This window comes from Pseudopodoces humilis, chromosome 2 (assembly GCF_049639895.1).
Source record: "Pseudopodoces humilis isolate 2021_Gansu_Grassland_sample_001 chromosome 2, ASM4963989v1, whole genome shotgun sequence".
Lineage (NCBI taxonomy): Eukaryota > Metazoa > Chordata > Aves > Passeriformes > Paridae > Pseudopodoces > Pseudopodoces humilis.
Genome location: NC_142201.1, coordinates 88,781,045 through 89,050,494, shown reverse-complemented (window position 1 = coordinate 89,050,494; position 269,450 = coordinate 88,781,045). Strand labels below are relative to the sequence as shown.

Sequence of the window (269,450 nt, the reverse complement as noted above, 5' to 3'; positions counted from 1 at the left end):
GAGGGCAGGGAGGGATGCAATCTACAAAGTGGACAGTGTTTAGCCAAGCGGGCTTTAGCTTAATTTCCTGAACAGTTTTGATAGCAACTTCAGTAGCAAAAAGACAACTTGGTGGATTATATTGTAGGTTTTTTTCATTAAAGGCTTCCTGATTATACAGCCAAAGTAGCTAATCTTGAAAGCAAACCCAGCCTTTTTCATTAACTGTGGCTTGGACTTGGTGTGGTTTACAGACAAGACATCTGTCATCCAAGACTTTGACTTTTTAAAAAACTAACATGATGCCAGTGTTGTCATATGTGTTAAACTTAGTGCAAGTTTACTGCTGGAATGCAATCCTAGGCAAGAATAACTCCTGCATGCAAAGCAATCCTTGGCCTAATATAGAGTGTCACTAGAAAGAGGACTTAAGGGTTTGTAATTGCTGTCATCTCATAGATATATTTAAAGCCAACCTATGCTACAGCCATTGCAGAAGTGAACCATTGCCTAGAGGGGCTTAGACTCAGATATCTGCCTTCTGTGATGTCATGGCTGATCTTTAGGAACTGTTCTTGTGCATTGGCTCATGTGGAAGAAGTGGTGAGATGCTTGGGAGGAGTCCTCACAAGCTGGAAACACAGGCTGGTTTCATTAGTCTTTAGTGCCTTGGCTGCTGAATGTCAGGCCAGGTGCATCTCCAGGAAAAGGAAATGCTAGAGAAGGAAAAAAGGCTGAATTGGATTCCTAGTGAAATAGAGCCACGGAGAAGTTAAGTTTCCTGCCATAAGTATTGTGCTTTTGCTGATGTAACTTGATGCTGAGGCCTCTAGGGAAGCTCTGCATTGAATTGCTGCTCCCTGAACAGCTGAGCGCCTGCCTGGGTTTGAGCTTTGCAGGATTCTTATGCTCCCGGTCTGGTTGTTAAGATGCTCTGGCACACGGGAAATACTGATGATTTGTAACCTGGCTCTGAGATAATAAACTCTGAATGGTTATACTCTATCCTGAAGCTGCACACTTCTTGTTCCATTGACCCTGGAGTACCAGGAGTTGCTGGGGCACTGCTTGTCCCATTGCCTTCAAAATAATCCTGGCTTGGCAGGTGAAGCTGGTGTACTTGGTGGCTTTTCATCACTGTGCTGCAAGCAGTCCACCCCTTTCTGTTCTGGGTTATCCTGGCAGTTTGATGGTGCAAGTGGCAGTGGCTTAATTTGCTGTGGGTTAGCTGGTTTGAGGTCAGGTTTATGGTGACCCCTTATAGCAAGGGGTAACTTGAGAATGAGTGCAAGATAAAAGTGACAACTCTAGGCCAAGTCTAGGATGTCTGCTCAATTCAGTCACCCCCCAGCACTAAAAATGCCACTGCAAACCTGTTCTAACCTCTTGTGTGTCACAGGAGGTTAGAGAGAGATTACTGTACCTCAGACTGTTACCTGATACGTTCCCTCTGGGCAGTGGCAGTAAAACAAAGCTGCAGTAACACCCAGTGCATCATTCCTCAGGACCAAGCTTCTAACTATGGTATAAAATAGCTGTTTTCTTCATGTGGCTTATAAGCACTGCTGGACAAAGTCAGTTTGAGGTAAAGCACCTGCTGACAACATTTATTGCCAAGTTCCCCTTGACTTGCAGTGTATTGTTGTGACTTCCTCACTGTAAGATAGACTTTTTTATTAGATAGAGATGCTGCCAAGGAGACCTGGTAGAAGACTGTGTTTTAGTCACTGGTGAAATCCCTGTACTGATCCATGGTTACTGTGACAGGTTGGAAGCTAAAGCATAGTTTGTGCTTACTGTGCTAAAGATTTAATTATTGCTGTGCTTGTCCTCAGCTCAGTCAGTCAATCAAGCTGGGGGTTCAGGACTACTGCTTGCTTCTGAATAACCATTTTTCAAAAGATCATCATGCTTTCACATTAATCACCTCCTCTACCAAGCAGTAGGTAGTACTTAAATCTAGTCCAAATATCGAAAGGTTTTTATTGAAACTTAAAGATCCATATTTTGGACTTGCGTTCTGGGGTTAAGCATTTGGTATGTGCCCAGGTTTTGTGGGTTCCTGATTCCTAGAATAACCACTGATGTTGATAGTGACCTCTGCTTGTCACTCTATGAGTAGTTGGGAAAAGGCCTCTTAGAAGAGAACCTGGACAAATTGCCTTAATTCTAAACTGTCACTGTACTGATGGTACTTGTTTCCTATTCCTCTCCCTCAACGCAGTCAGGATCCTGTAATTGTTAGGCGCAGGAATAAGCAGTAAGTTGACCACAGCCACAGACAGCTTGGTCTAATTTGGGCACTGGGAGAGCCAAATGAACAGTAAAGCTTCTGGCCCTCACATCTAAGTCTTACCTAATTGTTTCTTGAATACAGTTAAGTATATTTCATAAATGTTCTTTATTTTCAGTGAAGCTAGATACAGAGTGGGATGTTGGTCTATAGTAGAAACTTTGGGGGGAATGGCTGGAGCACTCTGGTTTTTCTCACATGTCTGGATTTGGCTTGTCTAGCTGAATAAAACTGCACTTCCCATTAAAATTTAGAAGGCTTCTTTTTCCTATGTTTATCTTATTTTTTACTGTTAAAAGAAGTCAGCTCTTAGAAGACCTGTCTCTCATCTCTTTGGAAGAAGTGAGTTGTTTTGGTTTTTCTTTCTCTCCCCTCCTTCTTCTTTTAGCTGGAAAAACAGGGTACTAGAAATATTTGGATTTGTGATGAGCCCAAATGTGAAATTGGTCACAGTAACTTTGTCTACTGTTCTGCACTGTGGTGTTCACTTGTTATCCTTGGAAATCGGGGTTTGGACCTTAATGATGCTGGAATTCTTGTGCAAATAAACTTATGCTAAACAACCCTTGCCTTGAGCTATTTTTGCATCTAAATAATGACAAAGTATCTGTAGAGCTTATTTCACCCACGGGTGTGCAGGTGCACTTGTGAGGTGGGTAGTAGTGTGGGGTACACAGTAATGCTTGCTTTAGATGTTATTCAAGGCACATTTTTTTTATCTGCCTCAACTTACTGCAGATTAGTCAGTTAAGTGAGACATGATTAATCTTTTGCTTTCATTAAAGGGACAGCTTCTAAAGAACCATTTTTTTCCCTGTCTGACCATCATCTGGTCCCAGCTTTCAGACACAGTGAAACAGACCTAGACCTTTTAGGTAGGGTCTGGTCTGAACTGGAGCCTGCCAGTCTGTTCTGACACACTCCCTTTTATATGCTACTGCAAACTTCAACTCATGACCCAAGGGGACAAGAAATAAAGTCAGCAATTGTTCTTCAGGTTATTTACATGTTGAAAGCTTTTGCTTTCACACTCTTAATTGCTGATATTACTATTAACCAATGTTCAGTGGGAGCTGAGCAGGTCAAAGCTAAGTACAAGCTGAGGCTGTGCGGCAGTCCACTTGCTGATCCTGCTCTAGAATAAAAGAATAAATGCTCTTAAAAAGTGTACTTGCTTCTGATCCCCTCCAGAGCTCAGACAAACTCTAGCCTTAATTAAGTATTGCTGGAGAAATTCCAGTTTCCAGGACTTTGTAACACCTGCAGTGGAAACTTCTGTGGAATTTAGAGGCGGTGTGATCCCATGGAAGTAATCATGAACCTTGTGTAGTCCCTTTTCCAGATCTAATTGCTTTCCTATGAACTTAGAGAACTGATAATGCAGCTGGGCAGCACAAACCATCTGCTTGTCACCTGAAACTCTCACCTTAACTCCTGTTTGTCACACCATGAAAACTTTGGAGTTATTTTGGGTACTATCCTTATGTTTCTAGAATACCAAGCTCAGCTTTGCAGGGTCAGATAGTGAAACAACAAAATAGCTGTGCTTAGGCAAGTGGTGCCAGAGTACTCTATGTGTTCCATATGGAGCTTATATAATGGTAAACAGAGGAACTAAAGATGTTTTTGCTCTATTGCAGTTGCACTGTTAGTGAAAATAAGTATTTTGTCCTGCTAAATCTGCTAGAGCTTTGCCTTCTCCATGCTGTGCAAGGTGAGCTCAGCCTTGTCTTAGCCTGTGAGGCATTAGACACATGGTGTTCTATATTATTGTCATTATTCTTTCAGATGTCATTTTCTCCTTCCTTCTGTGATGGAATACTTAATATTTTTGAAATCAGAGTATTCAAAGTGCCCTTACAGAGATGTTGGTCCTTTGAGAGAAAAAAAAAAATAATTGTGCATTCCTGCTTATTTAAAATTGCTTATTACATATTAATGTATTTAGTTCATCAATAAATTAAGTATTTGCAGTCACTATTTTCAGCAATAAAATAGTATTTTTATTTATCCAGCATATACCACTTGAATATGGGTATAAAATATAGCAGTTGTGTTTTGCTGCAGTAGCAGTGCTGCCATCTGCTCTGCCTCATCTCAACGAGTTCCATGTCCTATAGGCAAGACTTCCCAGCCAAGGGAATGTTTAGCCTGCCAAACCTTAGTGATTTTTCCTCCTAGGAAAGGGTTGAGTCATCATGCTGGAAAAAGTGAGTCTTGACAAAAACTGTGTGTAAAGCAGCTGCTAGAGCCTAAGCTAGTAGCTTGTGTGTACATTAAGGAGTCCTATGCATTTGTTAGTGTTATTTCATTGACCCTTGGATAATTAATTGGTTTAATTAACCAGCAGGAATGAGGTGCCTAGGCTGTGCTGGGCTGTTTCTGTCACTGGTAAGTAGATTAGAGGACTATCAGTGTTGTCCCACTGCTTGGAGAATGGAGTAGTGCAAACTCTGGGAGAAGTCTGGCCAGGACAGAGGACTGGCTGGTCTAGTCTGGGTCAACCTTTTGCCACTGAGAAACCTCTGTAGAAACTCCTGCATACTTCAGGAGATTCTCATGGCTTGATTGCACCTCAAGCAAAGGGAAAACTGTCCCCCCGTGCAAGAGAAGGCTTGAAGTGTGAGAACTCTAATTTAGTCACTGCCCCCATGCAGCAAGGCAAATCTGAGTGTGCCAGATATGTGGAATGTGAATTACACCCACAGTCTGGTCCCTTTGTGGGTGCCCTTCTTGCTTCAGAACTGACTGTCCACCTGCAACAATTCCCTTCTCCACCCCCTCCCTACTGCTTATCTGAAAAATTTATTCTGAAAGCTGTATCTGAATGTTCCTCCCAGAAAGTTAATGCCCTAAGCTTGCCCTAAAGATAGTGTCAATTCATCGTGTGCTGGGAGAACCTGTTCTAATATTTGATTGTGGTCATTACTGAGAATTTCAATTACATTTTCATGTTGGGCTTTGAACTTTGTCTTCGGCCTGTGGATTGCTGCATCTTTTCCAACAAGGCTGAGAAGTCTCAGATGGTGTCCTGCTATCCACTAGTCTCTTCAGCTCTTGGATGAACTGCAGAGAATGGGCACTTGAAGCTTTATGTTGTATAGGTTGGATTCAGAAGCTGGAAACATTTTTTCTGTAACTTTGTTGTTCCTGTTTCTCCTGACCCAGCACCAGCTGTTAGTTCAGTGCTCTACATACTCCCAAAAACTGGTGCTCAGATTGCTTCCCAAGCCCTTGATGTCTGTCCACAAACTCTGCCTGCCATTTTCACCATGGCATTATGGCATGCCAAGTGCTTGGCCTGAGTCAGTTATCCACAGTGATTTCAAACTACATCTGCTGCTTTCTGAGGCAGCCTCTACCATTTGCTATCAACAACATCTGTGCTCCTGGTTTCCAGATGTGGTATTTTGCACTTGTGGGTATTAGGAAAACACTTTGTCTGAATTCTATGGGCAAATACTCACAAAGTGGATGCACAGTGTAACTCATCTTCATTGTTTACTACCACGCTGTCATCAGTGTTGCATGGTTCTCACAGTTTTGCATTGTTCTTGCATACTGAAGGGTACATGATGTGGTTGTGGGCACCTTGAAACCTGCAGGTGGTTTAAAACTAGTGTCAGCACAAAGTCCACAGAGGTACTGGACGCAGGTTATTTTGGGAGTTTTTATTTGTTCTGCAAATACAGGGTAGAGACAGCAAAGAAACTTTATATTCTGTCAGTGCTTAACAGCAGCTCCTCAGTCCTTTGCACCCCCCACCTCTAAAACTCTGCAGTTACAAGTGCCTGGGCCTTACTGTCTAATTACTGATTTTACTTACTTGTTAATAAGGAGTAGATGTGTAGTCAAAGGGTCTTTGGTTTGGCACAACTGAAGTGAGGAGCTCTGTGTTTCTGCTCTTGCCATCACATCTGTAAGTCATCACAGTCATCTGCCCGTCTTGCAGCTCATGTGGGGCTCCCCAAATGTTTCACAGCCCTGACTAATTGCCAGGACTGATGTAAATCTCTAGACCTCCATGAGGTCCCTTCCACTTTGTCCTCCTGGCCAACTTTTCTTAAGGCTGGGCTGAAGTAAGTTACTTTGGGATTGAGAGCCTGCCGTGGGCACAGTCCAAATTCCCTGTGACACCAGTGGGAGTTTGTGTAGTGCTGTGAGGGATTTGCTAACATAGCCTGGCAGGCCTGAGTGACACGGGCTCCTGTGTTACAGCTGTCCAGCTGTACTGGCCTGTGCTTCCCCAGCCCTGCTTGATCAGTGGGAGCAACATGTGCAGATGGAGCTCAGCCTCTGGCATCAAATTCATGGAGTAACTCCAGAGAAATGCTGCACACAGGAAAAATACCCCCAGCATCTGTTTTGGAGCAGAGGAAAATTTGAATGTGGAGTAATATTCTAGCTAAAGATGTGCATTCCTCAAATTGGTGGTTGGCCTTCCTCCTTGTAGCACTTATCTGGTAGAAGGAGGATTCCTATTTCATATTGTTTCCCAGCCCATGGGCTCTGAAGAGAGGAAAAAGCACATTTTGGTAACAGAGGGAGCTGCTGACAGGGCCAGGAGTGGATATTTTGGAAGCCCTGCCTGTTGGTGAGGTGGAAAGGGAAAGGGAAGCTGGATAGTACTGGGGCATTTCAGAAATCAAATAGGAGGATTCATGTTTTAAAAAACCCCACACATATGAACCAGGAAACAGACAGAGAGGTGTTCCATCTTCTTACAAGCAGGTCTGACCTCAAAGTGCAGCAGCATGCCAGCAGAACTTGCAGTGGGGCTGTGCCATGCCCAGTCTTAGGACGCTCCACGAGTATAATTTGTAACTTTTTGCAATACTCAATTGTGACATAAACCATGGTAAATGTGCTCTTCTGTTATTGTGTGCTACACGTGGCTCTCCTCACTGACACATAAGACACTCATGGTGTGAACTGTGGCCTTCAGAATGCTCAGCCAGAGTTTTGTTGGCTAGTTAGAAATAAAAGATTTCTGTATGGGTATAATTGCAATTATAGTTACGAGTTTCAGTTGACCAGGACTTGAATTTTTATTTTAATTGAAGTACCAGATTGAGAACATTTAGTTAAAAGGAAAAAAAAGAAATTTCTTTCTTGAATAAGAGTTCATTTACTAGCAATGTGATACTTGACAAAAGTGTCTTGCTGTAAAACTGCATGTGAAGTTATGATTTTTAATTCCAGAGCAGCAGTTTTTACTTTGAAGGTGCTTGCTGCCTGATTGCTGGTTTTACTTACTGCTAATAAAGAATAGATGAATAGTGAAAGGGTCTCTAGTTCACCTCAGGGATCATTTGACTGATTTGCAGTATTATAATACCAGATTATCATCAGAGAGTTTATGTCCACTACAGTCAAAAGGTCCAGATCCCAGACCTCATGGAAAAGTACTGTTACAATGCACCATAGTGGTCTGGACTTGAATAAGAGAAAAACTGCAGAAAAAAAGAATTTAAACCTGTTTTTTGTTTTGTTTGTTTGGGGTTTTTTTTGATGATGACTGTTCTTCAGGCTGTTGCAGGCATGCTTGATAGCTTGCAAGCCATGTTTAATTTGTGAGAGGGACCGTGTCAGAGGATGAGGGTAATTTCTATACATATTGCACTGTAATACATCACAAATAGGCTGCAGTGTAACAGTGCTGGCTCGTGACACTGCTTGAAACAGTCTGACAGCCTAAGTGGCTGAATTTTACATCCATTGAAATGACATTACTTAAAAAATTGTATCAGAGGACTGAGAAGCTGCAGAAAGGTGTTTAATGTTCACGTGGCCAGAGTTGTCTGAAAGGCAGTGATGCCCACGCTGCCTCTTGAGGAGAGGATTTCTGTGCATGGGGTATTTTAGAGAGGGCCTGGGGTGCTGCTGAGCACTGAGCAGCAGCACAGGGGCCTTCAGTGCCCTGCCACAGTCACTGCATAATGATGTGAAGGAAGTGTCAATTAAACCTTACCTCCAAATGATGTGAAATAAGTGGCAAGTTAAACCTTGCCCCCAGATTAAATCAGGCTCCATAGAAACCCAACATACTTTTTTAATTTTTCCAGTGGTTTAATTTCCTTTTTATTTCCGTAGCAATGGATTCTTGAGAATCCAGACATGCCAGAGTGCTGGCAGTTTACCTAGCCTTTAACCAAATCTTTATTCTCACAGTACTGAGTGAGCAGAGAACACAAACATTGAGTAAACAAGGTGTAACAGCTCTATAAATGTTGTAAACAAATATTTAAAGAGTGGGTTTTAATCTATAGATTACTTATTACTTATTTTATTTTTTTTTATACACTGATTATATCTTTAAAGAGCTAAAATCTTACTTTCATTAAATAGTTGCCATTTTCATTTTTCTTCAGGAAACTGACAGAGTAGGTGCTGGTTGTAGCCTGGCTCCCAGATATCACCTGGAGATTCCTGTCACAGGTGATAAGAACAGCAAAATAACAGCCTGGCTCTTATTCTGTCTAATGTTTTACTTCCTATTCTCCAAAGTGAAGATAATTAAAAACAAAAAAAAAGTCTCGTGAAATGTTGCACAGACTAACAATATTTTTCTTTCACAAAAGTGTATTTATATAAATTCTTTTCTTTAAAAACATGCATTGAAGCAAGCCTAGGGGTTTATTTTGGCTGAGGGTTCCTGACATACAACCACCTAAAATAAGCTGCTTATGGCATTTCACAGAGCGTTGTGTCCTGTGCCGGGGGTTTCTGCGAGTCGAGGCAGCCCCTGCCTGGCTGCAAAACCTGTCTGGGGCTTTTCTATTTCTTGGCACTTTGGCTTTGGGTTATCTGGGGCCTGAACTCAGCCTCTGGTTAACCTTCACAGTATTGCTTCTTATCTCAAACTGCTAGAAATACGACAAAAATACCAGGAATTTTCTTTCAAGCCCAGTGGAGACCTGTCACCCTTTCTTGTGGCTCTGTGATGACAACGTTTGTCCGTTCCTGCAGGCTGCTCAAGTCTTCTCTGCTCTGTGTCAAGCTGTGTGTTAGCGATGCTTTCAGCCAAAGGTCTGCAGGGGTCAGGGTGGAGACATCTCCTGCAGGGCTAAGGAGTCCTTGCATGTTCTGTCTTCCACTCTCACATGAAGCCGAGTGACCCACTTGTCCTAGATTCTGTTTTTTTTGTGTCTGAATGTGGCAGGAAATGCTGCTGCCATGGCAGGAGCAGAGGTTCAGGGGAAAAGTCTGACTCAGAGGCCAGAGCTTTATCACAGAACAATTCACATCTTTAAATCACATTCTGTCCATGCTCTTCACCATTTTTCTCCAGTCATCTTTGGCTGGGTAAAGTTACTGTCAGCCCCATGAACTTCAAGGACTATCTCATTTCCAAATGAAAATGACTCCAAACTATTTAGGAGCCAGAACTGGAAACCAGTCAGTACTGAGTCTATGCTGGTGACCACACACCTGAGACTGGTTCGGCAGGAGGCATTCAGGGGTCTGGAGGCTGGTTTTGGAGTATCCAAATGAGAACCTTTAGGATATGAAACAGAGTATTCCTGCCAGTGGTTTGGTATATTGTGATGTGTCTCTAAAAACCTAATGTCTCAACAGGAGGAGATTCCGAGGAAGATGGACAGGAAAAAAAATACTTTGTGGAGAAAAAATACATTTTCCCAATTCGAAGTTTTTTAGGAGGACTGTGTTAGATGGACAAAGCTGTGTATGCAAGCTTTATTATTATTTTTAGCTTCAGCTAAGAGTCACCGTAATGAGCTCAATGAGATAGGAAGATGATGATACCCCCGAACTGGTAGGGGGTGGAAAAAGACCTGCATCAAACTAATTTTCCAATGTTAAATTACAGTTCAGATTTCTATTTTTATTTTTTTTTTTCCCCCTTCTCGTTGGCTGGTTAGGTTTTCTCCTGTCAGCCAACTTTCCCGAGCAGCAGAGGCGTCCCTGTGGCCCCGGGGTGCCCCGCGGAGCGCTCAGCACCGCGGACAGCGCCCGGCTCCCGGCGGGGCCAGCCCCGGGACACCGGCCGGGACCCCCGGAGGGCGGCTCTGGGAGCTGTGCGTGACTGTGGGGGGGACGTTTGGGTGTTGCACACATCCTTTAATTAAGAGAGATAATTAACTCTTTTAGAGTTAAAGAGCTCCTTCGTTTGATGGAGAAATCTCAAAAAAATTGAGGCAGAGTTGCTGCAGGTGTGGTTAACCAGCAAGGAGATGGGGAGGGATGTTCCATATGATCCCGGTCTGAATGAAAGGCTCTAGAGGGAGAGCCTGTTTTCCAGGAGCTATTCCCACCAACCTTTCCAAAGACAGCCTCTTTCTTCAGCTCCAGATGAAGCCTCATGCCCAGTCTTCTCAGGGCTTTTCTTGTACCTGTCACCTGTCCAAATACTGTGCATCCAACTACTCAATGATCTTTGTGGCTTCCTAACAGCTTGGGATATTCCCTGATGCTCACAGCCATGGCAAATCTGCAGCATTTCCAATGCCACAAATGGTAAATACCATTTTATGTATTCCTTTCACTCCAAGAGTCTCATAAGGACCAATCAGTTTGCCTTTCAGAAGGAGAGGAGAAAGTGTTTTAACCCCAGTTTTATTTGACAGAGACCTGAAAAGAGAAGGAAAGAGGAGAAAATGGAAACCATCACACAGGAAACTCCCTTTTCTTTGTATCTTGCTGTTCTGTGTCCATTCAGGCTCACCTCTACACTTCCTTTGGAGCAGTTTTTCTTGCAGCCTGGTCTCACAAGGGTTTCTTAGCTTCTCCCTCAGAAAGCACAGACAAACAATCTCCAGGCAAATCCCCTTTAGCAGACAGCTGCGCAGAAGAGATAACTCAGGTGTAGGACTATAACAGAACAAACGTGACAAGAGTTTTTCCCACCTCAACTCCTGCCTTACACTCAGTGGATGCTGATCAAAACCTGTCAGGACTTTAAGAGAGACAGGACCACTGGGAGACATCTTAAAGCATGATTTTTTATTCTTCTTTTATGGTCTCAATGGAAGAGTGAGAACATCTCCACCATGTTCCCCAGATGTTCATGGTCAGTGGACACAAGACCACAGGTTAGAAGATCTCTTAAAGATTAATTAGCTAGTAAACTACTGCTACGATAGAATGTTTCTATTCACACTAACAATTAATTATTTTGTTTTATACATCTTTGCCACAGTGCAGACATTCTTAACCAACCATATAATGACACACCAAACTATTTGCAACACTTTAAAACTTCTTATTACTATTATAACTAATTCTATATCTTAACTTTAAAACCTTAAAACTTTCTACTACCTAGCTTAATGTCTTTCTGTCTGAACTAGAAACTCATATTCTTGCTTGTGGTTTCTAAATCCTTCTGGATTTAAAGGCAGAAGCCTTTTCCAAGGCTTCTGGTTGAACCCTGTGTTCATTTCTGTGTTTGGGCCTACATGCACAAGATTTTGAGAATTTTCTATGCTTGGAACTCCCACAAAAACCCATGAGGGACTTGTTTCCAGCCAGCTGAGAACCCTCAAAAGGCAGCACTTACCTGGATGTTGGTTTTGAACTGTAGATTCCCCCTTCTTCTGTGTTACAGTGTGAGCCCCTGTTCACTCTGGGGCCTGAGACCACATAACAGATCTTGCAGCACTGTTTGGGCAGTATTTTAACTTGTAACTCCTAATGCCCTTGACATGTGGTAGAAAAGAAACCCACGTGGGTAGGCCACGCCGTATGGGTTGCTCTGTAGGTGTTTGCATGGAAGAGCATGATACCAGTGTGGGAAAGAAAATACCAGGAGGACAGTGTATAACTAGAGATAGGGAGCTCATGACTGGATCAGCTTGACCAGGGAAATGCCAGTGGAAGAAAGGAGCTGGAATACACTTTTCTTGGTCTGCCTGTGAAAGTTCTGACTGGAGTATGTGCCCTGCTGTGCTGGTGCCCTTGGTCACAGAGGACTCAGCTGCCTCCTTCCAGTGCAGCCCCTCTGGCTGGGGAGAAGAAGGGTGAAGGGTCTTGGGGGCTGGCTTGAAAGCCTGAGTTGTTTTGGCTCCCAGGAGAATGAAAGGTCCCTTCAACAGTAGAAAAAGAGGTGGAGAGGGAAAGCTGCCATGGGATGGGATTGAAGGGAAGAGGGGTCATGCTGTGGAAGAGTGTGACTCAGGCTGGCAGCTCTCCTGGAGTGGAAGAATGATTATTATCACCCCCAGGAATAAAAAGGTGCTGCTGATGGTGGACAACTGGGAGGTCAGGACCCCACCCACCCAGGATGGCCTGGGGCTTAGTAACCATCCTTTATTCTGCCTCCTCTCCCACAGACCCCAACCCTCACAGCCTCTGCTTGCTCCCCTTTCCACTTGCCCCCTGCTGGCCTTCCTTTCCCATCCCTCTGCCAGGGCTGCTCTGCAGCTGCACAGGTTTCATCCCCATCCTCTCCCTCTTTAAAGGCAGAAGCCCCCATGTCTGTGGCAGCTGTCCCGGCTTTTCCAGAGGGTGCTCCTCTCTGCAGAACAAGTGCCAGTATGCACCATCTGTGGTACCTCTTGCCATGGTGGGGACAAATCACAGCCCTAACCCCAGCCTGGGCTTTCAGCAGCTCCTCTCTGGTTTCCCATGTGCACTGGGATGCTGGTGGTGCAGAAGGCCTGGGGACAGCATTTCCACCCTCCCCAGGAGCCCGTGTCCCTGTGGTGGAGGGGAGAACCCCAGCCAGCTGTGAGTGCTCCTTGGCAGTCGGAGGGTGGCACATTGTGTACACAAGAGTGTGTGAACTCAGTCAAACTTCACAAACAAGGATAAGAACAGAGCTAGGACGTAATCAGTGCTCAAATATAGCAACTCAAGGTCTCCTGAGAGTGACACAAATGAAACAGCGAGCCAGAACAGGTGTCACAGCCCCTGTGGCTTTCACTTCCCCTTACCTTGGCTTCTCAGCAGTGAGGCTGGTGCTGGCCACAGGGCCAAATTTAGACTTCAGACAGTAAAACAGCCTGTCACAGGCAGCCTTGTTGCTATGCAGGGCAGGAGTCTGACTGTGCCCTGCACAGCAGCTTGTCCAGTGCCATGCAAGTCCCTTGCCTCTGGCAGAGCCCCCACCTCCTCCCCATCTCCACTGCTGCCTCTGCTGCTACGAAAACAGCCAAGCATGATCCCAGCTGGCAGTTTGGAGCAGCCTTGTAGCTGGCTCAAGAGCCAAGAGCTGAGGGGCTGTACCCCTCTTCTTGGCCTCTCTGACAGGTCTGGCCACCGCTTTCACATGGTGGAAGGATTGGGTTGGTGAGACATGACATGGGCCAGGGTGGCTCCAGTCTCTCCCAGTCCCTGGAAGATGTTATGGGGAAGGTTGCCACTGCCCAGCAGTGTGTGTTTCTTCACCTCTCCCTGGGGAGGAGACCTACCCTATGGCAAAGAGAAGCAGAGAAATGCATCCCCTCCCGGGCAGGGTTTGGCTTTCTGAGCTAACATGGGGCTAATAGGGGGCTGTGTTTGTGTTTCCCACCAGTAAATTGCTGCTTCTCTGAGCCTCAGGGACCTGCTGGAAGAGATGAGCTTGTGCTCCTGGGCTGTTCCAGACATGGCTCTGCATGAGGAGAGCCACCTGCAGCTCTCTGTAGGCTTGGGATGAGTTATCTGTGTCTCAGACATGGCCTGAGAAATCGGAAAGGGAAACCTCTGAACCCAGGGCCAGGCTTAGAGCTCTTCTGGGGCTGGATCTAGGCAAAACCTGTCTCGTGCTCAAGTAGGGACCACCAGAATATCAGCAGTCCCAGGAAAAGACCCTTCCTGTTGAAGACATTCCACATACTTGGCTTCCCCCTGTCACAACAGCAGCGTGGCTGGCAGGTTCTGTGGCCATTGTGGCCATCCTGTTGCCCTGGAGGAGAGGCAGGTTTCCTGGGGAGTTAGAGCCACAAGGGAAAATGTTCAGAAACAGGAGCCTCCTGGTCACAGTAAAGCCAGGACCCTTGGGGGCTGTCAGCATCCTGTGAAGCACATCCCCTCCTTCATGTGGGCTGGCTGCTTTAGACTCTGGTGGGAGGTGCAGCAGGGCTTGTGGCTGGAAACAGCTACTCTCCTAACAGCCTTTTCTGACTCAAAACAGCAGCTTTGTGAGAGGACACAGCAGCTAAAATGGGATGAGGTTGGAGGGCCAGGTGCAGCATGAAAGCTTTCACAGTGTCCCAGGTGCTGATAATGATAATAAAAGGAGGGACAAACCGCCTGCAACCTCCTGCCCATGCAATTGGACTTCCAGCCAAGTGCCTAAAGCAGGTTTTTCCTGAGTGTGAGTGGGCCCTGTGGATACCCCCTTTCAGCAAGATGTTTCAGTCCCTGTCTTCCTCCTCTTCTCCCCTCATGCCAGTAGACAGTATGGCAACTGAAGCTTCCTCTCTGCACCTGAGAAAAGGAATTTGTCCCACTGCTTTCCTGCACTCCTACAGCCCCCAGAACCACTCCTGCCCCTGCTTCTGTGCTCTGACCTGAGCACCAGTGGGGGCTGTGGCCAGCATGGAGCCCATAGCTGAGGACTCTGTTCCTTGGGGAGCTGGGGGGTGACTTGTCAGCAAAATGCCACACCCCAACAAAACCATGTATGTGCTGCTGTTTCCCTGGCCCAGCCTGGTGATGGACCAGGATCCCAGCACCAGCTGAGCACCTGTCACTGGGGTGGTGTCCTGCAGTGAGGGCTGTGGCTCATGCAGCACCTGCTCCATGCACAGCTCTTTAGTGTTGTTTCCCAGCCCCATGAGTGCCCAGTGTCACCACAGCATGAGCTGCTTGTGCTCATCCCTGTCCCATCCTGGGGAGCCTGGGGCTGCTGGGTGTTGGGGTGGGGATGTTCCCATCCACCCTGGAGGAGCAGTGTGTAGGTGAACCTGGTTACTAGCTTAGGAAGGTTCTGGGCTGTTCATAGTCCATCTCAGTAACCAACCTGAAAAACCAGTGTGTGGTGGCCAGAGGTGCTTGATCCTTTGGGAATGTGGGATAACCCAATGTGTGATCCTACCAAAAGGTCCTTGTGATGCCATGAGGATTTGTGCTCCCATGTCTGAGCGACAGAGCGCAAGGGATGGAATAAATAACTTGTTCCTTGGCCAACACCTGAGTTTTGCAACAGGGAAGGACTCTTTGAAGGCAAGTCAAAGCTTTTGATGGAGTTTGGCAGCTGCGGATGGCAGATGTGGCGCATCTGGTGGAGTTCATGGTGCTGGCTGAGCCTCTTGACTGCTTTGTCCCATCTTGGGTGCCAGTACCACAGTGTTTCTGGCTGGACCAGCGCTTGGGACCCCAGGAGCTGCCTCTCAGCTTTGCAGGGGAGCCAGCACTGGTGCTGAGGAGCTGCTCAGTCACTCTCTGAGAGCTCTGTGGGGAAAAATGCCTGAGAGGCAGTGATCCCTGCAAGGCAGCAGCACGCTGGAGACGCGACAGCAAGGTCAGACTAAACATCAGCTCTGCGCCAGGTTGTTGACATTTTGTCCTGGAAGAAAAGATCCTGAAAAGGCCTGGAGGAAGCAGTGAGGTGAGGCTCCATGCCAGGATGGGACCCTTGCCCCAGCCACAGCCCTTCTGGAGAGGCCCTGGGTGGGAGTTTCCAGCCACTTGCGGTGCTCGCTGCCACGATGTGCATCCCCAGGCTTGTGTGACTTGGGAATTTATCCCAGAAAGGGGAAAAAATCCCTAAGGTTGTGCTGCAGCTCCAGAGTCACATTGTGTTTTGGGACGCTGCAGAAGCTGTGTCCCAAGGAGGCAGTGGTGGCACTAACTCCTCTCCTGGGTGCTGGCATCCCAGGCTGTGCCTGCACTTCTCAGGATGGGCACTTGGCTCTGCCAGGTATCACTCCTGTGGCAGAGCCTGCTGGGGAGGTTGCTGGGGCAGGTACTGTTGACCATCAGTTAAAGTGGGCCAAAAATAATAAAAAATGGGGTTTAGTGAGCTGCTGTTTGCTGTTCCCAGGCAGGAAGGGGTTAGTCCAGTTGTGAAAGCATGGGAGACTCTGTGGTGTTGGAGAGAAACTGCATGTGGTGCTTTCACAGAAGTGTCCCTCCAGGCATGCTCGTTTCCAGCCTCAACCCAAATTAACCTCATCTTCAGGCTCACTAATCTCAGTCACTGCCCTGGAAACCTGATCAAATACTTCTGTCCATTTCTACTCCTTTGGTTTCCATGGCAGAACTTCTCCCCTTTTACCACAGCAGGCAGGACTCTCTGGTCTTCACTCCTTAAACATACAGCGCAGGAACCAACAACTCCATATGGCCTGGCACTGGCAAGGAAGGGTCTAATATCTCTTTTAATAATCTTTAAGCTAAATACCACAAGGCAGAATGGATAGAAAGAAAAAAATTGCCTACAAGCCTGTATCCATACTCTATGTCTGCAGATAACCTTAGGAAAGACCTTGTTGAAAACCTCCAAAAGTCCAAATCAGTTTTTTTTGGCTTTTTTTTAAAGTCACTTTTTGGCTGACGCAGCTGACCGTTCTGTTGAGTTTGTGAGACGATGGCATTTGCTCTGCAGCAGGCGTTCCAGGCTGCAGTCAGCGGGTTTGAGTTTTCTAAATGCATCTTTGCTTATTCTTTATTTTTTGCCTTCAGAGATTTGCCAGGTAGGGGTTTAAGCCTGATGGTTCTACAGTTCTGTAAGTTGGTGGGTAAGCTTTTGGAAGTCTCAGCACAAATTGCTGGCTTAAGTTAGCCCATTTCATTCTGTCTCCAACTTGAAAACTTCTTTTCTCTTGGAAAAGTAGCATTAAACCAGAAAAGAGAGTTGAAGTTCTAGCCCAACATGTGAGAGGAAGGAGGGAGGACAGTTTCTGTGTTTGGGGGATGGTTTTGGTCATTTTTGTTCTTTAAAATCAGATACAAATACCTGCAAATTTGGCAGACTTGGAGTTCTTTCTTTTTTAAATTTTATTTTATTTAGGAAATTAGATCTTGATTATTCTCTTTTTCCTGGAAGACTTTTGACACAATTCAAGCAAGGGGAAAAAATGAGAACAACCAAGAGGCTCAAAAATATTTTAGTCAAACAATTCAGAACATCTATGTTTTATGTTGGTTCCTTTTAGCAGCTGTTTGTCTCCAGACAAACTGTCAGGCAAGTGGAGCACTTTATGTGAAAATTCAAAGAGTGGTCACTGCTTCAGCTAGCAATGGACAAGGTTTCCACTTCTGTTTATCTTTATCTCACCATCTTCCTGTGGGAAACAGGGGTGAGACAGGAGATCTTAGGGTAAGCAGATTATGCAAGGAGAGCTCAATTCAGGATTAAGCAACAAATATTTATTTAAAAATCTCTATTTAAAAAAAAAACTAATCCAAGCCCCTTTTTGTCTACTGTGGCAGTTTTATATACCAAAAAGCAAAAGCCCAACAACACCTGAAAGTCACCAGAGCCACAAATTGCCTGTGACCCTTTGGAAATCACAAGAAACTGTCACCCCTTGACTTTGCCTGCAATGTTGCAAAGGACTGACTCACTCCTCAGGAAGAGCCCTTTTTCTGCCTGGGGAGGACACTTCAGCTTAGCTGACATGGATTGTCTCTTGGGAAGGACTGAAATTCTCTTTGGAAAACCTTGTGCCTGTTGGAAAACTGGCATTACCCAGCTGAGGAGCTTTTGCAAAATATGAATGAAGCTTTAGTTGCTAACACTTTATGGGGACAAAAGGGAGACAGCTGCATTGCTGCTCTTGGTCTTGGAAAAAAGAGGCAATTGCAGTTGCATGTAGTTGCATTTGTGTGCAGCTGGGCTCAGGGCTGCCCCTATACTTTTATTTATAAATTCGTTTTCCGGAATAAAAAGTTAATTGCTCCTGATGTGGCTTGAAAAGTAGTAAGAGTAGGATGGATGGAAGTTAAATGGATATCACCTTTCAAGAAATTGTCTGCCAGCAGAAAAGCAAATGGAAAAATAATAATGTTTATAAAAGTGAAATATTTAAAATTAAAAAAAAAAAAAAAGGACATCTACATTAGTAACACAATTTGGGCCATAATATCCTCAAAGTTTATTCTTTGGTTGAAGACAACTCTATTCTTTCTGTCTCTCTTACTGGGCAGTCACAAGACATGTGATGTGCCTGGCCGCACTGTATATCTCTCCTGGGGCAGTCAGCTTGCATGAACCAGAACTAAGCCCAGGTTAAAAACAGCGACTTTTTTGGCCTTGAGAAACAGGGCACCTCATTCCCCTGACCCCCTCCTGCATCTTGCCAAAGGGACTGAGAGCCTTCTGCAGGCCGTGCAGGCTCCCTGCTGCATTGCCTGATCCTTAGGAGAGCAGCTCCAGCACTGCCCCCATCCTCCCTGCCAGTCCTCCCCATGAGAGGTTACTCTACTGCACATATGAAAATAACTGGTATGTCCCAGTTTATTATTTCTCCTGAGCAGATGAGAGGGTTGGAGGCCGATCAGAGCAGAGGAGTCTCCTGGTGAGTTCATTCTTCAAAAGCTCGTGGCGGCTGCTTCTTGTTAGGGCTTGCTGTAGCGCCAAGAGAAAAGAATAATTCTCTCTGGATTCATGTGCACGTCCCTTTACTGCTGTCCTGGAGTGGCTGCAGCTGCTCTGCTCTTGGGATTTTTCAGACACAGCAAACTCTGTGCTGTTTAGACTGCACGGGATGCTGGCAGCTGGAGATGGAGGGCTCGGAGCAGCGTGAGCTCCCAGCTGTGCAGAGCAGCCGCGGGCATGGCACTGACCTCCCCTAGGTGCAGGCACACGCTCCGCTCACGGGTGCTGTGATGCATCAAAGAACAATTGGAGCGTCCAGGGGGCTCCTAAATGCTTTATTCTTCCTCAGCCCAAAACCCCCAGCTGCAAGCCCCTCAAGAATTGTCTGGAGTCAGCATGTTTGATACAACATTGATGGTTTAAAACTGCAGTGAGCTGTGCTGTGGGGTGGGGGGACACAGGAACTGCTCTCTGCCCCTGTCATCCTTGCTCCAGGGTTGTGGTGAATTCCCTCAGGCTGGCTGAGAAGCATTGCTAGGCCAGCCTAAGGAAGCAGCCCTGCATCAGAAAACCTTGCTGCTGGCTGCAGTGTGTTTTCCACAGGTGTAAAGACTATTTCTAGTCCAACTGGTATGACTTGCTGCCACTCTGAATCAATAAAATAACTTTATCCATCAGCAAACAGTGACAGACCTTTCCAAACCAGGGGCTGAAAAGGTGTTTCATTTTGAGCCCTTGGAAACAGGCCACTGGAAGATGGGGCAGGAGGGAGCAATGGGTTTTGCAGGGGGGCAGCCCCAACATCTACTTTTAGTAACTCACTTTGAAAGTTCATTGCTGATTGTGAATTATTTCTGTGCTGTGGCTTCTGTAATGACTGTGTAACCAGTTTTGCTGGCTTATGGTAGCAGTGATGATTGCAGTGCACAGAGTGAGACATTTAAATGTGATGTAGCAGAAGAGAATTTGCCCAACTGCACCAGTGGCTCTGAAAATGTCTAAAAGGGTATCTTAATTTATGGCCACTCCATCTGAAAAATCTCCACCTGCTCCACCATTTCCTTTGGGTCTCAGTATGCTCTGATGGGCAAAGCACCCATCCCACACCCCTGGGCTCTGCTGTCCTGAGCTGGCACATCAGCAGGTCCCACTGCTGGCTGCTACTGCACCAGCTAGGCTGCAGAACATTTCTGCCTTTTCTTCTTCATGGTTGTGAGTTCTTGGGGTTTAACATTTTATTATTATTATTTTCTAAATTCTTGGATCAGCCCCTCAAAAATGTTTTGGTGTCCGGCTGTAGCAGAGTCCAGTTCAAAGAGACGCTCAAGCGCAAACAAAGGCACCACAACAGGACATGGAGCATTTCCCTTCAACGTAAGTACTTCACTGGGATCTGCCAAAAGAAGCTATCCTACCATTACCATAAAATACGTTTGCATTTTTCAGATGCTCTTGTCTGATCTCATAAAGAGCAGCTCTTCTGCTTAGTGCTCTCTCTTTTATGGCTCTGGCCTTAGAAAAATTCTTGTTCAATGTTTCCATTCAGGCCATGATGTTGACCATTAGCTGGTCTCTGCTCATTAGCCTCTTACCAAGTTCAAATTTCCTGCTGACAGTGTGTGCAAGCTCCTGCATGTGTTTTCATAACAAATCAGAGGCTCATGTTACTGAAATGTACTGTTCAGCCCCTTTGGAAGACCCCTCTGAAGTCCACTGGGACCAGAAGAGGGGGATTGCTCCTGGCCTGCAATGCAGAGCACTGTCAAGGAGAGTTTCAGCTATGCCCAGCAGTTTTCTCTCAGTTTTCCCCTCAGACTCCAAGAGTTGGATGGGCTGGATTGATGAGGTTTTCCTACTGACAGTGGCAGGTTCAAGTGACCTCAGGATCTGCAGTTTTCTTCTCCACTCTTCTGTGCTCAGGTGAGCACTTGCCAGGCTGGGTCATTGACTCCCTTTTGGGATCTCCCATTACTAGTTCACCTCTGGGGCCTTGCAGCCTGCTGTGGAAGTGGCCCAAAAACTTTTAGGAACTCCTAAATCCACACAGGATGTATACTCCTGTGAGGGAAGTTGTGTCATGCTTCACTCATTGCTGCTGGCTGCTACTGAAGAGAACAGGTTCCAAGTGCTGTGGATTCACCTGCCCCAAACTGCACACTTTGCATCCCATGAAGATGATGCCAATGGATCAATGAGCCAGAGAACCAGCAGGGATAATGAACCCCAGCCAGGCCTTTCCCTTACTACCACTATTAAGGGGCCATTTTTCACCTTCCCTGTTCTTGCGGAGTTGTTCACTAGTGTTAGTCTTCAATATGCAAAGCCACCTTTGAAATGTCCTTTCTGTGCAGACATGGTAACATCTTGCTTGCAAATATGTAAACCTGTTCAGATGATGTAAAAACAGCTTCTCCAGCCAAACCATTAGCAATGCCTAAGTGTGTCCAAGTTGTGATGGCAGCCAAATGCTGCTATTAAACCTTTAAACTTAACAGTTTTTTTTCTTTAAACCTTTAAACATAACAGGAGTTATGAGCTCTTTGCTGCAAATGTTCTGGTGAGAATGAGAATCAGGGTTTGCAAAGATCTCTTTCACTGAAACAAGGGAGATTTTTGGGAAAATATGGACAACACAGGACCCCTACTGCTCTGTGATAGGCCACACAGTTGGTCTCAGGAGAGGTATTAAGTACATCACTCCAGAGCTTCATTAAAATGTTAACAATTAAATAACTTTTCCTTATCAACTACTTAAAAATTGCTTTTGCTTTCTGAAAAATAGCAATGCAACAAGAGCAAATCATGCTCAATCTTTCCTCTGTTTGCCATTCATGTCAGTTCTCAGTGAGTTGCAGGACCTTCCCGATGGACTGAGATTAAGCCCATCACGTTTGCCCACAGCTTCCTTAGTGGATGGATCTGAAAATCACATGTGCAGGCAGCAAATGAGCTGCAGGTACCAGGCAGAGTTGTGTCAGGACCACACTGACTGACACAGTGCAGAGCTGGTTCTATCCAGGATCAGTCTCTCCTGAGCATTTCTCAGGATCTGGTGGAGGGTACTCCTGCCATTACTGCCTACCTGGGTACAAAGCCAGATCCTGCTCCCAAAACCAGTTCCACTGGGAAACATCAGTATTGGAGGAGACTGAACTGTTTTTGACACCTTCCATGGCACAAGGTTAAGAATTTAAGAACCTTCCTTGCCACCACCCTTAAAAATAGGAGAGGACTAAACTATGGTAGATGGGTGGAATGAAGAAGAGGCTCTGGTACCTACATCTTCTCTGGAGCAAGGACTTCTCATAACAGCTCAGTGAGAATGTTGAGCACGCAGTAACATTTTGAGTTCTGCTGCTCTAGTGCTAACCACACTGTAATGGCAAGCAGTCCTGTCACATCTGGATGAGGAATCTGGTTTTCAAGGGGAAAGCACAGCTGAGAAAGGCTTCAAACAGGATCTGACTGACCGATTAAAAACAGATGCTGTGCTGGCAAACAGGCTGCTGTGGATCATCCGATACAATCCCCTTCCCCTCGTTTCTGTACATAATGTCCTTCCAAGCAAAGCCACCTCCTCCATAGCTATGTCTAAATTGCATTAGGAATCTTGGCATTTTTTCAGTTATACATATTGAGAATGGTTTTGCCATTTAAAATATTTCAGGGGGATTGTAGAATCAAGCAGTAGACTGCTTATCAGAAATCCACCTGGTACTCAAAGAGGCAGAGGCCATGCTGCAGAGGGCTCAGGGCTACAGCATTTTAATCCCTGCAGTCCTTAACCTTTACACAGAACTCTCCCCCTTCTCCGGGAGGAGGGAGCTGTATCAGCTCTGGAACCAGAGAGGAACATCCTCCCCACCACCTCACACAGTGCTTTAATTTTAAGCATATGAGCAAAGAAGGCTCTGTATTGCCGTACTGAGGCATGAAACATCTTGCTCTCATTTCACGTTGGAGCACCTTGCAGCAGGTTTGCTTGCCTCTACCTGCTCCAGTATGTCCAGTATGGCTCAAGGCTGCTTTAGCTCAGCCACATCCTCACCTTGGTCTAGTGCAGGAACTGGACACTGCACATTGCTAGTCTGTACTCAGATGTACTCAGATTAGAGGGATGTTGTTCATCCCTCTAATTTGGGGATTATTACTTTCCTGGGGAGACTGAAGATAATCCAGTGGGCCAGCTGCCATAGGAGTGCTGGCTATATATTGGTATTAGTCCTCCCTGGCACTGGAGGATCACAAATTGAATTGTTCCAGGCAGTTTTCTTCTAGCCCTCTTCCCCAAATACAGCTAAACCAGTTCCCTTACTCTCCCAAGACTGCACCTGCTAACAAAAGTCACTGGGATCAGTTCCTATTTAGCCAGAATCAACACAGCCAGGAATTCCTGTATTACACTAAGAGGTGCAAACAAGTTTCAAACCAGGAAAGCTGGTTGCTTGGTCACAAATGTAACAGGAGATTCATCCCAGAGAGGCCAAGGAAAGGGGATAACTCCTTTCACTCTTGTTTTTCAGTTTAACAGGGGAGAAGGGCTGATATCAACTTGGAGAATAGCAGAACCATCTAAATTAATTTCATATGGAATGTCTGTTCTCAGCAGCAGGATGCTAATCCTGTGCAGCACCGCAGCCACAGGAGTGCTCAGGGACAGACTGGGGAGAAGGCCTCGTTTGCTGCAAAGCTGAGGCAACAAAGGCATCTGCAGTAGGAAAAACAGGGGTTCAGGCAACCACTGTGGAAGAGATGTCCATCAAAATCAGCAGCTCTGTTTTCTTCCTCAGATTTTGTGAGCAGGAGAGCACAGGAAAAAAGTACAGTTCAGGCTCAAGTGTACATGGCAAACAAGGCACAAGAACAGGCTGTCCAGAGAATCTGTGGGTGCCTCATCCCTGGAACTGTTCAAGGTCAGGTTGGATGGGGCTTTGAGCAATATGGTCTAGGAAAGGTGTCCCTGCCCATAGCATGGGAGATGGAACCAGATGACCTTTTAGGTCCTTTCCAACCCAAACTGTTCTCTAACTCTCTAAATCCACCCTGGCTCAAAGGCCTGTAGACATTCTGACTTCACCCACAACTTCTTGCCACTTCCCAACAGCATCCAGTTGAGAAATCAGCATAACATACAGCAAGAGCAGCAGCCACCAGGTAATTTATCTGTCACTGTCTTGGCAATTGCTACAAACTCAGCCTGGGCAAATGACAACAGGTAAGCCCAGACACTTTGAGTCACCTGTCCATGGTCAGACAGCTAATGGCAGTGCCCCTGAGAGAACACAGATCTGTCAGAACAGGAGCAGCCAAGGAGTGCCTGAGCACCACAGCTCAGTTTTACCAACAACAATACTGCCACTCTACCACTGTAACACCCTGGGCCATGCTGAGGTGAATAATGACCCTCATAATTACTAATACACCTCTCTAAGGAGACTCCCCTTTTTGAGCCTGCAGATGGTGTAAGATGGCTTTAAGCAAGAAAATAAACCCTTCATCAGAACTTTTAATTCTTCAGTGGGTAAGGATGATAAAATGCACAGTTATGACATGCACAGACTGCCTCCCTGGCCCCCTTCCAGAGGAAAGCATTAACTTACCACCCTTAACTAGGGCAGGCCAGTGTTTATCACTGCCTAAAACAAATACAGCTCAGCTGGTTTAATGCAGTTTTTTGCGTCTTAGAATTAAGCAGCGAAACATTTTAGTAGCAGTGGGTATCCTAAGAATTTCAATGATTTGGGTTTTTACATTGTCACATTACATTTTCAAATGTCTCCATTAAAAATGTAAAACTGGTAAATTGTCACAACTTCAGACTAACTGGAAAATGCAGGATCTTTGCAGCACAATGCAGGTCTGTCTTGCCACTGAGATTTGCAAGACTTGGGTAAAAAAGTAAGATTTAAAGCAAAGTCTTTCAAGGGAAAAATACACACAATAAGATGCACAGTGCCAAAATCTCCTTTCTGCTTTGCAAGTGCTCTGGAGGCACATTCACACTTCACTGAGCCAATTAATTTCTGAAAATGACTGCACGTTTGGAAAACGTGCAGACTTGAGTCCTAACAAGAACTGTTTAGGTTTTATGACTCTAAGCCATCTGTGAGCTAAAGGGACAGAAACCATCTAAAAACTGTCAAGCTGAGAGTTTGGTTTCCACAATAAGCTCTGAATCACCTTTAATCTGCCCATTAAGTGCACTCTGGCAATTCTGCAACAGCCCCACTGGAAATGCCGCGAGTGTGAAAAACAGCAGATGGTTAACGGGGGTGGAGAGCTCCACAAATCGTTAGAGAAGCATGGAAAATTCAGTGCTGGCTATAAAAGTCACTAGACAAGGGCAGCTGTAAACAGCCAGGTGAAAAGAGGAGGGAGGGACAGTGGTAGCTGCTCTGCACAAGCTGCTGCTGTCTCCTTCTCAAAAGCCACCAGGAAAGTGCTGAATCAATCCCATGTGAACAGACCATAAGGTGCAGTGCTCCCATGTATTAGCACTAAGGGAGCTTTCCATTGCGCTGGAGTTTCCAGGTTTCAGCAGCACCTTGGATGTGATTATGGAATCACTTAATGACCCTGAGGGACACTTAGAAAGCAAACCCACTTGCTTTTTATATGTTGTATATACACGACTGCTACAGCCCAGGCAAGTGATTACTGTAACGTCTAATGACATAGCGAGAGATATCCCTGTATGCTGAGGATAAACACGACACTAAGCCAGGAGGCAAAGGTAGGAAAGAAAGGGAACTCAGTATGGCCTGTCCAACACCACATTCCAAACTCTCTGACTGCAGACAGAAATTGTGACATGCAGTTAGATGACCATGAGAGAATTTTTTCCCGGCACATCCCACCAGTTTACATTATATTTAAACAAGAGAGAGGTATAATTTCCAAGCTGCCCAACAGGCATGAATAGCCTAACCTTCTAGGATATCTAACAAAGACTTCTGCTAATGCTTAAATAAGGCAGTTACTGCAGAAGTGGAAAACGAGGAAAACTGGGTTTTGGGAGAGAGTAGCAGATACAAGCCTGGGCAGGAAAGCAGGTAGAATCAAATATTGAAAATCATACTGACATTTTCACATTCAGTAGTGTTATGACATTCTTCCTATGAAGGATTTAATCCTTTTGTACTTGGGCCTGCCATCCCTGATGGTTTTACAAGGCAGCCTTCTCCCTCCTCTTTTAGCTTTCCATGGGCAGCCCTGAAACACTTTTCACCTCCTGTTCAAGTAACCTGTGGCTAAGTTCTCTTTCATGTATCATGTCTGTCAAAAATCAATGAGAGTCATTTTAACAGGAAATCAGAGGGACACTGATATCTCCAAGAGACAATCTCTGCGACCAGAGTTTGGGGTTGGAGCCACCATTTCCCCCTCCCCTCCGTGCACAGTTTAGGCAGATGGCATCCACTTACACAAACATACCTGGCCACAGCAAAGGAGAACATAAATGAGTATAGTTAGAGAAAAGAAACCACAAATGCTTTTCAGTTTTATTCTTACTGGGAGGGTAGTGGAATCCTGACATGGTCCTTCACATCATCCAATGAAAACTGACAGGGACTTTTTCAAGGCTCCTAGTTCACCTAGCAGTTTATGGGACTAAATCCTGGAGTAATGTTGGCTTGGCTGTAGTGCTTTGTCAGCCTGCAGACATGGCATTCCCAATTCCAGATAGTTTTTCTGGGTCAAGACTAAAGTAATCAGTACTAACAGAAAGGGAAAGTAATCAGATGTGAAACACAGACCATATGATGAGTGATGTGTCAGGCTGGTACTACACAATATTTGTACAGACCAGTCAGAAATGGGTATTACAAACAGAGCTGGAAAATAGTAATAGTTAAAAACATAATCAAGTGCTTTTGATGGATTTCCCAGAAAAGAGAAAAGTCTCTTCAGAAAAAATAATGTAACAGCTTCAAAAAACAACAGCAGCAGCAACAACAAAACAAACAAACAAACAAACAAATAGATGTATCTAGTGACCTTTAAATCAGCTTTTCCATTGGATAAATATATTTGAAACAGTTGTACAGTTCACAGTGGCATAAAGTTCTCTGATTGCTTGAGTGCTTGAAAATATCTCATCAGTAAAAAAATACCAGAGCTGGGGGAGGAAAACCCTCTCTCTGAATTCTGTACATGGGTAAATGCACAGGTTTTGGCAGGCATCAGGTCATTGGATCCATGGGAAATTGGCAGCATCACAGGACTGCAGATCACAAGTCAGGGGATGGAGGATAAGAAGAACAGTAAGGCCCATTTTCCTGCAATGAGAACAGAATAAGCAGTTGAACAGAAGTCTTCTCCGACACATCTCGGTGCAAAGACAGTGCCACAGAGGCAGAAATAATTAGGCATTCTGGCTTTGTCTTCCATGAGTACAGTGAGTGCCACAGCTCACCCAGCAGAGGAGTGTGCTAGTAAACAGGCAAACACAGGCCTTGGTTTTGCTTGTGTTTTAAGCAGAAAGTGCAAGTTAAACTTTTGCCATTAAGCCAAAGCTGTGACACCAGGAAGCCACAAATGTTGGCATAACCAGTGACTGAGACAAAGCTACTGATGCAGGCAGACACACAGCTCTGACTGCTATGTTCAAGTTACATCACATAGTCTTTGGAATGATTTTGCCAATGCAAGCCATATTCATGTCACTATTTGATTAGAAACCTGTGGTGCAGAAGGGAGAAGGAAGACGGTCCTATACACAAAGGCAGGACACCTTTCTACTGTTCCATTTTTCCCTGCTGTTTTGTTGTTTGTTTTTTTTTCCCTTTTCCTGCATGCTTCTTAGTATGTGGGGCAGGGAAAATGAAATGCAGCTACTATTTTTTTTCCAGTCAGTATAAGGTGTTACAACAGCTAACACAAATTTTATCTTGTCCACAGGCTGTTATTGTGTTATGTTACAGCTCTTGGCTGAAGAAAGGTAGTCTGCCTTTTATGCACATAGGAGACTGATCTAATGGGAAAGTAGCCTCCTTCTCAGCTAAGCCCTCTGCTTGGGCTGATGTAGACCAAAAAAATCAGAGAATCATTACTCATAGAACAACACAGACTCTCCAGAAAACCTTCCCTCTTCCTTCTCCCCATTCTTAAGATGTGGAAGTCAGTCCCCTTAAAGCTCTTGCAGAGCTGAATGGGAGCAGCACAAGAACTGCTCTTAGGGCAGAGACTCATGGTGGCCACAGGCAGTCACTTACCCTGGCGTCATACTCGAGGACGAAAGGGGGAAGATCAATCTGTTCTGGGGGTATGGCTGTGAACAACTGCTGAAGGCTTTCCACATAGTGGATTTTGTCCTTTAGCCCTGAGACTGTAAAGGTTGTGAAAAACCATGCTGAGACCTGAAAATAAAACCCCACAAAAACCAATTAACAAGATGCTGCTTCAAAACCTTCAAGTTCAATGCAATACTCCACAGTGAAACAGGCTCGAGTTGAACTTGAAACACTAAAATCATTGCCATAACACAAGGTCAGGAAATATGCACCACCAACTGCTAGCAAGCAGTGTCTTGAGAGCTTCAAGCTAGTGTTTTCTGACTCTATGATCACTCCTCCCCCAATGCCAGCCTAAGGTCCCTTTCTACAGTCCAAGAGTGACAGCTGTTCTGCTGTTTCTCCTCAAAACACCATCAGCAGAGCGGCATGTTTTCACTCCAGGCTTAGCCAGTACAAAAATTACCTATTTGACTCTGTCAGAAGCATTTTCAACCCTTTACATTGAAGTTTTCACTTGAAAGAAATGCCAGTTAGAGTGAGAGAAAGGGAGACTTTTCAAAGATTTTACTAAAATCTCCCTTCTGCTTTGGTTTGTCTGAGTGACCTCTTCTTTTACCAACTTTCTTATCAAAGCCTTATTAATTTAACTCTACAAGAATAAGCCTATCAACTTATTCTACAAGATTTTACTTTAAATATTCACATCCCTGTCTGTTTTGGGTACAAACAAGACACAGAATTTTTGTTTTTGAAGACCAGTAAGACAGCAATCTAATCCTGCTTAGATTGACTGCACAAGCTTTACCTTTCCAATCCACCTTCTTCAAAATTAAGTACTGCATTATTTATTGTTTATTTATTTTCTATTCTTTTTCCGGAAAGAAGGAAAAGAAAAAAAATCTGTTCTACAGGTCACAAATGCTCACAGTAGGGATCAATCACATGGTCCTGAGAAACCAGCTCTTGCTGACTCTTCTTCAGCCAGGGGTCAGAGCACATGACCTCCACAGTCCTTTACAACCTTGACCATTCTGTTTGATAATTTTGCTTTGACTGCAGAAGTTAACAGAAAAGAAGCAACACTGCAAGAAAAGCCTTGAGGAAAGCAAGAGTTTCAAAGATTAAATCTATAAAAATTATCTGCCTGAATACATTAAAGAAAAAGTCAATTTCTAAAACCTGTCCTGGAATAACTGTGCTGCCTCCTCAAAACAGCTTATTTTAATGAGAGAGGAACAATGAAAAAGAGAAAAGAAGGTAGAGAACATGACAGAACATTTGAAATCAGTTCATTATTTTGAGGGCAGAATCAGATTTATGTTAGCAGAAAGCAAGGAGACAGATTTTACTGGCAACCATTATTCATTATATTGTTCTAACAAGACCTCTTATGAGTGACACTAAATGACAGTTTAATGAGTGAAAAATACCTTCTCAATCTTGCACCGAAGTATCATGGATTTCAAGGTGTGTTATGAATGACAATCATTAAACATAATTGCTATAGTTGTTCAATGTATAAAAGCCTAATAGGGGATATTTTTGCAGCCATCACAAAAACTGCTCTTGGGAAAAGTGTTTTTTCTTTTTCCCCTCCTTCCTCTCACTATACAAGCCACTGTAGCTTGGCATCTTACCCAGGAACACAGACAGAAGGGAGGAGAGTAGAAATGTTTCTGGAGAATTTTCCTATTACTTCTATTCTTGATAATCACAGGTTATAGAAACAGTAATACAAGAGCAGCTATTTTCTTATTGGTAACAGGACATGGAACTTTAAATTAAATCAAATCTCTGTTAAAGCACTGGAAGTAGAGTAAGTTATACCAGAGCAGCCAAAGAAAGTTAAAAATCTAGACATCTGCTGAAGTTTCCCTTCATTTTTCTTGTCCTGATATTCTGAATCTAAATAAATGGCTGTAAAAGTCACTCTGCCAAGCTATAAACCCACAGTTAAATGTATGATATGTCTCCCACAAAAAACCAGCAACACAGATTAGCTGTGCCACTAATCTCTTAATTTGGGCATACCTCAAAGAGAAATTTAATAAAATCTGGGAAATTTTATTCCAGTTGGAAGGATCTTGAGTAGAAAAAAACCAAGTGATTTGCAACAATCTTTCCACTGCCATCTGATCTCAAGAAACTGCTTTTAGGATCATTATAGAAAAACAAACCAAAAATTGTTCATGATAAATACAAAGAGTATCATGATTATGAATATCTAATTTGAGTCTTTGGGAATGTTTCAGCTTTGAAACATTCTTGATTCACAGCCAGTTAATGAAAACAGAATTACTCTGGGTGAGACTGTTTCAGATCCAGCCGTTTATAGTTCAGTTCAGAACACAAGCTCTGAAAGAGTTTATTTGGAGAGCTCTCAGAAGAAGGGAGCTAAGAGGATTCAAATAAAAATGCCTCAAAAAGCCCTTAATTTATCTATCAGCAGATTTATCAAAAACAAGCAGGAGGAACTTTGCATGCAAGAGTACAAAGGAACTGGTGATGGCACTTCATGGGTACCTTGATGTGAGGCCTGGCAGCGAAGTGCTCATGCAGCAAGAGCCACTCCAACCTACAAAACCGTTGAGATCTACACTACAATTTCATGACAAGCACAGCTCCATTTCACAGATCACAAGAATATTCAAGGCATGAGGAGAGGCAGGAGCACTGTACAAAAATGTGTGCACAGTGGCTCACCCTGCTTCAGTTACTCTGTGCTTTAGGATAACTGCTGAACCTTCCCCCCTGCACACCAAACTCCATGTTTTCTAGACAGGGAATTACCCTCAGAAAACAGTTTACAGCAGTTTCATACCTAGAAATTGAACAAAGAATCATTGTTGGAACCATAAAGTACATGGAGAACTATTCTGGTTTTCTAAGGACGTATGATTTTCCAAAAGACCTGATGAAAAGCCTCCTGATCCCTTTTAGCCCATAAAAAAGCAGAAGTGACTCTATGAGATGGCAGCCATCCACCGCACCAGGATTCAATCCTGCTGTGAAAGGGATAATTTATACAAGACATTTAAGATCTGTGCATGAGGGTGATGTCTTTGGGAAGTCACATGAATGCACAGGCCTTCCTCTTGAATTTGAGGCATGGGGACATGAGCCCTGAAAGAGCCAAAAAAAGGAGGGGAGAAAAAAATCATTCTCTCTTAGCAGCCATCTTCTTCACCATGCTTTCTGCTACATATTCCCCATCATGTTTCATAAGCTGATAGTCCATGAAACAGTCAGAAGCAATCCCGCTTGCCTTCTAGTTACAGAAAAGATTGGCAGAAAGACATGGATATAAACATTCTCTTTTGCCTCCAGCTGTGCTGCCAGAATAGGATACAAACCAATACTATTTCCAGCAAGTTAGAGAACTCTGTGTCTCTCACCCTCCCTGCTTCCCACCAACCATCTGCTTCGCCTACAGATCTGTTGAGTCCCACTGCAGTTTCCAAAGGGACAGACAAGATGGCAACAGACATCAGTGAGGATGAGTTGTCATCCTCCAACAACAGCAACAAAGTTTGTAAAAAATGTATCTCAACCAAATAGAAATGTATGGGAAGAGAGGAAGGGGGTGAAGCGCTGCTGATAATCTAAAACACTAGCACTTCCTAGCTTCAGCTTTTCCACTCAACTTTGTGACCACAGTACTGTTCTATGCCAGCTCCTACATTTTTATGAGCATCAGAGCTGGAAGATCTAATTCTAGGACACAGACCTCTGATCTGTACCCTGTGGGAGTAACTAATAACCTTACAGAAACTGGAAGCTATGCTGTTGGGACGCCTCAGTCTTATCTCCATAAAAACAAGAAAGCTCCAAGTCTCATAGTGTCCCAGCTGTGCACAGGCAAAGAAAGGACTCTATGGAAATTTAGCAGTCAAAGAAATTCTAGAAACAAGAAATTCTTGAAGAAGAAATGTTGCTGAACATGTGCAAACAGATGTGTTTTTCCAGGCATATAATTTTCTCAAATTTGATTAATGTTAGCAAAAAGCAGAATAAACACAGAGGTTAATCTGATGTGGACATGGAGGATCAGATTTCTGTTTTAATTGGACAAAAAAAGAATTCTAGGAAGGGCTGCTGCTGCCACTTAGCTCATCTGAAGTACTCACACTGCTGCAATAGGAGTAGTGGATGTGAAGTTCAGAAGGGAACCAGCTCCATCTTCTGTTGCCCCACACAGATCCCAGCCAAAGGTAACAATTTAGTGCATGACAAGTTCAGGTTTTTTGTCTCCTGATGGATTAGCAGGATTTTTTTCTGCACTCCATCAAAGGCATTCTTCCCATCTTCCTTTGCTGCTCTCCCTCTAACCCTGACTAATCTTACTGCTGCCTGAGGCTGCTCTCTGCCCTTCCCAGGGCAGCTCTGAAGTGACACACAGGACACATGTGATACCTCTTGTGGTAAAAGAAAAGGTGAAACATCCAGGAGATGAAGTACACAAAAAAACCCTCCCTGAGTGTTTGGTCATGGTGGTTCATCCAGCCAGCCAGCAGGAAAAATGACAAGATGTTTCCCTTTGAAAGAAATATGATTAAAAGCTTCCACCTCTCTCTGCTAAGAGCACACTAAAACCAGGCCACAGACAGCATGCACTGCATTGGGGTTCAGCTTATCACAAAGGTTGGAAGATTGCAGTTAGATCAAAGATGGGATGAATTTCAAGTTCTAACTGTGGGTCCAGAAGATACTGCCTAATTTTGGGAATCTTCTAGTGTCTCCAAGTTTTTCATGCTACAGGCTTACATGCTACCCTGCCAACATAAAAGATACACTTTTCTAAGATTCACCTTACCTTTGAACGAAATGTTGGGTGGACAAAATACAATGCCTTCAAGTTCCTCTTGTACCTGGTTTGGAGAAATAAAAAAAATATTTAAAAGTGAATTCCAGCTAAGGTCACCTACACAAGCAAACTGTCAAAAGAGACCATTTTTCTTAAGTGCAATGTAATTTTACAAAGTTAGATCTAATGTAAGGGCAGATGCCAAAAAGTAAATGTAAAGAGAAAAAAAAATAAAAAATAAAAGGCAGCATGGTTATTTTTCAGTTAAAGACATCACAGCCTTAAGTCTTTCAAGTAGGAAGTGAAAGAAAGTTAAGGACAAATTATGATTGCCAGTTACCCAAACCACTACTCTCACAACCAGCAATACAGTTTAACAAAGCCAAGCTCCAAAAGCTCCAGCTCTGGCTTGTGACAGACAAGACAACCAGCGTGCCTCCCTAACAGCTCCAGAGGGAGACTGCAGAGGACAGAACTTCTGGTGGAAAAGATGGACTTGAGAAGGAAAGAAAAAACCTCTTCCTTCTTGCATTTCATAGTTATTTAGGTCTTTGTCCCATCCAAACTCTCTCAGAAATAAATGGGAAACCAGATACAGGGAATAACAAATATTTGCATAGCACAGAGGAAGACCAGAACATGTTCTTTTCCTATTGACACTCACTTGGCATCAACAACATCATAGAGTTTCTTCAGGAAGTTAGAGTCTAGCTGATTGTAATCATTTGTGAGCGTATGGAAGTACACCAGGACATATTCCTTCACTGCAATATGATCCATGACATGGATGAAATACAGAAGAGCCTGAGGCAGAAAGAAACAAAATTTATATTTGCAACAAACTCTTGCACAGTTGCATTACATCTTAATACTTTTCCCTTATTTCATCTTAAAATCAGGAATCATGAGGCTGGATAGCATTACATTTCTGCTACAGAAGCAAGGCTAACCTTCCAAGTCTTCAACCTGACTGTAATAACTTGGAAGTCTTTTGTCTACCTGACCTCACAGATGGAGATATGCTCTTGGTGTTTCCCTGAAAAACTACATTTAACTCATTATGTTTCACTCTTCACATCTTGGCACTTACAGAAGCATGGCAACTCTCCTTCATCTTGAGAAGAAAAAGGAGTCCATACTAGCCTGTATTTTTTCTAAAAAGAGCCTCATTGAAAAGCATCAGCCCAACGCACACATAACTCTGTAAGGGCATACATTTTCATCTGCCTATAAAAATACTTTCTAGTTGACATCTTAGGTCTTCTACAAATGATGTTTCTAGTATTAACACTGAATTATCCTTATAATCAGACTTTTCCATCCAAATCATTCGTATATAACATACACAACTCTAATTTTACACGTCTTACCTTTTCCATGTCTATCAATGTTACGGGGATATTCCTTCCAACCACCACCATCACAGTGCGGCCACAGTTATCCACACCTACATAAGAGAGAAAGAAAGATGTCTCAACTTCTCTCAGTCATGCCAGGTTTTGTAGCTGGACCCTTTCAAAGTGGGGAGAAATAGCCTCAGCTTAGAACTTTTGCAATGCATCTTGTTTCCAGCAGAGGAAATATGCAGTTACTGCTCTCACTGTACGAGTATCTATTCTGATAAGAAACCCCACGTATCACATCAGAGAAACTTAAGGACTACAATTTTATGTTGCCTGTGTACTTCATATTTAGCTAAATATCAAATAATAACATGGGTTTTATTTAATAAAACCCCTTCACTTGCAATTCTACCACCAAAGCAAAATTCTTCCTAGAAACCAAGCTCTGAACTCCAGTGCACAGATTCCCAGAGCATGCCTCACGGACCTCCTGCAGCCCACGGAGTCTTGTCTAAGGCAAACCAAAGAATTGAAATTTGCAGCTACTGAGCAGAAGGTATCACACAACCTTGGTATTTACACAAAGATCGAGGTAAGCTCTGGATTTTCATGAGGCCTAAGAGATCGGCCGAAGTGCTGAACAGATTTTCTTTCCAGAAACACAGCTATGCTTTCAGCATGACCTATTGTATATGCAAGTCCAAAGAACACATTTTTTACTTCAAGACAACATAGATCAGTCATCAGTACCCTGAACTTACCTGTCTGGTACAAAGCTTTAAGAGAAGCAATGTCAGAGAGGTCTTCAGCTCTTGCCTGACACAGCCAACGATTATAACTAGAAAGTCAAAAACACCTGGTCAGATCTAATCCCCCTTTGGATCAGCACTATAAGCCTGGAGAGGTATATGGGAAGGGAAGGACAAAACAAGCTTTTTCTGACTGAGCCCTATCTGATGTTGCTGTTTTCTGACCTATGGAGCAACCATCAAGTTTTTAAAGAAAGAAGTGTTAAAAAATAAAATTTAGTGTCTTAGCTACACACCTAATAATTTTCACTCAGATAATTAATACATATTAATATGTATCAACTATTAACTATAGCGGCATTGCATTTGGGCTGAGAAGATCTCAGAGGTTTTTCCATTTAAATATGTCAGTGTTTAAAAGACAGGAAAAAAAGAAAATTTCCTTTAAAAGCCTAGATGTCAAACACAACTATGCAGCAACCAGTTTCATGAACTTAGTGCCTCATCTGACAAAACAAGCAAACACTGAGCCTTCAGAGGTGGCCAGCATGGAATTACCTTCTAAAGAAGTGATCATGCACGTTAGGGTTACCAGGGCATGGAGGGGGAGAAAGCCTGAGCCTTCTTTTATTTATCAAATGGAAGAAAAGTGTTTTGCTATCTCTGCAGAGCCTCAGGAACAAGTGGGCAGTATCAAAAGCAGGGGATCCCACGACAAAAAGTAGCAACAAAACAGTGACATCTTGTGGCAAATAGGTAAGGCAGCTGGCTGGATGCATTGAGTGTGCTAAAGGGTTCATCACAAGCTTCCCTTTTTCTCCTACGGTCCCATCCCTTCTTCCTTCAGGCCAAAGAGACTACTACATCAATCCAGGGTGACACCAGGCTTTACCTGTATTTGCTAGCTGGAAGATGAGGCTTTACAGATAGCAAAACCATCATTCATAAGGGTTGGTCCTAACCAATACAAATACTTTCACGAACAAGCAAATTCTCACTTCCTCTGATGCTGTTTCTGCAGTGCTGCCTCTGACAACTGTCCCTGAAGGATGAGGCGTCTCTGTTTATCAACATCTCCCTCCATGCGGGCAAAAGCATGGGACCCAATGAAAGACAAATCCGCCTCCAGACCTTCTTCATCTGAAGCATCTGCAGTAGAAACAAAGATGGTATAAAATGTTTGGGCTGTGTACAGGACAGCAATACTGCTGATGAGTTGGTACATTTCCCAGCAAAACAACAGAGTCATTATGCTACAGACTAGCACAAAACCCGTGAGGTACCATGATGCGGCTCTGATACCTCACCAGTACCACTGGCAGGTCACAGCATGTGATTGAGAACCACTCTGTTAAAATGTTGGTTTGCCTGGAAACTAACTGGGAAGTCCTAATCATCAGCTCATAAAGGGTTTACTCTCCCAAAAAACAAGTTCTGGAGAGACTGACTTTGGCTTTACAGTCATCCTACTTGTCAAAAGGGAAAAAATTGGCATGCAGAGGCACAGATGCTGCAGCTTTACTCAATTTAGAAGCTGTACTGTATGTAGAATTCTTGCATCACTGACACTTCCTGAACAAATGCTGTAGTGATCTGAGTGTAGCTCTTTTTATAGTATTGTTTACAGCACGACTGGGTGATGAAATAGAAGAGTACAGGCTCACTTGCTGGTGACAATACCAGAATGCTCCACTGAATTGATGTTATCCAGGCATGTTGCTAAGACTTCTAGCACTGTCTCTCTGGGCAATCTGGACAGGAACCTAGTTTCCCCTTTTAGCATGACATGCTATAGTAGCATTGGAACAAGAGCGCAGGATTCCACTATACAAATTCACTCTTACCTATGCAAATCCAGTAATTTCACAAATTATTAGCTAGAGATTGAATACCTCACACTGATCAGCCACAGCAGCAAATATCAAATATTCAGCCTTATCCCAATTGGCTATGCAAAAGCAGAAAACTGAAATTAATTCCGAGTTATCTGCTTTGAATGATTTAAGGCTGTAAAACTTGCACATCACTGCTTAACAAGCAAAGCAGAATGTGTCTGCTGTGTCTATTAATATATTAAATTGTTTTGCTACATGTATCTCACCTCCATCCTGACATCTACCACTGACCTTTGATAGCCACCTCCAAACACTGATTTCTGGGTTCCCCTAGTTATTTTATATATTTTAGGGAGTTTCTGCTAATTTTCACTGCCCATCTACTATTTGGATGCACTGTATCCCTGCTGTACCAATAGAATCGTATTATTTGGGACAACATTTGCTATTATATAATCAACACTTTGCTAGTACACAAGACAGCCCATTAACCATAATACCTTTTTCAATTAGGGGCAGTACAAGCTTCTGCATAAACACTTTCAAAGATCCTAATCACTCTGGGGAAAAAAATTACAAAGGGAACAAACTACAAACCTCTTCCACCAAGAAAAAGACAGAGCAGCTCTACTGCAGTTACTGCCGAGGAACACAAGAAGCCAATGAGGCAGCTTGAGAACTGGAATCATTATAACCTGACTTAGGTGAATTGAGGTAGGAAAACATCTCTCTCCTTCCTTCTCTGTTTTTCCCACTGACTTTCTCACAGAGAGATACTTATTCCAAAGTCCAGCTCCAGACTCACCATCCGGAATGCCTGGCTTTTCAGTAATCCTGATCTGCCGCTCTGGTACTACCGGCTCCCCTTCTGCATTGCCAATATCTGCAGGGAGGTAAGGCAAGGATTGGACCTCTTCTTCCAACGATCTCGGAAAATACAGAGGCAGCAACTTCTGGTAAGTGGCCTACAAATAAGAAAAATGCGTGAAGGGGTCTATCACGCATCCGTGCTCTTTGATTAAACTGCGTCTGCCTTTGCAGCAGGGAACTTCTCAGCAGTTTGGAGGAAAAGTACTGCCTCCCTCAATGGTCACTTTGGGCTGTGAGCTGGGAATACTTTATCAAGTAATCTTGATAAAGGTTAACTTTTTTGGGGGGGTTTTGCTGCACTGGAAAATGACTTTGAGAGGACTTTGCTAAAACCTGCATGAACTCAGGTAGATTGCAGATACTTCAGCTTTGTAATGAAGTTAAAATATGCACAGACAACAGATTTCAGCAAATGTTGCTTATGTTAAAATGCACACTACACAGATCACCTTTAGTGATCTGCATGGGGAAAAAAGAAAAAGCACCAATGAAACAAGAAAATCCCTCCCTACATGAAGGAAAATAGTGAAAATCTCTACAGAATATATTACTTCATGGGTCCTCCAGCTGATTAGCAGTTTTATGAACCCCCAAAAATTAGTGATTTTCCTTATCCATATGCCAGAGAACCTGAACAGTGTGGGTGTTCTGCACAGGAACAAATTCGATGTACAAGGAAAGTCAATATTCAAACTACCTGCATCTTTCAGAATACAGATCACCAAATGTCAAGTTTTTCATTCCAACAAGCCAGCAAGCAGTGTTTCAGATCTTTGTAGGTGATCAGTAGGAATGCTGAACTGGCCCTCTTCAAGCACATCTTTGTGTAGGGAGGAAACTTTTGTGTGAAGAATTTCCCTTCTGGCTAACAGACAGCATCCAGCACAACTGCATGCTATCACCTCCCCTACTGCTCCCTGTCCACAGCTCAGCAACACAGAAGCCAGAAGCAGAAAGATTCTCAAAGTGTCTATAGTGACTGCTAAGAGCATGAACAGTTCTGGAAAAGTGGCTGTGCTAAGAAGGAGACAGAAGGATGCTGCAAGACCAAAAGTCTATGTGATCTGGAAGGAAAATTCAAATCCAGTTTTACTGCTGCAGAGAAGATCAGTCATGCCCAGGAATTTTGGTGGAATGAATGCCAAGATGATACCTCTTCAAGCTCAGAGACAGCAAACACCACCTTCTCCAGAGTCTCTCCATGAACCTCCAGAAACCTCCTAACTGTGCCTGCAAGGAAGCAGATAAAATGTAGTTAGCAAAACAGAAGGAGAAATTGATACACACAGCTACAAGTGAAGAACTCAGAATCCAGAAGAGAGATACATCTCTCCTCATACTAAACAGCTCCACAGCCCATAGGCAAGTGTGGATTAAGGAGTGGTTTAATACACCAAATGGGTTGCTGGGCATATTGGAAGTTCCATCTCCACTCTCTCCTGACGCTGACTTTAGAGACAGAGACAAATAGAGAATAAATCCCTCTGATTTTAGCTTACTAGGCATTCCTTAGACTGCGAAATGTGATTCAAGGGCCCTGAAAAATCAACCCAAATCCTTCCTTTTGAGAGTCCTGTGCAAACTGCTAAAACCAGACATTCTTAGAACAAGTCACTGTGCCCTAAGTTATCAGCAAAGTAAAATATAAGGAAGCTACAGCAGCTGGTTAAAGGCAGGCTCAGCAACACAAAATCTCTGGGGTCAGCTGTGCCAAAGAGGCCTATAAAAATTCTGTTTGTAAATCATGAGAGAAAGTGTCCAAACAAATTGGTTGGTACGGGAGTATTTTATCAAGTAGCACACAGACCTACAGAGACAACAGAGGACAGCAATTAAAGAAGTTATCTACAGAGAATACTTTTGTGGGAGTTCAAGAAACAGCAGAGGGAAAAAGGAGCTGTTTTCAAATACTTCCTGTGTATTACTGTACACAAATTCCTGTGTAATCATGTTGACCTGTGACATTACCTTACACAACAAATGCAGTTGTGCAGTTCCACAGCAAACAGTTCTGAATGTATGTGAACATGTGAAAAAGCCAGAAGAGATGGGGGAAAGTAGGAAGTATAAGTGTATATAGAAGAATATACAATAATCTTGTTTGAGCATTTTTCTGTATTTTATTTTTCAGCCTAGGATGTTTTCTGATTTTTTTTCAGTGGTCTTCATTTTTTCTTTAATATAGTTTCCTCTCGAGCACAAGGAAAGTTGAAAACTTTTAGCAATGCTCTTTAGTAAGAATTTCCATAAAACAAATAACAAGTGTAAGAACCATTTCCCCTTGTTTGTTCTGAACTGGCATGGTTTGATGGTTCTTATTCTGGGAGACAGAGAACAGATACCTTTTCACCATTCACCATTTCCATGCCAATCATGAATTTACAGACATCTATCACACTCCCCTCAAGTCAGGTATACTCCAGTCTGAAAAAGTCTTGAGTCTCATTTCACTATTTCTTGCCTTTTTCTATTCTTGTTGACCTTCTCAACTTCTCTGTCTACTATATTCTTTTTGAATGTGCAGCTGTAAAGGGTGAACAAAACACTGATTTATTACATAAAATTCTTAATTTTGTTGTGTCTTACTCAGCTTGCTGTTTTGAGCTCCTCTGAGCTGTTGTTTTCATGGAACTATTATCACTTGAATGTTTTGCTGCCTATAATCAGCCCATCATTGTGCATGCGAAGGCAGAAGCCTGTAGGAGTGGGTCAGTGGGGGAAGGATATCACTTTACATTTGGATGTGCTGATGACACTAAAACAGCAGATGAAATTCACTGTTGCTCAAGTCTGCCTACAAGTATTCAACAGTAAAGCCTCATCCTGGCTACTCTGAACAAATTTTTATTATCAGCAAACTCTCTCACCTTACTTTTAGCATTTTTTCCAGGCTATAAATTAATACGTTGAAGAATGCAAGTTCCAGCACAGATTCCCACAGACCTGTGCTGATGAGATCTCATGGATCTTTACTGAGAGAAAGGATAATTTTATCTTCCATTTTCTGATCAACCAAGCCTTACATTTTTACAGGCTCTAATGAACCACAGCCCCCTAAAAAAAGGTTTCCCCATTTCAAGAGCAATCTGCCAGAGGTAAAAGACCTGCTGAGTGCTGCCATCCAGTTTATGCTGTTTTCCAACACACTTACGCAGGGCTATGTGGGTTGCATCCTCCAAGGGGTAGCATCTTTTCAGAGTGTTAATGACACAAAATCCTATGGAGCACATTGCCTGTTCCCTGGAATCCAGAAAAAGATAAACAAATGAATAGAGAGCCAGGTGCTAACAAATATCTGTCAGGACAGGGAGTACCATTAATTTCTTCCCTGGCTCTAAGCAGAAGTAATCCTCTTTCAGGTTTTTGCAGGAGGATTCTTCCCTGGCAAGATGCACACACCCTCATTAAGTAGAGAAGGAAAGAGACATTAATTATTCCCCACTGCTTCCTCTGGTGCTTGTTTTCAGATCTGTCCTTCTACCTCAGCTACATTGTTCCTACAGTTCCTCACATCCTCAATGAAGTTCTTATCTCAAACTCCCTGCAATCCTTGCTCAAAATACTTTTGTTCCTGTTTAGGACTGACAGTAAGGAGAAGGAGGGAAAAAAGAAGGTGCTCTTCAAAGCATACACGCTCCTATTTCTTCACCTGACCAATGATTTTGTTTTGTTAGAGATCTGGACACAGGCCAAGGTGGCTTACTCCATCTTAGGTATGATTAAACAACCATCAGAATGGAGTGACACATACTTTAAGACCAGTAAGATGCTTCTAGCACTGAGCCACTCTTTCAGAAGAGTAAAGCAGAGCTGTTGCCAACAGTAATCAAAGGAGTTTGAGCAAGCTCAGATATGGTAGACAATTTCACAAACATCAAAAGTTACTCTAGAAAACTGACTGAAAGACATTCAGTATGCAGAAGTATAAGAATTTTAAAACAGTTTTTAACGTTTCAATCCAGGCCTGCATTTTCTTGTAACTTCTGAGGCAGAACAAAACTGGCACATGCTAAAAACAATAGCTGTAAACAGTATGAGTATGAAAAGTTACTATTGCACCATAACACCGAGTCCAACCTTGGAAGATTTATCTTCCCAACCCTAAAAAATTGTTATGTATACTTTCTGACACTGCTCTTGCTCAGGTGTATTTTGTGACTGCTACCACTACAACACTCATCACTGGAGAAGAACAGAACACAGAAAAATACGAAGAGAAACCCCTGTTGGTTAAAAGGAAGTAGAAAATACTGCAGACGAGAGGGGAAAAAACTACAAACCAAGGTGCTGCAACAGTAGATTTAGAAGTAACCTTATACCCTGACTGATAAAATTTTAGCTGTCTGTTGTACAAAGGCAGAGAAGCCAAACATATGAACTGACACAAAGTCACATCTGCCTGTGGGTGTGTCCACGTGGCTGCAGACACACATGAAGTTGTTGCTGGAGCAAGCTTATTTAATACTTATTGCAGCACAGAACCCAAAGCAATTTCTGTTATTTCTCCTTTGAGGAACTGAATGCTGCACAGCTCTTACTACCCTGTTTCATGATTTGAATCAGCTTAGATCTCTCTGTGCATTTTATCTACACCACGGCAGAGATAACCAGAGGCATGAAGCACACCATGAAGCCACTCCTGTTCTCATGTCCTTAACCAGACCCAGCGTACACGAGAAGACATTCAGAGAGGCAAGAGCTGTGTGCAGAGCTGAGTTTGCAGGCCAGCTGTGGCCCAGATGGCACCCCCTGTGTGAGCTGCGCTGTGCTTACTTGGCGAGCTGCAGGACGTTGCGGTAGCAGCTGTACAGGGAGCTCTCGGCCGCCGTGCGGTACCGGCTCTTGTACTTGGGGCCCACCGTGTGAATGATGAAACGCGCAGCCAGGTTAAACCCTTTCGTCAGCTTGGCCTCGCCTGTCCTGCAGCCTGGGATAAACAAAACTGAGGGTAAGTGGACATGTCATGGTGAGAAAGCTAGAAGTATTACAGACCTTGTCTTCCTCCAGTCAGACAACTCCACTTCATACATAGAAGTCGGGGTTTTAGATGTCAAATATTAAGGATAGCATCCGATCTCATACCAGCTGCTTAGCACCTAGTCAGGCTGAGGAGGTGAGAATTGTGCTCATTTCTCTCAATTTTAAAACTATGCATATAAGGACTATTCTAGCTATTGCTAGAATTTCTGTCTTAATTGCAGTGCTTACTATGCTACTTACAGAGCAAAGGAAGAAATTATTTAATAACATGCAGACAACAGATACACAAGTATACCATACAGCTAGCAATACAAAGTCCTTCTGAATTTAACAATTTGCTTTGGAGAGACTGCTTTGTGGATAAAATGACTACAAGTCTCCTTAATCAAACGAACAATCAAACAAACCAGTCGTTGGCAAAGCTATTAAAACTGAATAGATAATACACTTGTTTAATTTATGCTCCCAGAAAGAGGTAGCTTGCTTTGTTTTGCAAGTTTCTTCATGTCCACAAGGCAGACATATGATCCTCATGCAGCTCATACTCTGGACAGACTAGTTGTCTAGTCTCAAGGAGAGGAAGTTCAAGAAATACATTTAATTGTTCCATTCACAGCACCCTCCGGTTACATACTCCAGGAAAGAGATTCTGTGTTTGAAGTCTGTTTTCCCTTCAGCACATGGAAGACAAATCTACTAAACTTCCCCTTCTTCACCTAAATCTAGGTCCACTCCAGGTCTGGACAGCTAAAGAAGTACTTCTAGTCTCTCTCTTTCCCTACCCTCAAAGACAAGTATTTTCCAACCTTCTTCCTTCTGCTTGCACAGCTGCACTTCAGCTTTCTGATCTGATTGAAAACCAGTATTTTCATTGGATTAGCTTTCAACCTGATCTTTTTATAGGTTGCTGGTGGCCACAGGAAGAAGCAGCTGCAGGCGCCCTTCAGGCAGCAGTGCTGCAGGAGCTTGGCTTAAGATGCCTATTGAACAGGGATGTTCATCTCTCCCACTCCACTACTTCCTCATAGTGCTCAGGCAAGCTAGCAGCATGCATGACAGCATATTTTATGGGAAGAGACACTCCAGGTTGAAAATCTTCCTTACCCAAAACTTAAAGCATATCTTTTTCATGGCAACCCCACACTGCCTTGAAGCCAGCAGCCTGTAAAGTTTTTGATCCAATGAATCACATTATTAGTTTCTATAGACCTCCACCCTGCTTCTTCTGGGTAAATCAGAAGGAAGAAAACACCATACTAAAACTCAGTATACTCCTCTGAATTCCTCCACAGCCTCTAAGGTGGTTCAGAGAAAGCAAAGGCCTGTAGGAAAAACTTGTGGAAAAAAAAAATGAAGCAAGTTTGATTGAGGTATAGTTGTGATTTCAGTGGGAAACCAATAAATTCAGATTAATAAATAAAATTCAGATTAATAAAAGATTAATAAAAACAGATGTAGCATTGGTAATCTTTATACTCAATCACGCTTCCCACTTCCCAATGCATTCTGCCTGGAGATGTCCATATAACTTATAAAACTAAAATGAGCAGTAGATATTGCTCTTATTTTAAGATACAAGGTGAGAGGAGCTGCACAAGTCAAGGTCTGTGGCAAAACTGGGAACAAAGTCAGGATCCTATTTTTTTATCTGATAAGATCACCAGAGCTGGAAGACTTCTGCCAAAGAAGGTCTTCATTAGACTGCAACAAGTATTTGTTGATTAGCAACCTTCTATCAATAGCACTTCATCTGCAAGCCTGCCCCTGGCTGTAGGATTTCTGCATGAATGAAAACTGATGCTGCTCCCAGGAACATACAAGTTAGCTGAGCCTTAACGAAGGCACAGGCCTTTGAAGAGTCAGCATGTCACATGCTTTCAGATCACGATTTTTCCTGGAATCTATGAAATGTGAATATATGCCAAGCAGCAGGAATAAAGCAGGAGAGACCAAACTAAAAATGCATTTTACAGCTTTAAGCACATAGACTATGCATTTTCACTTTTTCAGCATGAACATTCTCCAATGAAAAAATGTCAAGGCTAAATGGAAAGGAGGGCTAAAAGGAAGCAGAGGTGACAAATGAATCCTAAACTGACTTCTTAACTAAGCTCTTCATCCACTTCTGCTACTGTGACAAAATACTAAGGGTGTTCAAATGCCAATTCTGTAACCCAGCCTCTCTTTCCTCCCCCACAAAACATGCCAGTAGGGTGTCAAAGAACTGATCTCCATAAAGCTCTTGGCACAAAATTAAAACAGAAGTGTTTTCATAGGGAGTTGTGAACCTGCAGAATGCATTACAGGGAGAAGACAAGTGTTTTCACTGTGGTAGAAGATGCAAAACTACGCATAACTCAGCAAGGTAAAAGGGAATTTAAGAAGCTGAGCAAAACAACTCCCTACAGAGCTGATAGATCTCAGACTTTAGGACTCCTTGAAATGCAGTCCCTCTCTTCCCACCTCTCAGTGCACACAAGAAACCCAAGTGTATTTTAGAAGAGCTCTGGCATATATAGCAGGGTCCTAACTATTATAGAGCGCCTATGGTATTTTAATTTCCACCCACAGCACACACTGAATTTTCGCTCTGTTATAAAATGGTTTCTCTTCCTCCTGCTTTATTTCTAGGTTACTTGAAAAAAGCAAGCTGAATCAGCAAAGGATGATTTTATAGAAACAGGATTTCTATTCAATTGTAATTTAAGCTACTGAGAGTCTATATTAGAAACATAAACTAATATAAGCTCTTCTATATCCATTTTATTACTATTTAAAGAGACCAAGCTGTAATCCAGAGTGAGCAGTACCACACAGAGACTTCAAAATTCAGTTCAGTACCGTAGTTCCCAGAGAAGTGAATTTTTATCTGTAAACCATATCAGACTTCTGTATGACCCTGGATAACTATAAACTCTTGTTCGACACACACAAAATAAGGAAACTCTTATTTCAAGTGCCTGTTAGATGAAAAAAAAAAAGGCTGAGTATTCATCTCCCACTATCAGCAATAAACTTTGTTCATAAAGACTCTAGGCAAATGTCATCCATTTCTAGAATAGCCTTACATTAGGGCTGCTCTTGTAGCTTTCCAATAAAGTCATTTGTTGTACACAAGAGACAAATAAACCAACCAACTTAAGAAGTCATAGACTTTATTGAGACATGCAATGTTCTATCAATCCATCTATTATTATCATATCTTTCTGAAAGACTGTGTGTATATTAATATCCTGAAAGAGGATACACAAAGTGCATGACAGAATCCACTTAGTTTCTTCAATGGTGAACTTCAATTTCTTTCCTTCATAATGTATACACACTGAACAGAATAAAATCTCAAGATGTACAAGATTGGTCCCTTGAGCAAAAACTCTGATTAAGCTAACTGCTCAAAGTGGCTTCAGATAGCAGTGGGAATTATTGTATTACAAAGTAAAGGTTCATCAACTCAAATATCTGCCACAGACTTTCAATTATCTGTAACGTGAACAGCAAAAAGAGACTAGATTGGCAGGCGTTTCCCTCATTTTTTTCACATTAATGCCAGCTGTTGGGGGCTGAGGGAAGCTCTACCTTTTTCATTTGTACCCCAATCCTGATGCTTTGTACTATGCAAGGACAGGAGATCTCAGTAAGATAGAAATGTCTCCAGCCACTTACCTTTGAGCTTCTGGAGCTCATCCTTCAGGTCAGGCCCAGCATGCATGAATATACTTTCAGATACTGGGTTCTTATCCGTGAGAGTCTCATTGCTGGTGTTTACGATGGCCGTGCAGTTCAGTAACGCGACATCTCCTTTCCTGAGGAAACAGTTTATTGCAGCCTGAATGTAACACTAAGCAGGTTATTCTCAAATCAGTGCTGACAAGCAAGGAAATGCCAAGTTACAGGAAAAGCATTAACAGGGCTCCAGTGCACACACAGTGCAGTGTACCCTGACGTGCTCACCGAGCCGAATCATCTTTTGCCTCTACCTGATGAAGACAGACTGCATGCAAAATATCAGCTCCTTGAAGAGTCCCAGACTCAGCAGTAACTTACTGATATTTGTAAAAAAGGCAGTGTTGTAGTTGTATGTAGGGCAGCTCAGGAGCAAACATACAAAGCAGCTTGTTAAACTGTGTAACACTTCTAAAAACCCACATATTTTCTCTTGGGATAAGAGGACAGTCCTTGTGTTATATTACTTTCAAACCTTAAACAATTTTTTCAATGTACTTCTTTATTTTTGCAGACAGACTATTCAGGACACCTTACAGCTGCTGTTCCTCAGACCACTGTGGGTCTAGAGTGACGCTGCAGCTGGACACCTTTTGTTCCCAAATTGTGAACCCTCAAGTTGATCATGCTCATTCTGCTGTCCAAAGATCAGACATGCAGAAGATAAACAAGGCACAGATGCATGAGAGACAATGGCGTAGCAGAACTTTGACCTGCTTTTTGTCAGAGCAGCAGCCATCGGGGATTTTGGGATCAAAGAGCACAGGAAGGGTAATCAAGATTCCCATGCACAGGGAGAAACTAAACAGTTGAAATTGCACACATTTGCCCAAACCATAATAGATGTTTAACCTTTTACTCCTCTCCTTCTTTACTCTCTGTTTTACTCTCATTCTTTACTTAAATGATTTCAGGAAATCCATGAACAGTCCCATTTCCTGCATATATTAACCAGAAAGAGGTTCAGCCTGATGTCTGAATCTGCATCCCTGAGAAATCCTGAAATCCTTCTCCCTTCACACTGATTAAGTTAAGAGTTATTCATCTAAAGAGCAGGCTCAAGTATCTGAGTTACAGGAAGGAAAAAATGGTGGAATAAGTACAGCATGCTATACTTTATCAATAGGTTTTGGAGGAAAGTCACGGAGACGAAACACAGAATGGAGGAAGGAGGCGCAGGAAGGGCCAAAAGCAAGCCACAAGAACCACAGGAAAGAAAGAAATACTGATTTAAAACAGAAAAGTGAAAGCAGAATAACACCAGCAAATACAGCAAAGAGCTAGTAGAGAGCACACATATTTTTCAAAAATAAAAACCTCATATCCAAGTGCCCAACTAGATTTTGATACTAGGCATACAGTATCACAGTAGGAAGTACAGCTCCAGTCTGCTGCATCAAGGACTGCCTATGAACACAACCTGTGGTGGAGCAAAATCCCAAACTTTCAAAGTTACAGTGAACAAAAATTTCCTGGATCTGTAATGTTTGATTCAAGAAAAGAGGATTTAGAAGCTTTATCCTACAGCAGTGATCATTACATGAAGATATGGATCCTGCAGTAAATGGAGAAGTAATGACTGACACATGAGAGCCACACTGAACTTACCACAAGATTATTTTTTCATTGATGTCTTTCCTGTATGGAAAAGGTGATCTAACATCAACTTGAGCTTTTTCAACAGGATTTTGGTGACAATCCAGCTGCTTGGCCTCATAGGCATCACTCCAACCTGGGAGACTATCAACATCCACAAACTGGGAAGGCGCACCCAAGGGATCCATGGAATGGAAACAACAACTCCTTTCCTCTGCTAACTTGTCACACTCCAATTTTCACTGGAGTCTTCCAGGTGCTTTAAAGGAAAAAAAAAGAAAAATCAAAGCAGGTCACCAGCTGTTCACAAAAAGTTATTGTGGAGCCAGACTTTTCACAAGACTGCAATGCAATAACAGCCAGCAGACAACAGAAAAACACATTTCCAACTCAAACACTCCCTCGTTTGTTACATGTATGCAATAAGGCAATGAAGATACTCACAGTGAGACAAACCTCTTTCAACAATTCAAGGTGAAAACACCTTCTCCACTAAATTGATCCAACTGACTTGCAATCTTGCATTTTGGAAATAGCAAGAACAAATTCCCAAGTGCAGAGAGGAACTCAGTCTTTCTGAAAAGTGTTATTTATTTATCTAGACAAAGAGCAAATTTGTAGCAGGGAATGTATAATCTATTCTTTCAGAGATACTAGTAAATACTTATATAAAAGAGAAAAAAGACAGCTTCCCAAACCACAATGCCCCTAACCCCCCCAAACCCCAAACTTTACAAACCAACCAACGAAATCCCTCCCTCTCCCTGAATAATACAGCCCTTGCAGTTTAGTGAATTCTGAACTGCTGCAAGCAAGATTTACTGTCACATAGTTCTTACAGCCACGCACTCGGGGACAAAACTCTTTCACCCAAATCAGTTTTGCAAGGAAGAGTAAAGCCGTAAATTTGAACACTGCCCCAGTGAATTTTAAGACTGAACTCTGCCATCTGACTGATTTTGAGATGACACTGGTTGCTAGATGAAGGCTCAAACGTGCCAATACTCACTTTTCAGCTGCCAGCAGGTAACGCTTTGGCTCTTATATTTCCAGAGTGACTACTGAATTACTCTAGTGAATCAAACTAGCACAAACATACCCACATAAGTAACTTCAGTTTGCCACATACACACCCACTACTTAACTCCTTCCACAGGTTCATAATTGATAATAATTTAAAAACGATCGCACCCACAAGGAGTAATTGTGAAACGCGACTTACTAAGTACATTCATTAGCCAGGTGAAAACAACACAACCAAACAAAACAACCGAGCATCCAAGCTCACACTGAGAGATAATAAAGGCTGACACTAGGACAAAGGCAGACGTAAGACCATCTAAGTGAGGTTTTCGCTGGGAGAAAAGGCAGTGAGAGAAAAAGGCAAGGTAAGCGCGGCTACACTGGCCCCAGCGAGAAGCTCGTCTACCACAGCATCTTTCCCCTGCTGAGCAGCCAAACCCAGGGCTCTGGCCACGGCAGCAAGAGGCAGGCGAAGCGCGGCGCGCACATCTCCGGACCATGTCCCCCACGATCGCTGCCGGGCCCTCCCGCCGCGGAGCGGCCCCGAGGGGCTGTCAGGAACGGGGCACTGAGCGCTGCGAGCGGGGGCCGAGGCCCCAGTGCCCGGGACGCAGTGCCGTGCCCGCACCGGCAGGAGAACCTGCCTCTCCAGCATCTCCAGCCCCACGGCTCGCAGCCGGGATTCCGGCACCCCGCTCTGCCCGTCATCCAGCGGCCCCCGCCCGGCGCCCGCCCAGCCCAGGCCGGGCTGTCCCCCCGGCACCGCACCGCACTCACGGGCACAGCCGCAGAGCCGCCGCCAGCCCCGCCCGGACAGAGGGTCCCGGTCGGCGCCGGTCTGGCGGCATCACCCAGGAAAGCTCCGCGTCTGCCGCGCTTCCGCTTCCCTTCCCGGGCGGGGCCTCAGGGCCGCGCTCGCAGCCGGGCCCGCTCTGACGCACTTCCAGCGCGGCGGGCTCGGAGCGCCGCACGTGTGGCGGCCGCGGCTCCCCGATCCTTCCGTGGGCCGCGTTCCCCACCGCCGCCATGGGCCTGACGCGGCAGTACCTGCGCTACGAGCCCGCCGCCCTCTTCGGGCTGGTGGCCAGCGCCAGGGCCGGCGTGGCCTTCGTGGCGCTGCGCGGCGAGCGGGGCCGCTACGTGGCCGTGCCGGCTTGCGAGCACGTGTTCGTGTGGGACACAAGGAAAGGAGAGAAGGTGGGACACGGGATGCCGTGCCGGGGGAGGTCGGTGGCGGGGCAGGGCTGGGGTGCAGCGTGCGGGGCTTTCAGGCCGCCTGAAGCGAAACGATGTGTGGTGCTGAGCGGCGTTGGGAGGGAAGAGACACCTGCACAGCCTCCCCGCCTCTTGGGAAGGGTGAGCACGGCGTGAGGTTCGGTTATGGGGTGAGCCTGCAGCTCTAGCTGGTGTCTTCCTGTTCTCCAAGCTGGTCACTGCACTAAAAGGATTCTGCATCGTGTTTACCTTTTGAGTAGTCCAAAATATACTGCAGTGTTGGATTCTTACAAGTAAGTCTCGCTGGGTACAAGATAGTAATTGGTTATTTCTGTTTAAAGGATTTATAAGGGTTGCATTTGTTGAAATCCAACAGGTAGCACCAGCACACAAGGAACAGAGAAGGCCGTGGATGATTTGGATAATGGATATCTGGAATGCAGCGACTCTCACCCTTGGCTTTTTTTTGGTAGTAATTTGTAGCCATCAGTAGTTAGAGGGAGAGAGTAGTGGTCCTGCTGCTCTGCTCTTACTGTGAGAGTAATTTATTTTATCTCGACTTGGTCTTGAAATGGCTGAATATCACTGTGGATCCCTTGAGATTTGCCTCAGGCCCACAGTTGTGGAAGAGTAATAGTTGTCACAGTAACTGGAAAGTGCTCCCAGTTGAGCTGGCTGTGTGAATGTTCTTGGACAGATCAGGGATGTCATAGAGTTTGTATTTTGGCTGTGGCACCTGGTATCCTGTATAAAAGTTGTATCCCACAGGGAGGTTGTGAGCTGTAAGTTTAAGGACTTTGCCACACACTGTCTCCTGTGAGATTCAGAAATCACCATAAGTACTACTGTCCACTACAAACTGAAATCTGGTTTTGTTTCACAGCTTCTGGAGTGCTGACTGCTGGTATGTTGTTTTGGAGATGTTTTTTATCATTCTCAAGTTCTTGGTGCAGTCTGTTGAGAAGCTGCTCTGTCCTACACCTGAGAAAGGCCAAGCAAGAGAGGATGGAGTCAGGAAGAAACTATCCAACTTAACTCTCAATATTTCTTGCTCTCTGGTACTTATTGTGTGGGGGCAGAAATGTCAGATTCTGACTTCCAGGGCTTGTTCTGCACCGGTTTCCTGTTTGATTGTGAGAAATTGCTTCACTTCTAGCTGCTGTTTGCCTTGCAAAATGGGATTAATGATACTGTATTTGGTGCAGGAAGTTGAAAAATGAGCTTATAAAGTGGCAGAAGTACTCAGTTGGAAGTTGGGGAGAAGAGTAGACTATATTCTCTCTGCTCTATAAGTATCTGACTCTGACATGTCATTTATCAACATTATACATGTTTTGTGTCCTAAAATATTGCAGGTTCTTATCCTTAAGGGTCTCAAGCAGCAAGTCAGTTGCCTCTGCCCCTCTCCAGATGGGTTGCACCTGGCTGTTGGGTATGAAGATGGAGCAATCCGTGTCTTCAACCTCCTAAGTGGAGAATCAGCTATCACTTTCAATGGGCACAGGGCTGCAGTTACAGCCCTGCAGTACGACCACCTGGGTGGCAGACTGGTCTCTGGCTCAAAGGTGAGGCTTTGATATCTGGAGCATGACCCTTTCACAGACATGCTCCATGGGGAAGGCTGACCTGCACTGAAATGTTCAGTATTTTAAGTGTGGCTTCTGCCCACAGCCAGAGGATAGCAGTGGGAAAAGCTGGGGAGCCCAGGGCTAGAGGGGCAGCAGGGGCTGCAGGTAGGAGTAGGACACTGGTAGAGCTGTTAAAATGAAGAATCTTGTGAGATCAGGAATAGCAATAGTGTCTCAAGCTGGGACAGTGGTACATCCTTTGGGGAAGCAATGTCACTTGCATGAATCCTCCTTGTGATTCAGAGTGAGAAAGTGTGCTCCCAGGTAATCTTTTCAGTCCCATGGCAGAAGTTTTGCGGAGACAAGGGCCAGTCCCATGGAGACATTCTCTCTGTTCCAGGATACAGAAGTCATCGTGTGGGATGTCATCAATGAGAGTGGCCTGTACCGGCTGAGGGGACACAAGGACGTCGTCACTGAAGTCCTTTTCTTGAAGGAGAAGAACTTGTTGGTCACTTGGTGAGCCAAACTAAGAGCAATTTTTTTTGTTGATCAGTAAAGCAGAAATGATTGTATTTGCAATTTAGACATCCTCTGTGTTACAGCCAATTGTCTTTTCCTTCTTGTCTTGTGGTATCTCAGACCCATCAGCATCTTTGAATATGATTTTGTCACATCCATGTATTTTTTAAGTCTGATGCGTGAATCCAAGTCTTAGAGGAACTGAAATGGCCATATGGAAAAAAGTGTTTGGAAAAGGGTTTAACTTGTTGGTAAATCCATCAACTTGAAATTATTGTAACAAAGAATAGTGATACCATCTTCATTATATATGTAACAGTTTTGGGGTTTTTTTTTTGTTTATCTTGAAGAATTGAGCAGACTTGCCTTCTGTATGTGTAATTCACACAGCCGTGTGACAGAAAAATTACTTTCTTATAAGCTGTAAATACAAAAATTAATTAAAAGATTATAGGGTTTCTTTTATTTGATTTTTAGTTATTCAACTAAATGAGCTGCAAGTTGACTGAATCCCTTTAGTAATAAATGGTTGACAGGAGATATTCTTGCTGAAATATCAGTCACTAAGTTTTTACTTTTTAATGTGCTGTTTACTAGGTTAAGAGAAAGGTACATGCAATCAGTTCAGTTTAAAATTAAAACTACTTTCTTTTGCTTTTTTTTTAGATGGGAGAAATAGTATTTTGTTGGCTTGGTAGATGATTCCCATTTCTTAATGCAATTTCAAATATTTGTAGGTCAGCTTCAGTGACTTGACAGATACCTTTTTGCAGCATTGTTGTGCCTTTTTTGTTTGGCTTGAAAAATTCAATGTTTGAGCAGCTGCTCTGTGATATGTTCTGACATATTTTAGATTTTTTTGTATTTCTACCACTTAGAAAAAAGGTGAGTTCTGGAGTCTTTCCTCATGGTTTTTCTTCTTTGTTCCAGTGCCAAAGACACACTGGTGAAATGGTGGGATCTGGACACCCAGCACTGCTTCAAAACTCTGGTTGGACACCGAGCAGAGGTAAAAAGGGGATGTGTGGGAGCTGTTGGGGTGGAGGGTCTTGGGCTGTCATGGCTCACTCTGGGCTTTCCTTGCTTTCAGGAGTTGCAAGCTGGTACCATCATACATTTTACTTTCATTAGGCTTTAGGAGTGAGCAAATGAGAAGTTTCCAAACATTCCAGGAGATGTCATCAGATAGAGTGGGTGACAATTACTGTGCTTATGTCCCCAGAGGATGTCCCAGCTAGATCCATTCTCTATTGGTTGCTGTTCAAATAAATCAATAAAAGATGTACCTTTTATTATGATAGTTGAAGGAGTCACTTCCTCACATTGTGCCTCCTGACAGGTCTGGGGGATGGCTTTGCTGTCCAGAGAGAAGCGTCTGATCACTGGGAGCGCTGACAGTGAGCTGAGGGTGTGGGATCTCACATACATCCAGGAGGTAAGACATTCCCTCTGTAACCCCTAAGCCCCTGCCCAGCTGCTTGTCTTTGAACTGAGATGGAACTGGAATATATTCAAATCTGGTGGGTGTTCTGGGAAACAGCCAAAGCAATATCTTTGCTATCTGAGCGGTCCAGGAGCTGCTCATGGGATGGGCTTAGCTGTTTCCTGTGTTTTGAGCTTTCCAGTGAAGCTATGGCTGTGGGCACTTGCAGAGTGAGATTTCCACGGTCAGATCTTCTGACTTACAGCTGAGGAAGACAGTCTTGTGGGTGGATGATAATCCTGGGAGAACACGGAGTGCTTGGTGCCTACAGGAATGCTGTAGGACACTCTAGTGTATGCTAACTAGTTGTATCTCCAGGGAAATGAAGTGTGAGCCAGAAACCACAATACTATAGATCTTGAAGTTAACGTACTCCTTTTGTTTGTATTTTTTCCCTGTGAGCAGGTAAAAGATCCTGATGAGCCAGAATCCAAGAAAAGCAAAGGGTCTTCTTCACCTGGAGCAGAAGAAAACACTGAAGATGATGAGACCTTAGAGCTGGATGAGCATCCTGAGGAAGTAAGATCAGTTTTCAGTGCTGTCTCTGAGCTGGTTTATCTAACTCCATTTGCATGATTTATATCCTGAGTGTCATATTTAGTCTGTTTGGGAAAATGTGGTAATTCTTGTCTTGCTCCATAACACCTTCCTCAGCAGCAGTTGCTGTCTCATCTACCTGCAAAACATCAGCAGAAGTATGTGTACCAAAACAGCCACAGATTTATTCTCCATTGACAGTTTTTCTTTGCTTTCTATTTGAGAAGGACTAGCAAATGTATAAATTTAAACAGTGCTAATAGAGCTGTTTCATCAAACAACACAGAAATGAAATAGTTCCTAGCTGGTTGGCAGCTGCTGAGTTCAGTACTGATCCTCAGCTTTGCAGAAACTGCGAAGTCAGAGTTGCATTGTAATGAAATATGGTGTGAGATTGGATGGCAGAAAGCCATTCCCACTTGTGCTGCTGACTGGAGATTTTATTGAATCTGTCTTTCTAGTAGAACTTTCTGGGGTACTGCTCAAATCTCAGGCTGCTTGTAGTTGTGGTAGATACCTGACTTTATTAACTAATTTTCCAGCTTCCTCTCCAGAGGTTTTCTCTCCCTTTAATGCCCTGTTTAAGAGTGTTTGTTCCCACCTTCTCTGCCTCTTTTGACTGAGCTCTGCTGCCTCTGTAGCATAAAAAATCAGCTTTGTGTGTGTGATGGATTGTGGATTAAATGGCTATGGTTTGCCAATAAAGTTATTCTTCCACTGAGACTGCCAATGATTACTTCAGCTGAAATGCAACAAAAAAACAGGAGATAAGCTTGTAGCTCACACAGATGCTTGTTTTGTCGCTTTATTATCATTAGTAACTGTTTTGCCAGGACCCTGTAGGTTCATTTCCCCCTCTCCTTGACTTCCCTTGTCAGCAGGTTTCTTGAGTTTGCTTGAGAAGATGCTTTGACTTTTCAGACCCAAGTTTGTTCTTCTTCCCCTGTAGCGCATTGTTAAGTGCAGCAAAGTTGGATCCATCATGCGGGAAGGGAGAGATCGGGTGGTGACGCTTGGCACAGACCGGATGGGCAAGTTTTTGGCCTGCCATGTGAGTAATGGGGGGCTCTGCTACTGTAGAGGAGAGACTGGTAGAAACCTTGGGTACTTTCTGTAAAGGCCAGCCAGGGCTTTGCATACCTTTGAATTTGTTTGCTCTGACTCTAGGGAACAGATGCTGTTCTGGAAGTGTTCTCTGTCCTTTCTGAAGAGGAAATCCAAAAGAAATTGGAAAAGAAAAAGAAGAAAGCAAGGAAAAAAGCCAAGTAAGTAATTTTTTCGGATGCTGTCTGTGTCTAGAAGACTCTAAAAAAGCTCTTCAGTTAGAAAAGCTTTCCAGTAAAGCTCAACAGTAGTTGAACTCCAAGCTTCTTGCCATTCTCTTTGTGCTAGCTGTTTTATTTTGGGGCTGATTATTCTGTGCATCCTTGATGCTTGTCTGAGCAGCACTGCTTCCAGAGACTAAGAAAATACCTTCCTTTCTGAGTCTTCCCTTTGAAAAAATACCAACTAAAATGTGTAAAGAAATGGACATAAAATGGGTTTTTCAGAGCTACTCAACTCTTCTTGACATTGGTGTTTGTACTAGGTAGTACATCAAAGTAAGTTCTTGGTAGGCAATGCACAATGCAGGAATGAGAGTTTAATCTGAGAAGTCACAGAGAGTCTGATACTTCATCTCCTGTTGTACAGCAGATGAGAGAGATACAGATGAGAGTTTCCTTAGTGGTTACTCTGTGTTAAGTGTCTCTGTGTATCCTGGCACTTAAGAGGTGCCTCAGAACAGCCCTTAGGGAAGGGTCTGGCTCCAGGGTAGAAACTAAAGCACGGGGCAGGTAAATCTAGAAATGCATTTTGGCCTTGACTGAGAGCTTTCAGTCAGTGATAGGAGATGAGCAGAAGCCGGTCTTGCTCTCAAGCAGCTTCTGTTGACTGTTTTGTATCCATTTTTGTAATGTGCTTTATGTTTTGGCTCCAGAGGAGGTTACCTTTTTTAGGACAGTTTGTGTCTTTTGTAGTCTGCATAATGGCATGAACTTCATTGTCCACCCTTCACTGTCCCTGTTCTTAGATGTAGTTAGCACTGCTGGATGAGAGGGAAGTTGTTTCCAGCAGGCTAAGTGGTTTCCTTGTGCTTTCTCTGTCGCTGTGTTAGTTTGTGTTGGCTGTGCTGGGTCATTTGACTCTCTTCCCTTATCTGACATTTCCAGACAGAACTCTGAAGAGGAGCCTGAAAGGAGTGTGGAGTTGAGCCTGCAGGAGGAGATTCAGCGCGTCACTAATGTTAAAGCTTCTTCTAAAATCAAGTGAGTGTAAAGCCTGTTGTACAGTCTGATGAGTGGTTATGCTGCTACCTGGGGAGAGCTCTGCATGGCTCAGTGCAGGCAGAGGAGGAAGGAGTTTTTTCTTCAATATATGTTTAGCTTGGAGTTGGGGAGAGGCCTGCCATGATCTCCAGTCCATTCACACCTCTGTGGTTCAGTGTGCACTTGCTTTTTGGATGTGCTCTGTCTATATTCCTCTGTCTCAGTTGTTCTTGATAATTGATCTGTCCAACACTTTGTCTTATTGCTCCTGTGTACAGCTCTGGTTTTATCTAACCAAACAGGTCATTTGACTTGATACTCTCTCCAAAAGGAGAGCTGAAGATGGTACTGCTGCTCCAGAACAATGTCATTGAATTGTACAACCTGGACCTGTCAGCACAAGTGCCCCAGGCTGTCCGTGTGTCCAGGATAACCATTGGAGGCCACCGCAGTGATGTCAGGACGTTGGCTTTTAGCTCTGACAACATTGCCATTCTCTCAGCAGCTGCAGAGTCTGTGAAGATTTGGAACAGGTACACAGTCTGGTTGTGTCTGTCTCCCAGAATTGAGGGATGCTGTGTTAAGAAAAGTAGTGATAAGAAAGAGATAAAGCAGTGAATGAAGTAAAGAAAATAAATAGAAAATATTTTTTCTTTTATCCTTATTAGGAAAACTGAGAAACTAGAGATCTAAAATTTTAACAGAAGGTTTAAACACAAAGGTTGTATATAGCAGTTGAGTATAGACTGTATTTTGCTATGTTTTTTTTCCTGAATTTTCATTTTTAATAAGAGGTATTAACTGTTACCCTAACCAAGCTATTGCCTGTTCTTTAGGGAACATGTGGGTTTCTTGACATCTGATCTGAAGGATCTAGTATTAGACTGAGTAGGCTATTGCATTGATCTAGAGTGTTGTGTGTTGATGTAGAGTTCTGTCCCAGTGTTTCTTGAGTGGTGCCAATTTCAAGCTCAGTTTCCCCTGAGTACACTATCTTTTACTCAGTCTCTTCCCGAAATGCTGTTTAAAATTAGGAGCTCAGTTCTAGTTCACATCAGCAATAGGTCATGATGGTGGACGACATAGTGGCATGTTTTCATGGGAAACGCTGTTAGCAGTAGTGCTGGGTAGTGTTTGGGGTAGTGCTGGATAGTGTTTGGGTCAATAGGATGGTGGTGGCTTATCTTCTGACGCCAGCTGAAAGGCAGCTGCAGGTAGAGGCCACACTGGAGCTTGTCTCACAGGGCAGGCCAGATTCTGTGTGTGATAAGAGGTTTTGGACTCTTTGTCCACAGGTCGACCTTGCAGTGCATCCGGACAATGGAGTGTGAGTATGCACTCTGCTCACTGTTCATCCCTGGAGATCGGCAGGTCATCATTGGGACCAAGGTAAGGAGTGGCCCTCTGACTCCAGGCTGCCCAGGTCTGGGAATGTGTTAGGAAAATGTCATTAAGGCAGCCTCACAGAAAATGCACTGCCCCTCCTGATCTGGAACACTGCTGTGTTCCCAGAGTTGTTACAGAGCTCTTGTGGCTTGAGGTGGAAAGCAGAGGAGAGCTTTGGGAAGGCCCTGATGGAGGTCAGGAGTTTGGCCATCTGTGTGTAACAGCCACCTAATGAAGCTGGCTAAAGCTGGGGACATGGGTGGTAGGGAGCTCTTCTGCCAGGAGCTGTCACGAGTTGTGAGCAGAGGCTGATTCTTCCTCTGTGATGTCTTTCTCCCCAGACAGGGAAGCTGCAGCTTTATGACCTGGCTTCTGGCAGTCTGATAGAGACACTTGATGCCCACGACGGGGCAGTATGGTCCATTGCTCTTTCACCAGACCAGGTAACTCAGACACCCTTTTAAGTGTCATCTGCACATTTTTTCATGCAATTCCTTCCTATAGTACTGTGTTTGCACCATGGAATTTGTTTTGCACCACATTCTTTATTCCATGGAAGCATGGAAACAGTCATCCTCAGAGGTGGAGGATGCAGCTGGTAGTGTCTAATAACTTTCTAGTGGAATCAAAACCATAGCAAGAAATAATCTGCCTGATATTCATCCACCCTACAGATGAAAACATATGGGGTAGATTTTACCATTCTTCTTAATGTACAGTGTTGGACTGCTGTTCCTTTAGAAAGCTCTGTTGTAGGGTGGTGGTAATTTGTGTGTTATACAGTAACAGTGAGAGTCTCAAGCTGCCCACAAATCGAAAACATGTTGTTACCTGCAGCTGAAACGACAGCTTTCAATCCCAAAGTTTCAGTCCAGGTTTTGTTTGATATTTGGGGTCTTTGTCTTAGACCTCCAAAATAAGCTAGAGCTTTTGAAATTGTTATTGTTACTCAGACAGTGTGTGCTTTAACCAGAGCTCCTGGTGGTGCCCACTTAATCATTAATGGTGTAGAAATATGGGACATTTCAAAAACTTCCTCTGTGTTGGCAGTTCCTTGCTGTAGACTTTCTCTGGGTGATAGGAACTAGTTTCACAGCAATTTTCTTGTTTTCCCCTACAGCATGGCTTTGTGACAGGAGGTGCTGATAAATGTGTCAAGTTCTGGGAGTTTGAGCTTGTGAAGGATGAGAACAGTGTTCAGAAAAGGTGAGAAGATAAACCTTGTGCCATTGTCATTCATGGGTGCTTTGGCCTTTGCTGTGCACTGCAAGAACTGTCCATGACATCTGTGTGGAGCGCATGGAGGAGAGTGTGGGCTCAGAAGACCTAAGCTTAGCTAGAGAAGAGCACTTGCTTCATTCTGATCCCTTTTTGTGTGTGTGAGTTTAGTGTCTAATCCAGCTGGGCCTGCAGATGGTTCCCGTACATGTAGCAGTGAAGTTCATCATCTACCAGAGCCTGCTTATTTCCAGTCCTGTTAGAGTGAGGAATGAGGTGCTGCATGTTAGAATTCACTTGCTTTCCCAGGGTGCAATGTGGGACTTGTATCCATTTCTCTTCCTGGTTTATTTGCTTGGGATAACAGTTGTTTTTTTCCTCTTGTTGCCAGGCTTTCCATGAAACATGTGCGCATTTTACAGCTGGATGAAGACGTGCTCTGTGTGCGGTACAGCCCGAACCAGAGGCTGCTGGCTGTCTCCTTACTGGACTGCACTGTGAAGGTTTTCTACGTTGACACACTCAAGGTGCATGACCAAACAGGCTGTGATGCTGTGCAGGAAGGGATGTAACTGTAGCCTGCAAGATCAGAAATACAAAGGAAAAGTGTCTGTTTTATGTGGAACATGCATCCTCCTTCAGGAGCCTGTTTGATGGAAAACCTGACAGAACCATGGTTGTTCCACACTGGGAACTGGAAGATCCATTTTTCATTTAAAAGGTGTTCTGAGCCTGCAGGTGGCAAGGTTCATTCTAAACTCTGCAGATGTGGCAGTACTCCAGATCTGTCAGGCACTGTGAAGGTGGGGATGAATGTATCTCACGTGGCGTTAAACAGGTCATGGCAGAGGCAAAGCCTGCAGGAGGAGAGCCTTCCTCGTGAGAAGTGTGGTGGATTTGTGAGCTGTGTATTAGCATGTGAATGTTAGGGAGTGACACAAGATGGACTGGTGCTGACAAGTTACGTGGAGAGAAACAGAAATGAACTCCATTGATGCTGGTGATTGGCACCGGAATTAGCTAGAGAGCAAACAGAGCTAGTTCAGCTTGCGTGGCTACTTCCACCTTATTCTCAGTTCTGCCCTCAGGACCCTGCTGTTAACTGCTCAGGGCAAGAATGAAAGTGTGGCAGTGCTAGAAAAACAGCTCCTGAGGCAGAGCAGTAGCCTGGAGCTTGAGATTTGCTCACCTCTCTACCCAGCATGTCTAACTGTGTCACCTTTCTTCTGCTTCAGTTTTTCCTTTCTCTGTATGGACACAAGCTGCCAGTGCTGTGTATGGATATCTGCTATGTAAGTATCACTAGGGCTGTATAACGTGGGACTGTGGTGATGTGGATGATTGTGAGAACCTCTGCTGGCATCAAGGCCTCCAGGATAATGGTTTATTTTCAGCTCCCTGCTCCTGATTTAGCAGGTTCTGGGTGGGACACAGCAAGCCCCTTCTTACTCTGCAGCCCTGTGCTTGCTGGAAGGGGTATCAGAGTTGAGGTCCTGACAGAACTGACCCTGGGACATTTTGTGAGTGAGTTGAAATCAAAATGCTGTAATGGTTCCTTACACTCATTGTAACAGGTACAGCCTGCTTTCTGCTAAAGTTACTGCATGAGACGAGCCTGAATTGTTAGTGGGAGCCCAGGGCAGGTGCTGAGAGGGAGCAGCCCCTTCGTGCCTGTTCATTCTTGGGCTGCATCTTCCTCTGAGGAATCTTTGGAATGAAGCTTATTGAAAGCCAAGAAGAATGTCAGGATATAACCAAATACCTGCAGAGGGTCAGAGGAAGGCCAGAGTGCTGTCAATGGGCTGTGCCAGTACCAGAGCATGGGCCACTGGGGAGGAGGTGTAGGGATCAGGAGGCCACATTTCAGGAGCCAGCAGTGCTGAGTCACTGGGGCAGCAGCAGTTCCTCCTGGGGCTGCCAGCCAGCTCCCCACACCCTTCTTCCTTTGTCGCTCTCTAGGATGGGACTCTAATTGCCACTGGCTCTGCTGACAGGAATGTGAAGATTTGGGGCTTGGATTTTGGGGACTGTCACCGTTCTCTCTTTGCCCATGATGACAGGTTAGTCAAATCCTGCAGCATCTCTGGGCTGTGGACTTGTCTTACTGCAGTTGGAATTCTGCAGTGTTCCCCAAGTGGGTAAATTTGAGCCCTTTTCTCTTTCAGTGTGATGTATCTGCAGTTTGTGCCCAAATCCCATCTCTTCTTCACAGCTGGGAAAGACAGCAAGATTAAGCAGTGGGATGCAGATAAATTTGAACATATCCAGACACTGGAGGTAAGTTTTGGAGTCTGTTGAAAGGAAGCATTATCCCTGCATGAGTGGGTGGAAGTTAGGTGATATTAATGTCTTACCTTATCTGTGCAGGGGCATCACCAGGAGGTTTGGTGTTTGGCACTCAGTCCCAATGGAGACTATGTGGTGTCAGCATCCCATGACAAGTCCCTGCGCCTCTGGGAAAGGACGAGGGAGCCACTGATTTTGGAAGAGGAGAGGGAGATGGTGAGAGTTGCATCTTTCCTACCATAAACAACTTCCAGACAATTTTTTTGGTTTTGGCCTGTAGTGGCTTTCTACTAGTCTTTGACATTCTCTTGTGCGCCTTTCCGCACAGGTGTGTTTGGGAGGCAGTTCAGCAGGTGGATGATATGGAGGGATGGAGGGCACAGCTCCTGTTAAATACAATTTATCCCTATTCCAACTGTGAGAGGTCCATTCTGTCTCAGTAGCAGGCCCCAGAGCTCAGGGGTGCTGGAAGAAGCTCCTTCTATTCCATTCAAGCATGTATTGTGAGGAATCATAGACTCAGAAGGACTTCAGTAGGAAGGAAAGTCTGGAGATCTCTATTCCAGCCCCTCGCTCACTGCAGGATGATTTTAAAGCTATATCAGAGTGCTTAGAGACTTGCCTTGATACAATGACATTGCCAAGGAAAGAGATTTTCCAGACTGTCTGAGCACCTGTACCAGTACTGAGCCACCAGGGTTGGCTGATGTGTTTGTTTCACCCATCCAATTGGAGATTCCCTTGGAACAATTTCTAACTCTGTCTTTTTGCTGGATCCCTCCAAGAAGCCTGTTTCTGTCACCCCTTGGTAAGGCAGTTCTCAAACCATGGTGGAGGAGGGAAAGGAGGTAGAAATACAGAAGCAGGCGTGGATGAGAAACCTGCAATAGATGTTTGAGGTTTTTTTTATCCCAGCCTGTTTGCAAGAACTGATGCACAAGCTGTACCTTGATGCCCTCTGTTCGGTAAAAGGAGAGACAGAGATAATAGCTCTTTTCCAGATTCCAGAAAAGTTTGTTTTGGGTCAAGTTTGAATAGCAAGATGGGCATGAATGCATGAGTAGTGAACTGTGCGTGATGTAACTGGTGCCCTTTCATGTGAGAGATGATTTTCCTTTTGCAGCCCAGGACAATCCTGGCTGATGGTTACTAGATTTACTAGATTTGTTCCCTCTGTGTTGTGTGACTGATGAAAGGTGTGGTACTGAACTATGGTGTCTGTCTCAGCTTGGTGGGATCCTGGAGGGCTGTTCCTGTATCCAGAGCAGAGACCTGGATTTCTTTTTCTGTGGGAGATACTAGAGTTCACTGTGGGGTTGGGACCAGGGAAAAATGGGCATTTTGCTGCTGGCATTGTTGGTCTCTGCTGATTGGTCCTGGAATTGGCTTCATGCAATTGGCAGTATGAAGCCCTCCAAGTTGCCTTGCTCAACCTATCTGGAAGGGACTTGCATCCTTGCCTTGCTCCCTGCTGTTGTTAATATGTTGTGTTCTCATCTTCTGTAGCAACGAGAAGCTGAATATGAGGAGAGTGTGGCAAAGGAAGAGCAGCCTGTGGTGAGTTCTATCATGTGAATGTGTGTCAGTCTGACTGTACAAACTCTGGGAAAACTATTTCTGTAAGAGGCATGGAAGATGTATCAGGGAGAAAGGATCATTTTCTTGCTTTGAGGTGGCATGGGGGGAAGGTGGTGCTGAAGCTGTTGTTGCACCATGGTGCAGTTGGCTGCGGTACTGTGGAAGGATGGAACTGCTACTCTGTATTTTGTATTTTGTAGGTGGCTGGAGAGAGGCAAGGAGAGACAGGGCTGGCAGGAAAGAAGACCATTGAAACTATCAAAGCGGTAAGGGGCTGTGGCTCTGCTTACCACAGCCTTTGTGCCTTACCAGTCTCTCAAGCGGGGCTGTCACGGCGTCATAGCATCAGTTTGAAGAGTAACCTGTGCTGTCACTTAAGGGCAGATTGCTCTTGCATGCAGAGGCAGTCTGTCCTCCTCAGAAACCAACAGGGACAATTTTGACTTGGAGTCACACACCAGGAATTTTTTCCTCCTGAGAGGAATGAGGTGTGGGGTTCCTGGAGCTGCAGCTGCCTGTCACATGTGGGACAGACAGAACTGCTCTTGACCTCTGGAGTTTGCATCCCAAAGGAGCACAAGGCAGCTGGGATGTTCTCAAGGCATCAAGCCTCTCCCTGAAGGCCTGTGCATTCCAGTGGGCATCTGTGGAAGGTGGAAATCTATTGTGGTGCTTGACATGGGAGATGTACTAGGAAGGTGTGGGGGTGGGTAATTCCATGGCTGCAGATTTCAACAGTTGGGTGATTTTCAGAAGAAATCCTTAATCTGAATAGTCAAAATGGTCTGACCCTGGCTCGTGCCTCAAAGGGTCACTGCTTGCTGAGGGTGGTGGTCAAAAAAACAACTGAACTGCAAGCAGAGAGCACCCAGGGCAGTGAGGGGATGTGGATGGTGTGTGACATCTTCAGGACATGACCTGTGTGTTCAGGGTAGTGGTGCAGTCTGGAATAGAGGTTGTCAGGGATGATGCCATGTGGTGTTCTCTGTCAGCACCTCTGCTTCCAACTGTATTTGTCCAGCTGAGCCTTGCCCTGGCTTGTCTGGTGTCACTGATGTGCTGTTCTTGTGCTGCACAGGCTGAGAGGATCATGGAAGCTATCGAGCTGTACAGAGAAGAGATGGCAAAACTAAAGGAACACAATGCCATATGCAAAGCTGCAGGAAAAGAGGTAAAAGAGTGAGGAATGTAAAAATCCCAAAGTGTGTTAGGTGTATCCTTCCAGCTCAAGGGGAAAGGCTTAGCATGCAGATAAAGTCAGAACAGCTGAGAACAGCAGACATTTGCTCAAATCTTTTGGAGAAGTAAATGGCACCATGCTCTGGGGCATAATTAAGGGTGTGTTCTTCCCAGTGATCTTTATGCCTAAAGTTGTATCAGTATATAAGTTTTGTCTCTGGAAGAGTGTGCTGCTGCAGATTCATCCTAAAGCCTCATCTTTGCCTTCATCTCAGCACTCCCTGCTGAATAGGGGGCTGTGATAGAAGTGGGAAAGGTGACAAGAAGCAGAAGAAAATTCTTCCATGTTTGAATTAGTCATACATGTCTGAGAATGAGATTTTCTGGTGGTTCAAATGAGGCTTTCAGCAACATTCTGGAGAGGGTGGAGGTGTGGGAATTGCAGGAAGACAATAATAGCTCTTTTCTACTGTAAGTAGAAGTTTGCTCTGAATATGCATTTATACACACACACACCTGCCTCATTCTAACCCATTCTGTGTCTCCAGGTTCCCTTCCCTGTCAATCCCATCCTCCGTGCCTATGGAAATATTACAGTAAGTGGAATGCCCAGGCCATTGTATAGTCCATTCTCAGCTGGAGTGGGGCCTGGTTCATTTGCTGGCTGAGCCAACATGCTGGGTTGCTCTAGGGAAGGACTGCTTAGTTCAACTTGTTTTGTTTGTGCAAAGTGAACATAATTTGGGGTTTTTATGTTGATGGGGCTTTTTAAATTTTCTTTTATTTTTTAATATCATGCATGTGTGTTACAAAAGTTTAACCTTGTCAGGGTTAAACAACCCTGATGGTAGCCATGACTTTATGATGTTCCTTATAATGAGCCAGGGGTTTACAGTCTTACCCAAGATATAGGAATGGTGGTTCAAACCTTTTCCAGGTTTATTTATGTGGTGGTACACACACCAGCTACTGATTCTGTTCCTATTCCCACTGAATACATCGAGAAAATTCTGCCTGGTAGTTCAGTGCCCAGGTATTGCAGGCTAGAGCTGGTGCCATTATTCACTCATGTCATACTACTGCACAACAGTTTTCTCACTAAGTTCTGTGTATTTTTGACATACTACAAAATAGACATGGATGTGTGGATTTCATTGATAAATAAACATCCACTACTCTGAGTAGATTAGTTTTCCTGGTTTATTCCAATACACACTCCCAGGCTGTGTTTTTTAAGTACCCTTAGGAAGATACTTGTTTTTTCACTCTCCCCTTTTCATGCAATCATACAATGGTTTGAGTTGTATGTGACCTTAAAGATGTCTGGTTTCAACACCTCTACCCTGGGCAGGGGCACCTCCCACTAGACCAGGTTGCTCAAAGCTGAATGTCAGTGCCAGATGAAACAGCCTTTGTCTTCCTTCTAATTACCTGTAACCACCTTGCAAGAGCCCTTCTGTCCCTTCCTCCGTGATTATAGGTCTATTTAATTGTAAGTTGGATAGACTTAACAGAAGTGAATGAAATCCTATGACTTAGTAGTTAGAGGCACTTTCCCAATTCCCAGCTCTGTTCTGCATCTGCCAGACTCAGCAGATAAAAAGGGGTAGTAGGAATTAAGTCTGGGAGATGAGTTTTGTATAAGGTTTTATATATATAATTTGTTTTACCAAGCCTTTTTTCCAATTTGTACAAGATTCATTGACATGAATTGAGATTATTTAGTTGGTTGAATGTAGATTAGATTCTTCACAATGTGCTTCACCAGTGCAGAGTACCCTGAGAAGCCTGAGGGAGAACTCAGAAAGGCAGCTGACTGAAGCTAAAAGGTTTTCCTCTTTGTTATATTCATCTTGATGTGTCTGTCTCACAAGATGTGATGGTGTGTTTTTAGCTGTGTGAAATGGTCATTAAGGCATGTTGGTCCTGGAATGTTTCTTGTTAAGCAGGGCTGATGTCTTTCTTCTGTTGCAGCCTTCTGCATATGTGCTGGAAGTTTTCAAGAAGGTCAGGTCAAGGTGAGTCCCAGGAGCTTTATTGCTGAACAGATTTGTGACTGAGTGTTGGGTTTCTAGGCCCAGGACTGGCTGGGGTCCTTGAGTGGTCTCTCATGCAAGGTATGGGCAGTGCTAGAGAGTCTGGAGTTCTCTAGCACTGTTCCTGACAGCCTCTTTGGGAACATGCATGGAACTGGGGAATGGGAAGTGTTCCTTCCACGGGGAGTGTGGGCTGAAGCTTCTGGATGTGGGTTGGCTGCTTGGAGATGCACATGTACGTGGAGAGCAGTTTGGGGATGCAGAGGAGGAAGGGCTGTGTGCCTGCTCCGTGTGCCACAAGGTGCCTGGGCTGTGCAGATGCAGGACATCTGGTGCAGATGTGGGTAGTCACGGGCAGCAGTGAAGAATGGTTAGCACAGCTGAGTACCAGCACCCACCTATGTGGATCTGTTTCCTGCTCATCTGTAGCAGTGTAGTGGCTGAGGCTAAAGCTTGTGTCCCTTTGCTTTTTCCCTCAGTGAGCTGGAAGAGTCTCTCCTAGTGCTGCCCTTCTCCTATGTCCCTGATCTGCTCAGACTCTTCAATGAATATATTCAGCTGGGCTCAGATGTTGAGCTACTGTGCCGAGCTCTCCTCTTCCTGCTCAAGTGAGTCCTTTGCCCAGACAGTATCTGGGCTTCCTTCTGAGTCTTTGGGCCTGAAACACTTGGGAAGCATCCTTGAGAATAAATGTGTGGTCTCTGCAGGAGACAAGGAATCTCTGCAGCCCACAGTAAATGTGTGTGGATAAACTGCTTGGATGCAGAGTGCTGACATGCCCAGATGGGGTTGCTGGTCCTGGTGGCCCGAGTCTTACTGGAATGAAAATATCCCCCATCAAGTCTGACAAGGCACTGTTGGTGGCACAGAGTCACTGTAGAGCCTGTGTCCTCAGAAAGACCTTCCCCTTGATACACTGTTGAACTTAAGAAAACAGCTTTTCCAGATGAATTTGTCCATGCCTATCCATGTCCAATGCTGCTCTGGGGAAGACTAATTTAAAAAGCCCCATATTTCCAGAACATGCAGAGGCTCAGGAGAGGGTCTTTGTGATGTTTCTAATAACAATGCTGCAATACACTGCCTGCTTTGTTCCCAGGATACATTTTGGGCAGATCACAAGCAACCAGATGCTGGTGACAGTGATAGAAAATCTGAAGAAAACCACCATCTCCAGAGTCAGTGAGGCTCGGGTGAGTGTTGCACCCTCCCCTTTTCCAGGATCTAGAACAATGGGATGAGACAATGTTTGTGAGCATGAATTATCTGTGGTGTCTAGTGGGGAAGCTCTTTGGGGGTCTGAGCTCATTTAAACCATCCTCTTTTGCAAACAGGCTGCCTTTTCCTTATGTTCCTCCTCACGTGAGAGTACCCAGTGGTGAGCTTATACTTGTGCTCCCTGCCTCATTTGCACTTTGTTTTCTGATGAATGTGTTTGGATCTTGGCTTGCTAGTTTCTAAATATGTAGGAGGCAGAGTTCTGCTTCTCAGGCTTTTCTGTGGGCTGCTACCTCAGTGCAGACTGTGCATTTTCCCAGAGGAAGCTTCAGGTGCCTGACAGCAACTTGTCTTTCAGAAAATACAGTGGATTATAGCTGTTCTTAAGAGGGAACTGAGGGGAACTAAGTGCAGCACTGACTGTTCTCCTGATCAGATGAAATTTACATTTAAACTAATGTTGTTTCCTCTAATCTGTCAATTGTCTCATCTTCATCATCTCTTAGTAGAGGGTAGCCAATGCAGGACTCTGCCCCCTAACTAGCTTGGGATGTGCCTCACAGTGTGGTGCTGGTCTGTCTCTGCAGGATGTGCTGGGATTCAACATGGCAGGGCTCCAGTTCCTGAAGAGGGAGATTGAGGCCAAGGACGAGGTGACGTTTTTTGCTGATGCTACTGAACGTTTTGAGGAGAAGAAGAGAAAAAGGAAGAAGAAAGAGAAAATGGTTCTTGCAGTGCTCTAGCATTTGCTGCCCAAGACCCAGAGCACCTGGATGGACTCGGGTAGCCTCACTGCTGACCACAGAAGTGTTCTTGTGGCTGAACATCTGTGATGATGTCCAGTGGCTGGGACAAAGTCTGTCCCCTCCTCATATGGTATAACCCAGCATGTAAACCCAACTCAGAACGGTTGTCTCTGAGATGGACTCTCTGTAGTCTGCTCCAGATGGATGCATTTGGACTCTTTCTGAGATGGCTGTCAAAGGCACGTGCTCTTCCTCTAGTGGAGTGCCTGTTAGAAATGGAGTTGATTTATCCTGAGATCAGCTTGTTCTGATTCAATGGAACGTAGCACACAGACTGCTGGTGAGACCATGCTCTGTCCAGGGAAGGCAGTTGGCAAGGTTTTTCACTGACACCTGCTGGTGGCTTGTGGCCTGTGGGAAAAGCTCTCTGATTGATGCTGAAGTGTGAGGACTTGATCTACAGCCACTCACTCTTCAGTGGGACAGGGAGAAACATGGCTGCACTCTGTTAAAGGCATATTTATATTTCCTTTATGAAACAATTTTGTTCATAGTGTTTTGTCCTGGTATTTCTTTTGTAAATCCTCAGTTGCCTTGATCTGTGTGTCAGTTTTCAAAGGATTTTTTACAGAGAATAAAATCAGTGGGAGCAAATGAAAGGGCTGCCATCCCAGATTCCAGTTTTTCTGGAGAGCTGGCAGACCAAGCATGAGAAGCCTGGATTGTTTGCCTTGTACTTGCTCCAGGTTTTAGAAATTGCACTGATCTGTTGCAATGTTGTACTTGTGCTGTATCAGATAAAATTATTTATTTTCATAGCAGGGGCAGTGGGGCAGAATGAAGTGAACAGGTCTCTGCTGCTGTTGGTATTAATTTATAGCACATGCTGTGTTTTTTACCAGTAGTCACTGGTTTGGAGATGTGGTGGGAGCTGCTTCCGGATACTTGCTGACTGTTGGGTTCACGTGTCTGACTTAGGTACTCAGAGCTGAACTTCTAACTTGAGTTTCATGTGGATTTTTAGTTGCATCCCAGTTGTGGCTGACTGCTGTCTTTGACCTAGTTTCTCTATTAGTAGTAGTTATGCAGAAGGCCAGAAGTTCAGTTGGTTATTCTCTAGGCAGCACTTCAAGTGTAACAATTATACCTCTGTTGTTGGTAAGTAACTTTGTCAGGGGACGATTGTTCACTTGCTTCTTCAGAGTCTGGGTAATTCACAGGAGTACACTGCTCCATTTCCAGGTGGGTCTCAGACTCTATAGAAATGGGAGTTTTCATACAGCTCTGCCAGTTGTTTCTGGGTGCCCCTATAATTTTATATTTGTTCCGATATGGATGAAACTTGTGATCAAACAGCTGCAGTCAAACATGTCTCTATCCTGACTTACACTGTTCTATTTAATTTTATTCTGTACTTTTCCTTCACTACTCCCAAAATAGACCATCATAAGAGGGATTACTAGAAGGAAGAGGAGGCACTGTAGGATGATCCATTTTGTTGGTAAAATCAGTTGATATCCACATTATCTGCTGCTGAAATGCACCAGCCTGCTGGAAAAACAAGTGTTAGAGATGGAGAGGTGGCTTGTGACACCACAGTGCACTGTCAGCTGAGGTGACTGAGGAGAGAGATGCCAAAACCAGGTACCAAAAGAGATAGGCTGACTGTGCCTCTGTTTACCTTAATGACAGGGAGATAGATGTTATGGATGCTGTGCAATGAGCTGCTGTTTGATGATCCCCTGGGAGGCCTGGAAGAAAAACTCAGTCACGGGCACATGAACTCAGGGCCTGATGAGAAGGATGTAAATGGCGATACAGAAAAGTAGGTTGGGATGCAGAGTCGTTTTATAATGATGATGGGTATCCTCTGATCTGAGTTGGAAGAGATGGAATTCCTTCACTTTTTTCTGTTTGCTGTCACTGCTATTAGGGAAGAATCCTTGGAGAAAAGGTCTTTTAGGTGTTGGAGAGTTGTTGTTCTCTCTGTAGCTGCTGCCACAGGCTGTCCTCGAAGTTTCCCTGTGGTTCTCAGATTTGTATCACTTGTGGTGGGTCTGCACTAAAGCAGGACTTGGGTGGCTACTGACAGAGCCCAGCATATGCTTTAAGTGGAAGGGTTCTGTCCTGTGCCAGCAGTCCTCTGATAGGAATTTTAATGTCCTTGGGACATCAATTTGCCCCTTCTTGGATGAAATTCCCTGGATTTACAAACCTGGGCAGCAAAGCACTTTGAAGTACAGGGCAAGCTTAAATCTGTATTGTTAGGATATGTATCTCACCTAACAGTGTGGATGTGAGGGTTCAGAACTGGCATGCATGTTTTACACTGGTGAAAGCTGCTATTAATGCCCAGTCATGGGATTCTCGGTCACTCTGAAGTTGAGAGTTGAGAGAACAAGTCATCTGCATGTATCAAGGAAAATTCCCCATCTCTCTCAGCATGTCACATGGTGGAAAAAGGATGAAGCACAGGAAAGGACCTTGTGAGAAATGAATTCATGAACTGGGAGTAGAGCTGCACTTGGACACACAAATATGGTGGCTCAAAAGGAGTCTGTGAGATTTCTCTTAGTCATTGCTGTGTAGGTGGGAACAAGGAGGGGGAAAGACCATCTCTTCCAGTATGAAGAGAGATGAGCAGATGAACATTTGAAGGTGCTCATGTGTGACTGAACAAGAGGGTATGAGAATCCCTCTCTCGTCAAATGTAACTTTGTGTACTCACTACCCCCATCTGGTATTTGCAGCTTTATTAAGGTAGGTGAGCACACAGAAAGTTAATCCTGTGATTGTGAAAGCGAACAGAAACTCAGGAATTAGATCAGAGCAGGTCAGCAGCTCCTGAAGAATCATAGTTGACTGTGTTGAAACATGGTGCATTCCCAGTACGTGAAAAATATTTCAGGTGCCTCAGCACAGGTTATTAGAAACCTAATCCCTTTTAAAAACAAATTTAGTGGGAACCATGCAGCACTGCTCTGTAGTAGGGTTGAAATACAGCAATCTTTCCACTGTTTGCATTTCAGACAGGAGATTGTGCAACTTTTGGACCACCTTTCCCATTAACAGGGAAAAGGCAAAATATTTATTCTCATTTAATCTGATGAAATAAATGAAAAGATTACATTGGATGTTTCCATAAGGTTGGACTAAAATCTAGGTATTTCAGTGTTGCTGATCTTCGTGTTGATCTTCTAGGCTTCTAACCTGTAGTGGAAGAGGACAGAAAATTAACATGAATGGAAAGAAGAAAAAACAAGAAGAAATCCCAGCTCCACCTTTGTAAAGTTGTTGAACCAAATCCCAATAATCATGTCCAGATTCTTTGCAATTATTGTGTGAGCACTGGCTTCAGATTTGGCCTTTTGCTGTTGGAAGGGAATAACAACATGACAGAGTTTTTACACAGGCTTCAAGTAGATTAGGGGGTTTGCTTTTATTGTACAAATTGAATGGCATAAAAATCATAACCACACATTCAGGATGGACAGTCTGCTTAGGAATACTGAAGACTTACATGGGCAGCTTCCTGTGAGGTATTTAATTCTGAGTATGTTAAGAGAATTTTTTTGAAATGTTTTAAATATTCATCTGAAATAACTAAGGAAATATAATGAGATAAGACTGGGTTTGGTCAGGTGATGCTTGATCAGTGGTTTTTGCTTGTTGGTCTCTGCTAGGTGTGGCAAATTCGTGATCAAGTTTAATATTGCAGGGAAGTTTCTAGGTCTCAGTAGGGAGAATCACTGGCTCTGGTGATAACTGCCTGGGAAAGGTGATAGAAAGTTCTCATGCTGCCTCTGCAGTGACTTGACTGGTTCTGTTCTGGATCACTGAACAAGACTATTTAAGCAATTGCAGGATTTAACATAGGAGTGTCGGTGTTCCATGTTTTGTGAGACTAAACCAACCAATCCAGAGTTCCTTGACATGTCTGAGAGGGATATGAGTCCAAGAGACTTGGAGGGGAGAAATGTTCAAAGAGGCATTAGGTACAGTTGTTTGGGTAGCATGGGATAGCTGCAGCCAGCTTCAATAGGAATTATCAATCAGTTCACAAAAGGACACTATCAGAAGAGAAGGGAGGGTTTGCTGTGGTGACAGCAGCTATGATTAGCTGGATTAGACATGAGGGAGGAGAATACTGTGTAGTTAATTTCTTTCCCTTTGTGCTTGTCGTTGAAGATGACCCTGATTAGAATTTCTCTTGGGACTGGGGGTGTGTCACTCAAATGTGAACTGACTGGGTGAGTATTTCTCTTCTGTTTCAACATAAAGTGAGAGAAGTTTGTCTAAACTGCCTTCATTATGAGTTCCAGGCTGTAAATCCCTAAGGTGGAAGGCATCAAACCAGTTGTTTTTTGGTGTATTACTCTGGGGGTAAAATTCCAGACTGGAAAAGGAAAAAAAGATATTTAAACAGGAAAAAAATCTATACTTGATGTATACTGGGCAGTCCTAGAGCAGATGCAGCAGTCAGAGGTACATGTCTGTGAAGTTTTTGAGAACTGACTGATGTGGTCACTGTTTTTTTTTTTCTCCAGAGGAGAGGAAATGAGATACAGCTGGAATTTCTTTGCTGACTGGTTAGATAACATGGCAGGCTTACAGATGTTTAAAGAAGAAGATGTCAGTGTTACACATACGAAGCAAACGGGGACTCTTCAGCCGAGGAGAGACATCCATGAGGTTCCTGTTTATGAACTGTCACCATCAATTGCATTGTAGAGTGCCTGAGCTCATGGGGGTGAGGTGAACACCAGCCTAATGTTAAACATGTTGACTGGTGGTTTGTGAGAAATTCCCAGTAAGCCTTTCATGTTGTCAGGGAAGACTTTACCATTCTAAGACACTCTTAGAAAGCATCCAAATGAGGGCTAGAACGATGGTGAAGAGTCTTGAGGGGAAGCCTTGTGAGGGGTGGCTGAGGTCACTTGGTCTGTTCAGCCTGGAGGAAACTGAGAGGAGACCTCACTGCAGTCTTCAACGTCTTCATGAGGGGAAGAGGAGGGGCAGGCTGCTGACCAGTGACAGGGACCCAAAGGAATGGCCTGAAGCTGTGTCAGGGAAGAGTTAGGTAGGATATCAGGAGAAGGTTCTTCATCCAGAGGGTGGTTGGGCACTGGAACAGGCTCCCCATGGAAGTAGTCAGAGCACCAAGGCTGGCAGAGTTCAGGAAGTATTTGGACAATGCTCTCAGGCACATGGTGTGAGCCTTGGAATATCCTGTGCAGGGCCAGGAGCTGGATGTGATCCTTGTGGGTCCCTTCCAACTCAGGATATTCTGTGATTCTTCATACAGACTGATTCTGTAAGGCTACAGAAAAGTGCTGTATGGAACTGTGTGCAGAGGGTTGTGTGTATTGGAACTTGTCACATTAAGGCTGCCCTATCTGTCCCTTATTATACTTGCTGTCAGGGTCACCGGTAAGACTTGGTTTTAGAAAGTGAAAAGTGTTAAAGAGAGGCTGATTTATTAGGGCCTAACTGCAGTAAATCCAGCTGCCAGGAGGCTCAAGGACTTGTTTAATGTGGAGACTATAAGTGCAGGATTTGGGACAGGAATGAGGAGTCTCTGCTGTCAGTGCCTCCACTGAGCTGAGCAGTTGTAATAACCTGCAGTTCCCTTACAGTGAGTGCTTTGGTTAGTGTCATCCAGTGTTTCATTTCCATTGTCACAGTTACCAAGTCTGTGTGATAGGTGCATCATTTGCATGAGCTTTGTTCAGGACGCTGCTGATGAAGGGAAGAGTAGATAAAACAACTGTACTTGAATTTACTGCCAGTGTCACTGCATCCAGTACTTACACTAAGTACAAGGCTTTCGTGGGAGTGTAATCCGTAACCGTGGCTTGGTGCTTGCAGGAACTGCCTGGACTGCTGCTGCCATCCCTCCCTGGGGGTATTCTTTTGGGCGGCACTCATAAATGTCACTGGATAACACAGGTGGAATACCATGTTAAGGATCTAACCATTTTGGTACATTTATTTAAGTAAAATAATGTGTGGAGGTAAGAATGAATTCTAGAAGTAAGGTTGTGAATCATCTTGAATCTGAACTAGTGTCCTCAGCTCAAAGATTAAAGGACCAGGTAAAAAATGGGGGAAAGGCAAATGTTTTGGAGGCTGGTCTGCAACTGTGTCTGAGGACTGGGTGAGTGGGAACAGAACAGCAGCTGGTTTTGCTGCTATGCTGCTAGTCCTGTCTAACTCAGCTCTGCAATTATAAGCATGAAAGATTTCTTTGGGTCAATGCAAAGCAAATTTGGGGAGTTTCAATGTCACATCCAGAGTATATAAAGCCTCAGAAGAGTTGCTGTTAGCATTTACTGTGGTCAGGCTCAGAGTATCCTGAAGTTCTCCTTTCTTTGCTAAGGGTGGTCCTTACTGTGAATGAAGTTTCTGGCATGTTTGGATGTAGCTTGCCTTGTTATTTCTTTTCTAGGTTTCCAGGGGACCCCTTCTCCCAGACTTCTAAGTGTAAATTTGATAATGTCAAACAGAACTTCACCTGGAACACAAGGGAAATAGAAATAATAGCTGTTGACTTGGCTCTTTTACTGTACTGCTGTCAGTAAACAACTGAGAAGCTCACTGAACCCACACAGGCTCATTTCTGACAGCATTAATGAGCTTCTGTGCTTGCATCTTTGCTGCTGCAGGGATTGTCCTATTTGCCTGTTTAGTATCAGGATGATACATCATTTTGTTGCTCATGAGGTTGTGCCACCAGATGATACCACAGATTCAAAAATGTAATGAAGTATTTTCATGAGGGCTGGTGGGAAAGAGTTCCTATTATTTTCATTTATTTTTTAAAAGCAACATCTTTCTGAGTTGCTGTTCTTCCCTTCCCCACTTTTCAAACCACATTATTCTGATGTAAAATGTGTTTGGCATCAGAATCTCAAATTTTTTGTGCTTTGAAAACACCCATTTATGTATCTCTGAAGAGGACATTAAAGCTTGCTACTGCAACAGCCTGCACTGGAAACAATGCTTGAGGCTTCCAACAGGAAGATGATCTTCAGGGTCGATGCTATGAGGTGTGTGTGAGAAATAAGACAACAAAGGATATTTGCTTTCACAGGCAGGAGAAGAGTTTCAGTTTCTGTTAATATTTCAATATCATGGGAAACTTCTTCAAGGCCACCAGTGTCTTTCCCTCCAATTAGCATGGCAAAAATCTCTATCTCCAATTCAACCTGCAAGCCTGCTGCCACCTAGGAGAGACAGAATGACTCACAGGTAAGGTGCAAGTTTCATACACGGTCCCTTTCAGCAGTCCCCCCAATCCTCTCATGTTAGAGGCATTTGGACAGTGTCCTTGATACTATGGTTTAACTTTTGACTAGCCCTGAAGTGGTCAGGCAGTTGGACTAGAGGGTCACTGTAGGTCCCTTCCAAATGAAATATATTCTATTCTGTTCTAAAAAGAACATAAAGGTAGGAGGGTACAAAAGGGGCAGATGTGAGGACAAAAGAAGATGGTGGAAATTATTCCAGCGATCTAGATATATTTCTGTAAGTCCTTTGACACTGTCCCTCCACCATCCTCTCTCAACTGGGGCCTTTAAATATCCCTTCCAACCTACACTATTCTATAATTTAAAGTACCAAGTTGTGGCTAAGGCTCTGGACTAGGAGGTTTGACTTGCATTCTGGCACTGCCTCTCTGCACAAGTCATTGCTTCTTGATTCCATGAATTGGCAAGATATTGCCTGGTATTACATGGATGCTGTGGGGACAGTGGCCACCATTATTTATTTATTCAGAGATAACATGAAGGTGAAAAGAGAAACTGAACAAAAGCAGAAAGCATGAAATCTTCCTACTTCATGGGTTAATTTAATGTGCTGTGGTGCTTTGCTAGATAAAAAAGGTGGAGAACAGCTGGAAGCAGGAGAAGAAAGGACTGAGGCAATAGTTTACTAGTTTAAAATTCTGAAGGTATCAGGACAGGAAGTTAAGTATTTGCATAAGACAGAGCAGATATAACAAACACCTTAAGCAGAAGGGAAAACTCAGAGGCAGTGGTAAAGTAATCCCTGTTTGCTTTGAAAAAGCTCTCTATAAACTCACTGCATGACCTGCTGCTTTTTCCACTGAACATTTTTATCCCTCTCCATTCTGGCACAGGCTGAGACTCGAGTACATAGGGTGCTGCAGCTGAAGGTGGCAGAGGGAGTGTGGAAGACAGCATCACTTCAAATAACTTTAAACAAAACTGTACCCTGGAAGCTCTATTCCCAGACAGCTGCTGTCCCAGAAAGGTGCCCTAGCTAGCCTGAGGGGAAACTGAGTCTAGAAAAAAGCCCAAAAGCTGTCCTGTGTAACCTACAGGTCCTGGTGTGTACATCACTGTCAGTCCTGTGTGCGGAGGTGGCTGCTTCACCCGAAACCTGTCAGAAAGAGAAGGGAATCAGTTTGCCAGAAACTGTTTCAGGCAGGAGAAATCGCATTGAGGAAGCAGGCTGCCTGCTCTTCCTCTGCTGTTTTAAATTACAGCAGAATTTTTTAGCTCATCCTTTCCATCATAATGTACAAGTTGGACTACAGCAGCATTCCTGGGCTTCTCATGAAGGCTCAGGTCTCTAACATAAAAACCCAAAGGAGCAGATGAATGGGTCAGAGTAAGCCTTCAAAGAGCTTGTTAACACTGCCTGGTCCTTCCAACAATGTGAAAGAGAAGCATTTTAAATGTGCATATTCAAAGGAAGCTGAAGTACAAAACAGCTTCTTGGCAAACACCTGTGTGTTGCAGACCCAAATGTCCATAACAGTCTTTATTTAACGTTCTTCAGTATGATTCTATTGCAGAAGACATAATGACATGAATTTCGTGCAAATAATCTTTAATTAAATGGTACCAAGTAAAGCAGAAGTTTTGCTTCCTCATTTCTTACTGATTGTTTCACATCTGAGATGACAGTCCTTTTGTGAATGCAACTTCCTACTGTTCAGGTTTTTAAAGATCATTAGATCAGATATGACCTTTACTTTTGCATTGCTCTGGAACTGATCCTGTGGATTTCATTCCCCCCTGAAGAACAGTTTACCAGCATGCCCTTACACCAGAAGCTGTTAAAGGAAAGGTAGTAGAAGAGGCATTCCTAGGATATGGCTCTACTTTACAGAAAGCTCTGGCATACCTATAAAGTGGCTGTCAGATTTCCTGCGTTTTCTCTGGAGTGGGGTGGCTCCAGAGAAACTGTACTTGATTTTTGTCAGGATCTATTTTGAGAAATAAAAAACAGGATACTAAGAATTCAGACTAACCTTGAGAAGTTCACACCAACATTCTTCATGATGACAGTGGTTGTGTAAGTGCAGCCTTCCTTTAGCACTCCAAATGTCACCCTGGGTGGGATGAGATGGAAGCTGGTAAGATCCTGTCTTGTTGCAAGAGAAGATATGTTGACCTTTCCTGAGGCAGGATCTTCTATCTTTACAAACAAAATATGAGACAAAGAGAAAGTTGGTGGCCATTAAGTCAGGTGGAGAATTACTTAACCTATATTTGACCTCTGACTCACCCTGAAAAATTACAAAAAGACATCCTAATTTGAGTAAAAACTGAAGTAGCATTTTGAATACTGTCTGAAAATTTATACTGGTTTGAGTTTTCAGGTGTATTAAGCCATCGAGGTGTCTCAGGGAAAAAGGGGGAAGCTTTGCTCTTTTAGAAATGGAGTTTCATGTAAGTCCCTGATGCAGAATGTTTTTTCTAGCAGTTGAGAGGAAAGGTACTTCTAGAATTGTCAGTAAACATAAATAATTTGCAACAGCCATGTTTCAGTAAACAGATTCAAAACACTTTCCGGTATTGCTCCAGGGTGAAGATTTTAGAATCCAGGGTGAAGAAAAGAGATTACTCAGAGGATATAAATATTGACAAGAAAGATGTTATTTTTACCTTTTTATTTGGTATGGTGTTTGGTTTTTTCCCCTGAAGATATGATGGTAATACTACTTTCTCTTTTCTTGTCTGTCCTGTAACATCCACTGCCAGACTTGGAACTTTAAATTGAAGGGGTGTCTCCTGTGCTCTTGCTGCCATGCTTAGGTCTGGAAGGGAAAGATTTCCAAAAGCATGAACAAGTGACAGGTGGATTTAAATTTGTATTGCAAATATTGTGTCAAGAGTTACAGAAAGATACCAAGTTGCTCCAACTACATTCTGGAAGGCAGGTGTACCTGCTGTGCTGCTGGAACCATCATCTTCTTTGGAAGGATCCTGCAGTGGAAGGCTAGATGAAAGTGAAGAGTCATTTGTAGTATCAAGAAATTCAGCTGTGAAAGGGAAAAAACAATGGAATACTGAGTCAAGTGTTTTTTATGATCACCATCATTTTCATAAACATGTGGAACAAAATCACAGTCTTTGTCACTTTAATTTAGACAATCTTGGAAAGCTGTCTACATAACCATGAGAAGCTGAGAAAATTCTGCATGTGGCATTATGCTCTACTGGGCCACAGGGATCTCAAAAATGCCTGTTGTATGATTAGTCATTTCTTGTTCTCTGGCTAATTGAATTAAAAGCCATTAAGGACTAAAAGACAATCCAGCATAGATTTTATGATGATTGAAAATATGAGAAATATGGGAGTTAGCGGGGGTCTGATAAAGCCCCTCAGAGGACAGTTTTCCTGATAGGAATCTTTCCTGTATGACTTTTAATCTCACTGTATGATTTCAGTAACTTGTCAGGGCTGCTTTTTAAACAGAACTGAAGTATTCCTCTCAGTTCTGAAAAGCTCAAGCCAAAGATAACAATTCCCTCTTTCACTGCTTCCCATTATGGAGTCGCTGCTTTCCTCCTATATCCTCCAGTCTATGTTTAGCCTGCATGTTTCCTATTCCACATTGCTTTTGCACTAGTTCCCTCTAACCACTGAGTTTCAGAATGAAATCTCCTATATTTTTCCTACAGTCACATAAGTTTTTTTCCTAAATTTGGCCTTCTTGGTTCTTGGCTCATCTACCCCTAACTATTATTTATTCTGTTAAAGTTTTTCTTGAGCATTTTTCATCTATCCATTTCCCACTCATAGCCAAATTCTTCAGTTTAGCATCCAAAGCAAATGGTTCTTCTACATTCAGTGATGTCTGCAAGGGCTTCTTCCTCCTGAAGAAGATACAAAACCGATGCCAGAAAGTCGAATACCTCCACTGGGTTCTTTTATCAGCCACAGAGGGGAAGTTACACCATCTTCTTTTTGAAGTGGAGGAAGTTCCTTCGATATTGCTTCCAAATCAGGAAACTAGAGAAAAGGGAGAAAGAGGGCTTAGGTTTCCCAACTAAATACCTAGGAAAAACAGCCAGCAGACACCCTTCTCCCCTTGCAAAAAAAAAAAAAAAAAAAACCAAACAAAAAAAAAAGTAAAGGAAAATGTATAAAAAAAAAAGGAATGCAAAGGAAACAAATAAGCAGAACCAACGTGGTGACTATAAAAGATATACAAATAGTTACATCAGATTACAATTTACGTTTCTGAGTAGGCTTTTTGCACTTACAGCATTTACCAGGTGAGATTACAGTAGGAAAGCCCCCAAGATCACCTCTAAATTAAGAATGCTAGTTTTACTTATTCCCTTTCTAATAAGCAGGGAGAGGAGTTTGAGGGGTAAGTAGAAAAACCTGAGGTTAAGCTTTGCTCTGAATCAGACTCTTTCCAGAGTTTATGTAAGGAATTTTATAGAGTTTGTACTCAGTCAACATATACCATCTTCAAGTTGGGATTTCCTTTACAAGGGCATATAATTCCCAGTATTAATTCTGCCATAGCTGTCCTTTGTAATGGTTTATTGTGATAAATAGAGGCTGAGATACAAACCCAAAATTGTCTTTGGGAGTATGGGAGATACTAGCTGGCCTAACAAAACTCATCCAGTTTTCAGCTGCATTACCTTTTCATCGAAAAAGCCCTTGCTGAATTCAGATTCAAAATATGGAGCAAATATTTTGTTTTTTATTGCTGCAAATGTAGTCTTCTGTTCATCCAGTTCTTTCCTAGGGATGTTTTTCACATTGTTGGTAAGGAAAAGAAAGGAAAAAAAAAGCATTATAACTGAGTTCACCCTGTTTTTCAGTATTATGCATCAAGGAATGGATTCGGTAAATGCAAGTGGCATTTTTTTCCCTCATTCATCACATCAAGTAACATTCTTGTAATTGGCATTTTTCTTTGAGCTGGATTAAGAATAAACTGGTCTGATCAGAATGCACATGGACAGTGAGTTGCCTGCTATGAAGAGAACCTCCTCAGAACATACTCCATTTCTCTAAACCTCATAGAACATGACTGGGACAGCCCCTGGTGTCTTTCCAACCTTCCAACAAACAGTTCAAGCTAAGAATTGGTATTCCAGATCCATTAAGAAAATTCTGAACACAAAACTCATCTAATTTCCTTATTTTACCATTCTAATCGTACTGAAAGCTTTATCACTGGTTTTAGAGCCAAAATTGCATGATGTTCTCAGCTGGCTGCTGAGATTTATATATTTAAATTAATTTTTAAAATAGGATGCAAAACAGTGTGAAATGATATATTAAAATATAACTCTGAAACTCTAAGAGGTTTTTTATCTCATGCAAGTCAGAATGTAATTAAGAAGCAATGTGGAAAGCCTCATGTGGAGCGCTGTGTCCACTTGAGCTGTCTGATGCACAAAAGGGCCACAAAGATGATTAAGGGTTTGGAAGACCTTTCATGTGAGGAGAGGCTGAGAGAGCTGGGACAATTTTGCCAAGAGAAGCTTTGAAGCACCACCATGTGTGTGAGATGTGTCTGGGGTTCTATTGAAAAAAATCAGCTTTTATTTGTGAAATATCTGAATTTTAACCTAAAGCATCAGCATTTGAAAATATTAATATATTTTCCACACTATAGTGGCAGAATCAGAAATGAAACACAGGGCTTCTGACTTCAGCCTTGTGTTGCATAGCGTAAGTTAACAGTAATGCTGTTAGGTTTTGGGTGGGGGGAAAAAAAAAGAGACTCAAACCATTTATCCAGCATTTCTGTTGAGTAGAAAATACCCATTATTTGCAGGCAAGTCATTGGACCATCACCCAAGACCTGGTGAAATCAATTACACTCTTTACAAAATTAGATTAAGCTGGCTCATAAAATAACTTGATCCGACTAATATTATTACCTGTTCTGTTCTAGTTTGCTTTGCCACTTGGATGTTACTGTTACTCCTTCTGGACTGAATCACCAGGAAGAAAAAAAGAGAATAGTGGGAATGAGAAAACTAGTAGTCTTCTATAAATACAAAAGTATTTACAAGATAACCCTGGAAAGAAAATGCTTTTTATGGGCGTATGTTATGAAAACATCTCAGGTGACTCCTGACTTGGACTTGTATGGTTTGCACAAAATTGTTTGCTCATATCTGCATTTTTATTAGATCATTCAATCCAAAAAACATCCATAATCCTTTCCCAGAAAACCTTGAATTATCTTTCAGATAAGGAAAGAGAGGCATAGAGGGACAAAATAATCACAGGACAAGATAATAAAACACTGCCATATGTATCTAGGGATCTAGGTCCCAGTCCTTAAAGACAGTCAGTAAAGCACAGTGCCTTCCCTGTGTGCATGGCATCACCCTTTGTGTAATTTACATTTGCACCAGTCCTCACTGCTCTGTCCTACCTCTGCTGCTGGTCCTCTCTTTGTGCAGTGCTTTTCTTCTCTGTGTGAGCAGGAGAAGCCACTGCCTGTTCATACAGCGCACTCACATGGGCTGCAAGGTGAAGGGTATTACTGAATATGAGTGCTCTGCTAAGCAGTGCCAGGTGTTATGAAGAAAAAACATCAGAGGATATATTTTTAATGCATATTTCTGCCACTTTCAAACCTAACAGAGCCTTTGTTACGGTGAGGGAAAAAGCAGAAAGAACTTCATTCCAAAATCAAGATCAGAACATTAACAGATAAGAAATTGAATTAAATACTGAAAGGACAAGAAGCAGATTAAGTGCACACTCCCACCCTGTATTTCCTGACATATTTTTATGTTTTTTCAAGACACAAACACCTGTGAATAGGAAAAATTGCTGACATTCAGTCATTTTCTAGCTGGGGTGCTCTGAGGTCTCTATCTACTGCTGAAGAAAATAACATGGGCTTTCAGAGACCCTTATTACATTTAACTTGCTTAAGCTTGCATGTGCTTAATTGAGGCTGTGAAGCAGCCATAATCAACATTCTCATGGAAGGAACTACTAGTTCAATATGTACAATGGAGAAATGCCAGTCTTTCCACATTTAATATTGCGACCAGTTCTGGGGCTTTAATAAAAGAGTTGCCCTGTCCTCTGGCATATTTTATAAAGTGTCTTGTTTACTTTATGCCTTGAGGCTAAATCATATGTCCAAAGAAATTTCCTGGCTGAAAACAATTTTCTGTGGCAAAATTTAGAAGATGTGAGTATTTGTGAGATATGATCCTATTAGACTATGACAATATCTCTTAGTGTTCTGGGAATTACATAAGTTCCAACTTCAAAATGTGGGGGGTTTTTTGTCAGCTTTTTCACCATAAAATATGATTTTATTTTCAGCTTTTTCTATTTTTACCTATTTCAAAGAGTTTTTCTTTCCTATCTTCTTCATTACCAATATCACATTAAAATTTCAGCTCCATTTAAAAAGAAACTGTTCAACAAACATTTGTTGCAACAGTTTGTTTACTTTGCACAGTATGAGGTCTTTTGGCAAGTAGAAACACTCTTGACAAGGTATGAAGGGCAGAAAAATAACACTTTAAAGATGAGCATCACTATGGGATAGAATGTAATGAATTTTTCTATGGAAAAGGCTTATGGGTTTTTATAAAGAAACACATCCTAGTTTTTATTTCTACATATTGAAAACATTAATCAGTGCTAATAAAAATCTTGTGAAAACTTTGACCAAAGTTCATGATACACTGCTTCATCTTTTCCCTTAGGTAGGTGAATGTAACCTGAACATGTGATGATTTGAAATTAGACTTTGAAGTGTAATAAGTAACTAGGATTTACTTAGTTGCTTTGAAAAACTTGTCTGAAAGGTTGTTACTTGCATCAAAGTAGCCAAGTATTTTCATATTCTTATATCTAAGACAACTCACTACATGTGGAAATGTGAGTCAAAATGTCAAATACACATGCCTAAAACCAGGAATTATTTTTCAGAGGTGCTGGATCGTTGATGCTAACAAGTTCTAATCACCTGTGAGAGTCACACAGAAGCATGTACATAGCACATAGATTAATTCACCTTTATATTCTCTCTTTAAAAATAGTATCACAATACTTTAAAACTTATTATGATATTTTAAATTGTAAAAAATACAAGTATTCAAGTTTTATTACCTCTATCACTGAGCTTTTCAGCTGACTTCTCCCAGTCAGGGAAGGACTGCAATGAAGAAGGAATAACTGTGACTACATGAGAAATAGAATACACAACATCAGCATCTTGTTCAAAGGATTTATATTGTAAACAAGTGATATTTTGTTACCCCCATTCTTGTAGTCACATTGTCAAGTATTTCAGTGTGTTAGAAAACATAAGCTGGGAAAAAATGAAATGAAGTACAATTTCCATGTTCTAAATAGGTATTTGTTTCCTTCTTGATGACCCATTTCACAGATAGCTTTGTATTTTATATGGTTACATTCTATTAGATCAACTAAACTTATTCCTAATCAAACTCAAATCCTTCTGCCAAAAATTTGAACAACCTATATTGTATTAAACTTATACTCCCAACAAGTCAAATGGGAAATGTGTTCAGGATTTTGCAGGCTTTACTACTGAGGAGACCTCATGTGGCTGGCTTACAGTAAAGTGAATGAGGGTTAAGAGGCTCTAAACTAAAGTGTTTCCTTTATTCTCATGCTGTCTCTGACTTTCCAGTTAACTGGAAGCCAGAGTTCCTGTAAGCAGGTAGTCTGGGTTGTAACAGAGCTATTGGAGACTTGGGAACAATGTGACACTGGTTCCTGGGTCACAGCAGGTGCACACTGAGACTGCTGCTCACAAAAGAGTTGTCCAGTGTGAAATCTGTAACTGGAAATGTGCTGAAGGTAGCCAGGACAATCAACAATGATTAGTCACTAGACGAGTTCACTGGATCTGAGCAGCATGTGAGATTCAGCACCTGGGTCTCACAGAAGTAAATAAATGGTTGCCTAGAGGATAGATGCAGATGGAGTTACTGACAGATTATTTCTTTGTCTCTCTTTCCAGAAAAGCTGTGATCCTCTTCTCCTATTTACCCACCTTTCCCATTACCTTTTCCTCTCCTTTTTCTTTTTGTGCTCTAATTGTCCATGAAAATTTGCAGATTTAAAACAACAACAAAAAAAAAAGCTGCTCAGTAGTATTAACAATATTCCTCCAGACTGTTTCTGTATTAACCCAAAAGCAGGGTTTAAATTCTTACTATGGAGGTGGCTGTGGTTGAAATAAAAGTCTCCCATGTGCAATGACAACAGACTGGAAACATTTTCATCCTGATGTTGGGGGATATTAAAAAAAGTAAATTACTGGAAAGTAATTTTGGTCTGTGTGTTTGGGAACATATAATTCAGTAGAACCAAATTCTTGAACTGTTTTGAGCATCGCTTCCCCAAATGGCAGCAGTGCCCAGCTGAATTCAGAGCAGCTGAAGGCTGAGCATGGCTCTGGTTTACCATTAATCTACACCAGAACTGGCACTGTGCTACTCTGACATTTACTGGTTTATTAGTGGACAATGTGTTTCAAGGCTCACACTTCCACTGCAATACAAAGCTTTTGCTGAAAGAAGTAGTTAAAATTTTGATTTTTCTCACTGCAATCAGCTCACGGAGACTTGCAGCATTCTCCTTTTCCTCTTCTGTTCTTGGTTCTTTCACATTCATCTCTTCCAGCTCATTTTCATGCTTTAAGATGTTATCTATATATTCCTGGTGGAACAATGAAAAGGAACAAGAAAGATGCAGATGTGGACTTAAAATAGTTATTTACATTGACATAATCATACCAGCTGCTATAGAAAAGAACACTTTTCTTTCCCCACATTTCTTTAAATCAGTTGGATGGAAAAGAAGGTTTTAAACACACCACCCTACCAGAAAGCTACATGCAGTACAGAACTTTACTAACAGACAGGTTTGTAGGAACAATTTGTTTCCAGTGCCAGTTTTCTTTCACTTGTTTATATCTCTTTAATCTTATAGGAGATGGAGAAAGGAAGAATAATATTTTCTTTAGATCTTGATTTTACTCTGACAAAGTGAAGGTGTGGCTAAAGATTTAAGATACTTCATTCTGGGGAAAAAATAATTAAATATTGATTTATGAGCAATGAGGATATTTCCACTGCACATTTATGCAATTATTACAACTGTTTTTTCAGTGCTAATAATTGCAGTTCTTCCTTCCCAGTGTAACAAAGAGCATTCATCTTTCTCTAAGAATCAATAATAGATCTGGGCAATGGAGAGATTCCCCTTGCCATTTTAGTGTGGAACTTTGCCTGTAGTGTTCTTTGAAAGATCAGTATGCAAATTAAAGAATAATTTTTATATATTTATAGACTGATAAACTGGTAACATTTCATTCTGGTAGACTCACATATCCCAAACATGTCTGGGCTGGACAGCCGCCAGTGATTTTTCTATTGCAAGCATGTTTTCTTTGAAATGTAATGGGGGAAAAGAAAAATTATATAACTGGCTACAATATGCTACAACCTTCACAAATTTCACATGCTGTTAATTTTCAAATTCAATCTGCAATGCCATTATCAAAATAGGTTAAATGAACAAACTACAGGACACATATTTTGTTATTCTCTCATTATTAAGTAACAATGGGGTTTTGACTCTAAAATTTCTTCTAAGAGCATCTTCACAATGTGAATTAAATAAATTAATGTTTTACACCAACACTGAGAAGGGCAAAGCTGCTCACTTTCGGACTCCATCTCAGAACACTGGCACAGGAGGTCTAGCTTGCACCCTGCTATGAACCAGTAGTGACTGGTTCATAGCACTAATGAGGGATGGTCACAGACTTTGTCAGAAGGCTACACAGCTACTTCCTAGACAAAACTCAGACTGGAACCTGGAAATGTTCTATGTTGATTTATGAAAACAAATACATAACCAAAACCAGAGTGTGTCTCAATGACCAAGGTAATTGTAGAATTACGGTGAGCTAGAAATTCTTGTTCAGCTTTCTAAGTTTAAGTGCTTAAGACTTTTTGAAGGAAAACAAACCCTAAGCAAAATAAAAGCAAAGTAACAGAGATCAATATTGACAGCAAGGAAATTATATGTTAGAGTACTGTCTGTGATGTATACTGGACTGGATCTCATGTATTTGGTCAGAAAACTGGGTTTCATAAGAGGTAAGTAAAACAATTGAACTTTTTCAAAAAAATACTTATAGAACATGTCTATATATGAAATAATTGTTCTTCAAGCATAGTAGATTTCTTTTTCTTGGGTATATACTACACATTTATCACACCCAATTTGTCTACTTGTCTGTTTTCTGTTGCTTCTTGGAAGCATTCTTGGAAGAATGAATAAATGTGGTTGAATTACCTTGAGAGAAAGCTGCAGTTTTTCTCTTAGCTCATCACAGAGTGGCTTATACTGGAATAGCTGGCGGATTTGCAGTTTTTTGGGACATTTTCGCACAGACACTGGCAAGGATAATTGTGCTGATCCAATGCTGAGACCCTTCCAAACATACGTTTGGACTGGGGGACCTGTGATCTCCCCCTGAACAGAGAGGAGTAAACAAAAAGAGCAAGAGGCTACTTACATTTCTGAAAAATGCAGCTATTGGCAATGTGTCTCAGACGAAAAGCACGTGCTCTCCTTATAGAATCACAGACAATAAAGCCAGCAGATTCCTGGGAACAATTTATCTATTCTAAAACATCTTCATCTGGTAAAATAAACTCCCCTTAAAATTGCTATATCCCGTCACTAAGTGTAAAAGAATGGGACCATACATTCCCTGACACAGCCTACCCTTTGCTCTGTCTGTTTAATAAACTGAACTTAACATTCATATTGTTTAGAGCTTCATTTCCCCACAGAGACAAACATCTATTGCTTTATTATGAAAAGACAGTTTTGAAACAATTATACCTCAGGAGGAAAGGATTCTTCCTGAGTTCCTGACCGAAGATATGGAGGAACAATACTCTCTGGTTCTTTCTTCATTACCCAGGGGGATGCTTCAGCCATAGGGCGGAGGATAGTAATACTTACAACACCTGGTTTAAAGATACATTTTGCTAAGAATCAGTTCAAGTTAAAAAAAATAAATTAATTTTTATTTGTCTGACTGAGAGTCATGGATAAAAATATGCCATTTGTTTGTTCACTTATCCCTTAACAGCATCCTTCAGTTAATTCTCTGCTTCCTACGGTTTTCCCCCAAACTTCTTTATTTCACTCCTAGAAGTGTGGACCCTTATTTACAAGGGTAAAAACATTTCCTGCCCATATAAGAGTTTTGAAACTTTGCAATTCTTTCTACTAGTAGTCTGTCAGAAAAGAGAAGTTTTCTACCTGGCTGTTCTTGTACAGGATCTCGCAAGACTGCAGTGGTAGGATCACTGCAGGCCTCAGCCATACACTGGTGTACATCCTTTTCTCGCAGGAGCTCCGTTCCAGAACCATCCGCAGAGATGATGAAAAACCTGCACAGCCAAACACACACATGGGGCTCTATCAAGAAAGCAGAACTCCAACATGATGGCATCAAATGTGCAAATACAGAGTACTGAACAAAGGGAGCACAAATCTGTGAACCCTGTACAAATGCTGTGCAGTGAAGAAAAGGAAGTGTTAACCTATGAATGCAACGCAGTTTACCTTGGGGCATGCTCATTATAAGTGATAGGTTTGTTAACGTCCTCTGCTGCTGAACTTCTGTCCTCCTTGCCATCAGAGCCAATGCTGGGAATGCACACATCTGTGCTGCCATCAGCCAGGACCTATGGCAGAAATGATGTTAAATTAATTGAGTTAAAAGATCCTTTTAAAACCGTGACTTGCTGGTGAACTTTAACATAACCTAGCCCAGTGAAAGAGACAGAGAAAAACATTTTATGCTGAGCAACTGGAAACCTCACAGGAAAAAGAAATGAAGAGGAAAACTGAAAAGACAGTAAAATCCCCAAAACGTTTATATAAAGACATGCTGTATCATAAATGCTAATATCACATATTAGCTGATATTTAATAAATGCCCAAGGACTTACACAAAAATACTCTCTCACTGGTCAAGCCAGGTAACTGTATACTCTAGACAGGCATTGATGTACACTTACTGAGTGCACATCTACAGTATTTTCCTTCTTGAAAGAAATATCTGCTTATTAATGAATGTGACATTAATATATTCAAACAAGACAGCTAACAATGACCTAAAAAGGAATAATAATGCCTTTTTCAAGATTCAATTTAAATAAGGGTGATTTAAATGACAGTCCCTGAACTGAATCTGACACACCCAGTTTTTAAGCTATAGTACAAATCATGCTAATTAAGGGAACTTTATTGGTGAGCTAAACTGTACACCACATGTTCTGTTTCAGTCTTTCTAAAAAGAGATAAATTAAAAATAAAAAGGATATCCATCACTTAGTCAAGAAGATATCAGAGACCTGATTCTGGCTACTTTAAATATTACAAGGTTACAATTTGACTTTGAGAGAAGTTTATAAGATAAAATTAGAATATAGAAACTTGTTTTCTTCCATGAATTCTACCTTAAAAGTATTTCCTTTAGGATCCATCATCTCACAAATAGTGCTGGAAGTGTGTTTCATAATGTATCTTCCTGCTTGTTTCTCTTCCTTGCTGCTGAAATTACAAGCTTCATGGCTATAAACTGCTGAGCAATCTTCATCAAAGAAAAGAAAGCCTCCCTTGCTGGGTAAAACCTATGACAGCAAAAAGGGAAGAGATTCAATCCTCAAAGATGAAAACATTAAATTAAAGGTACTGTGAAAATGAAGAACAGATACAAATCAAGAGGACAGCTTTCAGACATTCAATACTGAATCATCCAGTTTAGAGCAAGAGAAAGAAGGAAGAGGTCCAAGAGGTGGGCTGATGTGAGTCTGTAATATTTTACTTCAGGAAATTTAAGACTGTGATTTAAATATACTGTACATTTGTGAGAAAGTATCTAAACATTGGCAAAGTATGAAAGAGACAGAATAATAGGATTAGTGAAGACTATAGAGAAGGGAGGTAATGAAGGTGAGAGCTGCTAATGGCAGGGAATTTGGAACACAAAGATTAAACGTCACTGTCACAGACTAAAAATAATTCCCACCTGATATGTGCCCTGTGGCTTTGCTAGAATAGATGTCCCATCTCCAAAGATAGTACAACAGGTACCATCCTCACAATTTGTTATAACAGTAGCAAACTCAGGATTCTCGACTCGTGTACCTTTGAGTTTCTTTTTGGTGGCTTTTGAGGGTTCATCTAAGAATTAATACAGAACAATGAGACAGGAGCACATGAATCATGGAAATGTCTTGGGATCCAATTTGCTTTTTCTCTCATAGTGCTGGATCTTTATCTCCTCAGTGCAAGACCTTCATAAACTTCATACCATCCTCTATCACATATTTTTATGTTATGTAAACAATATGCAACATTTAAAGTTCTGGACTGTGAATTTAATATAGGAAAAACCCAACAGCAAAAAATATCTGTAACCATCTGCAGCTGGCTAGGAAAGTACACTCTAATGTATCAAGTATGGTACTAACCATAATGATCCAGATATTTGTAATATACAAGTTGGATCACTGAAATTTGTGTCTGTAATATAAGCTTTAAAATGTGAAAAAATTCCTATTCAGCAACACAAATCTTGGAAAACAAATGAAACAGGTATGGTAATCTGGTTATTGCCTTTCCATTGAAGAGACAGATCAGTTCAAGGGTCTCTTGACTTTTAACATCCCACTGGGAGCTATTTCTGAACATTTCCTGCTAACTCAATAATGGTCTTTTCCTACACTGCGTTTGAAGTCCAGACACTCACACAGTAAATGTCCCTTTCATTTTAATTAAGGAGGATGGGACTTGCCTTGCAAATGAAGCAGTCACAGAGAATACAACACCAGCCAGAAGAATCACACATGACCTTTAGCCCCACTTATTTCAGGCAAATATAAGTTTCACTTTTCTTGGAAGGACATTTTTCACAGCTATATTCAGATACTCAGTATCTCCAAGGTTGGTGAGTCCATGGCTTCACTGGGGAATATAAGGATGCCTTGGTCCTTACATACCTTCAGTCAGAACTCAAAGCAGCTTCCTTGTTATTATTAGGGCAGGTGGAAAGAGGGCAATGAACACACTAAAACTCTGGCACTGCAGTCTCATGGTGAAGAAGGACCATATAGGTATGAAAGAAGGCAATTTAATTATTTGCAACAATATTATTTTTGCACCAAATATACTCTTGAAGGAAAGCAAACAAGCTAAGACTAGACTACACTAGTGGATCTGTTATCTAGGCTACTGGTATAAGCCAGCTTTAGTACTTATTTTGACAACTTTCTGTTTCACAAGATAGGTCAAATGCAAGAAAATTAAGTGCTCCCCTTTTGATGTTACCTGTTTCCACACTACCCTCTGGTACAGAAAGCTTTTCACATTTTTCATAAAAAGTTGTGATCCTGGTACCATCGGCATGCTCTACTACTCTGTTACCACGCATCTTCTCAACAATTATCACGTCATCGTCTCGTACAGTCATAATCTGAAAGAATGAAGGACTAATTTATATTGGCACTGTGACAGCAGCAACAACAATATAACAACAACAATATAACAATAACAATATAACAACAACAATATAAGGCATCAGGACTGAAGCTCTGAAGAAGCTTGACTACCATGTCTTCATCTACTTCAGAGACAGAGGAATCACATTTTCTTCAAAATCTAAAGCTACTGCATTTCTAACAGTGAAATAACACAACTTGTAGGACGTTTTCAAAGAACAAATCCTACAACTTATGTGATGGCAGCCCTGTCTCTTAGCTTATAGACAGTGCTATAGTAACACAAAAGCAGTAATACCGTTCCATCATCTAGGTTTGTGGACTGATACATTAAGAGTGGCTTCAGATCCATTCTTGTTGCACCCTCTGTGCCCACTCGAATGCCTAATGGAGTTGTTGTTATCCAGGTTCCTGCCTTAGGTTGTGTAGAATTGGCCTTTTCAAACTCCCCACCCTTGGGTGAGCATAATAGACTGTTCTTGTCACTGCTTTTCCCTGCAGAAAAAAAATTTCTGTATCAGACTTGATATTCTTTAAGGCAAAGGACAAAACCAGTGAAGTGCAGAGTTTGTGAACATTGCTTTTGACGGAACTGCAAAGTGAGCTATTTAACAGGCTAGAAGAAAATTACAACTCCTGCTACTCAAAGACATGTTTCTGAACTAGCCTTATCTAATGCGCTTCCTTACAAAAAACCGAAAATAGCATGCTAATGCCATCAGTCCTATGGTGCATCAGAAGAAAAGGATGAAGATCTCATTATGAAAGGCAATTGGAGAGATCTTATGGAGAATGTTATAGAGAACTCTTGTCTCCCATATTCAGGAAATATAACTTAGACTAAGTGTATTCAAAAGACAAGAGCATAGTCCAGAGACCAGGCTGAAAGATTTAGAGCAAATATCTTGCAAAAATCCACCCTGAAACCAAAAAGAGATGGAACTCATCGCTAGAAATTTGTCAAGAATTAGCAGAGGAGAAGAAAGGTGGGGAAGGTATAAAAGTGATCATAAATAAAGGACAGGAAATAAAGGACATACACTGGTCACAGATATTGAGAATTCATATCAGAAAATGGTTTGTCAGAGTTGTTCTCATCTTTGCAGTTATCTAAAGAAATATCCTAAGAAAAAGGAATGGACTTGACTCAAAAAGCCTCTTTTTGAGACACCTTTCTCTTTGGTGGTGATTTTTATTCACCTATTTCCAATAAATTGTACGTCAATGTGACAGGTCAGAATTATCCTGTGTACTAACTAATACTGACAGTGATCTTGGACTACACTCTGAGGTATGAAGTAAATATTATTTGTTTTTTTTCTCATTCAAAAAAAATACAGTAAGAATGGCTATATTACCATCAACCACAAGTCCATACAACCAATTGATAATGACCAATATTAGGTGCCTTGGAAAACACAGAGTGAGAAGAAAAATGTATTCTCTGTGAGAGAAGCATTTCTTAATACAAAGACTAAAAACTGTATGACAAAAGTAAGGATTTAACATTACTGTAGTTACAAGGATTTCTTTTTTAAAAGACTTCATGTTCACTCTGAAGCTCTTACACAACTTTTTACTTATTAGAATCCCTGTTAGAAGAAGAAGAAAAGAAATAGGAGAGAAATTATTTGCTATGAAGGTAACATAGCAGCATGCAGCAGCTGAGTACAGATAAAATTGCATTTCACATTGTCAGAATTTTCAGACTAAAGAAATATACTCTTTACTAAGTATCATCAGCCTTACTAACTTTATATCTGTCTAAAACACAAGAAATGTTACCTTTCTTAGTGCTGGTCTCAGATAAATTCTCTGATTCTGGTGAGGGTTGTTTTTTGTCTGGAATTGTAGGTGGTGGTAAGACAGGACCAGAATCAGGGCTCTTACTCACTGTGCCATCAGCAAACAGAATCTACAGAAATCAATGACATACTAAAGGTTAAAATCAATTCAAACACCATTAGAAAGTCTTAATGTGTCACAAGTGTGAGTCACTAGAATACTGTGTGATGGAGAGGAAAAAAGTAAAATCTCTCATAATGAATACAAGAAATAAAGAAGCTATTTAAAAGAGACTTAATAGAACAGACTATTTCAGTTGGAAGGGATCTACAATGATCACCTGGTCCAACTGCCTGACCACTTTAGGGCTGACCAAGTTAAAGCATCTTAGTGGCATTGACCAAATGCCTCTTAAACATTCACAACCTTGGGACATCAACCACCTTTCTAGCAAGCCTGTTCCAGTGTCTGACCACTATTCTTGGAAAAGAAATGCTTCCTAATGTCTGAACCTTCCTTAGTGCTCCTTTGAGCTACTGCCATGTGTCCTGTCAGTGGATCCCAGGGAGAAGAGATCAGCACGTTCCCCTGTACTTCCCCTGTCAGGGAGCTGCAAGAGCAAGGAGGTTGACCCTCAGCTTCTGTCTCTCCAAAGCAGACAAGCACAGAGCCCTCAGCCCCTCTTCTCAGGATGCACCTGCCAGCCCTTCCACTGGCTTTGTTCTCCTCTGGACTCGTTGCAGGATCTTCCCACCACTCTGAAGTGGCAATGCCCAGAAGTGGCGCCAGCACTCCGGGTGAGGCCGCACCAGGGCTGAGCACAGCAGGGTGATCCCCCCCTTCTGCCCGGCTGTGCTGCCTGTTTGATGCCCCCCAGGACACGGTTTCTGCCCTCTGGGCTGCCCAGGCACACCCTGCTGACTCTCACTGAGCTGCTGCCACCTGCACCCCCAGGGCCCTCCCTGCAGGGCCCTCCCCAGACTCCTCTCCCAGTTTGCACTTGTGCCTGGTGGTAATACTGTCCCACGTGTAGGATCCAACAGTTGGTTTTGTTAAACTTCATCCCATTAGTCATTGCCAGAAGGAGTGCTATTTTCTGCAGTTCATGGATATAATTAATGGGGATTCTTCTAGGGGTGCTATAAACACTAAAGATGATTATTCTTTGACTAAATGGTCGTAGGTTAATGACTTTTTTTTGGTAGCAGTGATAATGCATCTGTATTGACATATTGATCTGTACTGAGATATTCCACATGTCTAGGACAGCTGTTAATTTTTTAGCCATTATGATAGTTAACAAAAAGAAGTCTTGGTTATTTATCTAATTATAGCTGGTTTCTAAGATCCATTACACTCAACTCTTGACATGCATGTTCTCTATGTGTCAGATAAACTCTCTAGAGTCTAGATAGAACTACTCCAACCATTCCTAAATTAATTTATAAACACAGTAAGATGTATAAAAGAAATGGACAACATATAGAAACAGATCTTAAAATTGTTACTGTATGGAACAAAATATTTCTTCTTTTTTGAATGTTTATCATATGCAATGAATTTCTGATGATTCATAGACATTAAGTTAATATTAGGAAGGATGCACTCATAATCTTTTTAAACAAAGGCTGCTGTAAAATCATGCTAGGCACATAAGATCTACATTTTTCTACCAGAAAACAGTATGTTGAGAATATACAGATATACAGCAGCTACTTTCGCTGCATATTTCTCAAAGGGATATATTTCTCAGGAATCCTGGCTAAGTGGCTTAACATCTAGTGCAGGTCAGGTCTTTCTGGAACCCATATGACTTTTTAGACTGAAAAAATATATGGATGCTTTCATATTGCCAAAAATACCCAAAGCTGAACTCATCCATACTTCAGATGCTAAAATCTAGGAATACCATTTTCTGAACCATATTCAGCTATTTCCTAATCACAAAGTTGCCTGAAATTTTCACATGCCTGAAATTTTCACACTTAAATTTCCCTAAGTTCTGACTCTGGACAAAGTGAAGAGTGTTTTAGCCTTGACATGGAAGCATAATTCAGTATTACTTAACTCCTTCATCTACAAACTGGACACTTCTCGATCTCAGTAGACAAAAACAAGTTTAAGGGTAATCTTCCATCACATTGCAATGTACTAAATTGTAGTGCTTGCAATGAATTCTACCAAACGTACCTGGGTAGATCCATCCATCAGGTACTTTATGACAGTTCCTTGACTAGTGATGACCCTTGACACCTCTTGTTCTGTTTGCCATGACAGAGGTGAATAAAGGTGAGAGTTCTTTACCATTTGGGGATAACTCTGTCTAACCACAATTTCCAGAGTAGGCTGCTCAGCCAGTTCACTTTTGGTGTCTTCATGCTTTATTTCACCTTCTGTAACCTGATGTTCCTCCTCTGCAGTTTGCATAACCTCTTCCTCCTCTCCTTCATCTGCTTTGGCCTCACTTTTTTCTACCATCTCTTTCTCTGCTTCAGTGGAAGTGGCTTCACCTTTCAAATCTGAAAGCAAACTCTGAATTAATACTGCATAGCACACATTCAAACAGTGCTACAGACCCAGCAACATGGTGTCGACAGAAGACATGCAACTTTAGCTGAGTAAGACTAACCCTCCTTGGCTGAAGCTATAATCCACATGGTAAAAGACAGACTGATTTCAGAGCAAAGTTTGAAACAGTCACCTACTCAGAAACTCTGCATCTTCCTGTAAAGGTGGATATCTTTCCAAATGAAAACTAGGGAAATTTGAAGATAGATTTATTAGGGATGCCAAACTTTTGGAAGACTTACATCAGGTGAATGGAATTCCCTAATTGCCCATAAAGGTGAAAAAAAAAACCCAACTGAGTTTCACCAAGTTTGAATTTGTTATAGAAACCCAAGTAATGTACTCTGTCTGCTTGAGCAAGTAAGTTTTTCAGATTAAATGGTGGCAGTGTTTTCAGTATGCTAATGAGTATAATTATGATAATTGTATTGAGAGACTCCATGTATGTGTCTGTAATCGCTTTGCTCACTTCAATTACTCAGGATTTCAACTTACGCCTCTTGCCAAACTATGTATGCTTGAGAACACTCTGCATGTTCCTTAGTTCATGTCAGATTAATCATTTACTGGGCTGTACAGATTTGTTGTACATAGGTATTAAATGACATCTGTATATGCCTGATGTACAGATCTGGTTTTTAAAACTAACTAGATGACAACAAAATTCACATTTGTCTGGTTCAAAACCTAATAGCATGACTAAAAAAAAACCCCAAGATTTACTACACTTTACAACATGTAAAGATGAACCTAACACATTTTCAAAAACACTGGAAAAAATAATTATTGCAGAATATTTGTCAGGCACAGAAGCTCTAAAGTATCCATATACCCCATCAGTCTTCTAAAGGAAATCTAATGATAAGGGCAGAAAGGCTTATTGTGTTTTCTCTGTATGTACTGGATGGCATAAACCAAAGGACTTGTGTGAAATAATTCCTGTTTGAAACTGATGGCATCTTTTAGAAAAGCAACAAAAAAACCTGATTGTAAAACATCCAGTAGCAGAGACTCCATCACAACCTTGGTTAGGTGTGCTAATCACTCTCCATTTAGGAGTGTAATGTTCTTACCAAATGAGTACAACTTAGATCTAGTATAAAGTCGTAGTTTTCAGTTTCAAGACCCTGAAAATTGTAACAAGTTTCTATACTGCGTTTACAAGCTATCACCAAAATTCTGCATCCTTGTACTTCAGGCTAGCACCAGTCACTTCTTCAACCTTTTCTCTGGTAATTAAATGGAGTTCTTTGGTGAAATGAGCTCATTATAAGATACGTTTTCTGATGCTTTAATAATTTTTGTCATTCTTCCCTGTATCTTTCAAATTAACATTTTGTCCTGGGACTTAAGTACATATACTTTCAAAGGAAGTGCAGATATGGGTAATGTAACCAACTTCACGCCATCACTCAAGATTCCTTAATATATATGTATTTATTTATTGAATTTGCTTGTTTTTCTTTTGTATTCCAAACTACATGCATATTCAAATGATTATCCAACATGACTCCCAAGGGCTTTTTAGGGTTGCTACTTCCTTTGCCCTCAATCTTTTATGTTCAATAAGTTGTGATTCTAGATTTTATATTTGTTTGAATAAAAACATACTGTTCATATTGCAAATCCTATTAAATATGCATTATGACAGACTTAGCATTCTGACATGTTAAAAACGTTACTGTTACATCTAAACCCATCAATGAAGAAATCATTTTCTTCTCTAGTCTTAGCTTCTCTTAAATTCCTTACTTTGCAGTGTCTCAGAAAACTAACCTCGAAACCTTTCACCGAGAAAAGTCAGTACAAGTCCATTGGGACAGGAGACATTCAAACTTGGAAAAGCAGGAGCATCTGACATCTCTTGTGTTTGGGGAACTGGTTCTTTCTTTTCCATCTACAGAATGAAAAATTAATTAAGTTCTATTCCACGTTTTAAAATAATAAAGAAAAAATGAGAGTACAGATTTAGTCTGTACAGATTCCATTTTAACAATACTATTTTTTTTTAAAGAGCTGTTTACCACACAAAATATTTAACATTTTTAGAGTTTATGGATTCAGAAGTGGAAACTTTAGTTATTTTCTTTGATTATGCTGTCTTTTTTCATTCACCTTGAAGAATCATCCCCTCAAAAACCTATGTAACAATGGACTGCACTAGGCCTGTAGTCATAAGATGAAAAAGTTTTGAGTTGCATACATAAGTAACAGAAAGAACTTGTCCTGGTATTATCCCATATTCTTGCTTTTTAGCAACAGAAATAGAGCGGGGGGAAATGGCAGATATTTTGCCACCTATTTTTCAGCATAAAAGATGCTGTAAGGTTTACAGTTAATTTACCTAATATTACTGGTAATTAAGGCTACTCTCAATACCCTAAGATTGTAGTCAGAGCATCATGAGGTAGAAATCACAGAATAGGGCATAAGTAACCCTCAGTTGTCATCTACTTCTCCCTAATGGTAAAAACAATAATTAAGTGTAACTATACCATTAGTGAAAAATTCTAATGTAATGTATCCTAAAGACTTTTCCTTAATTAACCTCACTGACATTTTCCCACTGATTCACTTGAACCGCTACTGCAAAAAATCAGTTTACCTCTAAATACTTCTGATAGTGATACAAGCTCACATAAGAGACGATGGGTTTTTTAGGTCTTTACAGAAGACTACTCTGTCTCTCAATTCAAGATCAAACCCAAACCAATTCTTTTAAAGCTCTCCCACTGGATAAATTTTCTAGACCTGTAATCTTAAAGCTTTTATTAAAACTTCAGCATGGCCCATATTTTTCTTGCAGTGCAGTATCCGTAACTGGACATAATACTTCAACTGAGACTATACCAGCTCTAAAAGAAAAATAACTTCACATATTTACCAGACTATACTCCTTTGTATTCCCATCTCAGTGGTCTTTGCCCTTCTCACAGGAAGATGGCATTGTTGACTTACAGATAACTTGTGATCCATGACAACTCAGACCTTTCGCTATAGAACTGTCACTGCCACAATTGTTATGTATTTTGTAGACATAATAGACTGATAATTTATATGTGTAATTGTAGAACCTACCTCTTATTCTTACTGAATTGCATCCTGTTTTACAGACCATGTCCATGTGAATTTGTCAAGTCCCATTTGGATTCTAATCTGATTCTCCAAAATAGACTCAGGTGCTGTATGTACCAATATGGATACTCTCTATCCAAGGTAATTCCAAATCAAATAGTTAAAAGCCTTTTGGTTTAGAAGTCATCCTGACATATTTTTAATTATAGGGCTAATTTTCTATAGGGTTTGTTTGTTCCACACAATTGCTGTATGTTATGCTGAGTGTTGTTTGGCAACTCCCTACACCACCTTCCATACTGAAATTAGTTAAGAAGCCCTTTTTGTGGATATGCACAGAATCTGTTTTACAACAACAGCCACAGTGTTGCTTCAGCTAAAAACTACTTCAGAACAGAAAATCAGAATGAATCTGCTTTCCAAAGATTCATTCCAAAGACCTGTAATATGATAGAAGTACTTCGGTTAAAGGAAAAAGTAACTTCCTCAAATTGCTGGTCCCTGGCTTGTTATCAGCCGGAAAGACCAAATTACAGAGAAAGATTCTGCAAAACTGTCTTCACTAATTTGCTGGTTAGCTAGACTTTTGAATATGGGTTTCAGGAAGCATAAAAACTTCTGCTTGGTTAAACTAAAAATGTAGCAGTTCTTGTAACTGAGATAATAATCAGAATGGTTCAAGTTGGAAGGGGCCTTAAAGACTGTTGAGTTCCACCCCCCTTCCATGGACAGGGACAGTTTCCACTAGACCAAGGTGCTCAAAGGCCCATCCAAGCTGGCCTTGAACACTTCCAAGGATAGGTCATCCACATCTTCTCTGGGCATCTGTTCCAGTGCCTCAACCACCTTCACAGTAAAGAATTTCTCCCTAATATTTAACTTAATCTTTCAGTTTAAAGCCATTTCCCCTTGTCCTGTCACTACATGCTCTGGTAAAAAGTCCCCCTCCAGCTCTCTCATAGCCTCACTTAGGTACTGGAAGGTGCATTCTAAGGTCTTCTAGAGTGTTCTCCAGGCTGAACAACCCCAACTGTTCCAGTTTATCTTTGCAGGGGAGGTGCCCCAGGCCCCTGATCACCTGCAGTGTATCAGCTGTAACTGTAAAGCCAAAATTGACAAAAGTATGTGGGCCATGGCAGATTCAATGCTTTACGTCAGAGAGTCATAAAGACTAAGTTCATTAACAGCTGCCAATACATTCATTTGAGAACAACTGAAAGAGTAAAACATAGCCTTAAGAACACCACAGATTGTTAGGAATTTGTAAAGGCACAGCTCAAAGCCCTCTGAGAAGAATATGTATTTCATTTACAGAAGTTCATGCATTTGATTTTTTGTTTATTTGGATTGGATATTTGTGTCTTCTCTCACCTTTTCTTCTTCTTGCTGTACAAGGTTATCAGGTGATGAAGGGGCTAATTTGCCACGGTTTCCTTTGGCAGAAGCTTTTACTGATTTTTTTCTGTCAACCTTATCTTTTTTTGTAATGGGAGAAACTGCTGTCGGAATTATGGTCGGACCATGAACAGAAGGGATGTTCAGAATTCTTGTTAAGACAGGACCTGTTTCCTCATCTAAGGAAGGGAAAAGCAATACTTTCAATGTAATTAAGTTTCATAAATGTAGATGGCCACATGGTACTTTTTAAAAAGATTTTATGCTAGGTTTTACCTTAGAAATAATAACCTCAGTGGGGGAGTGTGTTATTTCAGATAGAGGGACTAAAGATACGAATATTTAGAAAATCTTTTCACAGAATGACAACTTATTAGCCTAAAAGACACCTTGAAGCTAGTGCTTCCCACAAGCTGTCACTTGGTCATCGCCTCAAAAATAAAAAAATATGATTTTAAAATTCTCTTTTACCTCCAGAATACTTAGAAGTGGAGACATTCTGAGTCTAGTACCTAGTAAATGACTATGCTGTGTTATACTTTATCATGGGCTGATCCAGCACAGACTGACTCTAGAAATTTTGTACTACATAGGTCTATTCTGCTATAATTCATCAGAAAGATTCTAATGATCTAGACTTGACAAGACTCTTGCAATTCTTCAAGCCAAGCATTAGGACAGCCTGCTAGGCATGTCAACAGGAAGTAGTCCTGTTGCCCTTCAAAACAATTTATTGAAAATAAAAGAAATACAAACTTACATTTTCTCTAATTATTTCAACAAACTGACACTTCTCTTTCATTGAAATTTCACCCATGCCTTTATTTTGGTTGACATAAAAAGACAAGGAGATTATTTCTAATATAAATGTAAAGTGATCAGAAGTTATCCTTTGATAATGCTGGATAAATCAAAGAATTATTCAAAACTTGAAGAAATATTAACATTTCCTCACAAAATAAAATAAAAAGTTGTATAAAGCTGAAAGCCAACTTGAGCCTTTTGTCACCTTAGCTTCCCTAAAATGAGGATGAAATAGATAAAGTGTGAAAAGCAGTAAGAAAAATGAGAATTAGAGAGTTTCCAGAAAACTATTTCAGTACTGCAGGGAAAAAGGGTAATTTGCACACAATTTAACTGATCAGTGGAGAGAAACTGCAGATTTCATGGTATACCATTCTGCTCTAGGGATGGATGGCATATGAGAATCATCTAAGAGAGCATTTCTGGTCAGAATTATTCTGAGCACTTATGATACAAAGACCCATGGGAATTTGGAACAAACAAATGATCACAGAAAAACTGCAAGCAATCAAAGAATGCCAGCTAGCAGTGCTCTAAAGCTCAACATGGCAATGATTATTCTAATATAGAAGAGGATGATTATGGTGAATGTGAAAAAACCTAAACATCACAGCTGACATGTAGGTGTTTAATCAGATGTGTCTCTCTTTTAGGCCAAAATCCAAGTTTTTTGCAGGCCCCTATTGTGAATGCTCTCTCTGTCCAAGTCTAAAAAACCTTTTTTTAAGTAATTAATTCATAAAATATATTTGAACAATTAAAACTGAGTGTAGAGTTGAATGGTTTACCACAGTCCACACAAAGATGCATTCAATTAAATGTTTTCATATTTTAAGAGCTGAAAAATCCTGGAGTTATTTTCTGATCAGAAAAGGGTTTCACTTTTATCCATAAGATGGTTTCAGTGGCCTTTCAAACGTAACGGAAACAAAAAGCTCTTGGTAAAAGCAGACGCTGTTTTCACTGTGGTTTTCTGAAGCAATTGCTTCCAGTTGGTGAATGTGTTTATTGAAAGGCTGAGAGAAATCCCTCATTATGTCTGCGCAACTGTAACCTAAAGTCCAACTCCTAAAGTAATATGAAAGTTCCATAATCACCTATATAAGTTTACAAAAATATTATTTCTTGGAAAACCAAGAAGACTCCTCAGAAAATCACATTTTCTTTGGCTCAAATTAATTGGCTGATTTTGCTGGGCTACTTAATAACAATACTTGCTCTGCTCTGTTTTCACAGTAAGCAGAAAAGCTTGGAGACCTCCCTCCATTTTGGAAATTGAATCATAGAATATTCTTGACAATGTAATCTCATTTTGAGACTTTCTGAAAATTCTCCACCATGTGGCAACAGCTGCTGAGAAAAGCAGAATTGCATGCAACAAATTATTGGGTTAAGAAGTGTATGAAGGGAAAAAAAAAGGAAAAAAAAGATCCCCCTATGGTTCTCAAATATCTTCTTCTATTTGCTTACTTTACCTGCTGGCTCCCCTGTAGGTCCATAATAGCTCAGAGACAGCTGGATTCCATTTTCTAAGGTGGCTGAAAAAGATCCAAACTTGCTCAGACCTTTCTTTTGATTTTTCAGTTCTCCTTAAGGAAAAAAAAAATTAAAAAAAATAATTTTAAAGATAGCAACACATACTAGAACCACCTGACTGGTGTCTGGACTGACTGGAAACCAAAGGTTGGTGTGAAAAGTGGAACCTCAGCGAGGATGACTAACTTAAATAGACTAAATAGACTAAATAGGGCAGGGAAAACCAACATTCCATTCATAGGGTACTATATATAATAGCCAGTTTTGTGCAATACACCTGTGGTTTTCTATCCAGAAGCAGCATTCTAATTAGCTAGGTGTGTAAAAACAGGTTTAATAGCAACAACTAGTGTAAAGCCTTATGGAATTTAAACAGCAAAAGAACCTAGTTCTGAAGTTATGGATCCTTGTTTCTTGGCTGACAAGAATGTTAAAGTGCCCACTTCTATTGCATGTGGCCTATGCACTGATAAAAATCACTGTCCCTCACATGTTGTCACAGGGACAGGAGCTGAACATCAATTATCCCTGAGGGTCCCTTCCAACTCAGGATATTCTATGATTCTATGTGTGTACTTTGAGGAGAAAGTGAAAGAAAGGCAAAAAGCTGAGAAATTAGATCCAAAGACACGTCTGGGATTTGTAAAGGTGGATCAGAAGCCAAACTCACTTAGAGGTGCAGACCAAGGTGTCATGTGATAAGTATGTCATGGTGAAAACCACATGAACTAGGCAAGATACACTTCCTAAGACACCGGGTCCTATCTTGCCTCTACTTCAGCTGCTAACTACTTTACTGCCTTAAAGAAATGCTCTGTTGGTAAGAGAAAAACTTGGGATTTCCCATATGGGGAACAGCTTCTTAAAATGGTGAGGAGTAGCAGAGAAGACTACAAAAGAAGGTTAAGGCATGCCAAGCTATCCCCCAAACTCATCAACATGGGACACATCCTGAGACCTTGTCTGCTCTTATTTCTTGTCTGTCATTTCAATGCTTATTGCTGAATACCGTATGCAGGATGGTGTTTTGGAATTTTGACTGCTTTACACATTTACCATTGTACCATCAAGCCACTGTCAAGTATCAGAGTGGATTGATTCTTGTCCTCCCTGCTGCCTTTCTATAAGGTGCTCCTGTTTACATGGGAGGAAAGTCTCGCACTTGTGCCCAGTGAATACAACTTGTCTCAGATACTCACACACTGGTTATTGCCAGTACTGTCAGGCAGACCCCAGAATTATACAGGTCAGCTGTCAGAAGTGCAGACAAAAAAAATCTTGTCTGTGGAAGGGATGCAAATTTTGTATTAAAACAACCTACAATTACATCGCTGGTAAGCCAAGGGGAGAAGCAAGAGCAGGATGCTTTTGAACACTGATGAAGATGAAAAGAGCTAATATGTCTAAGTTATCCTTTTCCAATACTCTTCAGTTTGGTGACAGCAGTTCCATAATACTTTCGGCAAACATATACACAAATTATTGCAAACTGGCTTCCTTCTTGGAAACACTCTCACCAGGGTTCAGAAAGAATTTGGATTCAATGTTTTCTGAGTATTGTATGAATGTATGCATACATACATACATGCATACTGTTGTTGAGTATGTCAAGCAACAGTAGAAGTTGGTGGATTGCAGAAAGATCTGTTTTCAAAGCAAAGGTCTTGAGGAGGCAGTAATGTTATGGTCATGTGACCCACAAAAGGAGGTCTACATCAAAAGGAGAAATCTTCCTTTTCAAGGGCAGGTATTTACTTTGGTCACAATGGGCAGGATTCAGTTTTCATCTTCCTGGGCTTTCTCAGGCCACGTTAAGATATGAAGGGTCCTCCACTGAAGAAGAAAACTATTTTCTTAAGGAATGGTGATTTCCTTTCTCTGGAAAAGAGACTGGTTTGCACATACTGACCTGCACTGTGCTTTTACATCTTGCTAAGAGCTCTCTCTACCGTGCCTAAGTCAGCCAACTGGATTTTCACTTTGTTTTATGGAACACTGACTTTTCTTACTTTCTGCCATTAGTAACAATATATTTTCTGTTAGTTGATAAGTTTTACATCCAAATATGAAATATGTCAAACTATTAATTCTTTATATCAGTGATATCAATCCACTGACCTGATTTAATTTGCTGTTCTTCATTAATTTCCTGCTCTTCAGCTTCTTTGAAGTTTTCCTTGGGGTCTGTGATATGAATTAAGAAATTGTGGTTGTCTTTTATTACCTTCACCTTTATCAGAGTTTCTGTAAATGCAGAAATGGAATACAATTATTGCTTCCACCAGGCTTCAGAACTTATTTGCACCCAAATAAATGGTGCACCTGCAACTTTAAAGCACTCAAAAAAGAAAATTTCTCATAACTGGACTGAATTGTGTAGTAGAAAACCAACGTGGCAAAATTAGGGTTATCTGAGTTTAGAGTAAATATTTTAAAACTTCCTGATAATTAGATCTGAGAGTCTGCAGAAGAATCTTCTGCTTAGATATATTGCATTTGACTGGAAAAATAATTTGAACATTCTGGAAATATCATGCATCAGTTGCCATTGAACAAATAAATCCGAACCAATTTTTCTACATTTCTAGTTTTCTGGTATTTCATTTATCTGTTAACTGTTAACATAATACAGGTAACTGTAAAGATTAGTAGAGATGCAGCCTAATATGGAATTTCTTCAACTGAATTTTGACTGCTAGACATGAAAAAGCATTTATGGATTATGAAATTATTCCTCAGTTAGCACTGAGTCAATGCAAAGCATAAAGAAAAAAATAATCACTTTTTACAAACTCTATCTTCTCTACTTGAATCTGTCCTCCATCGGATGGGAAAAGATATTGATTGGTTCCTGATACTTGAATGACATCATCCCCTGTATTGTAGCCATGAAACTGGAAAAAAACAAGTCTTAAATTATCTGTAAACAAGAAAGGCAGTACACATGAAAGAGGTAAATGAAGGACATATCATCAGGATCACACTGTATTGCTCCACACCTTTTGCTTAGAAATTTAACTAATGTAATGAAAACTTGACCAAATATTTAGCATGCTATTGTCATACCCAAATATTTTCCCAGTTATTAACTGAAGAAAATTGTTACATGTGAAAACCATCATAGAAACTGATGAGTAGCAAGTAGACTGGTGGGTTAACACAGTGTGAGAGAAAGAAAATTTCTGATGAAGTACAAACAGACAAAGTACAATGCCATGGGGTCATATAAAGGGCAGGTAAAGATTCAGCTTTCTACCCTGTAGGTTTTGGAATTCACACACTGTAAATCTAATTAGATTGTTATGCCTTCCAGAGTGCCACAAGATGGCAAAAATTATCTGAGTTTGAAGCCTGTACTTAAGCAAATTTAGACTGAATTATATTGATGTATGCAAGTTTTGGATGCAAGACACACTCTGCAAATACAAGGTGGTGCAAACTGCTGAAAAACTGTTTGAACTAAACTACCGAAGAGCTCTCTCTATTAGTGCAACAAGAAGGGGAGCTGCTGTCTCCATTGAACTGTCTAGACAGGAGTTCCTGGGATTGCTAGTGACATGAAGCACAATTACAGTTTAGATTTGATGTGCTTTAATCTCCAAGAGCGAGCTGAGCTCTACATTTTCTGTTGCGCACATGCCAATGGAGTTACTTTCCGAAATACAGTGAAAATATGGATTTTAGATAAGGGCACTTCAAGCTTGAATTTTGAAAGAGGAAATATAAGACACAGTGATTTCCAGTGTGGACAGTCAAAATTTCAACTAGGTACAGTAGTTCCTTACTATGGAAGGTGGGACAGGTTCTTATGTTCCCCTTTCCTATCCCACAAAAATCTCAATGATCAACTTATGTTAGTGTTCATGTCATATTACACTAAAAAAAAGAATAAATTAAATAATCTGGTGTAGGATAATCTTGAACATCCAAGAATTGCTTTCAAAAATTTTTAGTAAAGGATCTGCTGCTAAAACAAGGGAGGTAACAAGACTCAGTTGGGCAACTTTGCCCTGAACTCACATTTCACAACAGATAATAGCCTTGCTGTAATCTTGACTCTATAATACAACTCCTTACCTTATAAACTTTCTCAGAAAATGGTTCTGGAATGCTATGATCCTCCTCAAATTCAGGGTCTTTTGCTGACTCATTTTGAGACATCTTTTCAGAAGGATTTTTGTTTGATTCTTCACATTCTTTATTTTTATTATCCCGTCCTTTCTTTTTACTTTGCAATTTTTCTTCCCTTTCTTCCTTTTCTCCTTTTTCTTCCTCTCGTAATCGGTCCTGCTCCATCTTCCAAGCCTACATTTAACATTAGGAATTAAACAGACTGTGTTTATCTTTGTACTACAAGATATTTCATATGTGCATGCTGAAAAGAATAGAAGCAAACAAAACCAAATCAATGTTCAAACAAAAACAAAATCAAAGTTCTCAGCTAAGACATATTTCAAAAGTCTTACAATATTATGTGCCAAATTTTGGATAAAATTACTGATTCATTCAATCTACAACAGCAGCCATTATTCACCACAGGAGATGAATCAGGTGATTATTCATATCTTACACAATCAGTCACAGGAGAACAATTTCATTGAATACTTTTCCACAATGTTTACCACCAAACCACAATGTATCACTGGTATAAGCTTATTGCCCAAATGCAACTGTGAGATAAAATTATTTTATTTTTTTACAGAAAGAGGAATGAGGTATCAATGCCAAAATTATCAGCTTGCATCAGGAAGACATTTGAGATTTTCTGGAATATTTAGGGTCTTGCAGTACTTTATGGTATAAACATACAAAAGCAGAAGCATTTCTGGGGAAGAAATGGCAAGCATTGAGAGTTACAAGTCAGGTGTTAGCCTCAACTGAGCTGTGACAGTTAACCCCATTTCCTATCTACGTTCCATGTCAGGACTTGAATTGCACAGTGTTACACACTGTGGGGAAGATGAGACATATGTTTGTGAGGAGTCAAAAAAAAGCAGGGGAATATAATACCGATAAATGAGATTTGTGCAGATTAATGAATAATACCAATGCTAAGACCTAAACAACCGTGTGCTTAATCCCTACCTCAGCCAGAAATCTACTGTGCAAACCTGGGCAAGTCAATTAATCTGTAGTGAATGGTCATGGACTAAATCTATAAAATGGGATTCACTGACATAAGGGAACTCTGAGGTACCATATTTACATTCCCTAATTTCAAAGAGCTGTAGACAGTAAATGTACTGTTGGGTACACAAGTACTTACCTGGATCTGGATCTTATCTTTTCATACCTTTAAAATCAGAAAACTTCTGTAAATAGTTTTCTATTTATATAGGGATATTCTATTTATATCTAGGATAAAATCAGTAGGATATTATCCATAACTTTAATTTCCTAGTATTGAAACAATAAACTGCTTTGGAATTGCCTAGTCTAACTCCGAATAGTCTTCCCTTAAGAAAACAACACAGCATGACTCACAGTCAATAAGGAATAAATTATAGAAAATAACATATAAAAGAAATAACAACAAGCAGAAAAACTAAGAGGACTCAATCAAGCCTACATAAAGAACAAAGGCTTACCTTCCCAAGAAAGCAGTGCTATCTAGTTAATTTCAGAAATATTTGCCTCACCTTCAGAGAATCTTCTCTGATAATGAGACTTTCTTCACTCTTGGATTGAGACTCTGTTATATTCTGAGGTTCAGGTGTGCTGCCTTTGAAAAGTGAAAAGGAGAATAAGCAAGGTTATAAATATAGGAAAACAGAATAATTTTTAAAAATGGGGGGGAAAAAGATGTGCAAGTAAATAAAAATGCATATTTAAAAGCAGAAAAAGCGTAACTGTACAATAAAGCAAACCTTAAATATATTTAGAAATAAAATATAAAGTCTGTTTAGGTTAGAAAAAACTTGATTCTCATAACTGGGGACCAATTACACTAAGTAATATATCAACAACATGTGTAAAGACTGGGTCTCTGCTTCTTGCTATTGGAGGCTTTGTTCTCACAGTAAGTTTGTTTTAAACTGAGCCAGAACAAGCTCAACACCGGAGTCATAGACATTGCAACCTTTCAGGACAAAGAACCCAAATAAATGCCATCTGAACCTTCAAACCTTCACTAAAGAAACACTCACCATATCCCTCATTTACTACTACGGCTTTTTAGCATCTATGACGTATGAAAAGCGTAGCTTCTATAAGTGTAGTTTTATATTATGCTTGGATATTTACCTTCTAGAAAAGATAATTTAAAGAACACTATCAGAAACTTCTAGTTAAACTACTTTGTACGATAAAGTACAAATTGCAGTGTCAGTGAAATTGAAAACACCTAAGGACACCGTTGCCCATCCGCATGTTCCAGCTAGAGGTGATTATGTCTTTTCAGCAAGTGAACTACTCCATGAATCATAACTGTCACGATGCACCACGTGGGCAAGATTCAATCTAGCTCCTGTGACAGCTAGATATGTACAAATTATGATTTAGTAGTCATAACTGTACTTTAAGTTTCCAAACTATAATCAGAAGTGTTAACTGGGTTGAGGAGTAATGTTTCTATTTTTGTAAATGCTAACTGCTAGTCCTGGGAAGTTTCAAAGTACATTCTCAAAAAAGGTAAGAAAGCAAAGGTTAAACATAAACAAATAATTGTTAACACCATTTAAATACACAAGTAGCCAATTTTGACAAAAGTTCTTTTTTGTCAATAAGGGTTTTCAGATTCTGCTGCCTGCTGAACAGTTATTGTATGAACTGCTTACAATTTTCACTACCCAAAATGTTGCTTGTAATTCAAGTTTGCTCTGCAGTCTTGTCAATTCAGGTTTCCAGTTTTAGCTTCTAGCCCACATCTTCTGACTTCCAGCTTTTATCCTGCCCTTTAAAAAGGAATTCTCCTGCACCATGTTGCCAGCTTTAACTACTGCTCACCTCTTCATATGTTCAGTCATCTGAACAGATTCATATTTGTATGTAATCCTTAATCTCATTAGATAAGCACAGTGATTGAAAATGCAAGTTGATACCAAAGGTGTCAGTTTTCAGAACAAAGAAAGATGCAGAATACATAAATATAGTGATTTAATTAATTCCAAAACATATTTATCCCTATATAGATATCAAAACAGGGTCATCCTATGAAAAAACATAGGCAATTCTGCTCTGAACAAATTTGTGTCTCAGCACTTAGAGTGAAAATTTAATTTCCTAGAATACAAAAACAAGATATCCACTTCTGGCTTTCTTAGTAAAGCCAGTTTTGTGACAGCACTGGCACACAGTCCAAGAGGGCCTTGTGCTGTGGCTTTTTCCAATTTAAAAAACTCTATTTCCTTACCCATCTTCTCTTTTTGGTATTTAGCTTCTTCTTCTTTCACCCAGTCTTCAATTGAGTCAGCCACCAGCTCAAGATAGTTCCTGAAAAGCAAATTATCCCTCTATTTAATATAATACAGTTTTCACTAATATGGCTTCAGGTCAAACAAGATCACTTGGCTTCTCAGTTTCTTATGCAATGATTATTCTCCAGTCTTTGAGACAAGTCTTGTATTTGACAGGATTTCTCTCAGTTTTTACAGGAACTGGTACTTTTGCCTGGCTGGTATTTGCTTAGTATATGCTATACTTGAAATTTTGGTTATCCTTTCCGCAAAGAAATGTAAGAAACTTGTCTGCCAAAGAACACTTGCTCCTAAAGAAAAATCCAGGAAATCAGAAAACATCAAGGCATTCATTTCCAAAAGGTTCAGAGCCATTCTCATCCTCACTGTTTTACCACTGAATAACTTAATTTCTTAGTTGCTCTTGATTGATGTTGATTTTTAGAATATGCTTAAGATGTTTGTTTAGAAACTGAAGTGTTATTGTATGCAATACAAGCTCTTCTTTATCAGTTTGACAAGAAGGGTGTTTGGAAATTGTCATCCAAACCCAGATGAGAGAATCAGTGTACCATAACCTGCCATGAATTCAGAATACTCACAAGTAACAATTAAGTTGAAGTGAGAACTGAATGACAAACTGATCCGGAGTTTGATGCTGGCATCTGCAGTTGCATTGTCTCATCTTCCAAAGGTGTCTGAAATGACTGCTAAAGTAGCTCACTGTAAACAACTGCTTTCAAGAAAGAAGGAAGCCTGGGAATCTTATATCCAACTACCACTCAACCCCTCATTTGGAGTTTTATCACAGTTCTTGAAAGTAAAATTCTTCATGTGTGCAAAATTGAAAGGAGCTTTTGAAGAATGCATCTGATTCAGTTGCCTAGTCTTCATGATATTTTGTATTTACAAGTTCAAGATGATTCAACTGTATTCAAAAATTCTATGTGGAGTAGAGGCTTTTGGGTATGAACATGTAGACAATACAATCAATTCTTGACCTCATGTCAGTTTTAAAGTTCCTTTTGCAGCAGTATGTCCAAGAGAATAAATATGTAGGTCATGTACACAGGCTGGAATACACAGGTCAGTTACAGCTTCCAGATATACAAGTCTCTCCCAGCTTCTGCAATGTAGCTGGAGTCTGCTTTGGGAAACTTGCATGGAGAACAGTTGATCAGATGTATACTCAGTAGGGAGAAGGTTATTCTGTTCATATTTGAAGAAAAGTGTACAAGCTATAAAAAACTATGGTGTTGAAAACAAAAGGCAAAACTAGTCTGGAACATGGAGTTACCAGTTCTGGAATAACTTGAAGATGAATATATGTTATAAATAAAAAAGAGACTATTCGTGTGGAAAATATTTTAGGCCAATGAAACAGTCATTCAAAGTCTAAAATACACATTCTATTAATATGTATTCTGATGTCACTACTGCCAATGTCTGACTCAGAAGCATTTCTCAGAAAGGATTATTCTTTTCCAGTAACTTGTGTAATGTGTTTACTATGAAACTATAAACAAATGTCATTAAGATTAACTTTGAGCAAAATAATGATTTTGATAATGCCTGAATACATCTGTCTTCCTGATAGAGTGGTCACTTATTCTAATCAGAATTAAAATGTTTTCTATACACACTTATCATTGCAGGTACATGTGACCATGCCTTGGATTCCCTTACTTGGTGGCATTCATTAGATTTCACATGCAGCCTCCTGTTGCCGACCCTTTAAACAGTATAATTTCTGAATTTTGGATGTTCTACATGAACTACAGGACCTGATATCCATAAAGAAAAAGGAAGGTAACTGGGATCTCCAGGAGCAAAAGCTGCTGCAACATCAGAAATTTAATTTCCCCTTTGCATGACAATTTGCTGTAACAGGATTCACTGTAATCAAAATGAAATTATTCTGTGATTCTGTAACCAACAGATTAGCAGATAACAGATTTTTATTCCAGACAGCAGCTGGAATAAAACAACCCTACAAAGATGGTCTGTAGTCTATAAGCTGTCACAATAAAGAAGATGAAGAAGTAACAAGTGAACACAGATATAGAACTCTTATCAGAGAGATTGTCAAGCACTGCATCTATTGTGCATTTGTAACTCTTCTGAATGAATGTGTTCACACTGATGAAAGTGTGATTGTTAAAGCTATACCAAAAATTAGAATGATAGTAATTTTAACAAAATAAAAATCAATAAATTGTTACTAAACTCATCAGGAGTCAGTTATTTCATACAAAGGTAAAAAAAATACTACTCTTAATTAGTAAGTAGAGTTTGTGCCTGTTTTTTGGCAACTCAGCAGGATCTGGAAGCTAACTGCAGGCTTCTGTCCTCCACAGAAGCGTTATGTTGCTTGGAAACACACACTAGCAAATATTTATGATACCTTGTCTGGAAATCTGAAATGATCTTTAGCAATAAGGCAGAAACAAGTCTGATAATGTGCTGATTATTTTGCAGAGTATAGGCAGGTATCAATGCTGATATTCATAACATATTCATAACAGAACCAAAAGAGGACCTATACCTTCAAAAATTCTAAGTAGCATATATAGCATATATAGCAGTGGTATATCAACCACTTGCACACCTCTAACTGGTGAGCAGATATTGATAAGGAATTAAGAAGAATGTTATTCCGTGACAAGCAAATAAATAAATCTAATATTATCAAAAGGATTTGAACTTTTCTCAAAAAGACTTCCCACTAAATCACTCAATTTATATATATATATATATATAGTTGAAAAACCTGGTAAGTATATACTAAGACAGAATTCTTTTTTTTTAACATTCTTCACCTGCTATGTCCCCAGTACAATTTGCTTGATGTGGCATTCCTAATATGATTTTGTATGTGTACATTACTTACATTTTTATATTTGGTGATAAGGACCTACACTCTGCATTGTTCTCACTCAGAAAAGTTCAACAGACTTCTTTTGATACAGCACTGTTTTTGACCTGCATGACTTTCTTTCTCGTAAATGTGTCATATAGCCATATCTTAATTTCAAAGCTTTGCCCTAAGCACACCTGCGGAGGCTTTCATGGAAAATGACTGTGAATGAGATGGGGAAGATAAAATCCATTACCTGAATCCAACATTAGAGTGCAGAGCAATATTCCAAGTCTCTTGGCACAGATGATGTTGATTCATAGGATTGTGAAAAACCATTAGTAAAGAGTTATCTTGGGTATGATAAAAGGAATCAATACATCTATATTCTCGGGATGCTGTATGAAGAACCTGAAAAGGAAAGAAATAAAGGTACATTCTCCCTGCAGATGGTAGCATATGTGCAGAGGCTACACGGCACAGCCTTGAGCAACAGGTGCTCCAGAACACTTTCCTACAAGATGTATTCAAAGCATTTGGATTCCAGCAACCACAATTGTTCAGGTAGGTGGAAATTGGAATTGCATTGCTATTCATGTTGAGAACAGATAACAACTATGCTCCACCTTCTGAATGACCATGAATGAAAACACTCAGCTGCACAGAACCCAAACAAATTAAAATATTAAACAAATACTTAAGTTTAAATAATAAAATGCTTAAGTAAATAGTAAATAAACCCAGAATTATCATATACCAGATAAAAAGAAAACTAATTTACTTTTTTTTATCTCAGTTGAGCTTACTTGGTATTCAGTTTGGTACACCATGACGTGCGCATCTCTGAGATTTGCTGCAACCTACATTTTTCCACTCTCCTCTGCAGTGCCCCATAATTTTCAATATTTATATTGCCTGCAGGTTGAAGCTTATTTTATAGTCATATGTGAAAGAAAGCCTTCTTTTAAACTATTATTTTTCAGAACTATGCAACTGAAGGTTCTAGAAGGATCTGTTTTATCATCTTCCCAGGAACAGAAGTGAGGCTGATTAAGCTGGTAGATACCAGGGTCCTCCTTTCTACCCTTTTTAAAGATGTGTAAAATGTTTCACCTTATCCAGTCATCTGGGACTTCACCTGACTGCCATAACTTTTCTTTCAAAAGGTTATTTTTGGCTGCAATAAAATGATATTTTTATTATTTTATTTTATTTTCCACCAGTATCCTTTTACTAGACTAATTATTGCTAGTTAAAGTAGTATTAGCTAGTTATGTTACATACAAAGTGTTGCATTGGAATGCATGAGCAGACATAAAAATTGTCACACTAATGTGGTGCTGCAAAAGTCCAGGCAGCACTTCCTTGGCCCATGTCTAGCATGTGTCAGGCTCAAATAAGAATTACAGCCTATGAAGCTGTATGCAGCTGTATACAGCCTATGCTCAAGGCAGCACAGAACTAAAAATCCACTCCTCCCAAGAGGATGCCTCCCAATTCAAGCCAACTACACTGGAACATGTCTTTCAGATTTGCCATTCTGTCTTTCTGCAAGGTAAGTTTTAGTGTTTAGCCTGCAAGATTTCTATAAATTATACTTTTAGCCCTTAAAGGGTGAAGTACTGTAACAACCAAATTTTCTGTTTGTCCATAAAACATACACTGCACAGGTATTTTCAAAGTATGTTTTCACATCCACTGCAATGAGCCCCAAAACTGCTACAGAGGATCACCCCTAAGGGCAAGGTGGTTTTGTCTCCACCACACTTTCAGCTAAGAGACTTGATGCCAAACAGGACAGCTCTGTTTTGGCCAAACCAGGAAATAAAAACCCATTACCAAATAAATTTCACATGAAGAACTAAGAAAGTAGCTAAAGCACAATGAATTTTGGTAAAAATGAAAGATAAAACCGAATCAATTATTGAGCAGAAAAATACCATGGACTCCACTACTACTACTTTATAAAGCATTCTGAGGGAGGACTGTATATCTGAGATTGCCAGTTCACAGATACCTGATGAAGAACATGTCGTTCAAAATGCTCTTCCAAACTCCAGTCTGTCAAGCAACGCCTCTGTGTCTTTTTTATTTCTTCTAAAATTGGTCCAAGGCCATCATTTTCCGGACTCATCTTAAAATACAACAAACCAAAATAATGAATATCAACATTTCAGTGTCAGTATTAAATTGACTGTAATCTTGTTGGATTAATAGACAGCATCCCATGTTGCATCACAGTTAACTGCATAATAACTGTGCAGAGGCATATGGCACTGTTTAATAAAAAATACAATTACTCCCAAGCTGGTTTGGTTTTGGACATTCTATGACAAAATAGTCTAAATACTTTTATTATTAGCGTATATGTTTTTGAGTTCTGTAAGCAATTATGAGTATTCAAACATATCCTATAATGTGATTTTAAAATTGCTATGTTTATTATGGGATGTAGTATGGCAGACAGGTGATTCTGAAGATTCTGAAGATGCCAAACTATACAGTTTACTAGTGTGACACAGTTTGACAATTTCTTTTAAACTTTCCTGTTTGTATTTGACCCCTGGCATTCAGCAAAACCAGCGCAGAATTATCATTAACACTTTCATTGAAACCCGTCACCTTGGAATTCAAAGAAAGTGATTTCACAGTGCTTAAAAGTTATGTCAGTATTTGCCAAACATCATAAAATTAACATTTGCACGCAGCATTACAAAGGAATCCCCAGTAACACAGCCTGGCATTGAGCAGTATCTTCTGTTGACTCATGTAAAGTCTAGTTGACTCCATTTCTCACACTTGCCATATCAGAATAAAGAAGATCCAAATCTATGTTCAAAAGAGGACCAACCAAACCATCTCCTTCATCTTCGTCACTTGCTTCTGTATGCCCTGGAAATTGAAAGCAGAATTTAAAGAATTGTTCCAGAAATTTCAGCCTTACTAAGGTTGGAGCAACGCAATTTCCCTAGTCTCCTTGATGAGACTGACGTCAAGTTGAAGCCTCCTTTTTTCACACTTGTCCAATAAATACATATCTGCTACACTTCATTACTAAGAGAGCACTTTAAAGTCCAGTGACAAGTACCAGATAATTAAATAAAATTTTAAAAAAAGAAAAAAAAAGAAAAAAGGAAGAGTTTATAAAACCCACTCAAATCATGCTTTCTATCTGACCCATTCTAGCCCACTAAAAATACTCTCAGAAGTATCCTCCAGATTTGTAAACAAAGAACCATTTTTCTTCATACTTTAAAAAGCAATCCCTTGCACAGATGACTAAAAAATGATGATTAAAATAAAAGACAAGACCAACTGTTTTGGTATTTTCACACATTTTTGACAAATGCAAATTATAATGTTTTAATTAATTTGGTTTACACAGATCCATAAGCTACTGACAGAATATTACTTCTCTGAGGGTCTGACCAGTCATTCCATTGTTGAAATGAACACCTGATACTAACAGCATCACATCATCACTTTAACTTCTATATTCTCTTAATTTTAAAAAATAATTTCCTGTTAAAATATTTCTTCATTCCCTAAGTTAGTGCAGAGGTCACTAGTATTTGATTAAAATTCACATGTACAGGAAAATTACTCTTTCTGGTGGAAAATACACCAAAATGTATTTGTTTGTAAGTGTCTTATAACCAGCTCAGCTTCCAGACATATATCTTTAGGCTCTGCTTCTCTTGGAAATTACTCCTGTTTACTGACTGCCTTTAGAAGATAGAAGAAACCTGAAAGCAAATGTTTTATTTTCCTGGTATTTGCTTTTGTGCTGCAGAAGTGCTGAAATGTTGTTATGCTTGTAACTGAAGAATTCAATATCATGACTAGTATAAAAGCAAAATACACTAACACCCAAGCATGTTCCCACGATGCAGAAAAAAAGCAGATAAGAAGGACTCATTTTTGTCTGCTCCAGCCTTCTAAGAAAAGGATCCCAACTAAGCTGCTTGCTTAGAGATCTCTATCAAGAAAGCATGGACAACATCACAAAGTACTGCATCCAGCTCTGGGGTCCTCAGCAGAGGGAACACATGGATTTGTTGATGTGGGTCCAGAGTAGGCCCAGTGAAGATGACTGGAGGGATGGAGAACCTTTCCTGTGAAGACAGGCTCAGAGAGTTCAGCCTGGAGAAAAGAAGGCTCTGGGGAGCTCTTCTTATTGTGGCCTTGGAAGAGACTTCCAAGTAGGACCTGTAGTCATAGGATAAAGAGCAATGGTTTTAAAGGAAAGGAGGATAGATTCAGACTAGATAAGGAAGAATTTTTTATCATAAGGGTGGTGAAACACTGGAACAGGTATCCTAGAAAGATGATGGATGCTCCATCACTGGACTGGAGGTCAGATTGGACTCTGAGAAATCTGATCTAGTTGAAAATGTCTATGCTTATTGCAGGGGTGCCAGAACAGATGACCTTTAGAGGTTCCTGCCAATCTTAACAATGATTCTATGATTCTGTGATCATGAATCTAAAGGTATAATTGCTTAAACTGACCTAATTTCTACTTTTCTTGAGTCCTGAAAAAATAATCATTGTTTTTAATGCTGCTTTTTGGCCAAAACATCTCCTTTAACCAAGCCAAAAACATTTCATTACATTAGAATCTGCAGGAGAAAATGTAGAACTTCAGCAAATTCTTTCTGCATCATCTACAAATGTTAATGCCGTAGTACAAAATAGCTTTTGTCTTTATTCTAATATTTCTAGAGAGTAACTCAATGTATAGGCTATATAATACTTGAAAATTTGTTGACTTGTACAAAGAAGAAAAATCACAACTGTGCAATAGCAAATGATATGGTAAGACAAATAATGGATTCAAATTCTTCAGAAGTAATGTAAACAGAAAGCTTTTTACCAGAGCAGCTTGAGGATTTCTCATTAAGCTTCTTTTCCATATGGAAGAGTTGTCTCAGCTGTCTTGCAAACATGGCTGGATTATCCCAAGGGATATAAGACACTTCAGCATCACCTCCAACCCTAGATCCAGAGCTCTCCAGGAAACCAGAGTCACTCAGCCCAGTCAGCTTCAGGCTTTCAAAAGTAAACACTCTGAAGGCTCTTTCTACTTCAGCCCAACTCAGATGTTCTAAAAAAGAATTACAATCATTAACTGAAAACGTCCTTACAGCTCAGCAGAAAATAAATACAAGACTATTTAAGTGTATTGTTCTTGGCAACTCTGCAAAAGCCAACAGCAATTTCCTTAATGGTACTGGATCAACTTATGTGGGCTACATTTTACACTGCATTCGAAGTTGAACGCTTCCAAATCGCAAAATGATATGCCTACATATTAATCCATCTTAAATGAAGTGGTCCCTACATCTGAATACCTTCTGGCTCATTAACTTTATAAAAATGATGTTGATTTTAAAATACTGAGTAGACTTTATCAGGCCAATTAGCAACCAGTTATTTTCAGTTCATAAAATGTTTCCATTGTCTGTAGCTTCTCAAACAAGCATCAATTTTTTTTTCCTCTTCAGACAGAATTTTACACACAATTTAAACAGAAATTTCAAGGTGCAAAGGCAATAATTAATCTTGTTTATGCTTGTATGCATTCATGAGCATATAACAGTGATAGTCATGCAAAGGACTGAAGTTTAAGACTGGTAGTACAATGTTCAAATTACATAAAGAACATCTTCAGTTTGAAGTGTTTTCTCTTTAGAGTGGTTAACTACCCAAGCACATTGTATATCTTGAGAATGTTGGATCTCTCATCTTCTGTTCAAATTAACCATCTCCTTTGATAAAAGCAAAGGCTTTTCTAGCTAATTTACCAGTTAGGAAAGTCTGGCTGTACAGTATGGACCAGTGAGGATCATCAAATTCAACACCCATCAGCTGGAGGACTATAGCAATAGTGAACACTTTAATAGCTTACAGTCCAAAATTAACATACCAACAACTAGAAAAAACACAGCGAAGTGTAAATTAATCCAACACAGGGAATTCGGGATGAAAGAGCTGGGAAAGTACCTTCAAGTCCTGCGCCTTATACGATGACATGAATGTAACCAAAGGGATTTGGATGTTTATATTTCTTAATAACTTAAAGCAGACTTCTGATACTTCCTAAGGGTATTTATGTGGTCTTTGGGATTGCTTCCCACTGTATGTCATGGTGGCAAACACTCCAAGAAAAGGTAACTGCAGAAGTAATTATGGTTGGAGAAGTCAATGTATTCTTGGTTTGATAAAGGGACAGTTATAAAGTAGCTTTATTATTAACACCAACAGCTTACATAGAATACATTCTTAAAGCTGTGTATTGCTCCATAAAAACTGTCTACCTAAGATACATGTGTTTTACTTCCAAAAGTGAGTTGATAAATTAACATAGTTTACATCAGCGTCTCTCGAAATGCAAAAACTGCAGTTTTGATCCTAGAATGTAGCTGTTTTTTTCTCACAATTAGTAAGAGTTTGTATGTTTGCAAATATAAATAAATAAAGTAGTTCCAAGATACTCCCAGCTCTCAGGTACGCAATATTTAACACTATTTATCATGAAACTGAGGTCTGAAGTTAGGGTTAACTTGTGTAGTAGGCTATAATTATATATAAGCAAGAATGTGAAAGTGGGAAATTCTGCAAAGGTTTTTTTTGGCAGCTTGAAAATCTTGTCCCAGAATTCCTGCTATTTAAGAGAATCATCAACCAGAAATAAAAAAGAATGGAAATTATATCAATGAAAATCATTTTACCAGTAGTACAATAATGCATGAGCTCGTGAACTCTGGCCAAGCGTTTAGTGTTGTTTTCAATTGAAGGAGGGGTGAAATGGATAAGTTCTGTAAGAGGCAGTTTATCCATCATTTCATGCTCAATCTTTTCTGGATTGAAGTTCTTCTGGACCTGGAACAAAAATCAAAGGACCAGAGTTAAAGTAAACTTTCACACTATTGACTTCCAAAAAATTATGTTTGAATAAAGAGGTCTTTCTACAGCAGAAGACATTAGCATGTGCTTAAGTCAGTTGGACATAAACTTAAGCTTGAACATGGGCCCACAGTATGGTTTTGATACATGGTGTCAGATACTGTCGGCAGAAAAATATTAGACACATAAGAGAATGACTGACAGCATAATAACAGACATTTTTTAGCTGTTATTTGTCTGTGTTAGCTAGACTTAAAAATACAGAAATATGTACTGATCTATTCAGACTGGCAGCAAGTACCTTCCATGTATCTTTCAGCTGGACTGTGCTACTTTTCATAGTAATGAAATCCATAAATTTATTGATCAGTCTGTGATGAGAGGCATCCCTCTATATACAAGGATTTATTTTTTCAGACGTAGTGGTATCTTTCAGTTTCACTCTTTGTAGTATTACACACTTATGGTACCTTTTTCTTTAACTGCATATTCCAAATGTTTCTCCTCTACTCTTTCCTCAAACATTGTGCTATATCCTGAATTTCCTTTTCAGTAAGTATATAAAATAAATCACATATATGTCTGCTAAGAACATCTCCTATGTTGATTACTCAGTCCTTCCTTCTGCTTGAATACATCCAAAGTGTCAAACTTGAGTTGTTTCTGAATAGTTTTAATCAATGGTTGTCAAAGTATTCCCCAGATAATTTGTAATCCATGAAGCCAGGCAAACACACCTTAGCTGTGAAAACTAGAACTGTATTATCACTTGTATAATCCTCAGTGAATTTTTAAAGTTTAATGGTAAAACTACACCTTGTCTTTGGAAAAATTCAAGACATTCACAGTGTTTTCTTGATTCAGAAAGTCTGGGAACTGTTACTTTGCAATAATCCCAAACTATGCAGTCTCTGAACCTTTCTGCCTTTGTTAGAGTTTGGGAGTATCTTGGTTACACACTATGCTGCAACTATTTAGCCAATCTGAATACATTTCTTGCTCTCATTAATAGCTGTTATGTATTTTCTGCTACTTCTCAACATTTTAGTAGTTAGTCTAGTTTCCATGCTGAGTCACCATTAACAAGTTAGCAACTCATTTTCCATAGTATCATCAGTGTGTAACAGCAAATCAACAGTTCTGTAATATCTCTCATCTATGCCAAAGGCTAGACACTCTCATTAATAATGCGATCACTGAAATCAGTATGTTTGTGCTCCACGTTTGTGAGGTGTCCTCTGTCAGTAACTCACTGCTTCTTAAGCAAACTAAACATGTGTTGGTGCATCCACCACAGTAGAAAGAAGATCTAGGATATGCTGTCCTGTTTTGTAAAAACACCACTCCTCCCCTTCTAGTGCAGTGAGCACTCATTGCCTGTGAACTTTGGAAATACTGATATATAAATATGTTGCATTGTACCTTCAGCAGGTGCAACCGTTGAGCCAGGGCATCATGGTAGTTAAATAAGAGAGGGTACTGGGGGGTGACAGTCTCTTGTTCAACGTCTTTAAGAGAAAAGTAGTCATACAGATTCTGTTTTAAAAGAAAAGAAGGAGGTATTAAACCCCAATAATGATATTTGTTGTTTTAGGAAATGAACCAAAGACAACACAAACCTTTTTTTCACTCATGGGAAGTGATAGAGAAGGAAGGACAGAGATTATATGATCTGCGATGGCACGATGCAGCCCATCAGCCTGAGGCTCTGCTGTTATCAGACTCGGTGGTATAAGGTCTTCTTCACTTGCAATAACCTGGCAAATATAGTATATGTTAGCTTCCATCACAGTATGACTGCTGCTTAGCTTTACCAGAAATACCAAGGAAATCCTGTTATAAGCTAAGCACACATCCATAAATTCTGTCAGGGAAGAAAAGCCTAAATTTTTCTGCAAGTAGCAAAAATACAATTTTACAAGTTAGTTTCTGCACAAAATAAAGATTGTGGAAAACAGAATTAAATGTTTTTTCTACCAGTTTGAAAAGATGAGAAGAAAAATATTTCTAACTTGAAAAGTTAAGAATTGTTAAGAAACACAGGCAATTAAAAACTGATTGTCTATTAGGTGTTGGACTTTGTGTATTCTATTTTCACACTAAGTTACAGAAAATAAAAACTCCAATATTATGCTGAAATTTTACTCCTAAAAGAAGGAGGATTTCTAAATAATATTGTGTGTCTCTTCTACATCATAGATTGTGCCTGAACTCAACAGAAGTCAGATTTGTCTAGCACTAACATTGGTGCTCTTCTGGTAGGCTTGACCTAAGACCTTTGAACTGAGTAAATCAGCAAAAGTTCAGTATCAATAACATTGCTGTAGGACATGAAAACTTGTTATTGACTTAGATAAGAAATTGCACCTTTCTCCTAATTTGATTATATCTGTAGTCTTCAAAAATTAATTATGGAATAACACTATATATACATATATATATATATATAGGGTAAGTGCACAATATGAAAGTGGTCTTGATACAGTTCACGTCTGTGTGAAGCTTATGTTTCTGTATTCACAGGTTCAAAACATGAAAGAAAATCAAAGTTTGGAGTTTTGACTCCTTTGTATTGAACCTCCTTGCTCAATGCCTCTGTGTCTCATATTTTAGGTTTGAACAGATGGATGTATTGATCTTTGACAATCACTTATATTAGGTCTAGGCCAAAATAGCCACAGAAATTAAAGATACATTAAAAAAGAGAACATTCCCACCTGTTCCAACATGCAGCTCAGCATTAAGGGTACAGAAAAGTACTCCTCAGGAATTTGTCTCAGCAAGTCATTGTAATACCTCATGTCCACAGAAGGAAACAGAATAGAAGTTTCTTCATCTGCTACATTAAGAGATAAAACATTAAGATATGTTTGTTCAGAAATACCAATGTATATTCCAAGTCAGTTCTGGAAGTTCACAGCTAATACAAAACTGGGAGGAGCTGTTGACTCTCCCAAAGGCAGGGAGGCCCTGCAGAGAGATCTTGGCAAATTAGAGGGCTGGGCAATTATAAACATTATGAAGATTAAAAAATAGAGTGTAGAATTCTGTGCCTGGGATGAGGCAATCCTGGATGTACATACAGACTGGGGAACAAGATGCTGGAGAGCAGCACCACAGAAAGAGACTGAGGGGTCCTGTTTGATGGAAAATTGAGTATGAGCCAGGCATACCCAGGCAGCCAGGAGGGCCAACCATGTCCTGGGGTGCATCAAGCACAGCATGGACAGCTGGACGAGGGAGGGCATTGTCCCACTCTGTTCTGCTCTGGGGCAGCCTCACCTTGAGTAAGGGGAGTTTTAGGTTGGGTATTAGAGAAATTTTCACCCAGAGGGTGGTTGGGCACTGGAACAGGCTCCCCAGGAAAGTGGTCACAGCACCAAGCCTGACAGTTCGAGAAGCATTTGGAAAACAGTTTCAGGCACATGGTGTGACATCCTGTGCAGGGCTAAGTTGGACTCAGTAATCCTTGTGGGTCCCTTCCAACTCAGGATATTCTGTGATTCTGTGAACACTTTAGACAATATTTATAAAAAAAAGTCTAACAAATTAGAGATCTAACAAAATTACTGTGATCTTTTGAATCTGACTGTGACTAGGAACAAATAGAAAAACTGATTTATTAAAGAACTTGGTTATCGCCACTGCAGTTTTCACTTTCACTGCACTTCCACAATGTGCTCACCAGGATACACAATATCTTCAGCTAACTGCACAAATAATTTTGAGGATTTGTGCTGTCAGACGAATGAATGGTTTGACAGAGTGAGCAACTACAGACAGATGCTTTCATCCTTTAAACTTACTCTCTGACAAAACTATTGATGGCAGAATTTCCTCTGGTTTCCCTTTTCTCCTTGTAGGTGTCATCTGTGGTGTTGGTTGTTCCTAAGTGAACAAAAGTTAACATAAAAAAATCAGAAACCATAAAACAAATTTGTATTGCACAAATAGGTGGGAAAACCTAATTTCATTTAGCTTTGGTTACTCACCCTAGACTACATGATAAACTTTTAAATGGAACAAGATAGTAAGAATGTAGTGTGTGTTCTAATAAGCTACTTTCTTCTGCCCACTTAAGCTTTTGCCTATTATGAATAAAATAAGGAAGTAGATCTTGCATAGAGCTAATAATTATTTTTTTTGACAGTTCACAAATCTGCAAAATTGCATAGTAGCTCTGTGCAGGCATATTGATTTTTCAGACACAAGAATGTATAATCAGACACTATTTAAGAAATTTCTACACCTGTGATACTTTATGCCTGTAGGATCCTTCTAATTTCCTTCTTCTGTTTCCCCAATGCTCAGATATTTTTTTCCCATTTTTTGGGGGTTTTAAATGCTTAAGACAAAACCACAAATTTCATTCACTGAAAATTATTCAGAGTGATGGTCCAAGATGAATTTATGAGTCAAAATGAAAGACAGGCAATTCTACCCTATTATTAGTTATTGTCAGCAAGAAGAGAAGGGTCCTTGCCTCAAGTGAAGATGGTTGTGTTGACTTGCACTCTGGAAATGCAAGCACATTAATAAACTTGGTGTTTTCCAAGTAGTTGCAATGCTGTCTTCTCCAGTCCAGGCAGTCATACATCAAACAAGCAATGTGTTCAAACAGCACAGTACCAAATGCAAGCTATGAGAGAAAATCACATACAAAGGATGAAGTGTGCATATAAAAGCGTCACGTAACTTAGTGAGAGGAGTCATTATCTCTTTAACCAGCAGATCTACATTTACTTATCAACTTTACAAGACTTTTTCCTCCACCAATTCAATATGTTTTATGGGGTTATTCTAAAACCTCCTTCATTTTATTTGCCTTAACACTGCCACTGCACAGTATAGACTGTATATTGACTAAATGCTTTAGTTGTTATAAAGTCTAACTTGTCTTAAGTTCAAGGTCTGCTATCTTGCAGATGGAACTTTTGGGGTTTTAGATGGGAAGGAATGGGAGAGAAAAATTAAAGTGTTTTGTAATGTGTGTACGTTTTTATTAGTGATCAACCTGCAGCATATTTGCAGAGTCAATCATTTCTCTGCTCTAGAAGGATAAAAATAAAACCTCAACCAGGTAATATAATATTATATTCTTTTCTTTCTTTCTGTTGCCCTTTGAAAACAAAGAAAGCCTCAAGAATGGCATTCTGAAATCCACAGTGAGTGAAGGAATGTCAGCATACTGCCCAAATGTCCAAAGGGAGAGCACTGTATCTGAAAAAGTCTGACAAGGAAAGAGTCATGGTTCTTGAGGTCATGTACTGTGGTTTTCACCAAAGCTTGGGAGGAATAAAAAGAATAATAGCCACTTCTATTTTAAATATTAAATGTTACTGTACAAATACCAAAACCCTGTTGGAGACCACATGAAACACTGAAGTTTCAGCAGCTTTAATGGATGTACTCTTCCCCTGGACATCCTGGACTTTGAGGAAAGGATGGAATTATTATAACTTTTAGACAATTTCTGTAAAAAAACCTTTTCTGAGTGATTCTTTCACTCTTGTGAAAGTAGGGCAAGTCTCTTGTACTAAGAAGTCTGCCTCTAAGAGGTGGCTAACAACATTGAATGTCTCAATTCTAAGTTTCCCAAAATAAAACAGTGAAGAAGCTCAACTGACATTAGGCACTAAGAAAAATAACAAACTGTTAAGAAGTATTAAGCATCTCCTTTCCTCAACTCAGTGCCTCTTTATTACACTGGGAAACAGGCAATCCCGAATCACTGATAAGTTAAGGAATAACTTAAATGGTAAGTTATGGAATACTTGTCTCCATTTTCATAACATTTAAAGACTAGAAGAGACACTTGGGAAAGAAATTCTATTTGTGAAAATAGCATGTTCATTAATATTCTTGCACCTTTGTTTTCCCAACTCAATGTTTTTCTGAAGAATGGGTTAGTATAACACCTTTTCATCCATGTATTTCTTAAGGTATCATTAGAGTCCATAAAAGTTTTATATAAAATATTGAAGTGTTTTCAATGCACAATGTTTTAAACAAAACGAGATTTTTTATGAAGTCATGAGTAACAAAACCCATTGATACTCAACGGGATCCAAGCAAAATTTAGTATAATTACAATTTTGTAATACAATTTGCCTGGTCTCTCCTGAGAACATAGATGCTTATCCAAAGTTTTTCAGGTCTAACCATTAGTGACTCTCCAACAAAGAAACCATTTTTGAAAGTATTTTCCTTTCTAAAGATCTCAAATCATAGAGCAGAGACTGCTTGCAGTATGTAATACTCTCATTTTTATATTAATGTCTAACATTTTGTCCCAAGAATTTTCCTCCTGTGTATCTTGCACTTCAGAGATTCAGCAAGCTTAGACTCAGAGATCCTCCAGCAAGTCCACAAGAACAGACTTACTCTATGTTATTACTATGATTTCAGAACTTATCCCCACCTGTTTCTTTAAAAACTTAGAAACTTTCTTACTTCTGAAGGGCTCATAAAATTTTAACTGCAATCTGTTGAAATCTGTTTCAGTGACAGATGATTTTTCCTCTATTTCAGCTACAATGTAGGTGCTTGCAGGATATTCAAACATAGAAACAGTCCCCTGTAAGATGTGATTATAGGGAAGATAAAAACTGTTTTCCCAAAAGAGGCTTGGGACTGTAAGATTACATAAAGAGTATAATGATAAGTCATATTATAAGTAGCAAGCCTACACGATTCCACAACTAAGGCATTTTCAGTGAATGCTTTGGAAACCACTTAGAGTTGTTTGTATACAAACATAATCTACTGTACTATAAATAAGGATTAGAAGAATGTAGTTTAACCCTAGAATGTCCTTTAATCCTAATAATATAAAAATATAAATATAAAAATACAGTAGGTTAAATTATAGCATGTTGCCTTATTTTGTTACCTCACTATAAGTGAGAATCTATGATGGAAAAAATTTCTAGTGATACACTTTCTCCTTCAGTGTCTGGTAATAATCCTGACTCAGCAGGCTATAATGAGTAATAAATTAGAGCCATGTTTTAGACAAAAAGAAGCAGTACTCAGTATGATAAAACAACATCATATATCAAAAAGTATTCTTGCATTCAGCTAATTTTTTCTTATGTGACTATTCTGAGGTGTAATAAGTAGGCCTGATGTTATGAGGACAAAAATATAACTTCTGTGTCATTTCATACATGCATATAACTCTCAAAAGAGATGCAAACTGGGTCTATAAAGATACTGAATAAATTTAAAACCTCAAACTATTTTACAATTCTTCTTCTGTGGCCTACAATATTAAGAAATTCCAAACCAGGCATCTTTGTTCAAAGGACTCCTTATAAACAAATCCTGAATAAAGTTGTTGGATACATAGGAAATAATTTTTGTTTAAGATTACAAATATACTAACTACTTGTGGTTTTGTTTCAGAGAAGACTTGAGATAAAATTCCTAAAGTGTTCTTAAAAGTTATAAACCCTAAAGCATGCCATGCACTGTAAAAACAGAATGTACTGACCAGCATTTCACTGTCTGACCAATCAGGGGGAAAGTCACTTTCCTTAACTAGGTAATGAAACCTGGCAATATCAAAGAGACTTGATCCATGCTTTCCACTGTTCAGAACGGGGTCCAGGAATTTCCAAAATATTTCCAGGTCCTTGTTAGCTTCGTCTTCCTTTCTTTTTTCTGCTTCTACATCTAAAATATATAAGTATTTAATAAATCATGGCACAATGTCTCCCTTTAACATAAAGCACAAGTCATGTATCAGTCTTCTCTAAGGACTGTTAAAATATTTCCATCCTCAGCAAATATTTGACACCCAACTTTGGGATAAAAAATACCCCCACTTATATCTTCCCATCATCTTCTACCTGTTCCAAGTACAGTCATTGATCCTGACAGTAACCTGTGGGGATCATCTGGTAAAACTCCTCTGCTCAAGCAGTGTCACCAAGCTCAGACTTCCCAGGACCATGCCCAGGTGGCTTTTGAGTACCTCCAAGAATGAAGGCCCCTGACCTCTCCGGGCAATCTGTGACAGCGTTCAGTCACCCCCACTGTAAACAAGTGTTTCTTTGTCATCAGGTAATACCCCATGTTTCAGTTTTGCCATTGCCTCTTGGCCTGTCACTGAACACCACTGAAAAGAGCCTGGCTTCCTTTTCTTTGCACACTTCTTTCAGGCATTTATACATATTGATGAGTCCCCTCCAGGCTCTTTCTTCTCCAGGGAAAACATTTCCAGCTTTCAGCCTCTCCTCATATGAGAGATGTTCCACTCCTTTGAACATACAAATTGGTCACTTGATGGACTCTCTCCAGTCTCTGCTCCATATCTCTCCTGTACTGAGGAGTCCAGAACTGGACACAGAACTACAAGTGTGGCCTCACCAGTGCTGAGTACAAAAGAAAGTTCAAATCCCTTGACCTGATGCAGCCTTGGATAACATTAGCCTTGTTTGCTACAAAGGCACAGTGCTAGCTCACGTTCAGATTAGTGCCACCACCCCTAAGTCCTTCTGTGCAGAGCTGCTTTCCAGCCAGTCAGCCCCCACCATGAACTGGTGCAGGACATTGCCCTTGATGAATTTTATGAGGTCCTGCCAGACTATTTCTGGCAGGACCTGTTGAGGACCCACTGAAAAACAGCACAATTCTATGGTGTTTCGGCCATTCCTCCCAGTTTTGTATCATAAGAGTACTTGCTGAGGGAACTATCTTGATCACTAATGAAGACATTCAGCTGGATTCATACCACCAATCTCCTCTGATACCCACTAGGCCAGGACATTCAGCCATTTTTCAATCCAGCTCAGTGTTTACTTTTCCAGCTTCTTTATGAGAAGACAGTGCCAAAAGTCTCACTGAGTCAGGGGAGAAAATAGTCACTGCTCCCTCCTCCTCTACCAAGACAGTCATTTTGTCACAGAAGATTATCAGGTTGGTTAAGAATTACTTCCATTGGCAAATCCATGCCAAATGACCAACTCCTTGTCCTTCATGTGCCTGGAAATGTTTCCAGAATTAGCTGTTCTATCATATTCCCAGAGACTGAGAAGTGTCTGAATGGCATTTAGATTCCTGAGTCATTCCTGCCATTTCTGAAGATTGGAGTGATGCTTTCCTCCAGTCTTTAGGCACGTTTTCCAACTGCTAACTTTTTTCAAAAGTAATTGACCATGGCCTTGCAGTGACATCACAGCCAGGCCCTCAGTATGCCTGAGTGAATCCCATCAGGTCCCACGGATTTATGTGTGTCCAATTTGTTTAAGTAAATCCCTAACCCAATCCTTTTCCACCAAGAGACTTTCTCCAGACTTTCACCCTGTCTCTGGGACCCGAAAATTCCAAAGACCATTCATGGTCACACCCAATTTTTCTTCTTTCAAGGTCCTTTGGCCAGTCCTTATAGGGAGGCTGTTTGCTGGACTGAATAGAGTTTATTGGTACCTTTCTTCTAATGAAGAGTCCATAACTCTATTCTCATGACAGCCGAGTACCAGGGAATAACCTTGACCTGCTGGCTAAGTCACTACAGCTCAGGATAGCCAGACATCACTGATGACACATATGACAAGCTTGCTGCTTACCAGGATCCCAGTTCAAGAAAGGTGTTACAGCCCAGGGACAGCTGAGTACAACTACAGAGCATTATTCTGTGGCATATTCTCCTGTGGCTGGGGCCACAGTCCCAAAGCAGCCAACTATTCACTCTCCTTGAAATTACTAAATCAGCCAAGTTTTCTTACCAGTACACTTCCTAACAATTCACAGAAGTATGCATTTGATAAAATGTTCTTCTTTGGTGGCTACTGTGGCTGCAAACTCTGCTTAGTCAGCCCCTCTTTCTACTGTCCAGTTTTTGCACTGGCAAACCATTTGGCTTGGTGGCCAACCAAAGGCAATACTACTTTGGTACTGGCAAACACAGCTGCTTACAGGTAGCATGCACAAACAAGACATGGAGAGGGGAAAAAACACAGCCAGAACAGTCATTCCCTCAATATAAAATTATCTCCTTTCTACACATTTTTTTTAGTGACCCAATTACCTTCTTGTGAAATTAAAGATTGTCCTTCAAGTTTAGTTGCTTCTAAGTACATCTGCAATGGCTTGTAATTCTCAGAAGAAATTTGAATTACACTTGAAATGTTAATCCCAAGGTCAGTCAAGACAGGCAACAACTGAAGATTGGGGAAACCCAGAATGATAAAGTAATGATGAGCACCATCATCTGGTTCATCATCTGTTCAAAACACAACAAAAACAGATTGGAGTAAGAACATTCATCAGCTAAACAAAATAAATTTTTTACTTGACTACATGGGGTAATGCAAATGAACATCAGAGAAACAGTTCTTTTATAATCTAATTGGAACAATTACATTTAAATACAATTTACATGTAAATTCAAAAATTATGTGCATAAGACAGGTCTTCTGCACCAAATCACCTATAACACAGCAGTAAGAATACAAGTCAGAAGTAATAATTGGAGAAGGACCAGGACAAAAACTGCAGAAGCTGATTACAATCAGAATGTTGTAGCAGCGTTTCTGTAATTGCTCTTCTCAAAGGAATTTAGTGCCAGGGCATATCTACATAGTCTAATGGTAGTTTAAACTATCCTATTTCATCCTGCATAAAGGCGGACAAGGAACATACACAGAGTAAGTTACAGTATCTTATATGACAGATTACACAAGATATAATAATTTCAAAGGATTAGTTGCAAGTATCAGCTGGCTCATTGCTGACTCCTCCCTACCCAGCAGGTTAATGTTCACTAGATATACTGCTTGGCAAAATCCTCATCAACTGGTAATACCAGCTCACACTAGTCCTTTTAGCTGGCAGGGGATATCCAAATTCATATTAAAGTGCAGATGAGAAGTTTCATTGACTGCCTGTTCTATTTGGGCTTATCAGTTATGTAGAAATGTGCATAGCAACATTCCAGTATCAAAACAAAAAGTTAAGCATGATAAAAGTAGGAATGAACTCTCTAGAAGCTCTAGAGTTGTGTAATTTCCTTTCATGCCTTATGGAGAAATACAGGTAGTAAAACAGGTATCAGGTGATTTAATTCATCCAGTACAGTTATTTATCCTAAGTCAGTAGAAACTCCCTGCTAAAGGTCCTGTATCTCTCCATCAGTGCTGAAACACACAGAGCTAGTGCAGACAAACCCGAACTAAAAGCAAATCACAGCTTTATACTCCAGCATTAGGATCCTTTATTATGCTTACTAACACATCACATATCCAAGTGCTTTAGTGATTCCTCAGCTCGTGGGACTCATTTATCCAAGGAAGGAAAAAAGGTAGCCTGGCATCAACATCTGTCTGTGCTTAGATATATGGCCAGGGTTGTGCAAATGCTGCTACCACCTGGAGCAGCAGGCTCTCTGTTGCTTGTAATATTAGCTAAACATACAAAATAACATAGAAATTTAGAGGAAGCAGCCACCACAGTCCAGCACGTATATTGCATAAAGTAAAAATCAAAACCAGAAAAAAACTAGCTTATTATTTCATTCCTAGTACTGAAACTGAAGTACATAAATTTATGTCTCAGTTACTGCAGGAAGAAAAGATATAAGCACACACTAGACATTAATAATTTTTTTTAAAAAAGACAGGCGTCTACATTGTCACAGAGATCTAAAAATTCCAATGCATACAAGCTGAAGACTGCCTGCCATTTGGAAATTATACCTAAGATTATGCTAATAATAATGACAAGTGGATAACCATCAGTCAGTCAGTTCTAATTATCAGTGACTAGTCCATGTGCAAAAGAGGAAAGATATTACAGTAAGTAATCTCAAGATTACTCAAAAGCAGAAATGTTTAATTTCAGAAAGGTGATAATGTATTAGGGATGAACGATAAATTGACTGCTACCAGAAACAGATACAAACTGTCTTTGAATTTAAGGCATGGTCTTTATTTATTTATTTATTTATTTATACAGCTACATTAAAACAAGCTTAAAGAGGGGAGGATTAGATTGGATGTTAGGGAAAATTTCTTCACTTACAGAGTTGACAACTCTGTCAGCTTTGTTTGAAATTATAGTATAAGAAGAAAGCCACCTTTGGATACTGACACATTTAGTTATTCTGAAATCTTTCTGTAGGATAAGTTTTCCATAGGATTTTTTAGCTACTTTCTTGTAGTCTTACATATGCCCAAACATTTTGATGCTGACATGCCACATATAACTTATCTGTATTTTTACTTCTTGGACTGCAGAATCCACCATAACACTGAGCAGTACACAGTGCTCTCTTCAAATGCAAAGTGGCAAAGCTTTGATATTGCCAAATAGACCTTGACTTTTCAGCATGGAACAAAACAAAGTACTCCAAAGGTTTATCAGGAGTATATCATCATATTTTACATACCAATGTATTTGTCTTCCACTTCCACTTCTCCTCGTTGTTTTAATATGGTGTCCTTTTTAACAGGGGGTGCTCCCGATGACTTTTTTCCTTTACTTGATTTTCTAGATGTCTTACTGGGAGATTTAGATTTTCCTTTCTCTTTTTCTTTTTGCTGCTGCTCTGCCTGACAAGATGAATAAATGAAGTTCTCATTATAGCCTTTGTGCAGAACAAAAGTCAGACTGTTTTAAAACTTTAGGTGCTCAAATTTTTATTTTAACGCTTTTCCCTCTCAGCTGCTATAATGTTCATGTGGTAGAGCTTTATTGAACACCCTGCTTTTTCCTACTCAAACACATAATTCAGTTATTTATATGTTCTTAGTCATAATGCTAAGACTGAACATTAAAAATGAAACTGCAAAGGTAGGTAGACATTATACCCAGCAAACTAACAAAACACATATAGGTAGAGAGGTGTGTAAAAAATCCCTGTGCCTTAGTTACTTCCACTACAGCACTTGCACCAGCCAGAAAACTTCCTTGGACTGAGAGGAAATATGGCAAAAATTCAATATCTGTTAGTATTTTTAACATCTCTGTTAACACTCTTGACTATGGTGTAAAATGGTACCAGCACTATTTTCCTTTGGTGTAAATATCTGTCTAATGCAAACTAGAACCAAGAGTCGTGCTTTCATTTCACACAGGATATTACTCAACCATTCTCATTATCTTCAAACAAAAACACCTACCTAAAGCCCTTTCCAGTAATTTAAGAGTACAGGATGAAAAAAGATTTTCTAAGTATCCCAAAGCCTCACACTACAAATCAAAAAAATCGAGAATCTGTCTAAAAATTAAAAAACAAAACAAAAAAATATTAAGGTAAAGTAGGTTCTGTAGAGCAAGAAATCTCCACCTTATTTTCATCCAGCAGATATAGTACATTCAAACTATGCAAAAATTACATTTCAGAACTATAAAGCTAAATTAAATAAAATAAAAATAAAACCTACAGTGACAACCCTGCTGATGTCACTTTAAAGCCAAATAAAGCAATTAGGAAAGCCCTTCATGCAAATGAGAGAGGGTAGTTAACTCTATATAGTTGCTTTCCCTAGATCCAGCTGAAAAGCAGACTTTCCAGCTGTGGAAATTGTATTTAGTTCAAAATCAAAACAAAATCTTTTCCTGCTTTTCCCTTCCTTCTTGAATTTATTTTCTGTAAAATTTAGAAATGTCTTTGACAGATTCTTGAAACTATTTCCACTGTGTATTGAAGGATTTGGAGGCTTTCATTATTTTATTTCAAATTTGTTCTACCTTTGACATTTCAAATTAGAAATTTTGATTGTACTAGTTTGAATTCTAAGCTGATGAACACACCAAAGAGATGATACAATCATCATGCCACAAAGTTCACAATCAACTTCATCTATTGCATCTGCATAATTTTCAGTAATTCTTAAATAAGCAGAGGCATTTCTGGACTTGCCAAGATTCTAACAAAGAACACTACTTGACCTTAATACTTTAAAAAGTAAAGGCCTCTCCTTTCTTGGACTCTTCAATTTGCCTTTCAGTGTCATATTTCTTCTTGCCTACAAGGTGCAGCTTTTTGTGGAGTTTCTAATAATCCATTAACTGCTCCAATTTTGTTATTTTAAGCTTCGCCTTACAAAATTTTACTACCTCAGTTTTCTAATTCAGAGACACTTCTCTTCTGCTTAATATTTTAAATACATACACCTGTCAATTTATGACAAGCTTTTGCTTCTAATGAAACACAGAAATTTCCTAATACCTTCTTTTTTGTTATTTACAATTATTAATTTGGTTATTTAGTTCTGCTGATAGATTCTATTAACTGGTATGTATTAAAAAAAAAAAACAAGGACAGATATATTTGCTTTCTGAGAACTGATTTGCAAGAAAAATCCTGTTTTCAACACCCAGATTGTTGGCAACAGAACTTGTATTGTACAAGCTAGTTGGAAAGGATTAAAATGTCATGGCAGCCAATTTAGAGATAGAACTCTACATTAGAAGTCAGTTTCTGTCCACTCTGTGCTGCAGAGCATCTTCATATCCAAGTGCCGTCCAATTCTTGACTCTGTCCTCTTGTGTTTGCCTGTCACACATAGATATAGGTACAATTCAAAGGAGGTGACAACTTTTGCAGACAGTTTGGCTAAAACAGAGAAGTAAGTGTAAGTGCCAGAGACTCTTCAACCTTCAACACTCACTATCCTCAAATTAACCAGGGAAATAAAATTGCAGTTACAAGATGAATTTTGTTAAATCAGAGCTCTGTAGACTCCATTTTAATATTGAAGTGCCATTAAACTTCAAATTTTTGTTTGACAGTTTACTTACAAGAATTTACTGCTATCTAAAAGAAAAGCCATTTTTTTTCTCAATTCACTATTAACAATCTATTCTATAACTTCAACCTCTTGATTTCTTTTCAGATTGAAAACACCTTACTTTTCTCATATTCTTCATATATTTCTGCGGTTTAAATTATCATTTCTTAATAAATTGACTTCTGTGCAAACAGGACACAATTTTAATGGGATCACCTAGCATTTAATGTCCTTGTGATTGTGTGCTACGCTTCATCCACCAACTACTCTCACAAATAAAATTGCTGAAAAAGAAATTTACAGACTTCTCAGCTATACAAAATCCATTTAACTATTTTCTGCTTGCATCTTTTTACATGCACAGACTGCTTAGGTCTCCATGTCATCACACTTCACATTATAGTTTTTGATCAATTAACAGGGTAAACTTACTCCAGCAATTATATGATTTTCTGATAATTAACTGTCTTTCTTCAGTTTCATGAATGTTTGTTGGAAAAGGACTATAGTAAAACCAACTGTTCAGTAAGCTGTTGAAACGTACCACTGACAACTCCAAAAGATGTTAGAAATAAATTAGAGGTCTGATCTGTGATTCTGTGCAAGCTTGGTGAAATTCCTTCTAGAACACATAAGCAATCTGTCTGAGCCAATCTTGGAGCTAGTAGTGACGATCTTGGAGACAAAGGGAAGCAAGTTTTGGGAACACTGGAAAATGCGGTACCCAATTCTAAGAAGCAGACTTCAAAATATGTACTGTTTTGAGAGAGTTCAGAGGAGAGGAACATGCATAATCAAAAATGAACAAACATGACACATATTTGTGTAGTTAAATATGTAATAGATTTCTGTAGAATGGAGTGCAATGTTGTCCCCAGACACAGGGAGAACTGAAAGAGGTTTAAATGAGAGCACGGTTGGTAGGATCAGAAACCTTTTTCAAATGTGTGTGTTGCAGAGGTGGATCAGAAACAATACTGATTGCCATGGAAAAGCAAAGACACAGCACTGGAAAGTTTTAAGAAAAGGTTCTACAAACATTGGCCAGGAATAGTTTATGTAAATATTACCCTGCCCTAGAGCCAGAGGATGGAAGAGATAACTTATAACTTCTCCAAATTCCCTCCAGAGAGAAGATTCATAATAAGAACTCTGTCATAGTCTGCTCTGTGTCTATCCTTGATACCTCCCAAGTAACAATCTCTCCTACCTTTACTTCAGCAGGGATACATTCAGCAGAAGCCTGTTCCTAGCTCTGTTTTCTATTCCTCCTAAGACTCAGCTAAGCCACTACTGGCAATCTAGTAAAGACTTCTTCCATAGTTTTTTTATTTTCTCTTTTTTCCCCACGTTCTCACTGGCATTTGAGTAATTGGGAACTTCATCCACAAAATCTAATCAACTTTAAAAAATATTTCTAATCACATTTCTCTTCAGTTACAGTTCTAGAAAGCCAAAAATGAGAAGAAAGCTGAATTTATGGAAGCAACACCAGAACAGAAGTGTCTTCAAAAATGTAATGCTTCTAGGGCATACTATAGTACCTTCTTTTCCTCTTCTCTCTTCTGAAGATCCTTCTGTTTGAAACAAAGCAACTGAAATTTCAACAGCTTTCCAGTTAGTGTCACAGGAATTTCTTCACCCATCTCCAGAAGGGTTTTGGCTAATTCCACCACCTGCAAAGGAAAAAAAAAAATCACAGCAAAACTACTACTTGCATAGTTTTAATACTGCACTCGACTCATATTTATTTGCATGCTGAAATGAGGAAGTGTTATCTCACACCGTACCACGTGTGGGTCAAAATAGCCACATTTCCAGAAAAAACAATATATCAGTAAGACACAATCATTATTCTTTGGTTCCAAAGACCTCAAATAAAGTTATATCAGCTATAGTACGAGATAAAACTAGAATGGAAAAAACCTTACATGATTTATGAGAAAGTCAACAGACACAGAGTTCTCACAGGAAAACATAATTTTCTTTAAGTTTTAAACAAAGAAACAACATTAAGCAACTACATATTATAAAGTAATAAATTAAAAATCACATAACAGATAGAAAATCAAGGGGAATAGTTTGCAGTACTGTTTACAAAGTGGCCAGTCTGAGGGACTGGCCCTAAATGAAAGATAAAAACTTCTTGAAGAGAATTTGAGAGGGTCTGTCTTGGTGAAAACACACCCCCTCCCTGTGTAATTCTGATTCTGTTGGTATGCAGCCTAATTGGGGTGAAATAAGGCTATTCAGTTTTCTTAGGGTGATGACAGCAGCAGGAACATACAGCTGCATTGTCCAGATGTGTGGCATTGACAGGCTGTTTTATGACTATGTTTTTTACAGCTTGTTTCCACTAAATTTCATACAACTCACTAACATCTGGGCCGTTTTCCTTGGAGCCTCATAACCACTTTATTTACTGCGAAAAAAATAAAATAACATAAAAATACTGTTAAAAAGTTGTTATATGTTTCTTTTCACTTGTGTTGTCTCTGTAATAAAGTTCACCTACATAGGAAGCGCTGCTGAGGAATAATATAACCATAATATTTTCTTACTTTTGTTTTTAAGCAACCATCAGCTTTATTTATAACCATGGGCTGAATTAAGTGTTACTCAAATGTTCTGACATGTTTCTCTTTTCTCCTCATGAGCAATTACAGTTGGGCACATATGGTGTCAATTTTGCTTGCTAACACTGAGACAATGAAGGTGCACACTGCATCTCACTGAACTGTGTCTTGTCTAATGCAAACACCACCATTAGCTTTGAGCTTCCATAGATTCGTGCCTAGCTTAGAAATTTTCACCTCTCACCTAAATGTAGCCACTAAAATGCTTCTCTGAATAAAGCAGAGCCAAAACAGAATCCAGACTATTATAAGGCAAATTATTGTTTCATGCAAATGAAAGCAAGGAGCAGAAAAATAAATGTCTTAAAATTCAGATTTTTCCCAAGTCACATAACAGGGAGACAAACCAAAACATACGCATCTAAAAACCCTTCCAAAACAATCCTGCTCCTGAAACACAAATAAATCCAATGATCTTAACGTACACAAAGGAAGATACATCATGATTAAGATGAGTTTTGCTTTGCATGTTTTGTACTCAAAGTAAGCCTGGTCACTAGCTCAACAAGCCCATCATAGAAGGCTTCTGGAAAGACCCACTGACATCAGAGCCACAGCAGAAAATCAAGGACATGTTAAGAACAAGACTTAGAAATTACCACAGACTGTGTGCACACAAGGAACTACTAGTTATTCCAAGAAAAAGTAGTCACACAGAGATAGGCACACAAATCTGCACCCTGAAAGAAAGATACTTTGGTAGAAATATCATAGTAATTTCCCTCAGAGAGAAAAATTCTCATAAAGTTTTTTTTTTTACAGAATTGATGTTAACAGTCTATGGAAAGTGATGCTTCTTGGCTTAACGTAGATGGGTTGCATATTTCTTGAAACACAATAGAGGGGAAATGGAGGGATTCTGGAAGGATTCCTGAAAAGCGTAAATATAGCAACCCAGCTTGATGGCCGTTGTGAAAATAACGTTGTGAAATAAATAATGAATTTATTGTTCATGGAAGAAGAAAAAATTGCTTAGATTCTTAAACCTCACTCTTCCTGAGAATTTTAAAGCATTTTACCAGTCAAAAGCAATGCATAATAATTATTCCTGTATTGTAGATAGAGAATACAGGAATGAAGAAACTTGATGAAGTAGAGTGGGGAGGAAGGACAAATATTCTTATGTGAGCCATGAGAGGTATGGCAAAAATATTTAACAGGAATACATTCCATGACTGTGGAAAGAGATCACACAAATAAAACAAAGACAGAACGAGTGCACTACATTTGGCAATACAAAGAAAGCAAATATCTTTTCATGCAGAAATGTAAAATATGCTTTATACAGGAGGAAATTAAAACCAATCCTAAAGACAGAAAATAGTTAAATCCATGCACAGTAGATGAAAGAAATTAAATTTATTACACATCCATATTTACTTCATCTGTGGTCCTATGAATTATGCAGGCACCTGGCATAAATGGTTAAAAATCTACTGAGCCTCAAGTGAAAAAAAAACCCAAACAAAAACCTCAAGACAAAAACTGGGTAGGAATACAGAAGGAAGTTTTTTGGATACTATGAAGTGGATTTGTTACAGATTGGCTATACTTCATCCCACCAGTGATGATCTTTTTCTTATGTGAGAAACCATGGAAACTTGGATGGATAAACTTAGTTAGGTAGGGCCTCTTTTCCTTTAAAGCAAGAGGAAACAGCATTCCTCACACAGCAGGGGTCACACGGGTGAAGTGCAGAAAGGCTTTGGCGATGCAGTATTTGATCTCATATGGTGGCAGTATGAATCACGCAGAGATTTAGCTGTCTGGTGCAAAGGGCATGTATTTTGAGCCACTCAAACACTGCATGAGAGCTTGTAAGTGACCCTACGCTATTGACAGATGTCAGCGCCACTGAGATAGGAGATAGGTCTTAAAAGTTAGGGAAACATTTAAAGCCAGAGTCATTGTGCTATCTTTCTTTGAAATGCCTCTTTCTCAACATACCATTGTGGCTGCCAAATCATAATCAGAAAACCTTGCAAAAAGATAAATTAGATTATAAACTTTTACAGCTTTATTACTACCTGGCAGCAGTTACACTGCTTGCTATGAGCACTGTATAGCTCTCCCATACCCAGAGTGAGCTTTCTAAAGGCCTGTCTTCCCTCTTGTTCTTGAAATTGAAAGAAATCCAGACCATCACATATGCCTCAGACTCGTATAACACTTCCTAAAAGAACATAATAGTTCCAAGAAGAACCAAATAACTAAAATCCCTTAGTTGCTGACACAGTTCAAGTGAATTTGAAGCAGCATAATCATCAGTCAAGAGGCTCTATGGATTACACAACCAAGTTGGTAATTACTATTCAGATGTATTTTCCTGAGAAAAGTAATAAAAGCAGGGGAAAAAAGTGATTTTAACTTATTAAAATCTGCTGTCAGTCTTATGAGACCTGCAAGCAACTTTCAAGACAGACTAGGGTACAAAAGCTGCATGTGTCATGCTGATAAGTGCTTTTTCTAAAGAAGGCTTCTTTACACATATTATTAAATATTTCTGACTCTGCCAATGTAATTTCATTGACTAAAGCATACTACAAGCAATCATTTTGAAAGAAAATCAGGAAGGATCTGAGCTAACTGAAATAACTTCTTGTTTCAGATGACACCTCCACTGTGTTGAAATAATTCATTTTTTTATATTCAACCGTTCACCTAACTTCATTTTAACTCTCCAAACCTCTTCCCACCTATTATGTCAAAAGACCACTTGCTTAATTATTATCTTTCACTAGTGAATTAATGACTCACAGTTCAAAGAGAGCTTAAGGACTCACATAAATCAATAAATCAATTGCATATCTGAGCAGAGCTCCATATAATGCTTATGTATCCACAAGGTAGACAGTAAAACCTAAGATAAGCCAAATAAGCAATCCTTGTTAAACAGTGAAGATGTATTCCAGAGAAAACAATTAATTAAAATAAAAATAATTAAAGTGGATTTGATGACTCCTTGTACCCCATGGAATCCTTTTGAACTAAACCTACTATACTGAAGCAATACTGAGCAAATATGAATGCTGTTCATGTGCTAAATACCTTCCTTTCTTTTGTGAGAACATTTCTCAAAGCAGAAGCAAATTGTTGCTTGTACTCTAGAAAAATAACTTGTCACTCATATGAGTGAGTCTGTTTTTTGCCAAAACACAACACAGCTTGATCTAGTTAGCAGAAACCTATTAGAATTATTCATTGTAAGAAAGTCTGTTCTCTAAACCTCTCTCTACAGAAAATCTGCAACCTGAGGGGATATTTTATCTGTTTTAATCTCAGGGATGCTCTGTGAGAATTTTCTAACATATGTACAGCATTATGTAAAGTATTTAAATAATGTTTAAAAAAACCAGAAATGGTGAATAACCTAATTTCAGTAAAAATGAGAAAATACATTACATAAAAATAAGGTGGGCTTTATTAGAGAGCTCATTCAGGAGCGCTCACACTCTGGGATGTGCACCTCCTATGGCTCCCTGACCATTAGCTACTAAGAAAACCAAACTGCTTTAAGGGATACAAATATCCAGTGATTAGAAAAGTCAGGCATTAGCAATGCTATCTCAGGAAGGAGTTCTATGCACAAGGAAGGTTTTCTCACATGACCTTTGATATATCTGTTTTCTTTTAACACTGACTGCGGGACAATAGTTGAAACAGCATTTAAGTGATTTCAGAAGAACCCCTACAGAACTCAGACCCTATTAGAAAAAGAGGACAGGCCAGTCTGTTGTGATTTGTGCTCAGATGAAGGCATATATTGCTATGATCAAATACTGAAATGTTTACATTTCAGTGGGATGAATCTGCCCAGTAAATCTTTCCATTATGGCACAGAATATTTTCAGCTTCTGAGAAGTAAATTGTCTCCAGAAATTTCAGCCAACTGAATCCACACAATGAACACCACAGAGCTAAAAGATTTAGTCACGCTTCTCTAACATTGAATCTGGCTAGAAAGAGAACCCAATCAGAGGTGGAACAAAAAGATTAAGATAGAAAATTGCCTCATCAAACCTTGTGTTGGCAGAACCCATCCAGCTACATCTTGACAGAGTTGTCTAAGCCATGTCAGAATATTTGGGCCAGGTAGTTCCAATAGCCTTGTAGCCTTGGCACCACAAAACTGGGCAGGATCTTTCCACCTTGGTTGGTCCAGCTTTGCAACAGGGCTTTGAGTTTGTTTTTTGGTTTTGTTTCTTTTTTTTTTTTTTAATTTGGCCACAAAGGATTCTGGGATTAGTTGCTCTACTGGAGAAAATGTCATACATTTTATTGTCCTTAACGAACCTATTACAGTCTCCCAAAAACTCTGAAGACAAAAAACCAGAAGACAGCATTGCCTTTGGCTACTTCAGAGAGTCCCTCTAACAGTTCAAGGACGACATTCTCACAGACATAACTGCTGTTTCCTTTAGTTACACAGACATCTCAACAAAACCTGCACAGGAAAAGCAGAAATTTGATACCAATTTGCATGTATGAAGGAACTCTCGTAATCTGTGAAGCAAACCCAAAGTCTCACCAGTGTTCTGAAGCAGATTTTAAATAGGCAGATGAATTTCAGAAGGTTATCAATTGTCTTTCCTAGAAAATAAATTGCTAGCAATTTGAGTATTACAAATGGCCTCAGTTCAAATAATTACAACTAACAGTAATAAAATAATAATAATGCATGTTTCTAAAATCCTAGCTTTTGGACTATGAAGAGTCACTATTCTGAAATGAAACTAGAAGATGTACACATCAATTGCCTCATGTAAATAATAGAACCTGACCTCTCAGATTTTGGGAAAAAAAATTAGAAAATACAGATTGTTTTCCTGCTCAAGCTCAGAACTTTTTTCCCCCAATTTTAACATTTAGAAATGCTAAATGAACAATGACACATTGTTCCTGGAAAGGGATACTGAACTGGAGACACTTAAACTGACTGCGAACATCTACAATTTATGGAACTGCCTGGTTTATAGCAACAGTGGTTTCCTCTCATGGAATAATTAATTCTGAATGGAAGGCACAAAATTCGATAACTTAAAGGACTACAAAGCCAAGTGGCATCAGATGCTCTGACAATGGCAAAGGCTGACACAAAGACATGCTAAACTTAAATTAACAAATTCTTTCTCTAACATCCTTTTAAGTAGATTGACCTAAATACTGGGAACCAGCAGGTAAAGTAGTTAAACCTTTCTAAGAAGATAAGACACTAAATATCTCAGGTAAATATACCACCTCATTTAGTGGATCATTTATAAAACATCCTATACTCCATATTATAAACAGGTGGGAGCTTGGTAACAAATAGAAAAGAGCTGAAAACACATGAGTAGATAATGCCTACAGCAGGATTTAAAGTCCCTTAACCTCCCCTGAAGCCAGTGCCTCCCTAAAAGGTATATTCAATTAACAATTCCCAAGAGTACACATCAAACCTGCAGTATCCACACAGTGTAAGGGCCAAGTCCTCCTGCAATAAAACTCTCTTCACTTGCATCCACACAACATCACTTGACAAAGGTTGACTGGAGAACTGCTCCATTTCATTATAACATTTAAGAGTGCAGTATGAAATTTATTTTGTACTGGAATGAAAAATAAAATTAAGTTTATGTATCCTTCTAACCATTAAGCATGGCTGCCAAAGTTGTTTCTAGTGTCAAACCCTCTCATGAAAACACCAGGTAAGTTTTGGCTCCTGAGCTATTCCATTTTACACTAACTGCTAAAATTAATTCTGTTCCATTGGAATGAAAACAAAATCTTGCTAACTTGTATTAAGAATAGAATTCTATTGACATGCATATATAGAGTGAGAAGGTTTGGTTTTGATAGGGCTATCTTTACTTTTGAGAAAGCCTAATCCTGACCACAACTTGGTGTTGTGTCAAAATCTATACAACTACACAAAAATAGGAAGGCTTTGATTATGTTTCCACAAGAAATAAAAAGAAATAAAAAGGCTTTCTTAAAAACACTCCTGACTAACATAATGTTTGAAACATTTTTCTCGAGTGCCCCATATCCTCGCTACTACTGAATTTGGTCTTCTCCCAATGCCAGACAATTCTTCTGAGCTTGTACTTAGGTGAAAATATTCCTTGCCATAAGTGTTATGTCTCTGACATTAAGTGTCCCCTTTCACATCAAGCTAAACTCAACATTTTTGATTTTTTCAGCCCCAGAAGTTTACTAAAAGTAACACAAATAAATTCATACTCCACATCTCTACTGCTACCCTCCCTTTTTTCATTTTTCTGAAAATATTGTTAGACACAACGAGAGTCCAAAAAAGGGACATAGAAAATAGAACGATATAAGGTAATAGAAAGGTATAAGGTTTTTAAGACCTACTGAAGAGAGGATATTCAGAAAGAGAACATCTATTCTTAACTTTTTTAAAAATTAAATTCATGCCATTGGGGTGAGTAATAGAAGGCAGTTTTGAGTAATTTTACACATGCATACACATTAAAACCATATATTTTAAATATATCTATTACCTAATTATAATTACATAAAATAATATAATTATACATAATACAAAATACAAATATGTATAAATTTCATAATAGTAGGAGCACTTATCCCAGGAAACACACACTTAGTTCCAATCGAAAATGGACCTTTTCTCTACATCATAATGTGATTAGGGCTTCAAATAATCTTACCAGCATCAACCCTTACTTCATAAGCCTCCACTCTACACATTTCTAGCAAAGCATAAATTCACAGGAATGCTTGCAAAGTCCTTTACATCCACTGCTTCCTGGCTAAATTTATTTCACTTTTTTCAACTTGGGCTTGTTAATTGTTATTTTTAATATCTGACAAAAGTTCTTAATATCTTGGTTATATATTTTGTGTTGGAAGTGACAGAAGAGAAATCTGTTTCATGTACACCCAGAAAACTCAAGGCTTCTTCTGTATCTGCTACAGTCTATTGCCTATTAAGGCAAGAAGTACTGTGAACACTATGCACTTTCCCAAGGATTATGGCATCACAATCTTAGGGGAAAAAACAACAACAGTAACAATAAACCCAAAGAAAAAGAACCCAAATCATGTATGACATAAATAATTTTAAAACAATAAGATTCTATTTCTAACCAATTACCTTTTAGTCCCTTAAACGAGCTGTACAAAACACGAGCTAATTAAGATTTAAACGCAAGCACTCAACTGAACTGGGTTTTAATGGCAAAACTATGCATATTATGCTTGGCAATAGAAGGACCTTGTTTGGGAATCTCTTTGGTTTGTTTATTGAAACTGCACAACTAGTTGATATCTCAGTATGCCTGGTGATAAGGGTTGGCTGTTATATATCTTGACAGCGAGCCTGGAGCTTCTCCTGCTTTTATCCATCCAGAGGTTTGAGGTTTCTGAGCTGACACTGCTGCCTTGTTAGCAAGGAGGTAAAATAAAGTGAGGTTTTGTATGAAAACAATCTGCCATGCAGATCTGGAACAGGAGAATCTAACAGGTCCTGTGTTCACCCAGGGATGATAAAAAGTAGAATGATTCTGAAAATTCTGAATAGTCATGATTTTGTACTATCTTCTGTTTAAATATTTACTGTTCCAGCATGTGATTTGAAATGTAATGTTTGCTTGCTCATCACATGTGAATATCAGAGATAATTCACGTAAACCAGCTGGGATTACAAGATCCTGGAAAGTGTAATTTAAAATAGTAAAAAATGAGTATTTCAGATTCAATGAAGAAAGGAAAAAAATAAAGACACAACAGATGCCAGCAGAGATAAGGATGAGTTTATTTTTTAACTGTATCAGAGAAAAAAAGAATCAGTAACATGGCATTGGTCTGGTATTAAATTGAAACAATAGAAGAGTCAATATAGATGCAGGAAAAGTTTGGCTAATCAGTGATTATTCTGCTTTATATTCAGAAAAAACCCCAGAGATTCGAGATGATGAGATGGTTATTTCATTAAAAGCAATTATTTAAAACTGCATCAACAGAAAATTGCAAAAAGGCAGCTTTTAAAGCCAGAAATACCAAAAATCAGTAGACCTGGACAATGTAATAAAAGTATTAAAACCAGGTAGCTGAAGAACTCTTTGGACTACAAGTATTGACTTTAACCATCTCTTGGAGAACAAGGGCAGTTTTACAGCAAATAAGAGAAAATATCACATCAACACTTAAAAAAGGGAAATTTGAATCATTTATATACTGGCAATATAATGCTGATCATTGAAGAACAACAAAGGAGATGTTATTTCTTTAATGTCCTAAAAGAGGATTTAAAAGACAATAAATAAAAGGACGGTAAAATAATTATAAATTCTATTTTGTTCTTTTTTTAAAAAAAATTAGGCCTTTTCACAAAAATAGTAGCTTTCTATGGCAAGGCTGCAATTCAATTTGAAACAGAAAATATGATAGTATGAAAATCAGAATTCCCTAATCTCTGTAGTCTTGGATAGGAAGGAAAGAAAAAGAGGAGAAAAAGGACATCATTGTGTTGGCATCATTTAAACTTAAGCAGGGTGTAGGTTTTAAAAAAAAATTAAAAAAAAATTATTTGCTAGGAACTTTCAACTGCACCAAACATGTCCACTGCATCTGAGGTCCAAAGCCTAGGGAATCCATTTACCTTTTCCTTTCTAATATGAATGCCTTCACCAATAACCTCCTTCTTCTCCCTCCTATAAGTTATGGAATATATATATATATAATTATGCAGATATACACACACACACACACACACACACACACACACATATATATATGTATATATATATATGTATATATATATATATAATTCTGCTATGCCCAGGATTTTTTCTACTTGTATTGACCTATTACTGTCCTTATGGAAGGAATACTGGAATGCACTGCACACTGTTCATGCTTTCTTCCATCCTGAAAATGCAGGAGATGCCAGCAGAATTAGGTATCAACCTGGTGATTAACAGCTGAGAAAAACTTATTTACAACTGATTTATGCTGCTCCAGGATCATGGAATTCCAGGATGAGAATGGGACACAATTTGGATTTCGCATCTGATCTGATAATGTTTTTCAGCTTGGCAACTATAGCAGGAACTTTGCTGGGAGAAACAATAGTTAATATATTAATTCTTGTCTGGCTGTGGAATAAAGATTAATATTTTTAATTACACCTTTTTGGTTCCACAGGATGACTTGTCCCAGAGATGAGTCAAAGCAGCATGGAAGGACACTTCTATTACAAGATTTTAGTTTTGCTGGCTTCTCAAGGACAAGGACATATTTTGAAGGCAACATTCTGGAATCCACAACCAAACGAAACTGGTTTCATCTCTGCCAGTTGTGCCTTTTTCATCTTCCCATGAACCTTTTTCGCATCTCAGCTTATCTGACAGAACCACAAAACTCTTCCACATCTCTCTCCCTCTGATCCCTCTCTCACTCATGGCCATAACTTATTCAACTGTTCATTTCTAGCAACACTATCCATCTTCTTCCAGTCAACTCATGTGAAGGGGCCACATGAGGCTTCATCTGCTTCCATAATCACCATGGTACTACCTTGCAGCTCCAGCTTGTTTACGTATTAGTATGGGACATGATTCCTTCTCAGAATTTCCCAGGTAACATAAAGGCAAATTTCTGTTCCCTGTCCCAGTAAGTCAAACAAAACTTCAAAATAATTCTTACAAGAAAAAGAAAAAAAAAATAAGATCCTTTAATCCACACAGCTCCTGAACTCAATCTCACCAGAAATTTCAAGGGGGAAATGGGGGAAATAAAAAAAAAAAAAAATCAGCCTCATGAAGAATTCTGGTGTGGAAAATATAGGCTTGAATAGATTTTCAAAATTCAAACTTTGGAAACACTTGTAAGTACTTAAAGAGCACAGTAACCTGTCTCAAACACTGTTAAGGTCACAGAAGGATTTTGCCATGAGATTAACACAGAAAGGAGAGACAGGATGGCGCTAACTCCAGGCCTGGTGGAGGCAAGATCTGGCTAGCATATCCTGGGTAACATATCTGGACAAAAATTCCCACTGTGGCAAATTGTGTAAGGAAGCAACAGCTCATAGGCATATCACCAGTCAGACAAAGATCACCCCGAGGTCTGGGAGAGATGCCACCTGCAGCCACCAGTGACCACCTAAATATTCCTCTGCAAACCTGAAACTTGGACTGTAGACAACACAAGATAAAGGTGGTACTATTGTCCAGGTGCTATCTCAGACCTAGGGGGAGGTTAACAAAGCCTAGGGAAAAGAATGTATCGATGATAATGGACAATCCGTGAGCCACAAAGAAAGCCAACTCAGCAACTGTGCTGAAATCAGCTCTGACAGAATTAAAGGTAATTCTGGCAAGGGAAGGCTGTGATCCCAGAAACCCATCAACTCAAAAGAAGAAAAAGACTGAGCATGCAGAATAACCAGCATTAGAGGTGAGGTAATCATTTAACCAATAGCATAAGAGGACAGTGTAGCCAAGAAGCATTAATTCCTGTGTTTGCTAAAATGTAGAGATAATGAAAAGTTTTGAATGACCTTGGGACGCCCACTACCAAAAAGCCCAGAGTGGAGAAGGACTAATAGGATGCTGCTGGATCCAGGGGTAGTGTTATTTTCCACCTGAACTCTCTCTCTCCCCCTCTCTCTTCTAATTCATCGTTAAATAAAATCTGTACCATTGACTTCGGTATATGGTCTTGTTTGCACCTTAATTTGGGCAGAGGCATCTCTTAATAATCAGATCTTAACAACATTATCATATTTAGTAGTGGCAAAATATCTTATTACACACGCTGTTATTAACCTTAATAGAAATGACCCAACAAACAGGTGTGTAAACATCAAGAAATACACAACTTGTTGATAAAATACATATGTTTTTAGTTGTAGGTCTTGTTAGAAAAATTGTACATGATAAATTATGAAATCTGTTGATATATTACAGGAAGCATAATATTTTCTCTTTCATATATAAGGGAAAAAATTAATTCTGTAGGATCTTTGTGAGAGAATCAGCCTATCATCATTCAATTAAGTGCTAGAATTAGTACAAAATTACCAAGCAGGACTCCTAGCCCCATCAAGTCATATAAGAGTCAGAAAAGTTTTAGACACCTAATTCTCCTGGATTTGGAAATTTTTTAGCTACACATTTATAAACCCTGCCCAGAGCCTCTTCACTTTGTACAGTAAGAGCGATATGAGATACAAAACAATAAAATGATAGAAGGCCTGAAGGGGAATAACTTAGAGCAGACAGAGCAAGCTTACAGCTTGCAATGTATCATGAGCCATTTGTTAAAGGCTCTTTACCTCTAGCCACTGCAAACTTTTGGCTTCACTGAAATTTATTAAAACCCCTGCATTTCAGTGGATGCAAAGTATAAGACCAATGGCATGGGTAACAATATTACTACTAATACCAATAATAACCACATTACTATGCACATCATTAGTCCCAAATTCACACACATGTACCTGTCATATGGTCAAAGACCATTAAATGTCAGGAATCTCACAGTACCTCTAAAAATGAATATGGAAACTTGTGGAAAAGGCAGCATGTTGAATCCTGCCACAGAGAACTGTATGTGGCAATGATAGAAATGCTCCTCTCAGAAGAGCTTTTTGTAACCCTGTGTTCTGTGCTAATCTTGTATGTGTTTATCTTTACTAGTGGAAGCAGTGCAAGCAGTGAAAGCTTTGAGTGCTCAAACTGCACATGGAATACATGTGAATGTTCCGGAACAAACTCTGCCCAGAGAGGTGGGATCTTAATGCTGTGGCAACATGATCGATCTTTTAATTTGCTACAGCCTGAACGGAAACTGAGTCCAAGCAAAAGGTCAGAACAGGCATTTTATATTCTGTGTTAAAGGAGGGGAGTAAAAAAACATCTTTGAGGAGTAAAGTAAGTAGCTAATGAGACACAGCACTGACAGCTGGAATTTAATAAGTGTCCACTTCACAAGGAAAATTGCTCAAGATAATTAAATACAGGTATCATTCAAAACTTCTGCTTAGAGCTAGACTTCAAAATCCTTCTGTGAAGCAGGACTGAAGAAGTTTTACATACCAAGTAACATAAGGGTGAATTTGCCTGGGAGGCTAGTCCTAAATTAAGAGGGTTAATTGCATAAAATTCACAGTCCTGTCAGTGGTAAATAATTCCAAAGGGACTTGTTCAGGTAGTAGCTTGGCATTACTGAAAAACAGACCACAGCTAAAAAGTACTGTTATAAAGTCCACCAAAACCTGAGACACATAAAAAGTTTATTAGACATTGCAGAAATAAAATGCAAAGTCTTTTTAGAGGGGTCCAAAATTCTTTACGCTTCAGGTCTATAAGGACTGTAAAACTCTACCTGAGAAAATTTTAAACAATCTTCTAATTAATTGCAGGATTTTATTGCCTCTCACAAGCTGTAAGTAAAACATTAACAGGGTAGGAGGAAGTACTCTTTGTACTAAGCATGATTCCAAACCCTGCTGACATAGCTCACTAGATGAATCAGGTTACATCAAACTGAGATTATAATGGGTACTAGCACACAGAATAGTGTTTCATATAGGGGATTGCATCCCCATAAATGAAGGTATAAGTTTCTAAATTATTGGGAGCATCTGCGACAGAAGAGCCTGACAGGTTTTCTGTAATTTGAGACATCAACATTAAAACATGACTACGTAACATATCCTTCAATAATGAAACTCGTATCCCTGAAAACATGTTTTGATCATCACTTAATCAGCAATCCTACAGAATATTGCTGGTATCACAAAAACAGAGCAGTTTAAGTGTCTAGATGGTTAAATGTTTTTACCAGCTATATCCAACAAATTTGCATTTACTTAAGAATGTGTAACCAAACCACACAGCCCTACACACTTCAGTGTAAAAGAGCACTGACTCTGCAATAATGTTTTAACTTACCTCATAGTACATAGGTGCATCCTTAGCCTTTTTTCCCTTTTGACGCCCAGATTCTGCGATCTGCAAGTATATAAAGCATTCTACTGTGAGAAGATTTTATGTTTACCCAAAGTACTTTACTCATTCCCTTTTGCAAACACTACACTCACACTCCAAAACAGCAAGAAATCATCTTATGGCAGCCCTGTACCTTAGGGAGGGTGTTTTTTATCAGCACCTTGAAGAAAAGTCTGTAACAAAGCTTCATTTACAGGGAGCAGAGAAGCTTTTATTGTAAGCTTTTATTTTTCCATTTTTAACTCCAATGAGTTAGAGCAATGAAGCTGCTAAAAGTATAGAGAGTAAGTCCTATAAGGAGTGGATGAGGGAGCTGGGGCTGTTTAGTCTGGAGAAATCCATTTCTCAGAAGACACCTTATCAGTCTCTACAGTTCCCTGAAAGGAGGCTGTAGTAAGGTGGGGATCAGTCTCATCTCCCAGGCAAAAAGTGACAGGATGAGAGGAAATGGCCTCAAGTTGTTCCAGGACAGGTTCATGCTGGACATCAGGAAGGATTTTTTCAAAGAAAGGGTTGTCAAGCATTAGGATGGGCTGACCAAGGAGGTGGCAGAGTCACCATCACCACTTCCATCCCTGGAAGTGTTCAAGAAATGACTGAATGTGGTACTCAGTGCTGTGGTTTAGTTGATAAGGTGGTGTTCAAAGGTTGGATTCGATGATCTTAAAGGTCTTTTCCAACCTTAATGATTCTATGAATTAGTGTAATTTTTGAAACTTCCACAGACCAGTTTATCATTACCACAGACCAGTTTATCATTACCACAGACCAAAAAAGGCAGGGTCTAGAAGTGACATCTACAGTTTGGTGCATTATTAAAAATTACTGTCTTGGAATACCTGTCTGTCAATATCTTCACGGGTTATCACACTGAAGAGCTTTCGCAGTGGCACCTGCACAGCAAGAGCCAGGGCCTGGGTGTGGATTTCATCCTCAATCTTGGTCCCAACAATGAAAGTGATGCTAGGCTTCCAGTCATCCTACATTTCAAAATAACATATTTAAAATATTAAAACTCATGCCAACAAAAGTTCTTCTCTGCAGTTTCAAAGAGTAATCTTGTAGAGATGGCTTTAAGTCACTCTAAGACATATCAAACATCACTGTATTAATCACACTGAAATTGCATGCAACTCGAAAAAGCCCCTACTACTTTGTCCCAATTATTTCTGCCATCAGGTGGCAGCATTATGCTATGAAAAACACAAAAGCCTAACAGCCTTAAACCTTTTTGCAGGCAAATGATGCATTAGCATTTCACAAAGATGTACTAACTTTTAAATGGCATTTGCAGATTTGACAGTTCAGCAAACAAGCAAAAGAAATAAGTGAATTTTAATATGTATTATTGTGATTATTCAATGTAGAAAAAAATTTACAATTTTCAGCTCCCTCGTCTTTGAATTAGATAATGCCCAGGTACTATTTTCTTTACATTGTAGCATTATTTTTATGATGTTTTATGAAGGTAAATTTATGCCTTCTATAGAAGGCAAACTATGGCTCTTGCATGGTTTCACTAAATATTCTGAATCAAGAAAAATTACTTACCAATGGCAAGTTTTACACTACAGTATTGGTAAGTTAAAAACACTAGTAGTTTTCAAACATTTGCAGTAGCATATGCATTACTGTAATGTAGAAAAATGTTTTCAGAGCTAAAAACATTCAGAACAAGAAAAGACTGGAACACATTATTTAGTGATGTACATCTACAAAAGCTGAAAAATCATGTAATTTAAGCAACTTTCACTGGTTCTTCTCTTTCACATTTCTACTGGGAATTCCTTCCACAGAGTGAGTCGCTATCTCCAGCACATCTGTATCTCACTCTAGAGTATTCTTTATCAGCATTAGTGGTGGCTGAAGTAGGACTATTTGTAATGGTTGTGATGCACAGGAATCACCCAATTTATTTTTTTTTCAATGCATATCTGCATATGCAAATGGCAAGGTTACCAATGCAGCTGCATAAAGGTAAATATGGAAAGGGATTCAGTCAGATCAAGGCAGTCCCAGGACAGTCACATTAATCAGGACCAGGCTAAGCAGAGTCACAGTCCAGTGTGCATCATAGCAAGGAAAGATTTTAAGAGATCTAAGACAGGGTGGTAACTTTAGGATATTGAATATTTTCATATATTTATACTACATACAAAGTCCTTGTGGAATAGAACAAAACCTGAGGTGAGTTATGGTAAAGTGAGGAAAAGGAGAATTCTAAGAAAAATATTTAGATAGTAAGAGAAGCATCTTCTTCCAATTTTACAGTACCCTTCTTCATTTGCTCCTTTTCTTAGCTGGTAAAAAACCTACCTAAATGTCTACAGTTTGAGTAACTGATGGCTTGGGATGGGAGAAAGCCACAGTTGAATTAAGCCTCAAAACGGTGCATGCTTGCATGGTGGGAAACAGTTTGTCAAACACTTAAGGTAACAAAGGATAACATCACATAAGTATGCCCCATTTTTCTAACCACAGAATATACAGAAAAACAAAAAGGATGTAAAGGTCAACTGGGTCATTAAATGAAATTGCAAGTAGCTACAGATCAGATAACTAATCCAAAAGGGTGCCTACAGCTCCACACATCATGAACTTCGTTGATGGTTTATTGCTGCACAAAATAAATCTCAAGCTTTTAAAATTATGAAATGCTAGAGAGACCAAGCATATCACTGATGCTCTAGGAGTGTGCAAACATGGTGGAATTTATGAGTGTCCATCTGCACTGACGCAGCAGACACTGCTCACCAGAGAAGTGGCAGTAGTAGTGGGGACTGCACCAAGTACACTGAATTGCATTTTGCTCTTTTAAGTCTTTCTGTCTAAAGCTGCAAGACAGCTACTGGTGCACAGCACTGTGAAAGAGCTCTAGGTATTCCAGTATTGCAGCTAACCTGGAATCAAGCTATCACTGTATACCTGCCAAGAGCTGACAGTAAAACTTCAGCATTCTTTGAACAGGAAGTATTTAGATGCCAATGCTTGTGTGGAAATGCATAACTAGGCTCTCAGAACTGAGATTGAAATGCTCTCATGTGGCAGTATCCTGGTGTTCCCAGTGCTGATCACCAGATACAGGATTTTTACAATAACCTGTGTCATGAGCTAATGGAGCAACTGTTATCACCGCCCACTTAAGTGAGGATGACAGAGAGGAAAACAAGGTCCAGTAAGTCTCACAGAGATGCTGACAGCTCAAGAGCAGCTAGCATTAGGAATGTCAGGTTCTACTCAGGATCATACGGTAAGCATGGTCCAGCAGCAATACAGAGCTTACTCCCACAACTTCCTACAGTTCTTCAGATATATAAAAAAATATCTATGAGAGAGTTCTAAAACCCTGCCTTACGCCTTCTTCAGTTCCTCCTCAGAACATGCTGATAGCTTGCTGCCCACAAATTAAAGCTGCTTAGCACTTATTAATATTACTGCAACAATGCCTGTGGAACCTGTCTTCCTTATCGTCCTCTCTTGATTTTTCCACCCACCCTGGTCACAACTGTTCCTAGTTAATTTCTCCTTCCTTTTCCACTCTTTGTTCCTCATCTCAGTTACACCACTTGTCTTAATGCTTCCCCCACCTGTGATTTGCTCCCCAGCTCTCGTGCTCTGTCTCCTTGTTTAGCAACTCTCCACTTTCATTATCTGATCCCACTTCAGGCTTTCTCCACCTTTAGATTCCTTCTCCAAATTCTTATCCTTTAGCCAATATAATAATTCCCAGGAATTTCCAGAGCAATGAACCCTCCTGCACAGAAGTACTGTAAGTCTTTCTAAGAGAAGAGAAATTTCCTTGTTACCTCTGTGGTGCCCACCTTCTCAGCAGCCTGTGACAAAGCACCAAAGCAAAACATCAGGGTAGGTCCTGCTTGTGCAAAATGAGTATAAAAAAAAAATAGGACTTATGCAAACAAAATTATGCAACTACAGATTTTTTTAATTCAAGAAGAAATTATCATCAGTGGGCCACATCTTCTCGCTGCTCTCTGCTTCAAAGAAACAAGGCGAAAAAGCTACTCCACAGAACAGCTACGAGAATATTTATACTATAGGCAAACCATTGGCTAATACATTAAAATAAAATACATGGAATGAGCCTCTACAAGATAACTGAACTTGTAGTGAAAATTACAACCTTACTTAATTCTACAGAAGTATATGCAGCTCAATACAAGGTCTTTTGCACAAAAATTTAGAAATTATTAGAGACGGCCTATTCTCCCTAGTGCTAAATGAAGAAAATAAACTGCTTTTCTAAGAAAAGTGCAATACCTGGAAATAGGAGCTGGAAGCAGTTAGTAAATATCCGAAGTAGCTACACACATCTTCCCAGTAAATAATGATCTAGACTTCTTGGAGTCATTAATAGCATGTCATCTATTTCTAGACTGATCGGTTTTGAAGCCTTTAAGGATCATTTTTCCGAAGAGCTGCACATTGAGAACACGAATTGAAGTCAATAGTCAATGTGCAGCATAAATACACAGTTTAAGGTGTTTAATTGATTAGACTATTTTCTGAGGTTAAAAATCTAGTATTTTTGCAATCCTGCCTTTATATTATCGATCCTGTAACAGTATCCCTAATGTTCAAGGCACTGAAAGGATAGAGAAGAAACAGACCCTGCTTCTACAGCTCACCACCTAAAATCACAACGTAAAAATGTGAAGGAAAAGTAGTAAAATGTATATGGTTACTTTAAAAATATTTTCTCCCTCAATATACAACTGCTCCTCTACTTAGTTTTATTCTTTCAAATGTTATTGTAGCATCAAGGCTTGAGAAAGGATCTGAGAAAGGATAGATTAGTGACCCTAAGGCTACCTCAAATGACGTTCCCAGCTTAATGAACAGGATAGAAAAAACCATAAAAATAACTACTGGAAAACCATGCAAACAGTCTAGGGAGATTGCCATTGAGAATTTAACATGAGCTCTACAAACTGCACAAAGACTAAAATGCAGGGAGCAGATATCCCACAGAATCAACAATGTGAATTTAGAAAAGAAATTGAAGCTGGAAATGTGGCATTGGCAACTGAACACTATTTAAGCAATCTGAAACAAACTCCAATTAGGGGCAGGCTAGATTGCTCTCACTGGAAAACATTCAGTGACAACCATTGTTACAAATGACACTGTCCAGTTTTAAAACTCCTGGCCATGTCAAGAGTTGAAATGCACCAAAGCCTCTCAGTTTTAGAAATAACCATCTGTGTGGGAAACTTCTATGCCCCTCAGTTGGAGAGGCTCCAAATCTGCAAGATCAACCTAATCCCGGAAGCTCCATGTAAGAAGCAAATGGTTGTCCAGAATCCTTGCTTTCACAAAACACAGAAGGTGCCTCATCTTCTCATGATTTTGCTCTCAACGCTCCACTGCGTTCCTCTGTAATGTGATTTTTTCCAACTGTTATAAACCAGTACGCATAGCCTGTAGATCTTCATCACAACAGTATTGGAATAGCATAGGTATGTTAAGAAAATACCTAACTTTAATCTACATTGAAGAAGAAAGCAGATTTTTTTCTTCCTTTTTATACTTATCTTGTTTTCTCTGCTTCATTTCCTAGACACAAAAGGGCAGCTGTTTTAGGGAAGACAGCTGAAGAAGTCAGGTATATTGTTTATTTTTTCAGTACCAGTTTCTAGTTTCTCCTTGGTCAAGAAAAGCTTCAAGCAGCCATCTTACCCTCCTCCCATTTCCAGACAGTCTGGGTATCTGTCATCTTATTTTTGTGGTACTTAATGTTGTGGAGTTAACTGGGTTTTTTTTTTTTTGTTTCTTTGTTTGTTTGGTCAGGCTGTGTGTTTGTTTTGTTTGACTGTCTGTTTTTTTTCCCTTAGGACAACAACCAGTAAGTTAATTTCATTACAGCAGTATTTCGAATTTACCTGTAAGAGCTGAGAAGGAACTTTTGAAAACTCAAAACATGTGAGCATCAAACATATTAGTGGTTTATGAACAATTAGCATAATTAGCACTCTTCATTTCCGAGACTGACAGAGCTTGTAAACCACCAGTAAATACAACTGGCATTACTGGGAAAGGTTGTTTATCAGGAGTTTTGTAGCCCCAAGGTAGGACATCACTGCTTGGAAATCTGCAGATTCACTTGCACTACCTGCTGATTGACACACCCACATTTACTAATGACTTTTGCCCTTAAGAGCTTGAGGTTTTACTGTCAACATGAGCAGGTGAGAGAATATCAAAGCTCAACAGAATGTTAATTTTTCTCTGAAGAGGAAGTAGTATGAATAGCAATCAAAAGTGGAGCTACCCTATTCAGAACATTTTTAGAGGTTTCACAAGATTTAAGATCAATTTTCAGGCCCTAAAATGCCAATGCAATGAGAGAAATCATACAGATGGAAAGTCAGCACAGAACATGGCTTCCAGCTGCTATGCTTAGTTATACCAGTTAATAAGAACAAATAATAAATGACAGTTATTTTAATTAAGGGCTGTATTTGCCCAGAATTCACCTTTTGCTTAGCAAATATCGCCCTTTACCTACTTCACACATGCAAAGTGAATCTACTTAAGAATCATAATTTATATTTTGCAATTTAATTCTGTAGTGAACCAAATCAAAGCAGATTATAAATATCTGAAGGCAAATACAGTTTGCAACTCCATGTTCTTCTGCATAGCACATTACAAACAAGAAAGACATACATAAAATATAATGTGAGGCTCTGGAAAATCCATATTTCCTCTGTATGTGTTTTTAAGCTGTATGTTTGCCAGTTTTCACAGTGCATTTAATAAAAGCAATTATTTGGTTAGTAAATACCATTTAAATCATATTTTCGTTAGTATACCCATTCATAAAAATCTTAACAGCACTGGTAAAATGCTTTTCATAGATTGAACTAATAAAATAGTGAAAGTCGTAAACACATTAAAATGTGAAATTTCACCACTCGGTCTATCTGGTACAATTTAAAGCCAGTTCTAGTAAATTCCCTTTGCCTCCAATAAAGGGAAAAATATTTTTCAAATTGATACAAGTAAAAGATTTAAAAATTCTTTACATATGAATTATGAGGAGAGACATTTATTTACTTGATAGAGTTCCTGTCATCTCCTAAATCATTTCAGATTCGTATCGTATTTCATACACAATACTGAGGATGAGTAAGAAGTAAGTTTTGTGCTCTATGTCTGGTGATATCTAAAATTCAAGCTGTTCAACACCCTCTTTTACAAGCTGCTTTCAGTTCCTGAGCTTTATATATCTGAGTTTAAACTTTGTATGTTATATTATTACTGGGGTAGGGTGGCTGGGGAGAGGGAAGTGTGGTTGGACTATTTGCAGAATGAGATTTGATTTTTAAAAATCATGTTTATCCTTTAATAAAAACCCCTGTATGATTAAGTAATTAAGATATTCAATGCCCTCTGTGTTCAAGAGGAAGGAATTAAATTTGGCAGCAGAGCTGTACTTGTGTCAAAGATTTGCTTTTACAGAGCATGTTTATTTACATTATGTACACCCACATTTGGCCACACTTGATGAATCTTGATTCACACATGCTCAGAAGAGACTTGCTGGCATTTGACAGTTTTGCACCGAGTGTGCTCTTGCCCATGACTCTAAGAGCTGAATAAGAACACTCCTGCAGTAAGAAATTTCAGTGGCTGCCCAGCATCTCAGAAGCCTGAGTTCAAGCTGACAGCAGCAAGGGGACAGTTCTTCCCAAGTTCCCAAGGCTCTGTCTGTGAACAGCATGGCAGAGAAAGTGAAATTAGCTTAACTGGAACAGAAAGCAGTTAGACGATACCAGAATTACGGAAACAAGGAATCTCAAGTCAGCCCCCATGGGTACAGGCATTACAATAATCTTTAATTAGGTGATCACATACTTTTTCCTACAGAATTCTTGCCCTATTCAGTGAGCATTCAACATTTTTTCCATCTGCCTCAATGTGTGGTCCAGAATAATACCAACTTTGACATTTCCTAAATTTTAAGCATTTTATTTCCTACCTTTAAAAATACTTCAATATAATGGTTTGCATTTAAGAAATGTAATAAATTACGTCTAGAGGCAGCAGAGCATACAAAGCACCTTGTTCAGTGAATTCACTGCACAATATCCACAACCACAGTAAACGCCACCATAAAAAAACATAATCACTAATTGGCACCTTGCTAGTAAGCATTGGAGGAAGACCAGGAACAGAGTAGGTGATGGAGATTGAACCTTCACCCCATTCTTATGCTTCACGGATGTTTCCCAAGGGTAGGGACAAGATTCACAAGTAAGAAATGGCTCAAGCACCTTAGAACTCTACTAAAAAATCTGTGTTCCAGGGAAAAATGGAAAACAACAGCCTAAGCTATTGAAACAGTGGTCTTGTTTGGCTAAACTTGTATTATATGGTTACTACCAAATAAAAGTAAAAGCAAGTAAATATTTAAGAGCTTTCTGGACATATGTGGCTTTTTCGGGAAAAGCAATTAGCCAGTTTAAAAGCCTCCTCCTGAATTAAAAGTTCCTTATAGTTAACCAGTGCTGCTGGTATATTAAAAGAAAAAATGCAGCAAAACACAAACCCACATCAGCTAAAACAAAAAACTGCTTTTTCTTTTTTGCTTTTTTTTTTTTTTTAATAGGGCACAACAGGAATCCAGAAAACGAGGAAGCCACGGAAGCAATTTGTCTCACTTGCAGAAGCCGTGCTAGATAAACCCATGTGAAATAAATATTGTTTGTGAAACTACCACCCTATTTTGAAACCAAATTCTCTCTTGCAAGTCAAGATTTATGAGAATTACATTGCTTACACGGAACCTGGAAACCTAAATATGCCTTTAGCTCCTCACACTCTGTAAAAGAAAAAAAAAAGGAAAAAAAAAGAAAAAAAAAAAGAAAAAAGTGCCTTTTAGCTGCACACACTCAGGCAGGAAAATTACAGCCTCACATTTTCAACGCTAGAGTTAATGCTGTGTCAGCACCTCCATCAAACCTCGTTGTTCAGCAGTTTATAAAAAGTTCACTCCGAGCCGAAACTGGGCACCCAGAGAGAGCCCAGAAAGGGAAGTGCCGAGGAGAGGAGGAGCAAAGAAACCCGCAGGGCTACGCTCGGTGGCGGGGCAGAGGGGCAAGGGCGGCTCCGCCGCTCCTCGGGACCATTCGCGGCCCTCCCCGGGGCCATCCTGGAGCCCCCAGGAGCCCCCGGCAGCCGCGACCCGCGGCCCGAGCCGCCTCAGCCCGCTCCCCGCTTCCCCCCGCGCCGCCGGCTCTGCCCCCCGGCTGCCTTCACCTCCTCGAGGCGGGCCGACACCAGGGCGGGCTCCCAGCTCGGCGGGCCCGGCACCGGCGAGTCCCGGGCGGACCTGGGCCGCTTGGGGCCCATGGCGGGGCGGCGGCGGCAGCGGCAGTCCCGGCGGCCCCCCGCGCCGCCCGGGAGCCCGCGGCCGCGGGCGGAGCCGGCCCGCCGGGGCAGCGCGGGGCCCGGCGCCGCGGCACCGCTCCGACGGGGAAAGGCTGGGGCGGCTGGGGCAGCTAGGCCGGCTGAGCCTCGGGAGGGGACATCTTCAGTGGCTATGAGTATCTAAAGGGGTTGTCAGAGCGTGGAGCCAGGCTCTGCTCGGTGATGCCAAGGCACAGGACAAGAGGCAACGGGAATGAACTGATGCACGGGAAGGTGCACCTAAATAAGAGTGTGAACTTTGCTGTGACCACACACTGAAACAGGCTGCCTGGAGGAGTTCTCACTCACTGGAGATAGGCAAGAACCAATTGAATCCAGCTCTGGGTCATGTGGTTCTAGGAACTCTGCTTAAGCATGGAGGTTGGATCGGATGATCCACTGTGGTTCCTTCCAACCTGATGGATCCTGTGCATTCTCTTGGGGCCTTTGGGTGCTTTTATCATCATTTTTGAGACAGTGAGCTGCCTCCATCACGGCTGCTTGAAGAAGCCTCACTGAGGCTGTTTGGAGAGTGTTGGGCAGGCACACAGACACCAAGTGACACATCTCGTGAGTGAGGGGCTTGGAACACGAGTCCTATAAGGAATGGCTGAGGGAGATGGGGTTGTTTAGCCTGGAGAAAAGGAGACTCAGAGGTGACCTTATCACCCTCCACAACTCCCTGAAAGGTGGCTGTAGTCAGGTGAGGGTTGGTCTCTTTCACCAGGCAGCAGCTGACAGAACGAGAGGACACAGTCTCAAGCTGCGCCAAGGGATATATAGGCTGGATATTAGGAAAAAGTTTATCACGGAAAGAATAATAAAGTACTGGAATGGTTTGCCCAGGGAGGTGGTGGAGTCGCCACCTCTGGATGTGTTTAAAACAAGACTGGATGTGACACTCAGTGCCATAGTCTAGTTGTCGTGATAGGGCATGGGTTGGACTTGATCTTGGAGGTCTCTTCCAACCTAATCATTCTGCTGAATTCTGTTGAAAAAATACCCTGGGCACCAAGTGACACATCTCGTCCCCAGGGCCAAATGGCAGCACCCGTGGAGTACCCCTGAGGAGGGTGGAGGAGCCAGCTCTGTGCCGGCACTGGAGCGAGACCCGAGCAGCGAGGCGGGGGGTGCGCAGGTGTGGGCAGCCAGGCCTGCTCCCAGGCCCAAGTGGCTCTGCAAATACTACCATATGTTAAGCACTGGGACCAGAAGGGGAGAGGGAGGCACTGTTGGGAGAAAACAGGAGAGCTGCCAAGATAAAGAATTCATTACAGAGGAGTCATGTCGTGATCTCACACTGGAGACGAGTGAAATATTCTGTGTGATTTAACATTTGGTGAAAATACCCCAAACCACATGCTGCCCTTCCCCCACCCCCTTATACTGACTGGAGTCGCTCAGAGCCTCCAAATCTTTATTTTATTTTCGTCAGAGCTTAAAACCCTGCTGTGCAGTGTGTTACTGCCTTAGTCAAGATTTCATTCTGGGATGATACTGACCTAGTGTGTGTGCTGTATGAAACACCTTTTATTACACAGCTTTAGTGAAGAAGTAGGAATTTAGCTTCATAGGGGATGTAACGAGAAAGTCTCGCATCATTTTAGTTTGCAGAAAGGTATCTTCCCAGTGTTTGTAAATAGTGATGCAGTTGCTAACCTGGGAAAGCTGCACAGTAGATTTGCCAGCATCCATTAACATTTCCCCCAGCCCATCTCTTGGCTGGTGTCGATTTTTCTCTTTTTGAGTTTTTCTTTTATTATCCAGAAAAAAACAAAAATCAATCTTCACTTGTTCAAAGAAACAGGCTGCATGATATTCCCACCATATCCTTGTTTTTCACTAAAGTCTTGGATACACAGCCTGTGCCTGCTGAGGTGTGCTGACTGTATGGAAAGGAAAAATGGGGTAGGATCACCAGCTGATGTAGCAGAACAATGGAGGAGTTTGGGGTTGAATGCAGAGATAACATTGCTAAATATCCCAACTATGAACCACCCTTCAGATTTTTCATGGCTCAGTTTTCAGGAATAAATATAAATTTCAGGAGGAATGACGGGAGAGGGTTGTGCATCCAGATCTTAATAGTGTGTCTGGAATGTGCGTTGCCATGACTTTGGTGAGAGATGACTACTGTTTAATTATGCCCCTGGATCTGTGTGGATCTGTATCCTCATATCATTGGAAGGTTAAAAACCAGACAGACTGGTGTTAGCCAACCAGCAGTTCTGAGAACACAAACAGTAGCTGTGAGAACCATGAACTGGCCTGTTTATATCTACTGTGGGTTTGCTTGTTGCATAAGGAATATTTGAAGGAAATGGTTTTGTTCTGCTGCTTACCAGCTTAGTAAATGCATCTTGATAACTTGTTTAATGTTGGATGCTGTAGCAAGACAGCAAGTCCAACTAAAGTAGGACAGCTGATCACTAGGTGTTTATACCGGTTTATTTAAAATCACCTCCACCACTCTCATAAACAAAGGAGAGGAAGAAATTTGATTTATGCTCTATTATAAAAGGTATAGTCCTTATAGTCCTAAAATGGGTTATCTGTCAGTGAAGTCAGGTGAAGACATCTCCTGTTTGCCTGCATGTCCCTGTCCATTCTGTTGTGCTGCCAAAGATGCTTGTAGGCCAAGGTGTGAACCAGATCACTGAAACCCCCTTGGTTAAATCCTGAAACAGACAAATCAGGAATACTGGTAAACTACAGCCTTTGTTTCCTCCAAATGGTCTGGACTGCACAACACCCATGTGTTCCATGTTTTGCAGCTGAGCCATCTGAAAAACTTCAGCTTCCTTCTGATAACTAAAATATGAAGCTGCTGCAATCTCAAAATTTGTACTAGCAAAGCTGGATGTAATTCAGCTATACTGATAAGCCTCTGGTTAGAGGAATAGGCAAATTTCAGATTCAGAGAGACAGTATGGAGTTTGGGGTACCTTTGCAGAAAACAGGAGTGTGTAGATGTAAGCTTGACATTTCCAAGAAGTGAAATTTGGTCTAGTGCAAGAGTTAATGGTGCTATCTGTGATGACTTTATGTGTGACAGGAATATTTAAGGTGAGATTTTCAGGGATATTGGCAACCTAAAAATGCCAAGATCAGCCTTTAATTTTTTGGCTTATTAAAAACACTACTTGTAAATTCATGTGTGGAGTAACCTAAGACTTGAATTTATAGTACGCTTGCAATTCTGAATGATACTCTGTATAAATAAAGCATAGTTTACCTTTTCCTGGGAGACAGGTTAACAAGCCTGTGTATTATGAGATTATACAGCAGGGTAAGAAAGAATGCATGGTTAATACTGGAGTACTAGCACTGTAATGTACTGTGGAGTAGCTAGATTCAGTAACATGTCTGCATGCCCACACTTTTAATACTAGTATAGGAGGAGTGATTAAAAATGAGGTGTACTCTTTATCTCCTTCAGGGAGAGAAGGAACATTAGTTACCTTTTATTTTGGGGCAACTTAAAGAACACTTGCACTTGTTCTTCAGTAAAGTGTGGGGAATGGAAAGGCATTACTATTTGTATGTGTCATTTCTTCTCTACTTGATATTTTCTGAAAGACTATGGCTGACTAAAGGACCTGTAAAGGTTTTGATTCTTATTAATTAAAGCCTGATTAAGTGAGAGGGGAATTAATTTTAATACAGCTTGCTTTGTTTTAAAAATGTGGTTGTTTTAAATGCTTGAAAATTATTTGGAAAAAATTATCTTTTCAGTAAGAGCCATCACCTTCTCGCTTTAATTGGGAAATAAGTGGAGTCTCTTTGCTTGGGTCCTTAAGAACACATTTAATTGCTTTATACTGCTTTCATAAGATTTAAATGTTGCTGAAACAGGGAGGCTTCCTGAATTATGGCTTCAGAAAGCTGTTTCTGTTTTAGAAAACTGGCCAGAAAAGCTGTCTAGAACAGCTAACATGGCTCTCAGCACTGCGAAGGAAACAGCCTTTCATCCTCCTTATATTTCTAAAAGAAGAAGAAAGGTATTAAGAGAAAAGAAAAAAGCACACTTCCTCCCCCTTAGCCCCCCACTACCACCCCAAGAGAACACTGTTCAGTCCTTTTTCCCCTCAGAAAGGAAGAAAGGGAGGAACATAAAACTCATTTTGCTCTCCTTTCCAGTTTCATAGCACTGCAGCATCTGGGCTGGGAACAGCTTTTGCTTGAAGTTTGCAACTCCCCAGGACACAAACGTCTCACAAGTTACACAGATTCGACAGCTATAGCATGTGTTACTACAGCCTCCCTGAACTCTCACATACCAAGCTGGATGTAGGAGGTCTTTGCCTACAGTTGCTGCTCTGGCCACCAAATGATTCTTTATAATTTATTTCTTAGTCTCTATATTTGTTTATATAATTTGCATAAAGCTTCCCACATGGGCTGAATTGGCCTGTGGATGTGGACCAAGTATCTGTTTTGGCTCCTAAAGCTTATTTCTACATCAGTGTATTGTAAGTGCATGTGCCACAAAAGGGATAAAGGTAAAGCCAAGTGTAATATATTAACACATTCCCCTTCTGAATATGACATGGTGCTCTTATTTTCCTAGTGACAAAGGTCAGTAACTTCTTCATTAGACTGAGTTCTAATCATGAGACAATAAAACAACCTTTCTCCTTCTCAAACTGTAATGGGCCTTCCTGATAAAATAAGGGTTGCTTGATGGTTGCTGAACTGTGAGAACTTTCAGGGATGGTTTGAGGGAAAAACAGCTGGATTGTAAATACAGTGCAGTTCAGACAAGTCCATCAGCCACATGGCAGGGCCTGCCCACCAGTGCTGGGCCACTCTATGCCCTCTCTGGGCCTAACCTATTTAAGCTGGTCCGTCCAATAACATGGCCAAAGCAAAACAAGTTGTAGATATTCCCTTCTCCCTCCAGCTCTTGCATTTAGTGGGTGCCTGGCCAGTCAGTGTTTTTTTCTCTTCATTCAAATGTTTCCAATCAAGCTGAATGATAAGTGTTTGTAGCCTCTGTTGTTTATCACAAGTATAACATACAGAACAGATCAAACTTTCTTTATACAAATACATTTATATTTAAAAGTCTCCACCAGCTTTGTTTTACTGGGAAAAACGCTCAAAACTTGCAAGGCCCTGTATTTAATTTTGGAAAAGATGCTTTCTTAGTCCGCTCTCCCACATGCTTGCATGTGCAAGGAGAATGGTTTTTCCTCTCTGTAGCAATGGCATAAGGATTCCTGGCAAAGCTCAAAATTAAATCCATTATCATCTGTCAGTAAAATGTTTTCCAAATTCCAGCTGGATGCTGTGCAACAGTCTCTTTATAGAAAGACTCCTGCATTTGGTATTGTAGTTCTACTTTCTCTAGGTAACTGAATTTTGGAAGTAGTTCAGTGCTATCAGCCAGCAAAAAAAATTGAAATTCAAGCGGCTCAGGTTTTATTCCTGCCCCTTTCCAAATCAGATCACAATTTTTTATATTTCTCCCTAAATGAAGAAGCCCAAAGTAAACATTCTTCCAGTCTTCCAGAAAGCCAAACTCCCTTCTCCACTCCATTCTTCTGCATTTTCAAATCCTGCATCATTGCATGCTTTCTTCTGGCACAAAAGGAGTAATTTCGCTAAGGCTGTAATGTCTTTTATGGAGGTCTGCTTCTGTAGCAGTCCTTATTCCTACCACCATACAGAAAGGATGACTTGCACAGTAGTGCTGAGCACTAACTGCGAATGTTTCTCAACAGCCAAACAAAGCAAAGTCTAAGTAAGTAGGATTTGAAACATTATGCCATTACTGGTGCAAAAAAAAAAAAAAAAGTTTCTAATCCATTAAAAACAAACATTAACACCATGGAGGGTAAACAGACTTGAGCTGTATGCCAAAGTTTGCAATGAAAATATTGATGAAAAGGGGTGGAAAGACATGGTGTGTTTATTTTTTTTAAAAACAAGAGATTATTTTTATAAATAAGTGTAAGCTGTACTAGACTTGGAGTAACTAAATGGCTAGGGCTTTACTTCTTTGGCCTTGGTAGTCTCATTCAGCGAGCTTTTAGTTGGATAGTTTTTAACTGGATTTTCTCAAGGTGATGTCTAATGGCAGAATGATTAAATTGCCACATTATAGACTATACTGAAACTGTTGCTTTGAATTTATTTCCCCCTCATTTCTTTTTAAACCATTTTCCTGAGCATATACACCCCCCAACAGATCTGTTTCAGTGAGCATGTTTTGGAAAGAGGTACATGGAGTAATGACTATTTCTTGCTCTGTTTTGGCTCTCAGTCATACTAGTGCCTGAAATCTGCTTTATAGAACATCCATGATTAAACTTCCCAGTCATAGGACTAAATCACAAAACACTGTCATGCCACTAAATACTTTACTCTTTCATAAACCTGAAGTGCAGCTGCTGTCTCCTTACGGCAGAACAGAAAAGCATCCTGTGCTTCTCTCTTCCCCACCCGTGTCATTCCTACTTCACAAGCTTTTCTTATCCTGCATCTCCAGGATTCAAACTGGACTGCACATTGTAGCACCATGAAGAATCAAATCCACTGTTGCCCAGCAGGAGCTCATCTTTCACCAGCACCTCGCTCCTGCCGGTCCTTTCTTCTGGACACAGCTGGTCTGTGTGATCTGAGCTACACCTGCCGAGAACCCCATCCTGTGAACTCCAAGCACAGTGCTCCAATGAACATATTTATGCAGGTGTGGTCTTCTTCCTCATCAGCTGTGCTGGAATGCGTCCTCTCTTGTTCTTTATTGGGCAACCCAAGACCACCATTTTCCAGGCAATTATATGAAATAAAAAAGCATGGGAAGGCTGGCTTCTGTGGTAGCTGATCATATGAGTTCAAAACCTGAAATGTGTGAGCTGTCCTAAAGAAAGTCCAGATAATTCCAGAATTTACTTACTCCTAAGGGCATCAGGATCTAGCCTTAAACCTGTACAGTGTCCCCTGCAACTGCTGTATCCCGTGTTACTAAGAAAAGGATGGTGAGAACCAGGTGATGGAGATGAGCAGGCCATTGGCAGTCCCTGCCTGCCAGGGCCTCATCTTGCACCCTCCTACCAAGACAGTGAGAGTTAGAAAGTATTACGAAATGCAGCTTACCTTTGTGGAATTATCTGTAAGGGAGTAGCATTCTTTGGCTTTTTTTGCAAGGACACTGTGCAGTCATGTGAAATAACTACAAAATAAGACAGTTTTCTGCTCCGCCAAAGCCCATGAATGTATTCTTTGTGCAAGATTTTTAGCAAGTCTTAACAATGTGGGAGGTAGAAATAATTAGTGGTGTCTTTTTTTTCTGCAAATGACAGCAAAATCAGAAGCAGAATCAGAATTCTCAGAAAACTATTTATTTAAAGATCAAATTAAATAATTCTAGGAAAGATAAATAATAAATAAATATATAAATAAATAATATTTTCATCCCTATCAGATGCTAACACTTGCTCTAATGTAAAAGCTCCATTTATTACTGGCAGATGTTGTATGATAAATAAAATTTACAAAGAAGATTTGGTAATGCTTTATCATCAACATAGGGTAGCTTCTGCCATGACCAGCCATTCCTATGGATTCAGTAAGCTTTAAGCAAATTAAATGTCGCACGTTTTTATATTGTATCATTGCAGAGATTGAGTGCAAAAGCATTTCTGATTAGCACTTTTCTTAGTTAACCAACTGTGTTAGCACTGATTCCCATCAGTCAAATTCCTTAACTCACATTAAGAGCAGTCAAGATGAAAAAGCAGGCCTTTTTCCATCTCTCTCCATCTCATTACTTCAGACAAAGCAAAACATTTACTGTGGCAGGGCTGCAAGAAGTGGAGGGACATTAATGGAAAAGGTGCATTACATAACTAACATCTGGCCGTGCTCCAGATGCATTGACTTGCTTGTGCCAGTGCTTTCAGATCATGCATCCTTAATACTTCTTTGTATCCAGTGATTTTTAAGAGAGGTAGTAGTCAGAATTTGAAAATGATGTGGAGAGATTTGAGATAAACAGTTGAGCTCAGCAGTTTGGCCCAATGTACCACCTATGGTGTCTAAACTTTAGTTCTCAACTGCACACTTAGGCTTGGAGTATGTAAATGTTGTAAAGTCATTGTGACAGTCATTGGTTATGTCAAATTAGGACTGTGAGCAAAATGAAAGAACTCAGATTTCTTAGTTTTCTTTAAAATATAAATTACATGCCAACAGAAAGCTTTTTTTGGTGGAAACATATTTTTTAATTTGCCTTGAATTATCTTTGCAATTCTTTGTCATCCCAAAAAAATCCTCTGATGATTAAACAATAATAATTTAAAGAAAACAATGACAAATTAGTTATTTTTACTGCAAACTCTCATCAGTAAACCTTGTGTGCCATTACTACCAGTGTGGATCAATGAATTGCAACTTGTCTGGTTTCCATTTAGACAAATAGCTAACATTTACAAGATTTAATTGAACTTCTAATTATTATTTTTTTAATTTTGTAACAGCAAATATTGTCTTCCAGGAAAGATGGTTAATTAACTGACATTCAAAGTCTTTCAGTGTAATGTTGTTTAGACAACACTAGAAAGACAGAGCTCTCACCAAAATGTGTGAGAGTTTGGATGGAATAAAGGACTACTCTGAAAATGAGTCACTCCTAGAGTGGTTTTTATTTCAGAGTCGATGGAATTATATTTTGGAAATCATAAAAGCTTTTGCACAAAAGGTTCAATAAGCACTTTTTGTTAATTTTTAGAGCTCAGTACTTGAGATTCCGAGCTGGAGCAAATATATCTCTGTTGCTTGTTTTGGGGCAGTAAGTTAGCTGTGGGAAAAGCTGATTAGTTTTGAAGGAAGTTATTGACTACTAAAGCTCAACATTTACCTCATTCAGACCTTGCCATCAGAGTTCAAGTAGTTCTAGATGCTTTGAGCAAGAGGCTGAAGCCCATATCTGTAGGCACTGAGCTCCCCAGACACCTTGAGTGACCTGAGCTTTTGTACCTGCCTTGCTCATTTTCACCCACACACACTGGATCACTGGATCAGTGCGGTCTGATAGGGAAAAAACAGGGCAGACTGAGGTGGGTTACCCTTCTTTTTTGCCCAGAATGAGCGGATTAGAAACATACAGTAGGTATGATGGGCAGCACTTCTCATCTCAGTGGTTCTAGTAGAGTTCAGGAAATGTTAGTTGATTCACTACATGTACTAGGATCCTGTTCAAATCAGAGACTTGGAGATCTTTCCTGCCAAGACCAATGGAGTGGCCTGTAGAAAGCACTGTCCTTTTTTGCTTTTCAGAACATGGCAAAATGCTGGAAGGCTTCAAAGTGCTATAAACCAATTCTTTTCTCCAAGTGTTCATGATAAAACACATTGATGATGGAGCTTGGTCTTTGGGAGGCATTCCTCAAGGCTACATTTATTCCACCATTGATATTTCATCAACTAGCTGGGAACAGAGTGATCTTCTGAAAGAATGAGTACATTCCTGATCCTGATTTTATCTATAGAAATAATGTGAAGGCAGGGAGAAAACAAAGGAGTGACAGAGCTCAGAACCCTGGGAGCCACTGCATCACTGCTCCAACACTTGAACAAAGCAGTCTGTACAGCTCCAAGTGTGGTGAAGGGTGAGAAGGCACTAAAAACAGGCATTTGAGGCATGAAGAAAATAATTCTAATTCTCTTAATGCAAACACACTACAAGTGGTGCATGGCAATATTACTGTTTGAGGCTATGTAATGTGTTCAATGTCTTGTTAAACTGAGATATCTTGACCTGCTTTAACCCATTCATTTTCCCATCCTCCCATGCTGCTATCTACACTTATGTATTTGGAATTTAAAGGATTGTTGAAAGGAAGAAACATTATGTACACACTTTTATCCATTTATTTTCCTCAGGTCAGTAGGGAAATAGAATATTTTATTTGTGTTTTGAAAGGTTCCTGACCTAGATGGGAAGCACTGTTACACATTTGCATTAGACTTTTTAAAAGAACATCTTATCAGCCTGATAAAGATCAAACTGGGGATGTTTTGCCCAGCTACTTTCTGGGTTATTTATGAGAATCTGATGTGGTGTTTTTTGAATGTTTTTTTTAATACATGCATAAGACACTTGTTTACAGTAGTAGGTCTAAAGCATAAGTTTAAGAAAGAACAAGACAAAGAAAAGCTTGTTGTAATGTTAAACACCCGTATTTTCAGTGTGGTTCAGTATGCATTTGTAAAGCTAGAGCTGCAAAACTCGGGTGATATTCTTGATAGCAGAGGAAGAACAAGACTGTTCTCTAAGCTAACAAATGCTCAGTACTTTGTATCTATGAGAAGTTCAAGCATAGGAAAGCAAACAGTAGGGGTTCTATCCTTCAGGAACAGGTATATGTGTTATATGTGTTACATATACAGAGCTAACCTATAATTAATAGTAATAATAATAGTAGTAGTAGTAATAATATGTATGGACATATACATTACAGAGCTAACCTCTGCACTTTACCTGGAGCAGAAACAGTGGGATGTGTGTACATGCTGAATCATGAAACGATAGATATTTCCTGTCTCACCATTTGCTTGTTTCCAACTTACACTCATGATCTAGAGCTCTGGAAAATACTCCAAATTATCCAAATATTCTGACAAATCTGGTGAAAGCTAGACTTGTTACCCAAGATAGAACTTATGGTAGAGACCTTGATTGTTGGCTAGATGGCAGTAGAGTTTATTTATATTTTGATGCACATGTACACTGTGTACCATACCATGTTGAAATTCAGCTTACTCTACTAGTGGAAAAGTTTCTAATATCACAGATCTACTCATCCCTATGCTAATGCTGCTGTGCTCTGTTACAATTAAGCAAAAAGTGATTTTCATAAGGACAGTTCAGTTTGTCTCCATACTTCCTTCATATTTGTGGAACGCAAAACCAAGCACTTGTCCCTTTTCAATATTAGACTTCTAATTAACATTATACAAATCAGCCAGATGCCTACTGCTCCAGGGCAGTGAAAGCTATTTTCTCTCAACTTCTTGGTAGACTCCCAGTTTATGTGTTTCCAGTGGTCCCTCTGCTTGGTTTGTACAATAGAGGGTTTGGGCAGGATATGGGCTTCAGTTTGCTAATGTAGTGATGTGGGCTTATGATAATTAATCCTCTTCCTGGTGGGGACAGGGGTAGCTCTGTGAGCACCAGGACTTTTGTGTCCCCTCAGGGAATGTCATTCAAGATGGTGGTTTAACTCCTCCAGCTGAAGAAGGATCAAGTTGGTGAGGGAGTCTCCATGTCTCCACAGAGTCTCCACAGGCAGGGTGGCTGCAGCTGGGGAGATCTGAAGTTTAGGCAGCACAGCATGTAGGGGAGGCTCTGGCAGTCAGTCCCTGTGATTCCCAAGAATGCTAAAGGAAAGCAGTGGTTTGCAGACCACATAAAGTACACTATGGCAGGATCCCTGGAGACCAAACTTGTACAAGCCCTGTGATGCAGTACCAGTCACCAGCCCACCAGATGCTGGCAGGACAGGAAAAACACAAACCAGCCTGCCCCAAATATCTTTCAGAGAATCAGGCAGCATGCTGATGCCACCATTGAGCAAGTCTCAGGGAATGGACACACTGAGTTCCAGGCTTGGATCTGAAAAACCTGAGGCCCAGAGATGTTTTACATCCTCCATCTCCTCTTCTTTGATCCACTGTTCTGTGTGTCCTGTGGAGCCCTCTGCTGCAGCTGAAGCTGGTGCCCCTCTGTAGCAGCAACTGCCTTCAGCCCCGCTGCTCTGCCTTTGCCTTCCCACCTGTTGGTGGATGCGCTCTCCCAGGCAGCCTCAAGCCCGAGGAGATTAGAGCATTCATATCTGAAATGACAGGGGGGTGCAAAATTTTAAAATGGCTTGTTCTTAGTGCTGCTCCCCCACAGACCCCTGTCCCCCTGAGCAGCTGCCCCCTCCCACCCCCTAAAGCCCCTTGGAGCAGCTGCTGTCCGTCTGGCTGCCTTGGCCTCCTTGTCAGCTGTTTGATGTCACCCATCAATCTTCCATCTTTCCTGCAAATCTCTGATGATCAAGTTTCACGTATCCAGGACTCTGGCCGTAAAGCCCCTTTCACTGGTATAATTAGTAATTAGAGGAATAATGTTAGCAAACTTCTCTTGGCATAAACAGACACTCAATCCCCATCTGTCAGGTCAGGAAATTCACATTAGGGTGAAGGCCCAATACAGATTTTTCTATCTGAGGTGAATGACCGCACACGCTCCGCACTACTTAATTAAGCTGGCCACATGACATCAAGTGGGAGCTATTTATAAGTGACCACTTCAATTACAAACAATTTTCAGTGTTTTGAAAGTCATCATGTCTTACGAATCCCCATGGGTTTTGAAAGGAATGGTCTCTCTCAGCAATGCTCTGTAATGCTCGGTGAGGAGCTAGGGGGTCATTGATAACTGGTGTTCAAATCCACGGGTATTTTTTGAGCTGCACTGCTTAGATGACACCATTCAGTGGAAGTATCCTGTCATTCAAGTGTGACAGGTAAGGCAAACTGAGGACCAGATGTCTTCACTGTAGACCACTGCTGATAACAAACTCCTGATATTCTGCAGTGGGTAAAAACTGGTTCAGACTGGAAAGAAGGCAGCATGTATTTAATGTGGAACAGGCAAAATTGATGTTTTATTATGGTGTAATAGACGCTATCTCTCAAAGATAAGATAATTTAGGAAACACCTATGCCTTGTGTTATGCAGGAGACTGGATGAGATGATCACAATGGCTTCTTCTGACCTTATCATCTGTATTGTTTGGCTCCTCATAAGAACTACTTTTTTTCCCTTCTGCAGAGGGGAAGGTTCATATATGACTGAGGATCAAGCTTCTGGTCCTTCCATAATTATATGAGGGAAAGCCAGAAGTTGTACAGCTGGGCAAAGGCTCAGCAGCGGTTAAGATCAGAAACCCTCTTCTGGGTTTTTTGTTTCATTTATAGGTGTTGGTGCAACCAAAACAAAGATGAACAAGCCAAGTCTGTGGCTGTGTTCTATGCCTGTAGTTGGACAGACTGTAAATACAAAACCACAGCACCACAACCAAGGCAATTTTTGCGTGCCCAAAGGTTTGTGTTGTTCTGTAACCCAGTCCTGCCTGGTCTCTCCATAAGGAAAGCAATCTCTTTACAGGTTTCTGAGCTAAATAAGACATAACAGCACCTTGTTGTTTCAGGAATGGGCAGAGAAGCTTAAGTCACACTCATGTAAGGACTCATTGCTAAATGGAAATGGGAAAATATGATCTGATTTTTCAAGCAGTATTTAACTTTAAATTACCAGGGCCACTACTTAATTTAAAGGGACCTACTTCTAGGATCTTGAGAGGGACAGGGTGAATCACAGCTGCTGGAGTAGGAAAGGAGGACTTTCTAAAGAAGGAGAGGACCTCTGAAATTTTCCTGACATAGTTATTTTCTTTGCAGGATGTGTAGCTGAAGAAGGATGCAGACAATTATTGTTTTGTTGGAACCATTTCCAGGTATTTTGAACACTGTGTCTTAGCATATCAAAAATCAAGCTGTAGATGGAGTTCACTGTGAGATACAAAATAGAAATTAATACAGTATAACATATTAAACTGTATGAAAAACAGGGTTAAATTCGTACAGTAACATAGCCTCTTACTTTTGACCTGATGCATACTTCACAATGCTGTCCTTATTTTAAACAACTTAAAAGTCTTTTTAAGTTTTAGCAGTTCAATAGTATTGTATTAAAATATTTTTCTGAATTATGTTCCTAGGCCTCAAAAAGGAAAGGTGAGCTCAAGAAAAAATAAACCAGTTATGTAGGATCACACCGACATCCTTAACAACTGATAACTTAAGGTCACTTTCAGAAGCCTTTGTCACTTGAGCTAACTGAAACAACTGGTAACAGCAGAGGTTTGCTATTTGAGGGTGAAGGAGCATGAAAAAGAGATGAGGTCATACAATTTGTACTACCCCATACTACTGGATTTTGGAGAGAATGTGTGGCAGGAGTGGTGAGATGCAGACTCTGTTCCCATGGGGACTGTGATCACCGTGGATCTCCTCTGCCAGCTCCAAACAAGCTGTGATCCTTGTGTCCCATCTCTGTTCCCTGAACCTTGCTGCAGTTCTTCCTTTTTCCTGTTCATAGATATGTGTTGTTGTTCAATCCCTTCTCTCCCATGCCTGCCCCAGTTTCTTGGCTGATCTTCCCTCTGACCCCCTTCTCAGTGCCATTGACTAGTTCACTGATTAGTGTTTCTCTGCCATGGTGATTACAAATTACAATAATTTGTCCCTATCTGTGTTTCTCACTATCTCTGTTGCTCTGTCCCACTCCAGCTTCTCAGAATCTTCAGTCACCCTTGGTGTTCACCCTATTTTCTGTCTTCTGGATGCTCTGCTCCCTCTCCAGCCTTGGGCTCTATGTAGACCAACTCTTACTCAAATTGATATCTCTCCTGCCACACCTCTGTGTCTGACAGGTTTCCAAATAGCTTGTAACTCCATCCTTCTCCCCAAGCTGAATCGTTCTTTTTCAGATACTTCCTCCTCTATTCTTCTGAATGTGGCCTTCCCTTTTACTCAGATTCCTGTCCTGAGCATTCTGGTCAATGTCCTGCTCAGTATCAGTTGGTTTTTATTCCTTCCCTCTCCCCTCCACATCTGCTTCTATTCAGTAGGTCTTCTCCACCATTTTCTCTGATTGCCGGTAGCAGATCATCACAATCCTGAGGTGAGTCTGTCCTACAGCTATTAACTACAGGAGCAGTAATTATAAGAAGCAACCTACTTGGCTTCTTATGCATGCAGGGAATACACAAAATCCTCAGTGACTTCACATGCACAGCTCTGACCTGTGCATATCAAAATGTGACCTTTGAACTTAGCCAAGCTTTGATAGTTTTCACAATGAGAAAATGAGGAACAGTCCTGACTCAAAACCCATGTAATATCCTTTCTGATAGGACTACATTTTCCTTTGAACATTAATACCATTACAACTTAAAAAAAAAAATAAAATAAAAAAACTTCAGAATATGATCAATATGAGAAAAAACTGTCCATAAATTAATTTTTCTTTTTTTTTTAAAGTTGTTTTTCTTTTCCAAATGAGTGCCTTACCATGAATATGACATGGGAAGGCCAGGACCAGAGAGGGAGATGAGAAGGGAAAGTGAGTGGAGACCTGAAAAGGAAAAAAATCTGTGCCAAAGATGTATATGTCTTCATTTCTTTAGCAGCAGTTGCAGTAAGTCTTTAACAGCATATGGTTATTATGGTTCTCTTTTTACTCCTCTGCCTGTTTTGTCTCCTACTTCATTCAATCCTTTCTCTAATTCCCTGTCCCAAACAGTTTTATTCTTCAGTTCTGTACCTTTTTCATCTCCTGCTGTATCTCCTTATGCTCATGTTGCACCTCATTTTGTTTTTCTTTCTTACTCTCCCTCTTAATTATCTCCTAAATCTCTTCTTTTGGCTTCTCTCTCATGTCATAATTTTCTTTCTCCCCTCAGTCTACTTTATGGAATAATTCTGGCTATGGAAAAAAAAAAGAAAAAGCCAAGAACAATAGCTATAAGGCCAGATTTCTGGACATCAGCATGCATTTGTGCTCTTACTTTTGGTCATACACAAAATGTGCCCAGCTGTTGCACTAAGCCCTTTAAACAATCAACAAATCCCTGCTCTGCCTGCCCTGAATATATAAATGCATAGAACTCCATCTGGAATTGCTCGTCTTTTCTCAGGTCCTCTTAAACTGCCTTATACTTCTGGGTCTGATTGAAAAAAGGATTTTATAAAAAATATTTTGAGAAAAAAAAATCAGCAAATATTGTCAGTTGGAAATCTCTTCAACTGACACTATGTTTTCCACTGTGAAAGCAGTGTGTGTTTCCCTTCATTGTTCTCTGTCCTCTGTTTGTCCCTCCATTGCTTCATCTCCATTCCTCCACACATCAGTGCTGTGCTGAAAATTGGCTGGAGAATATGTCTGGTTTGACTATATTTGAAAGCCCCAGGCTGCTTAGTGATAACACCTGTCCAACCAGTTAGAGAGGGCACAGATCTAATGGGGACTGTGAAGGGAGGCAGAGGCAGCTCTCTCCATTCAGCATGACACTGAGGGTTAATAGAAGGAAAATATTGATGTTTTATTGAATTACTCCTATAGGTCAGATCATATAACATGCCCAAAATCTAAACAATGATCCTGTTCTGGAGGAATGTGTGGTTCAGACTGATGAGATAAACCGTTTGCTGGAATATCTCTCTGAGTTCACTAAATTGCTTCCCTTATTTAATTACAAATTAATTGAAAACACTCCTTGCCCAGTGGAACAATACTTAAATTCTGATTTGTTGATAGTATCCTAATCCTGCTTCATATTCCTGCAGATTCTCCCACAATTATGTCATCAGTTTTGCACGTTTTTAGACTTTGGCAAAACCTTTTATGCAGAACTCATTAACATAAATAAAAGAAAAAGCTGCAGCCCTGTGGCACACAAAGCCTCATTAGTCCCAGCCAGGGTGATGCTGACATAAATAACAAAGTGGCACACTTGCATCTGATGTAAATTTGGTAGCAGAGGCACTATGAGAGCTTAGAATAGAAAGGTGTGGCTCTGTTAGCAAGACAAGGAGATGAGGATTCAGACAGGAAGCAAATTAAATCTTCCTTGCAAATGAAATCTTGCAGGAAGAGGCTGAGTTATGGAATTAGTTGAATTTAAAGCATCCAGAGGGTCACATGCCCTCTGCCAGTTGCATTTCTAGTCTTCAATCAGTACAAGATTACTCACCTTGCTGCACTTTTCAGTGCTTAGCATGATCTTTCTCTTGGTATTTGAAGGGAAGCAGAATCTGCCTTGAAGCAGACAGCTCCACAGTGTGGTAGCAAAACCTGGCTGTCAAAGAGAAAAATCAGAGTTAACTTTCAGACCACAGGAAGCAGGTTGCTAATTTTTCTGCCAAGTCGTTGGCCTTTCTGTTTGGGATGATAATCTGTCTGCCTACTGTGAAGTGCTTTGTAACAACAATAGAAATCTGAATACTGCACTGATAAGGTACTTAGCAATATCAAATTCTTACAAAACATCTGTCAGCCAGCATCACAAAGTATTCTTACTCAGCCCAACACTATAAATTCAAACCACTGTCCACTTTCCTTCACATAGATAAAAGCTCATTCTTTGCCTTCTTTTCTACAGCTTATCCTTTTCCTGAAACACTGATCATATCAATAATTCATACGGTGTACGAAAAAGGCTGATAGATCTGGGCAATTTTGGACACCACAAAGAAGAAAATATGATATATATGATATATGATATGATATTATGTGATTTGGATATTCTTGGTCTGTATTTGTCAGCTGTCCCTATCTTCAGTGGGGACAGGATCCTGGGAAGAGGGGATGTTTTGTGCATATTGGTTCTAGCTATTTTTTGTCAAAAAGAGAAAGTTGGAGCCTAATAGGCATGTGGTACAAATCCCAGGGCTATGGGGGCACATTATCTCAGGAAGATGCTCCTTTAGAAGGCAAGTAATACTTCCCAATCTGTATGAAATTTACTTCAAGTATCAGCCCCTCCCTGGTACATAGCAGTGATCTGCTTTTGAAGTAATGAAAACATGAATTATAATGGCACACTGGCTAAGGCCCTGCAAAAGTCACACCCTAATGCAGGTGGAAAGGCTGAGAGTTACTACCATCATATGAATGCCAAACAGCTACAGAAGACATTTAGTTAGCTCACAGATGGACATAGTTCAGAGTCTTCTCTGAATTATGCCCATCTGTGTTTTAGATCTGGAAGGATGAGACTGCATATTCTGAGTTTTCCAAATACCTGGGTCTCTTACCATAGAGGAACCAGAAGGTATTGCCTGAAGCTCTCCATTTGGTTGGGCTATTTAGCAAGGGTTCTGGGAAGACAAGGTGGTAAATACAGCCTGGGGTGCTGTGTAAACAAGCAGTTCCACTTCTAATCAGCTAGAGCTTATTTCAAACTGGCACTACCCATCCTAGATATAGCTGGGTGTTCTGATAGTGTCCCCAGGACCCATTTGGACATCTGAATCTTTGCAAGCAAAAACGGTACAGGGTTTCTGCTAGTTCCAGTCTTCCAGTGGGGTGGGGAGACCACCTTCTTCTCTGATGGGGGTGGGGGAGATGGATATGTGCAGTCCCTGTGTGATGAGCACTCTCAGTTACCTCTTTTATAATTCCCACTATGCAATGTCCCCATCTGTTCCCAACATCACATCATCAGTCAGAGAGATTTTAATATTGGCTTTTCCTAAGGACTACTGTTCAGTGCAAATTACTCAATTCAGTTCTCCAGCACTACCCTGAAATAACAATCACAATGTACCCAAGAAACAGTGATCATGAATCTGGGATTTCAAAAATATGCCCAGGCATGTTTGGGTAATCAAGTAACAGAAGTATGAATGTATTGATGGATATAGTGAGCAAAAGGCTGTGTCAATGAATGTAGATAATGGACTCAAAATTTTCAGGTTATACAGTTTTGTATGTTTGCAATGTCCCTGGAGTTTTCAAGATAAGGAAAACCTAGCATAGGTTCCAGTGAGTAGAGGAACAAATGACTGAGGACTTTTAAAGATCATTTGAGCATGCAAAGACAAAGTGCCTACATCCCCGTCTATGTTTTCTAAAAGCCGATTTACAACTTTTCTAACTTCACTTTTTCTAAGGCTAAACAAATCCCTTTCTTACTATTTTGACATGTTGAAGTCACTTTAACAAAAGCCAGGAAGATTAGCTTCTCTTTAATTACAATAAAAAGTGGGGACTGGAAGAGAGCAAGAGACCCAAAAGTCATGGACTACTTAGGGCAGAGAGGAAAATGTTCACAAACTGCTGACAAGATTAATATGCAGTTGATGGGAAACGCTTTCACACCAGGGTGCCAACAAATAAACACAATTCAAAAATATCATCCCTGCTGCACTGGATAAGGGTGGATTCCCAGCAACAGAGAGGGAGGGAGAGAGGGAGGGGGGAGACATTTAGAGAAGGCGGGAGACCTGTTTGCCCTGTGAAGCTTCATGCCCAGAATTCCTCTGCTGGAATCTGATAGCGGGGGCTAGCTGGGCCAAAGGGTTACTGCTTTCTGCATTAAAAAAAAAAAAAAAAAAAAAAAAAGAAGCAGGGAAAGAAGGCTAGGGCAGGGGAGGTTGAGGACTGTGTGTGAAAACCTGAAGATCAAGTCTGTGCACAGCTGCTGTGGGGCTGGGAGCTTCCACCTGCTGTGAGGGCTGAGCTGACTTCATGAATGCTGCAGGATTTGCAGAACCTGAAGATGAACAAAAGGGTAGAGTCCTCTCCTCGCTCGGCGCATAGTGGGAGGCTGTGCCTGGTTTAAGTAACATAAACATATCTTGTTAGTGTGGTCTCTCTCAAAACAAACAAACAAACAAAAAAAAACAACTTGGGGGAAGTAAGCTGGAAGAGCATGAGGGGAGGCACCTCCACAAGCTGAAGAATGTGCTGTGACACTAGCAGTTTACAATCACTCCTCAAAATACAAAAACCAACCAACCAACCAACCAACCAAAGCTGATTATTTTCCCTTTCTCTTTGACCTTTTCTGTCTTCGTTCCCTTCTTCCTCTGCTCTCTCTCTTCTCCCTTACATGCTGCCGTATTCTACTATTGAAGGAAATGCTGCCATTTCACTGCCAATCACCTGTTTAAAAATGCAATTTAGATAATATTTCAGTTAAGCTGGGTTGAAATTGCCGGGCTTGAAAATTGAACAGCACTGGATTATGTGTCTATATATATCAGCAGAGGAGATTTAATGAAATTGTTCACTAATGAAATCTTAGCTTTAAGACTTCACATCCCTTCAGAGAAATGTGACATTAAGAGCCCTCTGCTTCTATGACAGCCAAGAACTTTTAGCGAGATTTTACTCAGTATAATTTTACAGTAGATTTACAGTAGTCTACAGTACATTTTACTATAAACAAAATAATATAAAACATTGTTGCAGTCAATGTGAATGTCACTGGTTACTTTAAAAAGGAGTTTTTAACCCCTGTGTTCATCTCCTTATGGCTGAAAGCATGGACACCTTAGTCTTGTCCTGCAACTCTTCACTCTTGCAGTCCTATAACCTCCATCCCATGCTACTTATTTTCCCCAAGCCTTTCCACTCCTGGCATTCCCCTGGGCAAATCAACTTCCCACCCCCTTCCAGCCTTCAGCTATTCAATGTCTAGTGCAGGCTCTGCACCCAAAAAACTACACAATGGTTTAGCGATGTGCATAAATGGGGACTACGAAAGGCAATAAGCAGAGTCCCACTTCTTTCCTGTTTGAAAGGGAGTGTTTAAATCCAGGTTTCCAAAGGGAAAAGGCATTGGAGGAACTCTGTCACACTACTCCACCTGCACCTCTAAGTCACTATTGGATGAGGAAGGACGGTTTTGCTTTTGGGGCTGATCCAATTGGTCTTGTAACCTTTCGGTTCCCACAGGAGCATGACAGCTCTGTCTGTGTGGCAGCTAATGCCTTGCAGTTGACCTCCAGGGTCAAGGACATTGTGCTGATCTGATGACAGTAATAGTTCTGTTGACAGATGCATTTCAGCAGCTGTACAGCCACTTGGTGGGACTTGAAGTTAACTCTTCCTGTGCCACCTGACACCCGTGGCTCACTTATAACTTGCGTGAGACAGATCGTCTACAGCCCCTTTGCCCTCCGTGCAATATAAACCTCTCCAAAATAAATTGCCTCATCACTTTAAGGAAGAAATATGCAGATTCTGAGTACCAAGCTCTCTCTTTAGCCTCTCCTTCTCCTTGACTTAGTCTGTCCAGCTTTATGCCTCTTCCCTTTTCTTTCTATTTGCTTCCTCTTAAATCCCTGCTTGATTGTTGAAATGCTCATTTAGACCTTGTGATCTTTTTTCGTTCTGCTCCCTGCCACTGAGACCAAAGTCTTCCCCTGATGAAAAGACTGACTCAGCTGCTGCACTGAGGATCCTGGATGACTGCTGATGAATCTCCTTCTTGCTCTGTCTCCAGTCTCTCCAATTTCTTTCTCTGAATTTTTTATCTGTCTACCTCTTTCTCCTTCATCAGTGCCCAGTCCTTATGTTGAATGACATCTCCGGTCTCACTAATGATGTTTTGAACTTAAATTTCTTTTCGCTTTCATCCTCTTCAATGCTGGTCCAGTACCCTTATGCACCCACTCAGATGGTCTTACAGCACATTTTATGTGACATACTGTCTTCTTATAAGTCTCTAAGTTATTTCTCTTTATTTCATTTCTTCCTCACTTCTCTCTCAGCCTTTTTAGAATCGTGGTGGGGTCTTCTTCCCTAAAAACATCTCTAGCATCTGTGCTTACTCTTACACTGCTTCATTTATCTTTGACATATTTTTTACCTTGTTTTCCTGTTGACTCCTTTGTTGCCCCAAATAACTGTTTTCAGCCCTGTTCTCTGAGTTTCCCTTAGGACTTGTGCAGGTGACTTAGGAAAGGAAAGCTTTTCCCTGCTTTCCCCACTTATGGAGCTGCAGCAGCAGCTGTTGTACCTGCAGTGACTTAGCTGAGAAGCACCACAAACATTGCAGGATGCTGCATGGAGGTCACAGATCAGGTCCAGCTCCATCATCCCTCAGCTTCTTGAAAGACCCCTAAGGTTTCATATCAGCTACACTTGAGCCCAGACCTAGTTACTCCAAGTACTCCAAGTGGTTTGTGTATGTGGACAGCAAGATGAGAGAGCCTCCCAAAAGGGCTGCAACCTTTGGGTCTAAAGTTCCAATGTGCAATCCCCTAAGATGGAAGCATGTCCTTTGTGTTTCAGGACTGGCCTATAAAATCAAAATAGATAGTTATTCTGCATCTGGAAAACAACAGTCTGGTGCTTTCTGGTCTCTCTCACTCCTAGACCTTTTTTACCTTTCTTCTCACCCTCCCCTATTTTAAAGAGTGAATATTCTGACATAATTGAAAGCTCCTTCTTGGGTAATAAAAGTGGCTTTGGAATCCATTCCTATAAAGGTGATAAAGTATACAACTGAGCAAAGAGAAAGAAACGTAAAATGTATAAGATTTTAAAGAACTTTTGCAATACATACAGAATTAGAAAGGTCAAAATGCTTTTTTTTTTTTTTGCTTCTGCTTTTGACATCATGGTTCCATTTTAGATACACATTTTAATTTTTACTTGTTTCCATTACTGGACTGTTTTTCCTTATGCTTAATTTTCCAGTGACTTTACTGAACTTCTTTGACTGCTTGGGAGCTTTTATGGAGCAAACTGGCACATCTTTGTCCAGATCCTACCAAATATAAATTGGTCATGTGCCCAAAATCACCACACAGCCTCCTTTGGCACACACTACTCTTCCTGTCTTTATCGTAAGAATAATCTACAACTTAATTTCCCAGCGAGACTGCAATATTGCTTAACACCCATTTTGATAGAGTATTTGTGAAGGGTTTGAACTACCAGAATGATATGGATCAGTACAAGCACCCTCCTGCTGCCTCTCAACTTTATTAGATTAAGGAAAATTGACTTATGTCCAAAGGTACTTTCTAGGCTTACTATTGCATATGAATTTCTCCTGCTCTGGATTTAAAGAAATAGTGAAAATCTTTCCATTGTCATCTCTTAGCCACAGTAATTTTGTCAAGTTTGGAAAAAGAAGTAGTCAAAATGAAATTTTGAGAGGTTTGTATTCCTGTGTTTCACATATATTGGATACATATTTTTTAGTGGACAGCAGTGAAGTGGTATTTTCCTTGTGAATCTAAATGTGATATTATATAATTCTGCTAATAACCATGATGCTTGTATATCCCTTGTTATCATGACTGTAGTGAGTAAGTGATAAAAAATATTTATGCTCTTACCTTCCTATGGGGATATGTTAAGTTTGGCTTGATTTTCTAAATGAATGCACTACAAAAAGTATTATTACTTAAAAACAGCAGCAAAACCAACACCCCCCTCCCCCTAAAAAAAACCCCAAGCCTTTCCAAATATATAGGTATTGCACTTCTTTCTAGAAGTGGCAAGACTGAACATTTACTTACTTTTCACCAGACAGAAAAATTCTGCAGCCTGACCTCGATCGTGGCCAGGCTCCTGCTTCCCATGGTCAGAAGCCTCCCTCTATCGACCAATAATCTCACTGTTCAGGAGGAGGGAGCTTTGGCTAGAAGCAGGAACAGGACCTGATCTGCCAACAAAATAAAAAAAAGTAATAATTTTATCTGCATAGTTTTGAATAGTTTCTACAGTGACTTCTTTTTGTTGATTAAATGTATGCTTATACTGTTGAATGAGTTGGTCAAGCAGGACTAGGAAAATTATCCTTTCTGTTGATACAGAATAAATTCTCTTTCTGCTGTTGTGTCTCTATTCCTAATGATAGTGAAAAAAGGAAAAACTTTGGCCTACATGTTTCTTACCTGAAAGACCTTCCAACAAGAGCTGTGGAGAACTGAATCATAAACTGAATCAAGAACTGAGTCTGGCATTCAGGGATGACTGCACCACCTTGGCTGTATTAACACAGTTATCATTTGAAGCCACTCAGAAGAACTAAAAAAAAATTGCTGAACCTGTTCTTCCATATTTGTTTGGACTCAGTATGCATTGTTATGTATAAAAAGCCATTTTCCTGGCTCCAATAATAATTTTTTTTTTAAAAATCCATTATAGTCAATAAATATATGCTCTGGTTTTTGTTTGGTTTCTTTTTTTTTCAAATGAGATTATCATGGGCAAATATAAATTTGCAGAATTGTACTTACTAACAAATCCCAGTGTACCAGACAACAGAGAACCATACTCAGGCAGGCAAGTAAGCAGGACCCTTTCTAGAATGTGCTTTGCCCTGAGTCACAGTGGTGATGGAGCAGATCCTCAGGCAGTGTAAACTGACATGTTGCCATTAACTCCAGTGGAGCACTGGTGAAGTACCACTGGATGCCTAAGCTGTCTGGGAGAAACTGGCATGGTTCTGGGCTTTATTATGCTGATTTACATGCTGATTTATTATTACATTTTAGAGGTACACGGGAGAACTGGACAAGGTACGCTGTGCTCATTTTTGAGTTGCTTAGAAAGGCTGCAGTGTGCACCTAGAGGCTTTAACAGGGCTGCTCAGAAGGTGCAACTGGGGAGCATGAATTAAGAAAATGTAGAGTGTGCAAGCTCAGGGAAAGTGGAGAGTTTGAACATATTTCTAGACTTGCAAGACTACAGCTGTGGGAATAATTTAAAAAGCACACTTTTTTGGATAATTTATTTTTGAAACTCTGCAAAATTTGTCAAATCGTTTATTTGATGAGCATTATTTGACCAGCTGTACAGAGAGCCACACTGGAGTGCTGTAATGAGTGCTTTGGAATGCGACCAGCGTTAATGTGCCTGTGATAGTTGGATAATTCTTTTACCCTGCTCATTTCTGTGGTTTGCCTGTAACTATGGCCCCACTTGATTGCTGTTATGATGTGAGCTTTGAATTCTCTCTCTCCTTTGGCCTTTTCCTTTTGGCAGTTCCTGCCAAGCTGAGCCCTGATTAGAACCACAGCAGGTCATTCGATCTTCAGATGGCTATAAAAGGTCTGTGCAAGTGACCATCTCGCTCCTGTCCCAAATGGATGATCACGCATAGCGCACATTGCCACACTCCTGGCAGGACTTCAGCAAAACTGCTGCGTTTTTCCTTCCAGAGCTAAAGCATAACACAAGGTACAAGGAGCAATCCCATTAAATGTCCCTTTAAACTGTCAGATTTAGCAGAAACTTTAAAACAGATCAGACTTTAAAGTGATGAGGGAGAAGTACGGTTCCCCTGCTTGAAACTGCAGCTGGGTTTGTTACCATCAGGTGTGATATGAAGTCAGCATTTTCCTTGATGACTTTTTCCTTTGCCATTGTTGCAATCTGGCACTGGAGATCGGTGCCTCATTCCAGGTTTTTAAAGGGAACTATAACTTTCCTGAAGGATTTTATTCCTTGTCTCCTTCTAAATGGATTTCGTTATTTTGTAATTTCTCAAAAATGAGTGAGTTTGATAAAATCCAGATATTTGGAATCAAGATGGAGAGTTCAGATAATAACAGTTTTACTGCAGAAAAAAATAGAGGTTTAAATACTCATGCTATTAAGTAAAGTTTATAGTAATGTGCTATTCTCTTTCATTCATGGGGGTCTTCAGAATACTGATGCTCTTTCTTGAGAAGCTTGTGCAGTTCAAGTGCTGATGGCATTTCCAGGTGAAACAGCATCTAGATTATCTTCCCACCTTGGTGGGAAACACTCACGAGAGGGATCTCCATGTCTCAGTATCTGCATGTATCTTGCTTTGTTCAAAGACACGTTCTCTGGAGCACAGGCTTTTGAGTGCTGGACACAACTGTTTCTTTGGGAATCTAATTTTCTAATGCAATTCACAAAAGGCAGTGTTTCAAGAGTTCTCTTCGGTCAGACATTGAAATAGAGGGGGAATTTTTCCAATGCTGTCCTTGCACACAGATATCTAAGACTGAAATTCATAATGCAGAAGATCTTCATATGATTAAAATGCTCCCCTTGCTTTGCTAATTGCAAGTATTGTCTGGGATGCCTGGTGCAGGCACTAATTTTGGTTTCATTTTTTGTATTCGTTATTTCAATAATATTCAAATGGTGGACTTACAGAAGTCTGAAGTTTCAGTCCCAGCTTGAAGTTCAGTTCATTGACACTACTTCAGACTCAGCTTGTGGCCAAAGGTCCCAGTAGGAAAGAAATGTTATTTTGCTGTTCTGTCAAGCTGTCCTTTAAGATCTCTCAATACATCTAAACTAGCTCTCAAAGGTCTGATCTCAGGTTTGAAAATATCAAAAACAAATGGCTTATGAGATTGAAGTAGCCAATTTTAATTTTTTTTTCCCCAAAAAAGTTATCCTTATAAATACTTTTTAAAATTACAGTTCTTAAAAGATATAATGGAAAGACATGATAAAATATACAGCTTCTTGGAACATATGATCTCATATTTGGTTTTGGTAATTTTGACTGATCAGCTGATACATGAGTGTTCAAATCAAGGTGTTTTTCTACTTTCTTTGTAAAAAAACACAGTAAAATATATTGAGAAGAATAATCAGCTAAGGAAAAGAAATATAGTTCACAAGGTGGCCTGTAGAAAAGTGATTCAACACTGAAATAAACTCTGACTGTTCAGTTAATCTTATATGCAGATAATTATCATTATCATTAACAGTGCCATTTCAGCATGTCATGATAGCTTATAAATATAAAAAGGATATTCTTATTGGCAGTGAATTAATTAAAAAAAAAATCAGGTATGTTTTATTTTCATATTGGAAGTATTATAGCTCATTCCAAACATTGGTGCAGAAATGAAAAGCTAAATACTGGAATGCCCACACAAACTCAAACCTAAATTCCTCTTTTATCTGTGTTCAATACACACAGTTATATCACAGAGTTCTGCCAGATGTCAGGGAACAAAAAGGCACATACTGCCAGGTGAGGAGAGGGCTAAGAAATCTGTGTTGCAAAACCAAAGGCCAACCACAGAAATATTTTGGCAATAGCTTTCATGTGAGGGGATCATATGTGTCTCCTGGAATGCAAGTCCAGCAGTAGAGCAAACACAAGAACTTCATGTGCTGAGCTGGCCAAAGATACCCCATCTCCCCTGGCATTTCTGCTTTGGTCCTTTTCTGGAGGCACCACCTGTTTTAGCAGAAGTGCAAGGGTGGGAAGTACATCTGTGCTTAGGTGCTGCAGTTCACACACTGGCATTTCAGCTTGGCCTAAAAGCTTCAAAGCCACTTTGTGATGGGTGGTAGGAACAGGCATAATGTCTGTCCTCCCATTTCAGAAAAATTCAGCACAGCTTCTCGGTTGGTTAGTAGTGAAAAGTTCCCATCAGAATAAACTGTAACAGGACAGAATTTATTTCCATTGCATGAACTCTGAGAAATTCTAATATTTCAACATTCACTTCTGTTCCTAAATCAAAACATAAATTGTAGGATCACAGAATATCCTGAGTTGGAAGAAACCCACAAGGATCATTGATTCCAGCTCCTGGCCCTGCACAGGACACCCCAAGAGTCACACCATTGTGCCTGACAACATTGTCCAGATGCTTCTCGAATTCTGTCAGGGCTGGTGCTGTGACCACACTACCTGGGAACCCTGCCCAGTGCCCAGCCACCTCTGGATGAAGAACCTTTTCCTAATATCCAACCTAAACCTCCCCTGACACAACTCAGGCCATTTCCTCAGTCCTGTCATGGGTCACCACAAAGATGAGATCAGTGCCTGCCTCTCCTTTTTCCATCTCAAGGAAGTTACAGACTGCAGTGAGGTGTTTCCCCAGTCTCCTCCAGGCTGAACAGACCAAGGGACCTCAGCCGCTTCTCACAATGCTTCCCCTCAAGGCCCTTCACCATCTTTGTGGCCCTCCTTTGGATATTCCCAAAATTAACAAACAAAATTTGTCCCTAAAAAAAAGAGATTCAGAAATAGCGAATGTTTATATATTTATTTAATATCTTGCCCAAGCTAAACCCCTGAAACTGATGATGTTTCAAACCCATGGTACACTGAATTCTCCCCACTAAAGCAAATGCTGTCTGGGGAGTTCCTTGTCTTGATGCCTCTCTGTCACTGAGTATAGGTTAGTATCTGAATTACAACCTGCACCTATGATCAATTTTTGGTTAGAAGGGAAGCACCGTGACATGAAGAGGCAGGTAACTCACAGGGAACTTGGCTGACAGAGCAGACACATCAAAGAAGCAAACAGAAAAGACAATTCAATGAGTTCAAAGAAGCAATGGTCAGTTGGGGGAATGCAACTCAAGAACATACTGAACTGAGGTGTCTAAAGTTGTAGATAATAAAGTATTGAAGGAAAAATCATCCTTGCATTGTCTTCTACTGAAACAGAGGCTCCCAAACATCTCCCATTGCTTGTCTAGGAATATGCAAAGTAACAGGAATGACACAATAGATTTCATTCAATATGTATCACTGTCATCAGTGCTTATAACCTCGGCGGCCTTTGTGATGGGATGAAAAATTCTCTATGCTAAATGTCATACAAGAAACACAAAATTGTCCCCTTCCAAATAAAATTATGATAGAGACAAAAAGTGGAGGCAGAAGAAGGATCTTAACTGATGTATACGTGTCTCCCCTTTATTAGCATCTGCCATACTACTCACTGCATATGGAGCTCCTTGCACCTTGTTCAGACAGGACCTGTAATTGCCCCCAGAAAGCTAAATGAGGATACCACCTTTTCTTACACAGAAGGGATGTGGATCCAAGGAGGCATACCACAGACAGTACTAGAGATGGCTCAGAGCATGCATGGGTGAAGGAAGTGAACCTGAACAGTGGAGACAGAAATGGAAGAAGCTGCTGCTTGAAGACAAGTTGTTGCTTCAAGGGGAGAAACCCTTTTATTGTAATTATTTATTATTTTAAAATGTAAAAATAATATTCTGCTACATGTCTCTATTATAGAGAAGAGTGTATCAAAAGGCATGGTGGGTATGTGGAGGAGCAGATGATAGTGAGGATATTTATCCTAATTTGCTGTATCCTGATTCATATTTTGCACATCTTTGGGGTACACACCCAGAGCACAGGGGGAATTAGACATCTATGGCTCACCAACCTGTATGAATGAAATGATAGCCTGTTCACCTCTATATGTAACCAGAATTTCCAATGGGTTAAAGGCTTCTTCACAAAACCTGTGACTTTGGCAAGGTTCAGCCATATGATGATGACGACAGAAGACACAGCCAATGCATTCTCTGCTAGGACAACCTCCCAGCTGCCCATTACTGGAAAAAGTGTCACTTGAAACTGTTTTTGGAGGTGGCTGAAGAAGGAGTGTTCTGCAGGCTGGAATAATTTTTCTGTTAGTTTTTCCTTGGCTGTCATCTTTTCCAAAGTCCTCACAGCCTTTCCTTCCATCAAGTGACAAGGAGGGAGATGAGCACATGACTGAATGCTATTCCCCATTATGCCACTGCATATTTGCCCCTCACATGATGTGGGGTGGTGCCATTTTTGGCACGTGGCCTCTGTGCATCTGATCATATGACAGGAAAGGAGAAAAGGAAGAACAGCTCTCCCATATGAGGCTGCGTAGCTGGCTCCATGCTTCCCCTATTTAAAACTTCACCTTGGTGATCTGGTGGGAATGGACAGTGGAATTTTGTGAAGCAAGGTAGCAAGGAAGTCTCCTGAAGGAGATTAAACATCCTCTAGGAGAAAAAGTCAAGAGGCTATTTAATTTATTCAGATTTTAAAAACCTATTAATCAATGCTCAAACCTCCAGTAAAAATATAGGAAGCACAAACTGAATCCCAGTGAACTTTTTCCAATTTCTTCTTTATTTCTTCTAAAACAGAGTCTCTTGGTTTTCTCAGAAGATGCATGAGAGAGATGTCAGTCCTATTATCAGAACCTGATAACAAAATCAATTCCAGTGGTACTTTCAATGTTCTCACTATGAACAGAAAGTCTGTTTGATACAGTAGGCCTTACTAAAACCATTTCCACTCCAGTTTATGTGAGGCATCATTTTACCAGTCTGCTATCTAAAGAAAGGAACAGTCTTCAGCTCACAAAGACACCTGATTTCTATTTCAATTACTCGTGTCACAGGATCTGATTTACTGCTGGACAGAGGCTTGATTGAGATCAGCGTAGATCAGTTTAGCAGCATTCTGGAGAACTCCCTCCCTTCCCCCACCCTTATGCAACCCTTCTGGACAAGTGTGACCTGCTCAGTATGACAGTGAGTCATCAGGTTGGCTCAAGTTGTCTCCCCATACCTTTCAGATGGATGATTAAGATCCAATTTCAGGCCAATTGAAAACTTAACTAACTTCAGCAGTGCCAGTGGTTAAAGCTGAAGTGAATTAATCAGTGAAGCATCCAAGGATTCTATCAGGGGTCATATATGAGTGATCATTGCTGTATCAGTTTTCCACCCAGACACATTTATTTAAGTTGTGACTACCTGTCAGAAGGAAATAGTAGCAATATTTCCTAAGGCATCCTCTGCTAAGGTTTTGGTTATTCTGAAATAATGTGCCTTTCATCACAGAAGAGCCCTAAGTGGAACTATATGCCAGTTTGTTTTTATATAACTATATGACAGCTTGTTTTTGCAGAAGGCATCAACATTCATGTTCAGAATCAGGAGGCTGGAGCAAGACTACAGGGCATTCATACTTTTCTCTAAGTCAGTATGAAGGATGTAAAGAAAATAGTGTTCTGGAGTTTGCCTGTCCTTGGAAGTAACAAACAATGCCTCTTTATTATGTATCAGTTACATGTTTGTTAGTCCCCAGCCTGCCACTCTGTCTGCATCGCTGCTTCATAATATGATGGGTGTGCCACTGCAGCCCTCCCTTCTCAGCATGCCCACAAGGTGGTTCTAATTTCACTTGTGTAACTGTGTACACAAGAAATGAGAAAATACCGACTTTGTCCTTTTCACAGAAATGTCAGAATTTCTCACTTGAGGTCAACTTACAGCACGGGATTGCAATTAATTGCATTACTTGCTTGAAATAAAGAAAATAGGACTCTCTCCCACTGTGTCTGATGAGAATAGAAAAATGGAGGAGACATATGAAGATTAAAAGCTAGCAGAAAGAAATGATCTTAAGAAAAGAGAGGGTTTTTATTCAGGCTCTCCTTTGAAAGTTTGGTCATGAGGTGATAATAAAAATCTGATGTTTTACTGGGCAAACTTCATGGTTTCTGCAGTACCAGCTGGGAGACCAGGTATTTGTCATTTGAATAGTGATGTGCAAACAGAAACAACTATCATTTACCTTTTGCACATACATACTGTGAACACTGGTAAGAGTCAGCTCTAGAACAGGCAAATATAACTGTGAGCATCTGGATAAAGCCTAGCTTGGCAATGACAGAACAAGCAGGCCTCATATGTCTGGCAGCTTCCTCAGAATTTAACTAAATCTAAACTTAAATTGCAGTACAGTGAAGCTATTCTTCAAACTTCCTGTGAGGTGAAGGATTTAGACCTGTTATTGAGTCAGGGAACTGACTTTGTGGGTCCAAGAACATCTGAAACGCACAAAAGAAAGATCATAACACTGAGATAGTTCCTGCAGCTGGATGGTGAAACTTGTTTAAATTGCTCTGTGGTATAATGGGGAAGTTTTCTTTGGCCATCACTGATGCTTAAAGAGTTTCTTGAAGGGCTTCTTTATAGGAACATCTGGGTTGACTGCAGCAATTTCATCATCGGTTCTCTAGCAGTATTTTTGCAAAGCTGGTTGTCTCTGTGGCTCCAGGATGAGTCATGTAAAAGAGTGCTGAGCTTGTCCTGTGTCAGAGCCTCCCATGTGTGACTGATCCCCCTCTGCTAGCTCACACACCAGACTCCATTTCATGGCTTTTCCTCATCTTTCATGGTTTAGTCACATCACAATATTCCTTTACTTGCATGGCAAAAATAACATCTGCAGGAGCTTTCCAACGTCCTGTGATTGAAACTAAGATACAGCAGGGTTTCTGTGTGGGTCTAACATGCATGTGAAGATAACACAAAAGAGTGCCTTCTCACAGCTTTCCCAGCAGGTCATTTTGATTGACATATTTGTAGAGGCTTCAGGCTGGATTGTAGATTCAGCTGGTATGTCAAACCAGATGGGAGAATTCCACCGAATGCACAATGAAATGAGGAGTGCTGTTGTATGGCTTTCTCTGCTTCTAACAGATGGATGGGAAAATAAAATACCTCTTCATAATCTCCTTTTCATTCTGAGGGCCACCTCTATTCCTCTCATCACCTTCCCCTCTTTTCCTTCCCCTGTGTTTTCCTTCTCATTTGGTATATCCCTTCAGCTTCTCCTGTCTTTGGGCTTTCCTGCAGAACCATTCTTTTCTCCTTCTTTCCCTTCCCCAAGTGATCTTTGTTGTTCTTATTTTTCTATAACCAGAGGTGTTCCCAGCAGAGAAAGAGCAGACAATGCACAACAATTTGGGCAGCTCCAGGAGGGGTTAGTGAAATTTTCTATCCCAGTGTGGAATGAAAAACACCAGATCATGTCAGGGAATGAATGAACCCTGTGGCATTAGAGGTTTGGCAGAATTTTGTTGCTATTTTGGGAGCTCATTGAACTAGATGGAGTCAATAAGTCTTTTTCTCTTGTAATTTTATTCCCCTTTTTTTTCTTTTCTTTTGGTGATTCAGTTAAGGAACCCAAAGATGTTTTCCTAGACCAAAGGAATCTTTTGTATATGTCAGGGACAAAAAGACAACCCATTTGCTGGGTTGGTACAAGTAGTTACCCTATATTATAGCTTTCAAAACAACAGAAGCTATCATCAAGGTTATGCCTGTACTTTTATTATAATCTCCCATTTCAGTGCGTGGTCTTAGCTCTGGAGGTAAAATGTTTTAGAAAGTTTGACCACAGTCTTATTGTGGAATACATAGTGAAAAAGGTTTCCCATCACATGATGTGTTTAGATGCTTTTTAATCAAGGAATACTAAAAAAAAAAAAAAATTACAATAAAATGAAGGCACTATGAAATATGAAGTTAATCCTTAATCACACTAAAGCAATTCTCTGCAGCAAAAGCAATTAACGTGTTTTAAAACCTTCTACCAACTGGATGCTGTTCTGTCCCCCAGCTGCTCATAATTGTCTGTATAAAGAAGGTAGCTGAAGAAAGCAGTAAAAGCATCTTTCTCTTTTCACAGAGCAGCACATATTGTCTACAAGAGGCACCTACACTGCTGCAGGGCTGTTAGTGTACCCAGCACATTTGGATTTAAAGCTAAGACTCCCCTAAATGTAGCATTGCAGCCCTTCAAGCCATGCTCAGGAGTTTGACCTGTAGAACTTCTGTTGTTTGTGTGCACAAATACAGGAGAACACACCATTTACCAGCCATTAAATGCAGCACAAGTAAAAGACAAATAAAGATGTTCAAACAATCCTGATCATCAGGGCCAGAGTTGTTCAAAATAGGGATTTCCTTGGCTACAGACTAAACAGAAGGACCTTGTTTACATTATTTTTGGCAGGGTGGGAAGTGTATGGTAGAGCAGACTGCAAGTCTTCTGGGAGAAAAGTAATGCACAGAGGTCTCCTTTGCCTCTGGAGAGCCTCAGTGGTCAGCTGTGGTTCAGGAAGGATTTAGAGAAGATGGCTCCTTCAGGCTGCTGAAACGCACATGCTGCAGGTCGTGAGCCCTCCTCAACTGAGCGCCTCTTGGAGCTTCCCACGGTCATGTCCTGCCTTACTTCCAGCCGTGGCTATTTCAAAAGCTTCTCCCCTCAGCCACTATCCAGTCCTTTGTGGCCATTCCATGTTTCTTCTCAAAAACTGACCAAGGCCCTCAGGGCTTCTTGCCATGGGGACAGCATGAGTCTCTTGGCAATGCCAGAGGGAGAGCTTTGGTGTGTGGTGGGCACTGAGCTGAGTGGGCTGTGCTGGAGCAGGATCTAAACATTCATTGGGATACCTGAGAATCTTCTAATGTGAAAACCTGAGCTGTCTCTGAAGCTCAGACTTCATCCAGACCCCCAGTTTTCACCCACAGAGTCTTTCATCAGTGCCTTCTTTGCTCTTCATATCTGTTAAATGAGACAGTATTTGTGAATGTCCAAGCAGTTGCTGTAAAGCGTGATCACGAGGCAGAAGTTCTCCTACAAGCCACCAATGCCCCCAGCTGCCCCTGGCCTCACACCTTTCGTGACATCAAAAGTGCAAAGAGTGTGAGAACAGGCATGTGGTGACAACATCACAGCCATCATTATTTGTTTTAAAAAATGGTTCAATGACACACAGCCACCTTGCTGTAGCTGCCCACTGATGTGGCAACAGTTGAATCTCTTTTTTCAGGCTAACAGAGTTAGAGTGAGGCACCACTGACTCAAACTGTCTGCCTGCATATTTTTAGGGACTGGTCTCCAAAGCTAATGGCTGTCCCAAATGTTGTTTAATAGTTTCGACTTCTACTGCAGAGCAGTCTCAAATTCTGATAGGGTTTTGCAGAGTTCATAAGTTCCACAGGAGGGAGTCTTTACCTATACTTAAATACCACACCTTGTTACTGAAGGTATTTGCCACCTACAGTGATGGTTGGTAAAGGCTGATTTGTGCTTTTTCTTCAAAAGTGTTGTGGATCAAATGGTGTGCACCCTCTTTGGTCAACCTGGCCCATGTCTTGGGAATGGAGTCTGGCAAACTTTGGAAAATCCATGAAAAATATTTCACGTGCACATTGTAGCATTGCTGATTGTTTTCCAGTGAAGTGTCAAGCTCAGTTTTCTTCTAGAAATTCTAAAGTGATTGCTTTTCCTTTCCCCTGCCATGACTTTATGAAAATGATTTAACTTTGCCATGTATTATGTAAAAGAGAATAAGAAGACCTGAGGTCTGGTAAAAGACTCCCAGAAATTTAAGCAAAACCAAAAACCACCAGGGAGATAAAAGACAAAGCTTCTAAATATAGACAGTCCAAGATATTTTGAAGAAGACAACAGGATAGGAAAACACAAACTCATGAGGGTAGAAAGCATTTGCTGTTGGCAACATTCGACAGCGTGGTGCTGCTCTGAACTGGAAGGCTGAGTAGTGCCAACCACTTCAGGTGTTGCAAGTCTACATACAGTGGCAGACAGCTCTAGTGGAAGGATGGACAGCTTCTTCATCCACCCCAAGAATCAGAGTTTATCAAACAGAATCCTTTCTGATTAATAAATGAGAAAGAATTAAGAGCAGAGTTATGAAGGTGGAAATAAAGCACACAGACTTACTGTGAAAAAGAGGAGGCAAAAGGTGCAAGAGGAGGTTAGCTAAAGAGGGGTACTGCAAACAAAAGACATGGAGTGCAGGGACCAGGAATGACAACTGCAGCCTGCAGTGCAGCTTGGGAAGGGAATAAGTGGTAGCTTTGAAGGACTCCCAAGGCACCCAACACAGAGTGAAAACCTCCAGGTAGGTTTGGCTGGGTAACGGCTACGAAGAAAACAAGGACTTTATGGAACATTCCCGTCTGCCACATGTGAAATTTAAAGTTCCTGGTGAAGAATACTTTGATATTGCTGTCTTGATACTACTGATTTGAGAATGAGAATAAACCTACCTGATTTAAGGGCAAAATTCAAATCCTGTCGTTTTACCTGAGTTTCCTTTGCCTTTACTGAGACAATAGTAATGGAAAACTCATTTGCATGCATATTCTTGCTGTGAATCAGAGAAGGACAGGAGTAATCCTAATGATTCATAAACTTATTAATCAATAAGTGCAAAGGAATATTTCCATTTCTACTTCCTCTGTGTTTTGGATAAACAGGTGGTCTGCTTTCTAGATAATCAGAAGCTCCTTTTCTACTTGCAGCTTGGCAATATGTGTGTTATATAAAAATACTCTCTTCCTATTCTGTGTGCCATGAACAGTGGAGTTTTCCATACAGGAAAATCATGAGGGCTTGACAGTACAAAACAGGTTTCTTTGGAAGATTTCTTAGACAAAGCTTGGAACAGAATAAGACAAGGATCCCAGATGCACAGTCTGGTGGGCATTTTTCTCTGCAAGAATAGCTCCTATCTTATCTGCCTACCCTGACAGCCGAGATTTTTCTTCCTCAGGCATCCTATTGTGTGCTCTGGTAACTAAGCAGAACAGAAGTGGTATTTCTCTCCCTTAAAGGCCTCCCCTCCTTCCCGTCTCATTTCTCCACCTGCAGCTACTCTCCTGATAGGCGCTTCTCCTTGAGCAGAGTGCTTTCTATCAGATCAGGTTTTGCTGGATGCCCCTGAGAGCAGTGTAACCCCTGGCCTGTGCTGATGGATTGAATAAAGCCACTAATAGTTAAGTGAAAGTCACACCAGACTTTGCATGGAGTGAAAGCAGGGGGCAGAGTCTTCAGCCTCTAGGGCTTGGCAGGTTTCACAACAAAACAGCTGGCTGTAAGACATGGGTGCTGATGGAATACATTAATTACTGTCGTCAAGGTTTTAGACACACTTGTGTGTTGCTGGTAATACCAGCATGCAGGATTATCAGAGGAATCACTTGTGAAAAAGAAAAAAAGTAGAGAAGGGAAGAAAGGAACTTGGAAAGAAGGTTGTTTGACTCAGGTCCACACTGCATTTGCATGGGCAAGACAGACTTGCCCACTTTGACCAGTGCATTCCATGGTTTCCACAACAGATGCACAGAATTTCTCTGAACATAGTGATGCAACTCAGCCTTGTTACGACCTCTAAGGAGTTGTACAAACCAGACTGTGACTATTTGAGGGACAGATTCTGGAGCATTTTAGCCAAGCTCAGTTGCAGTTTGCTCAGTAGTGATAGCAGGCTCTAGGCTTCCTCCTGCAGTGTGGTAGAACTTTGCATTTTCATCTCATTTCTACTGTGGTCTTGAAACAATATATATATATATATATAAATACAGGAAAGTGGTTTTATTTTCAGTCTGCACAGAAGCAAATGGAGGCAAGGCTATATTTGCAAAGCAATTGAATCATCCAGTGGAAGAATGGGATGAAATTGTTGCTTGACAGGATGCCTTACCTCTGAGTTCAGAGGTGAGTGGTGAGTCTCACTGTTTTCTAGCACAGAGACAGGCACCTGGTGAGGCTGAAAGGAGCTCTTAGCTTTGTAGTTTAGGGCAGGGGTGCCTCTGCTGCCCTGTGGACTTGTTCATTACTAAGCTGAGCTGCCTCTTTTTAATCCCCACCTGCCCCTTCACATGCAGTGGGGTAGAGGTCAGGCCACAAAACTCCAACTAGTCATTAAGAGAAAAAGCAATTGACCTTTTTTTGCTTGCATTAACTTTGCTGATCTTCAGCCCTGAAGTGTTTATTTTGCAAAAGATTCCATCACTGCTACTGCACTAAGGAGACAGAATAATGCCATTAATATTGTTTGTTTTGATTGGAGGAAAAACACTCTGAACCTCTAACAAATATCCTCTTGTTAGCAATTGGAAACATATAATTAGGACAGACTCTCCTGTTATTTTAATGAGATTTCAGTTCCCTGCCCCCGCCTCTTGCTGTTGCTCTCTTTCCCATTTTTAATGAGATACCAATTTCCTCCCTTCTCATTTGCAGATGCCTTTCCAATAAAACAGACAGCTTTGATTTTCATCTTAGTGTGCATTCTTGGCCTTAATTCATTCGTCTACATAAGCTGCCCACCACACTCTCCATGTGCTAAACGGCTGTTAATCGCTGAAAAATTAACAAGGTGTTTAACACCAAAAAAAAAAAAAAAAAAAACCCTTTTCTTGTTTGTTGGAAAGACTTGTATTTTTGTGACCTGCCAAAGCTCAAGTAATTCTAGGCACGGAGGGCAACACAGGACATCTTTTTTGCAAATCTACCCAGTCTCTCTTCTGCTACACTGCTTCTACTTTATGTACTACTCTATCTTTCCCCAAACCTCTAGGTCAGTCTTCTTTCCTATAAGCTGTAAAGAAATCCTCCACTTTCCTTTTGTAAAATTGACTGTAGGCCAGTATATTTTAATTGCAGAAATGCTGTCAGCTTGTGGGCAGCCCAGGAGGCCCTGGAAGATTTGTAGGTGTTGAAGGCATGAAGAGAGGGACCTTTCTCAGTGTAGTTGATTCAGTACAGCTAATTCTTCCCACGAGGTTTGGGGAGATGCAGCCTTGGCAAGTTTGGTCAATAAACTATTTATTTATGAAATTTTATTTTTTTTTTCACTTAAATAGCTCTTTAAGACCTGCAGAAATCCTGAAACAGCATAGAGTAGACTTTGCAGCAGAGAATCTGGCCTTTGTTTTAGTCAGCCCAGCTACCAGATGAGATTTTCTGTAGATCTTAAGTGTCATTTCTGTTGTCTGATATGTACCATCATGGAATGCTAACTCATTAATTCTTACCTCTGTAGAACTGAGTTGGCTCCATGTTTGGATTTTGTCCCATGTCCAAGGGAGATGGCAGGTGCTGCAGTCAGTATCTGGCAGAGTGCTGTACACAGCTCCTGATACTACCTGATGCTGCAAGTGTTGCACTACAGAAAATGGACCTGTTGACCCATAATGGAGCATTTTCCATCTCTTTCTCAGTTAGAAATGGAAAAGTAGCTTGTGTTCATTGTTTCATCTCAATTTTAGTCAGATATCATATTATTGTAGTATCTGTAGCATCAAACCTTTTGCTCCATTTGCAAATAATCTTTTGTACGAGACCTTTCTTGGCTAGTATGTCTTAGTCAAACCAGAGTCACTGGCTACAAATGCCAAAGGGCAGTAAGGACATATAATGAAATCTAATAAAATTCTCTGTAGGAGATGGGGGAGCTCACAATGCCCTCATTGCTTTCTGAGTTCTGTGATTTTGCATTAATGTTCTCCCCACTTTTTGTTAAAATGGAGGTTGAATCAGCCTAGAAGGTGAGCTACAAGCGGTCTCTTTACTTTGACCAGTTCCATTTGTGAAAAGTGGATTTATTATGCAATCCCCTTACTTAGAGATGATTGTCCTGTTGCTTTAGTTGAACATTATATCCAGTCTCTCACTTGTATCCATCCTGTCTTGTGGAAGATAGGGTGCTAATGATGGACAGGATGGATGTGGGAGGTGACTCTGCCAGTGCATGGCCATTAATGCGCAGTGTGACCCAGGCCAGCACAGACTGCAGGTGGTGCTTTACCTGTGGTGAGTGAATCCACACCTCTTTTGTGTGGCTTAGTTCTTCACTAGATGAAGATCTAGTAAATATACTGGCTGTATCAACAGCTGAGGCAACATTTCAAAGGTAAAAATAAAGTCAAGCCTCAGTTTATGCTTGTACAGAAATATATGTCCAACAAGGCCAAATGTGTAAACCACAGTGAAAAATTATTATTATTTCTATTGTCAAAGTTTTTTGGGTGCTTAGGATAAATTCCCTTTTGTTCTGCATAAATTCCCTTTTGTTCTGCATGTATAAAGGCTTTTGGGAGGAATCCTTACAAGCCAGGATCCTATTTACTCAGAGCTGGTATTAGTCTGAAAAAGGCATATGTAAATTTCTATAAAAACAATTTAACTTAGTTAACAACAGTGTTCTGTGGAAAAGGGATGCCATCTCCTCCTTTCTGAACTGGTGCATAAATTCATCAGACCCTTCCCTTCCAGATCCTTCTCTTCATGAAAATGAACTCTGCATCTAATTGGTCTTATTAGGACAGATTACTTGGATCTTCTGAATGAAAAGTGTCACAAAGGTAGAATAGAAAAATAGGTAATGATTACTCATTCAAAATTGATTTCTTTCTTTTGGCCATTTTGATGGAAAGACAGGAGTCTGTAAAGACAGCAGACACACAAATGGATCTCTTAAGGTATGGGGAGAAAATCCCTGTCAGTCATGAGTGACATTTCCTGGGTAGTTCTGAGTAATATGGAGACCTCTGTTTCTCTGGCAACTCCAACACCATAGTCAGGCAGCATAAAACTCACAATTTGTATAAGCTAAATGAAAACTAATGTGTTACCCAAGCAGAGCTGAAAATAGAGAATTCTTTAATGGCAACAGTTTTAGCAAGTGTTGGTGACTCAGTGTTCAGGTCACTAAAACTCAGAATTAAAATTGTAACCATAAGAATAATGATCTGTTGTAGCATTTTACGCAGGGACATCATAAATTATTTGCCACTTGAAGTCTCTTAATGGGGACTCATTGTCTTTTTAAAAGTTATGCTTTGATTCTGCCAAAAATTAATGGCTGAGATGGAGCAATTGCTTGACATTTTTTTCTATGTTATGTAGAAGTCAAACTAAATCACCACAGAGTTTGCTTCTAGACTCTATAAATCTATGTGAGCGATCCACATGTAATTCCAGCATCAAACACCAAAGAGGGTAAAGTATTACAGTTTGACTAATGAGATAAGAATGAAGAAACCTAAACATAGGTGGTCTACTAAGGGGAAAAAAATATCTTCAGTGACATTTATTAGCTGTGGAACTCCATCTACAAGAGATGGTGAAAGCCAGTTCTTGAGTCATTTGAAACAGTGATGCATTTAAAAGCAGTACAGAGTTGCTGAATATAGCAAAAGGAGTATGCCTTCTTTAATAGTCTAACAGGCTATTAAAACAATGGACTTTTCCACTTCTACTCCCATGATTGTTCCACAGCATGGAAAATTTGGAGAATATTAATGAAGAGCTAGCCACAGGAAAATTACTGCTGGTGACTGAACATCCACGGACATATTTATCTCATGTCTGTAGCAAACCTTTGTCAGCAGCATAGAAGTTGATATCACCACTGAGTCATTCTTCTTCCTCATTTCTTTTGCCACAGTAGATCAGTGAATGCTGCTGGTTGACTACTGTGGAAAGACAGAGGAACTGATCCCTCAGTCTCTCAGCAGGTCACTACCTGAGAGTGGCAGGCATAACCTTCGTAACTGAGGGCCTTACCACATCTAACCATGGCTTGGTATATAGAAATTAGCTGGCTGAATTGAGGCCATCCCTCAAGGCAATGTTAAAAGGGATTCAGATGGTAGATTTCAAGTGACTTCTGCACTTTACAGTGTATTTTGCAGGAGATGATAATTTCTAGGTTTGAAAACTCTGTGAGCATGGCTATACATTGATGTGGAGAGAGGGGAACAGCAGGGTAGGATAAGAGGGTAATTTGCAATGGTCAGCTAAAATTGTACCCTACACATCATATTTTGGAGGCTTTTTGGGCACACCAGAATCACTAAAAGGAAGAGAAGTATAATTTCTGCCAAGGTGGCTTCAAGCCTACTTTTTTTCCAAGAGTGATCCTGTGTTACTTTAAGTTGTTCTGTGCTAGCATTGGAAAGGCCCAGGCTTTTCATTAACAATTAATTAAGCCACAGTGACCCTTCCTTCCCACCGGGGGCTTCCCTCATTTGCAGAGTTAGTTAAAGGGGTTCTGCCAAGTTGGTTAGGCTTATAATGTGACTGATCTTTACAGCTGCATAGTCCAGCAGGAAATGCCCTGAATGCACCCCTAGGGCTCTGTCTGTCTCTCTAAACTAAAGCCCATCCTTCAAAAATCAGAGAACTACCATTTTTTCAAGTAGAATTTTATAGCCCTGGGTGTGAGTCAGGGTGTGATGGATGCACACAGGCTGCACCCTTGTGCTCTGAGTGCAATAATAGTAAATACAGTATTCACACATGTATGATAGGCAGGCTGAGCCTATGCCTGCCTTTCTTATAAAGTACAGAGAAATACTGAGACTTGAACGGGACAATCTGGAAAGTAATCCTGCAGATGTGTGCAGGAGACACCATAGACACAATTTTATTACTGAGTGGGTTTTCAGGCATGTGGCCACATGCAAGCTTGGTCCAGGCTGGGCTGAGAGGGGCAGAGGTTCAGGAGCTGTGTCACTTGAGTGGGTTATTCACTGAGTGTGCTGGCCACAGTTGGAGCTGGAGGCAGGGAGCACTTCTCTCCCCTCCTGCTGCTGGTTAATGCTGACAGGAGAAGTGGCCACATGGAAACCTCTTTTGCAGAAGTTCATTCCTGATGTGCCTCTGTATGCCCAATTGCTTAAAAATATTAAAAGAATAAAAATTCTAAGGAGTAATGTATGCAAAAAGTTAAGAAACCATGGGATTAAAGTTGACTGCCTGAGCTTAGCTCAACCTTTTTTGAAAGTGTGTTGCAATGTGAACTTTGTTAACTTAATGGGGAATTTGATTTTTGTTGCTTCTTTCAGTGCACAAAAAAAGGTGCTTAGGGACTGGATCAAGGTGAGGTTATTTAGGAAGTACAGCTGCTTGGGCCTCCCTTCTTACAGATGGTGGAAGGTGGACAACAGATTTCATAGTCATCCAGGTCAAACAGTAGAATGTTGTTGAAAAGGGGAAAGCAAGTGTGGGTTGGCAAGGAAGCACTGCACTAGTAAAACCAGGAGTTTACCTCCAGGTTTGGACAAGGATTGACAACTTTGTTGTTATCTGAATTTCTGATAAGTGGTTTATGCTTCCTCCATTGTGCTCATGGAAGTTCCTCTCTTACTCTGTGTGTCACAACCAGCACAAAAAAATTATTTTTTCAATCAATAGCCAGTATTGTCCCTAAATCTGAGCAGTCCCTTACAATTTTAAATCACAAGCTGTTTCTAATCATGAGCAATTTAGAGTTTGTAATTCATCAGGGCACTCTCTGCCAACACTTTTCACATGACAGAATGGAATGACTGCTGGTGGTTCTCTGAGCACATTGTGGGAAAGGAGGCTTCTTGGGAAGGCAAGAGTTCATGGACACACACTGCCTTTGGTAACAGCCAGTTAACAATGTCATTCTCCTGTGGTGGTGAAGATAATCACATCCACTGGAATCCACCACACAAGAAGTGCCATGCAGTCAAATATGTGAGCGGCAGCTCTGGCTGCCAACAGCACATCCTCCTGCTACTGTGTCAAATCTCCCTGCTGTTTTTTAGGCTAAATTCTTGTCACCCCCATGACCTAAGTGTTTGTTTATTTTGTGTCTTTGCATCGATCTGCAAGGCCTGATAATTTCTCTAAGAACCACTCATGCATCACAAAGTTTCAAACTCAAGTTTGCTACAAATCCATCTGATGTCATCAGTTATCCTAACCCCGAGCAATCCAGGAGCATAGCATGTTGTTTTCCTGGCAGTGTGTCAGCAGATTAGCTCAGAATGACCAGAAAAAATATTTAATAACATAACAGTGGCCAATGTGCTGTTCTGGACATTCCTCTTTTAGTCTATAAATCAAACAAATGACTTATCAGCCATCCTAGACCTGGTATTTTATTTTTTTTTTTTTCATATAGGTAGCATGCACATATAGAAAACTTCTAAAAAGCTGAGCATTGCTCTGATGAGCTGTCTGAAGTAATGGCTGCAGGACATCTGTGCTATCATGTGACAGTGTGACAAGCTTGAAAGAATTTTTCTCCACAATGAAAGAGCATACTTCATACAGCTTATTTCATAAAAAAACTTGTGAATGCTACTTCAAGAGAGAGAAGTGAATTTGCTACAGGCAGTACAGTGGGTCACAGAAAAGAAATAAACTCCTGCACTCTCCCTTACTTTAGAGGTGTTGCAATGGATAGGGTGTTGTTGTAGAGGGTGACATGTCACAGATATTCCTGTGGAATAGCTGTAGTTTGAGATACAATCTGGTAAGTGTTCTTCCCTCAACTGCAAGAAATCCTGGCCCATGCAGTTCCTGAAAAGTGTAGGTGTTCCACTGTAAATGTTAACATTTCACTGTAGGTGGGAACATCTCATATTCACAACTGGTTTGTGTGTGGAACTTTGTCTTTACTGACATGTACCAGAAACCTTCATGTAGATCAATACCAGTTAGAGCTGAGAGACCCAGTAACATCTTGTGATTTTTGTCAGATGTGATGTTAGAAACTCAGAAGGTCATACAAAGCAGAACTAATCCTTACCATCAGGACTTCTGGCCTGACATAATGGAGTTGGATGAAGGCCATCCTTGCAATTGGTAACCTCATACTGGCGTGTGCCTTCTCCTCTTTCCTACCCCAAAGTGCCCTCCTCACCCTCAGAGGGTGACCTGACAGCTGTTTACAAAAACTGGCAAGGACAAGGCTTTCTAAAACTGTTTTCTTTAGCGCCAATTGCAGCCAAAAATAAATAAATAAATAAATAAATAAATAAATAAAAACCAACAAAAAACTTTCTTCTTTCCAGAATGAAAACCATATCCAAGTGATTCAATATTTTGGACTTGAATGTAATTTCCTCTTTTGGGCTAAATGGCTTACCACATCATCAGCACGTTTGTTCACTGTACAAATGGTATTTTGAGATGGAAGCATATCTAAGGAACTGTTATCTATTAGAAGCTGAATCCATTTTTCCTGGCTTGTTCAACAGCCTACTTTTAAGGGATTTAAATTCCTCTCATCCTTATGTTCCTGTCACTGTTTGGAAGAAATATGCATGAAATTATGAGCGACAGGTTAAAGTTAGCAAAGAACAGATCTCAAGGCCAGTGGCATCCTTGGCACTGGCTATTGATTACTCCATAAAGGGTCCTGCATGAATGCTGGGACAACCTGATAGTTTTGGTTCATGGACATTAAAATGAAATAATTAATGATGTAACCATTGGAGTACAATTCTCCCATGACTTCACCCTCATCATTGACTCCTGACTTCAACAAATTAGTACCATCTAATGATTCACTAGAAGTTCACTTGCAGACTGACATGACATCTCTATTTTCTCTCCAGGTTTACTAGAATTCATTCTTTTAAACAGAATTATTCTGCTTTGCCTGTATGTGCACATGTACTTTCTTGGCTGATCTCAGTGGTGCTTTTTGAACTGAGACTGTAAGTCACAGTGAGTGCGACTCTGTATATACCTCTCCCAAATGATTGTTCTTTAACAATCTGAATGGTTCCTAAACTCTTCTTTCCTGCATTGGCCTAATTAATGAAAAAGAAGTCAGTCAGATTTGCCTGTAAAGGTTTCTCTCAAACTTCCTAATTACAGAAACATATCAGTTAAGGGAATGATTGCAGATTTAAGTAACTACAAAGAAGATTTATGTATGCTGCTTTGACTGGACAGACTGTCTTTACACAAACATGAATGTTATAAATAAGTGCCCTTTAGCCTGCCAGGAGAGAACTGCTGTGAGTCTGTAAAAACATTTTTTTATTCTCAATGGAAAAAGATATAAGGTATTCTGAAAAGTTTTTTCTTGGTTACTGTTTTATTGTCTTCTCTTTATTCTGGAAAATTTACTGTTTCATGGTAATATATGTTTTCAGGTTCCTTTATGTCAAATATCATTTGACTGTAGCACAGACTATGCAATGTGTAATCACATAAAACCTCACATTTGTGTCTGCCTGTTTCTTGAATTCATGTTGCACACGTGTGACTGTATTCAACCATTTCCATGTATGTTTCTTATTTGCAAAAAGGCTTATTCACACTTTTGACAGCATAACCTCCTGTATTTATTCTAAGCTGTATGTCCATGCATTTCTAAAGAAGAATCAATCCCTTTTAAATGGGAACAATTTTTCAAAAATATATGAATTGCAATATAAGGATATGTAAGTTTAATATATGTTTGTGTAATCTTCATGTTATTATTAGCACCATTCACTTTTAGGATTAATTGTAATATCCTTTGTCTCTTTTTTGTAAGATTACTGACCAGCACTCAATGTTAAATCAAGTTTAGTGTTTTCTTCTAGTAAACATTTCAAGAAACATCACAGCCTGAATCCTGTGAGTGACTGAGTTTGTAATTTGAAAATTAGTACAGATACTCTAATCATTCAAGGGGACTACAGACAAGGAGCCAAGAAGAAAAACAGAAGCAATTAAAATGATTTTTTTCTGAGGTGGTGATGAAACCTCTGTGTAAGTTACTCCAAAGGTTACTTCTTAGGTGCTATGTTTGATTTTGGCATTGGTTCATAAAATAATGTTAGAATATTAAAGAAGGTATGAAAAACAAAAAGAAAGAATTCTGGAAAGCGTGCCTGCAAATGAGAGATTAAAAGAGCTTACTTTTTTTAGCCCATAAAAGGGAACATTAACAGGTAAATAAATCATCATCAGTAGAAGTCTACAAAAGGCAGAGATGTATGTCATCTTGAGACCCTTTAATCTAGATGATTGTGGCTATATTACTGATTTTACTATAGTAAAATGTGGCATCTAGAAACTGAGGTTAGAAAAAGGCAAATTTGAATAAAACTTACAGCTTCTCAACCTTTAGTATAATTTATCACCTTAGCAATCAAGCTTTCAAAAAGCTAAATTTATACTGGATTGGAGATTTCAAATTAAGAATGAATGTCTATTTTAAAGTTGCTTTCCAGACCAGTCCCAGGCTGCTGGGCAATTCCTTCAAGAAAATCTTCTCTAGGTCATGGAAATGAGAATTTTTTGCCCATTTCAGTAGAGGATATTACATAAGTAAGGAAACAAATCTTTGAGTGAGGATGTGATTTGCATTACATCAGATTCAGTGGTAACAGTCCTCCAGTGTTAACATCTATGAAGTATCACAATAAACAAATTGACAGAAACATATTTAATTTTGCCCAAGTCTAAGTTTTTCCAGTTCCATTTACGTAACTGTTCAGACTTCACCCTTTGCGTAGGCCATATTTTGGAAGAAAGCACCAACCATTTAGTGGAGTGAGGAATAAAGAATATTCCCACTTTTGAACTATTCTTGCAAATTTTCATCACATCTAAATCACTCACCTGATTCTGAGATATGATGTGAGGAAAATAACTAAAGTGGTTTTCAAGGCTACAGTGAAATTCTATTTTGGTTGGTCCACTAAAAACCATCTTCGATAGAAGTTTGTCATCATGGCAGTGCATCACATCCAGATGCCAAGTGCTATCTGTGGGTCTGGTCTATCAGTGTTTAATCTCCAAAGCCAGTGCAAATTGATTTCTGTATTTACTGATGAGCTATAGGAAACCTATAGGTTTCCTTCTTGCTGAGTTGCCTTGGCTAATGACATAGGGAAAGCCATGAGGAAGCAAGAATGTTGGACTCAAAGGCTGATTCTTCCATTTGTTTATTGCATAAGCAACTACAAGAGATGTCCCCTGTGTGGTTTTGGTTCCTTCAATAGCCATGCCGCTTGTTCAAGATGCTTTTGATTCACAAAAACTGATAGAGGATGTATTCTCTATTTCCTTGTCCTGCTCTCATGGTCATATACTATTATGTAGACAGTAGCTGAGTCTCTTTATGGGTTCTTAAAATACAGAAAACATAATGGTAACCTAATTGTAACTTAAATGAAGTATGTAAAAAAAAAAAAGTAAAATCTTATGCACCCCCCAAATTCTAGTTTATGTATAACTCAGTCTACAATGTTTATAAAGCAGTAGAGTGTTCAACCGAAGATGTCTTTTCAGAGAAATTTGGGGGTTTTATTGTTTTATTGTTTTGTTTTAAACATTAGGAATATCATGCATACAAGTCCTTATTTTTCATCCTTGCTCAAATTCCTTGCTGGAAATACCCAGAGACCCTGATTTGAAAGTCTTAATAGTGAAGATACTTTGAATTGCTTTCTTTGAGCTGATTAAAAAAACCCACTTCAACAAAGTGGCTGCAGACAAAAATCAAATAAAAAATAATCTTCTATAGCCTGAGTAGAAACTACTTGTCCTTTCACCCTTTTTGCCCAAGTATTTTAAGTGCTGCCTTTGCTTGGCAGCTGCCTTATGTCAAGCCCAACAGCCACTTCATGAGGGTCTACTGTCATCTCTTCCGCTGTGCCCCGCTGGCTGTAGGACAAATAACTGACCCGTTGCCCCCTAGCTGGAAAGGCCCCTGAACAATGGGCTTACAGCTCCTCATTCTAGCCCCAAGCTGTGACACTGGGAGAGTTACAAGACACCTGTGTTGGACGAGCACTCCTGCTGTCCCTAAAGCCCTGTGCAAATGGGGGGAATCTGCTGCTACCACTGGTTTTAAGCAGCATGTCAATTAGACTTGTTCCAAGCAGGCTTCAATGACATGCTGCATAAATTGGCAGTAGCAGCTGGTAATATAGCTATCCCAGGTCTCCACCTCAGCAGTGGAGCAGGACAGATGTCTGCAAGCAGTAGTCCAGCCTAGTGTTCAGGGCACCATTTCTCTCCCTGGTTCTCCTACTGTCACTCTGTCATCAGGAAAACTCTCAAGGCAAATGAACTTAGGGCTGAAAATTAACTACTGGTCCAGTTTTTAGGGGATGTGAGGAAACCCCACTTTGAGCCCACACCCAGAAACATGGAAGCTAAAGATTTCTGTCCAGACAGAAGCTATTGTCCCCCTCTCTCCATACCTTTTTCATAGCCTGTAATCACAGTTTGCACAATATAATTTGTTTTCATTTGAATCTTTGCTCCAGCCTCAGCAGGAAAGGTTCAGTTGGAGAAGCTTGTATGCCTTTCTCAACTCAGCACAAGGTGAGCATCCTTCCCTATTGCTCTCACAAAGTGTTAATCCTTCCTACTGCTCTGTGCTGACTGATCTGTCAGCTGATCCTGCTGTGCTGGTGGCCACCTCCAAATCGCTCCTGCTGTGCTTTGGGATTTTTCTCAGAGGTGAATGAGTGACAAGCAGAGTCCTGATGCAACAGAGCCACAGCAAAGGTGGTGCAAGAGAAACTAACAGAGGAGGCTCTCTCCTGTGAGTTTCCTTTCTACAGGAGTCCTCAAGGGTTAAACCTCACCACTTAAAGCCCATTTCCTTTCCTCTGTTCCTCACTACTACCTACTGCCACCCCTTTGGTTAGCGGTACCAATGAGTGGATACAGAAGGTCAAAAATGGGGTAGCAAGTCTCATAATTTCCCACAGTAGGATGCTCTCTATGGTGAAGGAGGAGGAAACAAATCACCTGATTTTTACCACAACAGGGAACTGCCTGATGGGGTCTGGGAAAAAGAAACCCAGGTAAGCACTTAAGAATCATTTACCTGGTACTCCCTCATACTCTCATTGCAGCCTTAACTGTTCTGTTTTACCATGGGAACATGTTCAAAACCCTGGTGCATCCCATAAAAGCCCAAGTGTCCCTCTGGGATGCCCAGCTCCAGGGCAGGCTGGATGCCTGTGGAGACCCATGATCCAAGGAGCTCTGTGTGGTGTGGACTTTCATTGCATGGATATTTCCCATTTCAAGCAAATTGAAAACAGCTTTAGTGGGCATTTCCTGGTACCTGCTTTTTCCTAGTTTTTCTTCTCTCTTGTCTTTGCTGCAAACCTGTGAATCCAAGTCAATCATATTTCTCTATGACACCTTTAATTTATTCATTCTGTTGCCAGAAATATGCAAGGCCCCTTCCTCTGCTGAAGCTGTGTCTGTCCTCAGTAGAGACATTTAGACAGACTCCAGCCCCTTTCCCCATGCTGCAGCATACCCAGTGCTCATGGAGCACACATTGCAGAAAAATATCCATTTTGCTGAGGGAACAAGAATACATAAATGCTTCCTTCTTTGTCCTTCTTTTTGTCTAACTACCCTCCAGATGTTTTAGATTCTGTGGTTCACACATAGCCAAGTAATGCTCTTGTTTTTGCACAGCAGGAAAGAAAGGGATTTCAAAAATGGACACATAACAGTTCCTTAGGTCTGCTGCTTATCAAATGTTTCCTGGCAACTCTGTAATCCCCGATTCCTCTTTCAGATTTTCTCTCTGAAGCAATTGAAGCCTTCTGTTTTACAATCAGCTCTCCTTCCATTTGATAAAGTTCAAAATGGCCTTTAGTGGAAATATTTCACTTGGTAAAACCAGCTCTGGTGTGGCACCCTGCAAAAAAATATCTAACTCTACAATCAAGCGTGTGATATAAATGAATTTCCTACTTCATTCACTATTAAACATCTTGTCCTCATCCAATTTCACATTTTTTTTCTGGTGGCATTTGTTGGTGTGTATTTTTTTTCTTTATGAAAATGTCTTACAGTAAAGGCACTTTAACTACATTTATTTTATTTTTCAGATGACTGCAGGGCCAGATTACCTACTAGCTATCTTTATTCCCTGTTGTTCACTTTCTTCAACTATAGCAGCTTTGTACTATTGCAGTCTAAAGCTGAGACCTTGATGAACTGGAAAAGTTTGTGCTAGTAAGCTGTCAGCTTTGCCTAGCTACCAATCTGATTTTGCAGATTTTATTCCTTTTGAAACTTTCCAAATGTTTGGTGATAGAACCATACACATGCTATGTTTTAGAGCTTTACAGATTATGGGACATGACTCAGAGCTTTGCTGTTTTCCTCCTCATCTTGCTTCCAGCCTGACAGCAAAAATAAACTGATTTTATGAGTGACACATGCCTGAGAAGCATTGTGTGTCCTTACAATCCCAGGCAAGTTTGAGACCAGTAAAAATTCAGCATTGTAGGATCATAGAACAGTTTGAGCTGAAAGGAACCTTAAAGATCTAGTCCAATCCCCAAAGATGATTCCTCTTCGAAGTCTCATCCACTGTCTGGCAGCAGCTCATAGACACACTTGATTTTTATAATTTAAACCATTCACTTTTTAGCACTGAATGATATTGGGGGATAAATGTTTGTCCAATTACCAAAATAGGATTTTATATTGTCTCTGCTGAACATGAAATGCTGATTTAGATACCCATTCTTAGATGTTTATTCTTGCAGAAGCCATGTCTTTTTTAGGCTTTCTTAAATCTCCAATATCTGCCTTTATCCAGCAACTCCAATGTCATTCTTTGTCCTCTCAAAGTGTTTGGCTGGCATTATCTGTACTTCTGGTATGTATTTTGATTCAGCATGATATCATGCTAAGATACTGCAGTATTTACGTTTTATTCAGTCATGCCCACATAACACTCACTCAGTATTGTCATCTAAAATTAGAGTGCAGTTTTAAAATAAATAGTCCTGCTACAGACCATGGGTTTTTGTGTGTCTGGTGGGGTTTTTTTGGTGTGCTTTGTTTTTGTTTTTGGGTTTTTTGGTGGCACAATTATTTGAAATAAAATAAAACATATGGAGGATAATCCTTTCACATATCTACCTTTGGGTAATAGTACCATAAATCCTATTTTGGCTGACATACAGAAAAAAAAGTGGAAAAATTTCTCTCATGTTGTACTGACAAATGCAATGGGCTTTTTTCTTCTGCTCTTGTTTTGATTGTGTGTTTGAGTTTTATCTGTGCTTCCAATGAAAAAGACCATCCACTCGTGTTTCTGAACAAAATTTTGTCTGTTTGACACCGGGGACTTTTTTTCCCAGGATGAAATTTCTCCCAGGAGAACAGTTTAATCTGGACCACTTTTTGTTCAGATATCACACCTCTGGGACATTTATTTTCCCTGGAATGGCTTAGTGAGTAATTTCTGCAACTTTGAAAGAATTTTAGCAATTTTAACAGTGTCCCCATTTGATCTGATGGAGATAATCATTTTCACGGATAATTTCTGAAAGAAAACCAAACTGTTTTGCTTTTTGGGCATGCCATGCCTGCTGAAATATCTCTTTGCTTAGCCTCTGATTGCTACTGTTGTAATGTCTGGCAGTCCATGTAGCTGCCATAAGTCTATATAGCTGTTAACAGTGGCAAAGTAGTTTGCATGGATTCCTGTGGGGTGAAAAAATAAAAACAGCAGCACATAGCGCATTTCTTCTTTACTGCAGTACTCAGAATGATAGTGTGTTTCATTTTTTTGGTTTTTTTTCTTTCTGCATGAATTCCATGTTTGTGCACTGACCACAGCTCTTCAACACGCCTCTGGTACTTGTATTCTTATTTTCTCACTGCATGGCATATGTGACCAACTTGTTTTTGTTCCTGAGTTACGTGCTCCGAGCCCAACTGTTCTTTTTCTTTCAAGCACTCTCTGCTTTGTGTGTACCTTAAATTTTTAGATGTTGTCATAACACAGTGACCTCTCCTGGAGATCCACTATCACTCTATCATTGCTGCTTCATTTCTGTGGAGTATTTTCCACTGTCACTGAAGACTAATTTTTCAACCAGAACATGGAAATACTGCTTTACATGTGAGTCCAGTGCTGTTTAATCTCACTAAATCTTAATTTTAATAGTCTATTAGTAATTTGTCTCACCTTGTTTAGTACTTGCACTCCCCAGTTTGTTGTGTAGGCAAATTCCTCAATATTCTTGAGTCCTTTCTCGTAAATGCATGGCAATTGTTGTTATTTGACATTTGGCAACTATAAAGGTTATAGTTAAACCAATTGCCCCCTTAACTGTGTTTAGGGCACTTAATCTGCTCCAGAGAATTTGGGGATTTTCTCAAGTTCTCCTAACACCTCTGGCTGGGTGTAAAAACACATTATATGCGAAGTCTGCTGCATCAGGCCCGTGTTGTCCCAGTTCCTTGCAAACTCCCTCCAGATGTCAGAGTAACCTCTGCTTCATAAAACTAATCAGAATCCGCAGTGAAGCCCGTTCCCCCTGCACAGGCTCCAACTGTTGCTTTTTGTGCTTGAGTGGCCGATCCCCTCCCTCTCCCCTGCCTCTGGTGTGCTGCCTGGCACAGGTAACAAATGCTTTGTCACTGACCCGTACTGGTGTGAAGGCCCCTGGGTTCAATTAAGTGGAGCAAAAGGCAGTAAATAAACCACATGGGCCAGGGCATTAAATCACTCAGGGCGGGGAAGAATTAGATGCCGAGGTTTGGGTTGGAGGTGGGCCGCATGCACTTGCATCCACACTGCAACTTAATACCCCTGCTGCAACTTAATGACAATTGCAATCAGGCAGGGTGATGTCCCCTTTCTTCCTTCCACTCCCGCTCTTTTTACGTTCCCAATGCTCTCCCCAATAAATTAAAGCCTTTCTCCCCCTGCCCCAGCTGCCCCCTCCCTCCTTTTCCTATTTTGTTTTACTGCCTTCATGCTGTTCTTCTTTATTTCCAGCATTTTATTTCAAGGAGTGGGATTGAAGTGCTCTCAGCCCATCTGCTGGCTTGGTTTAGAACAAGGACTGGAATGAGACAAGGGCTTTTCGAAGTCATGAACTATTTATAGCATATTTGTTTTTTCACATTGGCCCTAAACTTTGTTTATAGAATCACCTGCAGTAGAACCCGAGCCAGGGGACCACAGCTCACTTGATCTAAAATTGGCTTTATTTCTTGAGTTTCTTAACAGAGACCACATGTGTGTGTCCAGTGCTGGCTAAGGTGTGTTTGATGCTCACACAAGTTTCAAAAGCACAAATGCAAAGTGCCCATGAGTGCCTGTGTGTGTGTAAAGGGCTCATAAGGAATATTCTTATGGATCACACGTGTATGTAGCATAAGAAGGGAGTTGTATGTGTGTGTTACCACTGTCTAAAAAATAAAGGTTCCCAAGAGAAAACTTGAATGAAAAGATTTCCATTGCAATTTCTCCAGTCGGTTTTCATTTTCTCCAAGCCGTGTTTTTGTCTTGGGTCGGCTGGTTAAAACACAACGCTCATTTTTGTTTTCATTCTGCGTTAAATATTTTTTTTTCAAAACAAAACAACAATTTAAATTGAAACCGAAGCATATCTGTCATTTCAAATTGTTATTTTGACGTAAAAGCGTTTCATTTATTTTTCTAGGCAAAAATTGACGTTTTAATTTGAACCCAAACAAAATTTTTCATTTACTTTCAAAGTATCAATTACAAATGAAAATATTTTCGTTGCTTCTACTCAGAAAGTCAGACTGTTTAGTGCTTCCAAAATTGTAGGCGTGCGGGTTTGCAGGGTTTGTGCGCGCATAACTGTGGTGGTGTGACTATTGTGCAGGATGCTGGTTGAGTATTTGCAGGTGTTACACGTACATAGTTTTGCAGAATGTGCCCTCATCCGTGGAGTTTGTACATCTACGTTTGCACAGCAGTGGTGAGATATGCACACATACGTTGAGTCCATGCCAGTAATATCTACTTGTATTTGTGTTTTCAGGTTTTCCTTGTGAATGTGCTTTTAATGTTCACGGGCTTGTTGCAGTGCTGCCAACAGTGTTAAAAATAACAGAGCAAGACTGAGTAAGTGACACATAAGTTTTGAGAAACTGATAGATTCTGGTTTCTTTTGACCACTTTCCCCTTTTCTTTTCTTAGCCTGTCGTATTCATGTTTTCAATCTGATCTTTACAGCTTTGATGACAGAAAAGCAACGTTTTCATTGTAAAAGTAGATTTCTGGTTCTGGAGAGATCAGTTTAAGAAGAGGGATGAAGAAGATAAGCAGAACCTGCATTAAATTTTGGGAGCTGGTAAAAAGGGTTTCTGTTTCTGTTTGCAGAGTAAATAATTTGTGCTTGTAATAACAATACTGTATACTCATGCTCTGTGCTTGCATGCATCTACAGGTTAGCTAAATGTTTATGTATTTTTGCCTCATGTTGGTGTGTATAATGTGTAATTTTAGCCATATTAAAGTTTAGCTTCTAGTCTAAATCAGACATTTAAATATTTCGTAGTAAGTAGAGAGAACCTTTCCAAGTGAGGAAGTCATCGTCTCCTAAGACTCATCTCCTCTAATGGTGTGGGCATTTTGGGCATGTGTTTGGGCTGGCCATCTGATTTTTGGGTGTGCTTACTGTGTGTGTTCAGGATGTGTGTTTACTTGTGATTTGTATTTATGTTGGAGTTTACAGGGCAGTTCTGTTTCTATGTGCAAAATGCAGACACTTTTGTAATGTCTGAGTCCACATATATATCTGTGTGAAAAGCAGCCGGCAGGAGTTTCTGCAGAGCGCACTCTAAGTATGAAATACTTATCCTTCTGCCTGGATCAGACAATTCTGCTATGCTCTGCTTACCTAAAATATTTCAGAGCAGCTTGGTACAGCAGGAGGCCAAATGCCAGTGTTAGAACTTAGCCTGATAACCTTTTCCTAGAGCTAAGCTCCCAGAAAGTCTCCACAAGTGCCCTACAGGTTTCTTGCTGGCCTGTTCCTCCCTAGCCCCAAAGGCATGAGCCAGCTGAGGAGAAGGAGCAGGGCTTCAAAGAGCATTGAGCATGTTCATTAGGCTGCCAACCTGCAGCCCCTGCCAGACAATTTACCATGATAACGGAATGTAGAATCACAACAGCATTGATCCACATGGAAGTGCTTTCATTTGAGAAACAGGGATCTGATATGTCTGCATTGAAGGATATGAAAACACAATGTTTTGTTATTTTGTGTGAAAATGTCATTTTCTGTCTGACAAATGTTAACATTTCAGGTTTTAAGCTGGGATGAAATAAGAAGGTGAGATGTCAGAATTTTCTATTGGAGAAATATTCTGAATTTTGCTTAGCTTTCCATTTATAGGTAGTCTGTGTATTTGAATAGGTGTATGAAGATTCTATATTTAATGGGAGCACTTGTGGTCAACACAGTGAATGCTTTTTGTGAACTGAATAAAAAGTATGAAAGTAGAATGTGTCTAGTTACACACCTAAGCACTTTCTCGTTTGTAAATATTCACATTAGCATTTTAGGGATCAGATCCTAAGGAGATGAGGACAGATGTAGGTCCTCTGACTTTAGCTGCCTCTTGATTCCCGCCAGGATGGATCGTGGCCTGGAAAACATGCTTACTATGAGAGATTAGAGGGGATCTGTTTGTTTCACTTGTAAAAGAGCTTAAGAAACAATTTAATCATGTTCTATAATTACTTATGAGAAGAGGAGATATCTGATATTACAGGGCTCTTTGGTCCAGCAAACAAAAGTATAACAAGATTTGACTGCCAAACCATTCAATTCTAATATAAGGTACAGCTTTTCAATAAGGTTTTTTAAAGTGGATATATTTAGCTTTGGGATAGAGAAGGTAAATTCTACATCCCTCTGAACCTTTAAAATAAGACTGAATGATTCCCTAAAAGATGTGCCTCTGAGCTGTTAAGTCAGAAGCCAAATTACTGGGGGAAGATTCGTGGTGGTTGCTGAGCCAGTGAGGACTGAAAGGATCAGGTCACGATGATCAGACATAAAACCCCAATAAGAGCTAAATGAGTCTTAATAATTGGTTAACAATTATCTGATCAAGATTATCTATTGCATCAAAGGAAGAGCTGATTATCTGTTGCACTAAGTGGAGAGCTGCCCCTTGCCCCTCTGTGCACACAGGGGGACATGTGCATCCGTGCTATTTATTCTGGGCTGTGACGTGTGCTTCGTGTTTGCTGCCGGGAGCCTGGGGCATATTTTTCGGGGTGCTCCCATGCACAGGGTGTCAGTGACAGGGAGTGGAGCAGAGATTTATGCAGTGCCTCCAGGAATCCCCAGCGGGGCCCCTCTGGTGAACTTTGGCTCCCCGGCTTGCTGCCAAGCATTAACTACAATACTCACACTTGTTTTTAACAACAGCATGCAGGTTGTATTTCACAAATTGCTATTTTGGTTTGGGAGTTATGGCAGAAATGTCTCTGGGTTCTTGGCTGGTATAAGCGGAGCAGGAGATTTACTCTTATTGTGTAATGTCACCTTTCAGTCAGTGCTTGGGGCGAAAATTATGGAGTGTCATTTGCTCTCTTTATTAAATTTCAAGGGCATGCACCTCTTGTGTGGGAGAAATATCTGGGGAGAAACTTGGCCTGATTCTGCCTAGAAGGGTAGCCTCATCTACTGAACACCTTTTAAAATATGAATTAGTCCTTTTTTGCTTTTCTTTTTTCAGTAAATTTGGTACAGAGGCAGCAGCAGTTGCCATCTTCCAAACTGTTGCCTGTGATGATAGATGAGTTTGACCCTGGTAGCACAGAGAGATACTGGACTCAGCACAACACAGATGTTGCAATGCAGCCAAATTAAGCTTTAGTGGGAATGTGCAAGTTGGGTCTTAGTCAGAGCATCTCATGCCTGCCTGCTCACTGAAAAGCAAGAGAGAATATTAGCAGCTGACCTGGTGGGATATACACTTGCCCAAAATATTCTGTTACTGGCTGCAGATGAACCAGCATCTGGTCTGCTGTGTGACTTTCCCCAGGATCTCACAGCTGTGGGGTGGGGAGGCAAAGGAGTCCTCCAAAACAAATACAGATTTCTTCAACCTTCATTTCCCAGTTCTCTGTAAATCACGACACAGGAGATAAACAAGAGGTATTATGATGGCAGGTCATGTTTATTTCTGGTTCAGTACACCACAGGAAACAAATCTGATAATTATGCTATGAAAAATATTCCTGGGAGCTTTGGGGACAAAATAGAAGCAGTTTGCTTAATTAATTATTAAGATGAAGATTGTAACTGTGGTTATGACATGGATTTCCAGTCTATACAGCTAGAAAAATCAATTAAAGTTATTTGTATAAACCAACACACCAATAAAACTTAACAAGGAAGTGTCTAAAGACTCCCAGCTATAGATGACAAAAGCTGTCTCTAACTGAAGGTCCTGTACAACACTTTTGGCCTAATAGCTGAAAAGAGAAAAAACAGGAAATAGGCAAAGAGTAGAGTGTGGATACAAGGAAAACAGTATGAGGAAAAGATAAAAAATTCTCAGTAATGCCTTCATGTTTCAGGATAATAAGCACAAAATTTGGTGAAGATGGCAAAAAAGTGAAGGATGAAGGGATTAATATTCTTTAGTTGATTTATTGTATCACACTCTTATAATCTTGAGACTGTAATCAATGTGTTCTTGATCTTAACATGATAGGATAAACCAGAATTAAGAAGTTAAAGGAGACAAATATATTTTGCAATCTTTTTTAGAAATAATTCTAATTTTTATTTGAAATAAATCTAAATTTTATCTAGATGAAGATAAAGAAGGAATATAGAGCCTGAGATTTTCCCAGTAGAGGAGTCTGGTGTTTGGAATATCAGTCAGTTCCTCCTGATAGGATATAATTGAATTGCAACAGGAGAGCAGAGAGGATCTAAAAATTGCCTGAAAACAAATTCTTCCTTGTGACCAACAAAGGGGACAGACTGTAGACAAATATAGTTTCTGGAGGGTGCAAGTTAAAACTAGATTGGATTGCCAAGCACAAAACTCAGTTAGAGAGTGTGTAAATAAAGAAATATAAATGAGAATGTGCTAGCAGATATATATTCTTTTTTTTTTTTTTTTAATATGACCTGTCTGTGATATGACTTTTCCACTCAGCATATGTGAAAATAAAACTGAAGGAGATTTAATTCTTATACACTCTTAACGTTATTATCTACATTCCTATTTTAAAAATACTCTCCTGTTAAAGAAGTGAGTGTGTGTGGATAGTAGATGTGTTTTCTGTTTGTACAATGAAAAAGTGTAACCTCTATAGACACCACGAAGGACAATTTCCACTCATGCTGGAGAAAATCAGAGTAGCTTTATATTTACTTTTTTTTAATTTGGTTTGGTTTTTTACTGCATAAATATATGTGTGGATTAAAGCCCTTACACAAACAGCAAAACTATTTCACATAAAAGTCCCAAATACAAAATTGCTTCTCCTCAGGTGAATAATAGCAGAACGTTTTACAGTTTTTGATGTTTGTACACCTTCTTCTATTTCGCCCCCCCAAAAAAATTTTTTTGCTGTTTTTAATTTAGATCACTGAAAGCAAACAACATTGAGAATGTCAGTGCTTTTATTTCACTTTTTTAGTTTCTCATTTTGATTCATATGACCTTTTAGGACTATGTAAAATTTGAAAAACTGGTTTAAGGAAGAAAATAATTGAAACTGAAACCGCTAACATGCAATATCGTCAGCTTTGAAAAAGCGCAACTAGATTGTAGATTTTTTCCTAGCAAATTTTCCAGTGCTGTGAAGAATTTGAAAAGAAAGAAATACTGAAGAAAAAATACACATTAAAAAAAAAAAAGTTGAACATAAATATCAACATTTTAAATAGAATTCACTTTGTTGTAACTCATATTCCAAGGGTTTGAAATGTTTAGTTTGAAACATTTGGTCTGAAACATTTGGTTGGACAGCAGGAAAAAAAATACTTTTAAAGAAAAATCTGCTTCTAAAAAAGAGTTATTTTTTGTGCACCACAAATTTTCAATAACAATTTCTGACTTACAAGAATTTAGTGTCATGTTTAAAATAGATAAGGCAAACCAGGAGAATGATATATTATTCCAAAATTTGTGTTCTAAAACCAGTACCCACCTAGACTCCAGAAAGGGAATGGAATGCGTGAGAATTGGGTTTGATTACCCTAGCACAGGCTTTTTCATGGGCTCATAAGACACCCCTGAGCAGGCAGCGATCCGATGTGGTCTGACGTGACGGCGCTCTCGCATTATCCACTCCTGGGGAGCCCGCTCCACTGTTTTTCTTCTTTCTCCACTTTCTTCTTTCTCACTCTCCTGCCAGGTTTTCCCTTTCAGTCTTCCTTCTTGTGAGGTGGGTATGAAAAAGCTTAGTGTACAAAAATTCACATAATGATACTCTGAGGGCGAATTATGTCCTTGCTTCCCTAGGCAGCTCGAAGTTGCCTAGAAAATAGGAAAACAGTGCAGATTTAGGCTCTAACAGTAATTTTTATCGCTGCTGTTTAGGAAATGGTTCTGGAGTCTCTATTTGGCAGCTCTCTTTTACATCCATCAGCAATGCAGCATAACCGTACCATCAGCACTAAGCACAAATTCTCACACCCTGCTGGGGACTCAGGACAAGCCTCCCACAAATAGCTTTCCATTTCCATCCTGACTTCAGCATTAGCCAATTTAAAGGCAATATATGGCTCTAGGAATAGGCTGTCATGTACAGTATGCACAAGACAGCTCTCCCCTAATCTCATCTAATTGGCAACAGGAGTGGCTGTCATTAGGCACAGAGTGTGAGAGGCATTAGAGTCATTAGCGTTTTTGCAGGCTGCAGGGGGGTCAAACATTTGGGGAGATTCAGACACCTTCCCTAGGAAGATTGTTGCACTCCTGAATTACTGCTTCCAGTCAATGTATTCCTGTAGAGAATTACACACTTGCCTTAGTAAAAAGTATCAGAAAATTGTTTTGGCTCACACAGATATCAGCTTTGGGACAAGTGGAAAATGCAGTATCTGTTATATTTTTTAATGTAGAAATTCAGTAAGTCAGGACTCACTCTTCTGCCTCTGAAATATAGATAATCCTGTGAAATAATATTCTAGAAAATGATAATTTCTGATAGATAAAAGCATTTCATTTTGACACGATCTTTTAAAAATATTGACCTATACACTACAAAGAAAAACATTACAGAAAGTAGATTCAAGGTCACACCCCAAGATTTTGTTCAGGGAAACCTGGTCTTTTGATAGTATAGGATATCTATCTCCTCCAGCTTTATCTCTGAAGCAAAACTTCCATGAAATCATCACTGACTCGTAAAACAATTCCATTGCAACAAAATTAGTTCCCCAATAGCAAAGAGCTCTGCTAGACACCTTCAACAAGTGACAGTGCAATTTGAACTGTGGTTCTGGTACCCAGATGGGGATAAAATGCTGACCTGGCTTTTGAGAGAGGCCCCAGGACTGCAGAAAATAATTTCCAGCAGAGACTACGGTTTCTGTGTACTTAGTCAGAGAAGGTTTGTGTTTTGTTTGGCCGGCAGAGCTCCTGCCTGCAGGTTGAGGGGGTTGACACTGAGTTTCCCCGTGGGGCAGTACCAAGGACAGCCTCCCGCAGGCCTGACCAGGGCTGGGATGTGTACCTGCTCTAGCTCGGGGCCATGGCTCATCTCCCCATCTCCAAGGCACTGGCAGCGGCACTGGCTGTTTGCAGATGTCCCTCCTGCTTCTCTGAGCATCCAGCCCAGCCTGCTTCCCAAGTCACCCCAACCTCCCCATCCTTGCCCCATGAGGTTTCTCTTCACCAGCCCTGCAGAAAACTTCTTGTCGCTTCGGTTCTATTTAAGTGGAGACTGTCTGGCCACAAACACCTCATTTATGCCTTTCCTTTCTCTGGATAATTTAGAATTCATGCAGGGTTGTGGTTCAAGGAAAATCCAAGTCCAAGCAGAGTGCTTGGTTAGACTGTGGCTCGGGAAGGCAGTCCTCACTCAGCAGTAGCATTTCATCTTCCAGGCCACGACGCCTTCACAGAGGCAGAGAAAAATGTGTTTTTCTGTGAACACAGCATTCCTCTGCCATGTTTTTGTTTGCACCAAGCTTTTTCATATCACAGGCTGTGAACAGAAATGGCTGGGGAGTTCAGTTTCTGCTACCAGTAAAGGTTTGCAGCTGCTCACCCTTCCCCCACTTCCTACTGCCAGAAGTTCCTTTAGGGCTCTGTGCTGTGCAGATGAGATGGCAGAAGATGAAAAGTCACTGCAGGTACCAAGATATTTTTGAAGAGGTATAAGCTGTAAAACTTCCCCTGATGATCCAGTTCCCTGGAGCACAAGCAGATGACAGTGCTAGAGCACATGATGTGGGTTGGAGCCATCATGGGAAATGGCTCTGGTCTTGTCAGCGTTGCAGAATTAGCCTGCAGATGATAATAACAACAACAGCAGCAGTAATTGGTGTTGAGAGAGATCACATCTTGGACAAATGCTGTTGTACTGTGCTGTAGGATGCCACAGCACCTTACTGCAGGCAGAAGCAATGGGAGTACTAAGAAAACGTAGTGAATGTACATCGGTGTATTTGTAGCATAAGACATCTGAGACAGGTGAGCACTGGGGGACTGGCATTATTCCATATCAACCCTCCCAATGCCATTCCCCTAACATGGAATTAACGAAGTACCACTGAGCTCCTGGTCCCTGATCAGTTTGCCTCCAAAAATACCTCCCATGAAATCCCCAGTCGTGGCAGGCAATGATGACTTTAGTATATCAACTTCTAACTTTTCCCCCTCCATTCTTTGCCTCTTTTTAGGTGGATTTTTAAATAAATCATGAAGTGCTGCTTGGCCAGTGGATCTGTGTAGTTGGCTAGAACATCAGCCATAGGTGATGAGAGCGGTCAGTGCCATACTGAAGATAAAATAGATAGATTTTTCCCCTGGTGCTGGCTAACAAAACATTTTCCTGATGCTCCTCATTAAAATCTCATATTAAAAATGCTTAAAGAGGCTTATTAATGATGGGGCCAAAAAGGCACAAGTAGTGTTCATTGGAAAGGAAGCTATCTAATTATCAGAGTGCCCAGGGTGGGTGGTGGCTGCCCTGGGAGGTGTGACAGGTGCACTTGGCTCTGCTGCAGATGTCCTTCAAGCAGGCCTGGGGCACAGCTTCTACACTCGCTTTACACGCAGGCATGGAGCCAGCCCTGCTTCATCCCTACAGAACAGGAACTGCCTTGTCCTTTTCCTCATATCCCATCAACTATCAACCCTGGTTTCTTTGCCTGGCTGCTTGTGAGGGTGCACAGACACGCAAGGAGGGGTGTGATGGGGAGTGGACTTAGCAGCTGGCAATGGAGCAGCTGTTTTTGCAGCAGTGACAGCATATGCCTTACCTAGAGAACCAAGAGCAGGTTGATGGTGCCATTACAGGTGACAGCTAAACCTAAGACACACTAGTCAGGAAAGGTGTTTGTGGGGGGCCTGCTTCCTCCTCCATGCCATAAACATCCTCCCACTTCTGTGCTCCTGCTGTTGCTTATACACCTCTCTTGAGCCAGTTTGATTCCACTGTGTTTAAACACCATAACACTGATGTTACAGCTGGGCTAGTTGTGTGAATCAGCCTCCAGTGGGATCAAGTAAGCACCAAGACAGGAGTAGGTGACAAGGTGTTGGGACTGGCGTGGCCAGGAAAGGCAACTAGGACCCAGGAGATGAATGTTTTTCGGTAGCAGCTGGACAGACTGACCTTGTCATAACATGAAGCTGCCCAAATCTCTGATCTCCCGTGTTTTGCATAGGAAATCCTGCTTTTGAGTAAGAGTCTTTCTCCATTCACTGACAACCTTCCAGTGTTGCCTATCTGCAGCTCTCTTGACACCAGAGGAAATGAAAATGGCATTCCTTTTCACTGCTGTGTCTGCACAGGGAGAAAAATAGCTACTGGGAATGATGTAGGTGGAGTTGATACTTTGTGAGGCAAGGGAATGTAGAAGATGACCTCTGGAGATCCCTTTTGGGACAATTTTCTGGAATTCTCTGGTTGTGCAGGGTAAAATGATGAGCTAAGAATAGAAGAACTTGAGTCTATCCTGTTGTTTGATGTCTAAGACATTGCAAAGAGTTTTTATTTGTGGGAAGTGACCTATTGGCAGCAGTGCATTGTATGGCTTAAAGTGTCTGGAAGAAAGAATTTTAACAAATATCCTACTTCAAGAACTGTGTTAAACAGCCAAGAATGGTATATTCTAATACTGAAAAATAATTACAAGTAGATGAAGTAACATGTGAATAGTAAAACCAGTTCTCTTTTATAAAAAGGTGGCCATTATGAGTTTTTTCTTTAAAGGATACAAATTATTGTGTTGCACAGTGTACCTTCCCTGTGCGCACAAAACACTGGACTAGGTGGAGAAGAAAGTAAAATCACATGTTGTTAAGAGGTTGCCCAGAGGCTTCAGGGCAGTACAGAAACTTGCTGTCATGCAAGATGAGCAGAGTCTGATCAACTCTGTTCCTAATAGCTTGACATGCACCTGAAGAGACTGGAGGAAGGAGAATCAGGCGAGCAGGAATGGGGCTTTGTGCTGATCCAGATCCATTTTGTAACATGAAAAATGTCCCCCTCACTGCCCTGAGGATCTTATCTGGACATTTATGATGAGTGTCAAGGCAGACATGGAACTGGAGGTGAGATCTTCCTCTGGATCAGGGTTTAAGGAAAGAGGGAACTCCCTGCTTAAATTTAGGATTTCTAAGAACATGCCTGAATGTGAGGTTGGCACTGATTTGATTATTTCAGCACAGTTAAATTGGTGGTGCATTCTACGGCTGTGGATGCAGTTACTCCAGTGTAACTGTATCATATCTCATAATTCATATCACAGTTGTACAGTTTGTCCTTATAAAGCACATGATCAGTGGTGTAAGGCATTGGTGTGACTATGTGCTCTATAGGGACCATATCTTGTCTGTTATAAAATCTGTTTGTTGCAGAAGGACAGAAAAGTGCCAGGAGGCAGGACACTGCACTGGATCTCGTTTCTCCTGCTGAAGAAATCAGTCAGATCATGTGCACAGAGATCCTGAGAGCACAGAGCTGGGGAAATAGCAAGGCAACCAAGAAATAGATGTATTGTAGATTACTGAATCATACTATTACTGTAGATTCTGCTGGTCCTTGGCAGCTGGTAAATAATAAAGAGTGTTTATCCTGCTGATATAAATCAGAGCAGAAAAGAGCCCCAGGATTCCTCCAGAATATGCTGTGTGCTCCTATGGGAATCTGTCCCAGCATTGCTTTCATTTGAATCCTCCTTTGTTTATTTTGAAAAACAGAAAAATTATTCTGAAGGACTTTTGGCTTCTTCAACTCCTGCCTTGGATATTCCAGCTTCCAATGAAAATCAGACACCCTCTGGCTCCAGACTAGTAACTCCCCACTGTTTTCTCTAACCACTAAGAGGTCTAGCACGTACAATTTTGAACTGAGTATCTAAACACAAAGAAACTTAGAATACTGTGACAGACTACAAGTTGTGGTTTTTTTAATCACAGTTATAATTTTTGTATCCTGTTACTCATTAGATGCGTGGAAACTTCCATTTAGGCTTGAAGAAAGGAGTTAAAAATTGCTAAGTGTAATGGGTCTCCATATAGCATGTAAGACATTTGAACTCTACATGCAATAAAAAGCAAGATGAAGGACTTTTTTAGACTGGCAACTACTGTCATTATAGGCCAAAAACCAAAGCACTGAATTACCAATGAAAATAAATCCATGGAGCAGCAAAACAGCTCTCCTACTGACCTCCAAAGTGATGTAGATGAAAATGAGGACAGCAGGGAATCCTTTGCAGAGGACATCTAATTTTTTGGTGAGAAGAGTATTGAGAACTTAGAAAGAAAACTGTGGTCTCCACCTAGATTTCTCAAGTAAACATGTGCCAGCAACCAGAAGACATGCAGCTCTTATTTTCTCATTCACCTGTATATCTGACACATCCCTACCTGTCTGGTGCCTCTTAGTATTGCTTGCCAGGATTGAAATTTTTAGAAAAGGAAAGATAACTCACAGGAAGAGACTGCAAAAAGCAGGGAAAGGCAAGGAGAAACCGTAGCCAAGCAGTTTCCTTTTCATCATCTTTCAGGATATTTTTGGGTCAGTCTCCTTCCACTCAGGGGAAAGAGGAACTGTCAAAGCAGAGGAAATGTCCCAGCCATTTCAGTCTGGTGGTGGTGTTGGCTGACCATTCTGTGCTCTTTTTTGACACTCTAGAACAAAGATATCCTGCAGATAATTGAATTCAGAGGTAACTTTTCTTTCCTCTGGCCAGAGCCCAGTTAGACTCAAGTTTCTTTATGAGTGTGATCCTTTTTGACACCTCTTTCAATGTAAAAATCCCTCAAGTTTCTAGTCAGGCAAAGGCACAAATCCATTGAGTGTCTCCACACAAATCACTCCATGTTAGCAATTCATGTCACCGCTAGAGAAAAATCATTCTCCCATCCAATTTAAAATCTCACTTGTGTTAGCTGCACTTCTGTATGTACAGTTAATTAATACCTTGAATTCAAGTTGACTAAAACTTGCTTGCCCATTCTTTGGGAGAGTGTTACCATTCTGCTGGTCACTCAGAGTCCATCTGGGCAGAGCCTGTGACTCATCAGTCCCATTCAGATTATGTACACACTTTGCACAGTGGGCTGGGGGTTTGAGCTTCTGTGTACACAGATAAACTCATCTCAGTTCTGTCAGTTTGCATTTTTGTGTTCACAGACTGCCACTGTGATTGTGTCACTTTTTTGTTTGTAACCTTCCCCTGCTTCTTCTGTACCTCCTACATTAAATCATAGAATCATTAAGGTTGGAAAGGACCTCCAAGGTCATCAAGTCCAAGATTATCTTCTGACCAATCACCACCATATCAACTAAACCAACTAAACCAAACTAAACTAAACTAAACTAAACTAAACTAAACTAAACTAAACCAAACAAAACTAAACTTCCTGACTGGAAGTGCTACATCCAGTTATTCCTTGAACATTTTCAGGGATGATGATTTCACCACCTCCCTGGTAGCCTGTTCCAATGCTTTACAACCCTTTCTGAGACATTCCTCCTGATGTTCAGCATGAACCTATCCTGGCACAGCTTGAAGCCATTTCCCCTTGCTCTGTGACTGGTTGCTGGGAGCAGAGACCGACTCCCACTTGGCTACAACCTCCTTTAAGGGAGTTGTGGAGGGCAATAAGGCCCCCTCTGAGCCTCCTTTCCTCCAGGATGAGCCCCAGTTCTGTCAGCCACTCTTCACAGGACTTGTGCTCCGGATCTTCCACGGTTTTCATTGTCCTTCTCTAGACTCTCTCCAGCCCCTCAATGCTTTTGCAGTGAGGGGCCCAGAACTGGACACAGCACTTGAGGTGTGATCTCATCAGCGCCGAGTAGAGGGGACAATCCCTGTCCTGCTCCTGCTGCCACACTATTCCTGACACAGACCAGTTGCCATTTGCTTTCTTGGCCACCTGGGCACAGCTGGCTCATGTTCAGCTCTGTCACCAGCAGCCCCAGGTCCTTTTCCTCTGGACAGCTTCCCAGCCACTCTGACCCCAGCCTGTGGTGCTGCCTGGGGTTGGAACTGGTCTATCCTTTCGAGCTGTCTGCAGTCAGTTCTTACACTATGCATCGTCTCTCATTCACTTGGAAGCTATTGGATCTTTGGCCAGACTTTGGTGCCATACCACAGTGCCTGTATGTTACATTTCCAGATCTAATGACCACATTTTCTCCTTTTTTGCCTCTCATTCCTGGAGGCGTTCCCTGTAATAGGAGACAAAATCTGTTCCACCACTCTCTTTCAGGCTTCACTGGCTGGAAAAACTGTGACGGAAGTGTTTTTGTGGTTGCTGGCATGTGCCAGTTCACTGCAACTGGAAGGTTGTGCAAGTCCCGTGAGGGCCAGCCCGCCAGGAGAATGTCCCCAGCAGGGGCTCCGTGCCCCTTCTCACTCAGTGTTGCAACAGTTCCGGTTTTTGTTCTGGCTGGACTGTCACCAAGTGCTGAGATGCAAATTCCTCTGCAAATAAAATGTCTCTCTTGGCTCAGTTCTCTTCCCAATTGTTTTCTTTCCAGTGATGCCTACGGGTGCAATGGTTAGGTTGCAGTCCATCGCACTGACCATCGCTGTCTCTCTGTGTCTGTGTGCTCATTCATCTGTCTGTAGCTGCCCATTTTGTTCTGCCTTATGATCACTTTGAAGGGTGGAACTGTGTTTTCCTTTTGTCCTCAGACCTATGGGACTTGGGTTGAAAAACAGGCATCTTATGCCCTATGGTAACACAAGCATGAAACAATGGGATTTTTTTTTCAGTAAGAGGACAAATGTTAAGCCCTTACTCAGGCAAACCTCCATTAGCTGTAGTGCAGCTGAACACTCTTTGAGTAGAAATACATGAAGAAGGTAAGGATTTGGTTCAGGAGAAAATGAATTAAAATTCACACTGTCCTCAGCCTTCTGTGTATTGAAAAGCTTGCAATCTCCACACTGGCATAATGAAGAGACCTTTCTTAGCACACTGTCAGACACAGAGGTGGTCTGCTCATGGGGAGAAAGTGGAAATAAATGACATTGTTTCAGTTGTGGTTTGTGCAAGTTGCATACCAGGGCTGTATGTCCTGATGCACCTTCTGCCCAGTCATGAGATGAACCAGGCTGTCAGTCTTCTGTGGTCTCAGGAGCAGAAAATAAGAGTGATAGACAATGTCAATTCTTAAAAAATAAAATGAGGGGAGTGGTATGCCTACCACTGCCCAAAATTCTCACTGGCCTGTGCTGCCCTTTAGACTGTGTCTTGACTTAGTCCATGAGGGTCCAGCTGGTTTGGGGAAGCTGTGTCAGTGTGTGTACCAAAAGTTAACATTACAGATGATTGCTGACTAACCCTTGAGCCCTAGTTAGTTTATTAGCTAAGATACACTTATAAGTATGTAAGAAGTACACAAATAAAAAAGATGAGGATTAAAAAACCCCTGCAAATGCACAGGCAAGAAGTGTGCATAAAAACCCAAACACCATAGACAGGAGTCTGGGTAAATGGGTTAATTAAATACCTGGTTTTGAAATTCATAGCATCCCCATGCCATGTCCAAGATGGGAATGCAGCTCTCCTAGGTGTTTCATAAATCAGTAGTATTGGATGTCCCTTGTTTGTGACATCTAACTGTCTGATTACTTTATATATTTTACAAAAGGGTTAAGAAGCAAAGGGAGCTATTTAAAAGTAAACCAAACCCAGTTATGCCCAGTTTTGAGTATAAACACATTCATGCTTATTTTTTTTTTGAGAAACTCTTTGAGAATGAATGGATATCTCATTAGATGCATTATTTTTCAAAAACAGCTAAGATTAAAAGAACTGTGGAAATATAAGGCTAAGGAAGCCATTCTATAATTTTGGAATCTGGGACCTATTCATGAAGATATGTCTCGAATCAGAAATTTCATTACTTGAGAATGCAGATGATCTCCCTTTAAAGCTTGCTTTGAAAGTGCTTTTTTTTCATGTATCCCTGCAAAAGGCATCCCTGAATGGGGTACAAATTCAGTGACTGGCAAGGTAAATACGGGTCAGTATAATTCATCCTTAGGTAACATAGTTATATAGGAAAGAATTTGCTTTCGGTATTTGCAAGGAGAAAGAAACTTAAAGCTAGATTTAATTCAAGTTTACCAGAAGGTGGAGCTGGATAGTAAATCTAAACAATAGCTTGAAATGAATACATTCCAAGGATTATTCCAGTACAGAAAAATGACTGTTCTACCAGTAGTTTCCATGCACTGCAATTCATATACTGCAACTGGTACCTATTACCTGGACAGAAGTCAAATGACCAGAGTAGCCACAAAAGTGTACATTAATGATAAAGTGGTAATATGAAAAAAGACTGCAGAAGTACGGTTTGAAAATAAAGAAAATGAAACACTAATTTAAACTCCAATCCTTCAAGGTGTTGAAGTGTATGCATATACAGGTAAAGACCACAAAATCTTAAATTGAAGCTGCAGGGGAAATTAAACCTCAGACACTGAAACATACATGTCAAGATAAATAGCCATATCAGACTTATCATGGGCTATGTCTTAAAATTATATGACAGTGTATTTCACATTTCCATACTCCTGTCCCCTGTAGATTGCCATATTGCCATACAAATATTTCTTTGGGCAGATGAGGCAGACATTTAACTTGATCTTTTTGTCCTGATCATCCTTCTCTTTGGGTGGCCAGACTGCCTTTGCAAGAGGTAGGCTTATTACATCTTACAAACTGTCCTTGCTGCAGGCATTCTAGTAGAGTCTGGAGGTGGGGTTGTAACACCATGAAAGACCCATCCTCCTTTCGGAGTTGTCTTTCCCCACTGGACAGCTTTTTTTGCCTGAGTTATGAATCTTTTGCCAAACTCTCAGTATTGGGAAGTGTTCAGCTGTAGCATTTTCCACAGGTCAGGACCAAATGTATTGAACTCTACCCATCAAAGATACCAGGTAAACACCAGCATCAATCACAGATGAAGCCCAGAGTGAGAAGGACTGCAGGTGAGATGTCACTCTGAGGTGTCCTCACAATGGTCCTATGCTCTTTCTCCAGTTCATCTCCAGATCACGATGGAAGCCAGTTTGGGTGAGGAGATATCTGGAAAATAATAAAGAATTGGCACCAGGCTCAGAGCCCACATTCACTCCATGCTGACTTCAGTCCATCTCAGAATAAAGAACTGTAAAAAACAGGCAAAAGATGTTTGCAGAGATTTTTCAGGAAAGTGATTTTCCACAGGCAGAAAGAATATGGTAAACCTTTTCAGGGGAAGAAATAATAAATACAGAGCTCCATTGTGTTCCATCATAAATGACACAGGGCTCATATGATTAATGATTAATGCCAGCTCAGTACAGTCCTCCCAAATATGCCTCCCAAAGAAGGAAGAAGGCAGAGGGTTTAGGTCTTCAGCTGAGGTATCTGAATTAATTTAAATATGATTGTATCTCACATGCTTGGTCTTAATTGTCTCCTCCTGAAAATTCAATACCTGCATTCATGCTCCTGGGCTCCAGGGATTCCAGAGCACCACACTGTCCCCACTGAAAGGAAATGAAAAATCGGCTGATGCTAACCAGACCCCTTCAGCAACTTTACCCATTTAAGTGCTGTATCCTGCAGAGTGATTAATGATTTTTTTCCTTCTACATCTAACAGCAAAGAAAGAAGGAAAGAAAGAAAGAATGTGTACTGTCGCTCACCTTCCAGCCAATAGACTACAAAGGCATAACTTGCCAGGATATTCACTTTCCTCCTGAGTGTGATTTATTTTTCATGTGTATCTGATGTTGCCTCTTCCTTGGATGTGGTTGGAACCTGCAGCATCTTATCAGCAAAAGGTTTGGCTCACTCTTCTATGTGATTAGTATTGTACTTTCTTTGGGTCTTTTCAAAACTGCAACCTGAACCTGTTCACCAACCCTTTATTAACATGTGTTTTATGGTACAGGTGTAATAATTAATCCAAATGGCTAGCAGATGTGGCTGTCTATCTCTGGGCATATCAGTTCCTAAACACCACCCCTTAATCAAGCAGTGCCCAAGCAATGCCAAAGTAAATGAAAGAAAATAAATTCCACTGAGATATTTATGAGGGCCACCTGGATAGGGAAATACCTTGGCCTTTGCCGGTCCCCTGCTCCAGGTGGCTACAAAAGACTGAAGTCCCTCACTATACACAAGTCAAATCAATCTTGCAGGGAGCTGAAAATGAAAAGCTGTGCTTGGCTCCCTAGTTTAACAATAATGAAATTTTGTACGTGTGCTCTAAGGAAGTCTTCCCATTTCACCTTATTTATTTGAAATTTCCCTACTTTTTTTACCAGTGCCAGCACCTGATGGACTTCACATAATTCAGGTTGCTGGTTCCTGCCTCTGTTTATAGCAAGCCAAAGCTAAGGATCTTCTTTGTGTTATCAGCTGGACTCCGAGTGTTGTTTTGCAAATCACAAAGGGAGATGCCAGATTTTTACATTCCTGCCAGTTATACATTTTTTTCTCCAATTATTTATAGTCTTCACATGGGTAATTCCTGGCAGATTTTCATCACATTCATCTTCTGCTGGGACAAAAGGTTTTCCTGTGAAGGGGTGGCTGTTCCAGTTGCCTCAGGAGGAGCCCATCCCTGGTAGAAGCTGCAGCCTCAGCTTCCTTAGAGCATCATGGCAAAATGCACCTCCCACCCCATGGGAAAGTTCTTCACATCTTCTGCATCACATCCAGGTGCTACACTCCAACAACCACCCCAGGAACACCATGGATGATAACCCAGGTGTCCTGGACTGCATCCAACTCAGTGTGGCCAGCAGGTTGAGATGGGCTATTCTGCCTCTCTGCTTGGCACTTGTGGTAACCCCACAGGAGTAGTGCATCCAGCTCTGGGCCTCAGCTCAGGGAAGACCTGGACCTGCTGGAGCGATTCCAGAGGGGAGCCACAAAGGTGGATAGAGGGCTGGTGTCCCTGCCATGACAAGGGGGTAGGAACTAGATGACCTTGAAGTCCCCTCCAACCCTGAGCATTAGATGATTTCATGGGGTGGGGGGGTAGGTTGACCCCAGCTGGACATCAGATGCTCCCCCAAAGCCACTATGTCACTCCCTCCTCTCTCAGGGGAGAGAAAATACAATGGAAGGTTCATGGACTGAGGGTAAGGACAAGGAGAGACCACCCACCAATTACCATCACAGGGAAAACATGCCTCATTTAGGGAAGTTAGTTTAGTTTACTATGAATCAAATCAGAGTAGGATAACAAGAAATCAAACAAAATCTTAAAAAAACTTTCTCCCCACCTCTTCCTTCTTCCCAGATTTCCTTTTACTTTTACTTATTTTTTTTTCTTTTAAAAGAAGAAAAAAACTTATTTCTTTTTAAATAAAAAATTTTTACTTTTATTTATTTTCCATCTCCTCCCTAAGAGCAGCTCAGGAAAATGGGGAGAAAGGACTGAGGTTATAGAATCATGGAATGGTGGGAGTTGAAAAGGACCTTAAAGATCATTTAGTTCCAACCCCACTGCCATGGGCTGGGAAACCTTCCACTACACCAGTCTGCTCAGAGCCCCATCTGGCCTGTTCCTGAACACTTTGAGGGATGGGGCAGCCACAACTTCTCATCCAGGGACAGGGAGCTCTCAGCTTCTGTGGGCAGGTCAGTCCATCACACATTGCTCCCTGATGCTCCTTCCTCCTCAGGGGGATGACTCCTCACACTCTCACCTTGCTCCACTGTGGATTTCCTCTCATGTGAGACAGTCCTCCACAAACTTCTTCAACGTGAATTCAACTCTGCTTTCCACAGAGTGCAGTCCCTCCAGGCACAGAGTGCTCCAGCATGGGTCCCCCTTGGGGTCCAGGTCCTAGCAACAAACCTGCTGCAATGGAGGCTTTCCTCTCTGTTGAATTCTCAGTGAATGAGAAGCAGTCAGTGCTGGGGAAAAAACTGTGCATGACAGAAGAAATAATCTGACATCCTTATTAGTAGCTGTAAGTCTTTTTTATCCACATAACAAGAAAAGGAAATTACCAGTGCAGCTAGTTCCATCATGGGCATTGCTTAGTGCTTAACAACTGTGATGCCAGGCTAGATAGGTAAAATTGTATGCCAAATGTAAGATCCAATTAAATCAAAGCTGATAATAGGCATCTACCTTGCACTTTGAACATGTAAGCTCATGTCCTAATCAACATGTATAGGAAAATGTTTCCTTTAGGTTGCTTTTTATCTATTTGGCAAGTTTTGCCTAATAAGCCTGCACATTGACTGCTGCCACAGACAGAAAGATGAAACAGGTGGATCCCTGGAGTGAAACTTAATGCACTGATTATCCTGATGCATTTTTAATATTTATTGAAAACTTACAGGCAAACACAAGGGGTATTAAAACCTTCTTCAGTTTGAACTGTTACTGCTTAAATTTCCCCACTATTCAGTCATGCTAGAGAGAAATTACTGAACAAAACCAAGCACATGATTCATGATTAAATCCGTGAGACCTATTAGCTATCAGCTTTCCATTAACCAGTCTGAAACTCTATGCCAAGAAGTGTCACAGTCTGCTTAGAACAGCAATGGGGCCAGCCTCAACCAAATGGCAGCAGCAAAAAAAAACTCCCAAACTATGCTGATTTCTTAACATACCTTGCCATATTTTCATCCCTGTTACACAAGATCTGAATGTTGGAATGAATTGTCTTTGATAACATGGAGGTTAATAGCCCTGGGAGTCTGGAGTCTCCTCTTTTCTACTTCAAGACATTTTGGAACATGGATGTGCACAGAAGTGTGTTAAATGGATTATGCTTCCATTATTTTAACTTGTTTACTTGCAACATGAGAACAGCATGAAGTAAACACCTGGCAAATTTCAGTTGGAAAGGTTCAGATGTTCTTTGGTTGTGAAGGCACAAAAATAGCATCCTTTTAGAACAAGCATATAAAAAAAAAATTCAGAATAGCCATATGTTGTGTAACATGAAAACTGACGTTTTTCTTGTGGCTTCCAAAAATATCCACTTCTGCACTGAGACTAATGCCTGTTACTGTTTAGCCAAAACAGGGTCAAAGCAGGTGGTTTAAGATTAAAGTCCCATATCAAATTATCTGTGCTATTTGATATCTGGTAAATACTCTCCAGGGCAAGTTGAATAAGAGCCCTTATTATACACAACAGATTGGAGTAAATAAAAAGTGCAAGACAAACAAAACATCCCCTCTCTGTAATAAACGTTCCCTCCACCACCCAGTCTCAAGGGAAGAAAAAGAAAAGGAAGACCAGCGGTCAGATGAAATACTTTATTGTGAAGGAAGCATGTGTCTGGCAGCTTCAGACATGCACATGAAAAGTAGACTGTTGGAACCAAAGGGTTTCTCCATATGTTGAACTCTGAGTCTCCCATTTCTTCCAGAAATGATTAGCTAAGGGTATTTTCCACTTTTCAGTCAAAGAGAAAACAAAATACTGCAGGGAGATGTTAGATGTTCCACTTGGAAATGTACATGTTCTTATCTCTCTCTGTGAGTATCCCTTCCAATCTTTCTTTTCCACCTGCCCCAGACCCCGGGCTGCTAAGCCAAGTTTCATGGGGATTATAGTTTCCTGAGCCTTCCTGTTGATCATTTATAATTACTGGCATGTTTTCCTTTTTTTTTTTTTTTTCAGTGCAACATCCTCAGGAGCCTGAGATTTATTTAAAAACTATGTCAGTGGATCAGAAAACTCCTTAGCCAATTCTTTTAAAACTCCTTACCTCCTTACTGCAGTGGACATTTCTTCTTTGGTACCCTGAGGACAAAGCATGGATGTTGGAGGTAAGACTCTTGGCACAAAAGCAATGTGTGCAGCTCAAACACCATCTGTCTATCATGTATTCATGGTATAATACACATAAATCACACAGCCTCATCAAAATTTATATCTTCACTCCATTCACTGTCAGTATTGCCTCCCTTGCTTGCTCTTGAACTTCTGAAAAGAGGAGGAGGATGGCTAAAGATGTGGTTGGACACTTTGCTGGTTTCCGTCTTCCCATATTTCTACTTGTTCATTTTTTTTGTTGTTGTTGTTGTTTTTTCTAGGCCTTGCCTTTGGTGATTTTGCTCCCCATTCATTGATATCTGTGAAATGCACTTTGCAGAAAAGAGGAGAGGTGTGGTTGTGTCTCTGGTCACTGCACTCACCAGACATGCTGCTCATTTAACGCCAATACAGATGTTCCAGACTGTCGAAGTTTTGTGCTCTGCATGAAAGATGGAAATTATGCAAAAGCCCTGCCTTGGCCATAGGACCACAGTAAAAAGCCTTAAAGATGAAAGGGAGAATTTTGGACTTTGAAAACAGGGCTGTACATTCTGGCAATCTTTAAAAATGTAAAATATGTACATATCTGTGTAAAAGTTTTCTGACAACACTTCTTATAAAGGGGAAAGCAGAGTGACTGAAATAAGTAGATGCCTGTCTAAAACTGATAGGTTAAATAGTGGAGGCTGAGACAGAGCTTCTGGAATCAAGAATTAGTATGTTCAAAGTAGATTTATGTAAAATAGATCTTGTCCAAGCAGCCTTGGATACAAGGGGGATGAGGTTCTAAATATAGTGCATAAAGCTTAGTATGTCAATAAAATAACCTTTAGTATGGAATTTCATTTGGTGTCACTATGTGTTTTCATTTAGAAACTATCATAATAAAAAATGAGTGCAACTTATGTTAAGTATTTTAAAAATTAAATTATAAATTGGAAATACTATAAATCTGGATTCTGTTAAATAACTGAGCTTTATCTTGAGCCCTGAATGTTTCAGTTTTCAGAATTAAACTATTTTGCATTAGTATCAATGTCCAAGGATAAAAAAAAATGCACTAACCACTGACAAAGACTGGATATGACAAAAATATTATGGAGTGGGAGAAAAAAAAAGGGCAGGAAGATAAAATAGTGATGTAGACCAGATTGCCTGGTGAAACAGATGCTAGCAACGTATTAGGAAGTAAAGGCAATCTTTGGGAAAAAAATAAAGAAATAAAAAAAGAACAAAGCCCTACAGACAGAACATATTTAATGTGTACTCTGGATGGTAATTGGGACCACAGTAGGTACAAAATCCACTAGAGGTTCCCTGAAGACCTTCAGAAAGGATTCCAGAAGGTGAACTAGAAATGAGAAAATACTGGTATGGTATTTGGTGACAATGCTGCCATGACATCTATATTCCCTGGTGTCCACAATCTGAGCTGAGGACATTGAACAGCAGAAACAGTCTCATAGGATAATCTAGAGGATGGTTAAAAGTCTGGAACACTTGCACCAGAAAAGAAGACTATAAAAGAGCTTGGTTTCTTGAAGAATTTTATGAAGATGACTGTCTATATCTTTCCATATTGACGTTTTGTTTCATTTGGGTTTGGGGTTTGTTATCTATTGGATAAAGACGTCAGAGCATCCAATGTCTGGAAACACAAACATGGTAACTTCAGACCAAAAGTAAGACACACATGTTTTTACCAGAGAGGGACAGCTAATCACCAAAGGAATAGATGTGGTGGCTATACAAAGTTCTCTATCACTGGCAATTTGAAAAATAAAGATTGACTGTTTCTCTTACAGATATGTGCCTTAATTCCAAAAGGAAGTAATTCAGGGGAGTAGTGGTCTGGCCTGTGCTCTCCTAGAGAGGCTGCTTCCCTCTGGCTTTATAAACCTTGAATCCGTTTCTTAATTCTTTCACGGGGAGGTCTGTTCTTTTGAGCTTTGCTTTTCCTATTGAATTGAAATTAGACATGATTGCATTTGTAGCATTAATTCTCCCAGACAACCAATAAATCAGACACATATTTTGCTTGGGATGTTTAGTTCACTTTAGCCACAAAAAACTAAGGAGGAACTTGGACTGGAACATGGGTATTACAAAGAGAGGAAGAGATAGCTTTATGGGCTGCAATGAGATGACCTCATCCAACATTGCCTTCCTTAGATGTCAAAACCCTAATTGTTTGAGATTGTTGTTCTCTATTTGTTGTTCACTTGTTTTCTTTTAATTGTGGCTAAACTTTAAAACAGAATGAAAAGTCACAATGGAGCCAAAGCAGGATGAGCACTCTCTTTTCTTTTTTCCCCCTCTGGAATTATCCCAGGATTTTAACTTCAAGTGGGTTTAATCTAAGGACTCCAACCTCCCTGTAGCCACATGTTGAATCAATTGAAAAGCAACCAACAGGTAAATATCTCTATCACGGCACTGCTAATAATGTAGCAGACCTTTAGCAGAAGAGGAAACCCTTTTGACCCCTCTTGTGAAAGCTTTTCTGTGGCCTCGAGTTTGGTTGATTTTTTCCTTAAACTGTCATTAAAAATGCAAGAAGCAGACACCTGCAAGAAGCTGATAACTCTACATACATCAACAAGGAGGGAAAGCAGAGGCAAATAGGTTTTATTTGGCTTTAACAGAGCACCAGGGAGAAATACACAGGGAGATTGACTGACAAGGGCTTCAGAAGAAACCCATCAGCTCGTAATGTGAGAAAGTGCTTGCAAATGAACAAAAAGCCTGTGGCCCTTTCCAAAACTAGGACACTTTGCCTGAAATATTCTACTTTTCCCCCATTGTTTCCTACCCTCCTGTGTTGAGGTCTAACCACAGAACAAGGCACCAATGAGCCACACTGCTGTTCTGTGTATCCATCTGGAACGCGTCAAGCCTTGGCAGCCTGCCCCTGTGCAAAACCCTGAAAAGGGAAGGAGGTAACTGTTATGTATTTTTAAAACAAAAATTTCTCCTATGGACCATGATCCTATCAGAATTTGTGTTCTATAAAGAGACAGGCTGCGTTCAGCACATAACTGGGGAACTCCCAAGAAACCTTGAATTGTTTGAAGAGTGTCAGAAGAAGATATCAGAAGTTGAGAAGATAATGTGGTCTCCATGAGGCAAAGAATAAATGCATTAGGGTTATTGGAGACATCTTCTCTCAATTTAGACATAAAACACTTCTGCCTACTTCTGGGCAAAAATTAGTCATGAATTATGTCATTTTTTCACATAAAATTAAAGAAATTGTGAAGAATTTTCTTCCTATTGCTTGAAAATATTTAACCCTAGAAAAAAGTGAGACTATTGAAGATTTTACAGAGCTATTTGCTAAAATTAAAATATTAACTCAAATTCTCAGAAAGATTTTACCTCGATGCCATCTCATGTTCTAACTTTACTCCTATAGGACTGGGGATTTTTCACTGTCTTCCTTTTTCAGTTTTAAAGGGCTATGTTGTTTTGTTAAATATCACCTAGAGCTTCTGACAACAGAGAAGTATGCCCTTCAGGAGATGCAGTCAGTATCTGTTTCATTTAATGTGTATATTGTAATTTTTATTTATACACAGTATAAAATTTACATTGTGGCTGTTGTACGTATATTCTGTAAGCCTTCTTCTGAGGTTTATCTCATGTCCAAAATCATATAGGAAATGACAGTTTCATTGTTTCAGTAATGGGTGAGCTCAGGACTTGGAGGACATATCTCTAAGATAGCAGGTTTTTACCTTTTGTGCCTTTCTTCATCTTGGTAGTGGAAGAAAAAGTGCTTCACATGTGTTTAGATTTTTTTTTAGTTCCTTGAATTGCCTTGTTTTCCCTTGCTGCTGCAACTCCATTTCTTCGTCAGGATTTACCACAACCTTAAAAGTCAGAGATACCTAAGAGGCAATGCATAAACAGAATTTCAATGTATAAATTTGAGAAGTGGGATTCTGTTCTAGCAGATAACTTCAGCTGCATAAGAATATCCATTTAACACACCTTAAAAATAATTTCTATAATGCTTCTAAGCATCTGTACCCCAGCTCTTTGTTTCCATAGAACATCAGAAGAAATAAGGGCTCTGTGAGATGATCACATTTCACAGGTACTCTCTATCTGGGGGAACTTTTCAGGAAAAAACCCACAGCATTTATCATCTTAACATTTTCATACACAAAAAGAAGTCTATCAATTATAAAAGAGACCGAGGTAATGATTTCATATTTCATTCTAATTCCTATTTTAAGGGGAATTAAAATTACAATGGTTGAGTCTGTGAGAAGACAGATTCACAAGCCCACAGCAGTCTTTGGACTTTTTTTTTTTTGTTTCTGTCTTTCTGTTATTAAAAACAAAAATACATTGGAAAGTGTCATTATATTATTGACAACAGTGAAGTTACGGCATTTTTAACCAGTTGAGGTTTTGTTGCGTGGTGGTTTTGGTTATTTACAACACAGCAAGTGATGCATTGTACCAGGGTGCAGAGATTATTGCTCTGTTTGAAGGAAAAAGTGATTTCTGAGCCCCATAGATTAATACATGCATCACCTTCTCTTGTGGCTCAATGTCCCTCCAAGGTTTTCCCTTCAGTCAAATACATGGGTTTGTTATGTTGAGTTGTGCTCTTTACACAAGTGACACCATTTCCCCCCATCCCATCCCATCCCATCCCATCCCATCCCATCCCATCCCATCCCATCCCATCCCATCCCATCCCCTGACCCATGACCTTTGTTTGAAATCTTTTTCTAAAAGGTAAGCTGGCATTTGTGGTATTTTCCATTTCTCAGCACCCCATTAAAGCATGCTAGTGGTAGATAAGGTGAATTGAGAATTGTTACTCTAAAAACTGCGGGGGCATATGATGAAAGTGGTGGCACACAGTTGTAAAACAAATGAAAGTATGTAAGTTTTTAACACAATGAAAGCAAACTTCTGGCATGTGTTGCCACAGGAGGTTGTAGGGACAGACAGGATTCAGGATTTGGGCAAATTTGTGGATAGTGAATATAAATGGAGTAACAAAGCTAGTAAGGGATGTACTCATTACCATCTTTAATTCAATATGGTGTGTCCCGAGGATCTCAGGTAGTGTCTAGGTTTGTCTTACCTCAAAACTTCATATCCTGTTGCCCACTGCCAGCAACCAGCTACAAAATCATCTTTGCTGAGGGGTAGATGGACATCAGCTCTGGCCTCACAGGCAAGAATTTTCTCCATCCAGTCTGTGGACTCAGAATTTATTTCATCCAACCTTTAATATGGAAAACTGAATTTTTCTCCTGGATTTTATTTTTTTTTTTTTTTGTGTGTGTTTCTGCTCAATATTTTATGCTTTCAGCAAAGGTAAGGGGAGCCTGAGATCTGTCTGCTGTCAGGGTTGAGAAGACATAGAGAAGACACAGAGAAGAACCAGGGCTCCCAAGGATGTCTGCTGACTGTGGAAGTGGTACAGGTAAAAGACCCAAGATTATGTCAAGTTGGAACAGGGAGGAGAAGCAAAGGTTTCTCTGCTGCTTGCGAAGGTCTCTGAACCTTTTTGCTTCTCTGTGTCAGCTGTGGCTTACACATCCATGTCTATGGGAGGAAGGGATATAATGGTTTTGTTTTCAGAATCTCATTCTGAAAGTGATAAAATTTTGCATTTGTTAGAGTGCTTTCTATTCTATTCTATTCCTATTCATTTTAAAATTTTCTGTCTTCTGGCTGGTCACAAATAGCTCCCATAGAGCAAATTCCTGTTTGCAAAGACCTTTTTTTATTTTTCACTGTTGTTCTCGTAAGTGAAAGGCAAGTCTGAAAGTCTAAAAGACCGGATAATATTACAATGTTCAGATTAATTTCATTTTTATAATTTTTATGGCTTTGCACCCTATTGTTCGTCAGTTAGTGGAAATAGATCAACTTTCTACCAAATCTGAAAGCTAATCATCTCCTTTCCTCCTTAAGAAAAGCAAAACCAATTGCATTTTCTTGGATAACCCAGCCAAGTGGTTTTGTGTTCCTATAAGACTCTCCTTGTTTAAGTGTTTATGCCTATTTGTTGTACACACTTTTGCACAAGTGGCCAAATGTTAGTTCTTTATTGCAAGCATAATGCAGTGAGTAAAATCTGTGATTTTAGGGCTGCGATCATTTGCATCAGTAACAGATTTAAGGAGGGAAAAAGAACATCCAAAGGATAAGGAACAGGAGATGTTCTTCTCTGATGACTTCTGGATCCACTTGAAGGAATAGATGTTGGGGCAGCATCTAAAGTAGGCTTTTCTCCTGAACAACACCTGTGTACAGAGTGCTCATACAGATAATTTTTCTGTGTGTCAGAGCTGTATGTGCTCAGATCAGATGCACCTTTTATGGTGAGGTTTCATCTTTGCTTCCAAGCAGTGCCAGCCCAGCCAAGAGAGAAGCTCTTGGAGCTGGCTTCTCCAAAGATGGTAGCAGATGAGATCTTTTTGGTGGCATCTCATCTGCCCCCAGCTGCTTGTGTGCCCTGAAGGCACAGCTGCCGTGCTCTCTCAGGCACCCTGGTGCACGAGAACCAGTGAGCAGGGACTAGCAAAGCCTAGACTGCAGCCCTGCAGGATGCTCTGGAAGGACAGTGGCATTTTCCTGGTGCAGGAGTAACTACAGCTCTGTAGTGCCACGGGGGTGTGCAGGGGTGCAGGATGGAGAAAGGGGTCCTGGGTGTCCCTGCTGCAGGGCGTGTGCTCAGGCTTTGGTCTCCTGTGCTCTGGAAGGGGTTTGCTGACCCTGTGACACGCACCTCAGTGTATCTCACACCTTCTCCTGGGGGCAGGACCTGGGGCAAGGGGAAGCTTTGGGGCCATACAGCACACTGCTTTGGCAGCCTGTACGTTCTTTTTTAACAATATGAATTAGTAGTTGCTATTAGCATAAAATCACCAGTTAAAACACTCTCAGCTCATTTTTTAACAGTGGAGCTAATTGCCCTTAAGTGCCTGAGCTCCAGCAAAACGAAATGGCACCTTTGTGCAGAAACCCCCAGTGTTTCCCCGGTACATCCATAACGACCTTTAAAATAAGCCGTTACAATTCTGACATGGTACCAGCCTGACACCTTGGGCTGGGATTTAATTTTGAGTTATAGCAGCGTTAGGAAAACATATGATGTGGCCGTTTGTTTGCAGAAAGAAGGGGGGAAAAATCATAAAACCCTCTTTTTTTATGAGCTGTCGCTTGATTCGTTCCTGGAGCCCCAAGTAGCAAGCGTCTAAATCAATGCACACAGCTGTTCTTGCTTCTTGGAGCCCAGCAGGTGTACTGCCCAATGTGCCTGCCATGTCCCCCCACTCACATAACAAATAATAACGTCTTACACACACCAGCCATCCATCACAGTTATGGCCAGCCCTGGTGAGGCTGCTGTTCTCAGGGTAGCGTGGAGATTATTTTATTTTTTTTCTCTTTTTTCTTTTTCTTTCTTTCTTTTTTTTTTTCTTTTTTACTGTAGAAATACCCTGCCCGTGGATTATTAGTCACACTTTCTGGAGTTCTTTAATTGAATAACCTTTGGCACTTGTGGCAAAGGGAAAAAAAAGGAAAAACAACAACAAAAAAAATCAATCCCAAGTCCCCCACACCACAGTGTTTATTTGTGTTAAAAAACAATAGGCATATTGTGACTGGCGAAATCAATTAGTCTTCCTCTGCAGTAAGGGCCCACATCTGGTGTGATTTAAGTTAATGTAAGGGAAGGGCCGCAGAGGCCCGAAGACCCCGAGTTCTCATTTCAACAGGTGACAGAGAAGGCATAAAAGGCTAATATATACTACAAGTGCGGAGGCGAGGCTATAAATACTGCAAGGTTTACTTAGGAGGTAAAACAAAGCTAACCAATAACGCAAAAATAAATACCTTCCTGAGACAGGCTGTCACCTGGCATGTGCAGAGGCAGGAGGAGCTGATGGGGGAGGGACAGGAGCAGCTTGGGAGGCATGGGGTGCTGGGCTGCAAGAAGGAGCTTGGCTTTCTCTTTGGCCTGGGACACCTTCCCTCTGTGGGGAAGATAACAGCAGGAGAAAGACAACAGAGTGTTTCTCCAGCTCTGGCATGATTTACCTCATTGGGGTCTAAAGGAGCTTGTGAGATCCCCTGGCTCTGTCAGTACCTGCCAGGGACCCAGGTAATTCCTGCCAGCCCATCTCAGTTGGATTCTGTCACTTCCCTTGTTCTGTTCATTTTATCTCACTCGTGCTACAGTGACGCAGCACCTCATGAGAGCAGTTGTGTGTGCACTGAGTTGGTGCACATCACTGAGAGGTAAAGTTCCAGAGCATCAGAAAAAGTAGATTTTTTTAATATTTTATTTTTTTTTTAGCGAACTAATTTTTCAGAATTCTACTTTGGTCTGTAAACCATCCAACTTCCCAAGCCTGGTTATCTATGGATTTGTATCCTACATTCCTACAGTTCTTCTCTTATTCTGCTGTTGCCCGAAGCCCGCTCCCCAGGCAGTGCCTTCAGTCCTCTGGGTGTCTCCTAGGCCTTCCCCTGTTCTCTCCACCTGACCACAATATTCCCAGCTCCTTCCTATGCCTTTTGACTACTGAAAACACTCATATGTCCCCTTTTCCATTCTTCAGCTGTCCATTTACATACAATTTTAAGGAACTTATCTCAGAGCCATTCAGTTTCCTTCAGATTTGCTTGATACTGTCCTTAAGGTTCAGCAGGTCTTGGGGAAGGGACTGACATGCTCAAGAAGAAGGATGCTGCAATTATAAATATTTTCACTTTGTAAAGTAGACTGAAGGGTGTTTTGCAAAGAACCATGTGTGGCTTTCTAAATACACACTTTTGCACAATTCATATGAGGCCAGAACACTCAAACTGATGATTTTGGCCACTTTACTCCAATACATTCCTGTAATGCTTGGACCATTTGCTGGTGTCTCGCTGTGCATCCTGGGCCAGTCACCCCAGTAATCCTGGCACAGCTGGAAAATGAGACTCTTTGAACTGGGAAGCCACCCCTGGGGTGGGTGCACACAAAGAGAACAGAGCCAGCTAAGAAGTGTCAGGACCCTTGTGTTTGCCTGGCAAGGGAAGAAGGCAGAGTTCTTGTGGAGCACCACCCTCCTCTCTCCAGCCCTGCTGTATCTGTACAATGTCATGTCTATCAGCACAGTATATGGACTGGATTTGATATATGAGAGGAGAGTCCCTTAACAAAAAGATGATATTATTATAATTATTTTTACTGAGCTTTTGACATCTCCTTACTAACAGACACCTAGGAGGAGGAAATATGTATATCATGTGGGCTCTGAATATAAAGACTACTGAGAAAACATATCCTCAGTCTGAATCAGTGCTACTTTGTAGTGGGGATGTGTTTTGGTTCACCAAACACACTCACTTGTCCAAGTTGGAAATTCAATAATATCATTTTAATTTCTTCACAGCAGTGATAAAGTCTGCAGCCACAGTCTCCATTGCCCTCCTCACAGAGACTATAGGCAGGTACTGGAACTTGAAATAATATCACAATGGTAATAAAGGGTTTTGTTGTGTTGGGGACTTTTTTTACATTGGTTTCCAACAGCTGGTTGCCAGTTGCCCTCTGACACAGACACATAAAAGGGAAGTAGTGAGTCCTGTACCAGCAGGGATCACTGGAAGAAATGCAGCCCTCATAAATCAAGCCAGCACTGTTACATAGCTTTAGTACAATGAAGTGCACATGTGCAAGGGTGACTGAAGAGGGACCCCACTCCCCAGCTGGGAGCAAACAGAGCATGGTCTCAGGGAAAGGGTATTCCTGCCACCATGGCAAGCAGCAGGGAGGATAAGCTTGGGGTAGGACAAGAGTCCTGATGGCAGTACTCTGAGGAGAGGGTTCTCAGGGGATTTCCAGTCTTTTGGAAATCTCCTTAGCAAGATCACAGCAGTGGAGTTTCTACTCTCCTCATAGAGGTGTAGATTGCTACTTGACACACCTTCACAGCAGCATGGAAAATATCTTTTATTTGCTCCCATATAGTGCCTTGCTTTTACTCATGCCCACATAAGTCACCTTTAGCAATGATACTCTCTCCCTGTAATCTTTGAAGCCTTGGAGGGATTACTAGTGTCATCTAGTCATTGCAGCAGAATGAAGCTGGACTTGCTTCTTCTTTTAGACTTCCTTCAGTTTATTCATCAGTTTTAAAACCAGTCCTGAATGTAGCACTGCATGGCACTAGCCAGAGAATGTCAGCCCTGACTTCTGCACTCAGCTGTATAACTTGAGCCTCAACTAGGCCAAAGATGCCTATCGTTTTCTGAACAAAGAAATCACAAGCATTATTCCAGGAGTAGGGAATCATACAGAGCTGGGCTGGGCAGGCCTTGTAGATATTACATTTCCTGTAGTTCAGCTGTCCATCTTATGCATCCCTTTCATGCTCATTGCCTGCTTCTTGAGTTTAAATGGTAAAGTTGCAGGCGGGAAACAGAGTTCCACCTCAAGAGGAAATGATTCAGGTTTTGTCCGGGTAACTTCTTCCATGAATACCACTGGATTCTCTCACATCAACCTCTAAAACACAAAACTGTGTGTCATGAGGTTCAGGATTCCCTCAACATGATGGGGGGATCATTCTGGCATACTTACCTTGAGTAAGCAGCTACCACTGGTTTACCGCATACTCAGGAGACAGGACCATCCTAGGCAGTCTCTGAACAGGTTGAATTGTTCAGGTGCTCCATGGATCACCTCTGACCCATGTCATACATTTTTGAAAGAAACACAGCAGTAACCTTAAGACTTTGGGAGCTGAGTCTCCTGCTCATTCCAAAGGTTAAATATTGTATGTTCTCCCTAACTTAAATTCAAGTTACATTCACTGGATTTTTTTATTTGCTGGGTTAATTAATATCAGGCATCTTCTCCCAGACATAAACTGTTTGAAGCCCTGCAATGATTAATTCCTCCCTGTCAGGGACAAAGGTAGAATTTAACAGGGAAGATTTGAAGCGTATAGATCAGCTATACAAGAAACTCTTCAGTGATGCAGTCAATGCAATTAACAGGGGTGACACAATAGAGTTTATCAGCACAGTGTCACAGAGACCTCGATTTGGGATAAGCATTTAAGGTTTCATACAGCCAGCAATTTCATTTCAATAGCATTTCAAAACAAGTGTTTATTATTTATTTTCACCACAGAATGTATTACCAAATATTGCCATGGATGGACCCCACGCAAGTGACCCCACAGCCACTCACTGACGCCCCACTGCCGTGAAGGAAGTTAACTCCATCCCAGCCAGACACAGCTCAAATATAAAGTTCCACCTTCAAGATAGATCTCTCCATCTCTGCACCTGGTTCAGGTGGCAGACACAGCTGGCACAGTCATTAGGTGGGTGTGAAAGTGTGTGGAAGAACAGAGACTTCACCCCTGTAAGGAGCACTGGTGAAAATGGGTTGAGGATAATTCCTTCCATTCCAGCTTCCCTAATTCTAAATATTTTCAAAATTGACAAGAAAGCAGAGGAGAGTTGTAACAATTGTCTGGGTGCTATGGAGATTTCAGCTATAGAAAAAGTGTAAGAAACTTTGCTTTCTTCTGTTGAATAGACTAGTCAGAGGTGAGTGTGATACACTGTGGAAACATTTCTGCGGAAAGAAAACACACTATAAATGCCTTAGGGGTTTTCCTTCATCATAGGAAGGCTTAATTAATACTGATGGCAGAAGGATAAAGCCAGGCAAATTCAAACTGAAAATAGACACATATCCTTATAATAAAGATAGTCACTTAGAAATTACCAGGAACAATGTTGGGAGTCTCTATCTCTCCTTATCTTTAGATATGTGTATTAATAAAAACACAAAGGGTTGAATTTTGAGGTCTCCCACCATGTCTCAAGTGAAAGGATGAGAGAAAATGGCATTAAGTTGTGCCAAGGGAGGTTCAGATTAAATACTAGAGAAGAAAAATCACTGAAAGAGGGGGTAGGCATTGGAATGTGCAGCCCAGGGAGGTGGTGGAGTCACCACCTCTGAAGTGTTTAAGAGGTGTCTGGATGTGGCACTTGGGGATATGGTTTAGAGGTGGTGCTGGGTTGGACTAGATAACTTTCATGGTCTCTTCCAATCTTGATGATTCTGTGATTCTCTTACTCTGTCTTGTGGTAACCATGAGAAGTGATTAGATGTCTAAATGTTCTTCAGTTTTCTGGGGCTGTGGGTTGAATCACCTCTTAACTTTATTTTGATAAACTACATTTACTATAGCTTTCTCCAGTAAGGCATACTGGAATAGACAGATGTCCCAAGATATTGGAATACCTTACCCATGAATTGCTGCTCTCAATTTCTGTAACATTGGTGAGTTCAGACTGATTCACTGTATCAGTACAGATGCCATGTGGATGCCCTTAGGTTTTCCAGGGATCTTTTGAAGCAGGGACACCAGAAACTTTCCATTCCTCTGTGTAACACACTGGATTATCATTCCTCATGAAGCCTTGTAGACCACCTCCTCTTGTCCACTAAATGTTACAGATATATTAATTGGTAATTTGAATTTCTCATCAGCTTTATTTTTCTGTCCACTTATAAAGCCTCACTAGGTTTTTAGGCTTGTGCTCTCACCTCATTGTCACTGAAAATATTTCCTAATGAAATAAATGACATTTGTTAAAAGTCAGGATGTCATTCACTGCAAAGCTCTCAAAAAATCCAGACATGGTGGGCCACACATTTTGTCTTCACGACTTAAAGCTCCTAAAGATTTTCTCTTTTGTGTTCTGTTCCAGCTCAGGCACATCCATGGATTTGTAGAATCTGTTATATTTTGCTTGCTTTGTCCTTATTGTCTCCTTTTCAAGATGAACTCTGAGCAATTACTTCGTGCAAGCATGTGAAGTGGAGTTTAAATAGGTGCTAAGTACTTTCAAACTAAATCTGTAACAAATGCCTGTGCACGTGTGTGCCCTGGGTTAAGCACTTAAAGAAACGAAAAGTTGCTGTACTACTGGATGATGGAAAATGACTGCAAAGGTTCAACAGACTGTGGGACTGCATCAGAGGAGGGGGGTTTGCTGGCATGTTTACAGATGCTTTTTTTTTCCAGTTCAGCCAGCTGTAACATAAATACTGCTGGAATATGTTTCATACTGTTTGATAAAAAGGTGTATTGACTCATTTGTCTTAAAGCAATGCTTGTGAACAAATACTAAATACATGTGTATAATGTGTATATGTATATAATTTTAAATAAAAATATGAAGAAACGAAGGGAATAGAAAAAAAATCTCCTAACCCAGTTAGCAAAATGAAAAGTCACTGATGTAAAATTTCACAAATTTGAACAACTTCCTTTTCAAAAACGTGGCTAGCAAAGTGCATCAATAAACTATCCTTGGGATCTTTATCTTTTGACTTGCCATGAAATTCTATTACCTTAAAAATTAATCCAAATTAATTAAATTAATGGAAAAGGAATGAGTAGTTGTCCCATCCTTTTGTTTGTCAGTGTGTATGAATGTAAAGCTGAGCCTGTTTGAAGAGAAATCACGCTCTTTCCAGAGGGCAGCATGTGGCTTCAAAACCCAATGCAAGTCTGCACTAGAGCCTAGAACCAGTGGGAGCACCTTTTCGTTTCTATTTTTATTTAACTTGGGCTACATGAATGCTTTTACAATTACTGTTCCCCAAGAGATGCTGACAGTGGTGGTTTGGAAGGTCCCAAAGTAGAACTGCCTCTGTTAGGAGCGCTGGGCTCTGGGTGTGGATGCTCACACTGCAACCCCGTGTTTCGTGCAGGTGGCAGGCTGCAGCGCTGGAGACTGTAGGCTTTTATTTAACCCTTTTATTTAACCCTGGCAAGGCTGTCCTCCCTCCTGCACGCTGTAATTGACAGCTCCATCAGGTGTGACACTGAGCAGGGTTTCTCACCTTCTCCTGCTGCTGCTGGCAGCACGTCAGACAAGCCCTCCCTCCACAGTGGCACAAGCTGCTCTAGCAGAGCTTCGTCAGTGATGCACAAGGCACTCCGAGAGGTTTGCAGACATTAATCAACCGGCTGTGATTTACAGCACTTAAGGTGGAATATGATCATAAGAAGTGCCTCCATTTACTTATCTATAAATTACCTACAGCTATCCCCCGTCCTTCCACATCACGGTGACGGTGTGCAGTTCGTTGATTCATGGGGATAAGGAGCTTTCAGACCACCTGATGAAAGATGTTACACAAGTCAGTGGTGGAGAGCAGGAGTGGTGTTTTGGCAGCGTGTTCCATGCCGTGGGGATGGTGTAAATGAGGTATTTGCCTCGCATTCTTGGGCTCCCTTCGTGTGTGGTGCAGGAAAGGCGGTCACCCTCCGTGAAAGCAGGTTTTATGTTGTGTGACATAAACACTGGGGACCACTCTATGTGCTGGGACACATGATACAGCTGACTTGCGGGCAAAATAATATAACCCACACCTCTCTGCCACGTTGGGATAAATCCCAGAGTGCACCTCTCAGAACAAGCATATCCTGTCGTGAAATGTCAAGCAATCAACATCAATAAATAATGAGTTGAAAACAGCGAGGTGGCGTAAAACTGCACAGTCGGGCTTGGGAAGGTAGGGAAGCTGATTAAGTGTTATTTCCTGATCTGTAAATCATCAATTCCAAACTTCTCTGTGTGTTGTCTATAAAATATTGGCTGTGGGCCTTTTGTTATAAAAAGGCAACTAATTTTTATAGCAGCCCCGTAAATAGTAATTAACGTGCCACAAACTGAACAACATCCTGCTGTAAAAAAATGGGGAAACGCTGTGCCTATTTTTCATGAGCATTTGTGCCTGGGTAGGGATGAATACTTGCTTGCCCCTGTTTGGGTGGGTAGGTGCACATGCACTGCTGTGTTGGAAAACTCAAGTCTCTTGATTCTGTCCTACCTTAGAAACAGCCCTAACATGGACTGGGAGGGACCAGTGATCTGAAATCCACAGTCTCTTTTTGGTATCTGTTGTATCAGAGGAGGCAGAAAGGAGTGATGAAGTAGGTGATTACTGAATACAGCATTTTTCTTTCCAGCCTCTATCACTTAATGTTTAGCTTATGCTCTGAAACATGAGAAGGACTTAGATCTTGTCTCAAAGCATTTTTTCCTAGTCTGTCTAATAAAACTGTATATGCTCTCATTATCCCTATAAATCCCTAATCCCCTTCTGAACAGCAACAAACTGTTGACCTCAGTGATGCAGTGAATACCACAGGTTCAGCCTTCCTACTTAAAAAGAAGAAAATCAACCAAACCCCTATCTTTTCCCCCTACTTCCTCAGTTTTAAACTAATAATTTTATGGGTGTAGTCAGTGTCCCTTGTTCCCTAAGGAGTGGGTAGATGGGCATGTCAAATTTATTGTATGTTACACACTCTGCACATGGACCATGGAAGGATTTGGAGCTGGGAGGGATGGGAGGATTGTGCAGCCCAGCCAGACCCATGTTAGATGACCTGAACTATGTGCACAGCTCCAGGAGGTGTTAATGGCCTGCAGCAACAATGGCCCTGCTCTTTTTGCCCCCCACTGCCTTCCCCTAGAATATTTGCACCTGGCCAGGTAAATGGGGAGAGCAGAGACCTTCAGATGCTCCTGTTGGCAGCTGCAGCTTCTTGTCACAGTGATGGAGCTGAGCACAGAGCACCCTCCTCAGCTTCTTCTGCCTTAAGCCTGCCTGCACTGCTTGTAGAGGGTAAGGAGGCAGCTGGGCTGCTAAATCATTACCCTGGATTCTGGATCTGATTTTCTGTGAGCCTTTCCTGATGCAACTGCTTCACCTGGTTTATGTAAAATTCTGTTCTGATCCCACAAGGGCTGTGATGGGAGGGGGCAGAGAGGGTCCTCTGATGGGACATAGGCAGTCAGCAGCAGGTGCAAAGCTCTCAGATCCAGTGAGTGAGCATGGCAAAACATGAAAACAAGGAGTAACAGAAGAAACAAGGGTTTCAGTGAGGTGGGGAGAACAACTAGGGAAACTAACACAGGTAGAGAAGAAGGACTGCTTGTTAGAAGATGCAAGGTAACAATTCCCCTGTGAAAAGGAGCACTGGGCCCTTCCGTCCCAACTGTGCCCTCATGTTCACTCTAACTTTCACAAACCTTGTCTTCATTGTGCATTAGGGTCAGTCACACCATCTTCGTGTCAGATAATGTTACAGACATTCAGACAATGGGTACAATGCGGGCTGATTCCATGCTGCCGAGGATGCTGCTCAGCAGCGTGGACCTGACATACCATTTTCCTGTTATTGTGGTAACTGGTGTCTACAGTTCAAGATACAAAATTTCTGATTTTGCTGAACTTCTTGTAGGATCCATACTGTGGTACCTCAAACCATTCATCTTTAAAGCCATATTTTTAAGTAGAAAACTGAGCAACATTGTCACTCAGAAATACAGCGATAAAAGCACATAGTGATTCTGCTAGAAATATTGATGAGTAAAAACAGTTTCCTGCCCTCTAAAGCATGGCACCACTCCACAACCACTGAATTGCTCTTGAAGTCAATATGCAGCATAAAAATGCAACAACAACATCTTAATATGCATAAAAATCTGCTTTGGCCACTAAGGCCCAGGGTCCAAAAGCGTTTACTAGCCCTCTGCCACGGGTTGCCGTGGGAGTGGTAGTCAGGCTCCCAAGTACCTACCAGGAACTTAGCACACATGACAAGATGCTGCCTCTTTTTGACCCTCCTGCCTGATTTATCCACTTCTGACAGAGTTCTGTGAGCAAGGTCTGGTTAAGAAATATGAACTTGTTAAACCTTGCTGAAAGGTTTGGGGAAAGGCTGCAATCTCCAGTGAGCAAAGTGCATCTCTCCCAGAGCAGGCTGCATGCTGGGGCCATTCATCACAAGCCACGGGGAGGGGTCTGGCAGGGAACAATTGATATGGTTTTGCCATTGAAGAGACAGTTTCCCCTTAGAACATATGGAAGACAGATTACACAGGCCCGTCCTGATGTGAATGGAGCTCAGATGGGGAGAATACACGGGCGGGAGAGGGACATCAAGGAATCAATATCATCTGACACCTGTTTTCTGTTTCCAGTGTGCAGACCTGCGCCTGGCTGCCTCTGGAAGTGTCTTCCTCTGCTTGAATTTCAGTTCTCCCTGCAGATACATCAAACTGTGGCCTAAACACCGGGGTCTTTCATCTTGCATGACCGGTGGCAGAAACTAATGGCAGAGGCTGGCCCTCCCCACCACACCTCCATCTTTCTGCCCCTAGCAGGCTGGCCAGGTTTTCAAACTTGGACACGAAACTGGACAATCTGACAAATTTGGACACAAAAAGCATTGGCGGGATGCCAAGGTAACTGCATAACAGTGAAGATGGTGGGAAAATGCTTCTCCAAACACCACACCTTCTACCACAAGCCTGGCTCTTCACCTTTATTTTTTCATTTCCCAGCACACAGGAACCAGCTAGAACCAACCCTAACAAAGCACTGCCACTATGGTTTTTTATGAGAAACACATGTGCCATAAACAAGGCAGCTAAGAGGAATAAAGAGAATCTAAGTTAAAATATGGAATCACCCTTAAATAAGAAAAGCAGCTCACAAAGCAGTATTACAAAATAAATATGCAAATTGCAATGAGAAAATAAAGAAAGAAAAGGAAAGGAAAAAAAAGAGAAGAAAAGAAAAAAGTGATCCATGTTAATAAGTTCCTTAAGGGGAAGACAAAGTGTAGAATAAATGTCTCTTCAGAACACAGTCTTTCCTGGGGAAAGTTTCATCATGTGGTGCAAAACAGAAAAAATTTGATTTATTAAGACTGTATGAAAGTAAATAAAAAATTTATACAGCAAAGTTATGTGGAACAAAATATGCAGAGAGAGAATCCACGCAAAAAATAAATGTTGCTTAGGATTTCTGTGACAAAAAAGTGATGACAACATGTAGTGTTACCTGCCTACCCCTGTGTGGGGCAATGCCTCAGCCTGCAGCCTGTTTGGTGAGAAGTTCAGATGAAGGATGTGTGTCCTTTTTCAGCCAAAGGGTGAGTAGGGATCCCCCATGGGTGGGATTGCAGATGAAAGGAGGTGTGGATCCACAGAAAGGTTGGTCTGTGGTAGGAGTGGAGGTAAGTCAGGGTTATCTCTTGCCTTTTAACACTGCAGAGAAGAAGAGATGCAGGTGAGGGGGCAGGGAAACTTCTTAGAGAAGTCAGTGAGAGGAAAAATGAAAGGAATAACATTCATGTTAATGCAGAACTATTCCTTTTCTGCTGGGAGAAGAGATTGTTGCTTTGTGGCCCAGATGTTTCAAGTGGTTACACATCAAAATTAGGAGCTGTGTAGTATACTAGGTTAAAGATGCAGAAGACAGCACAAGTTAAGATACCTACAAAACATCCGATTCATTAAAGACCCAGAAAACTGAAGAAAGTTGACAGATTTTCTTGCAGGCAAATGAATAGTTCAGCTGAGATAAGATTTTCTTTTTTAAAAGGGTGAAAAAATCGCAACAAAAATGGTACATAAATATTCTCTGTTCATCTTTGTGGTGTCTTGGCATGGCAGGGGATCATCTCCCCCCTTCACTGGCAGTATCTGCCTTCCATGAGCCTCTGCTGAGAAGTCTCAAGGCTCTTCCAGTCCAACACAAGAGAGTCTATACATCATTGTTATTATTATTACTGAGGTTGTGTGGTGGTTCTGCAATAATTCATTGATGATTTCTGTGGGAAGTACAAAAACTGCAGCCTGGGGACTGGAGCTCACTGCTGGGGAGTTCCTCCAGAGACTCCATTTTAAAAGTTACTCACCTTAATTTATCAAGATATATTTGGTCAGGCTCCTTAATGCACTAACTATAGAATCACTGAATTTAGGTTGGAATAGATCTTTGAGGCCATCAAGTCCAATCCAGCAGTGCCAAGTCCACCAGTGAACCATGTCCCCAAGTGCCACATCTACATCTTTCAAATACCTTCAGGGATGGCAACTCAACCACTTCCCTGGGCAGCCCGTTCCAGCACTTGATAACCCTTTCTATGAAGAAATTTTTCCTAATATCCAGCCTTAACCTCTCCTGGTGTGACTTGAGGACATTTCCTATTGTCCTGTCACTGGTTACTTGGGAGAAGAGACCGACCCCCACTTTGCTGCAGCAACCTTCTTTCATGGAGTTGTAGAGAGCAAAAAGGTCCCCCTTGAGCCTCCTTCTCTCAGGCTGAACACCCCCAGCTCCCTCAGCTGCCCCTCATCAGACTTGTGCCCTGTCAGTCCTGAGCAGTGAGGTCACTCCACCCACCAACACTTTCCATGGGCTCTGTCTCAGCTCAGGAATCTACAGACCTGTGCTGCAGCCTCACATCCAGTCTCATCCCTGTCCCCCTCCCCAGATCTTCCCCACTGAACTCCCCAGATGGACCCTGGACAGGATCCATCACCTTGCCTTGCTTGGGGGCCATAACAACAGTACCTACCAGCCCCCCAGCACTGCCCTCCTTCTCCATGATCCTGCATGGCTGGGATCACCCTTGGATCTCCACTTGTATGGCAGCCCCATTCGGGCTTCCTCCTGAGAATCTCACTGCTTTTTGTGACCTTGATTTGCATTAGTGCAGTGGAAAATGCCCTCTGATGTCACTACTGCTCAATCCATTGCTGCAGTCCCACCGTGACCATTTAATATTATTACAGTGGATGCAGGGTGAGACAAGGGAGGAGAGGGAAAGGTTTACTGCAGATAGAAATGTGCTATTCAAGAAAATGGCCCTGTAAAATTGCAGAAGGGCATGTGGATATTGCTGTTGGGCTACTCTCTACCTGCTTCCTGAGACCACATTCACTGAAGAAAGGTTTCTTGAGAGAGAATTTTCACTGGGGTTGTTTTGGTTTTGTATTTCGGGGAATGTTTTGGCCTCTGGGACAAGGGAGTAATGAGTCTCGGTCTGACAGAGCTTCTTGTGGGGTAATAAACACTGATGAATCTAGAAAAAGAGGCTAAGGCCATTTATTTTAAGATTAGCTAGAAAAGTTGCAAAGTCAGAGAAGGAAAGTTTGAGTGCACTTAAGAGGATGTCTTGCATTTCAGGGAGTGCCAGGCATTGTGGAAATGTGGGAACATACCAAGGAAGAAGGGGAGCGGGGTCTCTTGTCTCTTGGAGGCCATAGCTATAGCAATTACTTCTTGTAACAGGCTTCTTGTACTTGGCTTTTTTTTTCTGTCCTCTAAACTGGGCAAACAGACCCTTAAATTGTTGCACTGGCTGCATTACTGCCTCAGCATGGGCATGTTAGAGGGAGGCTGGTGCTGGCTTGTCTTACAGCCAAGAAATAGATGCTGGATGTGGGAGATTTACAGTGTCTGTGTAAGTCATGAGGGATTAAAAATTAGTTCCTTGATGGAGTGAGGCTCATGATTCAGGATTAGCCTGCACGTCACATATCCACAGCTGAAACAGAATGTTTGGCAGGAGTGGGAAGGCTCTTCACAGGGCTTATGCTGCGTATCACTGGTTAGTGGCCAAAACTATGGACCTAGAACTTATCTCAGGTGATGTTGTTTTTGATGAGGAGAAGTTTGGGGAGGCTAGGCCAGTAAAAAAAGAGACTGCTGTGGTTGCAATTCAAGATGAGGAAGTTTTCTGGTATAGAGAAAGAAGAAAAGCAGGAGTTTCTTTTTCTGTCTTTTGCCTCAGATTATTTAGCTGGATGACCAAATGACACAAAGTCTGAGAAGGAGCAGAAAGAAGAAGCAGAAAAGAGAGAAGATAAGGATAGATCTTGTTAATACTTGGTTTTTTTTCTTCGATCAATGTCCCTTATTTCCCTCCTCATCCAGAAATGGGCTTGTTTTCTTCAAAGCCTTAGCAAAGGTACAGCTTGCTGTTGCAAATCAATGACTTACTTGTTAAGTGCTTTCTTTTTGTAGGAACATCTTCACATAAATGGTCCTGGGTGAAGATGTTACCCATCCTCTTCACTCTAAGTGAAGAGTCATCCTGTGTGAATCAACACAACTTTGGTAAAGGTCTCACTGTCATGTCTCCTTCTTTTAAAATTCTTGTTCATCCATAATGCTTCTTTATACACTGTAACATGTAATGCCACAAGTTTGTATCTTGACAATTTTTTGTATTAATCATATCTCATGAATATCAATAACAGCGCTGAAAACTTTTGATACATCAGTATCTACTTCACTCCTGGTCTGTACACACATCTTAACCTTCAGCTGGCACTTGAAGTTAGGCAACTTCACAAGTGCACTTTTTATTTCAGCATCTGGTATCTATATGTATATTGCTATGGCACTCTGTGCGTGTGTGTAGCTGTGTTACAAACCTTATATCAATGAGCTCATTGAAATAAATGAAAAAACAGTCCCATTTATCTAAGATGAGTTGCAAGGTCATCATCCAGCTGAATTCTTTAACTTTATCCCTACTGTTCAGCATGCACTTTGTATTCAGTCATTTCAGTTTTGTTATCACAGGCTTAAGATAATGGCTTGGCATAAGAGATGCTCATTCCCCCTGTGAAATCACCATCAGATAGCAGCTCTGGATATGCAATGCAGCCTGCAACTTAAGAGCTTGCCAATACAATATTATTCGCTGGAAACTTGAAGTGCAGTTCCTAAGAACGTCCGTCATTTCAAAAGGGAAGAATAATTTTTTTTCCCCCTCTTTCATTTGAAAACACATTTTTATGATGTCTTTCAAAGTAGCATTTAGCTCTAAAATATTCTTTAAAAAAAAAAATCTGCTTTCAGAATCCAGAAGATGTAATGGCTTCCAATTTTGTTTCATCACGCGGTACTTGATTGTTCCCTCGTGCCTGAAAGTCTCAGTCTGCTGCTTTATTGTACACGTTTGCATTTGGGCTCCAGAGCCACAGTGTAAATATGTCAGGGATTGCTTGTGCACAGAGCTTGGGTGTGTTTATGCAACGTGCTCAATCACATAATAAATATTGTAAACATTGTTGTTTACATCACTAGCAGTTTCGCTCTGCAGGTCTTTAAAATACATCCTGCTATGTATCAAGCAAGCTTCTGAGGCTCAGCACCCATAAAACACATCAGGTCTTGCACAGAGTGCTGAAGCCATATTTGCAGTAATGTGGATGAGGAGCATTTTTTAAAAATTTGTTCTCAGAGTCTGCATGAAATGAAACCATGCATTGTTGTATTCCAAAAGGAACAAGGCCGTGATGAAAAAAAGGCACTGTAATTAATCACCACTGGTGCAGTGCCAGTTCTCTCTAGGACCAGCATTTTGCCATCACAAGATTAATTCCTTCCCTGCTTCATCTTCATTCCCTCTCTATCTTCACCTGGAAATTAATTTTCTTTTCATCCCCACCCTCATCTTCCCATGGGCCATGCATTCCCAAACTCCTTTCCTTCTTGTCTGGCCTCTGCTTCTTTCATCCTCTCCCTCAACAGAGCAGTCCAGCTGCTCTGCTGCTTTATTTCAGATCCACTGGTGAAAGATCACTCCCTGTTTTCTCCCTCTTCCAGTCTCTGCCCACAACTACCTTGATCCTCCCTGCACCCCAAATACATTCTTCCTCTCCCATCATTTTCTGTACAGCAGAAAGGGAGACATGTTTATGGGAGGAGTGTGAGAAATGTCTGAAGTCTTTGTCCACTTCTCTCTGGGAGCTGCCTGGGGAGAAGAGGTGGCTCCAGGAAGGTGCATCTTTTGGAGTACCAGAGCAACCCTTCCAGATCAGGATGATACCTGAAGACATAACCCAGAAGGCCACAGAGTTCTGGTGAGTTTGGTTTTTCATGAAGAAGCACAAGGAGAGATGTAAAGCGTTGTGTTTCCTGTGCCTGTTTGGGTGTGGCAATGGAGTGATGCACAGTAAATCAGTAATGAGGGCCTGGGAGCAGGAATGAAAAGGTTAATTTTAGTGGCATCAAAACTGATGTCTCCAGGTGTTGGAGGGCATCAGTGCATCCAAACTGGACTCAAAATAGCAACCTGGGTTTAAAATTGAGCTTACCAGTGAATCCTGGTGTGACAATATTGTGTTTTTACATTCAGAGTGGCCTTACTCTGTTAAACTAATCTCCATCAGATTTTCACTGGAAACACTGGGGCTAACACAGGGGTTTGTCTGTTACCTGTTCTGGTCATGATTTACTAACAAAATCAAGTTAGTATGTGGATGAGCCTCCAAAATATTCATCTACGCCCTTGAACTGCAGGTATGATTTATAGGACTGGTCTTTTTTTAGTTCCAGTCTATGTATAGATCAACCCTGAATTAACACCGTGCTGAGATGAATGATATGGTTCATACCTCTAAGAGCTGTTGTTCCAGTTGACCTGAAGATAAAATAACATCTGTTCATGACACAGCTTGCAAAAGTATAAGGAAAAGGAAATGTCTCCCCATACATGAATACTGTCTCTTGATTTTTGGGGTTTTTTCTGTGAATGCCTTCATATGTATAAATAGACTATAAGAAAAAAAAAGGCAAGTTTTAGGAAGAGGCTCAAATTAAAGGATACAAATACCCAAGGGCTGTTATAAGGCAAATGGCAGAAAGATAGACTTTGACAACCCAATCCAGAAGTGGAAATATTTTGTTTCACACTTGGACAAAGGACTAAGAGCTGAAGGTCCCAAAAAGAGATCTAACCTGTGGCTGAGGCAGTGGTAACTTTAAGTTTTTTAACAAATACACCAGGCAACGACTCTCACATTTTTAATGAATGTTAAAGCTGATCCTGGTAAGAAAATGGCAACTTTTCCAAGCAGTTACGTAATTATATTGCTACCTGCAAGCCTCATCTTGCTCCAATCAAGTCTCCATTAATTATAACTTTAAAAGAACCTCTGTGATCTTCTAGGTTTCTGTTTCTTCTGCCTTCTGATACATGGGTATTTTTTCCTGTAATTTGCATCCCACAGCACTTTTCAGTCTTAACCTGCAATCCCTTACGACAGTCTTGAGACCAAAACATGGAAATGCAGACGATTTGGGTGTAGATTTATTGAGTGTGTGCTGGGAGATAATTTGCCTGTGTGAAAAGTGCTCTATGGAACGAGCCTCTGATGCTCAGTGAGGAGCGTTTCGAGCAAGACCAGAGGTTGAAGTAGTGTTGTCAGAGGTAATGCATCTGGGAAGGAGCTGCTTATGAAAATTGTGTTTGCATCAAGACTGTAGCAAAGCACTTAGGACAAAGGAAGAAACCCTGCTTTTAGTGGTGCCAATCCATCACAAGCGGCCATTAGCTCCTGGTGCATAATTTCTGACATGACTTGGGCTCATTCCGGTTGGCACATCCAGGTACCCAGCGATACAGAGGAATTTCCTTTGCTGTTTGGCTCTCTCAGCCCACGGAGAAGGGAACTGCACTCTGTTAAAGGATTTTTCCCCCCTCTTTTACAAGGTTGTTTGTTATCTCGGAATGCAGGCCTGCGCTGGAGCGTGTAATTACAACACCATGTCCTGCGTTAGAAAGAACTCAGACACTAAATTGTCCATGTCATCACCTGAATTTGACCATGAAATATAGCACAGAGGGACTGGAAAGGCAGCCTGTAAAGAAGTGAGGACTGAATGGGCATTTTGGTGCACTGGGCAAATCCAATCTGCTCAATCCATTGCTGCAGTCCCACCGTGACCATTTAATATTATTACCTGCTTCTTGCCCTTGAAATTGTGCTTCCACCTCTCTTTCCATGAGGTGTGTCTGAGTGAAGGAGGTCAGGGTTAGAGAAGATTGCAGTAAAACATGACTCATTTTACATGGGTGATCAGAGTCCTATTAAGTTGCAAAGGAGTTGATTTTTTAAAGAACGTCTTTTTTTCCTCAATCAATTTTTTTGTATGCAGACACTAGGAAATAGAGGTCAGCTCTACTGTTCAGGGTGTTCAAAGATACCCCCAAAGCTGGAATAAAACCACTTACACTCCTTTTTGTGGAAATTCTTTCGTTTATTCACTTGAGCATCTTAATGTTACCACAAATTTTGAGTTTAAGGCCTTTTCTATGCTTCCAATCTGTGTTGGAGCTAAAAAACCTGTAAAGCCACAGATGTCCAGGACCAAGAAACAGCTCTTTCAAGAACCTTCTCTGAGCTCAGAAGAGAAAGGTGTGAGGCAGCTGCATCAACCTGGTGACTGGTACATGGCTGGAGAGGGCAGATGCTGTACATGGTATTTCTCTTCACCTCTGGGTACCACTTGCCGTAGTGTAAACAGGAGGAAAGGTTTGCAGAAGGGTATGGATGAGAATACAAGTCTTGCAGGGAAGTGTTAGTGCTTAATCAGGCTTAGGGACACAAACTGATCTAGGATGACAAAAATGATGACAAAAATGCGAGCAGCACAATGGCAGAAACCAATAGTTAGACTGTAAAGACCACTTTTATTTCTCCCTTAGCAGTTATTCTCAATAACTCCACAAAATAAAGTTTTGCTATAAACATGTGTGTATGTACATGTGAAACAATATCCTGTGAGTTGTTCCAACATACTTTTTTTGTAAATTCCACTCTTCACCAAGAAATAATTGATGAATTTCAGTTGATTGTACTCCTGGCATGTAATACACCCCATGACAATATTCTAGCACACAGTGCCCAGGCACCCTATCCCCTTTGGATTTCCTGCATTATTCACCACACTTTCTTTAAAGGACATTGGTATAAATAAGTGATTTTTATTTATATATTTACTTTTTATTGAAATAATTCTTATTTGAAAAGGTGTTATATTTATCTACTTTATATACTTCTATGATAACTTTAGTATCAAAATTAACCTCAAAAGTTGCATTCTCAATGGATTGTTGAGAACAACATCAAGGTTTAAAAACCCCACAACACTCTCTGAAGTGGCAATTTAGGTTATGTGGCTAAACATCATTAATTAAGCATTAAATAACAAGTTAGGAAATGCTAGTGTGGAGGTTGCATGTTTGCTCACTTATTTGACACTGCACAAGGTTTGATGGCTCTCTGTCTCTGGATATGAATTGGTGCCTGCAGCACCACTAAAGAAACATGGACAGTCTGTAGGCCCTTTATAAGCATCTGTGGAATTGCTATCTGGACAAATAAACTAGATGAAAAGGCAGCTGGGAATTATCTTTGCAACCTGTGTTTTGAAGGTATGTGAGGTGTGTTACAGAGCTTTTTGCTGTTAAAATCTGATTATGGTTTGTTCTTGCCTATGATGCAGAAAGCTGTGATTTATCCTGGCATACTTAAGGGTCATTTTCACTGAAGCACTGCAGCAAGAAACAAGGTGCTGAAAAGGTAATGCTGACGTGCCCAAATATCATGGGAATACTGCAAAAGAAGTGTCCTGCTTACTGGAACCCACCTTTCCCTAAGGAAAACAAGTAAGGGAGGAGTGCTCGGTGTTGTGATATAGACTAGCCTATATGCTTCTAAGGAGAAAGTCTTTATCTCTCTTTAGTCCAGAGGCAAGTCAGTCATCTCCAGTTACCCAGCTCTTTTTTGCTTCCCTTCAAAAGCTGAATAAATTAACATAGAAGAGGATTTCTAGGCTCCACAAACAGTTGCTATACTTCTGCACAACCTCTGCATTCTTAGAAATACCTGTGAAATTATATGTTTTCCTTCCCTCTAAACCCTTTGACACAGCCACCAGCTCACAGTGATTTAAATCCCTGGAGTTTTTCAGATTGTTCTGAAACTTCTGCCTTGCAGATCACACTTCTCATTACATTCATTTCCCATAGAAGGACCTTCACAATAAGAATTTTCCCGTTTTTTTTCATGATGAAAACATGCACAGAACTCATTTTTGCACATTATAGCTCATGCCTCCCCCTCCTCATTTATTCTCCTCCCTGGGGCTTCTACTCTCACTAGCACCTGGGGAATCATGCAGTGAAATAGAAAAGGTAGAAAAGGCATGCCAGCACCTCTGCTCTGCTGGGGATCTCCCAACCCCTTCTTGGATGTTGTATGTAAGAAAGACTGAAAGGACAGAGGCTGCTGTCCTCCAGGTGTTCTGCACTGGATGCTGACACAGCCCTTAACTGTGCTTTGGATTGGCAGAGTGAGAGGTATTACAAGAAAAGGACCATACAACATCGTCGAGAAAAAAGTCTGAAGAGTTGTGATTGTCTGTCTGCTTCCAAACCATCCCCCTTGATGCAGCAGTCCAATTTAGCAATGACAGAAGTCACAGCAGCACATGCAAATCAGAGTGGTCCACAGTTTTGGTGGACCTGCAATAACCAAACCTAAATGTAATTCCCCTGTAAACATTAACATTTCTCACTTCAGTTGGAGATAAACTTTGTTTTAAAAGAATTTAAAAGCCTCACTTGCCCCTTCTCTCTAGCATTCATGGGGCCACTTGCCTAAACAGATTTTGCATTCTGGGATCTTCTTGGTGTTTGCTTGTAATTTTTAAGTTGACTGAGTCCTGAAAACTCGTTTCCAATTTCTTCTAAGGAAGGTTTATTAAGAAATCAGTCTGTGGAAATAGCAGTCTCACTGTTCTCCCTTTTCACAGATAATTACATGGTCTGTATACATTCCTTCACTTTCCAGTCTGTTTTACCAGAACTATTTTAAAACAGCCAGAACCAAAGTTTTATAAGGGCTGAGGAAAATTTCAAAATCATTTTAATTTCATCAGTCCTTTACACTGAATAATTATTTGCTTTTAAGAATGGTCACCTAAATATTAATTAGAGCTACAATACTTTCATTTGTTCGTTATCCATATATAAATTGCTTCAAAACTTGGGATTTTTTTCCCTCTAAAAATATCCCAACATGTGGCTGTACTGATTAATCAACATTGTCAGCACAAAACCTCCTTTCCTGCCCACACAAAAGTGAAACAGCAACTGACCACAAAAAAAGAAAAAAAAAGGAAAGGGAGAAGGGAAAATTGCAATAACTGAGGGAAAAAAGCCACAGTAATAGAATTCTAATGGATGCAGAAGGGAGGTTACAGTGGCTGAGATGCAAAACTATTTTAAGCAAAATGAGTACTCAGAATCACTAATCAGAAGGAAATCAAAATGTTACTCATGTACAGAAAACACCACATGTATGTTTGGGATCAGCTCTTCTGTGCACTTGCTGTGGCATATTTTTCAGGTGGGTACATTGTGTTCAGGGTCCTTTAGGTCCAAGTCTTTTGCTGGGCTTGTAAGTACAAGGATGAAACTCAAATTCTGGATGAATGAGAAAACAAAATCCAAGCAAAAAACAAGAACAGGAAAGGTCATTACTGCAGACTTGGAAGAGAAGACGATGGAGCTGACTGCAGACCAAATCAAGAAAAGAAGGAGTGAGAAATTACTCGGCAAAAAAGTTTACAAAAAACAAATCTATGAAAAATCAAAACGCAAAAGCTGGTTATGCCTCTTACTGCATTCTCAAGAATTTTAAAAAAATGTAAGGGAACTATTGAGCAGGGAAACCAGTTCATCTATTGCTTTCATAAATACAGACCTGGAATGTTTTATGGCTGCCAGGTACACCAGTCAAGCATGCCACTATGCTAAAATGAACTGTGGAGGAATAAGAAATTAAAGGAAAAAAGAAAGAAAAACCTGGACTGAAAAATAAATAGCCAGTGGGGGAAAAAGTATTAAAATGCAAAAAATAAAAAAAAAATGAATGTAGTGTAACTTTTTTATGTAATAAAAAATATTTTTTCATGTATAATTGAACTGAAAAGAATGCTTGTCTGAAGTTGTCAACATCAAAATACCTGGTTTTCGCATTACAGCACCTTTCTTATGTGATGATTTCCACGTTGTGCTTGCTGGCTGTTCCATGTGTTGTGTGCTGTTTGTCCCGTTGTGCTGTTCTCCTCATTGCATGCAGTTCTCTGTTTAACTCAGTATAATAAACCATTGTAGTTCCAATGGTCAGGAAAGGTGCTTAAAACACTGGTGCCCTGGGGTACAGCAGCACTGGGTTTGACTACCCCTGGTTGTGCTGACACAATTTTGGAGAGGTATTATGTGACTGTGAGGATGGCTAACCTCTCTACAATTGTAATTTTTTTAGAAATTTTTTTACAGATTTGAAAATATTCCACAGGCACTGTAGTCCTGTCCTCCCAGCATGAAGTTTTGCCCTGGGATGGAAAATCTGATTTTTACACCTTTCCTACACGTGCTTTGAGAGAATAAAGCCTTCCCTACAGAGCATGCCTGGCTTTGCTAGTCTACTGCCACAAAAGATTTATCTTGTCTCAGCTGCTCGCAGCCAGGTTGACTTCTGACTCTCCTGAATGTCAGAAGGAAACACAGTTCAAAACTTTATTGCTGCTCCTGCCAGAACCAAATATTTTCAAAGAACTCCTGTAACAAATCCATGGAGTACTCTGAATTCCACTGGTTTATAATATAAAGAGCCATAACGAAAAAAAACTACCTCCTCATTCTGCATCTTTCAAGGAGGACATTAAAGTGACAGATTTAAAGGACATTTACAACTCCATTGAGCCAGGAAGACTTGATTGCATTTTTCCACATAGGAAGGAGGTGTTGGGTATGTGTGTGTTCTGGGATGATATGTGACTGCTGCTGGCCTTTCCAGATGGCCTCTGATGTCATTGCTAAAAATCCTGAAATCTGCTGCATGAGGAAATTCATTTCATGGCCCTCTGACATGATTTGAAATCATCCTTGCATAAATTTAAGGGACCAAGGAGACGGGACAGTAAACAGAAGGTGACAGAAAGGAGCAAAGAGGATTCATATCCCTGAATGGGGCAAAATGGTGTGGTTAACTTGCCTATATACCTATTTTGAAAATCCCCATGTACTGACTGATTAATATTGGACCAGTTCCACAGGAGGAGTCCCCTCTCTTTTGAGAATAGCTGTATTTCTTCAGGAAGATGAGACTGGGGCCAGCGAAGATGAAACACATGGGCTGGGACCATGTGGTCCACACCTGGAGGGTGTCAGGAGTGCACACAGGAGGACCACACTTCTGGTCCTCAAGGGGGGAAGAAGAGGTCTCAGCAGGTTTGTACCTCTCTGCTCATCATCCTGCCAAGGCAAGCTGAGGATAGAAGCAACAGATAGGGCTGGCAAAAGGCACCTGTTCCCAGAAACAGTCTGAGCAGCTCAGCTGGCAAAGCACAACAGATGGCAAAATGCTCCTGTGCTGCTGCTGCACCAGCTGACTAGACAGGCCTTCTGTGAGATGTCCTCATGGGACAGGGGGAGGGGGGTTTCTGTCAGCCAGAAGCAAGTCTGGTTTGCAGAGCACTGGGAGAAACCTTGGCAGATATTCTTGCACTGTGGATGAACAGAAATCTCCATTCTGTGGGGCTCCAAATCCAGACCTGCCACATGCAGCTGAATTCACTGCTTTGGAATCATGCAGTGATGCAGGAACTGTAGTGGGATGCAATAAATAGACACCCTGCCCCATGCTCCTCGCCCTTTGCATCCTCTCAGGCAGTCAGGAGTCTTGGAAGAGAGCCTCTGCAGCTTCCATCAGCTTGGTGGCTGCACCTCTACGTGCCAGAGCACACAAATGCCAGTGGTCTTGGCCAGAGATCTGGATTACACATTTTAACAGCAGGGTCTCATTCTTGCTCCTTAAAGCCACCTAAAAATGAAAATCATTTGAAGTGCAGATACAAGGGATGTTTGTTTTCCCATGAAATGTACCTGCCCAGTATCTGATGAGGACAACATACGGAGCGCAGCTAATGAGGCCAGACAGCATGAAATTGAATCCTGAATTAAGCTTTTTGTTTTGTGGGATCCTTGTACCATTTTCAATAGGATTTTTTTTCCTTTGTATATCTGGAAGAACAACAGAGGTGATGAACAGTGCCAAGAATTTTTTGCTTGCAAATATTCTAAATTGAAAAATAAGTCTTATTTTTACTGTAGTTGTTGCAAATGTCCTGTATATATATCTTCAGTTACATCTAGATCTTGCTCACAGCTGCACAGAAATTGATAGGATCATTGCACAAACTGAAACCTATTGTATCCACCAGAAGAATGCATCATCTTATGAAAAATTCATTTTTCTCATGAGAATCTAACAGGTGCAGGAAAGCATTAAAGAATATGCCACAGACACGCAGCTCTAGACATGATATGTGAGTCTTTACTGAGAGTATGGGAGTTCGATTTATAAAATCCCAGAGTTATCAGCAAAGCTGTTGGACAAGCAAAACTTTCAAGAGTTTTTACTGAAGAGAGGAGTAAGAAAAGTACCCAAAACAGTGCAAAACACACAAACCTATTCTACAACAGAACTTAAGGAATGCAAATAAATGGTAGCACATTAAATGGTCTTTAAAAACAGAGATTCAATGATATAAGCAGATATAAGCATCTGGGAATGAGATAGTGAGAAGGGAACAGAAGAGGTTATTGCAGTGTTACGTATCAACAGTTGTAAAGGGAGAGACTGCCCGGGAGAAGAAAATATCTTTGTGGTCAACCAAAAGAGCTGAGTGCCAGTGTTAGAAGAAGGGTTTATCCAGTATGTGAAGAAGCTGACTCAAAAGACCATGGCCTGTTTCTGTTCCTGCAAAATTCTTTTGCACTGGGCAGTGAAAATCAGGACTTGAGTTCCAGGTTGAAGGTGTGGAGTCTTTCACCCACTAAGCTGAGAAGTGAAGAATACAGGTTTCTTCAGCTGTGATAGTTTGGACTCCCTTTGTAGTTTAAGGAAGAAAAAAATTATCCAAAATAGGTCATGAACAGCACCAGAGTTGATGGCCCACGTGGAGGTAGCTGCATTATATGAGTTAGGTGAAGTGCAGGTCATGCCAGGTTTCTACTGTTAAGCAACTGAAACTGAGAAGAACAGAGAGACACTTCCAAACTAGAACCACATTCTTTTCCTGATGCCTATTCCTCAAATAAGTAAAATTTAGGAATGGTGACCTCATTAGGCCTATTTATAGGCAGAGTTGATCAAATAAGTTGGGGAACAGATGCATACCTCAGAACAATTACTGAAGCATCACATATATGCCTGTATTCCCACACCTCCATACTTTATCCTCCTCATCCATTTCTATGGGTGCTTTACACGACAGGCAGCAACTTCTGACAGGGAAACAGAGCACAGAGGGGCCCAAACTGAGAAAGAAGTTCTTGGTGATGCCGTCTGCTGTGCAGTTTTTCATGACTGTGGCTCTGTTTTCATTGTCACTCTGTGACTTCAGTAGGTCTGACCCTTCTGAGGAATCCTCACCAAGCACTTTCACACAAGAGCTGGGACAGGCACTCCTCTGAATTTAAAGGAGCCTCAAAACATCAACCTGTGGATTTAATAAGAGACAGGGAGCCAGCTGACTGCAGGGCACCTTGCCAGCAACTAGCAAAACTCAGAAAATCCATCTGACATCCCTGCAAGTTCACTGTAATCCTGTTGCCTGACAAGTAAATCTGTTTTGTACATTCTGAATGAAAAAATGCTTCACTCCCCATGCCTTTGCTTTCCTCTTGAGACTACACAATATGACCATGCATGAGCAAAGATTCAGTAATTACTTGACCAAGGAGCAGGACACATTTAAATCAAATCTTTTATGAATTACCCATAAAATCTTACCATGCACCTCTGATAAGATCTTTAAATGTGGTGTCACAATGTGAGATATTTGGTACCTCTTACTCAGGGTAGAAACCCCTGCCCAATATGAACCACACATTAAATCTACTGAAATTGCACCCATACCTAGATTTTGATGGGATTTTTTTTGACCACATGCAAAGTGAAGAACCAGAAAAACTGACCTCTCATCCTTCACTGAGTGTCTTTAACTCTTGAGTATGCTGCTGGACGATAGTGTGATGTCTGCTGCTGTGGGTGGCTGGAAATGAGGGTGAAGGCTGCATTTTTTGCATGAAATTCCTGTCTGTGGTGAGATCAGATGCATTTGTTGATAAGGTTCTGGTAAGGAACTGGGAATCTGTTCCAAATTAGAAAAACTTCACTCCCCAGAAAGTCCTATGGGAGCAGAGAGGAAGGATTGCATATGGGATCAGTGTGTCCATCCCTGTGTAGATAATGAATGAGAAACCGGCACAGTTGTATACACAGAAAGAAAAACACTTAAGTCTGTGATGAAAGGGAGATGAAAAAGGAAAGTGTTATAATTCAACAGAATATAAAAGACAGCAGTGGGCCATCCTTTCTTCTAAAGAGACAGGTTACTATATCACTTTCCTGAAATCACAGCAGGAATGATGGATTAGTTGGAGGGGGAAATTGGTGCCTGAGGCACTTCTGACTTCAGTGTTTCAAGTTGTCCCTAATCCTTCGTAGCCCTCACCCAAATATGAAACCCTGTAACAAGCATAGGGAATTACTGAGGGCAAGAAGTGGTCTCCATACTTATTTCCTGAAACCCCATCTTGTTAGAAAGTACCAGGTTTCAGGTGCATGCCAGACCCTTTGTATTCATTGCTCCTTCAAAAAGGGGATGCCTCTGGGCTGGATCCAAGCCCAGATAAAGAGCTGACTTTTGCTTTAAACTGAAATTTAGCCTGGTGAAATTCATCTCTGATGAAGGTTTGCTCCATTCTGGATATATAAAAAATGTTTCACACTTGTTTTACAGTCTCCCTGGTTGAAGAAAGCTCGAAGGAATCCTGAATTAACACCTTCTAACCTGCACATGTAGAAGAGGGGCAGCAGAACTGGAGACAAGAAGTCTGACTATTTATCAAGGCATGGGAGGACAGGCCACAACCTATGACTGAAACCTGTGCTGCTTTTTCTGCACACAGCATGGAAAGGGTCAGCCAGAAGAGACAAAAGCAAGGTGAGGAATGGGTACTTTTATGTTTTGCAAGAAACAGATTTCAGTGCACTGCATCTGTCTTGTTCTGCTCCACATCATCTTAGCTTGTGAAAGGAAAGCAACACTCTTGTTGTCAAGAAAACACTGAAGCAGGAGATACTCACAGGAGTCAGTAGGCAGGAGTTGGAAAGGTAGATTACCTCCTTCAGTCCAGCAAAATAATACCTTACATTAAATATGGGTATTTAAATGTCGTGATTGTCAGTGATATCATTACTCATGTGAAAAGAAGATGGAGAGTTGCAGAACTGCACAGTTTACTGAGCCATTAATTGGTGGCTTTTGGGAGGTACTGCATCTTATGTTTCTACCCCTAGTCAAAAAGGAGATGAGGTCAAGAGCCCCTGGGCATATCCAGTGAAAGCTGAGCTGATGGGATCCCAGAGAGCACAGGTCATACCCTAAATCTCTATAAAATCTGCTGTGAGCTGCTCTTGTTTAGGTGCATGCTTGGGATTTATTTCAATAGGTGGAGCTTGGAAGGACACCACATCCCCTTCTCATCTGCTTCCTAGGACACCACTGGGAACAACCTAAGTTGCATGGCAAAATAATGTTGGCTGTAATCTGGCTCCAAGTCACTGAGGCTGAACCTTCCTGAGTGTGGCACCCATTGTGCCTCCAGCTTCGTGGGCTGGGTGGATTAAAGCATCATAAGAAACTGCAAGCTGGCCTGTCTCAGGCCAAGGAAGAAATTAGCAATGAGCCATGGAAGGATATGCTTTCTGGGGCATGTAATTTAAGATCACATGGCAAGAAATTGTGCAAACTATTGCAATGACTTCTGGAATATATTCCTAAATTTGGCTCTTTATATCCTTTGCAAAAGAAAAAGTCCAAGGTTTTAAGTAATAAAACATTCGTATTCAAATAAATAGCTGCAAGGAAAAGGATCAAAAGGAACTATTAAAACAGGAGATAGACGAGAATGCCTTTCCTTTGCAACTTTTAGCATCTTCACATTTAAATATAATGGATAATGTTTCCCTTCCTAGGGCTTCTTACAGGCCCTTTCTTTCTCTTTTTAATCTTGAATACCAGTGCACTTTCAGCAGCAGTAAAGGGGGCTGGCAACAATTCTCAGTTCATTTTTTTATTATAAAAAAATTAAATTTGGTATGATGAGCTTTTGTAAAGGAAAGCGAGAACTGAAAATATCCAGAAAGTCACAAAGTGCTGCCAGAAAGACATTTGGGAAGGGGTGAGGTTGTTTAAACTTACATTCTTCCCACTCTGGGCCAGCTGTGTTTCTCTTCTTCTCTCACACCCATCTTGTAAGCATATGGAGTATGTTGAAGTGTTAATATAACAGAGAATAAGCCAAGCTAGATTCTTAAAACAGCTCCTAATTTAGAGTAGCTTACCTTAAAACAGCCTGGCTAGTCTCAGCAACTGCTGACCAACACAGTCAGTCTAGGTGAGGAAAAAACTAATTTGGCTTTTTTCACTTACAGTGGATTTTGGTGGTGATTTCTGCAGGTAGAGCTGAAAAAAAAAATGGGTACTGAGCCTTTGCACCTGTGGCTTGCATTTTAGGTTTAAACACTTGACAATGGAAATTACAATGGAAGATACACTGGGGAAAAAAGAAAGATAAAAAACCAACCAACCAAACAGGACCAAAGAAGGTTATAGTTTCACTGAGATTTACTTTGTGCACAAGTCCACTGGTGAGTATTTTAGTCTCTTTGTCCCATTGCTCACATGGCTATGGACAAAGATAATTAAGTTTTGCTAGATAAATGCTTCTCCCTAAAGGCTGGTAAAGCTGCACGTGGTAATGGTGATGTTCTCACTCTGCAGGGCGGGTTAAAAGGGTTGTGCTCCTGGACTGGTACACTTTATGATGGATATTTGAGATAGTGATAAGCAGAAGCCTATCAATGACTCTAAAATGGTTATTATATCTTCTCAGCAGTGACCCATGACTATTTCCTGATCCAGAAAGGAAAATTATCCCCTCTGCTATTCCAAGTGTATTTGCTGCTAGCAACACTGAGGGTTACACCTAAGGCATTCAGACTGGCACATCTGCCAGAGGAAAGTAGAGCAAGCACTGTGCAAGATCCTTCTTCTTGGCTTTAATTAGGAACAGTGTACAGATTCTCTGCTCATTCCACGGTAAATCAGAACTACATTATTAGAATAAAACAAAACCCATAAATTTCCACAGAAAGAAGTTAAAAGTTTTTTTCATAGTTGCTGTTAATCCTACCAGAAAATTCACTTGAAAGTTAGACTCTGAATTCTTCACAGAACTACTCCACACCAACCAGATGGGTACTGTGCACTGGTGATGTCACTTACAATGTAAAGCAGCATCTCTGTGCACTAATTTCAGCAAATTGAAAGAAAGAACTTCAAAATATAAATATCAATAGCCTCAAAGAGACTGAAAACACTTGTCTGGAAGTTCTGCTTTCCTAATTTGTTTTAGGCTGTGGCATCTGAACAGTGACAATAGGTCTCTGAGATCTCCCTGAGTCTATGCTTGAAGGAAAGCATTTCAGTGCAGTCTGATGCTGTTAGGTCTTCATAATTCTCCATGCACCTTCCAAAAGGTTAACAGATATCAACCTGGCCAATTTTCAGATGACCACAAATTCAATTCTCTGCATTATCTGT

The 269,450-nt window shown here is 40.7% G+C and overlaps 4 protein-coding genes across 4 annotated transcripts in view; 2 read left to right on the top strand and 2 right to left on the bottom strand.

The window, feature by feature from the left end:
- Positions 1-2,835, top strand: part of TENT5C (terminal nucleotidyltransferase 5C) — an 8,563-nt gene extending 5,728 nt beyond the window's left edge. Inside the window, exon 2 of the mRNA XM_014253434.2 lies at positions 1-2,835. This exon is cut by the window's left edge and continues 3,087 nt beyond it. The gene's annotated coding sequence lies outside the window, so the exon portion shown is untranslated.
- Positions 2,836-26,189: 23,354 nt separating this feature from the next.
- On the bottom strand, positions 26,190-49,766 carry GDAP2 (ganglioside induced differentiation associated protein 2). Its single transcript, XM_005523867.2, has 14 exons — positions 49,638-49,766; positions 47,850-48,096; positions 46,182-46,321; positions 42,312-42,465; positions 40,690-40,778; positions 38,692-38,768; positions 37,474-37,633; positions 35,832-35,982; positions 34,846-34,922; positions 34,112-34,188; positions 33,406-33,545; positions 32,751-32,805; positions 27,917-28,060; positions 26,190-26,980 (listed from the first exon to the last, which is right to left on the bottom strand). The coding sequence occupies exons 2-14, from the start codon at positions 48,023-48,025 to the stop codon at positions 26,933-26,935; spliced, it is 1,488 nt and encodes a 495-aa protein (XP_005523924.1). The 5' UTR covers positions 48,026-48,096; positions 49,638-49,766; the 3' UTR covers positions 26,190-26,932.
- A 60-nt stretch (positions 49,767-49,826) lies between these two features.
- WDR3 (WD repeat domain 3) lies at positions 49,827-68,691 on the top strand. Its single transcript, XM_014253469.2, has 26 exons — positions 49,827-50,057; positions 51,431-51,640; positions 52,044-52,162; positions 53,096-53,174; positions 53,505-53,600; positions 54,054-54,167; positions 55,135-55,236; positions 55,353-55,450; positions 56,396-56,491; positions 56,794-57,024; positions 57,787-57,880; positions 58,219-58,320; positions 58,998-59,083; positions 59,487-59,622; positions 60,331-60,387; positions 61,055-61,155; positions 61,261-61,372; positions 61,463-61,597; positions 62,888-62,938; positions 63,160-63,225; positions 64,038-64,130; positions 64,687-64,734; positions 66,113-66,156; positions 66,654-66,782; positions 67,274-67,367; positions 67,980-68,691. Exons 1-26 carry the CDS (start codon positions 49,887-49,889, stop codon positions 68,133-68,135), a joined length of 2,820 nt encoding a protein of 939 aa, XP_014108944.2. The 5' UTR covers positions 49,827-49,886; the 3' UTR covers positions 68,136-68,691.
- A 193-nt stretch (positions 68,692-68,884) lies between these two features.
- On the bottom strand, positions 68,885-152,461 carry SPAG17 (sperm associated antigen 17). Its single transcript, XM_088051306.1, has 48 exons — positions 152,411-152,461; positions 150,496-150,636; positions 149,600-149,659; positions 135,582-135,713; positions 131,691-131,853; positions 129,333-129,527; positions 126,795-126,976; positions 123,783-123,938; positions 123,106-123,187; positions 122,017-122,138; positions 120,919-121,056; positions 120,722-120,835; positions 119,125-119,275; positions 117,267-117,497; positions 115,194-115,282; positions 114,408-114,524; positions 112,647-112,801; positions 109,491-109,570; positions 107,779-107,861; positions 106,217-106,444; positions 104,922-105,033; positions 104,258-104,383; positions 102,079-102,192; positions 99,776-99,978; positions 97,106-97,226; positions 94,952-95,280; positions 92,762-92,891; positions 91,275-91,471; positions 90,807-90,951; positions 89,506-89,660; positions 88,934-89,107; positions 88,035-88,156; positions 87,729-87,859; positions 87,303-87,430; positions 86,748-86,927; positions 84,987-85,100; positions 83,520-83,565; positions 81,814-81,904; positions 81,311-81,364; positions 80,057-80,159; positions 79,313-79,409; positions 78,340-78,435; positions 78,059-78,210; positions 77,422-77,588; positions 76,484-76,544; positions 75,220-75,364; positions 73,950-74,087; positions 68,885-71,348 (listed from the first exon to the last, which is right to left on the bottom strand). Exons 1-47 carry the CDS (start codon positions 152,459-152,461, stop codon positions 73,951-73,953), a joined length of 6,300 nt encoding a protein of 2,099 aa, XP_087907432.1. The 3' UTR covers positions 68,885-71,348; position 73,950.
- Positions 152,462-269,450: the final 116,989 nt, after the last annotated feature.

Bases quoted from the DNA above. Each gene is read 5' to 3' on its own strand.
- GDAP2 (XM_005523867.2), bottom strand. From the start codon at position 48,025: ATGGATCCCTTGGGTGCGCCTTCCCAGTTTGTGGATGTTGATAGTCTC. The intron at 35,983-37,473 runs GTGAGTCTGGAG...TTTCTACTGCAG, and splicing joins AAAGCCAGGCATTCCGGATG to ATGCTTCAGATGAAGAAGGT. The intron at 32,806-33,405 runs GTGAGTGTCAAT...TCTCCAAACCAG, and splicing joins TATGATGTTGTTGATGCCAA to GTACAAGAGGAACTTGAAGG.
- WDR3 (XM_014253469.2), top strand. From the start codon at position 49,887: ATGGGCCTGACGCGGCAGTACCTGCGCTACGAGCCCGCCGCCCTCTTC. The intron at 50,058-51,430 runs GTGGGACACGGG...AAAATATTGCAG, and splicing joins ACACAAGGAAAGGAGAGAAG to GTTCTTATCCTTAAGGGTCT. The intron at 61,598-62,887 runs GTGAGAGTTGCA...CATCTTCTGTAG, and splicing joins TGGAAGAGGAGAGGGAGATG to CAACGAGAAGCTGAATATGA.
- SPAG17 (XM_088051306.1), bottom strand. From the start codon at position 152,461: ATGCAATTCAGTGTACTTGGTGCAGTCCCCACTACTACTGCCACTTCT. The intron at 120,836-120,918 runs GTTTGTGTTGTC...CTTTTAAAACAG, and splicing joins TTCCCATGAGTGAAAAAAAG to AATCTGTATGACTACTTTTC. The intron at 89,661-90,806 runs GTAACATCAAAA...ATTAATTCTTAG, and splicing joins AGAGGGTAGTGTGGAAACAG to ATGAACCCTCAAAAGCCACC.